General features: G+C 41.1%; 1 protein-coding gene across 1 annotated transcript; it reads right to left on the reverse strand.

The window, feature by feature from the left end:
• Positions 1-1,849: 1,849 nt before the first annotated feature.
• Positions 1,850-204,851, reverse strand: HS6ST1 (heparan sulfate 6-O-sulfotransferase 1). The gene is made up of 2 exons (XM_052803731.1): positions 203,856-204,851; positions 1,850-8,671 (listed from the first exon to the last, which is right to left on the reverse strand). The coding sequence occupies exons 1-2, from the start codon at positions 204,371-204,373 to the stop codon at positions 7,963-7,965; spliced, it is 1,227 nt and encodes a 408-aa protein (XP_052659691.1). The 5' UTR covers positions 204,374-204,851; the 3' UTR covers positions 1,850-7,962.
• Positions 204,852-288,358: the final 83,507 nt, after the last annotated feature.

The following is a 288,358-nucleotide window of genomic DNA, read 5'->3' on the forward strand; positions in this document are numbered from 1 at the left end:
CGTCCTTCCATCTGCTTGCTGTCCTCCCTCCTTTTCCTGGAGGCTTCTAGCATTGATTGACAGGAAGAACCATATTAAAGACGGTGCAGAAAGACCACGTGCAAATGAAAGCATTTTGCCTGCACAGACTTCTTGTGACAGAATATCTTACAGGCTGTTGGGAAAGGGAGGCAAAGGAGGAGAAAAATAGCGCTTTCAAGCAGGAACACTGCCACAGCACAGGACTCCACGTAGGAGAACGAGCTGTGTCCTTACCTAGGCTGCCGCACCCTCTTAAAGCTCTGGAAGGCCCACAACGCACCAGCCCCTGGTGCTCCAAGCTGCTGACGGTCTGGACACAGAAGCACCCAGGTCTCAGCAACAGGAACGCGCAGACTCATGGCACAGCCTGCCCCAATTAAGGTAGCTGGGCTCGTTGGTGCCTACTCTGCTTACTGGAGCAGTGACGCCAGTGTGTAACATCCCAGCAAGCAAACTGCAGGAGGGGGCTCAGCTGCTACCCAAAGCCCCTTCTGAGGGGCAGCATGGCTGCAGCGACAACCCAGACCCCCCACAGAGAAACCGTGTGCACAAACCCCAGCGAGGTCTGCAGGCTGCGGAGCACAGCCCGGAGGCCGCGGGAAGCCCCCGCCAGAGAGATGGGACAGGTCGACGCTTACCGGCAGGGTGGAGATGGCCACCGGCGCAGGAAAGCACCACGGAAGAGGGAGACGAGGCCATTGTGCCGCCGCCATTTTAGGGCTGAGCAGGAGGGGGCGCGAGGGGCTCCGGTGCTTCGGGAAATTTCCGCCTGTGTGAGCGGGCGGTGGGGGCGGAGAATGGTTCTTGTTATACTGAAGTCAATAAAATTGGGACATTAATAGAAGCCCGGTTCCTTTGGAGCATGGCTCCTTTTTCAGCAGCGGTAATGGTTAGGAGGAGCTGCCAATGGGAGGTTAAATCTGTCAATTCAATCAAGGAACCATCGCCTCATGGTTCCAGCAAAAGGCTGTGAGCCAGAAGAGTGATGTTGTCCTCCCACTGATACTTACCTGGACCTTCCACCAGCACCTGCACTGCCCAGCAAATACAATGAGGTATGCCTCAGCAATATGAATTGATGTAGCGTTGTGTTCCTGCTAGTTTATACATTTTATTTGGCTGGGCCTCCAGTAACTTGAGTGGGATTACTTTCACAGGTGGAAGAGAAAAAACACCCAAGCAGCCTACCTGGGAAAGTTCATACATTGCCTCCAGCTCCTCCAGCATATGTGTGTAAAGTAGCAGTGGTATTATTCGCTACACCTGCATAAATATCTAGCTATTCTCACTTAGGATACTGTAAAGCGCTTGTATCATCGTTTTCTTACCCCCTAACTTACTAACCTCCACTGTATCACAACCAGGTGCACAGCTTCTTTCAGTTCTGTAACTGGAGATCATTTTCACAGGTCACATTTGGTGAAAGTACTTCTGAACATGAAACAAAAAAATTTCTGTTAATTATTCTGTAGTATTTGGTATAACCACCACCATTTTATTACCTGCAAATCTGTTCATTGCAATGACTGTGAAAAAGAAAACTAAGAGGACTGTACAGTATTAAAGGTAATTAATTTTTAAAAGATGATTGGTTTTAGGAGGTTTAAGGGCTTTTTGTAATGTTGGCTTAAATGTAACAATAGGAATAAACAGACTGCAGTTTCTGCTTGAATATTTCTGTGTTAGGAGTCTGGTCTTTCAGCAGAAAACAAATATTCTCTATCAACTCCACTGGTAGCTTTATCTCTCTGTAATACAGGAAGGCAAGACACATTACACTGAAACAGTATCCAAAGACCCATGCAAGGACAACACACACAACAGATGCTCAGTTTTAGGGTTTATTTCATCTGCTAACATTCATTCTTGATCTAGACAAAAACAATTAGATTATTTCTTTTTTAAATCCAATTTTTCTTGTGGAAGAAAACAACCTTTTAACACTTTTTGTAAGATGCTATAAATAAATATATAAAGCTTTAAGTGTTACTTGGCTCAAGTTAAACAGTTTTTATTTTTTGTTGGTTTTAAGTTCCTGAAGTGGAAAAAAAGTGCAAACCATACACATTCAGCCCAACGGAATGACTCCAGACACAATCAATTTCAGAAAAGCTGAATCTGTTTGATCTACAATATGGAGGATGGAAGGCGGGTAGGGGGACAGTTTTATTTTTTTACCCTCAGTCACACAACTCCTAGAAGATAAGAACTGAGTTCCTTGGTAGGTAAAGCACACAAGAAAGGGGAGAGGAAGAAAAAGAAAGTCCTGCCTGCATTGCCCTTTCCCTTGCCTGTGCAGATTGTGCAGCAGAGAGGAAAGAAGAGACAATATAAGCAAAGCCTGAGACAAAAACCAATGACAATGAAAAATAAAATCAGACACCAGTAGGGATGGTGAGAAATCTTGTGGCTTTTGCATGTTTGCCTGGCAGACTACACACAAACAGGAACTTCACATTGAGAGAGGGTGGGGATTTTTGTCTTCTCCTTATGAAGAAAAGATGAAAAGGGGCAATAAAAATAAGTTAAATCATATTCCAATATGTACAAAACAAATCATGCTCAGTAAACCATTTGAATATAAAATTATTCATTATAGTACAACTCTCTCAATCCAGTCTGCAGAATTGACACCTGGGGGAAAACAGCAAGGGGGAATTGTGGGGCTTTGAGGGATGAGACAGACTCATTTGCAAATCTTGGGTTTTTTCAGCTTGTATGGCTAAAAATTACAGAGGAAACCACCTGCAGCTGGGACAATACAGGCTTTAATACCCGTGTGCTTATCAGGACTGCATTCACCTTGGCAGAACTCCTGTAGATGGGGCAAAATAAACAGCCACAGATAGCTCGGATTGTGTGCGCAGACACGAGCTCCACTGCTCACTGGTTTACCTGAACTGCTGCTAACTGACCTGTGCTTTGAAAGCTTTGCTCTACGGCTGATCAGGCAGCGAATCCTGCATTCAATTCTGCCACTGGAACATGATCTGCTAATATTAGTGAAAACAAGAACAAAAAGATAACGCAGCCAGTCCTGTGATCTGAATCCAGCAGACACTGAGTTGCATTCCAAGCTATAGCCCTGGAAATACAATGTTTAGCATAGTCTGTGTTGTGAATTCCTGTAGCGCTACTCATTTTTGTGACATTTGGAAAATTCTACGGGACAGGAGGGGATCTGAGTAACTCTAAATACCAGTAAGAAGCTAGAGATGCTTTTAACCCCAGGATATAAATCTTATTCAGGCCCTGTTCTGTAATGTTAGTCATTACCTTCTGTAGCTGTTTGGTGTTTTCTGTGAAGTGATTTGATGGGCTCAGAGTGAGAACTTCCTAACTGACATGTCCGTCCTGCCACTGTGGTGGTCCTTCTGTCTCGCTCATACTCTCAGCAACTGTGCTGCCCTTTCTGCTCCTACAGGACAGCCCTGGGAGAGAGGATTCGAAAGCTTGTTGGGATCTTTCTTATGCTGCTTCCATTGCCACCCCAGTTTTGTAAGCAAGTAAGGGACTATGGGGTGCAAAAACATCAACCTGAAGTGCTCCCCATTTATTCCAAAATGTTGGCCATGAAGGGAGAAATTCAGGCAAGCCAGAAATTCACACTGATCCTTTGTTGAGTTTTTTTTGTTGATGGCTGTGAACCCCATGACAGCCTGAGTCTGCAACCTTACCAGTCAATTCTGCATTTTTTGACCTGGGTAGGGTACAAGGTGGCATCTGACTGTCCGGTAAACTTTGGTGGAGGCAAACTCCTTCAACAGAGCTAGCTGGAATGAGACAAATGATCAATAAAAAGTTTTCTTCAGCAACAACACCCACCAAGCAGTGAAGTTCACACTGTTCAGGTGACTAAAAGCAAAAAAAGATGTCCTTCTTCTTAGCACTGCAGCATGTCTTGGCCTTTCCACCCTCCCAAAGCAGGAATGGAGTCTGCTAGGAAATCCCCACTCAGCATCACCCTCGTTTGCGGATGTGCAAGAGCCAGCACAGTGTAAGACGGCAGAGGCTAAGAGCCTTCATCTTTGGCCTGGTACCAGGTAACTGCCTGTCCAAAATGCTCACTCACACTAATACTGTATAAACTCTTAGAATACCTTACACACCCTCAGCTTTTGTAAAGGCTTTTCACGGGGTATCCCTGGAACCATGGCAGAAACATTGTGGGATGGTCAAGCATCCAACTAGATAAAATCTGAATTCAAGGGGAGCTGCCTCACCAACTCCAGTAAGAGACAGGTTGCAATCTTGCACCTGCCCTCACTGTACCCAGCATTCACCTATCCTGACCTGCATCATGATGCATTGACAGGCCCCCTGAAGAAACACTTCATGTAGTGAAGAAGGTCTCAGTGCATCTGGAAGTCACAGGAAAAACATTTTAGAAGAAAGGGGCAGATACTGAAGAAGAATATACTATCTAGCCACTACTTCTGCCGGAGTGCCTTAAAGCTGTTGTTCTCCATTAATTTTAAAACTACACACACATTTTTCATGTTATTGTAGCATCAAATAATCAGTCCTAAAAATGAAAGAAACTGTACCACTTCAAACTGTATGTAGTACCTATAAATCACGAAAAACTACACTCACATTATGTTAAAAAAGTTCCCTTAAACCCACTCAAGGAAGAAAGTAGTGCCAGGTACGTCCTGCAGCCCATGCTCTGGCACACAGCATGCATGGCCTACAGCCATCAACAGACCAGCACAGCAGCCAGAGCGAGGGATGACTTTTGGGTCACTCTCTTCATTTCCAATACTTAGAATCTGTTTCAAAGTGCCCTATACTTGTAGTACCTTGGAGTGCCTCTTTAGATTGTGTAAATTTGTTATTCCCAATGTACAGGTGGAGTAACTGAGGCATTTGCCAGGGGCAGGATTTGAATCTAGAAATTTCGGCCTCAGTGCTAAGCTGAGGTCAGCCTTCCTTTTGTGGGTTGAAGTGAAACTGTTAACAAGACAGTTTTCAAGATAGTTTCATTTCCTTTGCTTGTTACTGTAATATCTTACAAAGAAAATGTTGGAATGAGGTCTTCTACTGACATGCTTCTAGGGTCAGAGGCTGCCTCTGATTTAGAGAACCTGCAGACAAATCCATTAAAATCCAGCTGGTTACTTAGAGCCCATAACAGAAACAACTCAGGCAAACCAGGCCAAATTATGCCGGTCCTAATCATACACAGTCCCATTTACTGTCACCCTTTGGTAGATGAGAGCAGAATTTGGCCTTCAGTACAGAATGGCTCTCAGAAGTCAGTGCTGGCATATGCAGACCTGCCTGGGCATTCACTGCACAGCCCTGCCGGAGCTGCGCTGAGGTACACCTCAGATATGGATTAGCTGCAGTAACCATTTGTGCATTATGGATCCATAACACAGGATGCACAGTGAAAAGCCTTTGGGGAAAGCTGGAAACTGTGCATATAAACCAGTTGCTTTTTATATCTTATGTATTGTTTTTGTGGGTAAACAGCCTGTAAAATTGCATTTTTTAAATATAAATGTTTTCTTTAGTTACAGCAACACATAAAAGCGCTGGGAACTAGCAGACATAGCTCCTCCCAGTCTTGGAATGCAGAGATGAGCAAATGGATTTGTAATACCTTCTGCCCCCAAGCCAACAACTGAAAATGGCTTCATTTTGCTTCCCACTTTTCAGCTAGGAGGAAATGCTTATGGCCAAGCTACACGTCTGGGAACAGGGGCCATTTGTGGCAGAACCTTAAAGACAGCGACACCACTAGCAAATATTGGTACCAGCCAAATGCAGGGGTAACAACGTCCCACTGTGCTTGTAGATGGAGGAGCATGTGCTTGGGCACTTTGCAGCACCAGGATGCAGACCCGATCAAAATTAATCTGAAATCAATACAAAAGACATCCTTTGACTTCAGTGGACTTTGGATCAGGACTGTAACAGGGTTGTATTTGAGCCCAAAGTGCTGTTTGTATTTACTGTTCTTAAGTTTTTAGTCATCTTCACTCTTCTGGAGAAGAACATCTCCAAAAGCAAGGTGTATCCCCCAGGGTGTACACAGAGGAAACAAGACAGCTCCTCTGCTTAAGGCAGCCACGTCCTTTGCAAAAGTCAGTCTGAATTGGAAACTGTTGGAAACTGTGTACAGAGGCAGAGAGAGTAAATTAAAATACAAAACAAGCAGCACTTCAGTGGATTCGTAGGATGGGAAACGGACACTGTAAAAATGGCATGCTAAAGCTGAATGTATCAGCTCTCTGCCTCTCCTCTGGTGATTTCAATGCCATATTTGATCTGCAGTTAACATGGCCTTTGAAAATCAGATCATATTCCATTTGGTTCATAGTTTAGCCTAAACAATAGCTGGTTCAGGTCTTACAGGCTGAGTAATAACGGGGTGAGACATGAAACAGGCAAAAACTGCTTCATTTCCATGCTTCCAGGCAAACAAAGAAGTGTTTGCCACAGCAAGAAAATAAGCCATACTTTAATTTGGTGAGTGGGAAGAGGAATTAGAGAAGTCATTGTTGTTCTATGACTCACAAGTCAGTAAGCAGAACCTGGTTAGACTGTCACCACACTGGAGGATTAAACTTACATGAGTCCCTAAAAAACAGCATTGAAAGAGTTCTGCTTTGAAAGTGGTCTGAGATTAAAAAAACATTATCCATGATTCCCCTTTCCAGTTTTATGAACACAGCTTGTTCATTTAAAGTACGAGCTGCAGAACAGGCACTCTGCCAAAAGACAATGTGCACTGTCTCATAATTAATTCAGACCCAGAGTCAGAAATTTTCACAGCTCTGGAAGAGAGCCCCATCCTGTTCTCACTTAAATCAGTTCTGATGCCCATTATCTCTTGATTAAAGCAAGTAAAAATAACTGAAAAAATGCAGATACGGGTATGTCTGTATGCTTGTTCTAGTTCAGTATTTCACATAGCAACAAACAAAACAAAATCACCTCCTCATCATGTTCCCATTAATTATGGGATTATTTGCAGGGTCTTCCTGGAACCTGTCATGCAGATTTATGAGGGATTCTTGCTATTTAAAGTCTTCCTTTTTTTTAGTATGTATGATAGAGTTTTCATGTGCTGTTAACACATAATACTGATGAAGGTATGAGCGGCAGTTGTGTAGGGTGACAGGATGGCATGTGAGTGCACATTTGAGCCTATGTGGAATTTGGTTGGCTTTTAACTTGTTTTGGGACCTGCCTGTGAAACAAATCTGGAAGCTCTGTGCATGAATTCCCTATTATTATTGTGATGAAGTTGTGTATGTATACGTGATATCAGTGCAATGCATCAAAACCACTGTGCTAAGTACGTATCCTAGGCCATAGCCAATTTGCTTTAATACTTCTCATCCTCTGATGTTTTCCTTATTTTATGGTGCTCTACTTTCTGGCAGTGGCTGCCACTGAAATGAAGTGACCACCTTTGTGCTCAGATCACAGCCTGACAGGATAGCACATCCTCAACTTAGTCACCGTTATCATTTACTTAGAAGCATTGCAATTCCCATCCCACCTCCAAAAACACCCACAAAGGAAAACCTCGGTTTCCTTGTTTTTTAATTATGTATCTTTATATCATTATGCTCAGGGGATAAACAGATTTAAAAAATCCTACTTCTGCGATTTGTGTTTGAATTGTGAGGATAATAAACATTCTTTTGTATTTGGCCTTACGAGTGGGCAACTGCATTTGTGCATTTTTTACCTCTGCATTATAATGTTGACCTTTTTTTTATTTTTATGTATTTATTTTTTTTTTAAGAATCTCATTGGTCTTGTAAGAAACAGTAAAAAGACCCTATGCTTAAGGAAGCAATCTATCTTCTGTTTTACAGACTTGCTTTTAAATAAAATATTTTTTGTTGGTTTTGTAATTTTACTTCCATGATCTTTTATATGGAAACCCTAGAATATCATTAATATAAAAGTCTGCCTAGGCTACCACTTCTCTATAATATGGCTCATGTAGTCCTCAGTGGGCAAGCGTCCTTGCTCTTCAGTCTCTTCCTTGGGAAGTGCTTCATTGGATCGGTGAAGAAGCCTCTCTTCCCGATTCTTTATCCTCTGCTCCATCCTCTCCAGCTGCCGTTTGTACTGATAGCGCTGTTGGAAGAGGTCCTTTGCATAGTCATAGAGCTGCATGTCCAAGTCATTGAGCTCCTCAATCCTCCGAATGGTGTCATTATCCACCTCCACTCCTCCCGCCCTGGTACTGTTGTACTGCATAAAGGGCCGGATGAATTTCAGATTAAAAGTTCTCTCAAACAGGTACTGAGTCTTTCTCTGGAACTCTGTCAGGCCGAAGAAGGCCATGTCTTTGAGGTTCTTTTTTGCGCTCTCCAGCAGGATCTGTGCTCGCTTGTTCTCTGGGATGAAAGACATGTTGTAGCAGCCCACTAAGCTTAAGTCAGCCAACATTCTCACTTGGCGGTTGTTGGCCAAATTATATGGGCAATCCATGAACTCCTGCAGTGTGCAGCCTGACCAGTCCGTGCCTTCATAGCACGACGGCAGCTCTTCAGGAGTTGGTGTCCTGCCATCACACATGTGCAAGGAGGTCTTCCAAGTAGCTCCTCGTTGGACGTGACGCCATTCGCTGAGGTAACGAGATACGGGGTCTCTCAGCAGTGTGATGTAGTAAAATTTTCTACAAGAAGAAGAGAAAATAAAATAAATACTCTGCTAGTAACAAGAAAGATGCTTGGCAAGCTGAGATCTAGTGCAGATACCAAAAAGACAAGAGCAAATCAACATCACAGCATCCATTCCGCTGTACTCTTGGATTATTTTCTTCTTGCAATATCTCATGTGAAGTAGTTTGTGCAACATTAGACCCATGTTTCTCTTTCTCATTGCCCACCATTTTAGTCTTGCTAAGTAGTAATGCTTTCACTGGGACATCCACTTCCAGCAACAGACTGCAATATCAAGAACAAATCATCAGGATTCAACCCATCTACCAACTTCAGAGAGCAACTGTGACTTCAGGGACTGCCTGGCCTTTCACACAACCATGCACCTTCTGAATCAGCCAGGACTTGCTCTGCAGGACAGCCCAGCAACTGGTCTGTTTATGAGCCAGGCCTATCATTTTCACTTCATACAGATGCTGACCAGGACACCTGCTACTTGATTGATCTGGCTGCCGACCTGAAATCTGGGAGTCTGCAGTGAGTAGCAGGATAACACCACAGGAACATAAGTGAAAAATAATGGGAAATAAGGAATGCAATATGCTTTGTAGAAAGAGAAGGTATGAGTTGACAACCAGCAATAGTAGCAATAGTTTATTCTCATTTCAGCTAATCTGCTATCAATTCAAACAAACTCAAGACACACTTTTGACACGAGACTAAAAAGGGGCAAAAAGCAAGACAATCAGGAGGAACACACATAGTGACATATGGCATTCTTGCTGTTCCAAGTATAATTAAGTCCCAAACAATACAGGCTGTCCCTTAAACTGAAAACATGACAGCTGTCTTGCACAAAGAGACCCTCTAGCTTCAGCCCACCTTGAGCCTGGATAAAGTTCTGGGATTGATAGTGATGGCAGTCTGCAACAGCCCTCTCCAGACAGAGAGAAATGGGCCTTTTTTCCCCTCACTTCCAGTAGCTTGGGACTATAGTGTCTCCAAATGTTTCTAGAACAAAGAAATACCTTCTCTAGTTGCTAAAGCTGGCAGGGAATTAAATCCACATGTGCTCCCAGCACATGGGGCTGTGTGACACTGTGCGCAAACGGGAGCACCTGGCTTTGGCAGGGTAATGCACACATACTACTGGAAATGTTCCATATAGGGGTGGCGGTGGATTCATTTCCCCATCAGAAATGCATCTTTGGAATGCTGCTATGGCTCGCTGCTCTGCTGGCATGGCTTGGGAGAGCTGAATGTGACGGCCATTGTGAGGGCACTGCAGTTTTTTTGGGGGGGGGTGTGTAAAAAAAAATCTGTTTTGGCTAATAACACATCCATATTTTCCTAGCACCTTCAATATTATTATTCCTAGCAGTAACCTAAACTACTGCAATAAGAGTAATTTAATTTTAAGAAAATACATCAAAGACACTGCCCGGGAAGTCTGATTTTAAGGAATGTTGGCTTTCCCAATTTATTACTAACTTGCTGAAGGCTGGTTCCAAAGCAGTAAATTTTGGTCTTTCCAACAATGGCAATGGGTGTCCACTCTGTCTCCAACTCCTCTCCTGCTTTCTGCCTTCAGAATTAGGAACTAGGGCTGGTAAAAACATCTGCTATTTTTGGAAACTTTTCCATCTCTCTTCATAGCAAGGGTATCACGCTGTCTAGTGATATTGTCTAGTACTGTCTGTGTACAGGGAGAGGGGAAAAAGAAGGGGAGCAGAGTGCGTAAGAGAAACACTTCCTTTAAATTTACCTCTTTTTCCTTCATTTTGATTGCAGCCTGTAATGATTCAACTACCCAGACTGAGATGCAGCTATGATTTATGTAGACAGTGCTAAGAAACATCTGACAGATGGGGATAAAATATGACAGTGGAAGGAAAAGGAAAGCAATGATGAATGCCACATGTTCAAGCAACAGATACTGATGCTAAACACTACCAGCATTTTTTGACTTGTGAACTGCAGTGGACTTTTTATTTGCACCAATGTAATCCAAAGGCTGCATTTTTTCCTGAAACAGGTTGAAGCCAATTATTATTATGTGGCTTACAGAAGCAACCAGGAGTTTCACCTAAGACCAGGGACTCGTTTGTTATGTATGAGGGGGAGCTGATTCCTGCCCAAACCTGCAGTATACACAGGGATGGATAGGGAAAAAAAAAAAGAATTAGTATCTGCATTTTGTAGACAGGGGCACCACAAATATTAAATGATGTGCATGAAGTCAAATGGGTGTCTGTGGCAGAGCTGCCATGAATCTGGTTCTTGTAAGTTTGAGTCCAGTTTGTCTTCTCTCTCAACTTTAGGAGTCTATTAGTAAATCAGATTAATAAATATCATGCAAAGCTTCTAGGGTCCATTGGAACAGAGACAGCTTGAACAGGATACGGATTGAAAAAAGGTTAAGGAGCAAGTATTTCTTTCTTCACACCTGCACTACAAGAGCTATTATCTTAGTTGAGGCGATACACTGATAAATATTTTACCATGAGCAATCTTCCAGGTCAGTCACATAGAAAAGTGCTCGAAGGAGGGGAGTTTGCCTCCTGACACAGAAATAAGATGCATCTTTGGAATACAGGCAGTAGAACCAGGCCCCTGGAGGTACTTTGGGAAGCTGCTCCAATGGGGCATAAATGAAAAAAAAAAAAACCAAACCAAAGAGAGACTGCAATGCAAAAGAACAGTTTAAACTGCCTAAATTGAGATGCACTGTTGACATACTGAAAGTTATGCTCCCAAAACTGTATTTAGCTTTCTGGAAGGATATTAGTTTCAGAGGTGCAGATTCCCTCAGCTCTCAGGAAAGTGAACAGCACACCTTTAGGAAGACTGGGGCCTCAGGAACCAGAGATGAGCCACTTCGATCTTAGATGAATGACCATGGAAGTATTCACCCAAGGTAATTAAGATACTGAAGTTTCCATTCTCTAGCTGTAAGTTGGGGATTGCCTTTAAGTTCAGCGAAAAGTTAGGTTATCTCTCTACAGCATCATCCATTAGCAGCATTGTTATTAACATCAGGAGCCAGAAAGTCAGGGGAAGTTTGCGCCACCGTGGCTGAGAACACAGGCGGTGCCACTTGTCAGCAGTGGCTTGAAATTTATGAGGAACCACATGACTAGTAAGTTCTCTTTTGTCATCAGAGATAAAATAAACATATAAAATACATGCAGCTGTGAGTGCCCTTCCTTTCAGCATGGTGCCCCTGACAGCTACTTAAGTATTCCTAAAGGCTCATTTCAGAAGTATGGTCTTCTCCTAGCCCAGATGGTTCCACTCAATACTGCCTCACAAAAAACCCAAACAGCCCCAGTTTGGTCATGCAATGCCAAGACTCACTGGCCTTCCTGGAGTTAACAAGCTTGAGCAAGAAAAATGGACATTTTAGTTAGTATGGTATTTCTTTTCTTTTTCTTCCTGTGTGAAGCTGGGCAGAACAGCATTACTACTTTTGCAGGCTCCCTTTCTACATATCCATAGGGTTGTGATCCCCTGGAGGACAAAGAAAAGCAGAAGCCAATGTCACACCTCTGCCTGTCCTCGCATTATTGTCCCTGGTGGTCCCAACATGAAAATTCACCTGAAGGTCCCTGGGGCATTTGCAACTTCAGCGTTGCAACTTGGATCGGCATGGAAGCTGCACAGTTTTGTCTGAGGAAAGAATCGCTAGCATATTTATTAAACAGAGCAAAATGAAATCATGTTTTTGATAAACAACCTGTACTAGAACTGAAGTTTCAGGGAGAAAAAAATCCAATATTAGAAAGGAAGGGCAATCTTACAGTTGTAGTACACAATGAATTCAGGCAACTTGAGTGTAAGTACCCCTTCTGCCAAAATTAGCCTATGTGCCCCAAACAAATCTCTCTCTCTGCCTCTGTTTCCCATGTGTGAAGGGCTGACAATATCTCCTTTGTCCATTTTGGCAATTCAAAACATAACATCTTTTGGAGCAGGAACCGTCTCCTTCAATGATTATGCAAAGCCTCTGTTTCAGCATGGATTGAGGTCAGAGGACAATAGTTAACTTGAGGCATATTTTCATGACACAGGCATCAGGGGCACTGTTGCCCCACAGGATTCCCACCCCAGACCTCTCCTTCCCATTCTCACATAGCAGCACAAAGCAGCCTTAGTTTTTGCCAGCAGAGGTTTGGGGTTTTTTTTGTAGGCCCATGCTGCAAATGCAGTCACTGAGCAGATCTGGGTTAAAAATAACCCTTTCTTGCAGACAGGAGGGAGTGGCTGAAACCCCCATTTAGTAATATTCTGCCTTAATTCCTGTCAGCACGTTCCTCAGCTAATGAAGAGGAAACGAAACCCTTCTTCCTCTAAAAAACCAATTCCTTCTCTTTTGCTAATAACCAGTCAACATAATTCTGATAAAGTGACAGATTCTAAATATGATGCTATTATCTCTCTTCAGTTCATTTCCATTTATGCTTTCCTACACTCCTATTCCATACACCCTTCTTACTTCCCACTGCTGGTCTCTAAAATCTGCCAAGAACTGCTTATTTGACTGTGCAATCCCCTATTCTTCACTGTGATTAAATGCTTCCCTCCCACACAGCTGAAATATCTTATTTTTTATTTCTACAGGTTCTTCACTGAGCTTTCAAGCATCCCTCACAGGAAAAGCAAAAGCTATAATGAGTCCTTCTTGACTACTGTGGTGGCCTTCCATCAGATAAAGAGCAAAATAAGGATAGCCACTTCCAATCATACATGCTTCATCCTGCCTGCCAGGAGGGGGAAGGGGAAGGAAGCTGCATAGGTCAGCTTCAACCATATAACCCCAATCTGTCAAAGCAACATGCCCCCAGGCTACAATTTTTCTACTGCTAAAGAAAAAAATAATAAAAAAATCTTTCTATGTCCCTGCTGAATTAACTGAACTGAACAGGGTGTCTGCCAGCTTGCAGGAATAAGAAACACTGTTTTGTTTAAAAGAAGTAGTAATGTCAAATTTGTGGCTGATTTAAAGCATCTTTGTAAGCCAAGTCCACATATCATGCACTCCTCATCATTTGTGGGGGTCCTTATTCAATTCATACTGGCTCTCACTGTAAATAGTTTATCCCTAAAACAACCAGTGATTTTGCCTCCCACCAGCAAAATGAAAATGTGCACCTACCCTGCTGTTAGTCTGCAGTGACCAAGGAAAGAAGAACTAGAGCAGCCAGCACCCCTTACTGCGATGACTTAAACCCTCACCTTACAGAGACAATTAAGGGGATTATTAGGTAATGGTTATCTCCACTGAAAATGGAGATAAAGGAGCAGTTCCAGCAATGACTTACAGGTAAGTAAAGGTGAGTCAGGTGTCTCTAACAATGGATGAACTAAGAATGTGGCAGATGAAAGTTTATAAGGAATTTATATTCTCACTATAAAGTCATACTAAACGTTACCTACAAATAACAGACATATGAAAAACTGTTTTACCCTTCTGCGCAGAGCCACAAAATGACCTTCTGCTATGGTGGGAAACTCTGGGGTGCAGAACACTCTCCAGCCAACCCCACCACTTGCTGCAGTAAAAGTTGCCTCCTACCTTATTTACCACCAGTACACCAAACCCTGCTTACCACTTTTAAAGCCCAAACTTGTGAAGACTCCACGTATTTCCCTTTTTACTCTACAGTCAGGTTTCTTGCATAACAAAACACACTCTCAGCTAGAGATTGCAATTTAATATATGTACAATGATTACTTCCTTTGGTAGCAAATAGCCCTAATTTTCCTCAGTCTATTTCCTCTCATCTGGTGTTCATTTAGACTCTTCCTGCATTTCACACACAATAAACTCCTCAACCCTTTAAAAGCCATAGAAAAAGAAAGAAAACCCCAAACGAACAAACCAACCAGTCTCTTCTGTCCCCTATGTTTAAATAAAAGTTGCTACACAAAACACCAAAAGCCAAGAAACTTAATAGCAAAGCCAATCCTCCAGTACTCACTGTGTAAACACCTACATCAATGTTTTTCTTTTCCAGTAAACAAGGGGGGGTGTCTTTACAGCAAGACAGTGCTTGCTTTGGTAACTGGGTTTGTTTTGCACAGTTGCGTTTGTTTTGCCTGATGATCTCTGCTCTTGAGACTCTGCTGTATTAAAAGATGTTTTCAAAGGTAACCAACCGACCATTACACAGGCTCTGCTCACCCTCCAGATGTTGACTCAGGGACTCTTCCTAGGGTCCGATTTCACCATGGGCCAATTCCCCATGCAGCGATGCCTGGGCCATGCTGCTGACAGCCCACTGAGAGCTAACCCCTAATAACAACCCTCAGGCTACTTCAGGAGTTGGAGGCAGAAGAGAATACTCTCGTACTACAGACAAATTGACGTGCTTTTCTTCCAAATGGAAAAAGTCTCACAGACTCTCTCAGCTGGATGCAATCCAAAGCACAGGTTTCTAAATACGCAAGGGTGGGTTTCAGCAGGTAAAATTGGGTGTTTCAGTCCAGCTACCCCTTCTTGAAAAGGAAGCAGAGTTATGGGGAGGTTACACCCTTTCACAATTTGGCTGTATTTTTGAGTGTTTAAACAAAAAGCTGCTACATGAATGCCTGTGTGTGGATGCTCCAGAAACCACTTGCCTGTTTATCCTATCTCAGGCACATGCAAAGTGGAGTCTCACGTGTCACACCAGCTCTACAAAACCACTAATAATTGATCTGCGCCTCCAGCTCCTGTTAAGGCAATGGGGGAGTAAGAAGGGCCATTCTTCCAGGATATCTTAAATGCAGTTTAACACACACATGTATTCCTCCATTCCCAAGAAAGGGGTTTCAAAGCAGATTCTGGAGTCTGCGGAACACCCTGGCCTAGGAACCCTACATATGAGCGCCTGTTGGGTGCTCGGAGCTTTGGATCCTCGCTGACATGACGTCTAACTCCCTCTGAAACACAGGATGGGGTGTGAGCACCAGCAGCTCCTGAAAAAAAGAGCACTTCTATAGCTGGCAACATTTATATGGCCTTTGGGGCTGCAGCCTTACCTGCTGCCCTTCCAGTTCACAGTTACTGCCCAGAAGAATTGCAGTTGGACTAGACGCTCATTGTAGGTCCCTTCCAACTGAACTATTCTATTCTACTCTACTCTACTCTGTCCTATCCTATCCTAAAAACCTTGGGACAGAACAGATTACAAATGGAAAAAAAAAGTAAACTCTAATTCCAGCAGCTACAGCAATACTGGCTGAGGGTGTAAGTAGATCTGCATGAGACTTCAGAGTGTAAATGAATCCAAGATTATTTAGGTCTGGTCTTTTGGATTTGAATAGCTGTAGAGTCAGAATCTATTACATATTTCTATCTTTTAGCAGGAATTAAAATGTGTTATATTCATTAAATATACACTTAAAAATACCAGTACTATTTAACCCAGAGTTAAAAAAATAATCTGTGAGTAGGCATGCATGAAAAGCCACACCTCTCTTTTTTCCCCTGTGTATTTTGTAAAATGTGGAGGATTTTGAATGCTTCACAATCCCAGTGATGCAGCTTTTCATCATACCATGAACGGTCACGCTGCAATGCCAGCCAGGGAGCGTGAAGCTCGTGGGTGTTTGTACCTGTGTGTACCAAACACAACACATCTTTCTTGCAAAGGCGGTAGAAAAGATAACAGAAGCTGACAGTGAAGGAGACAAAAGAGCAAGCAGCAGCTCAGGCACTTCACAAGAGGAACAATCACCCCTCCATCCACTCAGAACAACTTTAAAGAAAAGCTTCCCTTTCGGTGTTTGCAAGACGTGCATGGGCTCTGAGTCACAGCTTTAAAAACACGGGATAGAGTCAAACACAATTGCAAGGGTCTTCTCCAGCCTGGTGGTGAAGAAACCTGCAGACATGAAACCAAGGAAAAGATCAATCTGTGTGCTCGGTCTGGACACTCTGCAGCAATTCAGCCTTGATTCTGGAATCTGGAGGAGCGATAATGCTGTGTGTCTGCACGTGCCTCTGCACACAACGGTGTCTGCAGTGCAGTAACAACAACTCATTGTGAGATGTCTCTATTTAAAGTTGACCTACAAAGAAAGGTAGGTCTACAAAGCAGTAGTTGGAATACTATTATGTATATATTCCTTTTACATAGATATTCCTTCTGAATTGTATTGGCAAAGGCTGCAGAGCTGGAGTGGAGGTACAAAGGATGGAAGTCAGCCCCAAGGGCAGATGGGTGAAACCCTGGTTTGTTAGCAAGCTGGGAGGACACATGTAGCCTTGACACCCACCTTGGGAGTGGCAGTATGATACAGACTATTCCATACTGACGAGATTTATATATATGGTAATACAAGGGAGCATTTTATGCCTGGAATCAAATGCAGCATCAAGATAGGTATGGTTGGGTATTAATTCCTCTGCAACCATCAGAAATGGACACATTCAGGATCATTATCTCCATAAGTGAAATGAGGGTATGCTTTTACCTTAGATCTTGGTGTTGTGCAGTACTGGTAATTGCTGTGTTCATAATACGTTGTTACACACTCAGCCCGCGTTCAGATTTGTTAGCAATATACTATTAATAGTCTTTTACCCGGGAAGCAAGTATGGTCCTATCACCCTTATGTCTCATGTTTTATATCCAATTAGCAGAATAGACACAGACTATGAGTTTTAACATCTCTGCTTTTCACGAAAATTCAGCTGCTGTGTAAGCACAAGGATTTCTTGTTGCACTGTCTCTTGCAAACAAGTTAATCTAAAAAAAGATACATGACGTTATGATCTTTAGGAGTGAACTGCCAGTTAATTTTTCAAAATGACAGATGTGATGAAAATTGGCCAAAGGCTTGGGAAAAAAAAGCGGGGGTCAGGGTAAGGGGAGCAGATGGGGGCGGAGTCGAAGGCATTCCAGAGCCCTCTGGAGCCTTGGACTCCTCTAGGACCCATTAAAAGCTTATGTTACTTGCACCGTTTATAAACAAGTGCTTTCTTTTGCCATCATAACCATGCTCGTATCAAGTGCTTAGGAAATGTTGACTGCTGTCTTCTACTGAAGCAAGGCACCAAAAATGATGGTAAGTTACAAATCAAATACCTTTGATTTACTACCTTTCCCAAGTTTCAGGAGGTTTGTTGTGATTCCTAAGTGACCTTAGTAAACTGACTAATCAATAGCACATCTGAATGCTGACAGACTGCAATGGAAAGTTTCACTGCCAGAAGGATTACATCAGTGCTGGCAGAGGACAGACAGTAGAAATGTGGACTGCAATCCATGCCTATTCTTTGCATTCTTTTGCTTTTGTTATTGCCCCTGCTGTCATGAAGGTAGGAAATTTCAGGATGAAAAAACACCGCCATTCTCCTTAAGAAAAATTTTCACTCCCTTCACTTACTGGCTCCATCACAGAGACTTTAATTTTTATTGATTTTAGTATTACACAAAATACAGATTTTAGTAACACATTACAGCCATATTTACTAAGAAATATTTGCTAGAAGGGTACTGTACCCACTATTTTTTTTTTTAGTTTCTCCCTGTACGTTAGTCACATTAGAAACAAGCAAGAAACAAATCAACCCCTGAAGAGTAATGAGACGTTTGCAATGAGACACTGAACTTTTCATCTCTGCGTTAGACCAATTTGCACTGGATAGGTAGCACAGGATAGCAGTTTTCACCCTATCACTAGACAGTTTAAGTGGAAAACATTTGGGGTGTCATTCTACCTCCAGGGGGTAAGTGCTGTCCCCTAATAAACTGCCAGTGCAGGCTGCCATGTTATCAGGGAGGCTGAATTTTAAGTCTCCCCCTTGTCAGCAGGACTGTAATGCACTGGTTCTGCACGGAAATCTGCACACCTTCGTACTGTCTTTGCCCTGGAAAGAGAGAGAATGACAGGGATTCAGCCTCCCCAGGTGTCAAGATGGATACAATGAATAAAACAAGTGCATATTTTACCTAATAAAGCAGGATTTCTGCATCTGATTCCTGCACACTTCAGGATGCAGAAGAAAGAATGATCGGGATATTGCCATACAGAAAAAAGAAAACCAGAAGCAAGTTGAAATAGCCCAAAGACAAAGCAGAAGTAACTATGCAATATGCAAAGATATTTATCCGAATCAGCTGCAAACAAAGCAGATAGGCTGGAATTTGCATTTTCTTTTGAACTGTAAGCCAGCTTCTCTTGTGACTCACAGGAGCTCTACTGGCCCTGAGATTCAAGAAACATTCAAGAAAAGTGTAACAGCGTGATAGACAGGAAGTATGTCTCCTTGAAGAAGATTACATTATAAAGAAACCATACAGGAAGATTAAGGGAGCAAGAGTAGTCAGAGGAGCAGGTATTGATCGCTTATGCAGGACAACTGAATTCCCTGGCAACTGCCTGCCACAGTCCAAAGGGATGCAGTATTTGTGTCAGGCAGCTGCAACTGCAACTGCAACACAGACACCCGTGAGTTGCTCGTGGATCAATCTTGTTCCAGTCAAAAATTGATGGATGGCTACTTTTATTGATTGGAGTGGGAAGACTTAGGAAACAGAATCGAGATGCACAGAATTTTGAAACTCAATTGACATGTCCTGGACATACAGGTAAACATTATAACTTTCAACCAGCCAGGGTACATCAAGAAACAAGACATGCCAAGGAAGAAAACCACAGAGCCACACAAGCTATTCCTGGAAGCAGCCACAGTGCAAGCTGTTGCAAGGACTGGTTTCCAAAGAGCTCCTCTGCTCTTCTGTGAGCCACATACGGCTGCTAGCGAAAGGGAACTACTACCCAGCAAAGCAAATCAATGTGAACTACGTACTGCCATACCCCTGATGGCATGAGATAGGTGACTGGTCCTAATTCCATTTACCCAGCTCCTTCTTAAAATTAGTGCTGGGAGAGGTTCCCACACTGCTTCTTTTCTTGCGAATATTCATATTAGTGGCTTACAAAGAGTACCAAAGCTCCCTCTTCTCAATTAACTGATTCTCCCTCGCTCAGGAATAGCAGATGCTGTCAAGCAACAAATAGATAATCCTCAAGAAAGCTGAGCTACTAATCAGCCACTTTTACGTTTAAGATCACTTGGAGTTGCTACTGCCCTATACTGTTTTTCTAATTAATTGCACTGGAATGCACTTAAGCAAGCCCCGGATCAAAGAATCAACTGCAGAGATTGAAATAAATCCTGTCTGTGTTGCTAATGCCTTGGAAATGGATGACTTGCTAAGCATTCAAAATCCTGGGTACCAATGGTTTAAAACTACAGATAGCGTGAGACACTTTCAAAGGAATAGATTTAAGAACAAAAAGGAAAAAGCTCCCTTCATTTGCTTGTAAAAGACAATTAAAGAAAGGCAATTGTTCAACTAATTTATTGTGAAGTTTGTGTATCTTAAGTTCCTTATTCTCCACTTTCCTATCACCAGGAATCACAGTGCAGTCAATTTTCATTACAGCAAAACTTTATCATCATTACAGATTTCTTTTTTTTATTCGCTTTTATGAAGGGTTGAAATCTTTTCAAAATAATGATAAATAAAAATGACTGGGGATAGATGTGTTACCAGTTGGTGCAATAAATCACTGTCGTCTCCTGCATGAGTCTCTCTCTCATGGTTTAGAGTATCATCAGAATGCCTTTGATTGATTTACAATTTAGTAATCCAGCCATCATCATCCATAATTCTACAATAAACCATGCCACTTAATGTAGCTGTTACAGATGTTCAGAAGTTCATTCCCTGCCTTTTAGGAGGTGATATCTAGACAGCAGCTGCAGACACCAGGATTAGCTGGGGAGGAAAAATCTGTCTTCAGCATGGGAAAACATCCCATTTTCCTGTAACAATGCCCTGTCTTTAAAGCTGAAAGACATGCTGCCAACCTTGATATATCCAGCCTCAATTATTAAACACCAAATATCTATATGCATATACGTACCCCCTCTTGCCAGTTGGCAGGAGTAACAAGATGCCTGGCTTCTGTCTAAAAGACATTATTTCCTGGGAAATCAAGACATTACTAAAAGCCGTATGCAACAGATCCATCAAAGGGTATGCAGCAAAAAGCAACTGATCTCACACAGGCCATGCCAGCACAGAAACTCATGTTGCAGTGCATTTTGCATGTGGCACAGCATCCAGATTCAGACCTAAGGAAGTGCTTGGAGATTGCTCTTAAAAACACCACAGAAGTTGGGCTGAGGCAGACAGGAAGGGCTGCGGCCTGATGAAGAGGGTGCTATTCATTATGCTGTACTGTAACCAATACCAGCTCTTCCCGACAGCACAACTGGAGACTTCATGGGCATCATTACTCATTTTTTCACAAATCGGTGATCTGAAAACAGTAGGTTAATTCTTGGTTTCAACTTCTTTTGCTTGAGCCTGAAAACAACATAGCATAAGCTGGCCTGCAATTAACACTTTTGCTAATATTGTTTCTTAGAGAAAACGAAAATATGTAACACATGCAGTACAAGGTGCAGGTATTTTATACCAAACAGCACTAGTACTCTGCCAACCTCAGTAGCCACAGTTCATTTAAAGCAGGCATACAGAAATATCCAACAGGAATTGTCAAAGTGACGGTCTAGGTCACAGAAACAATTTCTCTCCTAAGTGAATCACCATACTGAGGAAGCTAACAAAGACTGCAAAATTCATTAGCTGAGTTAGAGCTGGAAAGGTCTGCTCCAAATCCATCACTGATCCGTCTAGGCCAGTCAGCATCCTGTCTGACAGCGACCTGTCCCAGGCACTGCCGAGAGAGGTGCAAGGAACAGCAGAGCTATTTCTAATTACAGGAATCCTCTTGTTTCCTCTTAGCTGCACTCACAGGAATCACAGCTCAGGCTCGTGGTTTAGGTCTTCAAAGGGACATATGAGTCTTCAAAACTTCAACAACCACAGGATTTCTCTGTTGGGTGATCCCTCAGACCAATACATTATGAGGCTGAAAGAGCTAGCAAATCTGAGTGAATGTAAAATCCAATGAAACACCAAGTGGGTATTTCAAATGGACAGCACCCCTGGACTGTGAAGAAAGGATATCATGCCCTAACAAACCATGGGTTCTTCTGCTTCTAAGGGTGGTAAACGAGATCCTTTGCCCTGTGGCTAGTAGGAGCACTTATTACTACCAGAAAAGCAGCAATGTGTTGAATGTGATTCTGAAAAGCAGCTTTGTGATTAATAAATCCTTGAGAGACACTTTATTTTTTTAAAATACAGGCCAATACTATTGCCTCACCTTCCATTTGAAGGACTCCGGAGGTGTCCTAGCTGGCTGAAAGGCAACCAAGCTCCTCTGCAGCTCTACTGCAGGGAAGTCTACTTATGTGCTTAAAAGCGTACGCTGCAATTCCCCAAAGCACTGCTTTCAGCTCCGACAAACCCTTTGCATCTTCCCAAAGAAAGTGCACACTGGGACTATTCCTCCTGCTTCTGTTGCAGCCTGGGAATACCCCAACATGCCAGTGCAAAGGGAAAATCCAGCTCTCCCCAAGACCCAGCCCGGCTGCGGGGCTGGATGCGGCCCAGCTCCCACTAGATGGCACCTGCCCGCTGCTGAATGTTACCTGCAGCAGAGAGCGCTGCCCGCCTGGGCCAGCAGAGAGGGGAAGCTCTCCTTATGGCAATATTTTTCTTCCCTTCTCATGGGATTTGTTATGTCTTACATATTAAGGCCACAAGTGCAAGTTCATTGAATTGGGTTGGTGGGGGAGGACGACGACGGGAATCGGTATTTGTGAATATTTCCCTTTCCGTACTGGGGCTGGAGGCAGCGATGCCAGCATGCCACCCGACAGCACCCCATGCTGCACTGAAGTCACCACAACTGGGTACCAGCCACAGCCTCTGATGGGGTGGCATAACCAAGTATGAGAGTCGGCACAAGCGATCCTCCCAAGGCAATTCTCTGCACACACAACTTTCCTTCCCAAGGCACTTACAGTACTTGCCACTGGTATTTACATTTCCAATTTAATGGCATATATTCACTGCTTACACAAACATTGCATACGAAGTGCCCCCTGGCCTGCAGGTGATGTTGCATACATAACTGTGGAACACTGCGTTTTGCGTTATGTGATTACAATTCTGTATCTATAGAGCCTTTTGCTTAAGTCTCTGCCTCAGGCTTGACTATGAAACATCACCTCCAAAAAATTTACACAAAAGTTTTCTCACTCATAGGCTTAGGTTACATGGAAACGTTTTGCTGGCATAGCTGTACTGTGAGAAGTAAATAATAAAATAACATTGTCAGCCAAATAGTGATGCCAGCAAAAAGTTGTGGGTCGCTATATATACAGTTGTGGGTATAGCTTTTTCTCTCCAGGGAAATGGGTTAAGTTATAGAGGCAGAGGAACGCTTGCCAGTGTGAGTTCTCTTCCAGAAGGGGTTTATCAGCACAGCTCTACTGAAATAATCACATTTTGAATGCAGGCATGTGCTTAGTCTCTCTGTCAAAACAATTATCACAGAGAAAAAGTTTCTTGTGTTTGGTAAATTTTGAAATAAGAATGTGGCAATCTACATCCCTAGAGCATGCTGTGATAAGCCTCTGCCCACTGGGATCTGCTGGGCTGAGGCCATTAGTTCTTTCAGATGCAATGGCAAACAGCTGAGCTTGGAGAGGCTTTCAGTCACTACCAACCTGGGATGGATGAGAGCTGGTGATCTTGTTATATGAGGCTCCATATCCCACAGCCTTCAGTCATTCAATCCCCTGACTGTCTCTTCACATAAGAATTTATCTTTTCTTTGAGTATTTTGCCAATGGGAGCTGGAGGGTAGCAGGGTCATTGCAATCCGTTTCTTTGAATACTTTGTGGGATCTCAGCTTGGCATATTTCATTTTTTCATTCCAAAGAGAGGGTGTGTACAAAAGCAAGAGATCTGGAAAGCTTTTAGCATCACAGGAACGGCCAGCACTGCTTCCTTTGTTTGTTCCATTTAGCCTGATGATGTTTTTTATTATCAATCAGCTCAAACACAGAAAAGCTACATCTCTCAGTCGACTGTGGGACACAGGTATTGGGGTTCAAATTCCCCTTGTTAGTCTTTCTGAGAAGCTGGGCTGATGCTTGTTGTGCATCCTGTTATTCCAGTCAGCCTAGAGACAAGCTGGCATGAAAGGTATGTATCAGAGACAGAGAAAACCAAACCTAAATTCCTCCCACTCCACACTTGGGCTTGGTGTACCTGTTACTACATGTGTATCCTCCTTATGCCAGACATAACAAAGACAGAAGCAGTTGTAGAGAGGGACAGAAAGAGAATTGCTAATACAGAAAATTAATACTGAAAGAATCAGTACAGTAAAGATTCACAATGTTCACTCTGGGAAGACAAGGTCTGCCTTCTGGAGAATTCCCTGAAGGGAGGAACAGTAGCAATAGATTTGAAAAAGAAAAAGAAAAAAAAGCCAATCACATACTCTATATTTAAAAATTAAAAAGACTACCAGATGCAATTACATTCGTGATTAAAAGATCTAACAGAAGCATATTTAAATTCATTAACTTAGTCCACACTTTACTACCTCAGGAGACCAGCTGCTCCTGGAATACAGGGCAGCAAAATACAAACTACATCTTGCTTGTATTTGATCAAAACCTTTTGGAAGTTTCAATGATCTGGCTGTTAACATCTCTTAGGTGATAATTAGGCTCTTGGGGCAGCACACATTGTTTGGGAGAGAAAATGCACTGTGGAAACATAAGTAAGGGAGCCTTCTGCCTTGCTGAAAAGTCAGTTATTCCACTATATAAAAAAGGCAGGCAAGGGCAAAATGAGGCCATTTTCAAACAGAGACTCATTTTGCCTGTATATACCAGCAATCAGCAGATGCTCACCTCTGTGTAAACTGTTTACTTTAGATTTTGCTCATTTCTTGCAACATATGTTTTAACAAAGAGATTTTAGCCCTTGCACACTGCGGCTCACAAGCACGGCTCTCCTCTGGAAAACAGATGCTGCGTGGTTTTTCCATCACTGCTTGACAGCTGTTTGGTAGCAGGTATCAGCTGGGGCTGAGCACACACTTCTCCCAATTCCCGTCTTCCCAAGCCGGGTCCTTGGGTCGCCTCGGTCTCCTGGTCTCTCTGCTCTGGGGATGCTCCAGGGCCTCTGGCTGCAGGATGAGGCTTCAGGGCACTTTGGGAGGTGCTGAGAAGAGCCAGAACCTCTTCATGGGATGAAGCCTGTTAGCAGGGCAGATGCACAACAATATTGTCCATCTGTCCCAGGAGGGCACTACAGTAACAGCGGAGGTACTGAATTCCTTTCTGTTATTGCCACGGGACCTCTTTCCCCGTGACAGGACCAGAAGAGAATTAAAGATAACTGGGAATTTTTGTTTATTGTTGCGTCCGACACTTATCTGTCCTTCTGAAGCCTTTCTCTCTCTCTCTGTATGCTATGCCTGGTTTTGGTCTCCTCCATTCTGCCAGACAAAGCTCACCTCCTGTGGATAAAGACCTTCCTTCTCGAGAGATCTTTTAAATAATTCTGACAGTTGGACTCTTTCCTGTCCTTCCTGCACAGTCCCCCCATAATCAAGTACAAGAAACATCAATGGACAGAGCTGACCTTTCAGACAGACAGCTATGCGTGTGTCTGAACTGTCAGGCAGACATTTTTAGGACCAATTTCAGGATTCTACTCTTGTGACTTAGTTATGATCCATGGCTGAGAGCTCTGCATTGTGGAAGCTTCTGCTCTCCCTCCGTGTCTCTGGAAAGTTGCACCATTCCTGAAGAGCCATAATTCAGCTTGAAACCAGCAGATTTAGACTCTAGCTATTTATGCTACATGAACGTTATTTCCTCACTGTCTGCAAATGTAACTGAAGTGCCCAGCATTTTCCCACACTGCCAAGGAAGCCCTAATGGTATGCACAGGAGCAGGAACAGTCTCCTGCTGTCTGTGTCTCTTCATTCAAATGAAGTCAGGGGAGATGTGGCTACACTGGCGGTGAAACATCCCACTCAACTTTATTCTCCTTTGTCACTGAAGGACTGGAGAGATCTATTTTATTTTGCTTTAAAAGCCAATATAAGGCAGCTGACTTCCCTTGACAAAAATCTGAAAGCCAAGAATAATTCAGGTATCAAAATCACAGCTTCAAACTGTTCCCTGTTTGAGCGCTAGCCTGGCAATACCTCACAGCTGAGGGTATGGAGGTGAGAGCTCCTGCAGGGGCTAGAGAAAGACGCTCTTCCATGACTCATCAGCCATCCCTCTGATAAACAAGGACATAGTGACAGGATTAGTCAGAAACATTGTAACTGTAACCAAAAGCAAGAAGAATATAGAGGAAAAAATAGGGAAGAGGATGGGAAATTGCACTGGTCCAAAAACACTCAACGCCAACTTTCAATTTTAAAACTATTAGCTAGTAACTCAACTCTAGACACGTGATTCTGGACATGTTTCCATCTCATAATCAGAATTAAATGCAGTCTCAGATCTTCATTCTGATGAACAGTAACTACACCTTTTCTTGTTATATATGGGAACATATATCATACATACTATATTGTGTTTCAAATACACAGGAAGGTTCCCCTTATTGCCATATTTTTGGGACAATCCTTAATACTGCTCCAAAAGTCAAAAAAGTACATGCTAAAGTCCATTACAATAGGAGATAGCTTTCCTGAATGGGACCTGGAATTCAACCTGAGCTGAAGTTACTTATAGCAAAACCCACACATATTTCATGCAATACCTGTGCTGTGCATGTGACTTGGAAAATAATGGGATTATATTTTGTGAGGAATTTACATGAAATTGTGAGTGGGTTTTTTTCTTTCTAGAGTACTCAGTCTCAGAGAAAAGGGAGACTATTTGCATCTAAGAGCAAAATGCCCATTAATACCACGAACACACAAAACTCTATGGATGAGGCTTCTGATGGCACTTACAGAAATTGCGTGCCAAAAGTCCCTTACAAAGAGAGATGTGCCTTGTATCGTTCTCATAATCTAGCAGTCTGTAAAGGCTGCTATGAGCCTTGAGATTGGGTACTGAAGATGGTGGATGGCAGATTTATCAATCACATTCCAATTTTTTAACCCAAAGAAGCTTCAATACCTTTTATTACCCTTTCCCTTCATCAGAAAGTTAGTGGTTATCCTTGACAACAGATAGCTCCATCTGCACTTTTATTCATCCCCAGTGAATACACCGATTTTCTTTAAACACAGATTCTCATCCATCTAAGCCTTAAGGAGTAGCAAAATATTCTGGGAGAAATACTCTGAATGATCCAGATGACAGGATAGGGAGGACAAGGAAGGAAGACAAGAAAAGAGCTTGAGATGAGTTGTGATTAAATTGGTTACATTTAAATTTGATTAAATTTGTTAGATTAAATTTGCAAAATTACGTATAGTACTCAATATCAGCCTTGAGTTCACCATCAGGTCAATTTGGTTGTAAAACAAAGGGCTTCCCTTTTGAAGAGGTAAAATAAAAAATATTAGACATTTTCTCTTTTAAAACCAGTTTGTGCAGGATGGGATGTTCTGGCTGCAAATGACACGATTAATTCTCTTTTTGGTCAATATTTGGGGTGAGATTAGCTGCAAATGTTATCATCCAAAAGGTTTATTTTTAGACCTGTATCTACTATAATCCTACCTTTCCTTTTTCTTTCTGTGGATAAGGTTTTCACAGGTCCTACTTAAAAAACTGCATTAATTCCACAGTGAGAAACAAGAACTTTTCAAATGATTACCATTAATACGGATGAATTACAAACATACCTGGCCTTATTGCAGGCGAAGGCTGAACACCTCAGAGGTCAATTGTCACTTTTAATATGCTGAACATGCCTGTAGTCTGATGGAGAATTGCTGTTACAAATGTTTTTCCAGGCACCAGTGCTGACCTCTCCTGTTCTGTCTGTCTTCCTGTGCTTGGCCTGTTGCACTCATCTTAAGCTGTTCCAGTCACTGTTGGTTTGCTGAAATCTTTTTGCCTGACTCTTAAGTCACAACTACTCCATGCACTCTTCTGCCAAATTTTAAATCCATAATGGCACGATCCAAAGCTCACTGAACTCAAAAGGAAGATTTGCACTGGCTCCTAGGGATTTTGGATCATACTTCACCTGCCTGCCTGCCAAACGCCTTCCTTGAAGACAAAGCAAATGCTGTGTATGAGCTCTATTATGAAAGAGTGACAACTGCCAGGGGAGGACATATGAGGAAACACGCGGGGAGAAGCTTGAGAAGACATGGGGAGGGATAGGTTGCTGAGGACAAAAGGGGCTGGAGACACGCTTTTGGAAGGAGGGACACCCCCGAGGGACTGTGGCCCATGAAGGACTCACCCCAGGGCAGGGACTCTCCTGAGGGACTGTAGCCTGCTGGTGACCCATTCTGGAGCAGCAACAGTGAGAAGAGCAGAGTAGAAAAGAAAACCAGTAAGAACTGTGGAAGAGGGGCAGACAGAAATGATTACACCATTACACATTACAACAAGCACACATGATCCTGCCACTTGTGCTCAAACCCTAATTTAGAAGAAAAATTTCTAGGTAAAGTAGGAACTTGTATCTCCACATTGTTTCAATGCTGGGCCTTTCTCAGAAAGGGACAACTAGGACCCCAATGGTGATATCGCCTTCCTGCAAAAAGGGCAGATATGTTTTATTGAAGACGTGTGGACCCTTCCCAATTCATGTTCAAAGGAAAAGCTTTTGAAAACTATCAGCTGGAGCTACTTTGCTTTCTGTGCCCCCACCAGTTCTCTTAGGCTATGCCTACACCATCAGATCCAGGTACTCTTATCCACGTGGGATAACCAGTTTGTCCTGATGTCCAGGGGTGCCCCAGCCACCCTATGCTGTGGTTTTGATAGGCTAGAGGAGAGCTGTGGGCTGCTCCAGGCAGGTACCTTGTCAGCATCACAGAGGGATCAGGGTATAACGGATTACCACAAAACACACATATCCCATACCTTAGACAGAAGCAGAGTGACCCACATCCTTTGGAAGGACAATTTGAGAAAAAAGTGATTGCCAAGCCTTGTTTAGGGAGCCAAATACTGTTTTCTCCCCAGACTTATGTCTTATTTGCTATTACCACAATGTCAACCTTCTGTGCCCAGTTTGTCACCTAGGACTGCCAATCTCACTGCCTTCAGCAGACGCACTGGGGACTCCCAACTCTTCAGCAGCAGCCAAGGAAACTAAACACTCCTCCCTTGCTAATTCACTAAGAAGCTAAAAGGTAGAAAATAAAAGCCTTAGCAGAAAGTTGAGGCCTCTTAGTTCAGTCAGTGCTCTGCCATGAAAACAGCAGTCTCTCAGTCCATTCATGTGGCATCTACTGACCCTAAATTCCCACCTGTCCACATGTAAATGTAAAGTGGGTTTTATACTGTTCGTGGCTGATGGTTACAAAAGCCAAAAGATTTATGAATTGCCAGATTCATGCATTCAGAAAATTTGACTCAGGCCCCTGGAAAACCACTGGACCAGCTGAAAAATTCCACCACATTAAGCTGACCTCATTCTGCTCAACTCCAAGTACTCTGGCAGTGGAGCCCAGGATCCTTCCAGCTCCAAGTCATTCTCTCTAGTAACTACACAAAAGCTGCAGGAGGTGTCCTCTGCCAAACCTCCTTCTCTCACAGCAGTGATGCCTCTGTTCGTCAGCAAGCAGTCATGATTTCTGTCAGTTGTGGCCCAGTTCTGGTCTATTTTAGGATTTCTAGAAGCTGTTAAAAACTAATATCCTCTCATTCCCTCCTCCTAGAATCTCATTTATCACTCTGCCTCCTGCACAGTTATACTTCTCTCTCTCCTAGCTGACAATTTCTTTCCTATGATATAAATTTTGGATGACCCTAAGGGGTTGTAAGCACATGGGTGCAGTGGACCAGACTACAAAGTGACGGGGAAAGATTTAAGTGATTGGGACTGCTAGGCAAGGGGGGAATTGTGCTAATTAAAAGGAAAAGGAACAGCAAATAGCCAGAGATGAAATGCAAAGATCCCGAAGCAGGAGCACCCCGGCAGTAGAGAAGCTCCTTGTGATCTGTCCTGCTTACAGTGCAGCTCTCCTCTGAAACAGGGCTATGAAATGCATCGATTTAGTAATAGACAGATTCACACTCCAAGTGTATTCAGTGTCATGTCTGCTGACTTGAGGTGTTTTTAATACATTTTTACAACTGTTTGCACTACAGTCACCATAATTACAAGCATGTCAGTTGAACTCAACTTTATCTTGTGTCTCATAAATAGAACTATTGTTAATTAAGCTTGATAACCAAGTTTGGTCCTAAATGGCACTTGGTTAGCCACATGGTGGTGCAAAGTTGAAAACAGTGCATGTAGAGAGATTGCAAATATTAAATAAGGGAGATATTTTGGCTTACAGAATCTGCACAATAAGGAATGACGCTTAAGACAGTGTGGCTTGATGATCAAATACCAGGTTGCATTTGTTGGGCCAACATAAGAAGTTCCTGCAATCTCAGTGGACCCCCACATGACCGCTAATCTCATTTACAGGTATTTTTAAATGTAAGTAAATGCTAACTACAAATAAGATGTGGAACTAAGAATAGGTTTCTGGAAAGCGAGTTAGTACAAGAGGAAAGGAAGTTTTCCAAAACCACTGGACTAGACTACATTGTTTCTAAATGTCAACTAAAGTTACTGAACTCTTCCCATATGAACAGCTCAACTTTACACTAAAACATGTATTTACCTGTGTGCATGGGTATGAGTGTGCACACACAAGGAGGAACTCAGAGAGCCTCTTCCAGGGCAGCTGCTTCTCAGGCTGGACTCTAGTGAACTAAATGAATCTCTCTCCAAATCTAACAGCGGCTTTTTCTTACAAGTGGCACCAGTCTTGATACACTGACAACCCACTGGTTCAAAAAGTCATGGAACACGATTGCTCATGGGACTGTCATTTGGTATAAAGCATTTGTACACCTGCAACCGATCACCAACCTGCTCTGCCTCCAAGCACTAAGGCACATCCATGGCTACAATCAAGAAATGTGTAGTACAGGTCAAGAAAGGGCCAGAGGTAGCTGCTGAATGCCACTGATCCCGAATCTGCCTTACGCCTAGTAGTAAATGGCAATAGTACAAAAGTTGGCTTAAATTTACGGGCTGTCAGTGGCTCCTGTGGGCCAATAAAGCACCAGGGGATCAGTGGTAGCACGTAGAGAAACCCACTCCGATTCCCTTAAATTAACTCTGGGGAGCCACAATAAAGACTCCAGGATGCAACAGGGTTCCCCTCTGCTGAGATGATAATTCAGCGATAAATTGCACTGCTTTAAGTCCCTGACCAAGTACCAATGCAGATCAAAGTTAGCAGCACAAGACTTCTGTCTCTGTCTGGAAGGGCAATGGAAGGTATACGCCACATAGTCCACCTGGTGCTGAAACACTGCATAATGTCTAACAGACCGATTATACCACCAAACATCACTGAGCATCCCATTTCATGCACAGCTCACTGTCTTGCTTTCAGACAATCAATATTCCTTCTGCTTTTTGTGCACATTCACACACAAAAAGCAAACAGACAAAGCCAAATTTTCCCTGCTTCTCAACTCATTACTGAAATTTTCCTTGCAGCTCACTAATTTTATTCTCTCTTAGGTATGAGCACTCCCAGCAGCAGGTTTCCAGCAGCAAATTAGGCAAGCTAAATTACTGGAAGTTTACCAAAGGAAAAGGAAATAAAGACCTCAAACACCTTGTGGACTTTTCTCTCCCTCAAATCAGTAGCTTGTTTATTCTAATAATAATAAAGCAGGCAGAAGGATGTAATTAATGTCAAGCACAATTCATTCCTGTTACTTTGAGGTACTAAAATCAAAACCAGAAAACCTGACTTTGAAGCAACATACACAAAAAAACACAAGAAAACTTTTATATGTATGATTTTCTAATTTAAGAACATCCATGTGCAATGTGAGCTGCTCAGCAAATTGAGCCAGGAAATACATTAACTGGAAGCTAATTTAGGGCAGAACTATTTTACCTCATGTTTGAAACTGTTCCACCAGGTAATTTCACTGCAGAAAGGCAGAACATTTTGGAGAGGAGAATGAGCGTGCTAAGGGGAAGAGAGAAGGGAGGAGCTTTTGAATTGTGGGTTTTGGGCTAAAATGGAAAGGAAGCTATTTCTAGTGAGGTGGACTCTCCCCCACACCCGATTAATGGATAAATTGTGTAAGAAAAATGTCTCCATCCCAAGGCAGACCCAATTATGTTCAGCATTAACTGAAACATATGGGAACATTTCAGTATAAACAAAAACTGCACTGTATGAGCTTTTTTCTATGAGCTTTCCAGTTCATTTAACCCTTGCTATGGTGCACATTAAGTACAGCCTGAGATTACTGGTATAACACTCCACAGAGTATTTTTTGGCTCAGATAATGCAACAGTAACTCCCAGCTTTTATATTGATAAACTGGAAGCCTACTTGCATTTCAAAACACCGTAGGCCCTCTTCTTTATGCCAAATTTTTCAGCTGAAGGAGGTGGATGTTACAGTGAGCCCACTCGTGAGAACACCCATGTTGAACAAAAGCCAATTTTTTGAACAGAAGGATGGCAACACTTTCACATCATCTGTGGGGAAGATGATCCCAAATGCTATTCATGGGAGTTTGGGCTCCCAAATTACCTGTGCGCTTTTGAAAATGCTGCCACTGAGTAATCCCTAGTTTTTGCTACTTCCCTTTCCTGACTGTGCCCTTGTTCACCTTCACGCTGGGATTCCAGAAGCACTTTTTCCTGGTTGCAACAGTGAACACCAGTGGTTGTGGTGAATCACCACAACCCAAACCTCTGCTAAAGTTCACGCCCCTCTGGGGTTCCAGAGCAGCCTAACTTGTCCAGACAATGCAGTGAGGCAGCCTGCTTTTGGCTTGCCCTTTCATCTTCCTCCTTTCCTTGTTGAGATCTGCCCTGCTGAGATGATCAGCTGCACCATTACTTTTTTGTCAGGTAGATGAGGAGCTATCAAGATTTAGACCATTTTCTTACATTAACTAGTCTACTTATGTTTCAGTACTAATGCTTACTATGTCAACTAGTTTACTTTTCTCTTTTGAGAGCACACTAGACATTAAATTAGTAAATGTACCTCCAAACTCTCATATCCTCCTGACCGCTAAAACAAGCAAACACCAGCAGCTCGGACATAGCTGTAATGAAAAGCTTTGGGTTTATATTTTCATACTGTGTGTGTGGCAGGAAAGAAGCCTCCCAAATCAAAGTGGAATGTCTTCTGCCATGGAAAACAAGGGGAGATATCTCTCCAAGTCAATGCCATGGTATCAAGTGACAGGATACACACTGATTTTCATTTCCTGACGACATCTCAGTGAAACCAGGAACTTACTCATCTCACTGTCATTCATAGACAGTAAAACCACAAAAGACTACTGCAATTTTGACTTCTGAATTACAGGAGGCATTGGGCTTCTATGACTTACTTTTTCCTTGAATTCAGCATGTATTCTTGAAATAGTCTTATTTCAATTTAACAATTGTCAGCAATGCTCAACCCAGTACAACCCAGTGAATCTTCTACAATCTTTAGTCTGAGTTTGTCTAGCTTCATCTTTCTTTTGTCTATTAGTCTAGTGCCAGCTTGCTGTTCCCCTTACAGACTGCAAATCAATGGCCCTTTAAGACTTACGCTTGAACCCAACAGACTGTGCTTTGCAAGTTTCCTCTTGAGGCCTGGTTTTCAGTCTTTTTCTTTCACTTAGTTTTTCAGTGATTCCTCCCCTATTTATTTTCTGCCTTCTCCAGCTGTGGGCACCAGAAGTGAGGAAGGTGAATGGTACACTCAAAGCTGCAGGAGGTGCTGTCACAACTCCTGGGTGGATACCTGTTGTGTACCTATAGTACAGCACACACAGGATCCCGGCAGCAGATCCCACTAACATCCCCTGGCCCACTTCACATGTTAGGATGAGCCTTATGCTCCTGTGTTTGTGATATAAACAGTGTTCATAAACTGATCCCATCCCAGTGAACAGATTGACTTTCTCAAAAAGAGTATAAATGAAGTAACCATAAAGATGAAAATACTGACAAGGATATTCTGGACAAATTTCACGTTCTGTTACACTGAGAAACAAGGATCTGAAATTGCTCAAGACTGAAAATGAGATGTTACAGCATTTGGTTTCTGGATCAGGAGTTCAAATCAGACAAAGGAGGGTAATGAACAAAACCTCATTATCATCTAGCAGCCACTAATGAGTGTCAGTAGCTAGATGAATACAGGACTTTGCTGACTGGCAGTGGCAGCTCCTGTTTTAGCGAGAGCTATCTTTGCAAGAAGGTCTGGAAAACTGAGTCAAAACTCTGAAACCAAGTAATCCTGGGGTACAAAATAACTTGCAGGATAGCAAGTGAGGGGCAGTGACTTTACTTCTAGGTCACATGCTTATAACCAGACTGGAAAAACAGTAACAGGAAGCAGTTAATGTTTAGTAGCCTTTGTGTAAGTTATTTACTGCTTCAGTCCAGAGGGCAAATACCCAGGATGACTACCACAAGCAGCAGTTTCACTGAAAGCCATGGAGGGGTAGATATGCCCAACTCTCCACACTGGGGTCAGCAGGGAGGCACAGCAGTGGTACCTTCTGAGGAAACCTGTGGCACAGCTGCTGGTGCTGCTCCAAGCTGGGAAGTCCAGAAGCCCACAGGCCTTTCAGTGTTTTGCAGCCATCAGCTTTGATGATTTTAACTTGGCTGGCCGGGAGGAGGGGAGGTCGGTATGTAGCTGTCCTCCAAGCAACAGTCTCAAAGATAATTGTATTCTCACTTTTAAAGAGGACTTTCATTCCATAAACAAATGTCTTTCTCAAAGATCTACGATACAAATGAGGAGGGTGCCCGTCTCCCTCCAAAAGTCTGGACTGCTTTGACAGTGCTGTGACACAGCACAAGTCCCCTTCTCTCTCCCTCTGTGTGCTCTGCCCTCACTGTCTGAGTACCTGAGAGATTTTCACCTTTTTTTTCCCAAATGTGTTTTCCTCTTTGGCTATTTTTTCTTTCCTACGTAAGCCCAGTAATATTGAAGAAGATGACAACTGTTAGACCTACAGTGTTCGAGTCCACTAAAATGTTGATGAAATGATTTTGCTTGTCCCTGATCTCCACTGCTTTCAGTTCTGGTACCTTTCACACAGTTTGAGATTCACTTCCAAATGTGTCATCTTGGCTGAGGCAGGCTCTTTGGCCTCAGAATGACACCCAGCCACATTAAATCCTTAAATCCTTGCACCCCCAGAGCAAACCTGCTGCTATGGAAAAGCCTTGCTTGGTTTGCAGACAGAAGGGCTGGCTGCCCTACTCCACCTAACTCCCACAGATACCCACTGCGCTATGGTTAATGGAGGAAAGGACCATGCATTTCACTGCTCTGCCATGGCTGGCTGTTGGCAGCAATGACAAACTGAGAGAAAGAGAGTCAGGAAAATTCCTGGGCAGAGGAGCCCCGGCAGGAAGCATGTTGGTGGGCCGCGCTGCAGAATTTGCAGGAGAGGATGGAAACTGGAAGGAGAACATATGCAGCCTGCGTAACTCTGCTGGAGCACTGGGACAGGCTTGGGAAGAGGAGCAGAACTTTTTCTAGATATTAAAAATGCGGTAAGAATCTTCTCATAACCGTTTCTCTATACTTCTTAGTTAAACTTTCCTTGACGACCTTCCCCACTCCTTCTGAGGCATGGTGTAAATCACAGACATAAAATTACATGCAGTTCTGTGCGAGCAAGCATTAATCCACTGCAAGTCCAACTCACTCCCTAGGTAACTGGAGATATTAAGAAGTTAAATCCTTCAAACTACTGTTGCAAACAGCAGCACTTGACATGGTGACCCAAGACCGGAATAATCTTGGACTCTGATCTAGTTAAACATCCCTGTCTAATAACCGCCTCAGGCTTTCAGACTGCAAAACTGGCAAAATAAAGCAGCATCACAATTCAAAAAATCTTACTCGTGGCATTCCTGGCTAAGAACCTGCTCACCTTGAGCTGCCAGGTCAAATGGGCGGGTAGGAAGAGCTGGGGGTATCGATGGGCAGGCAGGAACGGACAATTCAGGCTGCAGTTTGTCTCTGAATGAAACCAATTACCCTTCCAATGCTCTCAGCACTTTTGTTTCACCTCGTTACATCTGCTCTGTAAAGTGTGCTTCACCGCTCAGTGAGGTGGGCTTTACTGCTGGTGGGAGTTGGGTTCTTTGTCTCGGGCCTGCCAGGCTTCATATCTACGCTCACTGCCTGTTTCTGAGAAGAATTTAGATGAATTTTTTTCTAGATTATGCACAGGAAATCCCCGGATGGTAACTTTTGGAAATGGGGTCAGTAAAGACTGTCACCTGCAGGTCTGGAAGCGCACAGCCCTTTCTGGAAGCAGCATGCTGCCAGCATGTTTGTGGAGAGAACTGCAGGATAAGCAAGAGCCTCCAAGCAGAACTATGTTACACATCAAATGGTCCCTAGAGAGCATGAGAAAGCTTAAGAGCAGCAGTTCTTAAATGAAGAATAAAAAAATAAGAAATCTGGAATAAATGAGTAAATAAACTGAGGCCATACTCAAGGATGGTAAAAAATTGATGACAATAGGCCATATTTCCCATTGGTGGCGGCCGTGTTTCCCAGATTGCTCTGCCTTTCAGAGCCGCAGCGCTTCTTCCTCTTTAAAATGCCATTTCAGCAGAGTAGCCCTTTGATAGCTGCTCCCAGCCCTGCCAGCCTTGGTTAGTATCTGCCTTGCTGTCAGACAGAGATTTGCAGCACTGGAAAGCAAAACCTGACCAGACACATGCCACCCCATCAGCCTCCTGGACCCCTCAGAGGGTGAGACTCCAGGACACCCCTTTCGGCTCCCAGTCCTGCTTCAGTCTTATGCAGATTACAGTACAGTGCCATGTCAACCACTGGGATAGGATGGAAAAATTACAGCCTTTGAGGTTCATTTACTGCATGACAGGTGTAACATTCAGAGTCGTTAAGAGACCTTTCTTTAGCTTTTCAACAGTGGCAGCAGTTCAAAAAGACCCTTAAAAATTCTTTTTTGTGCACCCTCCTAAGAGCTGCAACTATACACACCAGCTCCTGGACGGGATCCAGAAGTGTCAGCAACAGCCTGAGGGTTAAGTCCCTTCCCTTCTTATTTAAAACAATAGTCTAAAGCTCACCATGAAACTCTTTGTTCCATATCCTCTACAATGAGGCCGAATGAGACCCCAGGGCATCCCACAGTGATAATCCATCCTCATGTAACTTGCCTGAGGGTCTGTGAATTAACATTTGCAGTGACTGGGTAGGTAGAAACTTTCCTCCCAACCATTTTTTGGCACTGCAACACCCATCAGAGTCTTGAGTATTCCTACGGTGGCCACACGTTGTAGTGTTTATTATGGCCTTTTACTCTGTGCACACTTTGGTAGAGATCCAGTATATGATTCCTCCTACTCCTTCCATGTTTTTCTGGTCTTCTATCAATTAACTTCCTTACAGACACATATCCTGCTTCAAAGCCCATTTTTAATGGAGAAAAACCAATATTCCTAACAAGTTTTTAGTCTATAATGGGCATGAACAACCACCTCCCCAACGAAACCCAGGAACCTTAATGTAGTTGATTTAATTTCTTGTGACACACTTGCAGTTTCTGTAATTTTGCCTCTGGCACTGGCATCTACCCACAATGGTGAGTCATTGACAATTCCATTTCAAGGGTTAAATTTACATGTTTTACATAATGAGTACACACATTTTTCCGTTCCTACTAATTAAATTCATTGAGTCTTCTGTGACTCCACTGTCACTATGTAAATGGAGGCAACCTACCATTGTTGAGAGAGGCGCAAGGCAAGCGGGTCCAACCCTCTCTGTCAGTCACTCTCTGGAACACAGCTAGGCCTTTGCAGGGCTGCAGAGATGACCCAGACACTACAGCACACATTTCTGGACCTCTGAGAGGGGGGAAAGTATAAAGTCTGGAAAAATAATACTATCTTTCAGATCTGTCAGAGACCAGGACTGTCTCCATGCAAGCTGGGAAGCATCAGGACTTCGCTATTTGCCACTTGCTGATTACATATAGAAGTGCTCATTAAAATAAAATTTCCTACTTTAGTTTCTGTTGCTTATCTTCAGCGAAATTCTGCAGTTGGAAGTTGTCAGAAAATACACAGCCCGTCCTCCCAACATCTGCACATTTCTAAATTCCTCCTGCAAAAGGTTGTCATCCCTAAGTGTCCTGGTTCCTGAGGAACAGAAGGTACTGAAAAGGCATGAAAAGGCAGCAAGCTCTAGGAAGGAGTGGTTTGGAGATACTTCACCTCAGACTTGGCAGACTCCTGAAAGCGGCAGAAAAATGCAGTCTAAACCAAAGACTTGTAACACAGCGATAGAAAGAAAACACTGCAAGCTTTCAGGGAAGAGACAATGTCTCTGCCTTTCATATATTCTGATCTTGATTGGCATCCTGTCTCTCTATTGCAATTTAAACCAGCATATATATATCTATATATCTATCTTTAAATTCACTGAGCCCCCTCTCGACAGCTGAAATTCTCTGGAACTCCTGTGTGAAGGGAAATATCAAGTGACCTTGTTTTGCTCCTTGCAGTCCTGGGTAGATTTGCTGCTCCAAGTCTGCTCCAATGCCTCCGCTAACCTTTCGCTTGCCTCTCGGCAATTCAGGGAAGCGCTGGCAGAGCTGGGAAGCAGCAGGAGGGAGACAAAGCCCAGCATGGCACAGCGGCACTGCATACAATACATTGTCAGGGGGCTGCCCAGGAAAAGCATCCCTACTTGCAGCCAATGGTTAGTGAAGACAAAACATAAAATGTACTTCTTAATTGGACTTCTTGCACTCCAAATGGCCACTAATTATTTTGCCTCCTTACTAATTTCTTCCCCAGATGGCTTTCAAGTTTTATTTCTGTACCTCTGATACATGTATAATACTGACTGAGGAAATAATGATCTTACCTTTAAAGTAATGAAGAAGAAAGGATCACACAGGGATATCAAAGCCACCAAAAGACAAATCCAGGTCAAACAAGAAAAGGAAAAGAGAAAGAGAGAGAAAAACCAGTTACATTTGTCTTTCACTATGCATACCAGCTAAACAGGAAAAAAATAGATATTTTAATTCAATTTAGTTTGTTTTCTCCAAACAAATGATGAAGTAAGAATGAAATAGAGTGACACAAAGTGCTTTTGTCAGTGGATAAAGATTTCAAAGATTTATGCAAATGATTTTTCACCAGCATTCCTTTGTGACACTGATTTGCTGTCATCAAAGGAGTAACAGGAAGATCTTTTATGTACTATGAAATTTAACACACACACATACCATTCCGCTTTTGAACACTAAGTATAAGTAATAGATGTAGATATAGAGAAAAGGTAGAGTATGTATCAATATATCCATCTGCACACACTTAAAAATATTTAACCCCTTGGCAAAACTCCAGTTCTCGGTGGTACCAGCCCAGCCCATTGTATTTGCCATGTTATCTCAAACCCTGGGCGCAGTTTTAATATCCAGACACTTTTCTCTAGATTAGCAGCATACTTCCAGCACTCAAGCAAGGAAAATGCTTTGGAGACTTGTTAAAGCTAAACCAAAAATCTATAAAACAACAGAAGTTTGGTGCAATCAAGAGCTAAAAAAGGGAGGGGAATAACTTGCAAGTAAAGAAACAAAGACTGTTCTAAAGTCAGAAATTCTGTGAGTTTCCTGGGGAATTTATCAGAGACTGAAGGATTTCTACTGCTACTGAAGGAAGCAAGCAGGAGTCTCAAGTCCTTTAACTGTCTCTTCATTAGTGCTCCAACACTGTGGTAAAAGGTTTGAAATAAGTGTCTGTGAATAAAGGAAAAAACCCAAGCCAGTGGAAAATTCTGTCTCATGTCATCTGTGTCCCCCCCCCATCAGGTTTCATGAATTTGGCATGGCATGTTTGAATTATTTTTATAATGCCTTCCATTTTCACTGATGATAAAATTACAACCATAATTATTTTTTTAAATAGTAAGAGGAACCTTTTTCAGGAGTTACAAAATCAAGTTTGCATTTATATGAAAAACTTTAACAAAATGGTGTCATAAGACATTTCTATTTTTTCTACTTGAGCTCCAATGCTTGACCCTAAATGGCACATATATAAAGAGATGTTCTTCCAGAGAAATTAAGATCATAATGTGAGAAAAAAGACCACAGACAGATACAGAGAGTAGCTCTAATGTGCTGGGGTGGTACAGCAAATGTGTCTACCGTGGTGAATGGAGGAAGATACGCACTCACTCTGTTCATCACAACCTTGCAGGAATATGTTAACTAGACACCTGGTCCAGCTCAGTCGAGGCTACGATTGCTCAGTGCTGCCTCTGAGCTAATTAGCCCTACTGATGGCAACATGCTGCTGCCTGGGCACCTCTGTGCTGGCTCCAGTTCAGAGCATAGAAATACTCTGTGATAACAATGAGCTGTGAAACTCCTCTCGTCCCCCAGGCCAGAGCTGGGTGCTGAGAAACCGGCCCTCTAGCCATGAAACACGTGTGGGGACAGGCAGCAGACAAGTTTCAGCTATGATGCTCACTCTCATTCATAGTGAGGCTATGACGAAAATAAGGGCCTTCTGCCAAAGCATTTCTGCCAGCATATTCTTCCATCCACCTTTTTTTTCTGTTTATGCAAAAAGACAGGGAGGAAATGAAATCTTGGATAAAGTCACTCTGCTGAAGGACCCAACAGGGTGGAGAGACCATAGCTCTAAATAAATTCCAGTTATGATCTCACTCCTCAAGATCTACTGAGCAAATATGAATGAGAAATGAGAAAGCACATGTGTAAGGAGACGTATGGGTTCATATGGTCACAAAAGTGAATGGGAATGGGAACTGCCTCTGACTTTCACCCCAAAACCTTTACAGGCTGTCTGTTATTGCCTCAGTACTCATCAGTGTATTGAATTCACTCAGTGAATTCCATTTTTTATAAGGAAAGCAGTGAGAATGGAGGGAAGTGGTTCAAAAACACGTGGTAAGTGGAAGAGCAAGCTCTGTAAGGCAGGAGAACCCAAAGGATCTGGAGTTTGCACAGAGAGTTGGTCTGAGGGATCTTCCCTCCCACTGAGAACTGCTCCCAGGAGATTTTTTGTCTCTGGGTTGGGGAAAAAAACCTGCTGGTTCAGCTGGTCCTCTGAAAGCGACAGGGAGTTTTCCAAGAACTTCTACAAGATTGTTTATCTTTTCTTCTGTCTCAACAGGGCCCTGTAGCTCCATTTCCCCATGGAGAGCTGCAATTAACTATAAAGCACATGTCCTGCTGCTGCGGGGGACTGCCACACTGCACAGAAATCAAGAAAATTTACTCTCTGTATTTCTAAGATACTCTGATGCCTGGAGGTGCAATATTAAGGCTGTGCTACACAATCAGCAGAAGAAAAGAGTCCTGCACAACTAACTCCAGAAAAAGATACCCTTCTCTAGGTGAATATATAATGCTTTGCATCTTACCAGTTTGGCTTTCAATTGTGGGCAATATTGCACTATTGGAAGATTGAAGAGAAAGACAAAATGGAATTACTAGCCCTTCTTCCTGTGCCAAATGCTAGATGAGCCATGTGAACATATTTGCATATAAAGGTAACAATATAAATGACAACGTCTTGACATTTAAGAGCACCTCCTACTGTAGGGTCAAAATAAACCTCAATAAACATCAGTAAATACAGCCCTATAGCATCCTTAAGAAACTGGCAAAGACTAATAATTCCAATAGGCAGGCAAGAAAACTGAAGCATAAGAGAGCCATAATTAATAATACATAGGAGGAAGGTGTCATACAGCTATATTGTTAGCAGTAAAGTCCCTAGCCCCAGCCCTGGCTTCTGTCAAGCTCCTGGGGCTGGGGCTGGTTGGTGCCAATGCCATGTGCTAAGCAGGGAAGGGCAGACAGACTGTGGTGAGGGGCTTGGGAAGGAGGGAGGGATAAGACATGGTGGCAGGTGAGACCTGCTGCTGTGACCACTCCTGCTGCCTGTGTGTCCACCACATATAGCTTCCTCTGGCTGCTGCCACCCTTGCGATGAAGGCTGGAAGAGGCTAAAGGAGACTGGGGAGCTGGGAGCCCTCGGGACAGGCATGCTGCTCTCATAGTGTCCTTGCTGCTGTTCTGGATGGCCCCCTACAAGTTGCAAATGAGTAGCTGAGATATAGGAAACAGGTGACCCTCACCATGATGGAGTCCAGTTCAGGCTATTTTAAGCATCGTCACTGCATTCGTCTGGTCCTGCCACACAAGCCAGCGCAGGTATTTATACCACAGCCTTGATCTCAAGAGGACTGTAGCATGACCATAAAGATGGCTGAGATATCAAAGGGACTTTTAACTTTTTTATTCTTGAATGGCACAGTACTGATGGAAATATGTTCTGTTAGTAGAGATGAACTGAAGATAACATTGTTTGTATGGAATTGGACATGTACTCTGTCTTCAGCGCTTGTTCTTAAACAAGAAAGCACTGCTCTCTGCTGCACTTCGTTCCCCGCTGAGCCCAGGGCAGATTCCAGTCATTCCAAACCTAAAGACAGTTTTAAGGCTCTAAGATGCAAGCACATCAAAACTCAGATTTCCTTTTAATTTATTTCCTTTTACCCTGTACTGATGGGCACAGTGTCCCCTATCAGCAAAAATAAGAGCATCACCCAGTAAATCTCTTTCCAGGGGTCAACATGAGAGCACAGAACAATTGTCAAGGGAGAGCAAGATTATTTGCTTAATTCAAACCCACTTTTTTCTCATTAGCTGGCAGAGAAAGGGAAGGGAGTAGAAAAATCAATAAATATAATAACTTTAATAATAATCACATAGGAAAAAGTTGAAATTAAGTTAAATAAATGAAGTTTAATAATGATTTTTAATTACAGGGGCTTTCATTCCACTTTTCAAATGGATCTTAAAACCCTTGCCCTTGGAAACCTCACTGTATTTATGAAATAATGAATAATTCAACACAGCTGCAGTTGACACTTTACACACCACTGATGGTAATAGCATTGCTGTGATCAATCTGCAGAATGCCTTTCTTTAAAGTTCCTACATCTGGCTGTTAATACAGCTCTGAATCGCAACGCCTTTTGCAGTCCCTAATTTTGTGAAGAGATGCATGCAAGCAGAACTGAACTACTTCCTAAGCTTCTGCGTGCCAACTTACAAAGGCTGGATTGCTCCATGCAACATCTCATTCAGGGCTGGAGTCGGAAGCATGAAAGAGTGGTCTTGGAAATTACAGCAGGATGGTATCCTGGCTGTTAGCTTTGGGCAGGGAGAGGAGAATGCTCAAGAATGTGCCTGCAGGAGAAAAGAGCTTAGATGAGCCCTGGCACGCCAGCTGAACAAGTGAGAGTTTTGTCTCTCCAAGGACAGTAATTTCTGGAATCTTACAAATGGCAAATTGTTCTTAAGATCCGAACAGGACAGTAAAGCAAGAGAAACTGACTGCTCATTTACCATACAAGAAGTCTGCCCCAGCCCCTTTTCCTGGAATATCCCTCCACCATCAATGTACTGAAGTACTGTTTGTTTGTATTCAATAAGGAGAAAGCTACATACTGCTGAAGCAAGCTGATGGGATCGTCACCAAAGCACCAGGGATGTACAAATCCGTAAGCATAAAAGAAATGAGAAGACTACCATTAAACAACAACAACAAAGCAACCTCCAAAAAACAATGGCATTCAAACTTCAGAAGGAAGTTTTCCAGGGAGTGACAGAGCTGTCACTACGCTTCAGGACAGTGAGATAGGATAAGGATACAGCTTTAAAGTTCTGCCTTAATCAGAGCAAAGCAATGACTTGAGAGAGTATCATCTGCGCTTCATGCTATTGTTTTTAAGGAACTGCAAAATTATTAAAAAATTGTGTCATGTTATGTATGAATCTAGTTTTTCAGATGGCAGACTCTTAACTCTGTGGGAATACACTCAGGGGACAAACTCAAGCCACTTAAATAATTTATGCACGTCAATCTGTGGACATTTGAATCTGTGGACATTTGGAAACTCAAATGTACACGTGATGCAGACAGACCTCTGTAAACAGCCATGTAGTTGAATAACTTCATTCACATTATTTGTTTCACTAGCAAGTTAATGTGCAAAATATTCTCATTCATTTTGAATGGCAGGATCGGGGTGCCTTGATGTAGACATGGGGGGAAATAGGGTGTGATTGTAGTTCCTGTGGTTCAGAAAACTACTCACAGCTTATTTGCAAAATCTGTGTTTTTTCTTCTCGTTCTCCTTCGAAAGGATGCTTGACTCAAAAATGTCGTTTGCCATGCAGAAGTGCCAGAAGCTGTGCTGTCTGTACATATATAATTTTGTAAGTCCCTTCCAAAACCGCATCCTGCAAGTACCAGGTGAGGAGGAGTTCAGATTTCTTTCAGATCCTACTTGTGGGAAGTCTTCAGTTCTGCTCAAATTCGGTCATTAATTCCTTTCAACCCACTTTCTTGACAACTATACAGAAAGGCCCTTCAAAATAACTTGCACGCTTAGCTTTCAATCAAAATTTTAAAAGATATCTAGAATATACTTAGGAAATATTCAACAGGCCTTTTCATTTGGGGCTAATTCTAGGGAAAAGCCCTAGGTCTCTCGGGAGATTTCAGGTTTTATTAGCCATTTAGAAATTTAGACATTTTAATGTAATTCATAAAAAAAAATTGGAAGCTTGTGCTCTCATTTACCTGCCAAACCCAAGAAAGAAGTAGTATTAAAGCTTACCAGGCAGCAGAAAAAAATATCCTTAACAGCTACAGGAAAGAAATCTGTGCTGAGAGCCCTTAGGCGTGCTGGAGGGGGATGAGAAGAACCTGCTTTGTGGTGGCATCTATCAAGATGTCCCTGTGGCTGACTCAGAGGCTTCTGTAATGTTTCCCTGTACCGAGCTCAGGGCTATCCACTGATATGGAGGGAGGAGATTGTAGCTTTGGATCCTTCCCTAAAGCCACCTACATTGGACCACCAACTCCAGCAGGGCAGCAGGAGGGAGAACAAACTGTACTCCCCACAAAGATTTTGGATTTAACCGTTTCTGTTACTTTTTTGCAGTGTCTCATGCTAGCAAACCAGGATTTCCTCTGTTACAGGGCAGGAATAAAATCTCAGTCCTAAAGTTTGGTAGGTAAATATAAGAAAAGGTTGGAAATGCTCTGTTTTCCTTTCAAAATTAAAGAAGAAACAACTAAAAGCCCAACAAAGAGGGATTTAAAAATTAATCCTGCTTTAGGTGTTAGACCTGCTATTGGCCTTACTTGTCTTCTGTGTGAAGTCATTGTTAAACGCTGTGGGAATGGTTTCAAAGCATAGAAGACTACACGCTATCTGGTAATTCTGTCATTAATTAGGGATCTTATTGTTACAGTTTGGGTTTGATATTTAGAAAATATCTTTGAAACCAACCTTAGGTGCTAATAAGAGAAATAACTCTGTAGAAAGCCTTCCATGTTGATGATACTGTATCAGTTTTGCTGTAGCTCCCCTCAAGAGCTGCTACAATAGTCTCTTTCAGCCAGGGTTTTAATCTTACAAAACACAGACGCGCAATTCCATTTGCTAAGTTATTTACCTAGTGATGCAAAACCTGGGCACAGAGCTGACATCTTACTGCGTTTAGACAGACCCATATATTAAGCAAATCTTAGTACCACATCCCTGAAGTCACTGAGATAGTGAAAGCACTAAGGTCCTGTGAAAGCTGAAGTGCTGTATCACTTACTAAGAAAACACTCACTTCACAGGAGTGCAAATTTCTGTAGAACTGCCTTTGGATGGAAGCTGAATACATGAAAACTCCTGCTTGGGAGGCAAGCTTTGGTTCTGCAGCGCTAGCTTCTCTGACACCTGATTTTTCTTAGCCGAAGAGAACAAAAAGCAGAAAATCTTGACTGAACAGATTTTGTTTTGTTTCTTTTTTCTCTTTCCTTTGAAAGAATTGCTGATGTCAAAAAATGTCAAAACACAATTAGGGAGGCCTTTCCTCCTCTTCTGTATGCTTTCTGACAGTATTTAATTATTACTCTCCAAACTAGTTTCAGAATGATGGCAAATAAACGGAAAAAAAAAAAAAGTACACCCAGGCATACAGAGCAGACAGGGCTGATGCTTACATTTGAGCCTGTGCCTCACGTTCACTGATTTCAGCGGGTCTTTTGCACATACTTTGGCACCTTCCTGAGAGGTGATGGACTGCTCCCTTGAGATCTCATCTAATTTTAGTATTTCAGTAGAGCCTATCATTATACAAGCTAAACAGAAGTTGAACCAATCTACAAATAGCAAACCTGATCCTACAAACCCCTTACATTTTGAGAAATAGAAACAGAAAGAAAGTCATTGCCTTTAAGGAAACTCTTCAGGTTTCAGCCCAAAGGTAGTACTAGTGCAGCAAAGACCAAAACACAAACCTAACCTATTGCAATGTCTGACCTTTGATTATAAGGACTCTGACAAAAGCTCCCATCACAGAAAGATCTGCCATACAATAGAGTTTCAAGAAAAGCTAAAATAATTAAGTAGGAAAGCACTGACAGGAATTTAGGGCTGGAGCCAGCAGGGTGTGATTGATATGGCTTTGCCCACGTGGAGCAGAATAAGAAACTGTATTTTGAAAAAAATCAACAGGGGGTTGAGAGTCACGTAGTGCTCTGTTCTGGGTTCAGCATAATCACTGAGAGCCAGGCCAAACTGCACTCTGCATCAAATCTGAGTGAGAGAAAAAGAAGTTGGCTTTCACCTGCTTTTATTTTTCCCACCTGCAGGCTTAGGCTGCTGCAGACAGTTCCAATGAGCCACCACTCGAGGGATTCATTTCTGGCAGACAGGAATCCCTGACAGCACTGAGCTGCTTTCCAGCTATGCCTCTTTCACCACCTGGAACATCCCCGCAGTCCGTCCTCCGGGGCTAGCAGAGCTTGTCACATCTCATGCATCTCTTTAGGCTGTAAGCAGTTGGAAGCTGCAATAGTCCTACATGTCTTGTAAAGTACCTAGTCCACCCAGGGTGCCATATAAATCAAAACAATCACTTCATTTGATGTAACTTTGTCTTCTGTTGCTAAGTGGAGATGTCAGGGAGAAAATGAGGGGGGAAGAGGGCTGGGTTTTTTAACACCATTCAAATTGCCTGGATCTGCAGGATGGCACACAGCTTACTCTTATGGGTTACTGAAACTATTTTCTTTCCTGCTATCCCTTAAGGGCGTCTTTCTTCAACACTTGCACCTCCATGCTTCAGAAATGCATTCGTCGTATTCTATGTTCCCGCCTTTGAAATCCTAGTTAAAGGAGAGAAACCTACCCAAAGACAGAGCAAAGTGTGCAGCTGGAGGGGAGACAAGCAGAAGACTATCCCCCCTAAGCTGCCTGCCCTGCTACCCCTGCCTCTGCTGCCTGTTAGCCTCAAAGAGGGCTGCACGGGAAGCTGGGCTTGCAGTACAGGTGGTGACAGTAACGCTGCTGATAATAGATTTGGTATTAAGGAGCTCTGTCACTTAGCTCTCAAAATCTCTTCATTTTCCAGAGCAGGGAATAGATAAAATCTGATCAGCTGGATAATGGGCCTACTGCACACCACTGGGGAGAGTGGTGCATGAGCAGGGACTGGATTTTTTTTTCTCTCAGATGACTCTACTGTATAGATTTCAATGAGAATTTAGGCAGATTAGATTCCCCCACTGTCTTCTCTTTACACTCCCATACACAATAGTGCCAGGCCAAACATGGAAAAAATTAATGAATTAGGACCTTCCACCTACAGACATGCATGCACACAGTCATAGCTTTTATTAAATAATAAGTCCTGAATTTTAAAACTGTTCCTTCCTTACTATAGGAGGAGTCAAAGGTGATAATGTAATTTCAGCAGCTGAGAAATAAGGAAAAACACTACAGTGGTACTATTTAAAAAGCCTCCAATTAGCAATACTGCTATAAACACACATACTAGTTCCTGATTCCTGATTCTTGTGCATATTTCAACTATTCTGACTCAGTTTATTGAAATTCAACATAAACCCCCCTCTGTGCACAATATATAGCGATATAAGCACTACTTCTTACAGGTGAACTCAGCGTAGTGAATAATTAAACAAATATATATATTTATCTCCCACCCCCTCCATTTGTAAAATGCTTGTGAATGTAATTTTGTTTAATGGATCACTTACAGATCTTTTCTTCACAAAAGAAGAAAGCAGACAAAAGAAATACACTGGCAGGATATGGTGACTGTTTTAAAAGCTGAGGTGTAACTTGCATTAACAGAGTTTCTCTGAGTTGGTTCTTCAGTCAATTCAGCTGCAGATGCTGAAACACTCACCTCCAGAGCTCAAGACCAGCCTAAACCTACACTCCTGGGGCCTCTTCTTTCCATAAAAAAGGCAGGAGAAGTTTCTTCAGAATTAAAAATCTCTTGCTGAAGATTTCAGAGAGGGAGGAAAGGCATTTGGGTCACCAGGTCTACCTTTGCTGAAATAACTCCAAAGAGGTATTTACCCTACAATACCCAGGGCTATAGACTCTGGCATGCAGTACAAGAAGAAATCTCCTCTTTGGAGAGTGGGAAAGAGAAATATCAGCTCTGTCTGTCAGACTGACTGAAGCATGGCTCTTCCAAATCTGGCATCTGACCTGGCTGCCGTATGTAGTACACGGTGTTTAACAAAGGTCAGGAGTTTGCTGCACGTATCTGCTGACCAGATCACAAAGACTGGCATGTTTCTGAAGCAGACGGGAGATGCCATCTGTCTCCCCAAGGAAAGCACTTTGACATTCAGAGAGAAGGGCTTGCCAGCCAGCTGACAGCACTGTAAAAGAAACCTTGGGATCCATTTTGAGATTCTCTAGGTTAGGGCAGTTTGACATTCAAATTTCCAGATATAACCAAAAGGCAGGGAAAAGACTGGCCTGCTGAGGCATCAAAGCAAAGTTTGGGATATGTCCTGACAACATGCTTAGGAATGATAACTGATGAAGTGACGGACTGCTCAGGTGGAATTTCAAAAAAACCCTTGTGGGTCAATTTTTTGGCAGTTGCATCACTAACTGGTCCCTGCAGAAAGATATAATTAAATCATTTTTAGGGACAGAGGACACAGAAATTGTTTAGCTGCTTGATAGGATGCTGAAATGCACTTAACCACCAGGAGAATTCAGGAGCCAGGATCTATTTTCATAGATTGTTCTGGGATGTGCAACTGCATTCTTCCATCTCTGACAAATTTTGGGCATGTTATGCATCACTTGTTTCAAATCCAGGACTCTTGCAGATAGAACAGGCACCGAGAGTTCCCATTCTTTCATGTATTGTAAGACAGTAAGCAAGTCACAAAATCTGCACATCTAGAGTCCACTGCTGGGGAATGTGGTGCAGCAGAAGTGGCCAACACACATCACAACAGGAGAACGAGAATGTCCTGAGGATTCTCAAAAGACATTTTGAGGGAATTTGGGCCAAACATATACAAAAAATTAGATTAGATATCAGCGAGGCTCTCTTCTGAGCTCAAGCAGAAGGAGAAAGCAGAGAGATGGTCAAAGCTGCCTTGCGCTTCATGACCTCATTTAGAATCATGTTTTCTTATGCACCAGAAGATATTGGTCCTGCAAGGGACTCACAAAACCACTTTCCTGAAGAACTTCCCATTTGTTTGCTAAAGGACTTCTATCCGCCTCTTTCTGTAACTCTGCAGTGGGCAATGAGAGAAGATGAGCACATTGCATTACAGCTTTCTCTTTTCCCTAGAGAGAGTTTTGGGGTTAGTGAATGATGACACTACAAAATATATGGAAAGGAAGAGTGATCTGCTGGCACCAAAACTTGAATTTTCTGGCAAGTTTTGATGAAAATTAATGAGAAATACATGCAGTCATGGTCATATTAGCCAATATTGACTCTCTTGGACTACTTACCAGATGAAATCATGCCCTGGAATGCAGTCTGCTTTGCCAGAAGCATTATTTCTTTCTGGAATTCAATTTTTCAACCCAAGAAACAACCACGTTCTGTCTAAACTGAAAATACCAGACAGAGTGTCACATTTTAAACGTGTACTGAAAGTTTGAGTAAAAACGAAAACAAACAACCCTTCTGCCTCTTTACCTAGCTCTGTCACTTTATTCAAATACTCCTTTCAGGCTGCAAAGAAAAAGACTAATACTTTTAGAGATCCGGCTGGCTTCCAGCACTGTCAAAAAATCAGGCACAGCCTATTCTGCTGCCACATTTCCCTCAAAATGAGGGGTCTTCTGGCATGGGACCAGTGGGGGACACACTAAAAAGTGAATTCTCTGGACCGTGATTCAGAGAAACAATTGAGCTGACCGTAGATCCATTCCCACTTGGGATAGGAAGCCTTAAGGGGATATTTAACTTCAGGCATGTGCTTAAGCCATTTGCTGTCCAAGAATGGATCACCAAACTGGGAGAACGTGCCTGTGTATGTGTGCATGGGGTGGTGGGCAGTGCCAGAGCTAGCATTTCAAAGTCCTGACCCAAGGACTGGCACACACCTACACTGGCAGGTTTGGAAGACTCAGGTCTAGGGTATCCTGTATCAAACCCAGTGCGCACGCACAGCTGTCATTTAGCTAAGACCTTGGAGCATCTGGCAGCCAAGACATCAACAGGATGTCACCTAAGGGTGTAACACAGTAGTTTATCCCTAAAACCTGTACGGTTATATAAGGCTATATGTTTGCCCGGGGAATGACTGAATGTAGGTGGGTAAGAACTAGCATATCATTTTGCTAATTGTACAACAGAGAATGATAGGTGAAAGCTGGTGATGCTGGACTGTTTTTTTTAGAAGATTGCTGGTAAAGTGCCTGTGAACCACACTGCAAACAACAGCAAGCTGTTTCTGGTCACCTCATCAGGAAAATCAAAGCCCTAAGGTTTGCCAAGTTATTCTGCATCTATTTGTGTGAATGGGGATAAACTTACAGGTCGGAGAATGAGCGAGCTAAGAAGCAAGGCAGAGAGCAACTGAAGGATGTGCTGATCCACGCACCATGAGAATGCTCCCCTGTGCAAAAATAAATGTGCTTTAATTCCTGCCTTACATTTACAATTCTGTTGGCTTGTCCCATACTTGAGAGAAAGCTACTAGAACATGAACAGAGAGGGGAAATAACTGATATGGGACCTACATCAGCATTCAGAACAGTATTTTCTTCCTTTGAATGTAGTTGCTGCATGCAAGTAAAAATAGGACACTTTTTAGTGGGGATGCAGTATTCAGAGACTGCCAGGGAAAAATTGAGAGCATGAAGCACACCTGTCTTACACTTGTTTAGACTGAGTACAGGGATGGGAAGAGAAGTAGTGTCGTTGGGCTGCGGAGTGAAATGCATATCCCTGCAGGAGTTGTTTGTTGGAAGGATGTGCTGTGGGAGCCAGTGCGAAAGAGGTTTCTGGGTTTCCACCGAGGTCGCTGGCATTGATGAGAACACGAGAAAATTCACAGCTCTCCTTGTGAGACTTGCTTGAAGCGAGTGAAAAATGAGAGTGGGGATAGGACAGCCTAATGCAGGATTCAGAAGTGCTCTGACCTGGCCCAGTTCAGCTATTGCTGAACTCAGTGGAGTTTTATCAGTTAATTCAGTGATAGTGAAGCCAGTACTGAATATGTTACTTTATTTGTGGCTGTGCCTTAGGAGGGACAGGCCATCCTTTACATTTACCTCTGTATTACAATACAGCACCACACAAAGGCACTTAATCTTCACTTGGGCCAGCAGGAGCTTTTTTGCACTGATTGGTATGTCAGAAACGTGCCGTCTTTGATATTGAAAGGGCAGCAATTTCCTTGCAGCAAATATGCATATATGTCATGGAGGTGATGTGTTCGGAATAGGGAGATAGGAAAGAAGGAGAAAAGGGAGCCAGCAGCAATCTTGCTTATCTGTGCCTTGCTGTGTTCGCAGTCCAGGAGAACTGATATCTATATCATTGAGATATGGCCTCATTCCTCTTGGGACTGCAGTAACCATCTTCCCATGGAAAATAGCTGACAACATGCTACATATAAAAGAGCTTGCCACAACTGATCCTCAACTGCTCCACTTGAAGACTATTAATCTAATTCCTTTATGATTATCTTTTCAGAAATCAGATCCAGCTGTTCAGCAATCTTCAGTGGGAGGTTAATGAATATTGCTGAGCTTGCAGAACAAAATGTTGAGCTTCAGAAAACTTCTAGGTTCATTTTTAATGAAATGTTTTAAATTCTTGGCTTTTATCTATTTTGCAAGCTTCAGAAGTAGCCCTAGCACTCTTTTAATTTGCTTACTTGATATTTTTGGTTAGAAGAAACTCAAAACGTATGTATTAAAATGCATCATATTGTTGCCCTTTTAGTCCAAACAGTATGCAAAAATCAAAGCCTTCCTGTCTTGTTTCCATGAAAAATTGATATGGCTGCAATATTTCTTTGTAAATAAGTAAGACTACACAAGAATCTACAAAAAGTCTTTTTTTTTTCTGAAGAGGCAAGGGAAAAAAAAAGAATAAGACTACTCTTGGAGGCTGGGAGGGTGTTAGGGGTGTCCTACATGCCTAACATATTCCTGGCCATCCCTCAGCACCACTTCTAACTACTACTAGGAAAAGGTGGATTTGGCTTGACCTGGTGTGGCTGTCCTCCACCTTCTTCAGAACTCACCTTTTCACCGGTGTTCTGTCTCAGGAAGCCCTGCCTCAGCATCCTTCGTGACCAAACTCACCCTGTTTTCTTTCTCCCTTTCCTTCATGGTTGCTTTCACAGAAGGAGCTAAAGAGAAGCTGAAAACTTGTTAACTTAGTGGCCCTGCCCCACTAAGCAACATCCATGGAAAACATTTGGGACTTAGCTTTGGCTCTGGCCTTCCTTGGCGGACTGCATCATTGGCAGGGCCTTTTTGTATTAAACTCTTACCAAGAAAGGAGCATTAAATGGCTTTGTTATTGACCCTCAATGTACAATGCTTACTACATATATAGATGCTTGCCAGGTCTCTGACTGAGGGCTATTTTTATCTTCCACCACTGCAATATATTTCCCCCCCCCCCAAGAAAAAGAGAACACAGCAGTGTAACCACCTCCTTGTGGAACATTTTGCTTCTTGTCAAGTACTGCATGCCTTCTGCAATGCCCAGGTGCTTCAGCTGAGACGCATGATGCAAACACACAGCGAAGGCGGTCCCTGGCTCAGAGAACTTCTCACCTTAACACACAACACGGCACAGCAAGATCTCTTCTGACGATGTCAGAAAGAAACTTCTGTCTGAGGCCCCAGACCAGATGATAGGCTCTACCTCCAAGAAGCCCTCCATTAGTGTTGGTTATTCTGCTTTTTATTTTATGGGTGGCTTCTGCTTCACATCTACTGTGTATACTCAAGCTACACAGCTCTAGTGCCCAAAAATTTACCAGTAGGGTCTAGTTATTCACCTGTGTATTTACTGTTGGTATTTCACCCTGTTCAACTCCTCTAGGGAAAGACTGGTTGGGCGACCTATTATTATACACTCTCAATACAACCCTGTTTTAATTCTGTATTCTCCTTCTCATCTGCATCACTGTGAAGTTCAAAGTAAACTCTTAAGGGTGGAGACAAACTATTATACAAGGAGCATCACTCCCTCACTGTCCTGGTTTCAGCTGGGATAGAGTTAATTTTCTTCCTAGTAGCTGGTACAGTGCGTTTTGGATTTACTGTGAGAATAATGTTAATAACACACTGATATTTCAGTTGTTGCTAAGTAGCGCTTATCCTGTGTTAAGGATTTTTCAGTTTCCCATGCTCTGCCAGCGAGCAGGTGAACAAGAAGCTGGGGGGGAGCATGGCCAGGACAGCTGACCCGAACTAGCCAAAGGGATATTCCATACCATAAGACAACGTGCTCAGTATATAAACTGGGGGGAGATGGCCAGGAGGGACAGATTGCTGCTCAGGCATTGGTCAGTGGGTGGTGAGCAACTGCATTGTGTGTCACTTGTATTTTCTTGGGGTTTATTTCTCTCTCTTTTTTTGTTATATTCCTTTTCATTACAATTGTTAATATTATAACATTTTATTATTAGTGTTGTTTTTATTATATTTTATTTTACTTTAGTTATTAAACCGTTCTTATCTCAACCCACAGGTTTTACTTCTTTTTTTTGATTCTCCTCCCCATCCCACTGGGAGGCGGGAGGAGTGAGCAAGCAGCTGCGTGGTGCTTAGCTGCTGGCTGGGGTTAAACCACAACACCCGCTCACCTTTGGGACCAACTCCAGGCACAGCAACACAAATGGCTGTGCTGTCTGTTCTCTCAGGCCAATCTTTCACGTAGCTGTCTTGCCAGCCTTGCAAAACCATTTTGCCAAAGAAGTCAGGAACAGATCTAATCTATGCTCATATGCATCGCTTTTGTATTTTCCAGCATTAGGCATTTACAGACGGACCTTTGTGACAAGTTTATTACTTCCTGTGTTTATGTCCTAAGCAAATGCTAGCAGGATAAGCGTGCTGTCTGCTTCAGTCCCTGCTTGCCTACTTCTCGCCAAAATAGTTTTGTAGGATCTGAATGCCTTTGGGACAGCTCCACAGCTCTCTATGGCAAGCTGGTTCTCTTGTCTGTTTACCCCCTAACTAAACACTGGCAAATACAAAAATGTCACGCCACCTTTTTGCAGGAAGAAATAAACTGACCTTCAGTCTGGGTTTGCCCTTTGCTGTATAAAATAATAAAAAATACATACTTGGTGCACAGCCCCTGTGACTTTTAGGCAAATCTTAAGCAGATCTGTAGTGCACGAGTAGACATAGTTTATTACAACTCTGGCATTTTTACATCGGTTTACTATCAACAGGAAGCAAACTGTTTGAGACATGCCAGACAAATAGCTTTGTGAAATCTTGCAGCCTCCTAAAGGAATGCTTTTAAGCAGCTAAACTGGGGAAATCTCTGAAATGAAACTCAGCAATAGCTTGCCGTCAGATGCGCTGACAGGACAGACCACTGTTTCAACCACAAGAAAATCCACCCTACTATTGAGTTAAAAGCTGCACTAGGCTAGTTATGAACCCGGATAATAACTGTGAGAGGAAGTGGGAAAGACTGTTCCTTACAAGTTGTAAAATGCATTTATACCACACAAAACTCCTCTTGCAGCTCTATAGGCACATGGGCTTGCATTCAAATGGCCTGTTTTCCAGCTCAGGCTCTGGGGCTAGTGCTTCTTTGCTGGCTTGCTCACCCCTAACTTGTACCCTGTCAAATCACCATTTAGGGGTACAGCTTTCATTGCCAAACCCAAGATGACAGTGGAAATTGAGGCTGTCCCAATAAAAGGCCCAGCTCAAGAGCCAGCTTTACATAATTGCCTTTGAACGTTGTAATACTCCTCATAGTCAGACTACAAGTTTCATGCTTTGCTGGGAATATGCTGCATAACACCTTGATGGATCTCATATACAGAGACGTAACATCCTTTTCTGAGATTGCAAAAGTCACATTCTTGTAACCTCTTTCCTCTTTGTCTTGGACTGTTTGATAGCAACTGTGGGAAAGGGTGAGCTTTAAAATATTGCAAAGTTTTGCAATAGGAAGGTATCATTAACTTGCATTTCTTTCTTGCAAATTGAGAAATCCAGTTCAAAACGCCCCGTGCATAATACTCTCCTCCTTTGTAATATTCAGGGTACCTCTACCAACTGGCATAACAGTACTCGCACGGCAAATTAATTAGGGGTAGACTCCAATCTTTCAGTATAATTGCTGGATACTGTGGTATTATAAACATTGGCAAGGACATCGCAGATGGAAAAAGCCTCCTCATATATAAGGCTTAAAAAGATCTTACTCTAAATTTACATTTAACTCCTTCGTAATGTTAATAAAAAGCTTCATGAGCAGTATGTATTTTAAGACCAGCTCTGATACTCAAGAGTAGGTGCACACATTTAGAAAGATGTAATTTACACTTTGATTCTGAGTACATGTAACACTTACTGTATAAAGGAGTTGACTTGTCCTCTATAAATATTTTCGAGGTAACTTCAAAGGCCAACTGGAATCTCTTCTATGGAAAATACGCAAACTCTAGGATTACACACATGGGGAGGGAGACTCAGCTCAGGGGAAAGATAATCAACAGTCAGGCTCTCCTTCCAAGGTCACAGCCTCACATCCAGCCTTCATAGATGTTTCTACCTAGAGACTGATCAGTGCTTGACATAGACTGGGGCACTCCTAATCCAGTCCCTAGGCAACAGATATCTATATTAAAAAACAAACCCTTACACAGCTTGGTGGACAATAACTGGCAAGGCCAGAAGAGATGCAAAGGAATGAAGACATGCAAATTAATGACCACTTCAACCTACATGCATCCTCATCATTGTAAAAGCTCAGCTAATGTTCTTAAAAGGGCTTCTTCATGCCAAAGAGGAAACACTCTGCTTGGGGACTGCAGAGAAAACTATTCTTCTTCTCTCCATAGTGAGCCTAAATGGTGAAGAGGGGAGTCCATGCACCAGCATTTTCAAGGCAGCACTTCTCAGCTGTGCTGCATTTAGGTGGAAGAATGATCGACAGTCCTTTTGGCAGCAAGGTCAACTGAAGTAGCTCCCACCATCCCTCCTTGCCCTGCACGGCTCTTTTCCACCCCCAAAGCACTCAATTCAGTGGTGCCAGAACAACTGCTTCATAGGGCTGAATGTTTGGCTTGATCAGGCAACTGAGCCAAGTTAAAAATAACCCAGCAAAGAAACGAGCCCTGACTGCTTTCCTTGTCCAGTTCAGCATGCAGCCCCTGAACCAGCAGCTGCAGGAGGCAGGGGAGAAAGGAGGGGACAGCAAAGGAACCGTTAGCCAGCGAAGCCACCCATAATCAGATTCCCAAACCATGCTCTTATTTGATCCTCACATCCTCCAACCTCATGGAATTTCACTGGTTTTTTGCCTCATTTCGTATATTAAGAGAAGAATGAGTTAGTGAAATATCCCAGTGCCCTGCCTGCGTAACTGGAGAGTTGGGAGCTGACGGGGCAAATGTCCAATATCTATAAACACCCTGTAGTGCCAAGGGTCCTGGAGGAGCAGAGAGATGGCGCAGGAGGGAAGAGACGTAAGAGCTGATCCTCAGCACCAGGCCCAGCCTCTGCAGAACAGCTCTGATGGGGCCAGATGCCAGTAGTGAGCTAGGATCAGGGACGGGATGCTGCAGTTCTGGGCCCCACTCCATAGGGCCTCAGCACATCCCTGAGCGTCTCTGACCCTTCTTCACATTGCCTCTTTGGCAAAAACCAGCCCCTGCCAGCTGCCTGCTACCTGAGCGTACTTCAAACAGGTGATTTCTCCATAGGGGCTTCTCCAATCTCTGATGTGCTGGACAGGGGATGCGAAACTGCCTCTACAGCCTAGACAGCACTCCTGTGGCATGCAGTGCCGCGGGGGTAGGGGACAGACAGGCTCCTGCCCCAACAAGGGACCACATAGGGAATTATAAAATTAAATTCACCTTATGTAGCTCCAACTTACTCACCAAAACATACCTTTAAAAACATACGAAACTACAGCCTACTCCTTTTCACAATGGTTTGGGTTTTTCCCAGTCAGAACAACTATGTCTCTCTCCTCCTTGCAGTTCAGTTGGACTTCCCCCATACACAGGTTTCCCATGGGTCCAACCAAACTCATGGGACAATCACATTATGAACATTTACCAGGAAGATGCAGAACTTTGGGCAAACTCCACTATCAACCTGCTATAGAATTACAACCCTTTTCTAGATTAAAAAAACAGGCTCAGAATTGTTAAACAGATACCCAAGAGACTCTGTTAAGTAGAGAAGACTCAGAAATACCACAACACAGAGTATCACAGTCCATCTCAACACAGAAAAAGTCTATTAAACCTCCAGGGCTACATACTAAAACACAGACATCCACGCAACCCACTCTGCCCTGTATTTCTGAGGTTTGCTATGAAATCCTGTGCATGGCAAAGCAACACCCAGTGACAGAATCGTCTGTTGTGGGCAAATATCCAGCTAGCAGCCAAAGCAACCACCCACAGGAACTTGGGAATCTCCATCCTTAAGAGGTTTTAAGAAGAAGCTAGATAAGTATCTGTTAGGAGCAGTTTAGTTGGAATTGATCCTGCCTGGGGGCACTGGGATGGAGTAGATGACCTCTTGTGCTTTCTAGGTTGATCTTCTGCAATTCTGATGAAAGCAGAGAGGCAGAAGCCTGATTCCAAACCTGTCTCTGACAATGACTTTTCATTCATCCTTGCAATTACCATTACTTTTCAGACTGCTCTACCTGCCACAAAACTGGAGTTAAAGCACTTCCTAATTCATATGAACATGTAAAGTGCATATACACACAGACAGAAATACGTGTATGATGCTCATCTCTAGCTGTATTTGTAACCATTTATCTACAAAACATATATATACTGTTTCTATAAACAAGAGTCATTCCAGATAATCATGAAAACAGTAGATGAGAATGAAAATGAAAAAGAAAAGCATTAAGGCTAAAGATACCGTAACAATAATTCCAAAGCTGCTACTCACACCTGCTATTTTTAAAGCAGAGAGAGTTTACATGTCTGACTAGTTGAACTTTTCTTATAATACATGAGTGATTACAAGTCCCGAAGCCAGAACAAATAACTGACTGCCATGACATGCCGTAGCCATCGTATTCCAAACCATCACATGTATTTGTAATATCTCCCTTTTGTGCCAGTATGTGCCAAACTGAGTAAAATGTAAGCTCTAAGATAAAGGAATATTCTCCAGCTCATGTCATACTGAGAGAAGCTGTAGGAGAGGGACAGACTTACATGACAAAACTTCTGTGTGAAGGCCCCAGAAGGCAGAAAAAGCTAGCTGCATTTTAGTAGCTGCTTTTCAGTTAATGCCTGAGCAGAGTGGTGGTTTAAACTTCACTAAACCACACCACAGAACAGAAACAGAAATATCTTTCTTGGCTTATCTGTTGACCTATTGCTTCAATGTGCTCCATGCCAGCAGCTGAACTATAATGTACAGTCTTGCATCTTACATATAAAATGTAGTTTACTAAAATATATTTTACAGGTAAGTGTACACAATATAGGATTCATATATAACAACCAGCCTGCACTTAGGTTTTCACAAAAGACAGGGCAGCCAAACCTAATCGCTGCTTTTTGAATCATGTTTATTGTATCTCAAAATATGCTTCTGCTCTTTGAAGAGGACGCATACACAGATATTGCAGGCGCATTCATCAGGGCCAGCTGAGATATCTGGTGTCCTGCGTGCATCTACATACATTATCTTTACCGTGGAATAGCTGAATATGTATAGACAAGTTTTAAACGCTATATAACTATTACATACACACATTTCTGCAGAGATTAGATGTCTGTTCTCAAGAAATGACAGGAAATGACTGGGGAAGATTTATGAAAACTGAAATAATCACCATGCAAATCACCAAAGTGGGTTTGAGATGCAAAGGGATTTAATTCATCAATTTGCACAGATTAGGCAAAACTGAAATTCACTGCATTAAGAGCTCCTATTTATTTCTTAAAACGTTTCTTGGCTGGGAGCCATTAGGTACTTGTAAAAGATTAGAATTATTGGTGTTTGATGGGCTCTCCTAAAAGGAACGGAAGGGAGAAAATGGCAGATTTGAGTCATTAGGATCATCTTCTGTTAACTCCTATATTTTACAAAAATATACTTTTAAAAGCATAAATAGATGACAAATTGCCTAACTACCACCTAGTATGATTCCTGGCCATTTCCACTCTCAGTAAGTACGCTTCCAGGCAAACCGCCTGCACTTTGCAAGTGTTCCTCCTTACTCATACTGACACATACCATGGGCTGAAAGATTCATTTTACAGACTGTTTTGTTTTGTCCTGCCATATGAACACTCAACAACTCTTCCATAATAGCAAAACAGCTATTACAGACCACTAAGCTAGCTCCCTTTTTCTTTTAAATAATGTAAGTGGGCTGACTTTATTCAAGATGAAGGACGAGCTATCCTGATAGTAAGACACCATTCATCAGGCTGCCTGCAAATCTTCCTCATGCAGCATCTGTCAATATATCCCCAAAGCAAGCATCAAATCTTCCCTCCTCTTATCCCAGCCCCACTGCTATCCTCCTCTTAGACACCCCTTGTTTGGATAATGCTGCCTGTCCCAAACCCAGTGTGGTTGTGGTATGTGTCTGGGAAAGAACTACAATCATTCCAGCCAATTTGATTTACAAGCTAGGACTTAATCTCAGTTTTTTATTGGGCAAGACATTAGCATCCTAATGCATTTCATTAACTGTGTATCAACAGGCCCAATTTGCTGATTGACTGAAGTGATTTGATTTGCAAGGTTTGTGGAAAGAAATGCTTATGTTGACCTTGTAGTCCAATAAAGAAGAAAACCAGCAAACTCTAAGACAGTTCTACAACACAAAAATATACCCAGAGTAGACTAAGCAGTAATTTGTGGTTTTAAAGGTAATTAGTTTTCAAAATTATATTTATAAAAGTCCTTTAACTTGCCTTCAGTACTGCTTCTGCACTAGAACAGTGACAAATGGAACTTGAAAAATAACCAGAACTCAAAGGGCCCGATCCTGAGAAAACTGATTTTGGTAGGTGAGACGCCTGCTTGACTTCAGCACATATGGGACTGTGTGTGAGACTGGGGCTACTGCTTATTTCAGAAAAGTTGGCCCAAGCCTAGTTTCTTACATTGTTTTTCCTTTCCATGAATCTGTCTGTCAGCCTGAAAAATAGTTTAAATTGTTGTTATGCCCACTTATAGGATTCCTTTATTTTGTCAGAATTTTGTAAAAGAATCTGAATGTTTGGTACGTCCAGATCAGGGTGAAAGCCATCACATCCCAATGAAACCAATCTTAAAATTCTACTGCGAACAGGTTACATGGCATTTTAAGATGTTAGCCCCTCTGGAGTTCACCCGTCTATCTATGATGCATTAAAAATGCACCGCTTATCTTCATACAGGCACTAAAAAAGAATGGCTAAAAATCTAGGTGAGACAAAATTTGTCAAGAGTAATGTTAGCCATAGACATGGGGCTGCTTAATTCCAGTATTTTGCAAAAATTAACTGCATGTTAACCTTTCCTCCTTGTTTTATGATTTATATCAGGTGCTAATAGTGACTAAACTATAACTAAAATTTGTCTGGGTCTTTAAGGGATGGGTTTAAACGCGGCACATGAAGAGGAGATTTGGCAGCAATGCAGAGTGCATTCAGCAGTAAGAGGCTAAGGACCAGTTCTGTGCAATTTGTTGCACTGATGGAGGCTCAAACCTGCAGCTCTTCTAGAGACTGACAAGACTTTTAGTCTTGTCATCCATGTACTTTTTATAAGATCAGTCAATAACACTGAGCATGAAGGAATCTTGCATGAATTAAAAAGGTTTTCTCTTTCTTACCTTGAGAAGTTGCAAAGGAACCACATAGGGCTTGTACTTTGTAGGATGAATAAACAAAGCTTAAATGATAGGGGTTTCTGAGTTTTTTCTCTTTTGTTTTACTGAGTTTTCTTCCCTGCTTCTTATGTATAATACAGATTTACATCTTGCCTACTCTGAAAGGCCATGTTAATGCCAAAAATTATGACAGCATGAGAATCAAGAGAATGAAAGCTGCATAACTGAGAAGACCTTTCAATTTAGGCTCCTTAAAAGCTCTAATATTTTGTTTAAAATTCCAACAGTTAACGAGCATTTTTCAGAAGGGATGTCCTTGTTAGCAATTCAATAGCTCTACTCTTTCAATTATCAAGTAGGATCACACTCATGCTTGAATACCTAGGAGCAAAAATGGGTACAAGCCTGGAGCACAAGAACATTCTTTGAAAAGGTCACTTTTAAAAGACATTCCAGAATGCAATATAGGGCAGCTGTGTTACCTCCCTCAAGAGCCTAGCATGTTTTCACTCCTTTTAAATATAATTCTGGGGAAATGAACAGGCCTCATTTTTCTCCTTGGCTTTGCAGAGACCTGCATGTAGTACTTAGCTCTTGGTACACAGGTACTCCTGTTTTACGGCATGCATAGCATCCAAATTTTGACATTTATTCCAATTGCCTGTGTTGGGAGTACAGCCTTCCTAGCCAGTCAAAGGAGAGAAAGACTCCCGTGGATGGTGATACAAAGCATGTGAAACAGAAGCCTATCTCTCTGTTAAAAACAGAAAAAGCTTGAAGTTAGATGCTGTGCTGTTATTCTAGCTGTCACGGTCTAAAGTTGCATATTAGCCCTGATTAAGAGTGAATTAGTATGAATATACATCACTCTGCTTAAGTGCCTTCAAAACCAAGGGCATTTGGAAAATGTTAGATAAAATTCAGTTATGATTTACAATTTGTGTGTTCTTATGTCTTATGTTCATATATTTACATGTATAGCCTCTGTGTGTGTGTATGTTTGAAAGTTTTCACTATTTCATTTGCTCCTGAGTGTAACTGAACGTGCTGACTGGGACTTTACAAGGCACCGTGGGGGAAACAAGCTGGGTAGCCGAGGGATCAGCTCACTCCTCCAGACCCTGTGCTGCTGGGCTGGGAGCAGCGCAGGGCTTGCACGCCTCCAGCAGTTGCTCTGCTTGCCAGCTTGCTGGAACCTCCACCTACTTACTGAGCTCCAGAGTGGGATACCATACATTTCTTTTTAAATTTGGCTTTGCATTTGTTCTTACCTTTTTGGTTTCTTCCTGACAAAACATCGGTGGTTACTAACACTTGGCAGCCAGCAGGGATGGCTTGTGGGTTTCCCCCCTCTCCCTCCCATCTAGATCCCAGGCCTGGCAGAAAATATATATTTTTATTATTGCTTAAATCCCCTTCCCCCAAATCCTCTTTACTCAGTGCACTAATAACATTAAAACTATTAACAGCAGTAGTTCAAGGTAGAAGTTTGCTGTGCACTTCAACTCATCTGCTCTACAGTTATGGCAAGGGAAGAAAAGAAACATCTTTTTTTAGAGGGAGATGACAGTGAGGTTGGGAGGCACAGGGTTTTTTCATTTCAGCTGTTATCTGTATTTTGGAGTTTGTTTCTATAAACTGTCACAACAGATAATGTATGAGACACAGATGAAAAAAATCACAGGATTTTGAAACTACACAGCTTTAGGAAAAGCTACAGTCACAAGGATGACTGGTACCTAACCAGGTCACAGCTTAGAAAGAAAAAACCATAGGACTTTGAAACGATGTTTCACATTAGGTCTAGACTTCACACAGCAGGACAATCAACCACCACTGCTTCCAACACGGTACTCCTGTGAAACTGCCCTTACTGCTCTGAGTGACCATACGAAAGAAAGAAACCCAGATGATAGGGGGATGTTCGTTTAAGCTGCGATAATGTATAGATTCAGTATATAAGCTGGGTAAGGTTGTTTTGACTCATCTTGGAATAGCTGAAAAGAAGAATGAAAAATAAGCAAAAGTTTTCTGGATTAGAGAACCCTCTCATGTCTCTCTGCAAGCTCACTTGCTGCTTCCCACTCTGAAATGTGGGATAAAATGATCTAATTAAAAAAAATAAACTGATGGAAAACAATGTTCAAAGGAACAAAGCCAAAGGATGCTCACTAGCCAAGCAGGTCCCCCTCCACTTTATTATAATGCCATACCCCACTGGGGGAACTCGCTTCTGGCGTTGCTGCTGCCCTGCACTGCAGAGCTTCGGCTGCACAGGGCTCTCATGTGGGCCCATGGGTTCTGCTCGGAGTGAAACCCTTAGAAGGAGCTAGCAAATCTTCCTTTCACTTCTCCTCAGGAAGAAGAAAACAAAGCACCACATTTATTTGTTGTTCCTTTGCCAAACTGTGACATGCAAACAAGCACACTGGGGAAAGAGGCCTTGCCAGAAAACTAGCTGTTGCTGCTTTTCTCTGCTGTAAAAGAAAGCATGTGTATTCGTGCATATGTGTGTGCATGGACTTGGATGGAGAGAGAAGATGAAGTCATGATTTCCTTCCCCCCCAGGCCAATTAACATTCCCTTGGAGGTTTTTAATTAAAGCAAATGTCTGCCCAACAAAGAAGGCAAGTCTGGGAGGTTGACATCACACCTCAAAAAACACACACAGACACACCTCCCAGATAAAGGCTATTTATTATCTGCTCAAGAGACTTTCTGGGATTCATTCGTCTCTTTTGGCCTCATTGTGGCCAAAGAGTCTCTTTCTTATCTGTCTGACAGGTCCATACAATGCTTAATTGACTTGCCTGGGGTCTTGGGTTTTCTTTCTTTAGGGGAAGCAGGGCTTCAGGATGGTGATGGGAGAGAGATCCTGTCCTTTTGGCTTTTAATGAAAAGACTCCCGTAATAATGCAATCCATTTGCAACCATGACCCCCTAGAAGATAACTGTGTGGACAACTGTTTTTCTCACACAGTTAGTGGGAGCTGGGAAAAACACAGTGCTGAATTCTCAACTACTTTGGCTTTTGTTTTCCTAATACTATAAAAAATACAGCATTCAAGAGATGGAACTTCCCTTACGCTGAAGCTGGATTTCACAAACACCAAAAACTTCAAATAAGTCAGTCTTGCTCAGGTATAAGCATGGCTGACTGCAAACACACTTTTGGCAAGAAAGTTTGAGAAGGGTCACCTACTGCTGAAAGCCCATAGAAATCCTAAACAATGGCCTGAAGGTGGCTGAGTACTGAATGTTCATAGACCCACAGGTATGAACACAAGAGCACTCAGTCCCAAGTGGTGGTATCACTGCTGCTATTAGTGACTAAGAGATATGCAACATCCGTCCATGGAGCTTGGGATTAACTACATTTTTCCCCAGCAGCACTGGATGGCAGCATGGGTCCTGCGAACGTGGTCTGATGAGAGGAGCTGAGCCACTTTAACAGCATGCTGCTGCCAGCAGGAGCAATGCTGCTCTCCCCTCACCATTTTGGGACACACCCTCTTGTTCTCTCCTTTGGCCCTGCACTGGCACTCATCTGATGTCTCCTTGAGCCAAGTCAGCACATCAAGCCGTTACGTGTAAAAGCACATCAAGTCAGCCCACAATTTGCACCCCCACTTTTTTTCAATATTGTTTTTTTTGCAAGTTTAGTAAGGCAAATCCACTCACTAAGGTGCTAATCATACCCCAAAGCCAGTGCAAAGGAAAAGGCGTGCATGGAGTGGAGAACGGAAGACAGACGACTGTGCCTGCCCCTTTGGGAGCTGTTAGCTGTCATTCAGCTCAGACTTTCTGTAAATGCATCCCAAGCAGTGAAGGGTGGTGGGATGGGGCAGGGAGCAGGGTTTGAATATACTTCTTTCACATGAAAGAGCACTGCAATATATCTTACTTAGTAAGCAAATGTATCAGTAAAGTGTTCCCCACCAGTTTACCCACTACAGTAGTCTCCTCCAAAACTTTGCCATAAATCTAGACTCAGTGGCTGCAGATAAGAATATACACTTATAAACTGATCAAGGCTGGCATCAAATGTCTGCATAGCAGGTAGCTGCCTGGAGTGTCAGACGGCATGGGCAGCCACGCAGCCCAGCTGACGCAAACCCCAGCCTTTGCGATTCCCAGCTCCCCGTGCTTCCCCATCCTTCTAGCGCAGCAGTGCAACAGCCAGATGACGCTGCTATTGCCCTAAGACGACCAACCTGCTGCCGAGATTGCACCCCTGACCAGGGCCAGAATAAGGAAGAAGTGAGGAAATGATGGCGTTTGCACCCTTTGCCTTTTTTGGCTGCTGCTGTAGCCAGACCTTGGTGAACTCACCGCACTTGGTGAACTCACCGCACTTGGTGAAATCTGGCTGCTAAAAATCTGTTTCTCTTTCCCAGAAGAGGGACGTGGCTAGCCCTGCTGGATGGGACTGAAGGTGGTGAGCAGCCCACCTCATTCACATGTTGTGCCAAGAAATTATTTTGTCTTTGACCCTGTGGTTGTGAAATTCAATTTTTCCTAAAATTCCTTACTGATGGATCTATGAGAGGATGTGCAAATGGTGCAGCAGAGGAATAGTAAATGAGCAAGGAGGGAGTGCTCAAGGGAGCATTCGCCTTCTTACCCCTCACAGCTTTAGGGCAGCACTTCGGAGAGGCTGCTGACAGCACAGGGAATGAGCCATGTGTTGCCACAGGGAAGGTGATGGCAGAGCACTTGCCATCTGTGAACATCTGTGAGATTCATGGGCCTTTAATATACCCTTGGGCTGAGTGAGGTCTGTACACACTGCCAATTTTATGGAATAAAGCGCAGGAAATTCTCAATAGAAAACCAGGAAAACCAGGATTCTTATAGCTACTTGCAGTTCAGAGAACTGGCCCATCACTAGTAGTTTGTACTGGAGGGTGAGAAACTGTCCCTCTGACGCACGTTCGCTAAATATACTTAGTGTATATTTGTTGTATTAAATTGCCATAATTAGATAACAAAAAAGAGAAAACTGAGACAGACAGAAACTGAGTGCATGCTAAGGAAGCATCCATATACTGTAATAAAAACAAAAGGAAATCTGCAATTAAGAACTAGGACATTCCATAAACTGTTTCTCTAATTCGACAGTTTAGTATCTCTTCTATCTTGCATTCTGAAATTAAGAGATGCTTCTTTTGCATACCACCAGTGCTTTCAGTGCTGTTCTCATGCAGAAGTGTAATTCAATATCGTAGAACTCTGTCCCATGCTCACAGCTGTACGCTGTATGCATACACCAAGCAGTATGTTCCCAAGGTATTAAAATATAGCAGAGGCTTTCTAAAAGGCCCCATCCTCACATAGTATTTTGCACATACCTAAAGGCAGACAAAGTATACCAAGATCCTCAGGTGAAAGTATTCAAATGCAAAGAATAATAATTATAAACAAAGTTAATGAACAAGTCCATTTCAAGAGATAAATGCATCATATATTCTATGTTTATATATTAATATATTATAATTAATTCCCTCTAGCACTAATGCCGGCTTGGCCTGGAACCAAAGCAGCTGTCTTGGGGGATTCTCTGCATGGTACTCCCTCTTAAATACACTAGAAGCAGACACTTATCCACTTTTAGGCCTTTTATAATGTTTGCATGGACAAAAATAGAGAAAGAGGCAAAGACGGGAGGCGTGGGGAGAAAAGAATAAAAACAAAAAAAGAAATGCAGCCTGAAAGTCAGGAAAAGCAAGTTTCCCGCAGCACAGCTCCGGGGGTGCTTTCTAAGTCTCTCAATAGTGATTCAGAGAGCTGACGCTTACTGGAGGAAACCAGGCTAAAGAGATTATCCCAGTTTGCAATTGTATATTGGTTTGGTTATTTTACATGCGGCTTCTGATGTCCATTTCTATTCCAGAGACAGAGCTAAAAAGCTTGGCTTTGTTTGCTACAGCTCAGAAAAGGGGATGCAGGGAGGCAGCTTTCATCAGTGCTGCAATGCAAAGAAGTCTATAATCTCTCCAAAGGCCAGTGTTACTTTTCTTTGTAACTTGGCCTTTGTCTGCTGTTATATCAAATCTACAAATTTCAAAATTGTTTCCAATGTACACTTTAATGGCTGCTGCAATGTGTTCCAGTGACCTACTGGGATCTGACACTCTGTGTTACCAAAAAGTCCTGTTATTTAACCTCCTCAGCTGCACCTTGACCTGAGCCAGAGGCTAGGAGGGTGCAAGGATCCAGCCACAGTGAAAACAAGTACTTCAAAGAAAGACAAAATGATCTTTGCAAAAATACAGAAAAAATACAGCAAATGAATAATGTATTACTAATTTTGCATCAAATAACGTACGCAGCACCGTATTCGTTAACTTTGCAGAAAGGAAGGAATCTTAACACCAAAAATTTTGAAGCTTGCAAGCTTTAAGGAACATTAACAGATTGGCTGGCCTGTTACAAAAAATCATAACCTAAGTTTAAGAAAATAAGTTGCTCAGGTAGAAAGGGTCTCATTACAGGTGGAGCTGAGAACTGCCTCCCACAAAAAGATTTCTGTGTCAGAGAAGCATCCTCTCTTACCGTCTAAAGACTAAGGTACATCTGCACAAAGTACAACAAAGGGACACTGCTAACTTTATCACTTTGTCTTCAGATAGATCAGACCTATCTTTAGTCTGATGTTATGATTCTGACGGTAACTTAACCTGCCTGATTGTGTATCCTATGGTTAAACTAGTTTCTTTGAAGGTGAAGAGTTCACCATTTCTAAAGCTTCTCGCCTTTGACCATTTCCAAGTCTCTCTGACCTACTTCTAAAAGCATCGATTTATAAAGTATAAAACTCACTTCCTTATAAAGCATCTGAAACCCTACTAAAAGGGTCTACAAACTCTATTGGCATTACTATAGACCCCTGGCTTTTGTACTGGCCTTCCTTGCTCTGCAGGATGGGTCTGGGTCTGTCCATCCCTCTGTGCAGAAGGCCTGGCCTGTAGCTGAAATTACTACTTATTACTAAATGTCGACACTATTTTTCATATCATTCAGGGCTGTCAAAGTACTTTCAAGTATGTAAAATAGCAGTACCGGGGCACAGGATTTCATGGACTGTCCTGTCACATTGTTTTATATAAATGGATTAAATTAGTGCAAGCTGACTCCGTCAATGAGATGTTAGTCTGCAAGCTGCATCCATATGTGTAACAGAGCACAGGAAGATACAGAGAGATTAAAGTCACACTGAATAAACAAGAATAAGCACAAAGTCCATACACCTCTCTGTGTCTGTGGATGGCTATTTACAACACTGCAAATTGAAGCAGCCCTGTAAGAACCACCTGATACTTGGAAAGTCAGGCACAGCCCCAAGTGCAACACAGAGAGTGCCCAAAGGAGGCGAGGTGACGATTTCATCTTGGCTATTGGGGAAGATCAAGTGTCCCTGCATATACAGCTAGTTCTAGCACTGCTTCAAGACCGCTAACCACACCATCCTCAGAATTTCTCTTAAGGTCCACAGCAGGATGTTTTGTTTCTATTTCAGCATATTCCCGAAACCTGGCTTTGAATGGTGCTGAAGGAGAGATGTGCCAACATTGCTGGTTCTCCCTTACAGCACTGAATCCAGCCAGGTCTTTGGCGTACCTCATTTAGCATTTGGAAGAAAATGGGGCATCGATGAGAACCTACTTGGTTAAAACAGGATCATGGACAGCAACATGGCAGCAACAAAAGACACAGCAAAAATAGCTACCGACTTTCCTCTCGGAGCATTTACCATTCATTGGACAGCAGAGCTGCAATGTAGAGCTGTTGTCACCCCGAGATAGCAGCAGATACCAGATAAGTCTATAGCAACAGCAGCAGGGAAGGCATTTTTCTGTCAGACACCAAAGCTTCTGCATGAGAGAGGCTTGTTATGAACACCAGTTTCAGGCAAAGCTTTCCAAATCTTGCTACACCAAAAAATCAATCCACAGGACACAACTCTCTAAGAAACCAGGGTTCATCGGTTCTGCTGCTCAGAAAGTGACTTCTGTGCAAAAGCACATAGTTTGGGACAAGACTTTTTACTCACATAAAATCCTCTAATGCTACCACTGTGTACTGGGTTTGTGTGGCAAGGTTTTGGTAGCGGGGGTAGTTACAGGGGTGGCTTCTGTGAGAACCTGCTGGAAGCTTCCCCTGTGTCCAACAGAGCCAATACCAGCTGGCTCTAAGACAGACCCGCCGCCGGCCAAGGCCAAGCCAATCAGTGATAGTGGTAGCGCCTCTGGGATAACAGATTTAAGAAGGAAAAAAAAAGTTGCGGGAGACACAGAAATGGCAGCCGGAGAAAGGAGTGAGAACATCTAAGAGGAACAACGTGGCAGACCCCCAGGTCAGTGAAGAAGGAGGGGGAGGAGATGCTCCAGGCGCCGGAGCAGAGATTCCCCTACAGCCTGTGGGGAAGACCATGGTGAGGCAGGCTGTCCCCCTGCAGCCCATGGAGGTCCACAGTGGAGCAGATATCCACCTGCAGCCCGGGGAGGACCCCACGCCGGAGCAGGTGGATGCCCGAAGGAGGCTGTGACCCTGTGGGAAGCCCATGATGGAGCAGGTTCCTGGCAGCACCTGCGGATCTGTGGAGAGAGGAGCCCACAGAGTAGGTTTTCTGGCAGGACTTGTGACCCCGCAGGGGACCCACGCTGGAGCAGTTAGTGAAGAACTGCAGCCCGTGGGAAGGACCCACGTTGGAGAAGTTCATGGAGGACTGTCTCCCATGGGAGGGACCCAACGCTGGAGCAGGGGAAGAGTGTGATGAGTCCTGTCCCTGAGGAGGATGAAGCGGCAGAGATAACGTGTGATGAACTGACTGTAAACCCCATTCCCTGTCCCCCTGCGCCACTGCGGGGGGTAGGTAGAGAATCCAGGAGTGAAGTTGTGCCTGGGAAGAAGGGAGGGGTGGAGGGAAGGTGTTTTGAGATTTGGTTCTATTTCTCATTACCCTACTCTGGTTGATTGGTAATAAATTGAGTTAATTTTCCCCAAATTGAGTCTGTTTTGCCTGTGATGGTAACTGGTGAGGGATCTCTCCTGTCCTTATCTCGACCCATGAGCCCTTTGTTATATTTTCTCCCTCCTGTCCAGCTGAGGAGGGGGGAGTGATAAAATGGCTTTGGTGGGCACCTGGTGTCCAGCCAGGGTCAACCCATCACACACTGACAGCTTCTGCTGAAAATGACAGTGTTTCATTGCATCTTCTTCACCACACAGGAAAAAATACTAACTTCCACTGAAGTCACTGTTCCTGGAATCTGAATTTCCTTTGCCTAGCCATGCACTGTAGATTAAGCAGAGTGACAGTATGGTGTGTCAGACTAAACTAAACTAACACAGCTCAATTCTTTTTGGATGTTTTACTAAAGCTGCAACTAAAAATAAATGTCAGCCAGTGACATACCAAGCACTAATCAGAGCCTTCCCTTTTTTATTTTAGGAGACCTTACAGTATTTTGTTTGTTTTTTGTCAGGAAATTTCCAATCTTAAATCTTACATCTGCTAAGGTAAATAAATTTCCCTCTGTCATCCTGTTCTGCTCCTTATTTCTCCTTTTCTCTCTCTGCTCATGCATGTTCGGAGAGCAGTGCCATTATTATTTATGATACCACCAACCCTCTTGCCTATTCAGACATTTTTATGACTCATGGCCACATTCCAAAGCACAATGTTAAGGAGCTTAATGGCTGTGGCAGAAAACTTTTCAGATATCACATATGTGTCAGCCTAATATTTTAATCATTCTCTGCTTCAGGTACAATGCTTTGCCCTCCGGGGTTTGCCAGGTTACAGCATACTGATATAAGTTTCAACAACTCTTTGCCTCAGGAAGGCTTCATCAAAATTTATAGCAGGGCAGTGCATTCTGTACGAGGGCATGAGTAGGCATGAATCTTGCACCTTGACCTGCACCATCTTCCCTGGCTTTTTTTGCATAGTAACACTTAATACACATGACCAAGCAGTTGTTTGTGAACTTGCTCCCATTCCCAGCACTCCCTATTAAAGTAATCCACTTGCAGCCGGTGTGACAGGGACAAGTTGGTCCTCAAGCAGTGTGTGAATTCTCGTGGATCTCCTTGTGCTAGGAGCACATGCTGGGGAAAAGGCAGCAGAGGGTTGATTAAGAAGAAAAGACATTGAAAGCCGGAACTCCTGGTATGTCAAAGGAATGGGTTTCTAGGACTTCTTGTTTAGGTGATTCTGCACGTGCCTCCATTAGTTAATAAGACATTAAAATAGAAGTAGACTAGGATTAAAAACCTGTCAGTTCAAATAGAAATACAAAACATAGCCTGAGTGGGATGCCCTGGAGCTGCAGGCAAGGCTCTGACTTGACCCTTTCAGTGCCATCTGGCTCCAGTGAGTTTTCAAAAAGCGCCTTTTACAAGGCAAGTGAAACTGTGGAAAAGCCTTGAGGCACAGATACATAGGCCAGCTACTACCCCTTCAAACAACTGAAGGCATGACTCAAATTATACCAACCATCTTTTAGATGATGAGGGTTGTTCCCCAGAAGTAACCGAAATACCTCACATGCATTTTTACCCTGCCATCTGCCCAGCCTGCCACACTAAATAATTATGCTCTCTCCTCAAAGGTTGGCCTTGATTGTGCAGAGGTGAGGCATGAAAAGGAGGATTAAGTCTCCTGACTCGAAAGCTTTGTAGGAAGGACTGATCCAAGGTCAGACACACACATCTCTTTCCCACAATGCCCAATGGAAAAAAATGAACTGCAGATGAAGAGAAATGACCAAGAGAACTGTTGTTATCTTTTTTTTTCAATCTTTTAAAAATAAAACCTGCACCAAAATTTAAACAAAATATGCAAGCAGGATAAAAATGTCTCTGGAGCATTGGGAATCATTTGAACACGTGCTTCAGTATCTAAGCTCAGACTAGCCTGAAGGAGAAGCCCAAGTACAAAACACACCCCTAAGAAAGAAAACAAACATGCTAAGACAGTCTGCATTTGGAGAAGACCTTTCCAGAAACTAGTTCCCAGGGCCGCATTTAAACAAAATACAATGACAAAAACTTGCACTCTCAAAGATACTTTCTGCCTCAGGATGCAAACACACCTGTCTACAAGCTCCCATGACTACCAAAGCCCAAACCTGCCGCTCTTTCTACTGTAAAGTCCAGTGCAAATTCACATTTGATGAGTATTTAAGAGACAAGCTCCTAAGTGAGAACCTAACATACCACTTTAAAACTAAATTAATATACTCTTCAAAACAAAATGGACAAAATCAAAAGGGCACTGTTTAAATATTGCAGAACAAAGAGGTCCCAGTTTTACCTGTCCTCTATTTTTAACACACCTCAGATTAAAAAACTGCTACAAGAATATCATAATGACCACCACTGGCTCCTTGTGTCCTTGCATGTCAGCCTCCCTCTGCAACTGCAGATCTTACACTTAAATTAGAAACCCTGCGGGACCAAAAATACTGGGTGTCTTTCTGCTATGTTTGTCCAGCATCCAGCACAGTAAGAGTCTTGTTCTGCTACCTGAGCTCCTGTGCAGCGCAGCAACCTGAATGTGAAGCACGGACTAAAGCCATCAATGCAATGCAGCTCATACAAGCATGCGTCTCAGTGTCTTCCCGACCCAGAACCTCTCACAGTACAAAACGAATATAGCAAAAATAATGAGTAATGAGTTCTCTGCATTTGTGACCTTAGGAATCTACAATGAATGCTCCAGATTGAATGAGTATTCCTCAAGGGGAAGGAGGACTTGGAAGCAAGGACTAGCAAAGGCTGAGAAAGAAGGAAGCCTCAAAACCAGCACTGCTTGCTGGGTAGCTGTGTGGCACCAAGGTGGCATTTGACATAGCTTGAGTGCAACCACCACTCGGACTCTGAATGTGACAGAGAAAAACCTTCTGGTCTTCAAGGGGAAAACAGAGAAGCACCTCCAGCCTTGAAGGGACCGTTCCAGCCCTCAAAAGAGCATCCAAATCAGGGCCATCAATCAGTGCTGCTCTCTGCAATGCCTGTAGTCATAGAATCATAGAATCATTTAGGTTGGAAAAGACCTTTAAGATCATCAAGTCCAACCGTAAACCTAACCTACCAAGTCCACCACTAAACCATGTCCCTAAGCGCCACATCTACACGTCTTTTACAAAAAACTCTGAAGGAAAAAAAGAAGTAGTTCTTGCAGCAGGAAGACTTAAAGAAATGCAGCGTTGCAAAACCAGCCTCCATCCCCTCCAGAGAGAAGCCTGCCGTTCTTAGTCTCATCTCAGATACGCCCCTTCCCTGTGCTGCCTCTGCGACGAGACGCTTCTGCCACCTTCGTCTTGATACAGAGAAACTATCTCTGCCAACAAATTGACAGAGAATTTCAGTCTTAATAATCATCCTGCCCTGCACTTCAGTCTGATCCACATCCCAGAAGGAAGATTAATCCGCTAAGCTTCTCAGCTCCTAGAAACGATACTTACAGGCAAACAACTATCCCCACTCATTCTCTTCCTCAGATAATAATCAGAAAAATGTCTGTATTTGGCTCACTATGACAAGCTGATTTTAAACCTCCTAAGGAGCACAAGCTTGTTGGCTCTAGGGATAACCCTGCTCACCCCTCTGCTTTAGCCTAGCAGCCTGAGAAAGAACAAGGCAGGCCATCCACGGAAGGGTTAACGCAAGCTGGTTACATAGGCAAATCCTGAGCTCAGGGCACATCCACAGCATGTCAGGCCTCCACAGGCACTGTACAGTTAGCATAGAGACAGAAGTCCCCGGCAATCCTTGAGCTCTTTTCTTCTCCTAGACAGTATAATCACAGGTGCTGTTCAACTTGGCTTCAGTGTACTCATCACTATTAATGCATTCTTTTGATTTGCAAAACGACAAGCAGATATGGAGACATTATGGACATCTTGGCACCATGATGGAAACAGAATCCATTTACAATTAAGTTGGAAGTTAGATGGCTTTTTAGGAAGCCAGCTAAAGCTTTCCCTATAAAGAAATCAATATCTTTGAAGCTTCATCCTGCCACACCTTAGTTTGGAATAGGTATTTTGTAGAGTCATTGCAAGGATGAGAAAAGCAGTGAATAAAGACAGGAAACATAGCGGTCATGGCATTTAAGAAAGAATTAGGTACAATTTTTTTTTTCTTTTTTTTTTTTTTTAAGTTTTCCATTTTGAGGCAATTCTCTATAAATTATGCTTTATCCTACAAACTATGTTCATTTTTCTTATTTAGACTGTAAACCATTTGAATGATGAACCATAATTTTTAAATGTATTTATAATACAATCTACAAAGATATCACAGGAACTGGCGCTAGTAAATTACACATTTTTTCATATGTAGACATATGATTTCTGGCTGAAGAAAATTGCCTTTTAGTATTTTGTTCTCTCCTGGAATCAAAAGGTGCTGGAGGAAGACAGGACAAGCAATAAAATATATGCAACACAAACAGCTTGTGATAGGCTATGGTTGCTACACCTTAAGAGGTTAATTAGAGCAGCAATATAAAGGAGGCAGCAATGGAAACTAGAAGTAGCCCTGCAGGGAGAAGAAATAACTTGCCTAGCCCCAGCTAAGCACTTGCCAGGCACCAAGGTAAGCAGAGAGGGTGCACAGGGTAGAACAGACATCCAAGGAGTTATGTCCTCTTAAGTCTTAGCAAATCTTCCTCTAGCTTTGGCCTCAACTGCACACTACAATGGGTCAAAGTAAACACTGAATTTCTGGGAAGGAAGGTCAAGTTGAAATGGCTCAGCTCTTGCACACAAAGTAATTTTGGTTGCTCAGCACCACCTACATCTAACACTGTAGATTTAGAGTCTATGTGCTGTTTCATTCCAGATTCAGACTTTTCCAAATTTTTGCCCACTAGTGAAGGTCATCACTACACTGGCAGTTTTTTCTAGATTTAGCAAACATGACATGTACATGGAACCAAAACTTTGGAGAAAGCTATGTCCTCCATTTGACATGTGTTAAGGAAGCCCTAGGAAGAAACTGTAGGCACCTCATTGCAGCAAAATGAAAATGAAAATGAAAGCAGATGTACATGGGAATGACAGGAGCAGAGGAAGAAATTTATTGTTAATGTTTAATTAGACAGCTAAACAAGCTGGGAACACCGCACAGACATAACAGTCTTCACCTAAATGTCTGCAAAAAGAAACATTTCTCTTTCAGCAGCTCCACATTTTGTTCTCCCTCTTTTGGCAAAGTGCTTAAAATGTTCAGCGATCATATATTGTCTGAAGGCCTCACAGCATACAAGCCAGGCAGGTCATTCAAGAAAACTGTGAACTCACAATTTGCTCTAATTATTCATTTCTTTGTAAATCACTCTGAGGAGCCTTGATTACCTCAACACCTTCCTAATCCTGCTCTCAGGCAGCTTTCGCAAACTCACACCTACATTTTGTAGTCTTAATGATCCATTCTGCAGTGAGCTGGCTAGTTTCTAACACATTCTTCTACTCAAATTGGGCTCTTTTAAGGATAAGAAATCAAATCAAAGGGCTGTGCTGTAACTAATCCTTCTACCCTTCGAAAAATAAAAATCAACTCAGCAAGCTCAATAAAACTAATGGTAAAAAAACATAAGCCTGAAACCACTGAGTTAAACATCAGATTTTATAACAAACCCTCAGTCCTCCAGTGTTGAAATTCAACTACACAGGAGGGGTCCTTTTTTCTCCTTGCTTTTCTGAAGGCTTTCTTGATAAAGTTCTGTGACAGGACTAATTCTGTGTAACCAAAGTGTGCTAATTGAAATGCAACCCATCATTTCCTTCTAGGTGATTTGTTCTTAATATCTGTCCTGCATCAGGGTTTTGATACTTAGATGCACCCACTGTGCCATTGGAGAGAGGAAAAAACCGTATTAGCTGAAGCAGAGATGATGAAAAGCAGAGAAATCAAAGGGGAAAGGAGACAGAAGGCTTTCTCTCTTTAGTCAAGGCCGTTCCATATTCCCCATGACTCTCCAAAGCTGGGCCAGTGCAGACAAGTTGGCACTTGGTGCCCTGAAGGAACAAGCGGGCAGTTTGGCATGAAGCTTTGAAAGACAGCCTGGGTTTGGATCCCATCCTTGCTCTCCAGCTGACACCTGACTTTGGACAGAGCTCAACAGGAAGCAAGGCATCTGGAAAAAAGCCTGCAATTCCTTATCTAGGGAACAATGAGAAGCTAATACAGCAGCCTAAATGAGACATGACTCAATTAATGAGAGCTGATGGGGCTAATGACTAAACAGATGGTATTCCTAAAAAAAGATGAGGGAGGGAAATATAGCTGTGATAATCAACCTGCTGCAGTGCACATGGCAACTCTAATGCTGTCTCTTGCAGAGCATCGAAACCACTGAGAAAAGAGAGGACTGTTTGCCTCAAGTGCAATACAGAGCAAATTGCGAAAGGAAGCTACTCTGCATACCTGGACTAAGGCATCACGTCCCTCTTTTTGGCAGGCAGAAGATGATTTTATTAAAAAAGCCTCCTACTACAGTCACCAATAGGCCGGTACAAATTTTGTTACAAACATGATTTCTATCTCTACATGCACCCATTCTTTATTTTTCACAGATAACAGTAGAAACACTTTGCCAAAGCCTTTCAAAGACAGAAGTGCTTGGAGCCAAGACATGGCTCGAACTGAAGGAGCTTCTAATTGCAGAGTACCATACAGTGCTGTTGTCAGCATCTTTGTGCAATGGTAACTCAAGGACAGATAGACTGTCCCCTCTTGAGACACTCTCATACATTCCTGGAGCAGCCTTGTGAAGGTTTGACTGGTCTTGATCCCACTTACTGTTGTAACTCTGTTGAGATTACAGGTCAAGTGTTATGGGCCACTGGATTGTCAAGGCAAGTCAACATTAGGGTAAAGAGTGGCCTCTCTCCTTTTTGATGATATGTCAACTACAATTATATTTGTGATGTTTTATCATAGGCCTGAGAAACATTAATGAGCACAAACCTACAAATCTGATCAAAATACAATGCTTCCAGCTCCAGCTAGCGGCCTCCTTTCAAGCATTACCCATATGTTCGTTCATGAACTATTCTTCGATTAAGCTGCTGTGATCAATACATACAGTGTTGCTAAAGCTTCCTGTGGATTAAATATGCCACTGTAGCATGTCTGTTCTGGTAACAGGTTTTGCAACAATGGGCCCCTCTATGGTGTTTGCCAGCAGGAGGGAGGAGGGAAGGTTCATCTTGCTCAGCGACGCGTTATCACTGACAGGAGTGTCTGCTCTGGGGTGAACTTTTGATTTCCTCCCCTATATACTGACACAGCACACAGCTGTCTCCCCCCATGACAATCAGCCTAATGCAGCAAGCATTAGAGGCACTCACATCTTTTCAGATTTTTGATGTTTAGAAACAGGCTAGAAGAAAAAAAAAGAAAAAATAAATCAAGAAAATGAAATTTTCTATTCCTTTTTCTATTCCTTTTTCCTACTTATGGGCATTTCTGTATTTGATGCTCTCATACGTCATTTTTCACACAGGTTCTTGGTGCTGCCATTGGAGGGCACCTTGCTGTGACACCCAGCAACCCACAGGAGCCCATTCATGCAATAATCACCACCACCAGTAAACCCTCCCATTACATCGGGTATTTTTTCCAGAAGAGGAAAGTTAGCAACAGTTAACCGTTAAGTTCTAGCCAACAAGTGCAGGTTATTTCTGTCTCTGTAACAGGGTGACTAGGATGTTTGTGAGATTTATAGTTGAGCTGTATCATAACATTATTTCAGGGAATATTTGAACAGCTACCATCCATCCCAATTTCTAAATGCAATCAACTTGATATGCCTCATGACTACAGACAGCCTGTGACAGGAAACTGTTTTGAACAGAAATGGCCTCACCGATTGCCACTAACACTGGACACAGCGATGAGTAATTTTATGGCTAAGATGGGGAAAAGAGTTGCTCCTCAGGGATGATTCTGGGATGATCTGCTGGGTGCGTGACATGCCAAGGAGATGAGTGAGATTCTGCCCTTTTAGCTCTCCTGAGCTCTGACCTCTGGGATGAGGCTAACAGGGAGGTTAGCATGCAGATTCTGCCCACCTTTGTATTGTCTAGTGTGGACTTTCAGCCTCCTCTTTCAGCTGGAGAAAAGAAAGAAACAGCAGCACGGGTATGTCTAGTCTTGAGTTCTTTCCAACAAAAGAACATTAAAATATGCTCATTAAATTCAGAAAGATTCAGGGACTGATGTAGATAAAATTTAGGAAAGAACAAAACCAATAAAAGAAAACAAAATTCTCTGCTTCTGTTTGATACCTGCTTTTGAGTCAGTGCCCAAAGCCAACCGAGGCTGACTTGGTTGAACCTTTCTGCTGACTCTGACAGCAAGGAGCAGGGCCCACCCACCTCCCACTGAAAGAACATATCCATAGAAATTAGAAATGATTGTGAGGGAAGGAGGAAGAAACGAAAGCTCTCATGTGATAGTCTGAAATTACAGACAATAATGCAGGATTCATTATTGTTTCAGCCTTAGCTATACTAAACAACTAGATCAAAACTCTTTTTTTTTTTAAAGAAATACAATATTTTCTTTGTTTCTTTGTCCCTGTTCAGACCACAGAAAAAGGTTCCTCCATCTCCACTTCCACAAAGCACATGGTAGCATGGACTATGCCAAGCCTAGTTCAGATTAGCTTCAACAGTTCAAAGCAAGAAAGCATCCCTGTAAGGCAGGTGAACCGTTCTCCTACATTAAACTGCAGAATCCTTCTCAAATAAACAGTGCTGTTCCTTGTACTGCAATGGAAAGAACAATTTATGAATACAGAAAATCTTAGGCAAAAAGCATAGAGGGGGAATTCTTAGGCAGAAGCACAAGAGAATTAAACTGAACGTACTGGCACAGCATCAACAAATCTTTCAGAGAAAGGCTGACAGTCCTGCACAATAAATCTGCTCCCTCTTCGTTACAAGCCTGTCTGCAAGAACACTCTCCACTAAAAGCATTGCTATAGCAAAGTTCTATTTATAGCAATCCTCATGGCAATTCCCTACTTCTCCCCCTTCCTACCCCTTTTCAACAATCACAATGATCATCTCTCTTGGATGGTATTAAAACAAGGGTGAAGCTTGTGTTTCTTAATTTTAAGAAATGGTATGTACTACACAGAAGGACCAAAGAAAAGGTACTAGAATAGTGACATTCAGGTTTTACTAGTGTGAAGTCAGTTCATATGCATAAGATTTTTCTTGATTTTGCCCCCCTCTCCTCTTTTGATGATACCCTTCCTGGAGCAGAACCAGCCCCAAGGCTGCTTATCACACTGCAGGGAGAATGCATGCAAGTACACGTCATCTTGTGTGCATGCTTTCGAGAGAGTTTTAATGCAGGGGTTTTTGATGGACTCATATGAAGTCCCTGATTGACGGCTGCAAAATCTGTGATCCTATATCATGGATCAACAGGTACAGCAAAGACAACAGCAGCACAGTATTGTCTCCCCAACTTTATTTGAGCTGATGAAAGCCTGCCCATTTTTTCCAGCTATATTAGTTAGTCCAACAAAACATACTAACTACCCCTACCATCCTTTCTTCTCTTAAATCTTTTGATCATTACGTCCATAATATTATCACTGTTACAACTGATGCTGCAACATTAGAGATCACGTCTCATCAAGGGAAGATGGCTTGTGCTCTTTATTTGTTCACTCCTTGATCTCTCAGAGAGGCAGTTTTGAGAGTGGCAGGTGGCAGGGGAGTTGCATGCAATTCCCACATTTGTTATAAAAATGGAGCGCTTCTTATCACTGTCTTTTTAACGAGCAGCAAATCATCCAGGAGTGAGGCTGTACGTGTGCAGCGAGATTCTCTGGCTTTCCTGATTTTATTCTCCTACTTTCAAAATCAAAGACTCTTCCTTGCAGTCATACTCTCCATATGGGGTTTGAGTTTCTGGGCCAGGACTGTCTGCATTTGAGGATTACAAAGAGAAAACCAGGGCAGGGACACCATTCTTGTGGTTCTGACCCTTAGGCATGGGTTATTCAATTGCTGGGAGAGAAAATAGTGGAAACAGAATACTTATTATTTTTGTTCCCAGGAATTTACACTTCTGAACAAAGATTCTGCTGACACACACAGGTTGCTAAGCTTTCAGTTTGCTAGGTGCAGCTCCAGTTTTAGTACTCCAACAAAAGCAGCTGTGTCTAAACATCTTCTTTCAGACACTAGCTGTTTCCCCTAATCGCTCTACCCTGGATGAGTGCTGTCCCCCTTACGCCTGCTTCCAAGCACATTCAGAGACCTTAAAAGCCATCACAAACAGCATCACAAGCTCAGGGCAACACAAAACCAACCTGCGCAGTGTATGAGCAGGAACCTGATTAGCCAAAGGGCAACACAAGAACCAGAAGCCTCTGTGAGAAGGGTTAGTGAGGAATTCTAAAGGTATCTAAAGCATCGGTACATTGAGACAAACCAGGGAATAGCTGCATTATCTATATATCCCTCCTGATTCAATTTTCACTATACTGTTTCAATTCAATTAGGATTGTCATAATTTTCTGCATTAAATTAAAATGCAAACAATACCCTTTAAAAATATTTAAAACAAGCGACGTTTCAACTTTCATCACAGTTCGATACAGACAGGTATCTGCTTTTATCTTAAAGCTACATTTCCAGTCTGATACTTTTATTAAGTAACTTGAAACCATGAACTATTTAAGTTTCACTGTAAACAGCAGAAATGAGGTGGTGACACCTCCCTCACTGACTCCAGCTGTAGTGTCAGTTTATTCTTAGATAGGGATTACAAAGAGCTAACAAGGTGAGTTGTGTGTTATTAAAAAGTAACTGGCCAAATGACGAGTAGACCAGCTCTCAATGTCTTTTTCCATCCATCTTTAACGTTGCTTTACCTCAGATTTGTAAATTTTCCAAAAGCTTTCAATTATTAAACCATAACTGAAGTCCACAGAAACAGGCATGCGATATTCACAATAAAACTCCAGCACCTTCTGGAGTGTGAACAATTTGCCTTGGGGAGCACTGCTGTTACTATAATGTAGATTTATTCTCCATTTATAAATAAGAGTGAACAAATGCTAGTCCAAATTTTTTTCTTGTCATCACAGTTAAGGGAAAACAAACTATGACAAAAGAAGGAGAAGTCTCTGGATACTGATTATGCACAAAATGACATCCATATGAGTTTTGTTTTGGAATTTGAATGAGAAATTATTTAACAATACTGATGTTTTTCAGTAACTCCCTGGCAAGCACTTTGGAATTTCTTATCTTTCTTACAGTAAATGAGACTACTCAAAATTACCTGCTTTTTTTTTTTTTACCAAATGACAGTATTTGGTACTATTGCTTACAGATAATAGAATCTGAAAAGTAATTTCTTCCACTTTCCTGACTCTTTATGGGAAAAGTGGTCTTTTGTGCTTGTACTCAGTAAAGCACGCAGCGTTGGTCCAACTGTAACTGACACATAAGCCTCCAGCTGTGAATTCCTATATTACAAGTTTTCACTTACAGCTTCAAATGCTGAGTTTAACAATCACAGATTTAAAACAGGATCTCGGAAAATGAAGAAACATACCCACAACAATGATATACAGGATTAATGAATGTGAAAATGCTCCTTTGCTGAATTTCTTTTGATGCTCAGTGATTGCATATTTGCAGTGAGAAAGGTGCTATATATGATGTTACACCTTCCTTTATGTATTATATCTACATCTTCTATATAGATAAAGTGTCATATTAATCTTAATTCTTGTATTTCAAAATACTATTCCTTCCATTTAGGACCTTAATTCTCAAAAGGTTTTTGTATTATTTCCAGTGGGGAAAAAAAACCCACCCAAAAGTCACATTTCTACTGCCAGCAATCACTGTAACAAGCTCTCTAGCCAAAGCTGGGGGGATGTAAGTGTCAGGAAAACTGCCAAACCTGGCAGCCCCAAGTACCTGTGGCAGCTGCCTGAGCCCCAGCAGGTACTGCTTGTCCAGCCGCAGCCCTCTGTCCCCTTGCGTGAAAGGTGAAATAAAAAGAACTTGAGCAGGTGTGAATGAAACCTTCTGAAACATTAATAAAAAAACAGTGTTGTATTTTAATCTCTACAGTGCTTCAAAGTCTGGAAAAAAAAAAAATAGAATCCCAGACAGTAAAACCTGTTAAGGTAATGAAGGATTAAGATCACTAATACACCAAGGCTGCCCACAGCTACTTGGCACAGAACCCGATCTGCTGTGTTAAATGCCCCATCTCAATGGGGCAGCAGATGTGAAAATAAGCAGTGTTAACGATAAGGCCAGCTGATATAGTCTCCCTCACAAAAACTGCTGTATTTTAACATGGAAGGTTGACTTCTTATATTTAATCTCTAACCAATTTTATTTCCTGAAAAATTCCTTTGAGAGAAGTGGTTAATAAGAAAGGCACTATAGAAATAAAGAATACAGTTGATTGCATATGCAAATCTGTGTGTGAATTTTCATTGGGGAGGGGAATTTGCAGCTGAATGGGTTAATGATAAAAGCAATTGCTGGGCTTTTTAACTTTTTTTTTTTTTTTTTTTTTTCTCTCCCAAGCTCCACAGCTGAACACGATAGGATGTGAGAGGGGGAATGATAGCTAGGGACAGAGAGATTAAAAAGTACAAAGCCTTTTTGACTGCTTAAAATACTTCTGGCAAGCCTGATAGGGCCGGTGGCAGAGGACTCAGTGCTGCCTTGCGGGAGGACTTGCCTTCAGGCGTGACTCAGACAACCTTTTTCTCAAAGCCTCCACTTTTCGTATTTAGAAATCAGACAAAGAGCAAGAAAGGAGCAAGCTAGCGGAGGGAGCAGAGCAGTTATTCTTCTCTCAGGCACTGGGGCGCTAATGGGAAGGATGCCTATGTTGTGAAAGGCTGGAAAGGAATAAAGAAACAGAGAAATAAACAGAGAAATAAAAAGGCAGGAGCCCAAGCCCTCCAGAAGCAGTAAACCTTCCCTTCTTTTCTTTTCCGTGATATCTTTGGAAGCTGCTGCTAAGGCATACTGAAAGGGGTTTTTGTCAGAAGGCTTCTCTGCAGATGTCTTCTGATCCCTTTGGAGGCATTTCAGCCCCTAATACAGCTGTCACTTTCTCCCTGCTGCTCTAACAAAAAAATGGGGGAAAATATAATACTAATAAATTTCTGCCTAACCGACCGAACTGCCACTGACAGCCACCCACTGGGGACTTTGGCCTGCATGGGACACCCTGCTGACTGAGAGAGAGGCCCAGGGCTTTAAACTGCTTTCACGCCACATTAACACCCTGCCTGGCAGAAGCAGGATGGAAGAATCCAGGGCTGTCTGATCCCCTGAGCTACTGGGAGCTGCTGCTCTCTTCCCCCCTCCATCACTCCTTCGCGTCTCTGTACAAGTGGAAGCGAACAATACTTTTCTCTCGATGCAAATGCAAGGGAGAGGCAGGTGACGAAGCACCTTACCCTCACCCCCTTCCCTCCCTCTCCTCCTCTTTGTGAGTTCAAGCAGATAATAGTGAAAGCCAAGGCCCATCTGTGGCTTCTGAGCAGACTTTGTCCCAGTTACTTAGGCTCATCTCTAAGCCTACTTTAGGCTCCCTGCAGTTTAATGCATCTTTAAGAATTGTCATTCCACCGCTCCCTCGCTCTGCCCCCTCCTTGCTCTCTCTCCTGTTCCAGTCCCGCCTGCTCTCAGCCTCCCTCTCCCCCAATTAAAAATTCTTCACATTTGAATGAGCGTATTTTCACCATCGCTTAGCTCAGAAAAGGGCCCTCCCCCCTCTCCTTCGCATCCATTCTCCTGCTGAATAAAAACTGGGCTGAAGGAGCTCTTTTCACATATTATTATTTATTTAAAAGCTCTCCCTTGCATTTCATACAGAGCCATCAGTGTGTCAGGCTGCCTTGGGACAGCATCCTGATGCTTACAAAACCTCCACATTAAAATTTTCAATGCACTTGATCAACTTCAAAATTCAATTCTTCCGCCTTTATTCCCTCACTTCATGCTATACAGAAGGGTGAGGATCAGGTAAGAAAGACAAAGAAGTGCATTTTCTTGAGAATTATTCACTTATTCCCCCCCCCCCTAGTGCTAGTTGGAGAACACTGAAGGCCTGATAATTAACACATGAAATGACCGAGAGCTGCTGTCTGGGCTCAGCGCCTCTGAAAGGCAGATACAAGTTCAGCATGAAAAAAGTCCTGAATTACCTTTATCTACACCTATTAATATTTATTTGTAGTAGGACAGCACCAAGACAGACACAAACCCTGCCACAAACAGAATATATAATGCCCATCCCACTGGTCCCTGATGGGAGCAGAGACAAAGCTTTCTTCATGGCTGAGACCAGGCTTTTTCCTTTTTTCTGCCTTCTCTGTAGCAGGGGGCACAGTCCCCTTTTACAGTGACCTAGGGTTTTACTGGACACACCTCTGCTTGATCAAGGACCTAAAAAACCACTGGTGCCCACAGTTTCAGGTTTTGTTCCTCAGGGAACCAGAAAGCATTTGACAGCCCATAGATATGTGTACATCTGAAGCAGGTGTCGTGGTTTAACCCCAGCTGGCAACTAAGCCCCACACAGCTGCTTGCTCACTCCCCCCGTTGGGATGGGGGAGAAAATCGGCAAAGTGAGAAGATTCGTGGGCTGAAATAAAGACAGTTTAATAGGTAGAGCAAAGGCTGTGCACACAAGCAAACCAAAACAAGGAATTCGTTCACTGCTTCCCATCAGCAGGCAGGTGTTCAGCCATCTCCAGGAAAGCAGGGCTCCATCAAGCGCAACAGTTACTTGGGAATACAAACGCCATCGCTCCGAACGTCCCCCCCTTCCTTCTTCTTCCCCCAGCTTTATACGCTGAGCATGGTCTGGAATATCCCTTGGGTCAGTTGGGGTTGGCTGTCCCAGCTGTGTCCCCTCCCAACTGCTTGTGCACCCCAGGCCTGCTCGCTGGGCCTTGACTCTGTGTAAGCACTGCTCAGCGATAACTAAAACATCCCTAAATTATTAACGCTGTTCCCAGCACAAATCCAAAACATAGCCCCATACTAGCTACTATGAAGAAAATCACCTCTATCCCAGCCAAAACCAGCATAGCAGACTCTTCCCTACTAAATGTTTAGTGTATGACTGCCTGCACCTACAGCTGAAGAGATAATTTTCAGTCTTACGTTCCTAAACACATAAAGCAGGAATAGGACAGGAAGGAAAACAGCAACTTAAGGATGTAAAGTGACTTGCTGAAAGACACGGCAGATTGGTGTAGGGCAGGAGATTAAAGTCCCAGTCCTGTTTTTCAAGATTTCTCCTCCAATTAGGATCACTTCAATTTCAATGGAGGGAGGTGGGAAGGGCTCAAGCACAACAGCATCAGATCCTTCAAGGCAAAAGCTCCACTATATGCAAAAAAGCCGTATTTCTTGAAGCATTAGAAATCTGTGAAGGAAAAGGCCTTTCTCTGAGACATAAAAGTCCCTTGAGCTGTTAGATGGATGGCAGATCCACTTAATTCTGAAAGCTGGAGAGCCAACTTCAGCCAGCATCTGACCTGCACCTCTGATCTTCCCTCCCTCACATGGAGTCAGACGTCTGATTTCATGTCCTAGTAAGTGACAGTGGCCTTGAGCTGAATCTGGCATGGAATTAAAGGTAGTAGTAGCTTTTCTAATTAAAACATTGCAGGGTCCATTCCAAAGTTGGGGAGCACAGTGGAGCAGAAATGGTGTTCAAAACCTAACCTTAGGATTTACTCTAGCTAACAAGCCAGTCCAAGCAGGAAAAGAAACTAAGCCATTCCCTCCTGCTGCCCAGCTCCCTGCCTGACACTGACACAAAGCACCAGCGACTCTGACAAGTCCTAGGTAAATCCCAGATTGGATTTCTCTACTTCCTCAGCACTATGGTTTTGACAAACTTCCCATGACACTGGCAAGACACGTTTGCAGAAATCCCAGCACAGCATATTTCTCTACACGAATGAAAAATGTAATACCCAGATCAGAGAGAATGACTCCGTATTGGCATGGAATAGTACAGCTTTCTCCGAATGGACTGACAATGCTCTTTGATGCACGGAAGAAATCCTGCTGGAAATGCCCTGGATTTGCTCATAGACCTGATGCTTAAGTCCTAAGACATCTTTGTATTCAGGACAGCTAGGAGCAAAAGGATATTCTTCTGAAAATAAAGCCATTTATAACATATCTTGCACAGAGAACAAAACTGACAAAAAGTGGAAATATCCATAACTGCTTTGAAAGAATTGGGAAAATTTATTTTGTGTTGTTACCGAGGTGGAAGAGGGAACCTGTGTGATAGCCCATACGCTCACTGTCAGAACATGCAGCAACAGCGACCTGTTTTCTGTTCTGCATTTCTGGCCTGATTGAAAAGCAAGTAACTTCCAGTAACAAATTAGAAGCAGTGCTATGGCTGCCTTGAACATACATGAAATCAGGCTGCTCTTCATAATTCACGTGTATTTTGTATTGCACATATCATGACATATGCTGTAAGAGGGGAAGCTGTGTGAGGCTGCAGTTTCCAAAATGTGGCCATGTGACAGATTCTCTGAACAGAGTTTAGGGGTTCAAATGCTGCATACAAACATTTTCCCTGATGAGCCCAGTAGTAAAGCACCAAATCTTCACTGTGGTGTAAATGAGCTTGTTTCACTGAAATTTATGGGGTGATGTTGATTCATATCAGCAATGATTTGGTTCACTCTGCAAACAATGTAATGAGGACTACCTACCCGTACAAGTGAACAGTCAATATAAGCAGAAGACTGTAGACCTTGAATGAGGCTAAGAGCTACATAGAGTAAGACTCTCAAGAGCCTAAGTCACTAAGTTCACTAAGTTTCACTTGTGAAAATTTTATCTACAGAGCTATATACTCTCACACTGTGCCTAACAACTTGTACTGTGGAGTGAAGCAGGTGGGAAGTGTATTAAGAGGCAGGGTTTAATAGGTTTAGCAAGGATTAATAGAGGGACTGACATTGAGAGCATGAACAGCACTGTGCCACACTATACTCAACATCACAAGGACTTTTACAAAAGTGGATGAATAAACAAGCTCAGCTAAAATAAGGCCACGTATATACGACGGGCTTCTGCTGGCACAGCCCTCTCGGCGAAGGGTGAGAAGAGGTGCATCTTTGCGGGACAGTGCTATGCCAGCAGAAGCCCCTCTGTGCAGACATGTTTATACTGGCAGCACATGCTTTTGGTTGGAAAGCTTATTTCATGTGTCTGCACTCCAGGGAGAAGTGTTACTAAAACAGTACAAAGAACAGCTTTGCCAGTACAGCTGATTCCATAGCAAGAGCACTTTGTCAGTATGGTGGTTTTTTCCTGAAAAAGCACTTGAGTGTAGTTTTCCTAGCAATTCTTAGGTTAACCTTAGTATTGACTCCAGCTTTTACCCAGGACTCAGAACTTTGAATTCAGAAAGTTAGAAAAAGCTGCTTTAAAATGAACCACATCTTACACTTTTGCCTTCAGGTAGAGCTCTGTATCTTTGATGCGTTACATTGCTGGCTGATCTTCAGCAGCTGTGTGACATAATTAGTACTCAGTGTTCAGACACACACAGTGACAAACTGAAAACATAAAACCATGAGTATCTGTATCATGGAAGTACCAAAGCAAATAAATGAGGCATGGGATTTAGTTATGGCAAAGGAAGGACTGCTGTCAAGACATCAAGCCTACTTTCCAGATGAGAATGTCTGGGCAAGCACTGAATCGGACTGCTGTGCTGCCTTGTCTGATGCTAATCATAATCATACTTCCAGTTCCTCACCCTGGCAGCAAGCATTTTTGGGGGGTTTTAGGCCAGAGAATGGATTAAAGTTGACACTGAAATGTAATATTTTGCTGTCTCAACTCCCAATTTCCTCATAAATAAAATTGCAGGAACTCTAAATAATGTATTTCAGATGCTAACCCTTTGAAATGGGAGGCACTCTTCAGTCCAGCCTCATGATAGAGACAGAAGGAACAACTTCTAATGAGAAGCTCTCTGTGGACTACTCTAAACACCATCCCAGTCTCATTACCTCTCCTGTATTGAAGAGAAAAATGCAATTGGCCATCAATTAGAAAGAGTTCCCACTGAACACGCAGTAACTCAAATTCATTGTTAGCTCATTACATGTGCTAACATTTGTAAAGGTTCAAATGGGCTTTTCAGGTTTCAGCCCAGCAAGAGATCTATTCCTGTTGCTTGTTAGATAATTGTCAATTAATGAGTTTAAATGCTATGTAGCAGTCTAAATGAGGAACTAACAGCTCTTCACAATCCAATAAAATCAGGTAAAATTAAGATAAATCAAAATGTTTTACACAGTATCCCAAATAAGTGACATTTGGGAAAGCACATGTGTATTAAAAATGTATGATTTCAGAGTCTTTGCATGGGCCCACTTCACAGCTATAGCCACCAACAAAGTGTCTTATGAGATGGCATGCAACGTTTCAAAGTGGCAGTGCATCAAGCAAGACTTTATAAACCTCTGGTAGCTCCTTAATCTTGTTCTAACAGACTGTTTTAAGGACTTAAGAGTTATAGCCAAATCATTTACAATCCAAACCACGTTTCCCTATATTTTTCTTCTCATTTTTACAAAACGTTAGTAACAAGAGGCATTTATTCAGAGCTAGTCAGCACATGTCTGAAAAGACCATACTGTATCTGCCACACATCACTGTTCTTTTACTCAGTGATCACTTCCCCCACCGGTATTCACCTAAGGATCCAATGCCAGGGCAGGAGTAGGGTACGCAGAACAGGGGAAAGCAGACTATAGTGTGTACTTAGAAATAAGCATCTTTGTAACAAGAAGAAAGGTAAATATTTTGCTTGGGGTCCTGGCAGAATACACTTAACTTCCCTAAGTACATCATGGACCCAACTTCTATGGAAGAAGGTGCTGTAGTTTAAGTGTACATAATTACCATCTGCTCCTCCACGCTGCTTACCCTGAGTGACAGCTGTCTGAAGAATGGTGGAAGAGGGTGAAGGGAAGGCTTACTCATTGCCTCCCCCTCCCTAACAGAGATCCCTACCATGTGAAGAGGGAGGTATTCTGTACTGCCCAGACACTCTTCATGGTGAATTTACTACCTGACAATCAAAAAGGAAAGGACTAAACAATGGGCAAAGCATAGTAAAGGACAAAGAGATGGGGTAGAAGAGGAAGGAGGGGGAATATACTTGGGCCTCCACTACTTAAAAAAAGTTAGCTCTGTTAGATTTTAGATTTTTAACCATTCTTAGGTAGTTTCAAAGAGCAGCAAGGGCAGCATATTTGGGGATAGAGAAACAGAAAAACTAAAAGGCAGCTGCAGCACTCTGTGATAACTTAAAAAAACTCATACAAGAAAAAGGTTAGATGGCTTAGCTAGTAAAGATACAAGAAACTTCTGGGAAAAACTAGACTAGTTCCTATCCCTGAATCAGACCTTATCTAAAGGTCAACAGAGTTCTCAAACCAGAGTGCAAGATTACCAGAAATTCAGTAGTTTCCCTCATATATGGTATCCCCTGTGCTCCTGCAGCATATTCCTTATTTCACACCACTTGTAATTTGGAGAGAAAATGTAGTGTAAAGAGAAAAGCTGTCTCAGAAACCAGCTGCAAAAGTGTCAGTGGCCAAAGAAAACTCGAGACTACACTGAACTTCTCCCTAAGCAAATGTGGGTAAAAATTCAGCAATCCTGTCCTAAATATTTTTAACCATTAGAGGGAAGACCAAAGGACATGTCTGCCTCCACCATTTCATGTAGTCAAGTTTCAAGACCACCAGTTAGTGTTCCCGTCTGGAACAGCCACAAGATGCTACATCAGCAGCATCATGGAGAGACGGGTTGGCAGACAAGACAGGCATTGTTCCAAACTCTCACAGTTTTTCCTGGTATCATCACCCCAGGCAGATGCCTCTGCATAACATGAACAGGTCTGCGGTTGCCAGTTTTCAACTACTACTGTCCTCCAGGACCCAGTCATGTCTGTCACCTTAAGCAAATAATTGCATGTTCCAGCAGTCTCCTCTGCTTCAAATGCTGTAAAAAAGCCAGCTATCTGCCTGCTGAACTTGAAATGGAGATGTATGATTTAAGTCCTAACAGCAAGTCAGGAGCTATAGCAGCAGGCTCTAATGGTTTATTACCTTCCTGGAAGCTGGAGTCAGATGACCTGATATTCCTAAACCCTTTATTGACCTGCTATGTGGAAAGCATACTCCCTCAGACTCTCCAGCTCTTTATTTCTCCTCCTGCCTCTGGTCTATTTTTCCATTGGTTTGCACTGGGGTTTGGTTCTGCAGAGAATCTCATAGTGCACCCAACCACCAGGACCACCTCTTGTCTGGACTGGGGTTGTTACTGTTAGTCTTAGTGTAATGCTAGGAATACCACACAGCAAGTGTAGGATTATGGAGCAAATTCAATCATCTTTCTTAGGTAGTAATGTAAGTACCAGCTGACAAATGGAAAGTTATTAAAAAATTTCTCAAAGTAACAGGACAAAGGACTTTGTGACATCTTTTTTTGCACAACTTGCAGCTCAGCAGTGGTGATCAGGGTGAATTAATTATTTGAGTTCATTTGATTTCTAGCATTTAACATGCAACAGCTCTTCAGTCTGGACTCCTCGCATTTTGCCTACAACATCTGAGATTGCCAAGCAGTCTCTCATCCCTGTATTGGACAAGCCTAAGATAGTTCAGTTTCCAAGATCAGCAGGTGCATTGATTCCACTATAATCAGAACAGTTTGGGGCTATGCCCCCAAAGCCACCTAAAGCTACAGCTCTACAATGGGGCCCTTCACACTGTATATTTTGCTTCCTTACAGACAGCTGCTACTATACGCTATTATTAATATTATTAGCACTGAAACTTTACTCTGTTGTGCAGTTTATAAGCAGATCAATACACCATTTTCCCTCCCACCAGAGTACCATGCTGCTTATCCATTGCCTCTAATGCACTGTTTGGCCTTAGTTACATGTCACAGAGGCAGGGAAATAGGGAAAAAAGCTCGAGAATCTGCTTGATGAAAATCACTTGTCAATTGGTACCATACCTCTGACACTCATGCAAATGAAGAGCGACAGTGAGTTCCTAATTGTCATTTTCTGTTTTCCTCTCATAAGCACCTATGAGCTTATTTCTCTTGCAGGCTGGAGTGGACCCACCAGGGATGATGGTAACTAATTGTGTTGCAGCAGTGGTAGAAGACAGTCAACTGAGGCAGGCACCAGAGCCGCACAAAGTCTGCTAAGGTGACACAGCATATTCACTGCTACGAACGAATGCTGGATTAGTCCTGCCATCTCTTCTTACAAAAAGGTGAATATGCTTATCAAGGAAAGTTCTTGATTTTAATGCTGGCTGAGTCACTGACTGCTGTGACCTCAGATGAGCTGTGTGATTGATGCAGTTGACAAGGCTGTAAAACTGGCAAAAAGCCCATCTCAGAAACGGTTGCCGAGATAAGGCTATCAAGCCACTATGATTAAAAAAAATAAATCAAGGAACCAGAAGCAATTCCATATACTTTTCGCTGTCCAAGTATACATTCTTAAAAACAAAGTTGCCAACTTACTCAGGATGGGCATAGCAGAAGTGCTGTGGTATTTTCAAGCCCTAGTTTATCTTTTTGGCCCCAGCAGCAAATATGGAATCCAGGGATAAAGCCCCAAAGACCCTTCCTGCACATGGAGGTACAGCCACGGCGACTGCTCAGAGTAAATGAAAGTGCTGCAAACAGAGGCACGCAATCCCACGTAGCTATACCAGTGGGTGTCTGCATCGGCGTGGGACTGCAGGTTGGACTTCACTACGCTGAAGTCATGCACAGCACTGAAAGGCTGGCTAGTGGCCTGTGGGGTCAAACAGCATCCGACTGACCAAGGCCTAGGTTAGAGTCTGTGACAAATGAACAGTATTTTCATGTACAAATAAATAGCAGTTTCTAATCTTCTCACTTGCAGAATGGCACCAGTCACTGCAGTTTATGTGTTTTGATGGAGTCCCCCTGTAGGGACTCACCTGGGCCTGGTGAGAAAGGTTTTGTCAGCAACAGATTAAAACAGTTTACTTGGAAACTCTGAGCAGCAACATTAATTTGTATTGTCTCACAACATTTGCTCCACTCAAAACATTTCCTTACTGGCTTTTTAGAGCAGGATGCACAGGGAACACTGAGCCTGACAGCAGTTTGAGGAGTGGGCAGGGGAATTGTAGCCCATGTCAGTTCAGAGCCAAGCCTAAGGGTATGGCTGAAGAAACCCCAAAGTTAAATGCTTGCTCTCAAGTACTGTATTCCTGCCTAAGTGACTTTTGAAACCGTTAGCTGAAACCTGTGACTAGAAGCTTCAATTTCCTTACCATACATGGAACTGATTATCAGTTTCTGTTCCCTACTAATGGCAATAAAGACTTTGGAGTGCTGATGCATCATAACTAGTATTTTAAATGCCAAAGCAGATAATGTAATCTGAAATTAAACTGTGTCTTTGTACTCAGCTTTAACAGCTACAGCTAATTCCTGGCAGCAACCTTACACTACAAACAATGGAAGATGTCTCACGCTATTTGCCATCAGGATTCGATTTCGCAACACATTCATTTATATTTTTGGACATACTGATTTAGAGCCTTAGAGGGGATTTTCTCCTGCTGTCAGCAGGCATGTCACATTCTTCCTTAAAGTGACTTGAATTAAATACAATTCTGTTGCAGATACTTCACGAAGGTAATTTTATTTAGCCTTTGCAACAAAAACCCAACTAAATATTCTATGAGCTGCCTTTGTTATTACCCTCCAGCAGGTAACTGCTGAGAGAAACAGCTGAGGCTTATACTTGGTTAGATCATTTCTGTACTAGGCTTAAGTCAGGAGTTCACTTAAGAACTGAATCGGCCCTACACAAGAAACTATTTGACCTTATCAGGAAGGTCAAAGGTTCAGTGAAAGACCACAAGAAAACTACAGGTCTAATAGGTTCAGGCAAGGGCTTCTGTGCCCACATTCAAACTGGTCAAATTTCTATGCAAAAAACTCTCTGCAGAACAGGACCTACTGTCAGTACCACCAAATTCCACCTTTCCTAAAGACCCTAAAAAAAATTAACCCACTCCCTTTATTTTTTACTAGTCAAGCTACTCTTCAGAAAAAATGCAACTGAAAAGGGGAAGTCCAACAATTAATTTTCATGTTCATCACTTGTACCAGTAAATCATTATGTGAACAGAAGAGATTTCTGCAGCGCCCAGACATTCTGTATATTTACTTCTTTCATCTTGAGAAACTTACCATTATCAGTCTTCACAGAACAACAATACAGTAAAATTCAACAAGGTAACTTACTGGGTGGTTTTACTCATTTTTTAAATTTTCAGTCTTTATCTATAGATCCAAATATTGTAAAATCAAGCTAAACTGAGTAATAGTCAGCTGCACCACCATCCACATTTGCTTCTAAGAACCCTAGTGAGATCTGTTTCACCATCCTTAAAAACATAAATATTTGCCAGTTTATGTTTGCTAATCAAGTTCCTTTCTACACTAAATTACTTATTTGTATTAGGTTAGAAAGATGAAACAACACCCCAAGGCAGGAAAATACTCATAAGAGACTATAAAGTAGTAGCAGGAAAATGAGAGAAAAATATAACCGGAATTGGAGCAAGACAAACTGGGTCACATTCTTGTCAACTTTGTGCTGTAAGAGCCTGGGAAAATTGCAGCAGTGCAGCTTGGTACTATTTCGCTGATAATGACGGCTGTAATAGGAAAAGAAAAAGAGATTTTACAGGGAACTGGGAAATAAAATGATTAAAAAGGTATATGTTGGTAAAATCAGATCTGTGCACAAATTCTGAGAGTGGGTCAGTGCTTGGCATGGCAATTCTCGAACCTTTTGACAGCTGTCTACCCTTACAATATACTAGGGGCAGAATGGTCTTTCATCTTCTGACTTGTTTGGCATCTGCTCAGAAACACACTCTCCAGGGGAAGATTACAAGGGCTAGAGATGCAATATCAGAATAATTTAAGTCTTTGAAAATTATAAGTAATGGGCATGATTTTCTACGAGTTAGTATAGTTTATCTCAGCTGATGTCAAGGGAGTCATCCTGGTGAAAAAGCGTAAAATGCTGAGTCTACTGTTTTATTCTGATGGTTTACATTGCTCATTTGTTCCCTCTGGACATTTGAACTCCCAACGCATCTAGTAAGAAACTCCAGATTTTGGTTTGTTGTTCCCTTCCCTCCCTTTTCTTTTTTCTTTGGAAAGAGATGGATCACTTCTTTGCTTCTCTGACTGGACCATCTGCTGATATTGCCGGAGGATGTGTGTTGGTATTAATAAACTGTACATTTTCATGTCATAATTCTGCTTGCGAACCTCACTGAATTGGGTTTAGCCTGTTCTCAATATGATGCTGCCAGCCATTGATATGGAAGGGAAAACCATGATACTTTCCTGAATCTGGTTCATGGAAATTTTATTTATTTCTTTATTTATTTTTAAATCAGAATGATCACCATGGTTTTGCCTGGGAAACAGCAACTTGCAAAAATGCATTCTAGAGGAATGTAGGAGATTTAAGCAACGGCAGATGTGAATGCCCCGTTTTAGCCAGTGTACTGCCAGGCACTTCCCAATCTCAGTAATTATCTTCAGGACCACAAAACCCACAGGATGAGGAAAAAATTACATTGCACATTTCTGAGAGACACACAAATGCAAACCAATGTCTGTGGCCCATTCATTGATGCAAGTCTGAAGAGTTCTCATTTTCTTTTCTCTTAAAATCTTCTGTCTCTCCAGATCCAAGGCCAGCTGAAGTCTCTCAAAAAATTAATAAAAAAGAAATTTTGGATTCTAGACAAAAATGGCACGGAAAGAAAGAGGTGAAACTGTATCTCCACCTATTTTTACTTCAGCAGAGTACCTTTAAAAACTGAGAAACAATGTGATAAGATATGGCAATACTGTTCATCATCCAGCCTCAGCTTCACTGAGACTTAATCTGGCTTTCAGGTTGCTTACTTGTCTAAATAAATACCTATAAATGAAGCAACTGTGGCATTTGGGTGTCCGGTATCTTTTCTGATGGGACAGTGATTTGCCTTCAGCTGGATCCCTGGAGTATAAAAATGTGCTGTGGTTGAACTTTGCAACCTGTGCATGATGTTACTGTCTCAGGAAAGCGGCCGGGAAAGCTGGCAGGGCAAGGGCAGACAGGGCCAATGAAAGACCAACTAACCTGTAGCTTGGCAGTGTTTCTCCACTTGGACCTTTCTCTAGGTTAAAAGCTTTCTACAATGAGGTTTGTGGAAACAAAGCAGCCTTGCCTGGAAAAGGCAAGAGGCTCTCCCCTTTGTACGACTGGTAAACACCCACCAGTCTCCCAGCAAGCGGGATTTAAGTGCTGCTTTTTGCAGAGACCACAGTCACCGAACTAAAGTAGCAGCCTCTGAAGTGGCAGCTGGACCCATAGCAGTACCTTTTACTCAGGCATTACGATTTTCTTCTTTAACCTAATAAAGCACTTGTATCATCATGTAACAATACAGGAAAAACAAAATCATCCCGTAACACAGGCCATTTGTTCACCAGGTTATCTGGCAGAAACACATTCAAGTATCCAGACTGAAGAGGTATTTGCAACTTCTCTCCCTTCCACCACAACATCCATCATCAGGGTAAAAGGACCAAAGTTTGGTAGCAAAACATCTTGATCTACAGGCTGCATAGGAAAGGCCACTCACCAGCATATCTGGGCTCACGCTGAGCCACTTGGATCTTCAGGGAAACAAGCTTAGTAAGAAAGCCTGCTCTGTCTTTTAGGCACCTTTTCAACATACCCTTTCTTTTTCCCTTCACCCTGTATCATCACAAGCTTTACAAGCCCCTATGCTTCTTCCTCCTGAGTGTTCTTTTATTTCTGCAGTTTGCAGCCAAGTTAAATGCCAGAATAAAAGCAGGGAACAGAAAACACAGACGTGATACAACAGCATGAAGCCAGTTTACCCGTTCTTATCTCATTGTGATCAAAATCATAGCTCTGTATCTGTTTGCAACAATGCCATGAGAAACTAAGAAAACCAGCAGTAACTCTGCCAATAAATTTTTGGACAATTTAATGTAAAAGATAAGGCAATTCAATTTATAGAAGTAAATTTTTTCAGTAATGTTCGTATTTTGAGTGCAAGGCTATAAACCAAAACATATTAAGAAAGCATTACTGTTGTATAATTAATGTTCCAAAGAAGAAAAATATTTATGCTGAGGAATGATGTTAACTGCATTCCCACTTGAGTGTGTGTTACGGTACAATATTTAATTACATGCTTGCATTTCTCAAGTACCTATTACAACGGATCTTGTTGGACATGACACATGTATTATTTGGCTGAACAGCATGATAATGTATCAAAAGAAACTGTAAGAATTGTTTTCCAGTTTTCATAACAGGACATCAATGCCCTTCCACCACAGACTTGCATCCAAACTGATGAACCATCGCAGTCCTCCCTCCCACACAAGTCAGCTTTGAGCAGGAATACCTTAGTCTGAGAGATTACATTTTCAGAATGCTACAAGCAACAGAAAACAGGAAAATATCAGAACTACTAAGCAACTTTTTAACAAGAGAACTTGCTACTGATACAACCATATCATAGCTGCAATGCAGGCAGTGATTCATACGCCACTTTGAAGTAAATAAAACAGAAGAAAATCCAGGGTCTTCTGTAACTGATATACGCTTTCTCTTCACTCCTCGTATCAATTCCTGAAACTTAAGCCAAGTATACTTAATTCACTTGAGAATATATGCAACGTTCAGCTGAGCTTTCAAACATACTCAGGTTTAGTAAACTACAAATTCTGGTTGAATTTTCCTATGAAAGGCTGTGAAGTAGCTCTGCAAGAGTATTTCACATTTATATGAGCCCTCATACACACAATTACATATGCATATCAAAGTTTAGTGTCTAAACCAGCAAGCCTAGTATTTCACTTCAAAGAGGTGTTAGTACCTGTGATATGGCTTTAAACCAAGACGGCTGACATTGGGCTACTCTTATCACCCTAGGCAATGCAGGCTAAGACTCAACGATGTTAGATACTAGATTGGGGAAGTTGCAATTGCTTATAACAAAAGAAATGAAGAATTAAATAAATATATGAGATAGAAAACACCTTTGATACATTTTCTCTCTTTTATGCTAAATTTCATTCAAATCCGCAGGATTCATGCACACTGTCTTTACCCTGCTGCAATTTGACTTGATTTCATCGACCTTGATATTTCTGTTTATCTCAGGAACAGCAGTTCCTTATTAATTGCTGAGTCAGGAAAAGTTTGCTTCAGTTTGCTAAGTTTCAATATAAAGGGTGTTAAAACACCAGTTCCTAAAGAGTGTTCAGGAACTGAAGAAAAGGAGGACAGGGAAAATCTCAAGGTCATTAAACTATCTCAGAGTCAGTGGATTTCTAGTGAGGCAAAAATAGAACCAGGTTTGATTTTTTACGGAAATGTTTGTTATAAATACAGACCGTTCCTTCTAAACAGGACTTTTATGTATTTAAGCCTCCCAGTCACAGCTGACAACACCCCAAGGGCACAATTTGCCAAAAATGGCAGACAAAATTTCTGGAAATCTTCCATGTCTACAGCTGGCCAATTGACAGTTCACATCTCATTCAAGCCCCAGCAATGAATTCTTATTCTGACGTCAACCAAAAGTAAACCAGAGCTCTGTTCTTTTCAAATGTGTTACCTTGCCAAATTTCTGTGCATATAAATGCATGCACATTTTGTAAGAAGAATAATAGTATTGTTAGTAATACTGCTACTTGATCTCTCCTGCACTTAAGTAACTCTTACCTTTACTGTTTCTCTGAAGAAGCCTTTACTGAGCATTGTCTTTTCAAGAATACACCCCTCAACTACTGTATTGGAAAGTCTGGTCTTCCATTTTTCAAGAAGAATTTGAAAAAAAACAACAAAAAAAATCTACCATATAAGCCCACAAATTGCCATTGTGACTTGGTATACAACAGGAAAGCTGCATGTGAGAGAAGCCTCCTTTAGGAGAGTGCAAATCCACTGATTTTATTTCCCAGTTTTTCTGTAATACCATAAGCAAGCCCAGCTCCACTCCTCCAATGCATGTGTATCACCTGCCTTCAGCTACATTTCAAAATAGCACATTTTGCAGCCAAAGTGAACGCTTTCTCTAAAGGACAACAAATTATTTCTAAAACAGGTCATTTCACAATGATGACCAATTATTGTTTTCCTGCAAGGAAAGTAAAGGCCAGCTATTCATGCTGGCTATGAACTTGAGAACATCACTGGCACTGAAGGATTAAACTAGGGCTCACAATATCCCTTGTGCACTGGAAAGGACAGCAGGTAGATACTCCTAAGAGATTTACTTCTAATGCTACATAAGCCACCCACAGTCACGAAGACTCTGGCATAGACACAGATTCCAACTATTCCATGTAACTAAACAAACCCAGAAAGAGTATTCATTAATGGCAAGACTGGAAGATAACATGTAAAAACCACAGGGAGGGAAAGCAATGACCTCTCACACAGCCTTGTGTAGTGCCTTTGACATGAGCAAGAGAAAAGCCTTCATCTTTCCCAGACACAGAACCGCTTTGCGTTTTCTGGCACTGACTACGATTTCATTTGATAACCATCACTTACACTCAAATAATTTTAAGAGTGCTACATCAAAGGAACTTGTAAACTGGTACACATTATTCATTTGCCCTCTGGGAGAAAGCTAACATTGGTGGGTGACAGGGGGTGCAGTGCTGGGTACCTTAAGGAATGGGGGACTTGGGGAAGAAAGCAATATGTTGCCGTAAGCAGTGTTTAAATCCTTAGGTCAGAAACTCCATATTCTGTCCCATATTTGTCTGGTAAGTTTAATTTTTACTCTGAACGTCCTACTTCTGCGATGCTCAGGAAGTCACTAAACTCAAAATAATTGGAAGCTGGAGAACTATTAGGGGGAAGTATCACATATGCTTGCCCTGTTTTACTCTTCCCTAGGCTATCAGACTAGATGGATTTTTCTCCTGCTCCAGTACAGCTGTTCTTTTTCTTTCAAAAAGGGTAACATCCCACATGAACACAACTTAAGGTCAATATATACTTGTGTGAGCGTATCAAGATTACATATGCATGTGTGCACATGAGCTTACATAGCTGGATTGCTTCAAACTCTGCTTTTATAGACACAGTTCAGTTCTACAAGCTCAGATATTTCTATGCTCCATATGTGGTACATGCAATATTGATGGTATTTTGTTACTTTTCACATTTTAAAACTATAACACGCACACAGCTTTTAAAACATGCAGTTTACGTGAGTGCTTTTATACTTGTAATTACCCTTTGCTTGGTAGTTCACTTATGCAGCAAAACAGCTTTTCAAACAATGGGAATTTCTAAGTATTTTGGCTGTTGTATCATTTTGCAGTACTGTATTAACCAAACGTTTGAAAGTAAACACATTTAAAACAAGATTTCATCCAAATTAGACAAAATTATGACTGGTGAGCGAGTAGCGGCACAAAGACAGCTAGTCTGCCTTTGTAACATCAGCACAGTCACAGATATCTAGGGGAGGAAGGATGCAGAAAACACAAGTTTGAGAACAAAACTGAATTTTCAGCAGTTGCCTACAAATTGCTATGACAATAAACTGCAGTGCTGCCAAGAGCAGTAGTGTGGGAGATACCTGCAACACCTTTCAAACAACGCAGTCATCACTAGGGAGCTCCAGAGCAAATTATAAAGCTCTTTGAGAAAGCCTGTAGCTCAGGTCACACAGAGGACGGGAGAAGCTCAGGACGTATCCTGTGCTACTGAACTCAGGTGCAATAGCCTAGGCTTCAAACGCCTCTCTGAAAGCTCCACTTTTAGATCTCTGAGATCCATTTGGCTCTCCACACACCTTCAAAGGTGGGAGAAGAAAAAAGTTTTCCAAGACTCCAGAAATTAAATATTTCGTATTCCCTTTTATGTCCTTGGTAATTAGAGGCAGGTTGCGGGAAAGGATTTGGGACAGGTTTTGAATTACGATAGACTTACATATTACAGAAAACTTGTCAGCAAACACTTTGTGGAAGTGTGCAAAGAGTTTTGAGTACAAAGCTATACTGATTAAATGTACTGATTAACCTACAGGTAGGTTTTCTTACATTTAAAATCCCACCCCCATTTTGAATTACACTTGGAAATTATTTTGTGACTTCCTATGCAGGTCTATCTCACTGAAGGAAAGTAAAGACTTTCTTCATCCAGAGTTCGGATTTCCAATGATTTTGGCACAAAGTGGGAGGTTAGCAATTTCATTGGCAAGTGACTTGTGTTGCTTCACTTTATACTGTATCTGGGTTAAATGGGAAACTTAGTTTTGGATTTTCTTTTCATTTTGTGAAATGGCTCATTGTTTGAGAACATGTATTTATAGAGTACTGGGGATCATACTGTACCTTCCTCACTACTATTTCTCTCTGTGCAACAGACTCTTCAAAAGTCACTTGCAATATAGCAGACAATTGGGGTGAAAGGCAAAGAAAAAAGAAATACTGATAATGGATATTTGTAAAAAAAGATTTTACACTTACCTGTATGTTTCAGTTCACGAATGAAGAGAAGAAGAAAAGAAGAACCAACAGCAGCAAAAACATGGAAGAGAAAAGAAAATGAAAAGATACACGGTTAATTCAGAAAAGGAATAATCAGTTATAGCAACAGATTTATACAACATACAACTTGGTCCTGTAGGAGCAGAGGCCTGAAGATCTTGCCCACTCTCTCTTCAGAAACTAGATCCCATATACTGGATCTCAGAAGGTATAAACTCATGGCAGAATCCCCCCCCCCCCCCGAGCTTAAATTGTGGAGCATGGCAGTTTCTTTCTTATATCACAGTGAAAGCCTAGTCAAAGTATTTACTTCCTTGAATACACTTTAGATCAGCAGTATCCTCAAGATGATGAGATTTTTGGCATATCTTTTTGTGTGTTCTAGTAATTTTAAGAAAAAAGGCAGAACAAAGCACTTTGGCAGGGAAAAGCACTGTTTTTCATCCCTGAAGAGGGCTCTTACATGTCTGTTTAAAGGTCTCTCTGCTCAGAGAGAATTAACACTTATTTACCATCAGAGTGCTTTCAAGGAGTCTGAAGTTCAGAGCATTTCCCCCCTTTCCACATGATGAATTTTAAAAACTGGACAAAACCAGGCAGACAGGACTCTGTCTTTTCTAGAAAATCCTCTTCTCCCTCCCTCCATCCCACCCTCTCACCATAACTGAGGAAAATGCTGAGATGAAAGACTACACTTTAACTAAGTCCTCTGTCTCCAAGACTGAGGCTGAGTTTCAGTTCCTGCACTGTACACAAAGAGAAGCCATTAGAAGCCCGAGGGTTACGGGAAAGGCCCTGACAGGTTCCTTTTAATTAGGCTGAAAACTAACTTGGTGAGAATAGCTTGTCTGTATCAATAGCTCTAATTGACTGTTCTGAAGACAGACAGAGCAAATAAAGCAGGGGGTAATTATTGTCTGTGACAATTTGATTGACAAGCTTGTCCCCTGGAGGAGAATCCAGAGAGCCTATTGTCTAGTGGAGCCCCAAAATAAAGCATTCACTTTCAGAGGGCTCCATTAAAAAACACACTGGAGGGCTGGGAGGTTTGGCATTTGTGCTAATGGGCTAACAGTAATTTCAGACAGGCAGTCTCTGAACAAATGGCTCAGGTGTATTCACTGGGGAAGGGAGGGAGAAGAGGCTGAGGAGCAGAGGTGCGGTTCTGCCCTGGGCAAGAGAAGAAAAATGAGAACAGATGACAAAGGTGCTGCCTGGCTCTCGTTGCAATACACCCAGTGATTATAAGGCAGCAGATTTTCAATTCGGCATCATGGCCTGTCTTAAAAGAGAGCACTGCTTGAGGTCAGCCAGAAATAAATAGAAAGCAATTGAAAGGGATGATGTTGTCCAATCTAACTTGTCAAACGCAGAAGAGCTGCTATCCATGTTTGTTTTCCAGACCACCAATCACAACCTCAAATGAATGCAGGCCATGTTTTTAAATAGCATCTTAGAAACTATTTCAGCAGAAGCTAAAAGCTCCCCAAAGCACTGTGCTACCTCCCAGGCATCCTTGTAGCAAAGGTAAGGCCCCCCCAAAAGACAGAGAAAAGCTGGCAGGACAGAAACAGGAGAGAGAAAGCATCAATTAGAAACCAGCTTGACAGTTAAGTTGGAAAGCAACTAATACAGACACCTCAGTGCTGCCCACTAGTTCATCCACTTTCAATTTTCTTTTACATATGAAGAAACAGTACTGTGGCAAAGTTTCTCTACTAACTGCTGGCCACATTTGTTTTTCGTTTGAAGACTGTCTAAACATGTGTGTTTAGGCAACAACAGTGAAATTGAAAAGTCAGTATTACTAGAAGTATGAATTTAATTTTGATAATTTTGCTTAACTATTTAACCAATTACTCCCACTTCTTATGGAAACCTGGGTTTTTTTCTCATTTTACTTTTAATGACAGACCAATTTCATTAGAAGCTCCCAACCATTTTGGTAAGAATACTCCTGTTCTCCATATCAGTGAAAAAAATGATATGGGCACTTTTATTCAAGAATGAGCATTCAAACCACCAGCCTGTTCTTTCACTGAGAATCACAGAGCATGGGAGAATCCTGAAATGGAGTAACAGTCTGCAGCCAGGAATGGTGCTTGGGGGTCTCAGGCACGTGGTTATGGGGCCAAATCTCACTAAAGTCAAGGGGAACAAAAGATATACATCAGTTCCAGACTGTCACTCTCTGTATGACAGCAGCAGCCAGACCACAAACAGTGCTTAGTACAGGCAGGTACCACATACTTACACAGTGAGAGAGGCACTCTCTTTGAGAGCTTATAATTTAAAAGTCTGAGACAAAGCATGTATGGAAAACATAGCCACAAGGTAAAGCAGGCTGCCCAAGGGCTCAAAAGCAGGCCAGGGGCAAAACTTGTGAAACCCCTTAGATCTCTTGACCTCAGGTTCAGTGTCTAACCACTAGCTCAGGGTCAGCAGCCCATCAAGTGTCACATGCCAGATAGCTTCCATTTTGTGAACAAAAAATACGAAGTATACTGGTTTCATTTTTGTCTTGCACAGAGGCAAATTGTGTCTGTGAGTGGCGGCACTCCTGACTCCTGCAAACTCCACTTCGGTGGGTGTTTGGAGCTTGGCTCTTTCAGAGGCAGACATATCAACAACTGCTGGCAGCAGCTTGGCTCCAAGAAGGGCAGCTATCTCTTACTCCCAGCTCTATACTCCTAACTTCGTCCCCATGCAGCAGTTGGCAGGTGCCTACCTCCCACATACCTTCACCTACATGAAGCAGGGCTGGTGCACATCTTGAGAGGCTCTGCGAGAGTTCAGATTTGGGAACGAAATCCTCTGGCACACACAGACAAGGCTTATTTTATGCCAAACAGTCTGCCTTCTTACTATCTTTAGAAAGAGTGCCACAGGTCAGCAGTCCCCAGACTAGATACCAGCCTCCCAGGACATTGTCCCAGAAGAGTTAAGAATTACTGAGTCATGAACACGGGTCAGTTTATAAGGTTCAAGCTGTTGCTCTGCCTGGAAGGTCAAAGATGTTACTTCAAGAGCTGGAACTGTGCTTAGAGGTTATTGCCCATGCACAAATTGCAACAGCACAACCACATAAACCACAAAATCTCAAGAGACATAGCTGGAGAGGTCAAAGGGTTAACGAGCATTGCAGCCCGGGCCTTGAGAAATACAGAAACCTTGAAGCATGCTAGGTCTTGGGTCTGGAGAGTGTCCTTAGTTGTCAGAGCATAGGCTGAACTCAAAGAAAACTTAAACTTCAAGCTACACAAAAGAATTTTTCTGGAAGTCAGTGACAAAATCCATGTATAAGTTTCATTTTTGCTCATACCAAACCAATTTCATTTTCTGGATCTTAGACCTTTGCCCCACATACGTAGAAAAAAAAATTATTTCATTTTTTGGCTGAAACTGCCAAATGTAACCAGAGTTTGTAAATAATACTGATTCTCCCCACCCTTAATTGTATTTCTTGGCCAATTTACTGTTCACTGAATATTTTGCTGCCATCTGCATATGAACAACTTGAAAGTAGAAGCTCACCATACTGAGGATGCCAAAGTGAGAAAACACACCTCAGAATAAATCACAGGCTGGATTTCTACAGGAAAAAAAGTTTAAGAAAAAACTTGAGCAATACAATCAAGAGAAAAACCCAGCAGGCACTGTGACAAAAGGCTTACAACACACAGACAGGACTCACTGACCACTGCCATGAAAACATAAGCCATGTCTAACACACAATGAGGCTCACAGCAGCAGCTTAAAAACATAGCCAGGTCATTATAGGCCAAGTCAGATGAGCCAGGCTACTAAATGATCTGGACTAAAGCCAAAACAAAATCAGTCTTTAAGCTGTAGGAATATTAGACAAAAATCCCAGATTGATAGCAAATTCACTGTTGACTTCTTCCAACCTGCCAGATGAGGTAGATACAATACAGCTCCCTTCCAAACTGCATTTTTGAAACTACTACTGTGTAAGTGAGGTCCTATTTAAAAACCCTCCTGTTGAAAGGTACTTTGGTGTTGGCTGAGAATTGTTTAATGAACAGAGGCTGGTTTAAGGCATTCAGGCGTAAGCAGTTAGCACCTTGAGCTACCACTTGTCCCAGGCAGGACTGGGAGGCCAGTGTTTTCCCTTCACACAGAGTAAGGGCCACCCATCATTCAAGGTACATATTCTCATCAAATCTGTATTTCTAGAAGCACCTCAGATTTTAGAGTGCTACTCAATATGCTAACTAACTCAGCAACCGCAAGACAACAGATGGACCTGAGATATTTCTGTGTCCCAAACCCTGGCTTTGGTTAAACGTCTGCAGTTTGGTGTGATGATGGACATTTCCGCTGATAAAATGAACTGAAGCAGCTGCTCCTGGAGCCATGAGCCTTGTTTTTGTCTACAGTTGGAGCTGAAGAGCCAGGCTCTGTAAAAGAAAGGCTCACATCCCCTAGGAAGTGGCACAGGATATATCTAATACATTCACCGCCTAGGCAAAGGATAGTGGCATCTGTGTTGGGAGGCAGTGAATATGGATCAAAAAGCTGCTTCAAAATGGTGGATAAGCCTCAATGTTGCAGTTTTTCCATGGCGGAGGGGAACAACAGATGGCTAGGCAAAGGACGAGCCTCCTGCTCTGGAAAAATGAAGAGATTTTTTCCAGAGTGGACCAGGCTAACCTTTATCACAGAAAGCAAGTGAGCAGTGCGACTTACAAAGACTGATTTCCCAGGGCTTGGGGTTTGATTATCCGATGTCTAACAAAAGTGGGAACTCTACTCAGCTCCTGGAGCAGAGGCATGTGTCCCGTGTGGATTCATTAATGTCTAATAACGTAGCTGAGCTTACCCCTAACCCTCCCCTCAAGGGGGGAATTAATTTGTGTCTCTTTGCTTTGCCTGACCACCTATTTTCACTGAACTTTTCGCCTGAAATTGCCTAGTAGATTCAAAAGCTTTTAGAACAGGAGTGACAAGCATGAAAACAGATGATACAATCACATACGCCTCATTCCCTTAAGAAACGAGCCTAAAAGTGGCTTAGGACCTTTTTTGGCACAAAACTCCTAATGGCTGATCATTTCAGAATGAAGATTTTTATTATTTTTTTAATACTGTTGTGATAAGTAGGGATAATTAAGGGATCTGGGATTGAAATGTGGTGCACACACCAGACGCCTGAACTTGTGGGTGACCTGGGCAGAAAGCATTTCAAGTATGAAGGCTACGCTAATTGGAACCACACTGCCACAAGCAAAGTAAGGCATGGCAGCTCTTCCTCCTGCCACAAAAGTTACCAGGAAATACTTTCTTCCTTAACTGTTTCTGAAAGGACACACTACTAATGACTCCTGCTAATTTATATTGTAAACACCCAGCTCTCAGACCTAGAAAAGTATAAACGACTCTGCCCATAACTGGGACCCAATTATTCCTCCAGGTCTTGTGCTGGGATACAGGTTTCCAAGTATGGCACAATGACTGACCCTATAAATAGTCACTACTGTCTTGCATGTGCTTCATACTTTGAATCTATTTGCGTTTTTTAGCTGCTGGCACCATTAAGGGAGATGCTGTTCTCAATTAAAACCAGCCCATTGCTTCCCTAGGCTTAATTAGGAGCAGGGCTGTACATTCTGGCACCAGCAGTATTTTCTTTTCAATTAATGGACTTAACAGGCAGCAGATGCCAGCATCTTCCTTTCTCCCCTCTCCAGCAAGCACCCCACCCCTATTTTAAAATAATTGACAATGATTTTAAAGAGACAGCTAATTTAGATACTGCTTCCAGAATTGAGAATAGTTGTAAAAAAAAAAAAAAATTAAAAGAAACCCCATGTACATTTCAATGCTGAGAGAGACCATAGCAATCTTCTGCCTTCTTTAAACTATAAAACAGATAATAAATACTGAATAAAAAGGAGAATGGTGAATTAAATAACAGTGCAAACCAAAACAGTCTAGGACTAAACTTTGTGTGTGATTTACTGTCAAGTCTAACAGTAAGGCTAGTAGGGAATGCGACATGCAAAAATATTGCAGTTAATTTTTCTTACTGAGAGAATTCGCACGCTACAACTTTTTTGCATTGTTTCCTTGAACATAAGGTGCAAAGAGTGAGTAGTTACTCCTCTTACTGTCTAACTGTAAAATTCCAATTAAAAATACACCAACTGCATTTCAGACTTTTCTACAGTTGTTCCCTTATGGCAGGACGTTAACCTATGTCTGTCACTTCAGCTAAACCTCAGTGCTGTAAGTGTAGACTTTGAAATAGGATTTTTATTTGATTAATTGTGTATGGAAGAGTATAGAAAGCTGAAAATTAAAACAAAGGAAAGGTTTTTTGTGGACAGTTTCAACTTCTAGGTGGATTTCTCACCCAGAAAACGTCTTCATCTGCCTCCTTGTATAGCCCTTTCTTGTATAGCCCTATCTTTAGGCAGACATTGTAACGATTAGGCTAACGAACATGACACAATCTTTCCTGGTAGCTTGGAAGCCAGGTACTGCTGCACAAGCCCAGGCCAGAGGATGCATCTCCTATTCATAAAGGGACATAAGCCAGCTGAACTCATGCCTGAATTGAGCAGATTATCACCAGAATACACATAGCCCTGGCCAACCTGGTGAAGTCTGTCAAGGTTCAGATAAATGTTCTTTTACTGGTATAGACACACACCAATGAATTATATAGTTAGGGGTTTCTTCTGTGGGAGAATAAAATTGGAACAGCTCCAAAAAGTGAGCCTCCTCCTAACTCAAAATTACTACAGAAAAGAACATTTTAAACCATAAATGCAATGTGGTGGTTAAAAAGCATCAAACAGGCAACCCTGATGACACGGCTCTTTGTTCAGCTGTGTGATAGCTTTCATAAAGATAAAATGAGATCTTTCACAATCTCATAATGTCATGCTTCACAGGTAGCTGTCTGAAGCTACCACTAAGAAACGTCACCTCCATCTTTGCATTTACCTCAAGTTCAGCTGGCATATTTGCTGAGAATAAAGTGCCGCCTACAGCTTTATGATGTACCTGAATAGCAGCACGATGGTCAGACTCCTCTACTGCTAGGCACTGCAGACAGCAGTGAGACAGTACCTGCTTCTCAGTCATTAACATCTAAATTACTTTTAATCTCCACCTGCAAACTGTCGCGTCTACCTACACTTCACAAAAATCCTTCTGTAGGTAACAGACCAATGAAGCCTGGTTTACAATACATTTGAGTATCAGTTTTATGAGCTAGTGTTGATTCTCTGATGTATAATAAGAAGCTGTAGCCATTACCCCTGTGAGATTATTGCCTCTCTCTCCTCTACATTGTTGCCTGATTTCATTAAACTTTCCAGACCTTCCTCTCTTTAAGATGACTACCCCTCTTTGGCTGGAATTTGCCAGACTTCTCTACACCAGACACTTTGTTGGGGGATTCAACAGAAATACAGCACACTCATGTAAACCTTGTTTGCTTGGAAACAAGACAGTGTTGGGGGAATCACTTACAGCTCAGGATGATAAGCACTCTGTCCAGTCAAAAGGGACTACAAGCAGGTTTCAGATACACCTGATAACAACACTGCCTTTTTGTCAGGCCTGGGCAGGAGTGTATTTCAAAGGCATGGATGAGTCGTGTGTAAAATACTGCCTATAGTCTATCAGATACAACTTCCTTTTAAATCTCAAGGGCTAATAGTCATGAGGTTAAAGGTTGTTTTCATAATACAATCTGATAGCTGTCCTACTCCTGTTTTTCCCCTTACAAGTAAGGAGGAATATATTGCCACAGCACAGAAGCGTCAATATCTATACATTGAATTGCAGTGCCCTAAATCAGGGCTTCCATTTTACAACAGTGGGCCGCCATTACTTAACAAAGCAATCTTGACACCTGACCATATTTAATGCTCAAGAACATCTATCTGTCCCAAGTGCCATGATGAATTTCATGATGTAGAGATCCTTCTTTTACTAAGACTTGTGAGCACTCACCTTTCCTAAACTGGCTACCACATCGCTCTCAGTTACTGTCCCCTATCGTCAACTGTACCTGGAAATAAACAGCAACATATGGCAATATTCAACAAGTTAGCCTACCTTGTTCAGTGTTCTGAACATCTAAAAATCTACTAAATCTTATAGATTTCATTTTTGAGCACTGTAGTACAAAAGGTCCGGTGTCATCCTTTTCCTGTCTCTACAACCCAGGTCAGTACTGTATTCATTTCATGGCAGAAAGCCAGGAAGAAAGAGGAAAAGAATAGTTTGCTTTCCTTTAGTCTAACAAAACTAACTTGTCTTTCCATTAAGCAGCTGGATCAGATCAAGTTTAAGAGAAACTGTCCTTAATTAATTTGATAAGATTAAATTTAAATTAGAAAAAAGCATAGAAGCTGCCCAAGGGAAAATCTCCCTCTCCACTCCAAACCCAAACTGGTTCCAACTCCGTATTCTCTTTTATGGAAACTGTGAACATGGAAGATAGGGTCGTGCACAGTATTTAAGAGGGAAACATAACATGATTGTTGCTGACATTAAAATCATTACTTTTATGCAAGGAAAGTACTCAGTAATTGGAAAAAGAATAACCAAAGAGAAGGGCAGGAGGAAGGCAGATGGGGGAGTTGTTCTTATGTGAATTCTTAAGTTTGCTTTTTTGAAATTGAAAGGAATCTGGGACAGTTTTGCAATCTAAAAAGTATTGTTTACATCAGAACTATGCCCTTCTAGTGCTTTCTTATTTCTACATTTATTTTTTTACTGAAAAGAAAGCATAGTATGTAATTATATCCCTGTATGAGCGAACAACAACAACAAAATATATAAAAGAGCATTTCTCATACAGAGAGAGAAAAAGCCCAGAATTGTCCCACCCAACTTTTAGACATTTACCTGAGATGCCTAACTTGGAAACTCGCTTGATGCCTAAAATCTGAAGCACACTCTGGGAGGTGTCATTCTGTTTCTGTGGACTATATTCACAGTCTGTACAGTGAATACCTCCTAACAAGGACACCCAAGATAGAGATCTCCAGTTAGCTTGGATGGACCTCAGCTAAGTGGACTGAACTAGACACTGTATGGACAGAAGAATGCTGTACTGGATCACAAAGGAGACTGCAAAGAGTCGTTTCTGGTTCTCTCACCCAGCACTGTACTACTTCAACTATTTTCCTACCACTTGTATGACAGAAACTGGAATATGTAAGTTCTGACTGCTGTGATAATATCAGAAAAGTCTTTAAGCATGATTAGTGCTGATAGCAGATACAGAGAATATTTAATTTGCCTGGTTTTAATGATTCCTTTACTTGCCTCATTCTTCCCAGCTTTCTGAAACTCCTTTTCCAAGTTGGAAGACTAAGAAATGAATGGTATTTGCAGTAAGCTTCCTGACTAGCACACCAAGAATCAAATGAGGCAATGTAACTGAAAAAGCCTAATTTAAGGGAGACAATAAAAGTCTCCTTGTGCAAGATTTAAGGGAACTGAGGAAGGTGAAGAGGAACTGCTGTGATACTAGGCTGGAGAAGATGGATTCTGCCCAGGAAATCACACTACATCAGCTTATGGTAAGTCTGGCTCAGGCATCCTAACTCAAGGACTTTTATTTGATGAAATCCATTTGATATATGCTGGTTTGATTTAGAAAACGCAACTTTGTCTAGACAAGATTTACTGATATTTTGCCTGACATCCTTTAAGAGCCCCTGTTTCAGAGCTGTCTGATGTGCACAGAGATGCTAGAAGAGATCCTGTGACTTATAGCCCAGTCTCAAAGCCAAAGGCTTTAAATAAAACCCCCTCCAAGGCCTCAACTGCCAGAAGCATGAGAGAAAGGTCTTGGGAAAGACCCTTTGGCAAAAATCCACTTCACCAGGCCAAAGTGACTCTTCTGTGAGCAAGATTAAAGGAAAACGTTCATTCAAGCATTTCTGGTTTTGTTTGATATGAGTGAGATGGACGTTACCTTCTAACATCACTATTGCCACAGACTGGGAATACGTCAGCAGTTCTCACCAACCTCTGTTTTTCATAAAGGCTGGTTTCATGGGCTCAGGCTGGCAAGCAGTCTTTCTCCCTCCATTCTACCTCTACCATATGCAAGCAAGCAGGGATGGACAGGGATCCTACATTTTTTGGGGGTGGGAGGATATAAAATAACAGTGATGAGAAAGGACAAACAGGTACCACAGCAATGCAACCACATGGTGAAACAGCATGTAGATGAAACCACATGTTAATTTGGATAGTATCATGGCCTTTTTATTTATTAAAAAAAGTTATGGTAACTCCCTTGGATTATTATAAATGAAAGATCTGGGACAAAACTCATGTATTCTTCCCCTACTTGCTGAATTTCTTTTAAAGTAAAAATGCACAGAGACCCAGCAGAGGAACAACGCCCAGGTGAAGTGCCACTGCAGCACCCATTAGAGACCGTAAAAGGAGCTTACATGGAGATTGGCTTGTTACACACTTGTTAATTCTGGGTATTGTGCATCGAACAGCTTCCAGTTTTTATAGTCTGTCAGTTTTGCTGTTTGTACAGATAGTTTATGCACCAGGGAAAAACGTTTTGAGATGGGAAAACAAGTACAAAACCATAAACACTAACAAAGAGAAGCTCTACAAGAGACTTGAGACAGACCGGTTCCAAGTGGCCGATGTTCCTTTAAAATACTGGTGTGAAGAATGAAGAGCTTTGGGATTTGAGCGAGGTTAGACTGTCCTACTCCCAGCTAATAACATTCTTCCTATTGTAATGCTCATCTCAGTGATAATAAGTCAACTCAATTTCCTAGCTTAAACAGGACCTTCTGGGACCTAGTATTTATATGCCATCCAAACACAGAAACCAAAAGAAAAATGAATGTATGCAGTGAAATATGGGACTCCTTAAATATTATATATTTATATATATACTTCAGAGTTCTCAAACATTCAGTGTTGTTCCTAAGAGTAAATAAATTTGAAAACAGGAAAAGGCACATTACAAATTGCTGCTAATCGTGCCATCATTTTATCAAATGCTAAACATTCCTGCCCGAGAGACACTGCCTCTTCTCTGCCATAGATCTAACAGCGGGGAGCCCTCGTAATAATACAGAAATACAGCCCGAGTGAATTCCCTAGATGGGAATACACCATATATCCTGTTGCCACACTAGGGAAATGCATTTGGCAGCTGACTCATACAGCTTGCCATTAAAAGAAAGGCCAAACATCCAAGAGCAGGCAGGAGAGCTCTTCCTGGAGCAAGCAACATCTTTCCCCCATACACGATACCACCGTTATGTTGTTCTCATTGAGTCCATTCACCAACTTGAAATGAGCACATCACTGCAGTACCCCAGCATACGAAGGACTGCTGAATTTCAACTAGTTTCTCTAGTAATACTCCAAAAACACATACTGAAGAAACCTTTCAGACATCTACCAAGCACAGTTAGTGAGTCTGTTCTTAACACTCACCACCTTCTTGTGGAAAAAACTGTAATTCTTCATTCCCGTTGGCTGATTTAAACACACTTTAACAGGATTATTTAAAGAACTACTGAATCATCATGAAAATCTCAGAAAATATGATCTCCACACTGTACAGATAAGAGAATGTGCTTTGATATTTCAGCCGATTAAATAACTGTCATCAAAAGCTTGTCCTGCTTTCCCATGCGTATCAGTTAGGGTAACAAAAGATATCATCTGTCTTTGAAACTCATATACCCTTAGACTTTCACCACTGCAAGACTGCTGCTATTTCAATATATTGTCTTTCAGTCGCCTAAAAAAAGGCATTCAAATGAATGCAGACTAATCTAACAAGTCATCTGTCTGCTCCTCAGTTGTAAAAAAAATTCACTGCAACAGTAGCTTAAAAGTTGAGTAACCAAGTCTACAGCTTGACTATTTATTGTGCCCTGACTGAACGGCAGTAACAGACTGAGTGCATGCTCTGAGCTCCTGGCAAACACAGTACAAGCTAATTTAATTCTCAGAAAAGAGATAACATTTAACTGCTTAGAATACAGAAAACGGGTGATTATATGACTTTTAATAAGTCAAAAAAACCCAAACCACCCCCCCCAACCCCTCTGAATTAGGTTTTCAAAACAAGTCATTACCCAAAAGCTCTTGGACTCTTCTGAAAGATGAGATTTTGTTTTTCTAACTAAATCTAAGTGTTGCTTTAACATACTCTGCTTCTGATCTTGATCTTTGTCCTCTCCCTCACATATAAAAATGGACATTTTCCCTAAGACAAGTACGACAATTTACGTGGAGTTCATTCATCTCTTGTGTTTGATACAGATGTGGTTTAGATATGCAACTGAAACATGCATTTGATTATTAACTTACTGTTATAGGTGACATTAAATGAAATACATTATCCTGAGGAAAATAAGTAACAAAAGCCAACATAATAAAGCTTCTGTTTTTGAAAAGTTTCTATTACTAAAGGAAAACAAACAGCAAAAAAACAACAAAGCAGCATGGCAGTGAAACTGTGTTTTAGAATATCTATCTACTTAGAAATTGAAGATCTGCATTTTCAAAAGATAAAGGCATATTAGAAAGTTTCACCCAGACTTTTAAAATATAACATCAGCAGTATCTTAAGGGTTAGGTGTTCATCTAATTAAACACTACAGGCTACTAGAAAAAAAATCCATATTGCCTAACCAATAATGCAAAGGCACCTCTCAAAGGGCATGCCATTGGATGAAAGAAACATGGACTCACTTTTCAGTGTAGCCCTTGCAGCCATATTCTCATGTTGTAACAGAGAGCACCCCGAGGCATGTTAGCAATGCACCTGGCTGAAGTTTGTTGAGAATGTAAGGTTTGGACTTGCTAAGTTCAAAGCTAGGCCAGGCAGCTGCTGGTTTTTGTTCCTTCTGTAAGTTTTGTAGCAATTCCTTCTAAGATTTCTTCAAGACTGATACATGCTCTGGCCATGACCAGAGAATCATCTTGGATTACAAATGTGCTTACCACTCTGTGTAACCATCCTGAGTTTTTCATTTTGCTCTGCACATTGGATAAACAGAGTAATGCAGAATATAATATCTGAAAATTGTCACCCCATCAAATTAAGTGGGTGCTTGTTTTGGCAGGACAGATGAAACAGGCTGTAATCAACAAAAAGAAAAACAGCTCTCATTTTTTGGTCAGTAACTGGGCTTTTACAAGTTAACAGTTAGCCAGCAAAAATTTTGGGGGGAAAATAAAAAACCAAACCTGTACAAAACAGCTACACATTAAACAGGCTAAATCAGTTTATACTGTTTGTGTCTCTCCCATCACAAATCTGTTCCCTACAGTATAATAAGTATTATTTCTATCAGTTGAGCTTTATGCATCCATTGGGAGAACTATTAAAAAATTAAACTATTTCATTGTCAGGCTGTTTCCCTTCCTTCCTCCTGATATCCTCTCAAGCTCTCCTCTTCCTTGATTTCCTGTTCTAGCTCTATAAATCACTCTCCTTGTGTACCTCACATTTGCCTTTAAACTGCACTCCTCTCAGCCACTAATTTTGTAAATTTTGCAAATGAAACAATAGGATTTTTCTGGCAAGAGTTACTCTACATAAACTCTGGCTGTTGACTGTTTGTGGTTGTGCTGCTCATTAGGACCAAAGCACTGGCAGTACGTGCATCACATTCACCTCTACGTGTTCTTTCCCTCAAAACCAGAGCAGCATCACCTTCCAGCTTCCTCAAGCCAAGCCAAACCAAAAAATATATCCTTCATGTAAGGTGACTAACTGAAGCCAAAGCCTGGGGAGATACGGTAAGCTGCACAAAGAAATTCTTCTACAACATCCCTCACCATGCAGGTGCAATGTTCTTTTAACTGTTAAATACAACAGTTGAATTTGACTCCACTACAGGGTAGATACTCCTTATCTGAAAGGACATCTGAGCCCTGTTACCACAACCTGCCCTGTTACAACCAGTAAAGTGTGACTAACTTGTGAGAGAGGATTCTTCGCAAAAGGTAGAGCTAATTAAAACAATAAAAGACATTAAAAGACAAAGAACTATAGAAGGCAAGTAGATAGCAGGTCTAGAACAAAACCTGCTGAAACACAAAATCTGCTGCACAGACCTTCAGTCAATCAGGGTAGTTCAGGACACGCTGTCTCACAGCGAGCACTGGAACCCCACTTACATGTACTCTGGATTAGATACAAACATGGTAGAGAAGCACTCCTGTGTAAGATTTGGCATTGCCACTATAACATGAATTGCTCTGACAGTGGAGATCACTGTAGGAAGTTATTTCTCTCCATTCCCCTTTAAGTATATCCCTTAAGCAAGCAGGGAAAAAGAAATGGTTCTTGATAGACATAACTGCTGCCAAAACTATTCTTTGGAGGAATCAGAAACCCAACTTTATCCTATATCAAGAAATGCATACACATGCTTTATTAGCCACCCACATAAGGACAAAGTAGACAGACCAAATTTCATTTGGTTTTCAGTTTAAGCCCTGTACTTTAAGCACTATTCTTCATGTTGGTTCAACTGACCTTGACACTTTTATGTTTATGATGGAGTTTAAGTAGAGTCTAAAGATAAAATTCTCTCTTTGGTTTCCTGCTCCCTGTTCCTGTGATACAATCGGTGAGTACAGAGTATGTCAGTGGTAAAGTCTTACAAACAACCTGTGTGACAGTTTTTAGATAGTAAGCCAATATAAATGTGTACATCATAATCTGCTTCTATCTTATAGCTGCAATTCATACATATTCTATGGGCTTCATACCACAATATTTTACTTTTAACAGTATTAACTGTATGGCAGATAAATAAGCACAAGAGGATATAATTTATTTACATTTTCAATGAAAGTTTCATGAAGTCCCAGCTAAGAGACCATTAAAATAACACAGAACTAAGAATGAGAAGATCCTGTCACAAACTAAGCAATGGGAGGCATAAACAGGAGAGAAAAACTCTTAAATGAGCTTTCCACAGCACAGAAGGGATACTGGGCTCAATCCCTGTATTATTCTAGGTACGTGACAACATTCCCACCAGTTCAATAGCGTTCTGCCTGGCATTTGAAGATCTGGAAGTGAGGGGGAATATGGTAGCATACCTTTACTTATGACCAACCGACTTCGAAAGGCTCCCAAGTGAAAAAAAATAAATAAATGGGGAGCTTCAGGAAAAGAGCTAGCTAACCAAACAAAACTTAACAAAACCTGACCTCTTGAAAACACATTACTTGCAGACAAGCATTGAAATGTCTGCAAGGGTCTGTGACTCCTGGCTTACGCTGTGATGGATTAGCCTTCCAGAAACAAGATCTGGACATTGTGATGGGCAGTGCTATGCTCAGTTTGCAGAGACAGAGTGAACACAACTAAAACTGATAGCAATGAAATTGAAAATGCTATACTGGGTAAGTCAGTGGTATGTCTTCTACATTATTTCTACTGTCTGATGGGATCTTATCATCTACAAACCAAAAAACACCTAGAAAAGCTCAATGAGAAAGACAAAACTGATTTTAGTGAAGATCTGAAACATATATAAACAAATGTAGTCAATAATACAGTATATGATTATTTAATCCATTCCAGAGTTGAACAGGGTTGTCATGGTTTAACCCCAGCCAGCAACTAAACACCACGCAGCTGCTCACTCACTCCTCCCCCACCCAGTGGGATGGGGGAGAAAATCGGGAAAAGAAGTAAAACTCGTCGGTTGAGATAAGAACGGTTTAATAGAACAGAAAAGAAGAAACTGATAATGATAACACTAATAAAATGACAACAGCAATAATGAAAGGATTGGAATGTACAAATGATGCGCAGTGCAATTGCTCACCACCCGCCGACCGACACCCAGCCAGTCCCTGAGCAGCGATCCCCCCGCTCCCACTCCCCCCAGTTCCTATACTAGATGTGACGTCCCATGGTATTGAATACCCTGTTGGCCAGTTTGGGTCAGCTGCCCTGGCTGTGTCCTGTGCCAACTTCTTGTGCCCCTCCAGCTTTCTCACTGGCTGGGCATGAGAAGCTGAAAAATCCTTGACTTTAGTCTAAACACTACTGAGCAACAACTGAAAACATCAGTGTTATCAACATCCTTCTCATACTGAACTCAAAACATAGCACTGTACCAGCTACTAGGAAGACAGTTAACTCCATCCCAGCTGAAACCAGGACAAGGGTCTATAGCAACAAAGCAGAGCAGGCTATGCTTTTTTCATGTACAATCCTACAGTTTAGGGAAAACTACATGAAATGTCACAGCAACAGCCAAGATGAAGAAGAGTAGAGTTTACCACACCCAAACCCTGTCTCCTCTCCATTGCACAGGCAAGGTAAAAGGGATAAATCCCATGTGTGGAGTTATTACAAAAAATAAGTACTAAAAAGATTTTTAAAAAGAAGCATTTATTTGACTTAATAAAAGACACAAAGAATAATAATTTATTTACTGTTTCAGTAGAAAAGGAGACAGGAGGCACCTGGTTAATTAAGCACAGAAGGAAAATCTACATTTCTGCAAAGAAGGAAAATCCAAATCACGGAAGTGACAGGAGCCAGGACAGTATTCTCTGAACTTTCTGGTGAAATGAACTACCACGTACAATCACGGGTTAGTAAACGTATACTGCATTCACAAAACCTCAGACGTGACCGTAATTTGTCAAAACAATGTTTTTATGAAATGTTATATCTGATACAGGGAAGTCTCTCAGTGTGAAAGAGCAGAACCTGGCCCACCTTGTTTGACAGAGCTGGGACTGACTGCACAAGTGCAAAAGTTCAACGATACTTTGACTAAAGCCCGCAAGACTTTGCAGGGAGCTGGCGAAATCCAATAAAGAACAAGTAACAAGAGTCCCTTGATATATCCTTTAAAAAAAAGACAACCCTACCTACCTGCAAGCAATCATCTGTAGCTCTCAAAGAAAGCAAACAGTGCGTGTTTTCAATCTGGCAATATACCCACCTCATCTATGTGCGCAGTAGGGTTATAATGCTCAGCTCTGCTTCCTCTTCTTAAGAGAGGAAAGCAGTCTAGAATCTGTGTGAGATGAGAATCTGTAAGTTTAAATTGCCTAATGGTTATCACAGACATTTGGAAGAATTGGGCAGATCCTAACCATATGCCACACTATAGACAACTACTTTTCTTTTTTAAAGAAATACATAGTCTTGAGACAGTAGCTATTACTGGTCCCTGACAGGCAAGCACTGATAAGAGCAGCACCTTGCTCTACCATTGGATTGCCACGCAAAACCATCACTTGCAGGGAGATGGAATACTTCACTCAACATTTATATGTCTCAGATTTATAAGTCTATAATTTAAGAAACTACCTGCAGCCAAAATGTGGATCTCTACAATGAAGAAAGAAGTCTCCTGTAAATGCACTGCAATGTCAACAGCAACACTGACTGCATAAATGTAGCCAAAGGATTAAGAAATACGCTTCATGACAGCATGAAAAAACCAAGAAACTCCAGGTCACAGCTCATCTCATTTTAAAAGGATTCAGTAGCTGCCAAGGTCTCTACCTGCCTTACCTTAAGCCTTACCTTAAGGATTTTTCAGCCAACACCACCACTTCTGAGAGCCATGGGTAGGATCTTGCTGCTGAGTTCAGTACCTAGAGGCTAAGAAAAGCTTAGAGAAGGGGCAGCTGGTCTTTGGTACATATTTATACAATGACTTACAAAAGGGATTCTTGGTCCACAGGCACTACGGAAAACATCTACTGAAGTGAAGTAAGGTCATAGATTTATCACCAGTGTGCCTCAGGGGGTGATACAGGGCACACATTATGTCTAAATCCTCAAGACTGTAGCCCTAAACTAAAATGTTCCTAAAGAATTATTTTTCCTTAATGTTTATACTGTAGGGAAAAAAAACCATGGCATGAACAGTAGCATACTTCAGCCTTGAACTTAAAAAGACCTTTTTCTTTGGCTAAGGAGAGATCCCTTCAAACAAAGATGGGCAGACTGATCCTAACCCTGAAACTTCCTCTCATTAGCCACTGTGATTTCCTATTTCTGAGAGTAATGTATTTCCCACAAAGATCAGACTGTTTTTCAGAGCAATGCTATTGACAGACATCCTTTGGTTTGTTTTTTTTGTGTGCGCTTTTCATTGTTATCCTTAACAGTAACAAAGATAAAGCATTAGGATATGTTTTCTTCATAGCGCAAAACTGACAGATGTTCCATATGTTAAAAATAAACCTTAATGCTATTCTTGTGCTGCCCTCAATAGGCTTTTGCTTTCATTTTTTGTATTTTTGGAAGTTACATTACTTATACAGAAATTAAACTGGGATAAGTAGTTCTTTTAACAAGGCTTGGGAAAAACCTGGGTCAAGGTGCAGGTTTAGAGGATTCAGCAGATAGTTGTTGCTTCTCTTCTGTAGTCTATACAATGCTCATCTGGCTATGCTCTTGAGTTGGGACTGCTCAGAGTGCAGTGTATCAGCAAGTAACTGAAAAAGGAGCTGGACAGACATGTGTCATATGAAGTGACATCCCAAAGTGACACGAGAGTAAAAAATACCTGCTTGCTCTGAAGACTGAGCAAAACCCAGGCAAATAAAAAACCTGCATCTGTATGCCTGAAGACATGATTGGTGATAAGCAAGATTCAAAGCAACAGATTAGGCTGTGCTTTGCCCTTTGTGGCACCTGGAGGGGCTGTGGGTGAGCAAACACCACCAAGCCACAGACAACACTCAAATACTTCTAGCTTTGATGTTACATAGAACTTGGGGTTGTTGTGTTTGACAGAACCGCAAGACAAGCTCTACATAGTTCCAATAACATATTTCTGGAGCTCAAGCTGCCCTATGCAGCATTTCCCAGGACACCACACGATCAGCTCCACATGGGTACAAGCCAGCACATTGCTCCATGAATTGAGACCACCTGGCGCCCACAGATCAACATTTCCAGGAGATGGAAGCTGGCAGCTTCCTCACAGCCAGCTGTTGGCCAGACACTTAAAAGAAGCTGAGGTGCTGAGGATGAGATACGGAAAAGCATAGCTTGCATCCAGCCATGTGAACACATATTCAGCTGGAACATGCTCTCTTGCCACGCCAGGTAATGCAGTGAGCAGGGCAAAGCACATTGCTTGGAAACTCACAAAAAGACTCAAAAGGAATTCCTTTCCCAAATTTATCTCTAGGCAGCACAAAAAACCTGAGGCCCAGGACACCACTTTTCCATGCAGCAATTAACCAAATGTTAAGGAGAGATGGTATCAAAGGCAGCCAAACCAGTTTTAGGAATCTTGTGCCATCCCATGCTCAGGCATGGATGATAATGGCAAAAAGGTCATCCCTTCCTGGATTCGCAGTCCTTCCCAAATAAGTCAGTAAAGTAGGGACAAACACAAAGATTCATGCTCATGGGCAGTAAAGAAGCAAACACATGCTATACCTTCCAAGAACAGTCACCGTGCAATTCGTTAGTCTGCAGATCCTTTGTTCAGCAGAAGTAGCTCAAAAGCAGCTCTGCAAATACCTTACTAAAACACTCATCTTTGATGTGAATTTTGTTCCATCAAACTAAGAACATACAATTTTAAAAGTTACAAAAACCAGTGGATTGTCCCACAGGAGAACCACAATTCCAATATTCTTATTATTAAGCAACAATGACAAAAATAGTCAGATCTATGAAAATTTATGGTGAATCTTCATTTACCCTGGAAAGACCATGAACTAGCTACATTTTGCAATGCAAGTCTTGATGAGATTATTCCTTGCCAACATGGAGCTTGACATCAACTGCTCATGCCAGTCTGCGCCCATAATCTCTATCTGCATAAGTATCCAGATAATACTATTTCTCTTATTAATAATGATAATAAAAATACCTCACCCACATCAGGCCCAGTGAGAAATCACAATCTGAAAGTGTTTGAAACATTTCAAGTGCTGTCAACCATGAAAATCAATCAGCGCTGACAATCTCAGCTGAAACAGGGCTCACCGAGGCTGTTCTCAGCATCACTGGAGAGCTGCCAGCCTAATCCCCTTGCTGTAAATACAGCACTTGTGAGCGCCTCCTGACAAGGGAAAATGAGCAGATTACATGGGGAGGTTACAAGCTTGAACTGCACCATGTAATGAATGGTGGAGGGGAGAAATCAGCCTCCCTTTGTACTCTCAAATTATTTGCTTTTGACCGATGTTTTGAATAAATCTTCCAGCAAGAGAAGTTACCCCTACACACATTACTACAGCCTTACTCTGAAAATAAGGTGGCACTTGTAAGAGGTAAACTCTTTTGCCCAGTCAAACAGAAAATAAGCAATATTCAAGTTCTCAGCTTCTCTCAACTTTACCATACCAGCCTGATCCATGCACTTGATAGCTACCAGCAAGCAGGTTTGCTGTGTGACCCCAGGAATCGCTCCATCCCAGATAGAACACTACACCTGGGGGCCTGCATGTTCTGCCACGTTCTCTGATAAAGAGGAGGCTGCTGAGTGGTTGCACTGCAGCATCCTGTGGGCTCCCACTTCTGCCGTCCAGGAAACAGTGTTTAAAAGGAGTAGATGGTCATCGAAATGGACATGCAATCAAACTGATTACTCACCTATATCTTTCAAAATTCAAGTACTCTTAAATGAAACTGGCACTTCTAAGTCCAATTCGTTCACCCTTTCTTATGGTTCTGACTCCTTTGAAATGGTGCTCGTTTGCTACTATGAGAAACTAAACCTGAATTGAATAAAGAAAAATCCCATTGATGATTCACAGATTTGTATCATTCTTTAAATCCCAACCAGGACTGCTTAAACATTTCTTGACCCTTCCACTTTACCAGTGCTACAACCTGAGACAGTTACTGCTCTTCCTCACACACATGTAGCCATTGGTATGTTGTGCAAACAGCTGGCACTTGTTCTCTGAGAATTATCCCACCAGCTAGAAATTGCAAATATTTTACAGTGTCCTCCTTGCTTTAAGAATTCCACCAAAAGGAGTCTGTGCAGAGGTCTATATGCTACTGAAATCAGCTGTGCATGTGCACAGGCGTGCATGCTCCCAAGGGTTACTGGAGAGAGTGCTTAAATTAAATAAATATCAAAGCCTTCAAACATTCTCCGAGTTTTTGTCTTTGTTGTTGGACACCAGGGCTTTATGATTTTAATGGTTGTGTTTTTTCAAAAACACTGCTTTACGTGTTAGTTCTCACCAAACAGCTGTTACAGATAACATTCATGCATGTTCAACTGAACCATTTTTTTGTTTCCACAAATGTTAGGGAAATAGCTGCTTTCTCCAGAGCTGGAAGGCTGTTTGTGCAAGAAGAAGAATCCCCACTATTACCTTGATGTTCATTATTTCAGTTGTTCATTTCCTCCCTTTAGAAATTTAAATCATGCCATCAGAACAGAGCAACAACATCACCAACTTGTAAAACACTCACTCACTACCAATTCCAAAGAGCAAATAATTCAAATGAGCTATTTCTAAATAACTGTTTATCCAAACTACTCTGTGAATTAATGTCATGTTTGCTGAAACTGGAAGGAGTGAAATGGCTTGGAAAACACTTCAGTCCACAATGAACACTGGCATTATTTTTTGCAATAAGCCACTGATCAGCCTTACTTCTGAACAGCCTTACACAACTAGCCAGTATGCATGTGGATACTGGTGAGGAAAGAAAGAGGATCATAAACTTCTTGAGAATTTTGAGAAAATCTTGACACTTTCAGCTATAAAGATTTCCTTTTCTACTACACCTTTAGTGAACATTATCCATCTTAGGGAGTTTAAATTAAATTTAGTAGTATATTTTGATACATGAAGTTGGCATTCTCCAACCTGCTTATATGGCAAATGGATTTATGTAATGTACAAACAGCAGACAAAGTACAGGCAATCTGTAAAACATCAGCAGGAGAAACATATGTATTTTTCACCTCTTCTTCCAACGTGTTTTCATGCTTGATAAACTAAGGGCTTCCCTATTTGAAAAGCTTCTCTAGCATAGCATTTGAGCAACAAAGTTGATCCTTGCTCTGCCCGCACATCTGGAAACCAAATCTTACAACTAATTCTGAAACTGAAAGATGGTAGATTTAGATTAGATGTAAGGAAGAAATTCTTCACTGTGAGGGTGGTGAGGCACTCGAACAGGTTGCTGAGAGATGTTGTGGATGCCCCATCCCTGGAAGTGTTCAAGGCCAGGCTGGATGGGGCTTAGTGGAACCTGGTCTAGTGGAAGGTGTCCGGGCCCATGGCAGGGGGCTGGAATTAGATGATATTTAAGGGCCCTTCCAACCCAAACCATTCTGTGAATTTGTAGAGTCTCTCTCACCTGTGTCATTGGGCACCTTGGTGTTTTCAAAGTTGAAAGTGCAGATTCAGAAGAAAATCTGCCTCAAAAAAGAAGCTTCAGTGGGTGTGGGGGAAGAAGGATAACTGCTTTAAACACAGGTAACAAAAGATAAGAATAGTCATTTTTCTTAAGAGCACAAAGGCACATAGAAAACTGCACAAGGATCTGTGCTGGGGTATCTCCTGGGCAACATATTCCCAGATGATATGAAAATAGGTGACTAATGACACAAAGTTCGCAGGTACCAGTATATCAAGACAGGAAAGACACAGAATTTCAAAGAGGTGCATAAAGACCTCACTAAGCATGTGAGGAATAAAAGGGCAGATGAAACTTAGGTAGAAAAATGTTAAAACATGCACATAGGAGAATGTAATCCTAATTTTACATGTGCAGTGATGGACTACAAATTGGTCGTTTCAGAACCCAACCTTGGGAGTTAATGACACCGCTGAATAAAAATGCCAGCTCAGTGCTCCCTAACTGTCAAAAAAGCAAAGAGAGTGACAGGAATTAAGAATAGAAAGGCAAACATGGAACAGTAACTATGATGGATTGATACAGACTAAGACTGTGTTTTCTTATCATCTGAAAAAGGATGCAACTGAACTAGAAAATATTTTCAGTCTGAAACAGAGATGACTAAGTAGGCACATGGACAAGGGCTTATGAATGTCCAGCGACCCTGAGAAGATGCCTGGAGATTAGCTGTCCACTGTACCTTCTAGAAAAGGAACTGGGGGCATCAAATGAAACTTGCAGGTGGCAAATTCACAAGCAGCAGAGGAAGTGGTTCTTCACATAGTATCTAGTTAGACTGCGAAACTCATCTTCACAGAATGCTGTAAAAGCTGAGAGGAGTACAGGTTCAAAAAGGAATTGGAAAAATTAATGGAAGTAATTTCTGAAGATGTCACCTCTGACTCGGGGAAGTCTTTGAGGGTGGAACACCACTAAGGTAATTATAATTATATTCTTGCCCCATCCTGGTGCTATTTTCCAGGCTTTCAGTCTAGTTGCTGTTGGATACAGGGGGCTAGGTGGACGTTTTTGGTCTGACATGATTTGTCATTCTTTAAAAGAAAAAAAAAAAAAAAAAAAGACGGAACTTAGTCAAAACAGATTTAAATTGGCTTTTAGTATGTTATTCGTGTACCACTCAAGAACCTTTCAGTGGAGTTCCTGTACTAAAAGGCCTCTAGAAGGAAAAATGTAAGTATGACAGGTCCTTTCAACACATTTATAGATCTGTTCTGTTGCACTTGGATACAGAAAGGGTCTTACTTTCAGAATGAGAAAAATGCTCTTACATCACCAAAAGTAAAATCAAAACATAAGCTTAGAAAAAAAATAAAAATATACATATCCTCGCCTCCAGTTAAGTCCATTACAACAGTATTGCTATAGTAAGCTGTCTGAAGGAGTTAGCAGCTTTGGTTGGCTGCCTGGAAAACCTGGATTTTTTTTTTTTTTTTTAAATACATGTAGGAGAGATGAAGCACAGTTTTGCTGTTCTCAACTGTGTGACCTGATGATCACTTTCCACAAGTTATTATCCACCCGTACCTAGCACTATCCCTTCATTAGCCACGTCATAAGGGTACATGCTTATTCTGGCTGGAAAATGCTATCCACAAAACATACTTCTATTCTTCCTACAATAACCCTAACAATACTCCCAACCACAATCAAACAAGAAGCTTGTACTGAGAGGATTTCCTATAGTCTGTAAGCGCAAATGGCAATGATAAAAAGGAAATTCAGAATGAAAAAGCCAACCCCTAGGACACTGATGGTAGAAATGACAAAGGAAATCGAGCACTAGAAATCAGGAAAAATACCTCTGTGATTCAGAGAAAATACATAATTAAAAAAATTGGGAGAACCCCATGCAATCAAGGCAAGAATCAATTGTGTGTGCATTGGGCAGCTTCTCAATTCACAGGAGAATGAGAGCTGCCATTCATACGCTGAAGAGGTTTCCAAGAACCAATTAAACCCTACCAGAGGGAGGGGAACAGAAAAAGGGAGAAAAGGAAACCAATACCCTGAAACTCTTCGCCAGTTTTCAACTGCAGGCTACCACACATCTGCAAAGGTGACTGCAGCGTGGGCGCAGTGCAGGCTGTGCAGGGAGTGGGGGCAAGGGAGCGTTTTAAGCTCCAGCGGAGGACTGTGTGGCTCAGGTTGCCGGCTGGAGAGCGGGAGCCTAGCGGGAGCCCGTCAGCCGGAGCATGCTGCTCTCCATTAATCATCTGGTGCAAACCTGGGTTTCAACAGTGGGCCTGACAAGAGAGCCAGGGTTTAATAAAACCCTGACAGACTGAAAGTGAGACAGCCTCCTGCCTGTCTCGCTCCTTCCCTTTGAAATGTGGGGTAAAGGTTGGGGGAGAACAAAAAGACACTGATGATTGATAACAACTTAATATCTTTGTGCAGCTTTATCAGGCTTTTTAACTAATGACTAAGGCAACTCCACCTCTACAAAATCAATCATCATGTCATAAAAGTCTGAAACACTACAAAATTAAGTGCCTGCCCCAGGGATATAGAGCATGTGTCATGTTTAAAGTGAACCTAATTCCGCTGGGGTTCCCTGGATGTTATTTTTTACTTTCATTTCCCTTTGAGATATTCAGAGATGGGGAAAGACACGGCAAGAGAATCCAGAACTAGTGCCTTCCCTTAAAGAAATTATTCGAGTAATCCTTTAACTCACTTATCATAGCTGTGTGCTTATCAGAGAAGTGAATGCAGTGATCTAAATAATTTAACCACAAATACATCAGTGGGAACAACCCTGCAGCAGTTGAACAGGATGGACAATACAACCTTGTTCGTCCCCAAGATGCTCAGTCTTCAACAGAAAGGCAAACAAACCCCACATATTAGATTCTGCATCCTCACTGTAAGGACTACAAACTGCCTCGTCTTTTTAACTTTAACAATGTCTGGAAACCATCCATTTTGAGCCACTGTCTTCAAATACAGACAAGGCAAGCCGGTGAAGATGAGCATATGGAGTATTTGACACGTACAGTATACCTGTTTAAGGACAGATGAGCGGAATCAAGACTGTGCTTCTCCAACAGGTGCATGTAGGTACAGAGCACTCCTTGAACTTCACTGGGAAACTTTCACCTTCCCTATGAGATTGCATTTTGTCATCAATAGTCTGTCAAGTTATTTTTGACATCAATATATTATCCTGGATTGCTCCGGTAAGATGATTTAGTCTTTGTCACTCAAAGATACAGAATTAGAAGATATTGAAACTCGATATCCAGTTTTAAGAGGGAAATAGCTAGGAAATCTTAAGGAAATGATTGATGGCAGGAAAGAGAAAGGGCCAATTAAAAATAAATAAATAAATTAATAAGTTCCTAATGTAGAACTCAGCAGCTCTTTTCCTTGCTAGCAGAGAAAAAAAAATAAAATTATATTTTCTTTCTCCTTCTCTTCCGTACAGTAAAAAGGAAAACAAAAACTTCTCCTGCATTTTACCTCATGTTCTCTGCAGCCTCTTCCTGTTGGCAGAAGAGTTGAGCGAGGGCTACCAGAAGCGCACAGCCCTTCGTCTGCTCACTTGTGCATATGCATCTGTATCACTGTTGCTCTCCTCCTGCACCACTGATCTCACGCCTTTCCTTCCCCTGCCATTCAGGTGAAAAACATTCTTCTAATTTATGAAAAGGAAGATTTTTCTCAATGTGGGTCAGACACCAGAAGTGTGATCAAGGCTTAATTTCCTACGTGATTTAAATGCTTCAGGAAAAAAAATAACATCACATCGTAGTTCAAGCTTTTGTAATCCTTGACTGGATATTTATGTGACAATGACTTAAACTGTCATTATCAACAGCTGTTGCATGCTGCCAGGTGAGATCACACAAACTTTTCTCTATAGTCAGAGGAGGAGATACTGGTACAGTCCTTGAGTTTTAAACTGTTTCTATTTCAATCCTGTTGGTAACCATACTAACCTTTTAACAGACAGGGCTCCTGCCAAGTATGAATTACTTGGCAGGGTTTGGTTTTTTTTAAAGCTCAAATTTGATACAAACCTTGGGATTCTTTTTTCCCCTTTCATACAGTGCATTATTCTAACACCTCCCTGTTCATAAACTTTCTAAGAACTGTACCTAGACAAAATCTAAACTGGCATATTTTTCATATACTTCATGGAAATATTCCTAACTACTTTTGCCAGCAGCTGAAGATGGGCTTTTATCTTGCCATGAAGTCATAAAGTTTAATTTGCAACATCACAGTTGCTTCTATGGCAACAGATGGTGACATCAAACACAGATCATGACTTCACTATAGGATCAAGAAGGATTAGCTTTGCACTGAGGAAGTTAAGATCTGATACAAACAGCTACAACAATTGCAAAGAGAATTTATGGCAGGATAGTTTACTCATTGTGTAAACGTTTTCCTTGTTTACTCCAGCATGAAAATCCCTTTAAATCAACCAGCTGTTTGTAAATTAAACATAAATGGATTAACTTTAAAACAAGCTCAAAGGTTTAAGATGGGGTTTGCACACATACCCAGTTATGACCACACTTGGGCCTACGAGTTCCACCTATACTACGAAAGAAAAGAGGCCAGAATTACAGTATCATAACCTCAAGGACTTTTACTTGCCTTAAACTTTCACCTGCCTTAAGCCGGTTATAGTATGAGTGCAGCATACCCGCATATAATTTTTATTGAAGTGTCTGTTTTGAGTACTGTTTGTTACCCCTGAAAACCTTGTGGGGACAGTTATTTAATTACATGACATATTCTCTTTCCTAAGAGAATCCTTAAATAGATAAATTCCCTGGCCTTTCACCTTTATGTTACCAAAACAGGACCAAACAGAGGGTGCCTAGCTTTAAAGGCCTCTCTAGAGACACCTATTTATTATTAACTGTCCCTAGCAAGAGCCAGCCCTTAGTGGGACAGCACATGCAATCAAAGAATCAGCTTCCCCTAAGGAGAAATACAGAGATGGATCTTCCCAGGACACAGCTGAGTCTGCTGGTGGGATATGGAAATCCACATTCTGCAGCTGTTCCAAGGACTCTCGCAGGTGGGGGAAGAGACAAAAGCCTTATTAGCAGCAGCACAAGAGGGAACTGCCCCTTGGGAACCACCTTTACAAAAAGCTCTGAACCAATTCTCCTCTTTGCTGGGTTCCTGGGTGCAGGCACTAAGCACATTGATTGTACTACGTACGAAAACCTGATCTGCTACATACGCGCACTGGACCGTGCAACTGCTCAGTTACTGATACACATTTTTTCACCCCAGTAGATGCCAAGTCCTTTCAACAAGTGGCATTTAACTTTCTGATAAGTATTCAAAGGAATTCTGCTGGACTACAGCATTTGCTGTGTCTCCACAGACAATTTTTATTTTGAAACTGTGCCAGCTTCAACAGCTTTTCTGCCTCCAGAAGCAGTAAGTTCGCAACTGCAAGCATGCCCCACTGTTGCAGGGCCATGCCCTGAGAGAACCACCATCACAGGATATAAAGGTAATTCTGATTTCATGCCCAGTCAGCCTCATGCCTCTTTGCTGAGATGCCAACTAGGGTATGAAATTCTGTTCCACTATCAGAGTTTTCTTTTATATGGACATATCAATTAGACTACCTGTCCTGTTGCATAAAGCAGATTATGTTGATTAGCACAGCCCTTAAGGAAGGGAAGACTTTGAGCAGTTCTCTCAAGAATTAAAGCTAGGCAAGAGCTGAACCACACAGCAGGGTAGGAGAGTCGTTTAAACCTCACAGTCCATTTCCATAGGTGTGTAAGTGCTCTCTACTTTTACTGTTAGAGGACATCAAGACTTAGTTGGACTATCCCTATCAGTGTTAATAAGCATTAACTTATAATGAGTAAGGGACTCACCTAGGTAAATACATTCATTTTGCATATGCACAATTAATAGAACATCAAAGTAAATGAGGGGCACTATGGATACTGGTGTAGTGGGACACTTCAGTTACATTCTACTTCCAGACACATTTAGTTTGAAGTGACAGATTTTTTTTTTACCTTCTTCCACACATACTTATGTGATAATGAGAAATCTTTCAGACTAATGTTGTCACCTCTACTCTTCTTTTCCTGTCACTTCCCAATTCCAACCAGCTTCCCTTGTGTTCCTACTGAGCCCAGCTCCTATCTAACACTATTAAATACGGTTTTCTTCCCAACTACTTCTAAGAGGAAGCCAAAACCTTTTCATTCCTAAAAGCTTGTTTCCCAGAACTAAAAGCATTTCATCTCAAAACAATAATCATTTAGTGAAAGAAAAGACTGAATATAGAGAAAAAAACCAACTACCTGAATGCTGCAGACATTTGACAAGCCATTTAAATTCTGTGCCTCAGTCACAAGAGGCAAACCATGGTGATAACACACCCTCTCCCCCACTCCTTGCCTGTTCAGTTATTGAACAGGGTGCTTGCTATGTGATATACACGGTGGACTGCTCTTGCCCAAAGAACCCAGTAATTCCTCTGCCAGCTATGCGCAGACTCATGAAGCAGAGCAATGGCTCCATCTAACACTGCCTTTGAGACCAGAAATAGTGGTGAGACTCCTGAAGCATACATGCTTCACTGGTGAGAAGGAAGAAAAGATGAGGAGATGTACGTATTTGAATCTTTTAGCAATATGGCCCAGGCAACAGGAGGAAGAGCCACCAAGTATGCAATTAACAGGTGCTGAAGGCTGCCTCCAGAAAGAGCAAACTTGCAGGAAAATATTTTGCAGTCAGTTGAAGTTGCGAGACCTGGGAAGCATTAAAACTAACATTTAAGTGTTCCCCCAACAGCAGGCAGGTTCTGGGATGAGCTGTGTGCAGGAGTCTCTGGTCCAATTTATAGCTAGGTCTGAAGAAGGGGTGGGGGGAGGAGGATCACTCCTTCCCCACCAAAGACACAACAGGAAACACAACAGTTCTTGCACAGAAAGCTGGGAGGGGGGAAGGACAAACTCTTCTGGGGGAAGTGAAAGAAATACACTACTAAAACCCCTTTGTAATGGAAACCAAGATGCTATTAGAGAAGGCATAGTATTTCATCCGTGAGGTGCTGCTGTTGATGAGTAATGGTCAGTAGCAGTATTGCTTTGGCTGTGTTTAAACACATTCTTGTAAAAATTATTAGGATGGTTCGTGGCCTTTGGTCTTGCTAAAAAGACATGTTTAAGATCCAAGTTCTTTCAGCCATCCTAAAATGGCTCTTACAATGAATCAGGCAACCTGCATTTGACCCATTTCTACTCACTACTCCCAAAAAAGCAATGCTTTCTCTGAGTCCTGACCAGCAGATGAACCCAGGGCCTAGGTTCGCTTGGATCCAGCTCGTACAACACTGCCTATTCGAGTATGACCTCCAGAGGATCAGATCCCCATTCATATTTCATATTCCACAGATGTTTTTTCCCCCGCTTTTGCTGACTGTTTTTAATGCACCAGTGGGTCTCTGTACAACCCCCACTTTAAATGTATCTTATTTTTTGTTGTAAGAAAGCAACGAGGTGAGAAGCAAAACTGAAAGGCCTGACAGTCCTAGCTTCCCACTGACATATTCCCCTGTTTATGTCAAAAAACAGGGGCTGTAAGTGACAAGAAAGCAGCGGAGAGTGGAGGGTGCACAGAATCATTTAAAAGGCAGTAGTGACATGACAACCTTCAAAAGGCCAGAGTCGACATTTGTCAGGCCAGGAGGGTGGGACTGCATTAAGCTGCATTTCATTAAGAAAAAATAATACTCAGAAACTATTAAGGGGTCCCATGTGGCTGCTTCACCACATTTAATTTAATGTGTTTCCTCTCCAGTGACCAATCCACCCCCCACTTTCTTACAAATGATGACTTGTGGGTCTTAACCTTACAAGTGAAGATACATTTGACCCATTAGTTACCCTATTTAAAGGCTTTTGTTAACTCATCGTATAGAACTCGAGCCATGATTTTACATTGAGGCTCCAGATCACAGAAGCAGATGGTGTCATAAAAACCCACCTCCCGCTACCCTATTTATTCAACTTCTGTTGTGTAATCAACATTCATTCTTTATGCATCATTTTCTAGGCAACATGTTATGCCCATAGATCTCAAGCTGGGGCAGTGGGTATCTGAAATGCTGGTCATAGGGAATGCCTTGGGCAGTATATGCGTTTGAAGCTGGTGTTTCTGGCCTACTTCTTGGGAAGAACGCCCCAAACATCAAAACCCAGACTCAAAATGCAAAAGCCTCCTTGAATATGTAAAAACCCCATTTGCATTTGGGGAATTAGAAATTAAATACAAGACAGAAACTATTTCATCTAAACAACAGCCTTGATGCTACAGTGCCTTCTCTATCTGTTTTAATTTTTTAAGCTTCCTCTTCTCGTTGCCCAGAACCAGTTTCCTCACCAAATGTATTTTTTTTCTCCTTCCAGAAAGAACCGCAGGAAAGATAATAAATCCTGACTCTGTTGGCTACAGAAGAGGATCTCCCAGTAAGCTGCAAAGTTCACAACCTTCAAAATTCTTCTCTTAGAAGAGATAGATGACTCAAAAATAAAGTATGCAGAATTAAGGAATGGAAAAAAACAACCCCCAAACACAAGCAGGTCTCTCTTTTACATTACTTTTCTGAAGAAACTGGAAGGCTAAAGGAGAAAAAAAACCAAAAAACAAACCCCAAGCACTCAGTACTGAGGAACTGTCAAGAGGCATCATACAGGTGCATTAATAATAATAACAACTAATGAATGATCTGTTTAGATATCCTGTCTCATAGTCAATGAGTAAAATCCCTGCAGAAATTATTTCCAAAGTCTGGTCTGTTTGATTTTCAGAAGGAAAGGAGAAAGATTAATATTGTGACTTGACGGTAAAACATCTAAATTATAAAGCAATGTTAATTCCATTGCTGCTTAGCACCAGCAGAACATCACTTAGCCTTTTGTGCTGTGGGGTACTGGCCCCAAACCCAAGGAGCATGGTGGCTGTCTGATAACGGGCTAGAAGCAAGCTCCTTCCCACCAGAGTCTCACTTGCTGAGCTCTAATACGATGACATGTACGGCAATGAGCTTTTATTGATTTTGCATTTGGACCTGGCTCAAACACTCAGGCAGTCTCTCTACAGGAAAAAAAGATTACATGGGAGCGTACAAAGGACAAATCTGGTGCTAAAAGTAGCAGAAACTGAACAAATACTATCTCAACTCTTCAAAATAAATGAGTTGTTTCTCTAAAAACAGGGGAAAAAAGCAATAAAAAAGTAAAATATACAGGAAAACCAAGGGAAAGTAGAAATACTAAAATGCAGAAACAGCTACTGAAAAAGGATATTGGCTGTAATTTTCAGTTGAATCTGTTCCAACAAACTACCTTCCCTTGATCAAGTCTCTGTATCCATAGTCAATTCTGCTGGGCTGTGGGCATGCATTTTCACCAGCCCTGCCCTAGCTGTTTCACATGTGAATACCTAGCCCAGCTGCTGTAGAAAAAAAAACATCCTCTGAGCATCTTTCCACACTTCCCAGCACAGGCATGCCTTGCGGGAGAGTCAGCGAGGCCGCTAAGCCCTCACAAAGTGTCCTGGAGGAAGGGCTGTTCTGGGAACCACACTAACTTGCCCCTGTGACTTTCTCAAAATGGAGACTGGAGGGAAAGCCTGCACTCCTTCAATGATCAGATAATGTGTTCAGCAGAAACCTGTGAAGTGTCATTGCCAAAAATCCCAATGGCCAGAGAGCCCAATGAACAGACTATAGATAGACAGCAACCAATGCCATCAGCTAGTGGAATCTGTGTCAGGTCTACAAGATGCCCTTGGCTGCCTCCCAAATTATGGGATAACCCACTCCATGGAGTCCATCAGCAGTGGAGTCCCAGGGGCCACTTGGCCCATAGGTACTGGCTGCTAGGACCAAGCTGCTGCCCATCAGCAGCTCAGGCAAAGCTGATATAACCACACAACTTCAAGTAAAGGAGATGTTCCTGTGTATCTAGACCAGACAGTAGCCTCAACATGCAAGTCCCAGATTTCCAGTGTAAGAGTCTCACAGTACAAAAATCAATGGTGATTGCCCCAGCTGAAAACCACAACAGCTCATCCTGGTAAGTCACTCTAGGAACGGGTTACTGTGGATAATTACCAGGCAGCTATATGTACACAGGTGGACAGACACATTCGTGGACCCTGTTCTTGCCATGATTGCCAGGAGTCTTGCATTCCCCCTGCTCCTGGGGTTTGCAAAGCCAGGCCTGGATCCTGCAGATGCAGCGATGCAGCTACAGCTGTGGCAGGTGCAGAGCAATGGCAGAGTGCTCATTTGGAGGTACCAAAGCCAGGCAGAGATTAATGACCCACAATGACAGTGCAATCAGCAGCAGAGGTATCATAATCTCTGTCTCTTTTCTGCACACCATTTATAAAAGCCAGTGCAAGGTATTTAATAGCATGTAGGCTCAAAGGGCCATGAGATTTGCCATGCAGCTGGAATGACAAGCAATGCTACCTAAGGCTGTGATTTACATGACTGCTGCTGGCACTAGGCGAGTGAACCAAACTGGAGTGTGTACACTTTGCACAGGAAGATAGAAAGTACCAAGGCCTGAAACAGGCCGTATTCAGCATCTGTATTTTTCACAAGTCATTGTTTGTGATCTTGAGGTCAGATTTCGTCTTTTCCAAAAGAGCATACTTTCTCACCCTTTTTACTATAATTTGTTTCAGTTCATATGAACTTGTGAGAGGAAGTTCAGTGATTTGTGAAGTGGTGATGTACAGAAAACATGCTGCAGGCTACTAATAGGTTATTAATAGAGCAAAAATTGCTGCAGATTAGAGTACACAAGCATACTGGCTAACTGCAAAGCAAAACGTATATCACTAAGTATGCGGCACTTGAAGTGAAATACATGTCGTGAAATCTTGCTTTTCTTTGCTCCACTTATCAACTCGGTGAAGTGCCATGGTAATCCACACAAGGAATCAGGCAACGGTGCGGAAATTCAATGAGAGGGTTTTAAAGAAGAGGTAACGCACTAATAACATAATCCTGCTTCTATCCTGTCATGTGATCTGGAGTCTTGGAGCCTCTGGAAATGTGTTTTATGCTAAGCAAACGTTTGACATCCCCCCCTTCCCTGCAAAATTAAAAAAAGAGATGGATTCAGGTCACAACCTGATAAAGCTCACCAGAACTGATCAAGCTAGCAGATGACTCTGCTTTGACTTCAAAGATGGAGAGATCAGATAGAGGCTGTTTCCTCTCTCAGGACTGCATTTTGTCTTTTTTGCACAAGCAGAAGTGGTTGGGAAAAAAGACTTAGTAAAGAGGATAGGAGGAGAGCATGAAGAGTGCTTAAAGACCCTGAAGAGATCCTACTCCCAAGACAGATTCAACTCTACCTAAAACTTTGTTAAAATGTTTGCCCAGCCAGTCCTTAATCTTTGAGCAATCCCTCCCCACCACCCTCAAGAAACCTATTCCAGTGTTTGCCTAAGCTCATCATTTTTTCTAGTATCAGCACAAGCTCCCTGGCTTAAATTTAAGACCATTAATTCTTGGGTCATGTTTCCCAACTAACAGAACATGCAACACTGGCCCCTCACACCACTACCAGCTAAAGCTGTGATAATTGAGCTGAAAGCAGTTGCTGCTTTTGTCTATGGACAGCCCGCATGTTACCTCTCCTCCTTAATCCCAGCCCTTGCCTGTTTGTCTCATCCTTGAATGAGATGACAAGTTTAAGCTGAGGCAGTCATTAATTACATGGTTTGTTCTGAACCTAGCACTACATAAGAGCTAAAATAATCAAGTCTTTTCAGCACTACTACAGCACAAATGATGCACAGCCCCCTTCAGAGCTGCCCAAACGTTCCCCCTCATTGTCTCTGCACATATAGCCCCTCAGCAGGGATATGAGACCCCAGGATGGGTTTAGGCACAACTGCTCTGACACTGGACAGTATGGCTGATGACCTCTTTATCCTGGTCCCTTGCCAGACTGGCACTCAGCTCCTCAGAACTGCTCCATACATGAGACAGGCAACAATAAGATCATTCAGTTCTTTTGAAAGGGAGTATCATTTCTTTAATAACCTAGATTAGCTTCTGCTCTTCCTAACCACCCTGTTAATAGGAGCTACAGATCTTTTTCCTTTCTCCCTGGCAATGACTTCTAGAGCTGTTGACACACCATGGATAGTTAAACTGGCTGCCACAGAACAGGCTGTTTCAAATTATAGAAGATGGCTCTGCTGAATCTCCGCTTATCTCCATATGCTCACAAGTAGCCAACCCGCAGTCACCCGAAATCCTTTCCTGCAAGGCAACTTCTGAGAGATGGGCTCCAAAGAGGCTTTCTAAAAGAGCATACAACAATGGGTAATAAGTTGGAGCTGTCAAGAAAGTCCAGGTAATGAAATATTGTTCATTTAATGCTACAAGAACACGTGGGGACAGAAATTCAGCAAGCTATGTCACCTCGGCTGTAGCTGGGGAACGTGGGACTGCGGGAGTTGGGCAGCTGAGACAAATGAGCAGAATCTGTCGCTACTGCTTGGGTAGAAAATGACATGATGGCATGTGACATAGCATTTAGCTTCGCTGAAGCAAGTACAGTCTCTGCAGAAGTACTGCGCAAATGCGCGTGGTTAGCGATACATTTTTCCATGCGTCAGTGTGATGTGTTGGGGCCCCAATTGGCAAACTTTCTGTGGTGAAGACAAAGCCTGCTTTTGCTGTTTCCCTGAGCACAGTGAGACAGATGTGGTTAGTGCTATATGCCTTCTGCAGAAAACTCTTTTTTAGTTGGAACAACTACCTCTGAAAAGAACCATAGCAATGCTATGAAAGAGCTGCTGAAAGAGTAATTTCTTTCTCTGCAAGCAGCTTGTAGCCAGCTCATGTTTGGTTTCCCAGTCGAATCTGTACAGAAAAGCAGAATATCCCATTTGCCCCTTGCAAGAGCGCATGGGCAGGTTAACATCTGCCTCTGGAGCTGAGCTCCCCTCCCTGCTGGCTGCCTCAGCCACGTGCCCATGCCGGCACACAGACATGCAGTGCCCAGGGAGACATCAGCCAGCACGTGAGGTGCCTCACAGGCTCCGGGGCAGCCTTGCCATCTGTTTCTGGGAGCAGCCACTCTGCTGATGGGCTGGGATTTCTGGAACGTGAATTCTAAACTGGTCTGTCCTGGTTTGCCCATAAAGACAACACTTATGGTCAGGAACCTCACCCACAGGGAGTATTTTCCTTTTCACTTCTTTCTTTCTCACCTCGCAGCTTCACAGAAGTGAGTAGGATAACACAGATGATCTCAATGTTAAATCCACAAGGTATCCGCTTCCTACATAGGAAACCTAACAAGTAGGCTGTCCTCTATACTTCTCTTTTGTCAAGCATATGGGATCCCACATTATGCATTCAGTCTTTCCATAACTGCATGTAAAGTGATAATTCTCACACATAAATACTCATGAAGGAAAGACAGTTCATGCATTCTTATTCTGCAATTCAAATTATGCCTCATTTGTATCAGTGGAAATCCACTGTGGTTCAGTGAAGTCAATAACTACTCTGTTATACCATGTAAGAGTAAAATGCTGCCGTAGTATGTCAGTATCTCCACATTCTGTATTTTTCTTACAAAAAAATTCCATTAAAAAGTTGGACACTGATCACAATTAAAGCTGCTCTCACCAACAGATTACAAGTACCTAAGTCAGCTCCCCAACCGCAGCAAGTGCTTCACTTGTCTCAGTCACATGGTTATATTAACGTTCTCAATAGATGCCAGCATATTCTCTATGTCTAGATAAGTTTAAAACACAAAAAAAAGCACTTCATTCTGAATTAAAAAAATAATGGTTATGTATAATAATGTTTTAGAGTCATTATCAGATGGTAGCCCTACCGCTCAATAGGAAAATAATTTCTGTCTGCATTTATGGTGACAAGGATTTATCTCTTCAAAAGTATATGAATACTTTTCCTAAAAGGCTGAGATTTCCAAGAAGCCTTTCAAGGAAGGCTTCATGAACCACTTATTATTTTTAAGTTTTTGGAGAATTTTAAAAAAATCTCCAGCTCCTATTTAGCTTGCAAGTGGTATAGACTCTGAATACATGTTAAGGTCCCATACTAAACAACCTGCATCTTTGATGTGTAGGCACAAAAAAGAAAAGGGGAAAACAAATGACAAAACTGGAATTCTAGGTAAGAGAAAGTGGCTTTTCCATAGCAATCACTTAGGCAACATCATAAAGCTTTTCTGGTCAGCTGTAAGTGTGCTAACTTCCATATTACTCCGAGTGTTTTATCTAGAGACACTCTCCTTGCTCCAGCAGGGAGCTGCTACCTCACTAAGGCTGGAGGCCTAATGATGGCATTGTCATAAAGAGCCTACAAGGTCACCTTCCTTTCCAAACCTGGAGCTGAAGGGACCCGGAGAGTATAGCATCACATTGCAGCTCACCCATGGAACAATAATGTGACAGATTGCAAAAACTGCTTCCTAACTGCATGAGAAACAGTCAGAAAATGCTGCATGTTGTACAAAAGGGGAGAGGAAGGGAATAAAAAACCCCAGAACAAAACAACACTCATTTTAGAGCATATACACTTACCTAAGCCACATCAAATGGTGAAACAGGTTCAGGTCAGAAGACATCAAGGAAACATGAAGAAAGAAAAAAAAAAGAGGGAATAAATTAGTTTGAAGATAGGCAGTTCCAGTTAGCTTGGTGATAAGAGCTAAGAGCACCCCAAACAAATCAGACCCAGCCTTTATCTGAGTGAGCAAAGTTTAACAAATTAATTCTACTCAAGTGCTGCCTTTTTGCCATGTGTTGGTTTAGTAGCAGCATGATGCATGCAGATGAGTTTGATACAAAAAAGCAGAGAAATAAAAACAAATTCTTAGCACACTATGGACAGAACACAACTCCACCCACAAGGCTCACAGAAGCTGCCCACCTAAGACTGTTTCTTCACAGACTCAACACAGGTGGCTCAACACAGGTGGCTTGGGCACACAAAGGCCTGACTTTGCCCTCAGATCTCATTGACTTTGGCTAAGCAGTTTTAGGAACTTGATTCCTATTAAGCCCATTAATTCTTAGCTGTGCTAAGCCTGCAGCAAATTTCAAGAGCAGATAATCATCAGGGGAAAAAATTGCTTTAGGAGGAAAGGAAAAAAGACAAGAAAATGAGTAATCTTCAAAATATCTTTATTTTGCAGTTTCTTATTTCTTCTATTTCTTATTGAGGCTCCTGTTACAATGATATTTATTTAATACAATATAACCTTATTCTTTCATCTCATTGCATGACAAAAATCTTAATTCTTAACAAAGATTTTGTAGGGGAACAGCCAGCACTCAGTTCCACTAGCTGTAGTAACTCACAATAACCTACACTTCTATTGCAACTGACGTCAACTGGAAAAAAAGATGCATTTTATTTACCTCAACTATGCACATTTTCACTTCAGCCAAATCTACCTTTCTGCTTTCTTTCCCTAAATCAGGGATGGATATTTCCAACAACCAGATGACCATACCATTGCTCCCCAATGTCTTCTCTTCCATAGTCTTTCATTTTCATCATCTTATTCCTGCCAACGCTTACCATGATTTTGAGTCTTGACATTGCTTTTATACAAAACTTCTTTGTAACCTCTCTGTTAGCTCAAATGAAATCATCCTTGTTAAAAAACAGCCACCAACACCCATCATGTTCAAACCTTCAGTGAACAGAGGAGGATCAACTGTTCTCCATCTTGTCCAGTCTCAGAGCTGGCGCAGCAGATGAAAAGATTGTAAACCAAATCCAAAATAATCAACAGTAAGTAAATCCTTCATGCTGGGGGCAATATAGAAACATAGGCACCTATAGAAAGCACTGCCAAAGGGTAGCTATACTAATGGCACACTGGGCAAATTCAAAGAAGAAAAATCCACTGAGAATTACTAAATACAGTAGAAACTGCATCTAGTTCAGGAAATCTCTTGAGCTGAAATAGTTGGAGACTAGGAGAGTTTACTCAGGGGAAGTAGCATACACCCTTGCCTTGTTTTAGTTATCTGTAGAGATCTTTTTATGATGACCAGCGTTGGACACATTGTGTTAAGATGGGCTTTTAATCTGACCCAGGATAGCTATATCCTAGTATTCAAAGGTTCAAGCCTGGCTGTTCTGCAGGAAGGCTCTCTATGGCTAGAAATCAGGGCAGGTCCTCATAAGGACAAAAGGTGCTGAGGAAAAGAAAAAAAAAAAATTGGGGAGGGGAAGAAGAACAGCTCCTCTTACTCCATGAGATTAATTGGAAACAGTTAAAAAAACCCAACACAACAAAAAACAACTAAATAACCTCTACACGTTTGGCTTAATCACTAACGTTTGAATTTTGAGCCAGAGATAATCCAGGACCCAAAGTACAAAGCTTCCTTTATGTAACCATAAACACAAGATGAGAGCCACGGATCAGGATGAGGCTCACACTGCCTGAATGGCAGGGGCAGCAACACAACATCCGTGCGCCATCTCATGGACCCCGAGCATTGCCCAGGGAAGAGCACTTGCTTCCTAATCTGCCTTTTTGCATAACTGCGACTATGTTCTGTGGGGCCAGAGACTTAAAACCAACGAAGCAAATTATGACCCTCTCCTCCCCAATTTGAAGGATTTCCTCCCCTCGCTACCAGCCCACATAATACTCTGTGTCACTCTGTGCTGGCAAAACCAGTATTTTCTTTGCTTTTTTCTTAATTTTAACATAATTTACAAATTAATGTGAACAACTCTTCAGGGCAGGCTAGAGCTAGGTAAAGTGCAGATGCTCCTTCAGTACCACTTGGTCATTATCAGCCATAACATTTTAGTCACTATGTGGTTCTGCTGACATAACTCAGTACCGATTCACAGTTCCAGACCTGCTGCCTCATTAAGGAGGATAAATGTACCTTTATCTTTACAAGCGAGGACTTCTGCAGGATTAGACCTGCAGAGGTATAAAGAAGAAAGATTGTTGCTGGCCACCTTCCGCAGTGTATTAGAGAAATGTACATACGATCCAAGAGCTAGGCAGTAATAGGCATTAAGATTAGAGATATGGGGCATTGCCAAGAAAATCATGCAAGCTCTCCAAGGTTGACAGATGCAGCAGGAGCAATAAGGAAACAAAAAGGAAGCAAAGCTATTGGTAAGAGGAAGAGACAACAAAATTAAACATCTACAACGTGAACTTTTTCCCAGTTTAGGTTCTGACTTTAATCATTACAGCATAACACAAAACTAACACAGTATGATACTCCATTTAAAATCCTCTCTTTTTGCATTTTTTAAATCCTAATTCCCACTGCCTGAGGACTAACAAGCCCTCACACCCGGATCAGATAATCAGCCAACACTATAAGGGAGCAAAACCCAGTTAGCATTCTCCACTGCAAGGAAATTCCTATGGAAAAGAAATAAAAAGGCAACCTTTTCTGCGCACCTCGGCCTTGGCTGGGTGTGGCTGGCGAGGCAGCAGAGTTCCTTGTTTCAGCTTTTAAGCAGGGTTTTAGTTCAAAGCCTTGGGCATGGAGTGACAGAGGAATACAACTCAAATAATTTCGTAGCTCAGAATCAAATGGTATCATCACTTGGCATTTATGCAGAGTGTCCCTTCAATCTCAAAAGACTTCTACAGCAATATTGTCTCCCTTCTATGAGCAGGGATGAATAAAGCAGGATATGATACGATCTGGGCAAGATCTTACACAGCATCAGATGCAGATATCAGTGCAAGGCCAGCTGGCAGAGGGACCTGCTGAGACCTTATCCCAACAACCCTTGTGCAATCTGAAAAGAAGATGAAAACCAGTTCCACTAAAAAAACATTTTTCAAAAGCCTTGATGACTTTCACTGCTTCTAGAATAAGCTAACATTTCATTGAAGTAAAACCATATGGTAAATGCTATGGGTTTTTTCAGATTACTCATAAAATGGTTTGTGTAGAATGAAACTATACTGATTCCTTTTAATTGTCACTAAAGATTTTTCATTTTCTGTTCCTGTATGAACTGAGCTGATTTTATATTGGACATTGATGAAATTACAGTTTTCTCCCCTATACGCATTTAAAAAGCATTCGGTATTCCACTTTGAGAATTACCTTATTTAGTAAACTGAAAAATAGTCATTGGATGTCTCAAAAAATGTTAGCTTTTCAGGCAATAAAAGTGATACCTTTTTTTTTCATGGAATTGCTTTTCAGTGTAATATTGGAATCTTTGTTTTACTAAACACTAAAAAGTATTTTTCAGAACTGAGAAGAAAATCTTCAGATCCATCACAACTCTGTGATACATCGGCCATTCCATTTGGTCTGAAACCAACAGGCAGTTTTGGGGGACTGGAATTTTCTTTGTTTTCCTCAAACAAAGCAAGTATGGGTATAAACCTGCTCTTACTAAAAGCAGTAGTTTTGACTTCAGTGACCGCAGAATTAGATTAACATCCCACGCTTTTTAGAATCCCACCCTGCTTTCAGTGCAGCTTGCTCTTGAGGAGCAGGACAGAGCATGCCTCTGAGAGAGTTACTTCTTTGCAAGATGTTTACTTTAGAAAACCGAAAACATTTAGTACTATTTTTACCAAGTTTTCTTCCTTTCAGGTATATATTAGGATTAAGAAAATAGTTTTGTTATGAGAAAGGGGGACCAAAAGGTTTGCTTTGAATGAAAAGGAAGAGATACAGTGAGACAAATGCAGCCATGTCTAGTTGACAGAATGCTGGACCATAAAGCACAAGAGTTCCCAGATCCTTGTCCTGTTGTACAGCTATAGCAGCATCATTTCACCTTCCTGTGCCTGTTTTCCTCCCATCTTTGATTGCAGGCATCTGAAAGTGGGAACTGTCTGTTACCATGAGCTTATACGAAAGCAGAAAAAACCACCCACATTTACACCACTTTGTTCCACCAAATTACAATGATTTTGCAGATTTCCCTCAATATTTCTTCTCAGAATCTCTCTGACTACAGTAGCAGACTCGCTCTGGCACAGCCGGAGTGAACAAGCACTTTGGCTACTAAAGTGCTGCCTTATTTCAGAGAATTTGTCACTGTCCATGAAATCATAATCTTACTTCAAGGGCAAGTAAACTGTGTCCTACATATGCTCTTCTCTGGTTTCAAAATGCTGTTGCTGATCAGTTGAATGAGTGAAGCTGAGCTCTCAGCAAAGGTTCAGAAGACAACCTCTCTGCTGCTGTCCGCTCACACCACCTCACTGCCTGTTATCACCAGTTTAAAAGGTCAGCATGTCCAGCGTTCAATGCCAGCCAAATACCTTTCCCTCTTAGTTGTCTGTGCCATCTCCAAACTTTGGTGCCAGGCTTGCTGATGAACAACAGAAACAAAACCCACTGTGGGACCGCAGCCATATGGGGAAAAACCCAACCAACTGAAGAAAAGTTGATCTGAAGTCTGCTTGCTCTTCTCTCCACCATGGTACTAATGGCTTAAAAACAACTTATAAACACACACAGAGTACACATGCATAACAGCTTAGCACAATTGCCAGGATGAAGCAACCAGTGCTGAGAACGTGACTTCCCCACTCATGGCTTGTCCACAGTTACTCACAGCTCTCACTCACCTTCTGGTTACAAGGCAGCTCGAACACCAGCCCAGTTTCTCCCCAGCCCTATGAACTGCATTAAAATAAAGCTTTTCTTTTTCTGTTTGTCAACTCCAAAAGAAAGAAAAGTCTTAATTTACAAAGGGACATCAGCTCCTGAAAAGTATATTCTCTGCAGATTCTGTGGTTACAAAACCCTTTCCAGAGTCTTTCAAAAAGTCTGCCTGAGTTTTCCTCCCCTCTGCTCTGTCTTCACTCTACAAAGCCTTTTGGTGATGAAACCTGTATTCAGACACAGACGATCTTTAGCTAAACATCTATTTACAAATCAGTGATAAGGCAGCATAAAAGGTTTAGAGGTCAGTAGGTATGAAAATCTAAACAGGCTGTAAACTTCCATGTCGTAACACTTGCATTCAGCTCTAAAACGTGGAGAGAGAGGGAGGAGTCTTAACATTGTCAGTACAGAACTTCAAGTCCACCTAGGTCTCACTCTCATTCTTGTTTAGGAATTAAGGAAATACAATACAGCTGCAAATCCTCTGACATCTTATCAGTGAGAACCATGAATTTTATCACTCATTCAAAAAACAAATAAAAACATTCCTCCCCCTTCTCCTTCCATCACTTCCCTCAATAAACTACTCCAGCTGTGACATACAAGAGGCCTTCACCCAGCACACACTTTCATGGTAAAAAACCAAACAAACATGGGATTGCTGTGACATTATTATCCTGTTCACTTGATCATGAAGCAGAGAAGGGTCTAGTGGCCAATTATAACATCCCAAGATGTAATATGCCAAAGCAGCTCACTGCTTCTCACGTCTAAAAGACCATCACAAATCTTGACTGCTATGAGCATGGTTGTTCCACTCAAGACACTTTTTACATCAAGAAAGGAGAAGAGGAAGGGAGTTGAAAAACAAAATCCTCTTGGGAGTCACTCGACTTGCAGGCAGCACAGGAAGCATCACTGCTGGTGGAACTAGGAGAAAATGGAAGCTCTGGGGACTGGTGATGTTCATGACATACTGAAAGAAGTAGGGAGGACAGCTCAGTGAAAGTCAGTATCTAATGGCCCGTAGTGGCTGTAAAAATGACTGAGCTCTAGTCTCCAAGGAAGTTTTCTATTCAGACTGAGCGTAACCCTGAACCAATTAAGTGTGTATATCAGCTCTGCCAAGGGAGAAGGACTGCAAGTAGGGACAGAAATGCCAAACAGAGGTGAAAACACTAAGGGCCCTAGTAGGATAAAGCACAGCTATGGTGAAATGGGAAATACACAAACATACATCCCTTCGTGAATAATCTGCAAGGACACCAATGCCTGCGGTAGTGTGAAGGCAAGAAAACAGACACATAACAAAAAACACATGAACACCTGGGAACAAGAAAAAAATTACTGTTTCTTTCATGTGTATATAAAACAGTCTAAGCAGCCCTCAGACTTTCTGTGCATACACTCCTGACCCAGTGGCAGAAGCACAGTTATGTAAGATACATGCAATTTCCAGATTCCAAACCATACTTTTATGCCAAAGTGATTTATAGGCCAGCTACTGTCAGAAATGAAAATGCTGCTCATGAAAATATTGTCCTGAGCATCAGCAACAAAAGGAATAAAACAATCTTGCAATAATTTCCCTAGGGCTGGGAAAAAAACCCCAGCTAACTGTTCTCTATACCATAGTAAACTCATTTTGAACACTCCATATTGATAAAGCGTAACATGCCTCTAATCAAGCTCAATACAAACTTGAGGGACATTGATCTTCTCCTTCAGCCAGCACCAACAAATAGGATATTTAAAGGTCCACATATAAATCTCAGCCAAGTTAAAAGAATATCACTATTCCACTTATTTCAGTAAGTTTTTGATCAGAAGATAGGAGCAGTTGTAGAAGGCCATCTTTGCCTGTTGAAGAGAAGCATAATTTTAGCACCTCCTAAAATTTAGGAAGGCATCTCCACCAGCATATCTAAAACATCTCAAACTCAGCTGCTCAGTACAGGAGCCTGCCAACTGTCTGTAAAGGGTAGCACATCTTTATGCTACTGTGGAAACAGAGAAACATCAATTTTTCTGAACATCAGTGCAAGTCAGTAGATTGTATTTCAGCAGAGCTCAAAGCAACAGCAAAGTGACAGCTGCCTTTGTTGTGAAAAAGCACTCCAAGATAAAGATTTTGCATTGATTTCTGGCATGTTAGAGGTGGACATGGACACCCATTTCCTTGTCAGCAATCCAGCCCTTTCAGATTCTGTTAGGATAGGTCTACTCTCCCCCATACAAACATAAAAGGATTTCGATTTGGAGGTGTAGTTTGTTGCAAGATCAGGCTGTAGGTAGAGACTCCTTTCTCCAAAGAATACATTTTCATAAACACACTCTTAGGCTGATTGGCAAAACAAGCAAAGCCCCGACATTTACTAGATTTGAAAAAGTGTGTTTGTGGTATAGGAGTACCAGTTGCACAAGAAACTTCAAAACACATACAATTCTTTGACAACTGAAATGAGCAGAAAAGTATTTCATCCCCTAGGATTTAAAGGTAGGAAGCTCACATGTTTTGACTTTGCTTCCCAGCCCTTCAGGTTGCTGGCTGAGAGCAGCCCTGGCCCACCATCAGAGGAGAGCAACATTTTTCCCAGCCCAGGCTGTTGCAGGCATTCCTTCACACCCTCTCTGTATGCCACTATGGGACACAATCTGGCAATGCAGAGCTCTGGATGCCAGCACAGAGGAGAATTATCTGGAACTGGAGGCTACAGAATAAACTTTTGCCCAGATGTGGGCATTTATCCCAGGGAACCTTTACTGAATTTTTTTATACTTCTAGGAAGAACCTGAGACTGACACAAGGGAGTTACGCCATGGCTGTAAAAATGGGAAACAGTTTTCAGCTCATGGCCACAGTGCAGGAGGGCAAGGACACAGTGATGCTGGGCCCACTCTCCACGCTGCTCTCAGCAGCAGGGCTGAGGGGCAATTGCTTTACTCTTCCTATGAGGATTCACAAGCCCCGAGACATGCTATAGCTTCCCTCCCGTTTTCTCTCCTGACCAGTCAGAAAGGTAGACATTTAACTCCCAGCCTCATTACTCGTCCTAATGAAATGTCAGCAGCAAATGCACAGGTGTTTAACTGCTGCTGGAATGCCTGCAGATGCCAGCGATCCCTCAGGCAGGGAAATCATCACAGTCAAGAGCCTTAAAAAGGTCATGAAGGCAGTGCAAGGTCACAGGAGACCTCTGACCTTCATTTGCCACACTCGAGCAGCTTTAGCTCTCCCTCCCTTTGCTTTCCCAAGCCCCGAATGCATTCCCTGCTCTTCCCCGGCCCTCTTTGGCAATGCAGTCTCTCAAGGGTTCTTCTACCTTATTCAAAACAAGTGCAAATGTGTGACCTAAGGGAGACCTGACTGGGACTCAACAAAGGCGAGTTACAAACAGCTAGACAGCTCCTGAATAGAGACACAGCTCTGCCTCCCCCCCTCCCTCTCGCTGCTCTCCCCAGCATTCCTGGGAGAGGCTGAAACGTTAATCTGCATTACAAGCCCCAAGCTCACTGAAAGCATCCTTCTTCCTAGTGCACAGCAGTGGGCGTGATTTATTGCTGCACTCGGCCCTGGGTTGGGAGCCACAATGGCTGTAGGCAATGAAACAGTACAGAAACTAGTTGACAGGAATCCAAGGGGAAAGGACGTACAAAAGCCAGGAACAGAAAGAGGGCATAGAAAGAGGAGACCAATGCACTAATTTAGTCAGGTTTCTTCCACCTGCAGCTTAAAAATTAACGATCTTAAGAGTGCCAAATCTTCTACCTGGCTTGCCCTTCCTGAAAGAGGGAATGGGGGCACAGAAAGGACTGAATTTCTGCACAGATTTTTTTTTTTTCCTGCTATAGGCCACACAACAAAAAAACCTGGTAGATATTTGGAAAGCTAGAGGCTGCCATTGCAACTGCGTGACATTGTTAGAAAGCAAGACAAAAAGGAAGGAAAAATACAAAGCAACATTTTCAATAAGGCAGCCAGAGCCACTGGGTTTTATTTTACTTCTGGCATCAGTCACAAGCATACAAGTATTTGGCAAGTCCCATCCTGCTCCTTGGTTGCTGCAAAATCACACCACTTTTTGGCACAATTGGCAGCATCTGATCAGAGCTTGATCAGGAAGAACATGGCAGGTCACAGAAAGAGCTTGTTAACCTGCACTTACCTAGCTTAGCTCAAATCAGTTCCCTGTAAAACCACGTTAAAATGTAACCACTAGCTGACAATTTTGTTGTTTACTTCAGCAACACTATCTTGGCCTCTCAGAGAAAATACCATAGTTAAAGCTATGAATTCCAGTTTCTGTTCAATTATGTCTGCCTGAAAAATTCTCTATAGTTATCTTAATAGTTTGTGTTTAGTCTCACCTAAAAAGTGAGATGAGGAATTGCAGAGGTTTATGAAATCAACTGACCTTTTCCCAAAGTAGAGGGAAACCAGTATCTATAAAGTCACAAGACTCGAAACTAGGCACAAAAATCAAGCGATCGTTTTGGAGTAAACACACAATAAAACCTGAAGAAGAAAAGAATTAATAAAAAGATTGTGATATAAGGCATTTACAAACAAATATGTCAATGAAAAGCCTTTCTGGTTCACATGGGCTTGTTTGGTTTTTTTGTTCAAGCTTTTGCTTGGAAGTGTTTTTAACTCATTCATGGTGCACTGTAAAGTAACCCTGCTTCTTTACAAACAAAAACGTAACCTCTTTGGGTCTACTTCATGATGTATTGCCTTTGGACTTGCTCTTCTCTTTGTCCTCTTCTCCTACCAAAGAGCGACATGTCAAATGTTCTAAGACATTGTGAAATCCTTACCGACACTTCCTACCTCTCCCTTCCCAAAGCCAGCAGAATACGTTGTGCCACTGGTGGAGCTGCACCTTTCCAGGATCCAACTAAGAAGATCCTTGCCAAACTTCTTGGAAACCAGGGGTGAATGCTGAGGGACTGCTCCAGCCATGCAACGTTCAAGCACAATCTCAGAGTTCCCCAGTGCTTGGAGAATAAACAGTGCACTGTGCTTCTGCCCACCTCTCCCCAAAGCAGTCCACAATGATCCTCTGGTATGAGGAGCAGCTCCCTGTCCTGGAATGGCCAGAGATGAGGATCTAAAAAGAAACCATCTTTGTTTTGTACTTGCTGTTGTGCAGACATAAGGAAATTCAAATAACTCTCCCCCAGCTAGTGCACCTGAGCTGACCAGATGTGAGCACTGTGGGGTTGGCACTACTTCTCTGGCTGCTCAGCACACACACATCAGGTCTGCAGGCTGCAAAGGTGCAGGCACAGTTGTGGTGGAAACTGATATTTATACAAATAAATAGATGAAATCCCACATGCATGCTCAAGCATTTCCACAAATTGAAACCTATTTGGGCACCTGTTCAAAGAACAACTAAGGATTATACTAAAAACACTCCTGTAATGCCAGGGTTTTCACTCACGTTCCCCCTATGACAGCTTAATTAACAGTTTTGTTACCCAGGCCAGGTTGTTATATTCTCTTTGCAAGAACCACATCAGGACTGAGCCATGTACACCACTGCTGGACACAGGATTTTCCAAGTAAATGGCGCTGCCAGAACTGTTTTAAAATTCTCCTCTCCTCCCCCATTAATACTCTCTACAACTCCTTTTCCCCCTTTAAATTTCACCATCTTAGTCATTCATCATCAGGCAGAAAGTGGCTCAGTAAATTATTCTCAGCTCAAAACACTGAGCTTTCAAATATCAGTGAATTCCACACCAGTCCTGAACTCCCCTCGAGTTTATCAGAGGTCAGGGCAGCACCAGGCAAAGCAGGGAAGAAAAAGGTTTAACCCCACATTCCTGGCTAAGAATACTCTTTCCCTTACTCCTTCCAGCCCCCAGCACTCACCCTGAAAAAATCTCTGTATTTCGGGAGCAGAGATATAGAATAATTAGAAGTTAAGCTGAACAGTGACAAGGACTATAAACTGTGCTCTGTAAAAATCCAGCCTGGCCCTTCCTACTCCTCTTGGGAACAGGACAGTGAGTATAAACACTGGGCAGCTAAGTTCACAGACTATACTGCACAGTTATCTCATGCAAGCAAGGCAACAGAAAATACCTTAAGTGCACACAAGAGGAAGTTTTCACCTCTTTAGTCAACTGCTTTTTTTTTTTTTTTTTACTCTCAGTATGAAACAGCATAAAAAAGTTATCTGTTCACTTTGCTTCTATTTCAGATTTTTAAATAGTTCAACATATCATTCACCAAAATGTTACGAAATGGCAAATTCATTTCTAGAGCAGGGAGTAGCAGGTGGTTGCACTGAAATAGGCACACTTCTGAGATATGCAAAATTTACTTTTAAGATTTGAGGTTTCAAACTAAGGAAAAAAACAGGAAGTGGTTACCTACAGCTATCTGAAGCCCAGGGGATGAGCAGTGACGAACTGCAAGGTGAAAAGTTTGAGTTTCTAAATGTGAAGATTCTCTCTTTGGACCAAATTCATATTTTCTGTAGTTGTACAATGAAGACTATGTGTGATGCTTCCGTTTGTGAGCATTTAGCTTTTAGAGGTCTAATTATCATTTATTTGTTGCCATCACTGTTTACAGCATTATCTTATCTTCAACATGATTTAGACAGACAGCATGGTTAAGTGGAGAAATGCAGATCTAAACCGGTCTTTGCCACTAACTTCTTCCACAGTGCTGTACAAGCCACATCACTTTATGCCTCTGCATAATTTGGAAAGTCTGCAGGGCTTGGGCCACAGCTCACCATTTATATAGTACCCAGCAAGATCCCACTGTCACATGTAACTCCCCACCAACCTAAGAAATAAACTCCACAAAAATTCAGCATATAAATCACTGCTTTACAATAAAGATCTTAAAATACTGCAACTCCTGAGCCAGCCTGGTGAGCGCTGGTGAGCCCAAGGGAGATAAGTGCTGGAGGACTGTTATGCAACTCATGTTTTTCTCTCATTAAGATTCTGCTCCCTGGCCTGAGGCCACACGAGACTGTTCCCAGTCTGTAGCAGAGATCTCTCCTCTCATTCTTCCATTCTGTTGGTACTATGAAATCACACCTGCTAAAGACAAACCTCATACTTAGCCTCATAAAAATGTTTCTCAGACACATGTTCTCTCTTTGCCATGTACCAGACTGCACAGCTTTCCAAGGATATCTTCTCACAAAATTTTAGGTGACCACAGACAGGCTAAATCCAGCTCTTTCACAAAATGTCCACATGGTGCCTCAGGTAAATCCCAGCTGGATGTCAGCTGGCACTACACCATTTCATTTTGCATATTTATTTATAACTTAGATAAAACTAATTTTCTCAGAAATCCACAATATAACTTAAAAAGCGAAAGGCTACCTCACTTTTTTTTTTTTGTCCAAATGCAGGGGGGGAACTGTAGGGGAAGTGTATCCCTCATCATCATGTTCCCTCTCTTAGCATGTATTAAGGGATTCATATTGGCATTTCCCTAATAACACAATACTGACTGCATTTCAACAAGGACGAAAGTTCCCTACACAGACTTGTCCATTGCTTTTCATTCCAGTATCTGCATCACTGTTCTTCCAGCTAATAGCATCTACTGAACAGATCCAAATATCAGATCATGTGGTTGTTTTGAAAGTTGGCTCACATATGTTAAGGAACAGAGATGAAGCTCAAAGATACTCTGTTTTGGCGTAAGAACTGTGATAGGACCTGAAATAATATGTCTAGGAGCAAAAGCTTATGTATCAGGGAAAGGAGTACAAAAGTACTTTTAACCCCATCACTGCACCCTGTTTCCTATTTCTTGCAGAAAAATTAGACCCTTCTTCAAGGTCCTGATGGTTTCTTTGCATTGACAACTGGCACAACTCTTCAAACCTAAGGAAAGAAACAGATATGGCAATATCCTGAATAAAAAGGAAAAAGGAGATAAATTATTTGCTAAAAATAGCAATTATATCAATTCTAGCCAGCAGATGCTGCTCTGGCAATAAGAAGGGAAATTAAGAGTTACAAAAGCTACATGAAAACAACTGAACCACATAAAGACAAAGAAACATCATATGGATGTGTAAAAATGAACAATTAAAACTACAACTGTTACCTGGAGAAGAAAACCATAAATATTTCACCCCTATTATTATTGATGCTGCGTTTCACAGTCACATTCTGTGCTATATCATCTCATCTTCACTGGCTAATTACACAAATAACATCCTATTAACAACAAGATGACTTCAAACCATTGTTATCCCCCTCCTCCTCCCATTCTCTGATATTTGACACTAAAATTGTTCCAAGGACATTAGAAATGTCAGGAACTAAATAATAAAATAGTTTCTTGCCGCACTCCAGTGTAAAAACCAGCCCAAACATGCTGTAAATAGAGGGGGAAGGAAGGAGAAAGACATGAAGGTTTTGGTTGGTTTTTTGGTTTGTTTTTTTTTTTTTTTAAAGAATTAACTGAAGAATTGCTTAGCATTTGCCCCATCGCCTTACTTCTGTAACCTCTCCTCTTTGTCAACCACTTCCAGTCCAGAAGGGAAGCATAAGTGGCTTCCTATTCATGGAATATTTATGCATCTGGAGACCTGGGGGCCTTAAAAAGAAGGAAGATTCATGCATAATACCAGGACGGGACTTGCTATATGAAAGGATGAATTTACCACACTGGCAAACTGAACTAAGAGGCAGAAAATCCATTAGAAACGAAAAAGATGGCTCACAAGTTGTGAATACTGGATAAGAAACAAATGTCAGAACAGGTAACCAGCATACACTGTAACAGAATAATGACATTTCCTATTACAATTTATTAGCTGATATATGATCAAGCTTATTAAATTAACCTTTCCTCACTAGCAGTTGTTTGAAAAGTTCCATCCTGTCTTAATGACAAGTAGATTAGGAGAAACTAAAAAAATAATCAGAAGCAATTTATACAAAGGAAAAACCCTCAACTCCTCAATATTACATACTAAGCAAAAAAGATCAATCAGCAGGCATTGTTCACTACCTCCAAGCAATGAATGATACACGACCTGATCCATTGACTGCCAAAAAACCAGAAGAAATGTCTTCATACCATCCTTTTATCTTCCTGAGCTTTCAGTGGCCATTTGCTCATTCCCATGGTCTTCATCAAGGCATTCAAAGAGCCTCTCACGTAATTCCAGTCGTATAACGAAAAGGTATGCAAGCAATGTATTTTTTTTTAACCTCAGCAAATAAGAAAATGATAAATTTCAAATAGAACAGGGGGTGTTTCAGATGACAGAAGTAGAAGAGTACTACAGACCAACTATAAAGCTGGTGTATAAAAAAAAAAAAAGAACAGATGTGAAGATATGACGACTTCCTTTAGCAGTCACAAGGAGAGAAACAGGGAAGGAAAACCTACACCTCTACAAAAAAAAGACAAGTTCCTTCAGATCCCCAACTCCTTTCATCTATTAATTCTTTGTGGAGGTCCAAAAGGAAGAGAGTCAAGATTTACAACCACAAAAATTCCCACATGACCATAATATGTGCATAAGACTCTTTGCTGCATGAATGCAACTTAATGTCCTTCAATATTGCTTTAAAGCAACCATTACAGTATCACACATCTTTTCCCAAGTACATCTAGTGTCTTCAACTTGTCCATCAGCAGGTTATGGAGAAGGTTTCTAGAAAACCTATGTAAAGAAACAGCTGTGGTATTTCACCTTTTCCAATTTGCACAATTGCTATTTCCTTAAGCAACTGCAAATAGACATATGGACTTTTTTTTTTAAACTACATGCAAGCTTCTTCATAGCATGTTCAACCTCACTTTTCTGTGTCTTTCACAGCCCCCTCAGAAGTAGGCCATGGTATACAACAGTTGACAAAGCAAAGGCTGAAACAGGACTTGAAACAGCACCACAGTTGTGGTGTTTAAGAGAGATTCATCACTGCAGACGCAATGGAAAAGTGCAGAGTCCCCAGTTGTGGTTCCTTCCTTCAGAGGCTTTTGAGTCCCAGGTTCCGTGAAAGCTACAGAGTGAGCAGAAAGGGCTGTCCCCCCGTGGTTTGTGCAATGGGAGATAGAACAGCCTTGTGCTGAATTCCATGTTGCTTTACTAGAGGCCATGGAAGTACAGAGTTAATAACACCCTGTCACCAGGCCTGGGAAGAGGGAGCAGACAGGGTAGGTTTTTTCTGCCTTTTTCCTGCTTTTTTTCCAACTCTGAAGAAGCACTGCGAACATGAAGGCAACATCGTAATTTCAACTTTCTCTGAGAAATAAAATTAGAGCATGCCCTTCAATTCTCTTTGAAAAGCATCCGAGTGCAATAAACTCTTTTATCAGGATTAGAGGTGAGGCTGAAAGCAAATGGTCTCTTTTAGCTTATAAAAAAAATGCATTCCATTTCTCAGCCTCCCCACCCCCTAGGCCGAGAGTTTCATGCATATTTGACATGTTTTCCATCTAGACAGCAATACAGCATTTCTACCCACTTTCTTTTTTTCTTTCAAGTGACTCAAGTGCACAGTGTTTCTTCCCGAGAGCCAATTTATTTTTTAATTGTATCTGAGTACACTGGGATTTTTATCTTGACTTCACATGTTTTAATTCATTTAAAAAAAAACACAAGGTATATATTATGAACAAAAGCTGTTTGTGGTAAACTAGAAAGTTCTTATGGGGTTATTTACTATTTATGATTTTCATTACTATTACAGCAGAACCCAGAGATTTTTAAGCAAGATCAGTCATTCTACCATGCCGGGACATACACAAAGCAGAAAGGCTGTTCCTGGCCCAAGGCACCTAACAGTACTTCTTAAAAAAACAAGAAACAGAGGGTGAGAGAGAACGTGCTAGTAAGAAAAACATGGAAAGAAGGTGAAGTGGCTTATCTAGTGCCATGAGACAAGTCAGGAGAAGAGAGCTGGAATAAGATGTAACGTGCAACATTGTGAACTTACGCTGTGATTTCAAAAAACTTCAATTAAAGTCCTCGTGACAACCCTGGGGACACAGTATAAAGTTCCCCTGAACAAATTCATAATGCAATAAAGAAAACTTTTTAATACTTTTAATAAACCACAATCAACTATAGTAGATTTCTGCAGCATTTAATCATTTGGGTACTACTGAATTTTGTTTTAAAGAAGTATTTAGAAAAAGTCAGGCAAATTAGGCTCAAAAGAATTCCTTGACCTAAGGGAAGTGAATGCTGATTTACAGATGCTATCCTACTACTCAAAGTATATTTATTGGTTATAAAAAACAACATATTTTTATTTTCCTTTTAAAAGCTAGAATGTTTGGGCCGTGCTTGCAATGATTGCTTTTGGTCAGTAATGAAGTGCAAGGTTAAGTTACAACATATGTGTGGTAATGACAGCAAACACTGATCTAAGCGCAAAGAAAGCAACTGCAATAAATGCTTAGAAAAAGGTAAAGTAAGCAGAAAAATGCTTGTTAGATCATTTCCACTGTGATGTTTGTATTAAAATGTCATTTTGTCTTTTGCTAGACTATATTAAGTTAAAAAAAAGTTAAACAACTCTTTTAGTTTCAACATAAGAATGTCATCACTATGTTTTATATCTCCCCTAAATACACCTATACTTTTCTATATTACTTTTTTGTAGAAATTGAAAGAAACACAGCAAAAGTAACAAGTGTTATTTGAGACCCATTTAATCTTAACCAAGACTGGTGATCCATGCATGTAAATGGCTTGTAAGGTCTGTGAAAATTCTTTCACTGGAAGCCTTTTGCATATCAGTCAATACGTAGGGCAGGCAATTATCAACCCAACTGCTACACACGGATGCTCGTTAGGTCATTCTCTCCCTGGACCAGGGCTATCTGGCAATTTTAAAAAGCACAAGTGACTAAGTGCCTGTGAAAGCATATGTCTCTCCTCCTCCTCTAAAGCTACTCTTCTTACTCTCCATTGCTAGAGCAGAGTGTAACAGCACCTAAAAATTAATGTGGAAGAAGCAGAGTGCTACATTTTAACACAAATTCAAAGAAGGCAATTGGAATTACTAAGTTTACCCTGCCTCTCCACCAAATTTTAGGATAGAAACACTGACTGAAAATGAAGTTTCCCAAAGTCTCTCAAATGAAACAGTAATCTAGGATTGAAGGAACTACATTCTAAAGTGCAAAAGTTGGAAAACCGATTAAATCACTTGAAAATGCATTCCACAACCACGTCAAAGTCTCTTATTTTCATACTAATACAGCTGTGGAACTCACAGGGCCACCAAATGGTACATTAAGATGATACAACATATATAATACCACTTCCAGCAAGTGCCAATTCATTCTCTGTTTCTTTTTTACCCCCAGGTGAACATGCAGAAAGTATAAACCACAAACAATCTAGCCTCAATAGACTATACCTAATTTCAAGACAGCTTACTGCCAATACTTGGCTTCTGCACACTGAGGCTTAGGAAGAAAACAGTCTGTACCCTGCAAACAGGCAAGTGCAATGAAAGAATTTTAGAAAGATGACAAAGCATGCACAGATATAAATGTAGCTGTTGTTCACACCAGTTCTACCTTTCTTGTTTTTCTCACTTACATCTTTTATCCCTCTGCCCCATATTTCTCCAAGAAGGATTTTGGATCCTGCTGTTTGTGACTTCTCAAGGGAACTATAACAGATGCAGACAGTAAGCAAATGGCATATTTTCCTGATCAACAACAGTCAGATGTGTTAATTGGTTGCTTCGGCTTTACATTTTCAAAGCATGTGTAGGAGTCAATGCAATGGCTCCAGTCTACTGCTTGAATTAGTGACCTTGTGTCTAAGAAAGGTGGTCTCCTTTTACTACAGTTAATTTGTCTATGAGAGCTGAAGTGCTCTATTCTGGTCTAAAATATCTTTTTGCCTATCCATTTAGCACTGTTGCCCTTTCCTGTTAGAGTAATAAGCAAACCTACTGTCACAAGCAAATGCTACCTTCACAAACAGCCTGACAGCCTCTCCCCCCAAGAAGGTAACACTGCAGCCTTTAAATGATTTGCTTTTTCACATCTTGCTACCTTACACTGTTAAAGGCATGTTCATAACTAGATTTGTATTAACAGATTTCAGAAATAATTAAAGAAATAGGTAGCGGGAACAGGAGAAAGAATGTCACAGGAATAAAGGGACTCCTTAGGCATTGTAGGGCCTTTCACCAAACTAACAAAGAAATTCGAGCTAATATATTCCATGCTAAACTTGTCCCACATTTTTACAAAGCCTATGCATTTATGTCAAAGTGGCATCCAATCATATTCTACACGTATTGCACAATTATTTTTATATACATAAAGTATACATATGCCCTGTCTTCCATCACTAGCATAGCAGGAGCACTTAGTATGTGTTTCTATTTGCAGAGGAATTCATTATGGGAAATGGAAGGCTTTTCTCTGCAAGGAAATTTGTCTTAATGGGTGCAGGAGTGGGTTTCTCTCCCCTCTCCCCTTCTTTTGCTATTACTCATTAAACGGATAATTTCCTTTTATAAACAATGGAGTCCATATAATACACAGGCATATTTGGATAGATGATTAATGAAATAATAGTTTCCTGGTTTCCCAGTCTGAGAGATGAAACCTAAAACCAGGGCTCCCAAGAGCCAACACTTTCTCAGCTCCCCAGAGGAGAAGGCTGGACAACAACAGCACCCAGCCCCCTCCCTACCCAACCTGCAGAGCTCCACTCTGAGTGCCATGCAGCAGCTTGACTGACCTCTTCTTTTAAATGCTTGTTAGGCAGAGTGATGATTTAGTCAGAAGCTGCTTATATGTGGTCTAGAGAACATAAATCTTTCTCATTTCACTGTTATATTTGGAGACCTCCAAAGAGATCCAGAGAAAACTCCCTCTGCAGTTTACCTCAATCGTATTATTTCTTATGGAAGCTTGCCATGGACAGATTTTGTCCATGAGAATTCCTTGGAAATCCATCATGGTTTCTGAAACATCAAGTTCCCGAAGCATAAGTCAGGAATTTCAGTGAGCCTTGCAGTATCTAGCTTTTTGTATAGAGAAACAACCAGGTGGCTGCTAAGACGTTAGCTAGGAAAAATGAAAGAAAAACAGGCAACTTGGCATTTTGGGAAGTATTCATACAATATGGCTCATCATCAGGGCAACTCCCAGATTGAAAACATACACTATCTTTGGGAATCTCTTACTAAGTTTCAATACTCTTTAATTAGAAAGGGCACTCAACATTGTCAGAACCATACTTTGTTGTTCTACAAAACATGCTTTTAGTTTTCAAAATGAACTATGAATTCAACCATTCCAGCATTCAAAGGTGCTCAGAAATCACCAAATCAGGTGAGATGAGTGCCCAAAGAAAATACATTTAAAACACAAGGGTATATAGTATGGGCAGTTTCTCTTTTACAAACTTGCTCTCTGCTGGGAAAGCTATCACAAAATACCAGACTCCTTCCAGCTTTTGTTTGTTTTTAACCTGGGGTTATCCTCTCAAAAAAATGACTATTACAAATAGCCAATTGTTACTGACTCAAACCACAGAAGAGCAGATTGCGCCTGCCCCCCCCCCCCCCCCCCCCCAACGTGCAAGGGAAGCTTTTCTTCCTGCCTTTCAGCGGGTCACACACAGCTTGGGTGGTTTTAGCTCCATGATCTCTTTCTGCAGAGTGCTACCACTAATCCTTTTTATTCCACACATACATACACTTTCCCACCAGGACACAGTTCAGATAATTGCAATCCAATCGGGGGTTTGATTTTTCTTTAAATCACTACCAAGTACAAGTGCTGGAGTTCTGCTCCTCAGAGAGGCAGAGGGAAGGGCTCAGCTCACTGTGGCCACCAAGAGGGTGTGCTGAAGGGCCCTGGTGGCTAACTGCTCCCTCTCATGAGACATCTCTGGCCAAAATCCTCAAGCAGAGGCTTAGATGCACAGACCAAACTCCTACCTCTACTCTGCCTTCTTTTGTGCTCTTTGAAATAGGGCATGCTTATTCCCACTTTACTATCCTGTGAGTAACCCAAACCAACCAGGCTGGCTGACCTCTGAAAGGGAAGAGGAAGAAGTTTCAGTGAAAGGGGTGAAAAAGTTGGTGCGCTCTTTCCGATGTGCAGGGATGCTGGAGGGTGGCTCCTCAGGACAAAAATATCTTTTAGGGCTTTTGACAGGCAATGTGATGCTCCAGTGTTCCTGTTCCAATACTTTCTCTTCCCCACTGCCGCCTTTTTTTTTTTTTCTCTTTTTTCTCTTTTACTTTGAATGGAATCTTAGACATTTTTTTAAAAATTTAAATCTCAAAATCAAGTAATTCCTAGCTGTGGTTACGAATGATGCAATCTCCTGCCTTTAGCAGCAGACACCATAGTATCAAGGATCCAAACTCATTCCTGCCTGAGTTCTTAGAAGATATCTTCACTGCTGTCTGGGCTCTTCTACAGCCTCAAATGGCACTTAAGACTAGGTCTAAATTCAGACTGATCCAATAAATTTTCAGGCAGAAAATTCTGAAGAAGATTATGATGGCTGATGTAAAAGACAAGGTCTGTGAACAGGAAAAGGTAGTGAATTGCATTGTTTTCTAGCTTTTGGAACCTTTTCCACTGTATTTTATTTGAATTTCTCTCTCCACACCAATTTCTTTTATTTATACATATATATAGATATACACACACACATGTATATCTATATTTGTCCAATAACCTGTGAAATTTTGGAATATAATACGGAACACAGCAGGCTAGCTGGCTTGTGCAGGGACAGAGACATCACAAGCTAATACATCAGAAGTTTTAAGGTTCTCCAGGTACTTCTGTCTTTGAATCACTTTGGTTCTAAACTTGCAAATGGATCTATGCAGCTAGGACCTAAAACTACATCACACAGCCTGTGTTAGCACCAAGATCCTTAGATATGATGACCTGAAAGATCATGGATTGTGCCAGTTCCTTGGAGTCTCTACTTGGAATAATAGCTAACTGCCAGCAACTAGAACAGCAGCCACTGCACCCCCAGCGCATAGTAGGGAACACAGGGACCGCACCTGACTTGTTTACACTGGAAAAAATCATCACCAGCACGAATAGAATTAGATCACTTCCCCATTTATGCAAAGTATTTACAGTGTCTATTCTCCAGAATGATGTTAACAATGTTTAGACAAAACAACAAAACCTGTTTTCCCAGAAGGTCTATAACAGCTTTAAGCATTATGCAGGGAACACTGCCATCTGAAGAAGTTGAGGACCATTCCTTACACCCATGGAGTGTATCTGGGCAGGCTCTCAAGGGGTTAAATCTCCCAGCAAAGTACTAAAATAGTGATCAAAATTCAAGAAAAGGTTAGGCCCAAGAGTTCTTCTGAAAGTGGACATCATGAAAACTGTGACATTAAAAAAAGATAAGGAGTTAAAAAAGGAATTGTGAAATCAGGGTCATTCCTTCAGGGCAGTTTCTGGTTTCTGTTGTCCAGTCCTTCATCTTTCAGTACAATTTAAATGTTTTCGCTGGCTGCTTAACAGACTCTGATGAACAACAAACACTATCAGCTAAAGATCTTTGTCTCGTATGCACTTAGAGCTTAAACCAGCAGAAACAGAGAACTTCAAGAAAGAAAAAGCATTTGTGAGCTTATTTAAGGTATTACTTAACCAGAAAACTCCTTTTCCCCCCCAGTATCCCTAGAAGCTTTTGCTCCTTGTTTTCCATTTATCAATCATCTTTCTCCAAGCAAACCTACTGGGATCAGTTTATTTTCTCTCCCTTTTGATTCAAGACACCAGCTACGGAGTGGCTCTCACCTCACATCTGATGGCACCATGTGGTTGAAGGTCAGAACAGAACTGCAAATAAGCCGTTACACTTCATGTGTTGATGTTAAATAGAAATAGAGAGTTTAACCAAATCAGCACCATTTTCATTTCAAATCAAGGGCAGGGGAAAAAAGTTACCATTATTGCAATGAAGGCTACGCAGCGAAGACTGCAAAACTAGACCAAAGCCTAAGAGGTCTAACAGGCCCTGACTTCCAGGGCTCAAAGTCACATAAACACGGCAACAACATGAAACTCCATTTGGCGTCTACTGAGTTTCTAAAACTCAGGTTCATGGCACAACCATCTTTCAATAAATAATTTCTGTATTCAAAGCTGCATGTATATAGCTGCATCAAAACTTCCATATCTACCATGTGGAATACTTTCTTTAAAGATGATTTCTACAGTTCTAGTAGAGAAGTGAAAATTGACCATAAAGGTGGTACTTTCCCTCTTTTAAATACATCCTTGGGAATCATCCTTAAAAATATTTATTATTTTTAGGAATAAGTAATTTGTCCACATATCAATCAATTACTATGAAAAAAAATCATTCCCTGGGTAGGGGAGAGGGTAGGAGGGGCTGCATGTGTCCATCCACATCCCCATCCCAGCAACTTACCATTCAGTAAGCTAAAATTTCTAAAAATGAAAATTGTCAGGACCAGGGGGTGGGTGGGGATGTGCAGTACACAAAACAATGCACAGAGACAAATATAATTTTTTTCCTATTTACTCTTCTTCCCCTCCCCTGAAGATAAATAACTTAATCTATTTGCCTATTAAGCTTAAATAAAAAAGGAGGAGCTGCTGACTTCTGATTCTGGTTAAATACAGCTCTAAGTTCTGTGCAGAAACAGAGCTGGGTGCTAATTGCAGAGCTACTGACAGAACTCCAAGCACCTTCACTTGCTCATATTAAACCTACAGACCCCAGATATGCTTCTTACAGTCAAGACTTCTTTTTCCGTACAGTATTTTGGCTATATCTTTCACGCTGATTTAATTTCAAGAGTAGTCCTAGCAGATGCAAGGAGGCATCGTTTCCTGGATGGATCCACAGTGTGCAGCAATATGCAAGATTAAGTCAAAGGCCTATTTTTAGAGTCCAATTCTTACAGAGAATCAATATCATCTACTATGTTTTTACTTTCCTTTCATGCTTCACTGGCATTAACTCATTTGTTAATAATGTCCATCTGGGATGGTCCATTTTTATATTCATAAATTTCACGGCACATTACAGCCTTTTAGGGAGCTCTCTAAACTTCAGCTTCCTTACAGAGAAAAGTTTACCCGTACTCTGACATTACTTGCACCCTGACAACAAGCAAAGCTGCAGCATGTGAAACTGTTTTGCATCTGTGTGCCCCAACCAGAAAGGAGCAGCCATGACCCCCAGAAGCCTTGTGAATGCAGCCACAGCCATGGCAGCGTAGTGCCGACAGAGAAGCTGACACTCACCACAGTTAAGCCAAGGGTAAGAAAGCGTGCTCCTGCTTGCTACATGCTAGCTGTCGCATGGATGTTAAGAGAATAAAGGTTGCAGAACCATCAGTCCCCTACCTTTCAGGATCTCCAGATTCAATAAGCAGCAGTTTTAAACAGAGTTGGAAGAGGAAGGGGAGAAAAGCAGGTAGAAGTAGGCCAATTACAAAGGGGGAATGAATGGAAACTGTATAAGGAAATTTTAGGGTCTTCATGCTCTGAGAAGTGCCACTTGTGCATGCCTTAGCTCAACTACCAAAACAGATTATCTGATCAACAAGGATGGAACAATAGAAAATCTATTAGCTAGTGGCTGTGGAGCATCACAGGTCTATTAGCAATTGACTGATTAGCCTGTCTGAGAGTCAGACTTTCTCAAACCTCATTTTCAATAAACTGTTAAAAGTCAATACAACACAGAGTGAAAATTCAATTTGGGGTAATGGGAAAAAAATAGCTAATTATTCTTTTACAGCACCATTGATCCTTCCAGGTCTCCTTTAACAAAGGATTAGGCATTATAATAGACTATTTATACATAGATTACCAACAAAGATGATCTGGGACATTAAAAAAAAAAAAATAAAAGCACCTAAGGAACAATTCTACATGCCAAAATTCAGAGAATTTTAAATACTAAACTGCAAACAAATGGCTCTCATGCTACAGAGTCTCTGTGGAAGACTAAAAAGTTTACAGAGCAGAAAAAATAGCTTCTTTCAAAAAAGTTTTTTAGACAATTTATCATCTTAAAATTGCAGAATATCAATTGTGGAACACAATGATCATTATTATTTCCATGCTTTATATATAAAATAAAACCAAGTATATAAAAACTATGCACACACAAGGAAGTAAGAATTCAACAACTATGACTGCCTGAGAAGAAATTTTTCAAATGAAACAGTAAGAAATAAGAAAGGATTCATAGGGGTTTAGACCAGAAATCAGAGCTGTAGATAAAATTCTGCCTATACTGTGAAGAAGCATCCTTCAGCAGAATTCTGAAGGTTAGAACTCTTTAAGATACACGACAGGTTTGGGATGATGTTCATCAGCTCCTTTACATTAACACACTGCTAGAAATAACCCTCCAGTTTTACCTGCTGTGCTAATGACAATATTGCGTGCAGCGGCAGGCCCAGCTTGGGAGGCTCTGGATATATTGCAGATGAGGTGAACAACAGAATGGCCGGAGAGTGTATACGTTTTAAATTGCATGGGCAAGCGAATAAGGCAAAAAGGGGCAGCATTTCCAGAAATGACAGCCATCTATCACAGCACTGACTGCCATCACAAAGCTAGATTAAACAGAGGCTGGAAAAGTAACAAAACATACACACTGACAAAGCCAAGAGCCTTACAGACATCACTGGGCTCACAGGTTTGGTTTTGCTATGGTAAGTGACTGTGTGTAGGTGAATAAGGCAAAGCAAACTTTAAATGCTGTTGAATTTCTGTGAAGATTGATAACAGTAGCAAAGAGCATATCCAGGGAGACAAACAGTTTGTGTTTGACTTGTGTGCACTGTGGCACTCTTTACTCTTGCAGAACCAAATGTTCCTGCTGCATTGCACTAACTCCTGTTATACTGTTTTTGAATGAACAGCTGTGTTAGTGGTCTTGGGACATAACAACTCTACAGCAGCTGAAAACACTGGGTATAGGATGAGAAAAACCAAAACAAGATTTCATCCATGCTTCAACATCATACTTTGGTCTTTCTCTCAGCTCTGCTGAGACAGACATATTGCAGAACCTTGTGTAAAAATCAAAATGATGTGGATTAGAGAAAAATCTATTTAAATCAGCTTCTTTCAGCAATATTGTTTTAAAGTCTGGCCCCTAAACACTTGCGTTAAGTACAACCAAGACAGTGGTGATATGGCATGTGTCCTGGTTTCAGCTGGGATAGAGTTAATTGTCTTTCTAGTAGCTGGTACAGTGCTATGTTTTGAGTTCAGTATGTGAAGAATGTTGATAACTCTGATGTTTCAGTTGTTGCTCAGTAGTGTTTAGACTAAAGTCAAGGATTTTTCAGCTTCTCATGCCCAGCCAGTGAGAAAGCTGGAGGGGCACAAGAAGTTGGCACAGGACACAGCCAGGGCACCTGACCCAAACTGGCCAACGGGGTATTCCATACCATGGGACGTCACATCTAGTATAGGAACTGGGGGGGGGGGGGAATCGCCGCTCAGGGACTAACTGGGTGTCGATCGGCAGGTGGTGAGCAATTGCACTGTGCATGATTTGTACATTCCAATCCTTTTATTATTACTGCTGTCATTTGATTAGTATTATCATTATTAGTTTCTTCTTTTCTGTTCTATTAAACCGTTCTTATCTCAACCCACGAGTTTTACTTCTTTTCCCAATTTTCTCCCCCATCCCACTGGGTGGGGGGGGAGTGAGTGAGCGGCTGTGTGGTACTTAGTGCTGGCTGGGGTTAAACCACGACAGCATGGGATAAAAACAAACTACAAGAAGAAACTACCTAAGTGAATTGAACAATATATGTAGTTTTAGTTGGTCTGCAGTTAAAGCAAACTGTAAACTGGAAAGTAGAGGTTATTGGTAACAGCATAATTCTGACTGCAGACCTCAGTGTGAGCTGTAAAATCTATTCATGCTACTAGACAAGATGCAGGTACTTTGTGCCAGGCAACATGAGGTACTACCAATACCAAAAATAAGGTACTATATAAAGGCAGCTCAGCTTTGGACCAAGCAGCTGTGATCATGGTGGCTGCAGTGTAGATGTTCCTGCAGCCTGTCTTTGACTACAGCATTTCACCTCACCCCACTCACCTGAAGGGCTGTCGGTGGAAAGAGTACAGAAAAGGAGGAGGAATATTGAATGCCAGTCCAGAACTTGACTATTTTGCAGCTTTTACTGTCTCACCTTTGACACAGTAGAAATTGCTTATCATTGGCATGCTAAAGACTAACACACCCTGATACTAACTAATCCTAACTGAAAGCAATGTGAAAACATGTAATTAGAAAGAAGTAGTAAGTGAATGAAGAAAAGAATCCAATATTGATTACAGGTAGTGCCATAGATTCAGTAGAGTAACGTGGGCAATGCACATTTTTTAAAACTACACCAGCATTAAATAGAGAGGCATAGGGCCTGAAATCTCCCCAGCTTTGTAAACTCAGTTAAAGATGTCAGGCCTGGATGACTTTTTTCTGAAGTCACAGAAACAATGAGAAATCTTGAGAGACCTTTTTTTCTTTTTGAGAAAAATCCAGTGAAAAGCAAATTAAAGTAATGCAAATACTTGTTTTCTAAGCTGAAGGTAAAAACCACAGTGCTCCTTCTCCTCTCCCAACACTTTCAATCAATTGGGAAACAACAGGGCTGCAAGACAAAAGCCTTCCAAAAGAAACTCCCTGCCAAACAGTGTTTGCTTCCAAATTCCTCAAATCAGATTTTCTTCAGAACAGAAACAGATTTCTAGAACCACGCCACAAATTTACAGGCTGATGATAGCAGGGGGGTGGGGAGGGAATCAGCCCAGGTTTGGTACACCTTAACCATGGTAACTGGTATGTTTTATTCTGAACAACTTCTCAGTCTGAGAACTCTGAAGTCTATGTAGCCATGGTCATTCCTTGTCTAGAGAAATGCCTGCAGAAGTCTGGCCAAGGGTGGGGAAAACACATCATGATGCATTACAGAGATGTAAAGTCCTTCAACTGGTCAGAATTTCATTGCCTCATCTTCTGGCACTGCTCTTTTTCATTGAGACTGAGGTTGCATAGGATGATACACATTCCTGTCTTACAGACACACGTTCCTCTGTAGAGGGGAAAAATGGTCATGGAAAGAATCAAAACTTGCAGACAGCAGAACTTCATAGTGAGATAGACAAGGCTATAACCAAAACCAAATACAAAGAACAGTCAATAAAATACAGGAAGAAAGCTCTTGAGCCTGGGATCACCCTTGCAAACACTGAAAAGGAAGTTCAGTCATCAGAAGTTCATAAATTAATTTGAAAATAGGAAACATAGTATAAGAAGCAAATCTTTGTCTTTAAGACCCAAAAAGCCCAATCCTGTAGGTTGTCTGCAGCTGTACAAATCTACTTAAACTTCCAAGACCAGGAAGCTGAGCAAGAATCTGAAATTGCAGCACTGGGATTCCTGCAGCAACTGGAGATAAGGAAGATCAAGAACAGAGTCTTTTCAGTGTTTACTGGCAATTCCCCCTCTCTACCTGTGTGTCCCGTCCCGTCCCCCCCCCAGTTTAAATTACCTGGTGTTTAACCTAGATGGATAATTTTTTTTTTTTTTTTCCAAGACAGGGATGTGCCATTTGGGTAGCAATCAAATAAGCTACCCAGTCTGAAATCAGCAGTAATGACATTTCCCCTCTGTGAAATGCTATTTCTTCAGAACAAGCACACAGTGTTGAAAAAAACCCAAAACAAACCAAACAAAAAAGCCCCACCAAAACTAAAAAACCCAAACCAACCCAAACCAATTCTTGTGCCTATTCTTGCCAACATCTACTTCATGTTCTTTTCCACCACCTCCAAACACAAGACAAGCAGGGAGCAATTGCATTCCCACCAGAACATGAGCATGGAGAAGACAGACTGAGTTACTAAGTATCAAGCTGCTTGTAATAATAAGTAACACGAATCCTGGCTGCACCCAAGGAAAAGGAGGAGCAGCTGCTGAAGCCAGGGGGTACTGACTCTTGCAGTAAAAGAAGGGTGTGGAGCTGGGACTTAAATCAATTATTTTCCTCTCAGCTCTCCAAGAACCACCAACTTCCATTTCACAGCCCAGTATCCGTGTGTGGCTAACAGAGTTGTTTCCCTCTCTCTATTCTTCTCAGAAGAGTGGAGAGTTTTCAGATCTAAGGCAAAAGCAAGTCGCAGGGTGGCTCCAGCCCACTGAGAAGGGAATTGGTCTGTGGGACCAATACGCTAGTCCTGTGTGCAATGAGCTCTCCAAACAACCACTGCAGCTCATGCTGCCAGGTACATGCCTGTTCAAAGCCTTGCCATAACCCATTCCCTCCCTTGGTGTGCTCATGTAGTGACAAAATGAAACCAGGTTGCATTAACCCTATCTTGAGTAAGTACTGAAGGTTTGGGTTTGTAAATATAAATGCCAGACAAGAAATAAAAGTTAGCTCCATTAGATAATTATCATTGCTCTGCTCAAGTTTATTCCCAAGAGAAAGCAAATGCATCAAAAGCTTTAGAGTGAAGGACACGCTGAAGTAATTTTTCATGGCTTTAAAACTGTTGTTTAAATTTAAAAGCTTTCCACTTACAGCAAGGCATTAACAATTAAAAAAAAAAATTGCGTTCCTTTCTGAACACCTATTCTCATGTCTTCTATTTCAAGGGTGCTCATAATGACTTTTTGTTGTTTTTTAACAAAAAAGACACAGACTGATCACTTTTGTTTTGGTGATTACTCACCAAACAGAAGAGACTACATAAACTTTGGCTCAGATACCGTAAAACTTGAACAGAATTAGCTCTACTTCATGCCTGCCAGCATGAGAAGCAAGCACAAATTTAAAATGCACTAGTTACTCTCAGTTTCCTACTCCGCACAGGCACGCCGACAGATAACTAACCCCATTTAAAACCAGCGAGCTTTGAGCACAAAGCAGCATAGGTAGGTTGCTTAAATTGGGGTCCCAGTACTTGGGCCTCCTCCACATCTGGAGAGAACTGCACTAATGTCCTTCCCCCATTGTGCTGCAAGCCTGGGAATGTGTACACATAACTAGACATGCCAAGCTGGGACACCCACAAATCTTATCTAGAGACAAATTAAACTATACCATACCAAATCCACACACCTCTCATTTTATGCTTTGGAAATGTTAATTTTAAGATGTTTGCTGTATTTGTTTTGAAAGAATTATTTTCAAAAGAGAGACTTCTTCCCCCAGGGAAGAATTTTCCAACAATCTGGTATTTTTTACTGATTACTGCATGTTTTCAGAGTCCACTGGCATTGTTTACTTCCCCTAACTTTATTACTAGGCCCACAGATACGATAGCTGCATGTTTTTGTAATATGTTTTTCCACATTTTTGTGGATTGTTTTTCAATCCCTTGGCTCTGAACACTCTTTTTACTGTCACAAATCAAGCTGACTACAGCATCTCCTGTTCCCAGCAAGAGGACAACCCAGTTCTCGTTGAAATCAATAGGAGTTTTGCCACTGATGGCAATGCAAGTGGGATCACGCACTCAACCTCTGTAACAAAAGTAAATAAAGATTTTCATTTTCATGTCTGAATTGGTAATACTGGAATAAGAAATAGCTTTTTTTCTCCTTTTAATAACGTGAAAAAAAAAATCTAAGTATAATTGCAATTCAGCTGCTGCCTGAAGGAAGGAAAATAAAACCCAATGAAGCTTTTTATTTCATTTCCTTTTTGCAGAAAGGATGAATGATCCATTTGCATCTTCCTACTACATTTAGGAAAGGTGCCCAACTCTGATAGAACATCCATGAAATTCCTCTATTTATTGCGGACATTATTGCCCTAGATCTTACCCATGTAACACAGAAGTCTCCTCCACACTTTCCAGGCTGCACGCTGCCTTATTCCAGTAGCATTGAAAGCATTTTTCAATGGAATTAGTTTATAACTCTAAATACCAAATCTTACTGTCAAGTTTTGATTTTAATGGTCTCAGCATTGCCCTGGGTAGAAGAGGTATCTTTGATCTGAAATCCAGAGCTTAACAGTGATGTTAAGGGCAAAGGAAATAGCTTAATATGGTCAATCTGTCTTTCCCTTCATCAGCACCTCCACAGCTCTTGCTTGCACTAGACCTCTGTCCTTCTAGTTGCTGGAGGCTAAATGCACTAATTATGTACTGAAATAGAAGCTAGGATTTTTTTTTTTTTTTTTTTTTTCTTTTCACTCAGGTAAGACCTTGGCTCCAGGATATCAAGTACCAACACTGCTTTACTGACTTGTAGGATTTGTTTGCATCAAACAAGAAATGCAGCTGCAAGAAGCACTCTCTCTCACTATTTTATTTCTATTAGCATACAACAGTCAAAAGCAGTAAAGTTACACAATATTTTGTTAGATAACGATAAAAGCTTCTTTCTTCTTTCTTTAAAAAAAAAAAAGACAGGAGACAGCCTCAGATGCCACGCACTGCAGTGTTACTACTTCCTATTAACTTACAGGATAAAAGACTCAGTGAGCCTCACTGCTCACCCTTTCACTAAGAATACTACAAAAATTATCACCGCTGCCAGCTAAACTATGCCAAATCTGCCTTCGTGCAACATGACAGCTTGCAGACACTGGGCATGTGGCAGAGGAGCACTCAACCTCTGCAACAGGAAAACTGCTGGCTGAGTCTTCAGCTGTGTTCAGCAGTAAGAGTAAGTTTGGTTCATGATGGGATACCTACATCAAATTATAGCAACTGAGAAAATAGCTATTATTCTCTTTCCTTTCTTATCCTTTTTCTCTTTTGAAGCATCAGCTGTTCAGCTGCAAATACAAACACCCAGTAAGCAAAGTGTGTATGAGAAAGCAGAAAACCAACCTATCTGTAAAATAGCCCTGTTTAAACCCCATTTCCAAAGACAGCTGTTTCAGAAAAGCAGATTTCTCTCTTTACGTTAACAACAGACAGGACAATCTGTGAACAAGCAATGAATCAGATAGGAATGAAGCGTATAAATTCTTTTGTGCCTTCAATTCTATTTAGTATCTGATGAGGCTGAGTACGCATTTTCCCAGTGCCACCCAGTCATAACCTCTAGCAACACAGGACCTTTCTCTATGTCCACCATAGGGGAAGTATTTTGTTTAGACTGCAAGAAGATAGAAACGTTGCTTCTTTCCAGAGATTCTGTAACCTGTAAAAAGAATGAACAGCAGTAATACAAACAATAGGCTTTTATGGATCATGATTTCAAACATCACCATCATAGATTTTCTCATCTTGAGACAGCCTTCACTGGGTGCTTAGCAAGACGCTTTATCAACAAATGCAACTGCATAACAAGACCAAAAGGATATGCTTGAAATAAACCAGCCACATCTGTTAATAATACCATGCAGACTCTGTGTTCAAGTCACAAGCACCATTGCTCCTTCCTGCAGCCACTTCAGGTGTGTTTGAGGTCATGATCCTTTCAGAACAGATAGTTACTGATCATAAGGGCTGGCTGTTTCATAGCTAAAACATCTGCTTGTTGAACTATTTCTTATAATTTAAGTGGCAAGGAGCCAGTTGGGATTTTTCTGAATCAATGCAGGTCTCTTATAAACTCGAGCCTCTTTGTGAAGCACTGATAAAAAACAGGAAGCAACTTCTACCACCTTTCCTTCAGCCTATTATTTTTCCCTTCCAAGACAAAGCCATTCCCAGTCCAGTGAGGAAGACTTATTGCAGAACTACAGCAGCAAGTGAACTACCAAAACATGTTAATTCAGTGCTTGCAGCTAGATACCCAATCAGGGGGAAAAACTGGTAACAACAAAAAGTCAAGACAACAAAACACAGAAAATTTCAAGATGCAGTCCATCACTGTTCTTTATCATGAACCCCCTCCCCCCCAAATCCAAACAAAAAGGTCAGTGGGATAATCAGATGCTGAAGAGAAAACTTCCTGCATAAGCAAAATGACACTGCTCCATCATTTGAAGTACTGCAGTGAATAGAGAAATCAAAGATGGACCCTCTCTCATTTACTCCCACTTGTACAGCTTCCGTTATGTGCATTCACTCTTACAGATATCTAAGAGACACAGAGTTAAAATATTGTATTTTTAGATGCTGTACTGTCCAAAGCAAGCAAAGACCTTAAGGACTCTTAAGCTTTAACTCTCCGTTTCTCAGCCTTTATGAGCTGACATCAAGCTTTTAATGTCATTTCCAGTGCAAGCATTTAATGCTTATTCCTAAAACAGGCATTGTAAATATATTGTTTCTTCCCCAAAAAGCATTACTACATTCATCCATGCCAACACGTATCTACTAACATCCATCAACTAAATAACCTGTTGACTGACTGGAAGCATTATTGTTTCTACTGCTCTGCACCAAGCACCAGGTGCATGTAGCTCATTTATCTCAGAGTTATTCAAGGCTGAGCACTGACCACATGAACGATTAAAGCCACTTTTTTCCAAGCACCATATCCATCTACAAATAGGCAAAGAAAACTATTGTTTCATCCAGTTACACAGAACAGTCCCTTTCTCCTTCAGAAGCTGCCTTGCTAACAGGACTCAGAAAGAGAACAAGCTATATATAGCTCTCCAAGTGCACAGTGTGGCACAATTGTGCTGAACTGGAATTTTTCATCAACAAGTTTTTAGTAGTCAGTTCGCACAAGAGAGCTTGATTTTCTTCATAAAGCCTGCACTTCTTCCTGTCCCAGTGAATATTTAATAATCCTCTGGTGATATTGTGTTAAGAACTCATGCATGGTATGTTGGTTTAATAACTCTTTGGGATACGAGATGGCATGTCATACTCAATCTACCACAGAAGCCACTCCAGTCAAGTGGAAACAGTCATTGATGGGAGTGTTGATTTGTAAAATGATTGCACTATTTCACTGAGCCTCATTTGACTGCTTTATCGAACTCCAGGTCTTCTACCAAGTAGCCTGGACTTCAATTATATATACCAAGAAGAATGGCTACCCATTAATTAAAAAAAAAAAAAAAAAAAGCAGGAATCATACAGTGCATGTCTGGGCTTCACTCCCTGTTTGTATTTACTGTATCGACAGGGCTTAAGGTTTTATTTTTACTTTCCTCCCCCTCTTCATTTCCCTTCCTCACTGTTTCAAAGTACCACATTTCATGGAGGTTGTTCATTGCACATAGCTTTGCCCAGAAGGTAAGTAATAATAAGGGCCAGTACAGAAAGGTTACCTTGTTCTCTTGCGGGATAAGGCACTGCATGACTGAATGCCCAACCTCAGCTCTGAATTAAATTACTTTTGCGGTGTCAAGAGTTTTATGCATATTTTTCAAAGTCTCACATTTAAGACACTACAGAATTGTTTGGAGACCATCCACCCTTAGTTTCTCTCGCTACCATGATCAAGCTTTACAAAGAAATAAGTACTATACCTTGTACTTCCTAAGTTTAGTCACAAAGCAGCAGCAAGATAGTGTCATCTCCTTTAAGGCCCTTGCCTCTCCACCATGCTCCCTCTTCCCCATTTGTTCCAACTTGCTGCAGTATTTCTCTCTGCGTAACACATCTAATGTTAAAACATGACAGGTATAGCAGAATAAGCTGTGCAACATTATTATAATGCTGCTGACAAGATCACCGTTAAAAACAGACTTTAAATATATCATATACCACATGAAGTATATAAACTATATTCGTCCAGTACATGCTCTTAGTATAAAACAGTACCTCCTCAAAAGGGTGAACTTCAATTGATCATTCAAGGTTTTCTGCTCAGCAAGCAAACCAATTCCTCTGTGTTGGCAATGGGAAATTAAAGGACTAATAATGAAAATTTTCTAACACACAGGTTGTCAACTTGTCAGGAAATACTTCTATCGTATGTTCAGGGTAATTTTGTCAAATTAGTCTTACTTCACCATTTCCTCTTTACCTACTCATGTAATTACAAGCATCACACAGTAGACAGTAAAACTTCCTTCCAGAGTAAATTCAAAACAAACCCAACACAACCACTGAAAAGTTCATACATCACTGTAAAAACCTCAACCCCTCCAAACCTATTTTTACGAACAGTATTTTTACCATCTGGATGAGCTTACCACCCCCACCCTAGTTTGGCATAATTCTACTCTTTATAGAGCAAATCCTACCTCATACACTTTTTTTAGAATGACATTTGCCAATTTCAAGGAAAATCTCTATTAAACTGTGTTCCAACAGAGTTGCCTATCCAGTGTCAGGGTCAATACAAACTTACAGAGCTCAGCTTTAAACTCCTTACAAGAGAAGACTGAAATCAAGCTGCAGAAAAATTAAATGAAAACAAGAGACAGTAAGACCCTACATGAGTATTTAAGAAGTATCATTGCCCTGCAGCTCCAGTCTCCTTTGACAGGAACAAGGAGTTTAGCTTAGGGGATGGTACTCATGATCTCTGCTCATTGTCTGCTCTTTTCTGTTTCTCTTTTGTTCTCATCTCCTACGTATGCAGTAAGAGATGGAAAATATCTCATATGGAATTGATAACGGACCTACTGGAATTCAAATATTTACCACAGGGGAATCAGTCATGCAGTGCTTTTTCCTGCAAGCAATCATATATTCCCAGCACAGATAACATTTTCGCATATAAATAAGGCCACATATCATTCCTGCTTCTACTTGGAAAGTATCAAACTTTCAGCTGTAGCAGCTATGGAAAAAATACACTCACAGTGCACCAAACCCCACCTAAACGTTCAGACTTTGATGCTAAAGTTTTAACTTAAAGAGACTATTCACATGCTTAAAGTCATGCTTGTGCAGTAGTATCTGCAGATTTAAAATCTCATTCAGTACTACTGTAAATCATGTAAGATACTACCACCTATAAGCACTGAGACTGCAAAGCCAATTTCTATTAGTTCCAGTTCTGACGAAGCCACTCCATGGAAATTTTCCAATTGTTTGTACCGTTTAAATTATCTCAGTCAGATACCTAAATGTGTTTGTTGTTCACCCCATTTCAGCATAAGGTGTCATGCTACGCCAACACACTACAGTCCTTACAAAGGGAAATGGCATATCAGTGACTATTTCTTTCAGCATGGAACAAGCAATAGTGGAAAGTGCAAACCAATTTAATTTAACAGAAGGGACTCACATCATGGCACGCAGTTGTACATTAACAGAACAAACCCCTACATCCCCCCCCCCCCCTTTCTCCAGTTGGCAATTGCAGCAAATCTTCCATGAAAATACATTTCCTGTAATGTTCTGGTCATGGTCGGCAAGAGCTGCAACCCATTTCCATAAAGCCACCATGTGGAAAATTGCCTTGGCTGTTAAAATGGACTAATGCAAAGGAATTTTTTTTTAATGTTGAAGGCATCAATCCATTTTGAAAAGCTCCAGTTTCCAGAATATTAACAGGTCACCTACCAGCAATAAGGCAGAGTCCTCAAACAAGAACGACAGCAAATTGAAGAGCTTTGAAGAAAATAAGAAAAAAAACCCTTCATCCAAGTATCACTTACAGACTGTTAACCCAGCAAACATAATGAGAAGAGACAACCGAAGTAACTTTCCAACAGCAACTCTGCATTCACCAGATTATAATCCTTATGCTGCAACTGCTAATCAACAAGCTTCCGCAGCATTAGTTTGCCCCCCTAAAAGTTAAATCTTCAGTCTGCAGACAAATGACTGTGTATCACAGGACAAGTCAGATTATTAAAACAAAGGAGATGCATGAAGGTTTTCAGGACTGAAGTCTCATTCTCCAATACTGCTGTTGCCTGCTGCAATTTACTCTTCAGCTCTTGGTGGAGTCGCACAGATCCTGTTCCTCACTCTTGCCCTGCAGGGCTGATTCAAGTCCATAATGCTTAAACCTATCAAAGTCCTCTCCTACATTGTTTCTGCATACATGAGCAAAACAGATCTCTCTTGCACACTTCCCTCCCTCAACTTTTCAGCTGTGCTGGACCAAGGAGGAGACACACAAATTTGGTACATGGGGTGAGAGCGTGCAGCTTGCACTGTCTGGAATTTCTTATTACTCAAGGTGCATTATACAGAGTTGAAGGATCTTTGCATTCTCTCTGACTCTGGAAAACCCCTCGAACTTTGGGGTGTTACAAGACTAGAAGCTGACAAATGAGATTGCCTGATCTGGAGACAGTTACAAGTAGATTTTATAGAAATGACTGTGGGATGAGACACAGGTAGAGAAAGCACCTCTTTTGGGAAAGGGGAAACTCTAAATGTGTAAGACTTCAGTGGCACTGATTGATCTCAAACCAGTTTCTAAACTGGTAAATGTAAACTTGGAGGCAGAGCCCTGCACCGACACCTGATTCTGTTTTACAAGTGACATAACCAAATTAGCTACCTACAAAAAATACAACTGTTGGCTACAATATTTTTGTATGTCAAAAGCGTAACAAAGTGCTGTCATTGTGTAGAGTTATAAAAAAGCTCACAATGCTTATACTGAGAACCTTGAAGTGCAGGACAGCAGTGGTATTACTGATACCATTTGTGAAACTGGAAAGTGAGACAGAGAAACTTTAAGGAAAACATTCAGGAAGTTTTATATAATGAAACTGAAAAACTGAAATCTCTGGACATGCATTGCTTTTAATGCATCTGCTGGAAGGTTGGGAACTTTTCAAAATCAGGCCAAAGGTGTCTCAAGTTGGGCACTATATTACAGATATATTAAAAATAAGGACATTTTTGAAGATATAAGGCTTGTGTCAGAAGCCCAAGGCTTTGCAAAATGAAAATAGAACAGAAAATAGGTCCTAGAAATCTTTAATCCCCAGATGCTATTATAGCAGTAGGTCAATTTTGGATTACTCTACAAGAAGGAAAGGTAAAGATTCCTGTAAGCCTTAAGAAAGGATGATCAAAGCAAAAGGAGGAAAGATTTTTAAGGAAATTAAATATCTGTGATCAAAATAATTGATAGAGCATAGAAAAAAAATACAAGTTTGTGAACACGTAAGTTCTCTGAAATATAAACATTTCTGTGATGCATTCCTTGACTACTAAATTCTCAGGGCTGTGGTTGCAGGCTCAAAGCTGGGTTTAAGGCAATAGATCTAGAAATACAACAATGAGCTTTCCAATTTGCCCTTGCTTGTCTAAGTAAGAAATGAAGAGTTATCTCAACTGCATCTATATGAACAAAAAAAGCTACTTCATGATGTTCTTCTGTCTCTTCAAACTTCATTGGTTTCTTTTCTGGAAAAAGAACTCCACCATATTACAACCTTTGTTCATTCCTGAGAGGCAGCAAGGGAAAGAAACGCAGGAGGAAAGAAACAGGAACAGAGGAGCACCCTGTGTGCATGCATATCATACATGCAATCAGAAGGGTCTAGTGTTTTGTTACTGTATGTGGTTAAAAGATGCATACATGTTTCAAGTATAGAAAATGCAGTTAGAAGGGTGCATGAGAAAATCTACATAATGCTGATTTCTTTCTGTATAATCTGTTTTTCTATTTGTCATACTTGCTACGCAAAAATTTAGCACGTGCAGGGTCAGTGAGCAGCTAAAGTATCTTTAAAGAAAAGTCTAACCTTTCCTACTCATCTGTGCTTCCTGTAACCACTGTTAGCTGTCTCCCTGATTTATGATTCCCATGCTGCCTCTGTGATTAAAAGCATGACAATTTGTTTGCATTTCTACTTAGGCTGATTATTTTTTGCCCTTCCTCCAACTTCAGAAAAAACCCTGCAGATGACAAGTCTAAGGGTCCAATGCTCATTTCAAAAAGATACGTACCACGAACAGGAAGCTGCCCTATAGTAAGAAGTCTCCTACTCATCTACTCCCTTCATTTCCACCATACTACAGAGCTGAGAGAATAAGCACTCTGTAACTGTCTGAGGGTTTCAGCCCTGACTGCTGGGTTTTACTGTGACTACATGTAAGCTAGATTCAATTTCTTCTCTGTCTAGACTTGAAAATCTAAAGTCTCCAGATATAACAGTTAAACTGAAATCAGAAGACACTTTTTAGATTTAGGTCCCTATAAACCCCAACCTGAAAACAATCATGGGTTTTGCCTGACTGAAAAAGTAGCTGCTAGGTACTTTTGAAAAGACTGCCTCCGAGTCATGCTGGCAACTCATGTTGGGCAGAGAAGTAACTCGCTGGTCAGACAGTTAATACCACAGCGGTGGAAGAAGAGAAACTACAGTTTAATGGAAATGAAGTCCCATGATATTTGTAAAGGAGAATAGCCACCGTCACAATAGGTACGTTCAGCCTGAAAAATAATATTCATATTATGTAAGAGACAGCTAGCTAAGAAATTCGCATGCATCCCAACAAGTAAGCAACACAATGAATTTACTGCTGTGAAAACACGAAACAGGGAGCTAGATGTTATGACCAAGATCAGCACCTCAATTCATTATGGCATACATTTCTCCCCTCATTTCTTTTTTGGCCTAGGCAGGAACCTGAGTTTTCCTTTGGAAAAATCAGCCCACTGCTCAGCCAGCATCTGTTCCCTCCTGGGGTTAGTTGGGTCCAGCAGAGCTGTCAAGATTTTTGGTTGAAAGGGACACTTCAGTTGTGGAACTTAAAACTTTTAACTCTCTGTAAACAAAACCTCAGCTCTGAATGCATCAATAGACTCTAGCCTGGTATTTAAAGCAGTTTTGCAAATGGTCCGTGCTACATTCTGCAAATATGTGACTACAAGATTCTTGTCTCTCGCTTACCCTCCAGTGCTCATGAACAAGCAAAAAACAGTCATGGGAGCAGGTTAAAGCTGTAATAGGTTACAGCAGTTGAAGAATTCAAGTCAAAAGACAATTCTTGCCTCCACAGTGATGCGCACACACTTTCTGTGAGCTTTTACTGGCAAACCTGCTGAACTCCTGTTCAAAACCAAAGCATTTTGCAAGAAAGTCTCTGAAACAAGGCATTACTTTGTTAATGAAACTGGTTGTCAAAAAAAAAAAAAAAAAAAAGCTGTAAAATTGGGCACATCATATTCAGTTTCACTGCAACCCAAAACTTAGCCAGGACTCATTTCAGTTTGCTCTGAAACACGTACAGGAACAGAGCAAAAGAACAGGCTGGATAGCGGAGATTACAGTTTCTTCAGCAGCTGCTCAAAGTTTTTATTACATTTAGGAAAGTACTTACCGTGCAGAAAATGTTAAGCCAAATGGGTGCTGAGATTCCTGTCTTTTCTGCTCCCCCTGCCTCAATCTTTTGCAGCTATGCAGTTATTGAAGATGAACCACACTTGCTGGGAGGCTAAAAGAACATGGTAAACTTGCTACTGGCTGGTTGCTATTTTGTTATGATCTTCATAGCTCCTTGAGTGTACATCTGTTATTGCACCGTTGGAAAATGCCAGTGTTTCCACGCAGGAAGCTAACTGATGCAGCTCCCCCAAAGCAAAGTGCTTTCTCTAGACAGGTAGCTTGTGGGTCCAGAATAAGTATGTTAGCTTATGTATGTTTAGTGCCAACATTTGTTACAAACATTTGCAAGGCTATAAAGACACTTCTGTATACAAAGTACACCCATTTTTGGACAGTCAAAAAGAAATTACCATGCATGAAAAATTAATATAAATCTGACTGAGTCTTGGCAAACTTGTATAATGCTGAATAACACAGTAAAAATGCATACTTTCTTGTTCAGACATGTCTACCAGCTCATGTCTACAAACTGGCTTAATATCACCTGCTGAATGTTACAAGAAAAACAACATATTGATGGGATTTTGTTAATAGTTTGGCTAAAACAACAAAGTTATCCTCTCTTTCATAATCTCTGGAATCACAGAAGTCTTCCTTTCTTCAGAAAAGTGGCTGTCAGTAACTTTGCAAAGAGGTCTTTTCTTAATAACAAGTCTCAGCCATTTTTACTGTGCTTCATCAACCTATCATCCCACGCAGTTTTTCTTCCCCCCCCAAAACAACAGACACTACAAAGAATTTTCCCTTTCTTTCATGTTTTTTGTTCAAATCCAAAATTGACAACAATCCTTCGCTATCATCATGACATGCCAAAACAACAACATATCTCCTCCCATGACCATTGTTTTCCTCTCCTACAATCAGATTATTACCGGGTGGCACATCAAATGTTAGAAAAATGCTATAGTTAGTATCTGCCAAGTTCCATGATGTTATTTATTCCCCTTGCATTAAAAGAACATGATGAACTTTAGCTTGTACTGCACTAGTAATTTTTTTGCAGTCACAGAACTCCCATGTATTTACAGTTCATGGCATTTCATGAACTTGTGAAATCTGTGTTCCTTTCTGAAGTGAAATACAGTAATTTCAGCAGAAATAGGAATTTCATTACATTTGATTGACAAGCTCAGGCCACATAACTGACTTAACATACACAAGGCATACTTTCTTTTTCTTTGATTTGTGAGTCTCCGCTATAGTTATTTTTTCTGTAGAAACCAGAAGCAGAGTATATTTCTATTTTTCCCCCACTACTTTTAATCTGAAGCCTTCATATAGAATATCTGTTGTTGCAAGAGTAACTGAAAGTTACTGGGAATGTGCTGTAGTAACAGACCTCACGACAGTCTAATACCAAAAAAACAACCTTTCACAGGCAGGATTTTTGACAAACACCAACACCTTTGAAAAGGTACTGACAACTGCAATAACACTATTTTCTATATTGACCTGCCACTAAATCATGCCATCTCTTACATTTCATTTCAGAATAACTGCCAGAAAGAAAATATTATGGTGTCTTTTTCAACTGTCAGTAAATTATTTCAACTACGTATTTTTTTGTTACGTGATTTAATTTTAGACCTCCTTTTTCATTAGAGAATCACACCTAATACAGAGCAAAACAAGGCTCTATCCCTGACTTAGTTCTAACCCCAAATATCTGGTCACTTACTTTGCTCATTGACCTTACATGCAATGATTTAGGAGTCCATTAAAAAAAATCACTTTAAAATATAACAAATTTAACTATATGAAACACACAAGAGTAGAGCAATAACTTATGGTAGAATCCCTTTAAAACAACCACAAACAGTGGTGATTATATCACACAGCTTTCCATGCAAACAACGACTTTGAAAGGAAGCTGACACAACAGCCAAGTACTGAAAAGTGAGAAAAACCAAACATGAAATTTCCACTTCCTCTACACATGGTTTCAGCACAGAAAAGGACATGGTCAACAAAATAACATGCTCTGGCTATGTTCTGCTTGTGAAACAGGCTCTGATGAAATAAAACAGACCTCTAAAGACCTCATTATGTCCTGCTTCCCTGCCTTCTCCCTGCTCATCTGAGAGGTGACACTAATCACGTCTGAAAGTGTGGCCCTTGGACATAAATAAAACTTCAGACATGACATTTTCAACATAAAATCAAAACATACTTGCAAGAATTGTTAAATGCTTCTGATTTTTCATATACCAACCCGAAAATCCTCAAAACAGTGACTGTCAATGTTTCACAGATGTAAAAATTGGGTCTTGTAACTCTGGGGTGAGGAAACATAATGGCCATTGTAAATGCAGCTGTATAGCGTACTCACATTTTGCAGTTTTTTTAGGTAGTGAATCAGTGGGGAATAAAGGACGCCTCCCTTAAATGCTTCCTTTTCTTCTCTCACTTCACTGTTCCTCCCCAAGTCCCTTAGAAATAACTACAAATAAAAGTGTTCTGACTATATACACACACACATCTATATATACACACACACTCTTCATCCATTTCTTTAAAATGCTTTGCTTTAGAGTTACTGGGTGACTTCCTTTCAATACAAAGAGTCCCCCAGTAACCATGACAGAAGCTGCCATGACAGATGAAGATATGCCAACTTTTGGTTATGAGCTGCAAGGTATCCGCTTTCAATTATTCCATTTTCTCTGCCAGCTTTTTTCTCTTGACCTCTTCCTGTTTCTTAGCCCAACTCATTCCATATTTAATTCTTGAAACTCTTATTTCAAAAGGACCACATTCATAGGTCACAGGCTATACTCAACAGCCTTATGCTGACCATTGCTGAATTGTAAGTACCAACCCATAAAACAGATCTTTAAAGGAGCATTCAACAGTACCAAGCACAAAGATTTTCACAGGCCATATAGGGCCAAGATCCCCGAATTGCGCAGAACTCAAGTTCCGCAGCTAATGCATCTGTCAGGCCAGCAAACAAGCAAAATAAAACAAAGTTGCCTTTACAAATCCGCCAGTGACTCGGCTACAGCTCAAACACTTTTTGTACAAAGACAGTGAAATCACTGACCTAATTAAAAAGAGGAAAAAAAGCCTACCTCTTCTCCCCACCTTCCCCACAGCAGTCTGGGAACTCAAATGAAAAAGCTAGAAAGCACCTTTCTCCTTGATCTTTTAGCTACAGAAAATCAAATGTCTTAAGAACAAAGGCCTGTATGGAAGATACAGCAGGCAAATAAGAATCACCTGTGAGTTATTTAGCCTGTCCTTTCACAGAAGAGCTCCCATTCTTTCCTGTTAGCATTACTCACTACTTAGAGAACACCTGTCAAAAACCTCAAGGGTTAACCCAGGGCTTAACTGGAACAGGGAAGACAATGGTCCTGTTCCCTTCTGAGTATTTGACATAAAAATAAGTGGTATTTTACACTTTCATATGTAAAATTGATTGACAAAAGATAGACCAGACAATAAGAAGTGGCAACTTCAGATAGCAAAAAGGAAAAGGAAATTAAAGCAAGGAAAAGAAAAAAAAAAAAAAAAAAAAAGACCTATGTATCCAGGATTTTCAATTCTTAAGGCCCTGTGAGATATTCAGCAGTCTTCCAAGGCAGGAAAAAACATAAGCTTACTGTGATTTCAGTGGCATAAGTCCAAGCCTATTCTCAGTAGCAATTCTGCCTAAAAATGCCACCAAGTTAAACTGCATATTTTATGATATTTCTATGAATTGCAAGAAGCATGTAGTAAAAACACAAATTAAATTATGCCTGTAACTCACTAGTAATGTATCTGTTTCCAAACTGCAAATACTCCAGAATGCCACAGAAAAGTAGGATAGGAGAAGTTCATGAGAATTTTAACCCACTGTTCCCTATTATTAACTGGAAGAAAGTGCCCACTAAGCAATAGTCCCTCTTATGCCTCTTTTCAAGAAATTGTCACTTTATTGCCATTTCAGAAATGGTACTTCTTAGCTCTACCAATTTATTTTTCTACATTAGACTTGTGTACTTTTTAAGAAACCAAGGTGAAACACATTAATTTTTAATATTGTATGTAAAGCTTAAAAAAAGTGAAATAGGCCCAAACTTAATCTCTTTAAGATTAAAGATCTGTCTGAGCCTCTGCCACCACTATTCTTTGCAATACCCTATTTGCTATAATCACACAACAGAAAGATTATTTTGACCTCATTTAACAATCTATAAATGATCATAAACTCTTTGAGACATCAGTTCCATTTCTGATAGGCAGCATGCCTTTTTGTCATTTTCAGGAACAAAAGGCCATTGCTCGCAATATCACAAATGAATACCCAAGCCTCCAGGAGCCTTGCTTCGCCACTTCTGAAAGCAGACAAATGGAGCTCTGCAGCATGGAGCTACAGACTAGGACCCAGCACACAGCGTCGGTACACTTCGAGAGCAACATTTCTTGACTCAGACTTTCAAAATGAGGTAGGAAATACACAATTACTTTCATTTTGCTCACTGTCATGTTGTTTTGATAGATGGAGAAAGGATTCACAGAACTTTTAATAAACTGAGGCAAAGGCACTGTTTAAAAGGTTGTCCCTGACATAGGCTTGGAAAATACTTGCCCCCAGACAGACAGCAGCTTCTGCCTACAAGTAGCATGAAAAACTCCCCACTAGACCATACAGAGGGTAACAACATCCACAGGAGATTCTGCCTTATGGTGCAGCTTACCACTCTCAGGTGAATCCCACCAGCGCACTCATGGTTTGGATCAGGTCCTGTATGGTCTGTTCAAGACTTTGAATTAGGCTTCCTGCTTCTATCCTCTCCAGGAGCAAACTTGTAGATGTTTTAGCTCATTTCATAGTCTGCATATATTCACTCATTTGGTTATTGAAGTATTAGCCAAGGGTGATAAGATAATTTTGTTCCACTGACAACAAACGAGTAGATTACATTTAAAACAAGACATGGCTGCAGGCACCAAACACTGCTGCTTCTATTAGGAAAGCTTTTCCTCCTGCCCCCTCCTTGCTAGTTTCAGGACCTTTTGCAAGTGAAGAGTGAACAACTGTAATACACTACGAACGACGAGGAAAGCTGCTTGTTTCCCATTTAAACCCAATTTTATATATGTTATATATATGCATAGCATATAATGTGCCTATTTTTCTTTTTATGACTTAGAAATAAAAATAAATGTAGTGGATTTTTACAGTGTACTTGCACTGATCATTGGATGTCATAAAATATTTTGTTAGGCACAGCTTTGGAAAAATCAGTAACTAGGCAGGTGCCAGCTGTGCAGCTTCATGGTGCCAGGCAGTCATGCTCCTTATTGCCTCCTAAACTAGAGGGACAGAAAAGGATGGCTTCAGAATTGAACTCCATGAAATTTACACTGGGACAAATGGAATTTAGTGTGACCACGTGTCCTAGAAAAAGCAACTCCTTTCATATCAACTCCTATTCTTTCCTTATTTGTAGCAAGGTTACATCACTGGCTTCAGCTAAAACATACCCAGTTTGGGCCAGTTAAAGGTGAAGTTGAATCAAACCCACTCTGTAAATACCAGTGTCTTAAGGAAGGCCAAGCAGACACAGAACCCATGCCAAATGGTTTGCAATCCTCACAAACATGCTGAGTTATATCTCATTAAAACACTTGTAACGGAAGAGCTACTTGTCTCACCAATGCACCAACGCTGCTTGGACAAGCTTGCGTAAAATAAGTTATTTCCAAAACAAATACCAAAATACAGGTATTAAAATAGTGACAAAAAGGCAAGGGTTACATTATCCTTCCTGGTGCTGCACTTCCCGTTCTGGGATGACAATATGATATTTGTTTGCGCCTCCTGAGAGGCAAAAGGATGGGGCAGGAAGGGACATTCTATTGCCTTGCGCGTTGTATGGGGTTACTTGATGCTTGTGAGGTGCCTTAGGCGTCTGATCTCCACTGAGGACTCTGTGTACCCGCCACACACATGCTGCCCACAGAGCAGGACACAAAGTGTTCCTCTTCCTCCTTGAAATGGGAAAACAAACAAACAAAAAACAAGGAAACCACATGTCAGCTTCCTATTCTTGAGTGTTGCAAACAGTCTGAATGCTTGCAAACGACTTCCCAGTTCCTCTTTCCTTGTTCCAAAATCAAAGACATTTCAGCAAAGGAAGAAGCAGGCACGCCTGCTGGAGCGTTAAGAGGGAAGAAGTGGTGATCAAGCAACTCTAGTCATCATCCTGGGTTCTCAGGCCCTATTATCATTTTACTTGAAGACTGTATCAGTATGCTGTTTTCCAAAAAGATCAAGACTGCTCAATTCATTTGTGATTTGGACATGGAGAAGGCCCGGTCTGCCCCTCCTTTACCTGGATAAGGAAGAGCAGCAAGGAGTCATTCAAAGTCAGGGAAAATAAATTCATTCCCAAACCTCAGAAACAGTGCTGGACTGCAAAAGCTAATGCTAACTTTGCCCCTTTGTGCAGCATTTGCTTCCTCTACAATCAAACCCCAAATCCCACTCTCAGTGTTTTCTAGAATTGCTACAATCTTTTAATTTTTCATCTAAGGAAAGGTAGAGCCAGAAAAAGAGAGGCAATACTAATCCAAGCTTCCACTTCAGTTACTTGTCTCCAATTTCCAACAGATGGTTGCTTCCCTCATTGATTAGCCTCTCTGCAGATTCCCAGTTAGGTACAGGACTGCCACACGGCAGCGTGGGATACAGAGAAGATAATAGGGCACTTCCCTTCTAAATCCCTTAAATATGCACTGCAGATGACGGACACTATAAAACAGGGAGGAGGAAGAGGGGAAAAACACTACACACTTAGATTATGCCACCTGAAGAATACTTCTCTATCGCACTGTTAATTGCTGGTCCTTGGTGTGATTTTGGTCCAAGCCAGTCAATGATCTCACAAACAAATTTTGGGCATAGCTCAGGAATTAGCAAGGGCCTGCAACCAGTCTGCACTCTATTTTGAAGGGTGGCAAGAGTTGAACATTACAGACTTGGGCTGTTTCATGACAATTTACTACAGTGCAAAAGAAAGTTCTGTGAACTTGCAATTCGCTGTTAGATGCTTATCCTTAATAGTCTTACCAAGTCTCCATCTTTAGACCATGACTGGTTTAGGTCAAGCTCTGAGGGTCTTAACTCATGTCTAATGGGAAAAGCAGCATAGAGATCAGGTCTGCTCTACAGTGATGTCCCACAAGAGTCTTGCAGAATGACCCCTTTTTGAGGGTGAAGTTAACAAGTACCAAGAGAAACATTTGAAAGTAGGGAAGTAGCACTGAAAAATGTAATTGTGTAATACAGGTAAGGAGAGAAACAACCTTCGAGAGAAGACAGGGAGCAACAACTCTTAATTCTTGATTGGCAGGCTACCTGCAGAAAAGATATCAAGGCATCTAGATACCTCAGAAGGAATTACATGTCTGATTTCTGTTTAGCCTGGTAGGTTTATTTGTAGTGTTTGTATGTAAGGTTCAAATGGCACTTAAACTAAATCCCAGGTCTGCATTTCTTGTTAACAGCCTAGCAACAACAGAGATAAATGTTTATAACTGAGGAGTAGTCAGGACCGGACTCAAATTTATGAGATTCCTGCCAATTTAATTTGAGGTACCTTTGAAGCAGTTTGTGCCCTTTGGTTCTGAAAGGACGACTGACAGCAGGAGAGAGTTCAGCAGAAGAATGGGAATGTTATCACAGCACTGGTGACGCCTTCTGTACATAGTTTGAACTGTTCATAGACAAGAGCATGCAGAAAAGCTTCAGAACAATATGAGTCATTATACACATATCTATACAGATAAACAGATTCATACAGTGGACACTACAATTAATGTTGCGAATGCTTAATTTCAGTCCAGTCCAGTACACTCCAGAGAACACACATATCCCTGTGGAAAAGGCAGTGTGCTGCATGCCAAAGTAGACTGTGCTGGAGTTGAAAAATGTTGCTCTCTTTTTTTTTTTTTTCTACTTCCACGCTCCCATTCAGCAAACACTGACTGTTCTCTTGAAATGTCACTGTGCGGGGCAAGAGGCAACAACTGGCAAAACATATAGATACGCTGTCACCATTTGATGGAAGCTCAAGCACCTTTCCAGAGCCCCTTGCCAACATAATTAAATTGTGCAATTATAGATTCTTTGGACAAGGTTTCTAATAAAGCATTTCCTGCCTCATTTTCTGCCAAAATTTAGAAATGCAAGTAAACATTCTACGGTAATTCATATGCGCTTTGTGGCATGGCATAAAACTTTTCATTCTTTTTTTGCAGTAATGCTGCTGCTGAAGTCAAGGCAAGTGTTTGGCACTGGAATGACATAAACATAACTCCAACACCTGTCCTCTGAAGGAGAGGAAAATTAAACAAAAGAATAAACCATGATCTTTTACTCCACCCCTTCAAATTCCTCAATTAAATAAAAAAAGCAGAAATCTTCCTTGCTACTGAGAGCATCACTACCTCTTCCTTTACTCAAAAACCCAATGAACAGAAAACCAAACTCCTAAAGTCTGAAGGACACCTTTGTTGTTTCTTGGTGAGGATTGATTGCACAGGTAAATACGTATGAGAGCTGCTGAACTTGATCATGCTAAACTTTATGCCTATATAACATGAAATGACAGGGCTAAAAAGCTTAGAAGTTGGGCAGTGGTCTGCTCATGTACAGCAATTCTCATAAAGAAGATCAACCAATGACAAGAAGGTTTTTCCTCAAAGCCACTGTTCCAAATCTGCTTTTTCAGAACCTCTGGGCTGTGCATGGTGCCTGTCAAAGCTTCCCACAATCTAAACCTCCCACATCTCTCTGTTCATGGAAGCAAAGTTGGATGTGGACTACTCAAACCCAGGAAACAACCTGTCTGAGACTGTACCCTACAAATTAATTGAACAACAGTGCAACCTCACTGAAGCCATGCAAAATTAAACCAGAAAAAGCCTGAAGACAAATGGAGATTCTTGGCCAGTGTTATTCCAGTGTCCTCTTGCTGCCTTCCTTTTCTACCAGGATGCAATTGGATGCAGCACAGAAACCCAAGTAGCGTAGCCACACAAGGCCAGACAAAGATTAATTGCACCAGAGCCTCTATCTTGTCACCAGTGAAACCAACTGCTCTGAGCTACAAGTTTGCATGAACAGCCCAACCCTTTTTTCTGTCAGACATGAGTCTCTTTTGTTCACTCCAGATTAGATCAATACTACAACAGAGCTCTTCAGTGTGACACCTGATCTCCTGACAGCTGGATGAGCCACAGCCCAGCTCTGAGCTCTCCCACTGCCGCAAGAGCTCTGAGGAGAGAGCTGGACACGAAGTCTTTTAGTGTACCTCTCCTGAGACCATGAACCACAACTGTTATCCATGCTTGAATTTCATTACTAAATTGTTGAAACTAAACCTAGGCTTTTCTCATAAGTGGCTAAGAATCCTATGACAATTTCACTTAGTTCTGTGGCTTCCAGCCAAATAAACCAATTCCGTCCTTCTCAGGTTGAGAGTAGCTGAGTGCCTGCATTTACAATTCTTCCTTTCCTGATACAGAGGAATAGAGATGAAGATGCTGCCAAATGGTTAAAAGAAAAAAAAAAGAGGAATAGAGATGAAGATGCTGCCAAATGGTTAAAAGAAAAACAAAAAACAAAAACAACAAAACCAAAAATTGTAAAAGGATGTTTGGTCCAGTGTGTGAGAAACACAGTTACTGCATGGAGGCTCTGTACAACATTTGTACCTGACCTCCTGGCACTGTGATGGCACAGTTCCTACCTCTGGTAAAGACTGCTGTAGGAAGCAAAAGAAACAGCAAATACTTTTGACTCAAGAATATGGCAGAGATGTTCACTGACCTTCCTCTCTGAGGCAGGCAACCAGCTGTAGTACTGTAGTTCCTCTCAATCCAAACACAATAGGTTTTACATCGTAATATTTGAAGGCATGTTATCATGCAAACTTACAGCATGCCACTTATGCCATGAAACCTGTGGGCATGTTTTTGCCACACAGCAGGCGTAAAGCAACTTACCCATTTCCACTGAGGTTGAAACACTGCACCTTACCGTGGGAGAAGGGCAAGCACCAGGCGGGCTGACTTGCCAGCAATCCACACCCTCACCTTGCACTAACTTGTTATCGGAGTCATACCCCTAACAGCTCGTACTTCAGAGACACCTCCCTTCTCCCAAACAAGGGAAACTCTAATTAGATATAAACAGGAATGAAAACTACAAAACTATACAAATGTTGAGAAAGCTGAACTCATATATTTAAAGCACAGATCCAAGTTTATTTCTGGTACTAATGCAGTGTCTCTTTCTGTCTTCCTGCCAACTGATATCTGAATGCTGCTCCTGTCTCCTGGGCTAGCTTACAATTCACTGTCTTTATAAAAGCTTCTTCAGACCTGTATAGTGCCATTACAAAGGAAAGGAAAAATAAGAGCATCTGGTACCTGACCAAGCTACTTAAGTGAGTCCCGCTGTGACTACATCCAAAAGTCTCATTTCAATGGCCAGGTTTCTCCTACTCCCCATTTTGTGTGCCTTTGAGGCAACTTTTCTAACATGAGTGAGTTCAAGTTAAACATTTTTGGTCCTTGTGTCCAAGGATACAAGTCTGGATACTCTCATATCACTGAACTAAAGTGAGATGATTCATGGAGGTCAGGATTGCAGTTTTGACACTGCTCCAGATATGTTCCAACAGCAGTGACATAGTCTGTACCTGCGTCCCATTCTACCATCGCTATTTTATTTACAAAGAGCAGAAGAGCACTCTGGCATGACAGAAAGGCTAGCTGATGAAACCAGAAATCATCAGAGGAAGGCTTACTACATCATGAATTACTTGGCCATTCACACAGCTCAGTTCCTCTATTTAATTCAATCTTACATACTCAACTAAGACTGCAAAAGAAACAGGGGTCTATTTAGTGCCATATAGAGAGTTGCATTTGTAGAGAGGACATCTGTCACCTAAGAGCAGCACTGAAAGTACGGACCAGATGGATATGAGCTTTTAGCACATTAAGCATGTTCTGCATTGATGTAGTGACCTGGGGGCAAAAAGCTCCAGATATCTCCTTACATGACCTCAAGGCACTGGTCCCACCTCCATCTCTAACCAAGTAGAGCACTTAGAAGTACCATTCTCATGCTTAGACTCCTCCTCCCTCTCCTGTTACACCATCAGCTGTGTGCTGAACAGAATGAAGAATGAATTTCTCAAAACTTGCCTGTAGCTTTCCCATACAGGCTTGGAGGTGTGATTTAAAAGCATGACTTAGAAGCATGTGAACTTTTATAGAGTTTAAAGGCTGCTTAAACAACTAGGCCTTTGTTTCAACTTGCATCATCAAGCAGGGTGAAAAAAAAAAGATTATGTGACATGAAGTATAGTTCTAGCTTTAGCTGTTAGTCACATTTAAATTAGTTATAAATAGGAAGGGGGAAGAAAGGCCAATAACCAGAATGAATGGGTATAACCAGCTCCTACTCTTGAGTTCCCTCACCACTATAAACACTTGCTTAATTATTTTCTGGAACACGAGGCCTGTATTCTTAATTGCAGAAATCCACTAAAATTCGGAGTTCCTACTCACATTCAGTAACCGGATTTGTTTGAAGGGAGGACTGTTTGTGCTTTATCCTGTGGGAAGTTGTTAACGCCCAGTCATTTCCCGCCCTGTATGCTCTCCTCACTGACCCCAGAGAGACCACTTCCCATGAAACTAAGTTTTTCTTTTTGAAACAGGGATATTGCAGCAGTATGCACTATACAGTAAATCCTGAAGTATCCAAGAACTTAATAGCTGACACCTTTGCAATTCACTAGCTCTGGTTCCGATCTATGCTAGGGTTGGTATTTTTGCACAGATTACAAAATTATTTTCAGAATAATTCAAGATGTCATGGTTCATGCAGACACAGGATCCTGCTTGAGTTTAAACCAAACCAAGTTAAAATATACGCATTAAACTTTCACAAACATCCCAACACAAACACATATTCCCACGAAAAGGAGTAGAGAGCCATATAAATTCCTCAGTATGTAAGTAATTCTACTGACTTCCATAAGAGAAAGCTGTTCTCAGATCCTTTCTACACTAGGCAAAAGTCTCTAAATCTCGCTTACCCACGATAGTCTAGCTGACAAATATAACTGTTCTTTTTGTTCTCACGAGCAGTTATTTCCAGATTTGGGATTGGCCAGGCTTCAATCCAGAAAACAGATTTTTCATTACAATCCCCAAATAACTTCAGAAGTCAGGAAATATCCTAGTTAGGAAAGGGGTGGATTCATCCTGTCTGAAGTATTTGGCAGACCAAGCATCCCACATCTCCCAAATGTTCAGAGAATCCATCCTTCAATTTCTGCAAGATTTCCAGCTGGGTGTTACACTGACAACCAGTGCTTTATCATAGCCAACCGCTATCCACACAGTATACAGGAGAAACTATTGATCATCCAGCAAGTTTTATAAATTGCAGTTACACCCTTCCTATTGCGATTTATATTGCCATTATAGTCCAACTACACCTCAAGTGTCAAGTCCTCCCCCCCCAACACTAGCTAGAGCGCCAGAAAGAAAATGCACTCATCAAGAAGAACTTTTGAGAGAAAGCCTCAGGGGGAAGTTATTTCCAAATGGAAGTAGTCATGCTGTGGACAGTCTGCAAGAAGATTTACTTCTGCATTTGTTTCAGGATATTTAGAAAACTGATTTAGAAGATCTTTACTTATAGCATCTGATTGAGTGACGGGAAATCTCACAGTTACCTTGTTACACAGTCCAATCCAAGCTCACCCCTTGGGCAGATCCTGAGACAGGAAAGATGGAACCCTCCTTGTGGTGAGGCATAACCTACTAGTGTAAGCACATGGATGAGCACTCAACATGCATATATTGTAATCCTAGATTTGGTGTCCTGGCATATCCCACGAGAAGCAGTTTAACTTTTGCCTCTGTTTCTGCATTTATATAAAAAGAACACAGTATCCCAGCTCAGCATGGCATAGGGATTAACAGTTATACTGCAGAGGAATTTGAAGAAAGAGTATGCACACATACACATCCAATGTATATGCTCTTCAAGAACAAAAGCCCTTACATACCTTTGCTAGGTACTGGCTTTGTCATCTGTGGTTTCAAGACTGGGAAACTAATGGGACATAAACATTTCTCCATTTTTGTGCAGGTGACCTATTTCAAAAGGGCTGCAAGGTGATACGTGCAACAGATAATACAATAAAAAATAACTATTGTTAAAATGCTTCAGGTCAGGTGGCAAGTAGCACTTTCCCTGGATATGAAAAGTAGGCAAAGTTCTCTGCTGCCTTTTAGAGATGATGCCTGGGCTATTCACAAATACAAACCGATACCCAGGTTCTTCCCTATTTGTACACCAGAGAGTTTGCTGCTGGTGCTGCTTCCTTCACATGCTGCTGTCCTGTGATAGCCACAAAGAATAAGCTCTCTTAACAGCTTTCGAGACAGAGCGTGGGGAACAATGCATGGTTCGCCCAGGCGTCATGAGGGAAGCAACCCCCACACTTGAGAGCTCAGCTGTTTGGGAGGAATACAAAACCTGTGCTGAACAGTTACAAAAGCCAGCATCCCTCTGCCCCCTGCATGTATCACCTTACAGTTTAGCAACATAAAAGCTGGCTGTGCAAATAGTGTGCATAACCCAGTCTTAGCATTGTCAAATAAACATAAAAACTTGCCTGAGCAAGATGGGACAGACAGCCAGGTTAAGAACGGTTCCTACAAGCTTCCCTGAAGTACCTAATAACATGGGCAACAATCCAGCTTTTGTAATACACAACTTCCACACTCCTGGCTGGGCCTTTTGCTGGGATGGAAATGGGATGGACAATTTCCTACTGCTTTCCAGCTGGTGAAATGCTGTAAACAAAACCGTTTTCGTCAGCCAATTTCAAAGGTTCAGACAAAACAAGTGTATTTCTCCTGCTGACAGCTACTGTTATAAGCACCGTGGAAACATTTCAGCTAACTACAGGAATATTTCTTAGCAGGAACTGCTGTCATAGGCAGGTTAACACCTAGATAAGAACTGCTAGCATAAGCATAATCCAGAGAAATCTTCAGTAATGTTTCTGAGAAAAGAAGTTCAAGGAAGACCTGACAGATACAAACATCTGGCCGACAGGCCCATGAAAGTGATATGGCTTCAGCCCCTGCTTGAGCAAGCAGGACACTCCAGGACACTCAAAGCCAGCCAGCCACCTCCAGGCAGCAAGGATATGTGATTCTTTTCCCTCATGCAACACCGTGTTTGGCCACACTGATCCACTCATTTACCACGCTGCTAGCTTATCACACAGGAACTTGTTTCCCAAACTAAGAAAACTGAAAGGACTGTGTAAAACTTCTGTATCACAGCCACTGCAAGTTAATCCATTTCAAAGCGCTAATCCTGATTTTTTAAGCCTCCCTTGAGCTTTGATTAGGCTTTCAGGCAAAGACACCTTTCTTCTTTAATGCATCTCTACATCACAGAAGCTGCTATAAGCAGCATGTCACAGCATGGAAAACCTTCAGACTAGCTGAAGGCAAATCCACGACCTTTTCAGTTGTCTCAAGGCAGCTAACACACTGAGGAAAAAGTTTAAAAGTTACACAGAATTTGCCAAATTATTCTTCCAAGGAGTTGCCTAAATCATATTATAAAAATATATTCTTAGCAGTTGCCAGTTAAAAGATCTAAGTATGTTTTAGAAGTCAGGGACAAATGCCTTTCACATTTACTAAGCTAGATGTCTCACATACTATATTTACTCACACCAGACTTTTCGAGTATTCTTCTTGCATGTTGTAGTCCAATATTATTCTTTTAAACAACTACACACAGTTTCAGTGTCAAATCCTACAGAACTCTCAAGGCAAAGAAATTTGGTGGAAAGAAAGGCGAGAAATTCAAACTGTGTCTTCACTAAGATCAAAGACTTTATGGCTATTTAACAAAAAGCTTTATTGGTAACTAACAAACCATCTAACACCTGAAAATCCTAGTCAACACAAGGTATGTGTGGTTTCTTCTTTTTTCCCTCATCCTCAATTATGGACTGATTATCTCATTCTTCTTCTATCCCCAACCTCAGGTGCTCATTTTACAACCAGAATTTAAGTACAACTCCTCCAGCCATCGCCATCGAACAACTTCCTGAGACTTCCTTTTTGGTGGGAGTCACATCAGTCCTCATGACATGACCAAACCCGAGTTCATACTAATAGAACTGTGGCAGCTGTTTTTCAGTCCCTCCTTGACATGCCCAAGTGACACATAAGAGATCGCCTATAGCTAGTCCTCTTTTATTAGAAATGGTCAATGACAAGGTTATTTTTTAAAATCAAAACTCATGTATCATTCAGTGATTTTTGTTTTATCATTTCAATATTTCGAGCTGGCATTTTCTTAAAAAAAGAAAATGATGCTCTCATATAAACTGCTAGCGCACTTGTGTGCTTGGAGCCTGACTTGACTTCTGAACACTTGGGGTTGAAAATTGGTAACTGGCTATTAAAGTGTAAATGCTGAAAATAGTAATTGGCTAATTTTCAGTTTCTGTAATACATGTGCTTGCTGCATATGACTGGCTGCATAAACAGGTGTCAGCTTCATCCAATTTAGTAAAAGTCATGAAAGCAACCCTTTCTGAGCAGTGTTAGAGGCTCATCCTAAGACAGCAATACCTCACTGAAAAGCTTTAAGTGTACTGACTGTATTAAATTTGACTGTTGAGATTAATAGTTGTTTCTGATGTTGGCATAGTTACATTTTGTAAGCCTAAAACTTTCCGACCTATTAAAAAAGGGGCTCTTCAAGAATCAGAAGAAAAAGAAACCCCAAATAAAAATCTCAAGACACAACCAGCATTTGAAAATAGATGCATGGATTTTCTTTTCATATTCTGGAACACATGGGGTTCACAGCACTGGAGTATAACCATCCTCTTCGTCCTAAGAAGTCTGCGAATTAAATATAGAAAACATGGGACATTTTGTAGTTGCTTTCTGCCATGTTAGGCCTCAAGCTGCTAGTCTACTCAGCTTCAGAAACTCTTAAATGGATGAGAATGGTAAATGGACTACATACACATCATGACTAAGAAAGGTAGAAGAAGATGATCACACAGAGTTATGGGGAGAAACCTTGGTTTAAAAAGGCCAAAACCACAAGCACAGGTTTAAGTAAATTATTTCATCCTCTTCTGACTTAATTTAATTTAACAAAGCATGTAGTATCTTGCAAGATTATAAAGCATTCAAAGAGTAATACATCTCATTAAACACATTTTCCCTTTCTAAGAAAATATAGCTGATTTCACTTCTTTATTAAGTGATTACTTTAGAAGCACCCAAAAAGCAATCAGATGGTTTGGAGCACATTGTAGGACTTTCTGGGCATAGGAAACTACTTCGACCATGGCTTGCACACCACACAGGATGAAGAGTCAAGTCATGGGCATCTAAGCAAAGATGACACAACCTTCAAGTAAACTAAGCATTCGACAGAAAAGGACCCTAGCATTTCAACTCCTGCTTCAGCACCAAACATTTCTGAGAGTGTCTAATCAAAATACCAATGCTAACCTTTTGCATGTGTATAACAAGACAGGTCTATGAGCTCTCAGTCATGAACAACAACCAAGGAACTTCGCATTTCAACACAGGAAACTTCTCCCTTGATAAGCAGATTGAGCATATTAGAAAGTGTGACTGAATTTGCCTGAAAATTCAAGCTGGGATGGAAGTGGGGACTACTGGGTGATTCAGAGTTCAAGTCCTACGTCTAGTAAGTCATGAGAGTGAGAAGAGTTAGGCAGTAGGAGATCTCTAAAGTGAAAGAGGAAGATTTAATTCATCAAGTTCAGGAAGATAGTATTGAAGTAATCAAGGCGCAAGAAGATGCCAGCCTGGAGGAAAAGTGTTAGCTCAGGGAATGGAAAATAAAGGTTGTTCAGGTATTATGAAGAAATAACACACTGCTCAGACAAAGCTTGTTTGCACAGTACAAGAGCTGTGCCCAAATAATGGCTTGAATAAAGAAGGGCAATATTGAGTCATTGGTCTTTAGTGTAATACTACATTTCAAAACCAAAGCTACGGGTAGCAATGGTAGGAATCCTGACATATGTAACACAATATGGTTGTTAAAAATACAGGACCTCACTACAATAATGGTGAAATTAGTGGTGAAGTCTTTGGCCAGGTCTAAGGCTCTACTGGATTCAGGCTATGTACACACTAGAAAGATGCTGTCATTTTTAAACATATATGGAAATCTGGTCAAATAAATCAAAGGGAACCTTTAGGGAAAAAAAAGGCTCAAGATTATTTATTTTGGATGTGTTGCAAATAATAACACCAGCCACAACAGTATAATCAGTGATGGAAACTCCACTCGGATGCTTGGAACAAGAAGTTCCAGTTTTGTCCCCCTAGAAAAGAGGCTAAGGCACTTCCTTACCTGAAAAGGCTCCTATGCATATGTACCGGCTTTCCTGTACGGTATACAATGGATGAAGTATTTCTCTTAATGGGGGTTTTCATCTAAATGACCCCTACTGTACTTGCTTCAGCAGCCAGGATAAATCTGTTCAATCTTCCTCCTTGCAGAACTACCCAAGTCACATTTGTCTTTTCTCTTTCAAAGACCTAAAAAAAAGGTACAGGTGGCAAGAAAGAAAAGAGAAAGAGGCAAAGAACAGAAGAAGGTAATCCTGCCTTTTATGATTTAAGGCATGTTAAAAGAAGGGATGGTTGACTGATTATGATTATGCTCTGCGATTCTTGTGCTCCTTGTTCTTTCCCCATCTCCACTAGGAAAGCAAAACCTGTCAGGAAACTGGTGAGTCAGCACGCTGCTGCTGTTTGTCTTAGCTATGAGGCATTGATTTTTTTCCCAGCGCTTTGATATAGGGTCACAGGTATCCTAACTAAAACCTTTACTGAGAGCAAGGGGGTCACGGCAGCAAAACAAAACAGTCAACAACAACAACAAAGTCAACTGTATTTTTACAGGATTTGTTTGTCAGAAAATTTAAATTTTCTGAGACACCTGAGAGAAAAAATACAAAAAAATACTTTTTTCTTTAAGCTATTTAAGATAAAAGAGGAAAGAACAATGCATGCTCTTCATAAAACCTTCTTTCAAAAGTCACTGAATATTTCCCTGTAATCAGGTATCTTATATGTGTGCATGTCTAATTAAAACAAGAACTAAGGCTAAAATGTACGGTAACTCCAATACATGGAAGGAGTTTTTAGAAGGCAGCACTTCTACCTCTTTAGCACTTGTCCAGAAACCAGGTCCTTTTCAACGTGTCTGAAATTAGATAATGAAAAGTCACCAGGCATTTTGAAACTCTAACGCTATTTGGCCAGAAAAATCTGAAATCGTCTTGTTAGTACTTCAAGATCAACATTAACCAAAAAGGAAATTTGGTATTTTTAAAAACAAAAATGCAAAAGTGGCTCAGGAAGCTCAGAGGTCTCCCCTCTCGCATAGAAGAGCTCCATAAAAGGAATGATAATACTTCAATCTGCAGTGAGGTGCAATCAAAGAATCTCTGCTTAATAGGCTGGAGATTAGTTATGAGGCAAAACACAGAGTCAGACCATGAAAAGTTAATTGTGAATCACTGTTTTCTTGTTTAAATTGGCAGGAAATTGGGAAATATTTCCTCTATAAAAACATAGGTGAGCTATTATGTAGCATTTACCATTAATAGGGTGGAAGGAAGGGAAGTACAGAGCAAAGTAGTAATAACATGCTAAGAAACCAGTTGCTTCTGAAAGAGAGAAAGTCACTGGGCAGGAAAAGTCTGTACATTAACATGCAAGTCTGACACTTATGGTCAAAGCCAGCTTTAAGACAAGCCACTTAAGAGCTGTTTAAGGTTGTGAATGAATATAACACCAGGTGCTATTTACTATATACTTTGTAAGAGGCTTTGAGATATACAGGTGAAAGAGCTATATAATTAGTACTCCTAAGAAATACAGGTTACAGTTAGAGGTGGACAACAGGAGTTTCTTAATCCTTTCTGGATGCATCATTGGAACAGAGATGCCCCAGAATATTTCATATCCTTAGCTCTACTCAGCAGTTTGTAGGGACGAAGCAGCATTCCATATAGTATATCATACTTCTGAGGCTAAGCACAGAAATGAAAATGGATGTATGCCATTTAATACAAGTAGGAAAAACTAAACCCTATTAAGTATATGATGTGCTTTTCATTTGATGACCTCTCTCTGCATGGACCTTTCCTGAAAACACATTTTCCAGTCATGAGAGATCTCAGGCTCCAATACCACACATTGGTAAATAGCTCCTCCTTTGGCAGTAACACACAAGACTATCTGAAGCATCCTCTTCAGATCTGAAACTTGACATGCTACTGTACGGAGGTGTTTGAGGCTCTTTGTGTCTTTATGGCAATAATCTCCAAAGGACTCTTCAGAGAGATTCTCAGACTGGATTTTCAGCAGAGTACTCTGTTACGGAAATAGAAGGGTGAACAAAAATACATCAAACAGCGATTACAGAAACTGTGTCGCCTTGAATCTATGCTAGTGGTTATTTTTTCCTCATCAATTCTACTTCAATTCCTTTAGAAAAAGTAGATTTTTTTTTTTTCTTTTTTAAGGTCAACCACCATTTCAGAAACAAGAGAATTTGTAACGGATTACTTCAGCTCTGTGTTCCTCCTGTGCTTCATGTACTATTTAAACACACTAACATCTTTGTTTAGGAAGACATTTGCTCGTGATGTTTAAGTATCATTCCCTTCCATCCACATCAAGAAAGACTCCATCAAAAAAAATCCTGACTTGGCATCTATCACAATTGTGATTATTAGGAATTAAAGACCATGCTTCATATTTGCTTGACAAAGCACAATTTCAGTCAATAATGGAAAATTTCTCTCTGCTCTAATACTTTAGGGAAATACAAGCATAAACAAAGATAAGCTTTGTGGAGTTAAGAGTATGCCACTTTGGCTTTCTAAAGCAAGCACAAGCCCAAGTGTTCACTGACAAAAATATTACCTATTTAAAGCATTACTACCACAAATTCGGTAAAGTTGCTGCCAAATAACTGGAAGTTTAAAATAAGGAGGCACAAAGCAGTGACCTTGGTTCTATGACTGACTGAAGGCAATTGTCCACACTGCTTTCCCACTTTTTGAGATGTACAAAAGCCATAATCTGTAAAAGACAGCAGGATGTACAGTAGAGAAACTTAGAATGTGTGCAGTGCATTCAATAAGCCAGATATTCCTCACTGAATTTAAAATCAGGTGCGTTTATCTGTACAGTCACCCTTTGCTTCCAGGTCAAAGTAACTAGAATACCACAGCCACAGCCCCTTCCACTAATCTCTATCATGGCTCTTCTGTGGCCCTGCTTGTTGCTGTTGTGACTAACATTTGGCTTAGGAACATGTTGGCAAGGAGTCATCTAGGACTCCTATGAGAGCCGGAAACGTGGGCATTGCATACAAATGACTCAGATAAGGCACATCAATTTCACCGATGAAATGAACTCACAAAGAAGTTTTCTTAAATAACTCTGTGCCTGCATATCCTGAATTACTTTCTAGAAAACAGGCAGCCAAAAGCTTCTGCTGACTGAACAAACCCATTAAATCTAACCCTGCAAATCAATGAAGGAAGAGGCCACAAGAGGAGGCTAATCTCTTCCTCCTTCCTAGAAGGAACAGATGGCCCAGAGGGAAGGCAGTATTGTAATAATCTCCAAATTATAACATAATCTCCTCTAGCAGGGCTTTCTTAAGAGGTAATATGACCTCTTCCAGTTCACATTCTAATATCCAACTAAAGACCTTCACCAGTCTCTTGCAGGGAAGAGGTCTCAACCCAGTCACACCAGGTAAGTCTGCAGCTGTTCTATCAGGCAACATCAAATTCATACTTGCAGATCACACATTATTTTTCATCTAAAGCCCCTACAGCACTAATGAACTCCAATTTTCTTAAATCACGGATTTCTTTCAAGATGTGACATGAAGTTCACAAGGTGGCACTGCTCAAGATCACATCAGTTTGGAAGAGATACAGGTACACTAAAATTGCTCAATGAGTGGTAGAGAACAAACCCTCTGTTTGGCATTTTATTTGTAGAGTGGGAAACGATAAGGGCAAAAAGGCAAAATCTGAGGTCTAGGTAAAGAGTGTTTGCAAACTTCTAAGCAGAAAAACAAAATTACTATGTTATGATGCAACTTTTGTTTAAAGATTAATGAAAAACAGCCAAATGCATAGTTTTGCAAAATCAGGTTAGTATAAGTATACACTCAAGCGGGGACATATCTAAGGACACATCCTTTTGCTTTTCCAACAAAAGAAAAAAAAAATAGTAAGAGTAATTAAACCTGATATACTAGCCAGAAGTCTTAAGCTCAGATATATACAGTAGCTCAAACTTAAGGCAGCTACTTGAAGAGTTCCAACTTTCAGCCACATTTAGTTCCTATGTCAAATTTAAAGATTTTCACTATAAACCTATCTGGCCCTTCAGAACGGTTTGGCTCTGAAGGACCAACCTGGCTTTATAGGTAAGCACAACCAGGTGCAAAAGGTTTCGTATCAGACTAGCAGGCTTTAAAACACACCACATGCTACAGATTTGAAAGAAGAATCAGGCTACTGAAAATAGATTATATTGATATTTCCCCACCAGTCTTTAAGAGAAACTCGTCTGAGTTGAACTGGTGACTGGAAAAAATGCCCCTTGCTCCCTGCAGACAGGTATTTCACAACCCCCAGCACACACAGATCCACAAAGAATGATAAGCCTAAGCTTTTAAAAAGTGCTAATATTATAAAAACGATTCGGTAAAGCCTTCCATTCTCAAACAGTTGGTCTCTTGACAATGTGTCTCTGCAGCTCCTAAGCACACATATAATAAAAACCTCATCAAGAACAGATCCCTGCAAAGGGACAGATACATGGTTAGAAGCTGTGAAAGTTCACACTTCAGAAAAAGTCAAACTAACAAACTGCTGAGCCCTGTTAATTGTTTCTTTAAAAAAAAAAAAAAACACAAAACCAACCCAAAACATAAGCTGTAAATAGCTTAACAGAGAGACTCTAAAACTTGGACTGATCTGTTTAACAGCAGGTTTTACTAACCTGCCAGATTTCTTACATAAAAGTATGTAGATTACCATTTTTTTATTTCTAAAGCATATGAAATCTTGAGAAAAAATACTGAAATGGGAAGCATGCACATGCTTTTAAAATCACTAAGTAATACTTTTGTCAATTTTTTTGTCCATAGATGAACTCAGAAACCAAACTTCTATCACAGACTAGCACAGAAACACATACACAAAGCCAAGACTAAGCTAGTGTCATGAGGGGGCTCATGAAAAAAATAAATAAATCTACCTGGTGCTTGAAACAGCTTAACAGGAGGCAGAGCATGCATGTGAGCTGGGTGAGCACAGAGCCAGCAATGCCTGTCCAACACTCTACCAAGGACATGGGTTCCCCACAGCAACAGGCAGCTTGCAAAAAACATAGTTTTAAAGGAGCTGTATGCCTTAAAATACTTTCCATGTGAATAACATGTCTTCAGGAAAATGCCAGCTTAGATGCTCTTGTTTTCATGAGGCAGAAGAAACCAGTAGGATAGCAACAAAGCCTGGGTTGTCTGGGGGTTTTTTGTTGGTTTGTTTTTTGTTGGTTTGTTTTTTGTTGGTTTGTTTTTTTGAGAAGAGGTAGAAGAGGAAGCACATAGAATTCCTTCAGCATAATTTGTTTGTTTTATTGTTCCTGCAGCACATTACATTAGAGTCAAGCTCACGCATGAAGTACCGTACAAGGACAACTTCAGAACACCTAGCTCTGCTCTTGTGTTAGCAGCACGGAAGAAGGATGCAGCCAGGGCATTGAATCATGATTCCTCCAAAGGCTAACAAGGGAACCTTTCCAACACCTCTAAGGGCTTTCATTCAGTCCTTTAACAGAGGAGACGGACAAGTTACTAGTGGATCACTTCATAGATTTTTCTAATTCTAGAAGTCAAATTAAAGAACTGAGTTTGGCTTTTTTTCAAAATCAACTGAAGAGATTAGATCTCTTGCAGTTTTAGGTGAGAGAAATTTAAGGGAGCAGTTCACAGAAACTGCTTAGCCTCTGCTTTCTGAAATATTATCATCATGATGACTCAAAGCACACACCCTAGTATTACTGCTTTTTAAAAAAAGTCTTTTCCAGCAGTTATTTACGCCTAACAGTACAAGGAGTAAATAGGCCTCCATTCCCAAAATCTTGCCCTCTACTAAAGCCATGAAGAGAACTGCAGCTAAGTTACTTAACTAATAAACACAGCCAGCTTCAGAGTTCCTTGGAGTCCCAAGTTTTACAGCCCCCAAACAAATCAATCTCTTTCTTTTACTGGCTGTGTATAAAACATAACATTTGCTTCAAGAAGTGCTTGTCCAGAAGTCTTTTGAATACAAAGCAGGGAAAGTCATGTCACGGGGGGGGGAGGTGGGGGGGGGGGGGGGATGAGAACCAGTAGTTTGTTGTTTGGGGGTTTTTTTGGTTTTGTTTTTAAAGAGTGCAGACCCATTAGAGCTAAAACACCCATCTCCAACTGCTTACTTTATCAATGCAAAAGAGAGACAGAAAGAAGAAAAATAAAAAGCAGTCTTTGGCAATCTAGGGCTCCTAACCATTAAGTCTAGCACAGAACAGCAGAACGATAAAAAGAGCAATTGCATTGTAAATTTATGTACCATGCACAGGTTATGGAATGTAGTGCAATAGGGCACTGTGCAGTAACAGAACCACATTCCTTACAAAATTAACAGCTTTAAGCTCATGATTTGTACATGTGGGCAATCATGAATGACCTTCATGCTTTTCAACATCCACTAGAAGGCAGATTTATTTGTAATCACAAGTCAGCTGTTTTGTTTTGGGGGATAAACATATAGTTGGAAGAACAAAGGTTTAAACTTCACATTAAGTAGCAAATGCAGAGGCCAGTACCTTAGCTTTAAAAGCTGAATTTGAAGACTGTACTCCAAAACCCAGAGTGGATAATACTAGAATCTGAGTGAACCCTGCCACAATGGTTGTTTGCTGCTCCTTTTCCTTTTTATTTCCTTTTGAAAGATAGATAATTTCATAGTTCAGTTCCACTATAAAACAGTAGCATCTCTAGCATATGCCTTATCTAAAAACATGTCCTGTTTCAACATGAGAGATCCAATGTCACAATGGAGAAATAAAGTTATATTGCTCTTAGTGTAACGGACATAATACAAGACTATCCTTTTTCTAACAAAGAAAATCCATCAAATTTTTATTTTAAACAAGCATTGCCTGTCTCTTATTCCTTATTTTCTTAGACATGAAATAAATAATAGTTTGGAGAAGGTGCCTACTAAACTGGACTGCAGTACAACAGAGGAGTATCCTAGGACAGTATTATTAAAATAATCAGCAGCTGTTCATTGCACCAAAACCATCCCCAGGATGCAATGAACAGTAAATTCTGGTTTTTGTTTAACAGACCAAGGTGATAAACCTTAGATTACCTAAAACTTCCACATCATAGTTCTTACACTGCTGAAACCAAAGTTCTAATTTAGATTTAAGGGAAATAAAGAGAGCACATTAAGCAGAACGACTTCTGGATATGCAGAGACATTGGGGAATGGGACAGGATCGATTATTTTTCTGGCACATCCAAAAAAATCAAGACAGTTAAGAAACATATAGAAGCATACAGTTCCTGATGTTGCAAAACAAATGACAAAGAAAATTTTATTCACAAGCGTTTGAGATAAGGCAATAGGCTTCTGGTTCTCAACTTCCTATGAGTTGCAGTAAGGAATTTAATTGCTGTTTCACAACCCGAAGTGCCCTGTTCTCAAGTACCTATACAAAAAACCAACTGCTAAATAGGATGAGACCGTTAAATACTGAACACATAGCAGGTTTTAGTACAAAATCGCCAACGGAAACACACAAGGCTCTGAGACGATTCATAAAACCACACCAGTCTTTATATAAGGTTAATAGTTTGCTAGCCAAGTGCCAAGGTTCACAAAACGGGTAACATTTTGTTTCTTTTTTGAATCAGATTTGAACTTTGTGCATTTTTCGTTACAATGCTTCACTAAAACCTCAATAGCAACTAGGTGGGCTGAGGATATTTTACTTATGGGTATTTTCAAGCACCTTATTAGTAAAATACGAGACCACAGGAAAGCCTGAATACTCAGCCCTTTAGATACATATTTGAGTTTGCTGCTCCTGGGTCAGGCAGCATGACAGCAATCTGAGCATAGTAGTTGGATGACTAACACTGAAACGGGTTGAAAACAGCAGCAATCATGACAGAGACAATAAAGAACCCCGGCAATCGCACACAGCTCCAATGAAAGAAAAATGATTAAAAACTGCTTTTAAAAAATGCAGAGGAAAACAGTTATGATGCTAAAACATACTTTCTTAAAGGCCACCTTTCACTAAATGGATTACATATGGTATTAACAATATGCCTATAAATAAAGCATATGGCATAAGCAAATGTTAAGCATAAGAGCTTGGACACCTTTAAAAATAAAATTTTCAGGCAAACAGATTACAAAGTGTCATAATAAAAACACTGATATGTCAAGGAAGGCGTGCATGGTGTTAAAAAAAAGTGATCAATTAAAAAAACCCTGTCATTTGAAATGAAAGACACAAAGGTATACTGAGCTAAAAGAACATTACCTTTGGAGATCTTAATATAAGCTGCTGTCTTTATCAGAGTACTTCAAACAGAAAATTCCTCTGAAATTTATAATTTATAAAGAGACCAAGGTAGAGAAATATGGGATAAGAGGGCAGAAATACACTGGGTGTTCAACGGGGATGCACTGAGGGGTGCTTTAGGATGGCTCTCCCTCTCTCCTGGTGCACAGATGAGGGAGACACAAGGAACACGTACAAGGCAGCTCCTTTCCCCAGAAGATTTCACCTCAGGTCTACCATCAAGATAAACAGCAAGGAACGTAAGAAAGGATGTTTAAGGGATGTTTTCTGCAGTGTGCAAAAAAACTATCAGGCAGACTAGGGGGGTAAAACAAGGAGGTAAGCACGAGGACTGGTGGGCTCATGTGCCTCTCCTCAGTTGCACTGGAGAGCAATTTCAACTGGAGGAAAACGGGTGCACAGGTCTGGGCAAAGCTGATTACAAAGGCAAGCTTCAGCCTAGGGTACGTTATAATGGGTACTAAAAGGTGGCAAGTGAGGTCCGAGATAAAGACTAAATGTTTACAAAAGAGAGTAAGTGGCTCAAATACATACGCTTGCTAAGGGGTCCACAGAAGCTGCCAGAGCAGAAGACCACGGACTGAGAGGGTGCAGTGTACTAGGTAGACGGGAGGGAAAGAGCAGTCTATTTGCCTGGGAATGCAGAAGGAAGGTGCAGGGCACAGCCTGGAGGACGGGAGGGGAGGACAGGTGAACCGGCTGAGGAAAGGTTCAGGGCAGGTTGGGGCACAGCACGTTAGCAGCATACTGCAACGCACCGGGAGGGGGACTCGACACTGGACGGGGTCGGGCGAGCGGCGGCGGTCAGAGGGGAGCGCGGCCCGAGGAGCAGCGGGGAAGCGGGAGAGGGCGGTGGGCCGGTACCTGGGCGTCTTGGCGGTAGCGCTCTCCCGGCGGTCCAGCACTCCGGGCACGCAGTTGGTGAGCTCGGTCCAGTCAGCGTGCAGCCCGCAGCTCCAGCCCGTGGAGAAGCGGGAGAAGAGCCAGGTCTCCCGGCGGTTCGGGCGGTAGCAGGTGCACTTCTTCTGCCCGGGCCGGCAGTCGCAGGGCACCTCCAGCCGCACGTTTTGCACCAGGTGGCGGCCGAAGGTGGTGCCGCCGGTCTTCTGGATATGCAGGAAGACGATCACGTCCTCGCCCTTCATGTCGAAGGCGAGCTCCCGCTCCAGCTCCCGCACGGGGAAGTAGTACTTCTTCACGTAGTGCGGGTCCGGCGTGGGGAAGAGGTCCAGCTCCTCCGAGTAGGAGCGGCCGCTGGGGGAACCCAGGCTCAGCCCCGGCCCCACGTACTGGTATAGGATAAGCATGAAGCACACCGAGACGGCCACGATCAGCAAGAACTTGCTGGTCCTCTCAACCATGGTCCTTCCCGCACGCTTCATGTGTCACCATCTCCCGGGGCCGCCAGCGCTGGGCAGACGGCGGCGGTGCCGGGGGGCGGGCGGCGGAGCCCGGCGCCTGTGCCAGCCGCCTCCCCCACTGCTCCCCGGAGCAGAGCCTCCCCGGGGGCGGCGGGCCGCTCCCTGGGTTGCCTCGGCTCCCCGCCGTCCCCGCCCGCCCCGCCGCAGGCAGCGCCGGGAGCGGGGCAGGGGCAGCCCGCAGCCAGCCGCTCCGGAGGGGCCGCGGCAGAGCGACGAACTTGGGAGAGAGGGGCAGGAGGGGGGCGGAGAGGGACCGAAACGCAAAACCAGCCCCCTCCCCCCTCCCCCCGCTTCAGGAAGCCAACCCCATCCCGCCGCTGCCTCCGCCGCGGCACTCCGCCGTGCCCCAGCCCCAGAGGCACCGGCACGGCAGCGCCCGCCCCCGCCGCCGGCTGCGCACGGGCTCGGCTCGGCCGGGAGCGAGCGCTTCCTGCCCGCGCCGCCCCGCGCCCGGCATGCACAGCGCCGCCGCCGCCCGCGCCGCCCCGAGCCCGCCCGGCTGCGGGCATACACCGAGCGGCGGCGGCAGTGGCAGGCCCGCACTGCGCTCAGCTCTCAGCTGCAGCTGGAGGCTCCGCCCGCAGCCTTGCCCGGCCTCGGCTCCCCGGCCCGGCCCGGCCCGGCCCGGCCCGGCCCGGCCCGGCGCTGCGGGAGCCGCCGGGAGCGCTCTGCTCGCCGGCGCTCCCCTGGCCCCCGCGGGGCGGCCGCTCAAATCGCTCGCGCTGCAGACCCGGGTGGGCTGCGAGGCGGCTGCGGCTGCCTGAAGCACTCGGCTCTTAGCGCTTTCGGGGGGAGTCTTTGTATGCCACCACCTTAAAATTAATCCCCAAAAGTGAGCCTTGGCACTCCTCCGGGCGCTAGGTTTCTACTCCCTTTCTGAAACAACAGTTAATAGTAACAAGAAAATTTGCATGGGAATAGGAGTGGGTCTTCCCACATGTGTTTGCTCCGGCTGCGGCCGCCACACGGGACACCACAAGCCTTTAGTTGCAATGTCACTACTGGATGCAACAGGAAAATGCTCTGGTCACACAGAGAAGCAGGATGCCTGTGAGCAGGAAAAAGCCTGTGCACACCGTCAGCCACATAATTTGGAAATAATAATAATAGGTGAAGTTGAGGCAAAAATCAACGAAGGTGTTATTTACAGAAAACTTTCCCAGCGAAATGCTTTCTGCTGATCTGTCAGGCAGCCTTCCATCCAGCAGCGGTGCTCTTGCAGAATTCATTTGCAATACACTAGTCTCACAAATGAAGCAAAACGCTGGAAGACCCAGGGACTGCCAGGTACGTAGCTGGCTTGTAGCACTATCCTCTGTAGGGCAGCAGTTAGCGAGATGCTGTTGCAAGGATCGTATAGTAAGGACCTACGGAGGCCAGCTGGTGTGCTTACAGCTGGGCTTAATCACCTTACCGGAGCAGAGTCCTTTCCAGAAGGTGCAAGAAGGGTCCCGCGGCTGATCTGTCAGCCTGGCGCCGAAAGGCAGGCGGGATCCACTGCCACAAAGTGTCCAGGCAACCCCAGAAAATCACCGTCTGGTGCCTCTCTCCACTGCCTGTAAATGGAGGATGAAACATGGCCCTGTGTCAAACAGCACAGTGAGGCTCAGTGGAATGGTAGTCATGCTGGCACTTCATCTAGACATGAGTTATTGTCTATACAGAATTAATAATATGAACAATTGTTAATTTCTAGCAAAAAATCTCTAACTCAAAGACCGTATCTCCTGTAATTACTGCTATTGGTGACAGTTTTCTTAAGTTTCCAGTGCTCTTTAAAATAGAAGTTACAACTAGATTTTAGTACTCCTGCACTAAAATATTCCCATCAAATTACACTTTTTAATTCAAGTTGTGTCTTATGTAAGTGTAAGGAAACACATGCAGATGAGACATAGTTAAACACTGGGTCAAATTTATAAGGGCTTAGGAGGAAATTAGATCCCAGATTTTCATTTGAACACCATGACTGATAAATCTGCTAGATTTTGAGATGGCTGCATTACTCACGAATTGTGGAGCCCCAGTGAGTTATGCAGTTCTTCCCAAACAAGTAACAATAAAATGTTTATAGCACCCAAAAGCATCGTATATTGTGTTCAAACCATTTATTTTGTTTGATATTTTCCTCTTAAAAGTCTGCTTCTGATTTTCCTCTTTTCATGTAGGCTAATAACTCCAGAAACAATGATGTCATTCTTATATACAAAGTTCAGCTGCATCCAGAAGCACAGTGTAAACCCAATTTAAAGGTTTGAAATTTATATTATGATTTTGGGAAATTTAGGCATATACGTGAGGTTTACATACATGGTTGGACTATACACTGCAGCATAAAATTGCAGAGCAGATTTTAGGATTGCAATGTGTTTGCCTGCAGTTATAAACATATAAATATTTAGAAATGACAGAACTATGAAGAAATCATCCATTAAGTTAATTGCAGTTACATGAGCTATTTATTGTTAATGAATTGTTTTAACTGTAAGATGTAAAATATTTTGGCCTTTTTCTTTAGTTATACAGATGGAGATATTCCAGTGGATTTTGCTACTGATTTATATTTGTGGTAAGTATAGTGCCTGTTAGTTTGTGAAAGAACACACTAAAATACAATCCACAAAAGATAAACGGACCATGAGTGAAAATAGAGAGTTATTGCTGAAAATCTGCTGGTTTCATTACTGCAGCACCTTCCATCTAGAAGTGGGGGACAGTGAACATGCTGGAAGTGTAGGGAAGGCCTGTGCCCTTCTGCTCTACACCCACCCACCCAAGTACACAACAGCCTGCCTAGGAGACACCGCAAAACTAAAGCTCTGGGGTCAACTCTTATTTTTACTGCAATGCTGTGGAATCCTTCCCCACTAATTTTATATGCTGCTTTGAAATGCTGATATTTCAAAGGTGCTTATAGGTATGAGTCACCTACGATAATCACTTAAGCAAATACTTAAATCAATCCTTATTTATACTTAAGGTAAAATTCCACTGAAGACAATGATAGAGTAGTTCTTTGCTGCACAGGGAGTTAAACATCAAGTACTCCATCAGTGCCAGTTTAGACCAGCATGTTTCTTAGATCAGAGAAGATCTGAGTGGAGTTAAAATAACAAGATCTACACTTTCCCTGGCCTTTCCATTGAAAACACCAGTGGAAAGAGATGAGAAATCTGAAAAATACAAGTTGTTACTGCTACCTCCTGTTACCTACTGCTACTGCCTGCTTATTCTCTGAGTTCACCTAGACCATGTGTTTAGCCATTATCCATCTTTCCAGGTTGAATCTTCTGCTCTCAGGCCAGACGTCCCTAGGCTTTGCTATGTCTCATCTGGGATTCATCAGATCGTCTGACTAGCTCCAGGAGCAGAACCCTGTATCCTGTGAGGCAGCGAGAGTGACAATCTGCAATCACTGAGTTGCCTAAAAACTAAATGTCTACATAGAACTAAAGCATTTTGAAGGAAAAAACCAGTTGTGTTTTTATCTCTAACCTGTGGACTAGGTGAGATGCATTTCAGATTTCCTCTCTCTGCATTCTTCTAGGCAAATGCAAACCCAAGACCCCCCCCCTTAGCCCACTGAAAAAGTTCTTTTACACTTTGGTGTCTATCTGATCCTTTGTATCCTAGTTTGGAAAAATAAATTTTGCAATCCATTCCTGGCATAAATCCTACCCTCAGTTGTCTAATGGCTTAACTTACAGGCATTCAATTGTACACTGGGATCTACTGTCTCTACCCTCTTTGTACAGCCCCCAGTAAGTCACATGGAAACTCTCATACTGCACTCTGCCAAAGGACCCTTGTTCCACTACCAAGCCTCAGATGGCAATAATCCATCTCTGAATTCATAACATTTTACATCACCTTCACGTCCAGCACAAAGGAGGTTACATCAGCCACACAGTTAACCATCACAAGCAGATTGGGTATCCATTTAAAAATCATACCAAAAGTTGCAGGAACTCCAAAATAACTGACTGAAGGTCACGCTGTATTTAAATCTGCACTGATGCAAGCACGGACTTAAAAAAGTGGTGGGAAAAATAAACCACATCTCAGGTGCTAGGAGATTAAAACTTAACATGGACTCCACATGTTTTATTTTTTCAATGTAATTTCCTTTATTCTGTGCTTGCCACTCGACAGAAGAACAGTTCTAGCAGTGGCTCAAATTCTCCTCATTTATACTAACATAAAACTGAAATATCTAGTGACTTCCCACTCCAGATCTATCTCAGACTGAGCAGAACCTCTCCTAATACAAGCAAATTGAAAGATTACGTTTGGCATTTTCATAGGAATCCAGTTGATCTAGGAGTATGAGTTCCATTGATCTTCAGTGATTTTCATGACTAAGTCACTTCAGGTACATTTGAAAGGTCTATTGTTTTTGTACTGTCGTGGTTTAACGCCAGCCAGCAACTAAACACCACGCAGCCGCTCACTCACTCCCCCCCACCCAGTGGGATGGGGGAGAAAATCGGGAAAAGAAGCAAAACCCGTGGGTTGAGATAAGAACAGTTTAATAGAACAGAAAAGAAGAAACTAATAATGATAATGATAACACTAATAAAATGACAACAGCAATAATGAAAGGATTGGAATGTACAAATGATGCGCAGTGCAATTGCTCACCACCCGCCAACCGACACCCAGCCAGTCCCCGAGTGGCGAATCCCTGCCCCCCCACTTCCCCGTTCCTATACTGGATGGGACGTCACATGGTATGGAATACACCGTTGGCCAGTTTGGGTCAGCTGCCCTGGCTGTGTCCTGTGCCAACTTCTTGTGCCCCTCCAGCTTTCTCACTGGCTGGGCATGAGAAGCTGAAAAATCCTTGACATTAGTCTAAACACTACTGAGCAACAACTGAAAACATCAGTGTTATCAACATTCTTCGCATACTGAACTCAAAACATAGCACCGTACCAGCTACTAGGAAGACAGTTAACTCTATCCCAGCTGAAACCAGGACAGTATCCACCCCTTATTCTATACCATTGACGTCATGCACAGTTCCCATACCTTTAGTTACATCCTGATCAATCATCACCTTTCCATTCCTTTAAGACATATGAGCAATGATATATATATATGTATACACACACAGAGATATCATTCCTTTAGTTCATGGGTCATGTTCATAAAATGTTCATTGAGTTCATTTAGTTTCCGACTCTGGGCTCCATCTGTCATACCAGTCTTTCTGGGCAGGAGGGATGGTGCAAAGTCCTCTCAGTCGGTAGAGCAGAATTGGGCTTCAGTGCAGTGTGACAAGCAGGTGACATTTGGTGCAGCAGGAGGATGGTGTGCACCGTTGGATTGTTGCATGCTGGAGTCAGTTCTGGTTCCATCACTACTGCGCTTTGCTCAGTTTTATCACAGTTCTTTTCTTGCTTGATCTAAGTGATTCTTACTATAGTACTATGGATATAGCACATAATTATAGTAAGGATAACATACAGTAGCAGGGTTATATAGCAACTAATATACAGTTTAATTCTGGCTGTTCTCACCTAAAATTAAATCCCCTTGAGGCACACATCGGACTTCCCCATCTTTTCGCATCACCCACCAAGTGCACCCAGGCCCTTGAGCAAAAGCAATCCCACGAATGGGTTTACCTTTGCCTGAGGCAGGAGTAACCCAGACTGTCTTCCCTAACATATTTTTTATGTGCACCACAGGGACTTTATCCCCTTCTACAGTATGTAAAAATTCTGACTTGGCTGGGCCACCCCGATTGGCAGATCCTCTGGTGTTGACTAACCAGGTGGCTTTTGCTAAATGTGTATCCCAATGTTTGAAAGTTCCACCCCCCATTGCTCTCAATGTAGTCTTTAACAGTCCATTGTATCGCTCAATTTTCCCAGAGGCTGGTGCATGATAGGGGATATGATACACCCACTCAATGCCATGCTCTTTGGCCCAGGTGCCTATGAGGTTGTTTCGGAAATGAGTCCCGTTGTCTGACTCAATTCGTTCTGGGGTGCCATGTCACCACAAGACTTGCTTTTCTAGGCCCAGGGTAGTGTTCCGGGCGGTGGCATGGGGCACAGAATATGTTTCCAGCCACCCAGTGGTTGCTTCCACCATCGTGAGCACATAGCGCTTGCCTTGGCGAGTTTGTGGGAGTGTGATATAGTCAATCTGCCAGGCTTCTCCATATTTATATTTCAGCCATTGCCCTCCATACCACAGGGGCTTTAACCGCTTGGCTTGCTTAATTGCAGCACATGTTTCACATTCATGGATAACCTGTGCAATAGTGTCCATGGTCAAGTCCACCCCTCGGTCACGAGCCCATCTATATGTTGCATCTCTTCCCTGATGGCCTGAAGCATCATGGGCCCACCGAGCCATAAATAGCTCACCCTTATGTTGCCAGTCCAGGTCCACCTGAGCCACTTCAATCTTGGCAGCCTGATCCACCTGTTGGTTGTTTTGATGTTCTTCAGTGGCCCGACTCTTGGGTATGTGAGCATCTACATGACGTACTTTTACAACCAGATTCTCTAGCCGAGATGCAATATCTTGCCACAGTGCGGCAGCCCAGATGGGTTTACCTCTGCGCTGCCAGTTGCTCTGCTTCCATTGCTGTAGCCACCCCCACAGGGCATTTGCCACCATCCATGAGTCAGTATAGAGATAGAGCACTGGCCACTTTTCTCTTTCAGCAATATCTAATGCTAGCTGGATGGCTTTCACCTCTGCAAACTGACTCGATTCACCTTCTCCTTCAGCAGTTTCTGCAACTTGTCGTGTAGGACTCCATACGGCAGCTTTCCACCTCCGATGCTTTCCCACGATGCGACAGGATCCGTCAGTGAACAGGGCATATTGCCTCTCATTTTCTGGCAGTTTATTATACAGCGGGGCCTCTTCAGCACGTGCCACCTCCTCCTCTGGCGACATTCCAAAATCTTTGCCTTCTGGCCAGTCCGTGATCACTTCCAAAATTCCTGGGCGACTGGGGTTTCCTATGCGAGCCCGTTGTGTGATCAGTGCAATCCACTTACTCCACGTGGCATCAGTCGCGTGATGTGTAGAGGAGACCCTCCCTTTGAACATCCAGCCCAGCACTGGCAGTTGGGGTGCTAAGAGGAGCTGTGTTTCAGTACCAACCACTTCTGAGGCAGCTTGAACTCCTTCATATGCTGCCAATATCTCTTTTTCAGTTGGAGTATAGCGAGCTTCGGATCCCCGATATCCTCGACTCCAAAACCCCAGGGGTCGGCCTCGGGTCTCCCCAGGTGCTTTCTGCCAGAGGCTCCAGGTAGGGCCATTCTCCCCAGCTGCAGTATAGAGCACATTTTTAACATCTTGTCCTGTCCGGACTGGTCCAAGGGCTACTGCGTGAACAATCTCCCGTTTAATTTGTTCAAAGGCTTGTTGTTGCTCAGGGCCCCATTTAAAATCATTCTTCTTTCGGGTCACTTGATAGAGAGGGCTTACAATCAGACTGCAATTTGGAATATGCATTCTCCAAAACCCCACGACACCTAAGAAGGCCTGTGTTTCCTTTTTATTAGTTGGTGGAGACATAGCTGCTATTTTGTTAATCACATCCATTGGGATCTGACGACGCCCATCTTGCCATTTTATTCCTAAAAACTGGATCTCCCGTGCAGGTCCCTTGACCTTACTTTCTTTTATGGCAAAACCGGCTTTCAGAAGGATTTGGATTATTTTCTTCCCTTTCTCAAAGACTTCTTCTGCCGTGTTGCCCCATACGATGATGTCATCAATGTATTGCAGGTGTTCCGGAGCTTCACCTTTTTCCAGTGCAGTCTGGATTAGTCCATGGCAAATGGTGGGGCTGTGTTTCCACCCCTGGGGCAATCGATTCCAAGTGTACTGGACACCCCTCCAAGTAAAGGCAAATTGTGGACGACACTCTGCTGCCAGAGGGATTGAGAAAAACGCATTAGCAATGTCAATTGTAGCATACCACTTGGCTGCCTTTGACTCTAGTTCGTATTGAAGTTCTAGCATATCTGGAACGGCAGCACTCAGCGGTGGCGTAACTTCATTCAGGCCGCGATAGTCAACTGTTAGTCTCCACTCCCCATTAGACTTTCGCATGGGCCATATGGGACTATTAAAAGGTGAACGAGTTTTGCTGATCACTCCTTGGCTCTCCAGTTGGCGAATCAACTTGTGGATGGGAATCAGAGAGTATCGGTTGGTGCGATATTGGCGCTGGTGCACCGTCGTGGTAGCAATTGGTACTTGTTGTTCTTCAACCCTCAGCAACCCCACAATCGAAGGGTCTTGAGAGAGACCAGGCAGGGTAGACAGCTGTTCCGTGCCCTCCGTCTCCAAGGCAGCTATACCAAAAGCCCATTGATACCCCTTTGGGTCCTTAAAATACCCTCTCCTGAGATAGTCTATGCCAAGGATGCACGGAGCCTCTGGACCAGTCACAATGGGGTGTTTCTGCCATTCATTCCCAGTTAGGCTTACTTCAGCTTCCAATACAGTTAACTCTTGGGATCCCCCTGTCACACCAGAAATAGAAATGGGTTCTGCCCCTTCATAACTTGATGGCATTAAAGTACACTGTGCGCCGGTGTCTACTAGAGCCTTATACTCCTGTGGGTCTAACGTGCCAGGCCATCGAATCCACACAGTCCAATAGACCCGGTTATCCCTTTCCTCCACCTGGCTGGAGGCAGGGCCCCTCTAATTCTGGTCAGAGTATCCAGTATTCACTTCTCGTAAAGTTGGCTCAGAAGTCCCTTCAAGAGGATCAGAAATAAGATCAGCCCTTCTACTCTGTTTGGAAACCGGAGCGGCATTTTTCCTGGTAGAATCCCCTTTTGTGGTGTTTTTTCCTCGCAGCTCACGTACCCGTGCATTTAGGACCGAGGTAGGTTTTCCATCCCATTTCCTCATGTCCTCTCCATGATCACATAAGTAAAACCACAGGGCACCTCGCGGTGTGTACCTTCTATATTCTCTCTCTTGGGCAGAGGAGCGCTCACTCCTAATAGCTGAGACATTGGTCCTTACAGGTGGGCAACAGGACATCTCCTCTTTGAATTGCTGGAAATCCTCGGACAGCTTCTCCACAGCCGAAATGCAGGCTTGTAGGGAGGAGGAGAGATTTTCTTCGTATTGACGGAGTTGGCGAGCCACTTCATCCACTGTCGGTGCCTCTTCGTCTTTCCAGGTCATTATTGCCAGTGAGTTGGCATAGGACGATGGTGCGCTCCGTACAAACTTCCGCCACATGGGTCGTGTGCATTGGACTTTGTCTCGATCTTTGGGTAATTGTGGGTTGTCCGGATCATGATGAATTGTCTCTAGCACAGCTAATTCCCTCAGATATTGGATACCTTTTTCCATGGTTGTCCACTTGCTTGATTGACATATAACATCTTCCTTAACGGGGTACCTTTCCTTCACACTTGACAGGAGTCGCCTCCAGAGGCTGATGGCTTGTGTCCCTCTTCCAATTGCCTTGTCAATGCCACCTTCCCTGGCAAGCGATCCCAGCTGCTTGGCTTCCCTACCTTCTAATTCCAAGCTATTAGCCCCATTGTCCCAGCATCGGAGGAGCCAGGTGATAATATGCTCACCTATACGGCGGCCAAAATCTTTTCGCATATCCCGCAGCTCACTCAAGGATAGGGACCGGGTTATTACCTCTGGTTCTGCCTCTTCCTCCTGTTCCCGTGATGACCCTGGTTCGCCTTCATCCTTCGCTAAGCGAACTGATTTTTTTGTATATTTCTTTTTCTGTACGGGGGCAACTGATACTGGTGCAGGTTGGTCCGCTGGTTCAGTTGCAGTACCGCTCGCCGGGTCTTGGATAACCGCAGTGTCTGTTGCCAAGGTTTGGGTAGCTGCTGTGCTCGTTGCCGGGGCTGGAGGGACCTCAGTGCCCGTTGCTGAGGTTTGGGTAGCTGCCGTGCCCATTGCCGAGGCTGGAGGGGCTGCAGTGCCTGTTGCCGAGGTTTGAGTGACCGCAGTGCTCATCGTTTTGTTGTTAGGTCCAGAGACCTTCTCTTCCCCTTGAGGGTACTGAGTGGTGTCGAACAGGGCTCGATAGGCATGGGCCAGGCCCCAGCACGTTGCAGTAATTTGTATCTCTCTGGAGCTGCCGGGGTGACAGCATACCTTTTCCAAATATTTTACTAGTTCTTCTGGATTCTGCACTTGTTCAGGGGTGAATTTCCAAAACACTGGAGGTGCCCACTTTTCTAGGTACTTGCCCATACTACCCCACACACCCTGCCACTCATAATTATCCAGCCTTGGGGCAGATCTCTGGGTGATTTTCTTAAATAGTTGTTTAACCTTAAACGAGAGCTGAACCACATTCAGAAGCATGCTAATTCCTAGCAGTAGGGCTAGGACCGTGCTGGTCCCAACATCCCAAGAGTATTCAAATTTTTCAAAATTCTCAAACACCATTGTAACTGGACTGAAGGAGAAAGGAGAGGGGAAGAAAGGTATCCCACCCATAGACTGGTTTTCCAAGGAGGAAAGGTAAATGGTATAATTATTAATAGTTTCCCACAGATGGCTTCCACAGTATAAAGGTGACAATGCTGAGTGCAAGTACCGGATTAATCCCACAGCTGACGACTTTATCATACCACAAACCAGTGTTATACAATACATCAAAGCGAAAACCTTAATCCACCTCCCACGGATGATAAGCAGCAGAAGAGGGACTACATACAGCAAGCGAGGTGATACATAACAGAACTTTAAAAACCAGAGCAACAACTCTAAGAACACATAAATCAACATAATGACCAGCGACTATTAGACCGATATAATGAATGCTTATAACAAATTTGTTTTAACAAGCTCTGGTCAGGTTTGTCGTTATCTCAACCCTTCGTGCCCCACGTTGGGCGCCAAAAAGGACTGTCGTGGTTTAACCCCAGCCAGCAACTAAACACCACGCAGCCGCTCACTCACTCCCCCCCACCCAGTGGGATGGGGGAGAAAATCGGGAAAAGAAGCAAAACCCGTGGGTTGAGATAAGAACAGTTTAATAGAACAGAAAAGAAGAAACTAATAATGATAATGATAACACTAATAAAATGACAACAGCAATAATGAAAGGATTGGAATGTACAAATGATGCGCAGTGCAATTGCTCACCACCCGCCAACCGACACCCAGCCAGTCCCCGAGTGGCGAATCCCTGCCCCCCCACTTCCCCGTTCCTATACTGGATGGGACGTCACATGGTATGGAATACACCGTTGGCCAGTTTGGGTCAGCTGCCCTGGCTGTGTCCTGTGCCAACTTCTTGTGCCCCTCCAGCTTTCTCACTGGCTGGGCATGAGAAGCTGAAAAATCCTTGACTTTAGACTAAACACTAGGTAGCAACAACTGAAAACATCAGTGTTATCAACATTCTTCGCTCTGAACTCAAAACATAGCACTGTACCAGCTACTAGGAAGACAGTTAACTCTATCCCAGCTGAAACCAGGACATGTACATTCCCTCACACTAGCCTGTATTTGTGAAGGCATTGACTTGGAATTCTCAGTACAAAATAAATCAGACTGAGGTCAAGCTTATGCTAGCTAAGTTACCTAAGCTTGATCTACACTCAAACAGTTCCCTAGTCAAGAGAAACCTAGACAGCTAACCCAGCAATCATGATTTATTCATGGTATGACATTGCTAGGAGAGAGATACAAAGATTAAAGATCCTCTTACAGATAACAAAAAATAAATACAGATTTTGCAAATGCAGTTGAAAAGTATTTTATCATTGCTTGCTGCTGGCCATTGGATGCCTAAATATTTACCTTAAGATCCAAGAAAATACTCTGCTTTATATCACACAGGGGCTATGCCTGCCCTGCAGAGAAGCTGAGAGTAGTGGCTTTGGTTTGACTTGGAGTAAGCTGTCCCATTACAAAGCTGTACTGGCTTACAGCAAGGTGCAATAGTCTGTGTTCACCTGGGACTTCTGAGGGCCTCGCTTTGGTTCCCAGCATGGCAGTCTGTCCTTTTCCCACTCTTTTCAAGTAATTGCAGAATGCATGCACTAAGGGACTAAGCCTTCAGGCAGTTTAGCCTGAATCCACATGGTTACCAACAGTGAGAGCAAACAAGCACTTTGGCTTAGCTCCTAGACCTGTATGATGGCATGGGTCCACTAGTTTGAGTGTAAATTACTAACATACACCTGAGCTCAAGGTTTATGTATTTGCAATTAGAACTCAGATGAAGAGCAACATCTGAGTTAATACTGAAGTGAGGACAAACTCAGATATAGTGAGAGTAGAGCTTATTACAGAAAGTGTCCCATGAGAAAAGAGCAGTAGGAAACATGTAAACTACATACCACCTCTGCCACCAAAACCTCAGTGAAACACTTATCTCAAAAGCCTAATAAATTACTAGTAGCTTTATTAGGCAGAGGAAGTCTAAAGGCTTCTTGGCACAGAAGTTAAACTAGTTTGCTGTGAACTAATATAACTTAGTCAACCAAAGCAGTAAAAAAATCCTCTTTAAATACTTGCAAATCCTAAGAAATTTCTCCATAAAGGCACCTTAAATTAAGTTCTACTACTCACAATCAAGAAAAAAGAGTGTATTTACTTTGTTTCCCAAGGATAAGCTCCCTGTTCCCCCACATAGGTTGAAACAAACCACTTACCTTGTTTAATATATATATAATTTTTTCTGTGTCTTTAGGAAGAGTGGGCATGAGATACTCTCATTTGCTTTGGTGACATGCATGTGTGTGTATCATATACCAAGTGAATGCTGAAGAGCCAAGAATGATAGGATGTAGCAGTTGACCTGTAATATCAATGCTCAGACCTATAGCAAAGCGTAGATCAGGGGTTTCTAAACTTAATTTGCTCCTCCACTGCTGTTGCAGCATCAGTAGCACTTCCTAGCCATACACATTTGCACAGAGTGGCAGCACTCACACACCATTTTCCTGTGATACTTGTACTCCTAGTTGAAAATCCATAGCAGTTTGGAAGCACTGGTGTGAAGACTCTATGGCTTCAGTACTAATGCTGTAGGTTAGCCACACCACCACCGGGCTCTTACAGCCAGTGAGGTAATCACTGCTCCCCAAGAACAACATGGTTCCATTTCAGTCAGGGAAGCAGGTACTGAAGATGCCAAAATCTACCAAGCCCAGTGAGCTTGGTTCTGATTTCAGGCTTACGCACTACTTTTTTTAGGGCCACTGGAAAGGTCTGCTGTTTGAAAGCTACCAAAGACAGTCTCAGAAACCTTGGCAGGAATCAAAACAGTGAAGCCACAAACAGCTGTCCTAAACAAAGGAAAGTCTAGCTTCAGCAGCTAGAGAGATCAAATCTAAGTTTTAGAACTACCTTCACAGACCATGTGGTTATGATATTATCTGTTGTGGTTTAACCCCAGCCAGCAACTAAACACCATGCAGCCACTCACTCAATCCCCCCCCACCCAGTGGGATGGGGGAGAAAATCGGGAAAAGAAGTGAAACCCGTGGGTTGAGATAAGAATGGTTTAATAGAACAGAAAAGAAGAAACTAATAATGATAATGATAACACTAATAAAATGACAACAGCAATAATAAAAGGATTGGAATGTACAAATGATGCGCAGTGCAATTGCTCACCACCTGCCGATCGACACCCAGTTAGTCCCTGAGCGGCGACTCCCCCCTCCCCCCCCAGTTCCTATACTAGATGTGACGTCCCATGGTATGGAATACCCCGTTGGCCAGTTTGGGTCAGGTGCCCTGGCTGTGTCCTGTGCCAACTTCTTGTGCCCCTCCAGCTTTCTCGCTGGCTGGGCATGAGAAGCTGAAAAATCCTTGACTTTAGACTAAACACTAGGTAGCAACAACTGAAAACATCAGTGTTATCAACATTCTTCGCATACTGAACTCAAAACATAGCACTGTACCAGCTACTAGAAAGACAATTAACTCTATCCCAGCTGAAACCAGGACACATCCCACTCCCTCTTCTCATGTGGATGCTGTGGATCTAAACATCTGTGTCTTAGCAGAAGGTTAGCATGTGACTGGTAAGACAGAGCTAGTTACCTAGTGATTGTCTTTTCTCTCTTGCAAAGGGAAGGTGGTTGAAGTAGATCCACCCCATAAGCCCCCCTTTGCAGCTCACTGCTTCAAGACCTCCTGTGGACAGACATAAGCAAAAGTTGAACTTATCAAAGCCACGTGTACATGCTGCTGTGTAATAACTGCAGATGGCAGGCCCAAATGTCTGTCAGTACCCTGAAACATTGGAAAGACCTTAGCTGATCTCTCAAAATACATGAATGCCTACAAGTTTAAGCAGGGAGTTGGAACTGCAGCTGAAGAATATATAGTTTCTAAGGTATTAATCCATCTAAGGGAGGAGTTTGTGGGTCCACAGAGAAGGCACAAGGTGCTCCTTATTCAAGTTCTTTTTTTCTGACTTGCACTGCAACAGCTGCAAGATGATGTTATCTAGGCTTGATAGAAAGGACAGGCCTATTTGTTAGTGGCATATTATTACCCAATCATACATGAGCATTAAACAAACGTAAGGGGAGCTTGGGTTCTACAAGATTGCACTTCCCCCCAACTCTCTCTCATGCAGCAGCTGTCCACTGTGACATGCCTGTTAGCAGGGAACAAGTGTAACCCTTTCAGCCTTGCTCTGTAAAACCCCTCAGAACACAAATGGGACACAAACACTTGGCTTCTGGTAGGGACATTAGTGTGACATGTATCTAGAAACACCAAGATGGTGGTCTCATTCTGGAAGGAAGTCAGTGCAGCCAGCAAAGTTTCTGCATGTTGACTCTATCCACACCTGTAACAGGTATCTAGACAGTCAGAAAATGGTGCTGGAATAATTTCTGTATGAACAGCTTAGTAAATTTCTGCAGTGATCTGAAGCTTAAGATTGGCTTATGGCCAAGCTTGCTGGCATGGGGTTTTTGTCATACATATTAATCTAAATATTATGGGAAATATAATTTTGTTTTATTTTTACACTCTTCAGTAAATGCTACAATGCACGAGGAAGATCCTTGTCTCTTTGCCATTGGGACTTACATAAACATATAAATGTCCTGTTAACACATGCACTGTTTCTTAGTGTTTTATACCATTGTTTCCTTGATCTTGATCAAAAAACTGACAACTCAGTTTGGAAATTGCATTCTAAAGCAAATGTGCTTACAGGATTTTGACTTGAGATCTCTGTGTGATCCTCCAGGGAAAGAACTAATTAGAACAGGCATTTATCCTTCCTTGCTGATGTTGTAACAGAAATGGTGAACAGTCAAAGCAGGGATGCTAAAGTTCATGAGAAGTGAGAGACACTCACAGAAGTAACTAATCACTTTCCCCTTTAAGCCCCAAATTAAGCAGCTATGCAATGAAGTGAATAAGCTGAAAGCTATAAACTAAACTGGCTCTATAGCAATCATATGCTTAGAGATGTGCAGCTAAACTGGAAATGTGCACAATTCAGCTCTTTGAAGGCTTTTAGGCAGAAGTCACCCACCTGAAAAGTGCAAGGAATTTGAAGTGTACTGCTTAATGGATTTTTTAAAAAAAGAAATTGACTGGCAAAGCCAAGCTGTGGATAATCACAACCTCTGCCTTGTGTCCCTAGGATCAGCTCTTTCAATTATGCTTCTTCTACAAGCAATGTAGCAGAAGGACTGTAGACTTGACCAACAAAAGTCTGAATATTTTCTGAACAAATAAAAGCCACTGTTTCAAAAATCCCCTAATGTGAAAAAAAGTGCAGAAATAAAAAAACCTCCTCCATTTCACAATATTTGGCACACCATAAAATTAGCTCAGTGGTAAAGGAAGTGGGAAGAAGTTAACATTCCAGCTGCTTCTGTGTAGTAGAAGCTGCATGTCCGAGAACCAAGAAAGAGATCAAGGGCTTCCCCGCACTGCTGCTGGCATGCCTGTGCGGTGCGGGTGCCCAGCACTAGGCAGTGTGCTCAGCCGTGGCTCCAGGCACTCCCAGACCTGTTGACGCTGCAAACCAAAGGGATTTTCCACAGTTGGTTTTATCACAGTGATTGTGATTGTCAGCATCTTATCAAAACAGTCTTTATAAAAGATACCAAGTCAACACTTGAGAGCATGAGGAAAAGGAATTTCATGAAGATTGCAAGGCCAAAATTAAGTCCACAGCATTTATAATTAAAAAAAGCTACCGTAAAAGGAGCCCTTGAGTGTTAAACATTTTTAGGACACAGCAACAATAAAGTTGGAAGAAAAGGCTAAAATACCACCAGGCAAACAAGTTCTTCGTTCAAATGAAAACGGTGGGGCCAATGTAGCGTACCAGGGCTGTAGTGTGAGGCTGCTTTCCTGGACTGAATTTCAAGTTTACTTTTCTACGCTGTTCAGTCCTAGATGGCACTTCAATCTCTTTTTGAACCTTGCCACAGCGTAACTTACCAGAGGAATAAGACCAGTGATCTACCCAAACTGTACCTGATAGTGGTGACTTATAGTTGCATCAGATAAAGGAGTGACCAGCTCCAGAGTGGATCATCAGGTAAGCCTGATACAGGCACAAAGGGGAAATAACTGTAGACCCAGCACAGTCTCTCAAGTGAGGGCTTATTTATTTCAATCTTGATCTACTTAAGGCATTATTCATAGTATATCAATCTCTTAATTCTTTTTTTTTTTGATTTGTACACTGAGGATCAGTGATACCTGGTGGCACAGTGTTTTCTGCCTCTTCAATTTTTATATAAATAAAAAGTCCTAGAAATAAGCCTAATACATACAAAAGCAGTACACTGGTATTACAGCTGGTTGGGATGAAGGACTCATAAGAACAATAAGAGGAAAAACAAAATAAATTTGAGCCTACTAGTCTATACATAGCAGAAATAGAGAATTACACTTTAAAACACCATAAAAATGTATTAATTGATTTTAGTGGAAACACAGAAGTCCCAACTACCCTTTCACTGAGTCTCACAAGGTAGGTAAGCACAAAACTCTCTATGGTTGAAAGAAAACAGAGCTACACTGAACTTGTGCTGAATTTTGTCCTAGATTTGACTCCTAGACACTGACAATTTCAGCTAACTGATTCCTCCCTCTGTCAATTCAATACATCCAGCTCCATACTTCCATTTAAAAACATTTGCTGCAATAAAAAAAAAATCCTGCCTCATTCTCCTTTGTCAGGAGGAAGAAAGGTTAGGGTTAACAGCTGTTCACCGCCAGCATTACTGGAGACAATTCCACATCATTCCCTGAGAGGACGCAGTGCTACCTTCTTTATTTTACCACTTTCTAACCACTGGATGATGCTGGATGGAAACAGCAGAAATTCCAAAACTTCTTTGTCACTGACAGTAAAATGGGACCTAAGCAAGACCAGCCAGTCCTGCCAATTTGTGCATGTTTTAAAGAAAAACACAGAGCACGTGTATGCTGCTGTAGGAAGCCCAACAACCTATTTCCTATAAAATACATATCACAGAAAAGGAAAGAAACTGAATGTATAGATAGCAAATTTCTGTTTATTTCACAAGTTTTAATCTCTCCCTCTGATACACTCATTGTACTGTTGTTAAAACAATTGCAGTATTAATATGACTATCGCCTTTTGTTTTAATTAGCCTTTTTATGTCTCTTCTTTTTTCCTCCAAGTTGGTGAAGTTTCATTTATCACCAGTTAAACTCCTTACACTGCAGAGATGATTAAAATATTTGTAACAGAGGGTACCTTGCCGAGGCTTTGTTACAGACAGTGCAATGGGTCTGTACCGATGATACGATGATATGGGCTTCTGCATGCTGCTGTAATACAAGACGCTTGCCCCTGCCATTTTCTCAGGTGGAGCTGGTGTGCATGTAGTGTGCTCTGTGATGAAAACCTAATCTAATGTTGCTTTCCTTAATTAAAAGAGTATTAATTTGTAGTGAAAGGAAATACCTTCTTGCTGTTTGGAAAAGTGTTACAACCATCTCAAAATTAGTTTTGCAGATTTGATGAGAATTTTCATGAAAAGGCTACTGAAGCCAGAGGTAAGAGATGATTTTCTGTAACACTGGTTGAAATGCATACAAGTATCTGTTTCACAGAAACACTGTTGTGTTTTCCATAGGAGCTGGACAAAGTGGGGTTTAAGTACTTCTAAGAGTACATAAGATTCTGTTGTGGACCAAACTCAAGGGAAAGGAATGCTGTCTAAGATATGTAAGAAGAAAAATTTCTCTTTCCAGCCAGAATATTAAAGCTTTCCACAGATCTGTCATTTTGGGAACCTCTTGGAAAAGAGCTTTTGAGAACACTGAGATAAGAATCTCTGAGCAGAAACAGGCTGTCTAATACTATTCTAACAATGGAAATAGCCTTAAATAAAAGGAGTTCACACAGACTAGATATTGTTTGAAATAAAAGTATTATTCTTTCTAGTCTGTGCTTGGCAGTATAGTGAAATGTATTATGATAGTTCCCAGTGTGAACACACTTCTATAATAAAAGTGATTTATTTTGGAATAATCAGTTTACTTCAAATGCAGAGTTTGTTTTGGTACAAACCCACCCCCCCACCCCCCAAGCTATTTTTCTAGAGCCATGTCCATACAGAGAACCATTCTGGAATTCTTACTGTGGTCATCTACTACCTATATAGATAAGCTGTTAGCTTATTTAGGAATTGGAATAGATTATAGAAGTGCTCCATTTTGAGGGAGAATCACTTTATGAGTGCCACATCTCTTCTGTTTTAAGGAATATTTGCATTAGATATTTGCATTATTAAACATTGAAATGCAAAACAACAGGCAAAATTAGGGCTGTTGAAAAGCAAAAGCCAAGTTGGGTAATTGTAATGCATTGGAGCATTTTAATTCAGAGCTTCCTCTATTCTTGCTGCTGGCTGGCCAGGTTAACAGTGGACTTTTTTTTGAGGCAAGAGGGTATAGGAAGGAAGGGGTTTAAACTTGATCCATGATAGAGAAATGGAAATTGGAAAAATGTATGTTGTATTGAAGCAAAAGCTATAACAAGGCAATACAAGTGCACTTGTCCACAGCATCCCTTTGAGGAATACATGAATCTTGCTGATAGCTACTGCTGCCACCTATGAAAAGAATCTGAATGTCCTCAGTCAAGCAGAAATCAAAAGAGCTTGCAAGTACTTCGTTACTGTTCTTCAGATAATCCAGCAAAACATAATAGAAAAAATTCCACATCATTCCGGGATATAAATCCTGGAGAAGGTTTTGTGTTGGTTTTGCAGAAACTCGAGTAAATTGTAGTTAGCACTTTACTCTTCATAGCTTCAAGGAGCAAACATAGCCTGCTGATAAGGTCAAGCCTCTGTATAATGTTTGTTACCACTGAACTGGCAAGAATTCCCTTAGATCACTTCAAGAGAGTCAACAATTCCATATGCGAAATTCTAGAAACCATATGAGAAATGGATATGCATCAAGCTGGTCAGCAGACCACTTTGGTTTGGATATACAACAAAATCTGATCAGCAGAGAATGAAAAGTGTGTGGTGTTTTGTTACCACAGCTTTTTATACAGACATGCACAAAATAGGTGAAGTAATTTGGTACAGTCCAGCCCTCCATTGTCTGCATGAAGCACGCAAGGTCACAGCTGACACACCAACAAAGTGCCAAAGTGGATGCATTCCAGCAGCACAGCCCTGTCAGCAGCTGTAAGCCCTGGACTGACAGTACCTGATGTCTTTTGCCAATACAACCTCTGACAAAGATGCTCAGCTCTAGAAAAAGTAGCTACAAATGCACATATTCCAGCAACAGACCAACAACAGCAACTAGAAATCAGCAAAATGGTTGTGGTCTCTTTGCTAACAATGTTGGTTATACCACGAAAATTCCACCTTTACTAGCATTCATGTAGGCACAGTGGGAGCCTGAGTAGATGAGTGTCTCTGGCTTGACAGCAGTGCTCAGAGCAGATTTTATAGCAGTTGTACTGAAAAGAGCTGTGGAAGGCTAGTTCTCAGACACAGACTGGCCCAGCAGCAGTCAGAGGGCAGCATATGTGCATATTGACCCGCAATATTCTCTGGCAGTAGCCACAGTAGGAAGATGTACTGTTTTCTGGTACCCTTGCACTGTTAAACTGCAAGATGCTGTGGAGGGGAAGGTCAAAATGGGAAAAGCAAAATACTTTTTCATTATGTCCCCTCTTAGGTCCCTCAAGACAATTTTCTAGAAATATTTTCACCCTGGAAAAGGGTCTGGTGCAAGAAACACACGTAACTGACCAGTAGGAATAGCTGTTATGGTTTCCATATGCAGCTGCCTGTTGTCACTCTTCCATTAGATTTTTAAGAGGTATGAGCTGAACCGTAATGACTTACAGAATGGCAAACTGGCATTGATTTTAGCTTTCCCTATTATGTCAGCTATAACTTGCAATGATTTGGGAGCTCTTCAAACAACTAAGCCTTCCTGCACTGGGGTGGAGCAGGAAACTGTGGAAAAGATAATCTGGGCAAACTGAGAGTAGAAATTATCAGAGCTCTCCCTAGGTAGGCCACCCCCCTAAGAATTATCGCCGCAGAAGGCAAGCCTAGAAAGTACAGTCATTTGTCTCTAGGGAAAAAGAATTCAGGCACAACTTTTGTGGCATGCTGGAGAAAAGAGGTGGGAAGGAAAATGAGCACCTTCCTCCCACTTCAGATAATCTGTGAAGAGGAAGAAACAGGATCTTAGTCCCGGACACTAGTCTCCATGAGAAGAAGAACTTGCACCTGTTCTATGCCACTCTGTCCCCAGACCAAGATGAGGATATTGATGCTCTGCAACACATTTCCCTTCTCACAGCACTGCCGAGGCAGATAGCTACACATTAAACCATAAAAAGATCTTGCTGTAGATCCACATACTAACAATTCTTAGCAGTAAAATTCATCATACCCTTTTTAAAAAATACAACTTGAGTAATGTGCATGTAAGAACATTTTAAATGTCTTCATATAAGAGTGAATATGACCACTAATAAGTGATCAAAAAGCCTGTTTTCTGAAATGGGTTTAGAAAAACATTCGCTCCTGAGAACTGAAATCAGTGGCTTATGACCTTGGCTAAAGAATGATAAAAACAGTAACAGACTAGGAAGTTTTGAGAAAGTATCATATTCAGAAAAATATTTGAACTAAAGCCCTATCACAGTGTACTGCCACATCCTGTATGACTGCCTTTTTCACGCTGTGGTATGTTTGATAATCACTGGACCTTGTGCTCTTAGGTATACTAACTCAGGGTAAATTTTATGAACTTCAGGCCATGAGGCAAGATTTTTACCTGCAATGTTTAGCCTGAACAACTGCCCAAGTCCCAGAATTTCTGCCATCTTGCCCTAGTGCTACACAAAGTCCACGCCCTTGCTCCTGGCACTATAGCAGCGGTGTGGACAGAAAACGCAGACACACATACACAGACATGGCTTAGCTTTAGACACTGGAATATCCAGTTTTGACCATATTTTACTCAAATTTACTTTTGCCTTCTTACAGAGACTGTAATGGGAGAGATTAAAGGGAAGGTTAGTTAGTATTTAATGTTTTCCTGCAAACAACTACCTCTAAACAGACAAAGCTGTTACTCTAGTCAAAAAATGTAAGACAATGCAGTCCACTCAAATTTGAGCTCATCCCATGTTTTGAGTTGGCAACTAATGTAACTCACTGAAGAAAGAGACAGTGGAAGATTATCAAGGGTCACTTGAAGAGAAGAATTAACTCCAGTGAAAATAGAGTTATATCTGTGCCAAAGCCTAAACTGAACACACATGAAATTTAGGCTATAACAAGACAGATCAGAGTTCTATAAATTGCCCTGATCTTTACAGTATGGTTAACTAAACCATTAGGAGCAAATGCTCTCTGATCTGGCATTCTTGAAGACAAATTTATTTTTTCCTGTGTCTAACTGAGATACAGCAAGCTTGTTTCCCCTTTCAGCTCTTAATATTATCATACCAACCATCTTTTTTCCTGAAAAAGAAAATGAAGTTATGCCAAATGAACAGATCTGTGTGAATACAGCCAAAAAAAACAAAAAACAAAAAAACCCCAACCGATGTTTATGTTAAGCAGCTTGGCAATCATACAGTTTCAGCAAATTTATTTGTTATTACTCTTAATTTATAAGTAGTAATGCTTCAATCCTTAAAACCTCATCATCTTTTGATCTTGTTCTAAATTCTTTTCAACTCTACCTCTTAAAAGAACAGAGTTCTCTTTTGTTATCTGGAGTTTTGTATCACTACTCATTTTTAACAGTGCATCCTGCTGATATATTAAGCTGAGATCATGAATCAGTTAATTTTCTATCATCTAAATGTTCTTAGCATTTTCTTAGCAGCTCATCTGACTTTAGACACAGGTCTGAGTCATTGATATCAAGTTTTTATATGTTGTTTATTTTTCACGTCCTTTGTATTTAATTAAAATTATAAGCCCTCCTGCCATAGACCTCAAATAAAGAAGTCATGCTGATACTAGAGATAAATGGTTTCAAAATATTATGTATTGTTGGGAAAGCCGAAGACTTAAAAAGCTGTTGTGTTGGGGACTCATCACATTGGATCCCTGGGCCCTTAACCTTTCCTCAGTTGCCATAGGTTGTGTCACTAGCCTCTTCCTTAAACTCTCTGTTGAACATCCTGGGCACAACTCCTTCCCTTATCTTCACAGAAGTAGGACCCTGCTGCCTAGATCGTACTCCAGTACTCTCAAGTAGCTTAAGAACTCCATTTCCCGGGGCTCTAACCCTATGAGCACTTAGGGTTTTCTGTCAACCTCTTGGGGAACTTATGGTCACCAAAGCAAAACGGCACCCAAGATTTGAGAGAGCTCCAAAATACCACCACATTAATTTATCTAAATCTGTGTACCTAACTTGTCACTAGTTGCTTGCATTCATTTACACACAGGTACTACCTTCCTGCTCTTCAGTATTCCCAGCTTTGAAGAGTCAGGGCCCTGCTGGAAGTGAGCATTGGGTCTCCTTTCAATAATGGAAACTCCTCCTTTTTCCTATACCACCAGTTTTTTTGAGCTTTTGCTAATCAAACAGTGCTTCACCATGAACACGTAACTCTTACATCCCTCCCCTCTGTACAGACTTGCTGTATCTCTAAGTGATTCTTTCAATTCCAGTTCTTTATGGTTATAATACCCAGATAAGATTTCAACCTTGCTTGAATATTGTCAATTTACCAAACTCCATCCTCTGTGTTGCATTCCCTCCATTCTTGCATCTGACTGTTTTAGTTCAGCCTCCGTCATTCCTTGCTCACTTTGAAAGGGAAATCAGTTTGAGGCTGGCCTTTTAGCAGTGTTTTGATGAATGGAATATGACTTGCATTTCACATTAATGCAATTTAGGAGGCAGCAGTTTGAGATACTAGAAAACTTGGCAATAAAATGCCAATTAGCTGTGACTTAACACAGTGTATTAACAGTGTTTGAAATACCAAATATTCTCCTAATAATCCCTATTATTGAATTGTATCCATTTAGTATCCATTATGCCCTCTTGATAAAGAGATTATGCAGTCCTTTCCTTGCCTGTCCACTCCATGGTTCTCAGGTGGATTTTACAGGCTCTTCTTAGCTCCACACTGCTGTAACCAGCTGCTCTGATACCAAACCCAGTTCATTTAAAGCAAACTCTGATATATCTATACTGTAGGTATACTGTAGCACAACAGATATGAATGAAGCCGAGGCATATCTATTCATAAAAGAAAGTTGCAACAAGGGAAATTCCACTTGGATATTATAAAAAATTGAAAAGAGCATGGTGAAGTACTGGAACAGGCTGGTGCTTGTGGAATGTCCATCCTTGGAAGTACCCAAAACTTGACTGGAATAACCCTGAACAAACAGATCTAACTTTGAGGTTGGCCCTGCTTTGGGCAAGAGGTTGAACTGGGTGACCTCCAGAAGTCTCTTCCAGCCTAAATGATATGATTCTATTGTTAAAATAGTATAAACCCACTGTGAAGATAGTTATATGATATTTTTTTTTTCCTATTTCCCTGTCTTTTAGAAGTGTTTTCAGGCAAAATATACTGGAGCAGGAGAGATTTAGTGTCTCTAACTAGACATCCAGTTTAGGCATGCTGCATCAACCTCTGGAGTTTCTATTTTGTATATATCATAAACTTAGGTGTCTGAACATAGATGCTGCCAACTGCTGCTGAAATACATCAACAGCCTAAAGCAGATGGGAAAAATACTTCACCTTTCCCCCATACTAAACAGTCACATTTCAGACTACATCTATAACACCATCAACTTAAAATTGTACCTGATGTTATAACAGCCTGAAGTACACCTATAGCCAAGCCCCCTTGCATGGAATATGGAAAAGGCCCTTCAGGAGATGCAAGATACTTAAATGCATGACCATGCTGTTCCTAAGTAGTAAGCAAAATAAAATCCTTGTTCTTCCTTTTTATTACATTTCCACAGATAAAACAGTCAACGCAAAGCAACATACTCTTTGGCTGTAGTATCCCATTTCTATGGGCTGCGTCTATCCCTAAAGAGTAGTTCACACAACACTGAGGCATTTCACTGTTAGTAAATCCACACTTATTTCATTTGTTGTAATTCCCTTCTATTCTTCTCCTCGTCTAACTCAAGCTATTCCTCAAACTCCTCTTGAATATGTTTTGTATCCATCTTCCCCACTTAGTGTTACCATAATAGTACCATTTGAGGTAAAGCCTTAGAGCAGTACTGCAGTACACTATACAATAGTCCTGGTTTCAGCTGAGATGATAGAGTTAATTGTCTTCCTAGCAGCTGGTACAGTGCTATGTTTTGAGTTCAGTATATGAAGAATGTTGATAACTCTGATGTTTTCAGTTGTTGCTAAGTAATGTTTAGTGTAAAGTCAAGGATTTTTCAGTTTCTCATGCCTAGCCAGTGAGAAAGCTGGGGGGCACAAGAAGTTGGCACAGGACACAGCCAGGGCAGCTGACCCAAACTGGCCAACAGGGTATTCCATACCATGGGATGCCACATCTAGTGTAGAAACTGGGGGGAATGGGGGCGGGGGATCGGCACTCGGGGACTACCTGGGCGTTGATCAGCAGGTGGTGAGCAATTGCACTGTGCATCATTTTTATATTCCAATCCTTTTATTATTACTGTTGTCACTTTATTAGTGTTATCATTATCATTATTAGTTTCTTCTTTTCTGTTCTATTAAACTGTTCTTATCTCAACCCACGAGTTTTAATTCTTTTCCCAATTTTCTCCCCCAAACCCCTGGGTGGGGGGGGATTGAGTGAGTGGCTGCGCGGTGCTTAGTTGCTGACTGGGGTTAAACCACGACAACAACAGATGGATGCCTAGGGATAGGTACTGGCACAGTGTGCTTGTGGACTTGCTAGAAAAAGAGCACAAAGCAAGTGCTAGTTGTACTCTCTAACTGAGGAACCAAAGCAGAGAGATATGCTCCTACCAGTAAGGACACTCTGCTGTTATCATCCCATTTTTGGTTCCCTCCTACTTTCTCCCATGCCTTTTTCCTGTTTCCTATTCCCAAAAGACACTCCTACTGAAAAATGAAAATCGCAACACCATACCTTTTCTTTTGAGGCAGAAACCTCTCCTTCATACCTGGCACAGCCTTTAATAAATATTGCTGCCGTAAAGGAGGTGGTAAAATTCTTCATTCATGGGAGTTTTGTTGATTTAACGGCAGTTTTAGAAGCATAGAATTTCCTTATGCTTAAGTCATGGTTTGCATGCAAGGTTTCTTCCTCACCCCCACCCCTGCCTCAGAAGCTTATTTTTGGTTAAAATCAAAGGATTTTTTGTACATATAAGCCAGAGCTCTGGGAAGTGTTTTACATGGGCATAAATACTTAATTGGGCTCCAGTGCCGAGCTAACTGTTTGGCAACAGCTGGTATGTTTGCATAATTTGGACCAGCTCACAGCACAGTGGTTTGTTACACTGCATTTTAGCACTTGGGATTTGGAACTATCCTATTGAGTGCTAATACTGGAAGACAATTTAAAAAAATGGAACTGGAAGTTTGGTGAAAGACAAGAAAGAAGGCCAGTACAGCATTTTTTACTTGTGAATAGTTTGCTATGGTGCGGAGAAAAAGACACTATTTTTATCATGATTATTTAATGAATTTTAAATAAGATTGTTGTGAAGTTTTAGGAAGTGTCTTTCCTAATGCATAGAATACCTTTCAGTTAAGAAGGAAATACTTTTGACTTGTAACTGGATCTTTGTAGCAAGGGGACAGCTTAAAAGCTAGGTTACCTTTCAATTTATCAGAGTTCGCACTGGATTGTGGCTTTGTAAATCTCTTTAGAAAACAGTCTCTACCCCTGTGCTAACTGTCCTTACTCAAAGGCTCTACAATTTATCAAAGCTCATTTCTTAATTGTGACCATTACATACTTATGCTTACTAGTTTATGAAGAATAATCCACTTGTCTGTCCCCTAAAATTACCACAATCTTGCTGGAGAAGGAAAGAAAACACAGGTATGAGTGAAAGTCACAACACACAGGTGTCAGCGGAGAGTCAGATTTTAGCAGATACAGTTCTTGATGATTCCTTCCTCCCTGATCATGCTCAAACCACTCTCAACTCCCTGTATTGTTCTGACTCGAGGGCCATCCTCACAGAAAAAGACATAGACCGAGGAGGAGCAAGGCAGCAGAACAGCACAAGCTTGGAGCCTAGTGACAAGAGTGACTGAGACAGACTGGAAACTGGACAACAACATGTTTGAGAAGATGATGAAGTTGCTGCAGCTTAGGAGATGTCTGTGCTTATGAAAGCAGAGCAGCAGTTGCAGAGTCTGGAACAACACCTGATATTTTCTTAAACTGTCATTTCTTTTTTTGAAAGCAAAAATTTCTAAAGGTAAGACAAAACCCCTTCCCCTCCTATACTGTCTGGCAATGTAGGGAACACTACCATAAAGTAGTAGCTCAAGTGAAGTAGTAGCTCAACCTTTCAATGGTGCTTGTTGATTATGTCAATACTCAGATGATGGAATTTGAGGAGGGAGAGGGCAAGGGGTCACTTTAATATTTTGTAAATCCAGGAATTTCCCCATTTAAAACTGCATTTAAGAAAGAAGAGAACCTTATGTTTACAAAGTCAAACATTTGAAACTTAAAAAGTACCAGAAATAAAGGTTGCTTGTGTAATCTCAATCTGTCCCTTTTTTGCTATGAAGGATACAATATTGAACTACATATTACACATGTACTTTTTACCAGAGCCACATTTTATCCAGTACACAGAATGAACAATGCCTACGGAACAAATATCTCTTTAGCAGTTTTAATCTTCATTATTATGGTGAAAAACTTATTTGCTGAACATTACTCCCAGTTTGATCTGAAGAGAAAAATAAAAATGCCCTTCTGAAATTTCTGTTATTCCTTATTTTCAAATAAGAAAAAGCATTTGCATGCATGAACAAAATATAGCTCCACATGCCCATCTGAGATTGCTGGGGACATTACCTACATTACAGGAAGGATCTGAGAAACATCCAGATTAAGGTAAAACCACATGCCCTAATATTAAATGTCCAATTTGTTATGACAAAGACCTATCTTTAGGAACATTTTTGTGTTACAAATATATTTGCTAGTAATAGCAGTACAATTTTTAAGGCTTAACAACAGTTCTGTAATTAGGCCTCAAAATCTCAGCTAGCCACCTAGAAAGAGTGGAACACACATTTAGTTATTACCTAAAGGACTAGGTCAAGCAATGATTTGTGCAGTTTCTAACACTGAAGTGTTTGACTTCTCAATCTTACTAATATTTTTAATTGGGCATGTCCATAGCATCATAAAAGATCTCTTGTTGACCGACTACATTATGCTACCAAACATCCACTATTCAGAAAAATTTTGAAATAATATCCAGAGACCTCAATGTAAAAAGTTTGCAGTGTTCTCATTCAAAAGTTCCAAATTAACTTTGCTGTTATTCTACTTTTCATCAGAATTAGAGTGCATCTCTTCTCTTAGGAAACTGCAGGAGCTATGAAGACGGATATGTGAACTCAATGTCTTGAAGCATTATACAAAGGCTTCATATAATATTCATCAGTAAGAAAATAACTCTCAAACCATCCCGTGCAACTAATGTTTATGTTTATGTTTACAAAGTCAAACATTTGAAACTTTAAAAATACCAGAAATAAAGGTTGCTTGTGTAATCTCAATCTGGCCCTTTTTTGCTATGAAGGATACAATATTAAACTACATCATGACACACGTACTTTTTACCAGAGCCACATTTTATCCAGTACATGTGAGTGATTTATTTCTGATGCACAGTCCACTTATCCTTGTCTGGCCATCATTCTGACTGCCACAAACTGGTTCCTAGGTGAGCTGCTGGCTGAATTGCTGAGTACCTTCAGCTGCCCTGGGCCGTGGAGGTCCCTAGCACACCACTATTCATTGGTCATTACTCAGGTTTTGCTGCCTGAAGAGGAAACAAACCAAGGGTCTAGGCAAAAAAAAATGAACTAAATTACTTAATGGCTGAGTAGATTCATGAAGTTGTTCCCAATTGTCAGCCTCCTGTCCTGAATATCTTCCATGGTTTGTGGGCTTCATGGCCCAGGTCTTGATTAGCCGTTGTTGAGTATCAATAACATCAGCATCATCAATAAAAGAGCATCAATAATGTTGGCCATCCGTTACCTCTTGAGTCTGACCTGTAAGAATTTCTTTCTTACTGTGAGAACTTTACAAGAATGCTTCTTAAAATCATTGGTCTTAGCTTCCTTATGAATGAGACTCCAGGTCAACAGCTACCTCAGAAGGTGAAAATGAATATGGTTGAGCAAAGTACTAGATAAATGACATCCAGATGCAAGGGCCACAGGAAAAAATTCTCTTTAGTATTACTACAGATTATGAATCAGCTGTCTAGCAGTATACAAGACAAGAATCTAAATCAGAACCCAGATGTAATGTTCTGCCTTCAGGACAGGCAGAGGTCAGTGATCTTACTAAATCAGGAGTTCCTCACAGTTTGAGTACTACAGAAAAATGTTTCCAACAGGTTTTAAACACTGAGAGAATATAAGATGAGGTTAGCATGCCAAATCCCTCTAAGGCTACAAATTCAGAGGGTCATATTTCCTTTCCCTGAATGCTTTTGATATTGGAGGATTAGTATCTATTCAACAACAAAATAAGATGAAAGTTTGTTTAACCCACAAACCAAAAACCCCCATAGTATTTGTTGTAAATGTACCCCATATAAGTTTTACTTCCACTTGGTGTAGGTTTGTGAGTTTAGATTCTGGGCCCAAAAATATATCACAGAAATTTGTTAAATAAAAAATGCAAATGAAGAATGCAGATTTTTGCACCAGGAGTTCATCAATTCTAGGATGCCAGGCAGACTTTAGTATTTGGATTACTAGGAAAACTTTAGAAGACTTGGATATTTTAATACATCATGAATCTTAAAGAAATACAAATCAAATATATCAGTACTGTGAATATTAGCACTTTGGTTTTGGACATATGATTGAAGATGTAAATATTAAAAAAATAATATTGACAAAGATTTTTAAGTGTTTTTCTTCAGATAAGCAGATTTATAGAAAAGCATGTGTGTAGAAGATAATCCCACTGTCCCTGAAACTATCAATAAATTAATGTAACAAAAAAAGAGGAGCATATTTGTAATTTTGAGTACAGCAAAGGCATTGGAATTCTGCAACTTGGTTACATTTTTACCTTGAGCAAGTAATTTAACCTCTCTCCCTTCTTAGTCTTCCTATTGGTAAAACAGGAACAGCTTACTTCAAAAACATGTTGCAAGCATTATCAAGAAGAAATTTTATCACAGTTATTGAGGTGGGTAAGGTACTGTCAGTATATAGTAAAACACCCTCACAGCAAGGGGCTCTGTGACAACCTGGCAATCATGAAATTGGAGATTCAGCATTGTTAATATAGTAAGATTTAAAAGGTCATAACACTGCAAGCTGGCATTATTTTCACATTTGGCACCAGGAAAGATTGCCTCCATAGCACATTTGCCTAGCTGAATATTGATTTGGCTTCTCTGATTACAAACAGAACCTAAACCGATTAGAAAACAATTAGGAGTAAATCTGTGTGAAAGGGTTTCTTTTTTCTTCTTCGCCAGTTAACTTGATGTGGCATGAATGAATGTGACTGTAACTTTGCCACTGACTTGCAAAAGCAGGCAACAAGACCATAAATTATCATTGCCAATTCAACTATGAACTGTGAAAATAAAAGTCTTTATTCATACTATTTCTCAAGCATGAAAACCTCTGCCATCTTTAGCTGCCTTACAATGGAATAAGAAAAACCTAGGTATGGCTTCTTAAGAAAATACTCCCTTATTAAGTCTGACCTTTGTGCAGTCTTGCTGAAGCTGTACAGCTTAATGCAGTCTCTTATTTGTCCCTTTAATTGCTCACTTAAATACTAATGTAACAGTCTAATGGAAAAGTTGCTGTGGATTCACAATAACTGCCTGATCTGAAAAAGAGTCTAATAATGATGAAGACTAAAAAAAGACTTGCTTTTAAATTTTATCACCAGGAACTAATGCTTAGTGCTATTCCACTCAGTTTGTATGTACTCCTATGCTACGTGAACAATTTCTCTGGACAAATAACACTTTTTTTTGGTTCTGTGAACAGCAAAACTAACAAAGCCTAGGTTTGTACAGATTTGTACACTATGTTCCTGAATTCACCCCCTGCTCCACATAACTCCCTTGTTTTTACCATGCTCCCAATGCTAACTGCCTCCCTCACATCCTGTATCTGCAGTTATACAATATTCAAGCTATACCAGGGATGACTCATCATCTCTAACTACTATATATATATCAGAACAGATAAGAATATGTGTACATATAGCTATATATAACTGTATGTATCAGAATATTTAATATTCTATTTAAGAATCTGCATATATCAGAATGGTAGAATTCAACCTACTTAGCTTTGTCGCGGAAATTGGTAGCTTGTCTCCTTCCTATATACAGCTAAAGATTTTTCACAAAACTTGTAGGAACTGCATGTCTTCGGAAATACTGCTTATTTATAAAAGTTAATTGAAATTGCAAGGAAGGCAACAGAGGCAAAAAGAAACAGCCTAATGTTAAAAAACATGCTATAGATATACATGCAACATAGCCGGTTTATTCTGCTGTTATGGCTCAAAACAGACACAAACCCAGACAAACTAGTCTGTTACAAGATGATGTTGCAGCTGCTACTTACCACTAGGCCATAAATGCTATGTGCCATTACCTGGATATTTGGCACCAGTATTTCCTTTAACTTGAAGAACTGCTAAGTTATACTACTACAACTGAGATAAGAGGAGGCAACTGAAATCCTTAGGTTGCTACACGAAGGAGCTACTAGCAACTAGCTCTCAATCCTTCTCCTTCCTTTGTTAGTCAGTATTTAGACAAAGTATTAGCTTGTGATTATAGACACAAGTCCATTATTCCCTTCACCCCTTTTGACTAGCATTTATTCATTCTGCCTCTCTGTAATGTATCCCTAAAGCTACTAACGTAGGCTTTCTAGATCATCTCCCTATGTATGCCACTGTTTTTTTCTCCTTTTAATTCTGATTTTCTAAAGCAAACATCTCCAAACCACATTCTTGATCACTACCAAGACTCACTCACAGAAGAAAGTTCAGTCACACCATAAAAAATTTTCTTTATCACTGCTTTTCTTACGTGGAAGAAAAGTGAGACAGCATTGAATTCAAAATATACTTAAGAGTATTTAGAGATGAGAGGCCAAGATTTCCTGAAGTTGCAGTACTCTAAGCCACTACTGGCAAACATTCTTTGGACCAATACTTCTTCAATTCTTGCAGGGCATGCAGCCCGGAAAAAAGGGAAAGAACATGGCCAAGAAAAAGCAGCATTCCTGGCTGTCGCAAATAACTTAGGATGATAGCTCACACAAAATGAGGGAGGAGCACAGTGGGAAAAAGGAGAGACAGAAAACATTAACATTTTTGTGAGTTAGGTGGATTAGACCATTACCTTGAAGATTTAAATTTTCCACTGATCATGGAGAAAAATTTAAGCTATTTTGACTGAAAGAAAACACAGTCATGCAATGAATTGCTACTTAAGGATAATGGTAGTATTACAATGTGTGTTCCATAAATAAAGTATTCTCCAATTAAACAAAGACATTTCATTCCTCCTTCCACTAAACACAGAATAGAAAGTAGACACAAAAAAATTGCTTGTCCTCTTCTAACCTAGATCTAAAGTGTATATGTAACCTAAAACCCTAATCAACATAATACAATCAGAAAGTGCTGACACAGAACATTGGCATGAAAAACTTCTCTTGGCCTTTTAGGCTGTCCGAATTTAAAGGCAACAGATGACACATTCCTTCCTTTGTAATTAATAACAGTTTGCTTGAATGATTTTAAACCTACATGGAAGTATTCTTCCTCTGTCATGCAGTTTGTCCTTCAATTGCAAGGCAAACACTCTATTTGGTTGGTGATTGTGAATATTAGACATAAAAGCATAGGGGCAAAATAGAAGAATCTCACTATCTTAACTGCTATTTCTATAAAGGGAGCTCAGGCAGGCAGATACCATTTTTCAAACTCAGATAATTATGGTGCAGGTCCTGCTGCATTATAGTGTGGTTCTAATGCTCTTCCAGAATTTATTTTTTGCAAAAATGTCACTGAAATGGCAAAAGGCAAAGCAGAAAAAAACCACTTCTGGGATCCTTTTTTTAATATTAGTTAGATGAAAACTCAAGTTTTAATTATTTCTAAGCTTAAATATTTTTTCCTTTTGGTTCACCTCTCAGAATAGTGTCACATATTTGGGATATATATCCCTTGGTCATATTATGCTCTTCTCATCCTGGTTTCCAGAATGTAAGAGGTGGTGTTTCTTGAAACGATTTTAACCAGAACTGAAAACGGAGCCTGGGGTGAACACACTGAACATTTTAGCATGCTAAGTTTGTTGCTGTATACCGTCAGCCACTTCTGGAGAGGCTTAACAGTAACTACGACCTCTGCAGTAAAGACTTTTTTGAACATACAGAACTTGTGATGTTCTGATGTATTGGTGTAAAAGCACATCACTATTAAATGTTTTCCATTATATTTCCGGGTTGAAACAAGAATAGCATTACTTCTTTGGATATTTATTGGAGATGTATGAGCAACAGCAGGATACAGAAGTGGTAATATTTTTGTAAGCATGTGAAATAACAGGGGGAGGCATAAGGTTCAATAACTGATGTCCCTGCTTTCAAATGTTTGGGTGTGTCAGATGTGTCCTGCAATTTTGCTAAATTTAGCTTGCTGCTTAAGTTTTATTTACTAACAATCCTTGGAGAGGAATTAAAATGTGAACTATTTACAAAGAACTTCTCAATATATCAGAAACTAAGGCTCGTTTTGGTTTATCTACACCTCCTTTCACTTTGTGAACATTCAAGTAAGTCTTGACTGCTAATTGTTAATCTGTACTACACATTCAATTTTGTGTGTGTAGCAGGGAAATACACAACTATTTTATGGTAAAGGAAATTAACAACAAAACCTAAATAGAAAACATAGCAGCTAGTACAAATAGAACTAAAAGTCATTGTCCCAAATCCTCACAGGGACGGTAAACTGTAGGACTACAGGTGCTGAGGAATTCCTGGATGATGTTTGCAACTTTGCTTACGTTATTCTTGGGAAAATGCCTTTGGTTTGCCAAAGGGTTCAGTTTTATGAGATGTGGTATGAGCTTTACCTCAAAGGGCTGGTATAAGGTACCAGATTGCAAAAATTTGATAAGCATATAGAATAAATGATCTTGGCCTAGTTCTGCAGTCTTGAACCTCCAGTGACAGCCTCTGTGGAGCAGTACTTGCTTTCTCATGGGGATGATCTGCATTTTTAAGCTCTTCAGTGTATTTGTATCCATGAGACTGCCTTACTCCTGAGTTTTGAGGCTTTCTGGGGTAGGCATAACACTGCAGAGTACATATGCAGATCTACTTCTGTCTTAATATGGGGATTACCTTCCACAGCTGAATGCAGAATACCAACATTAAGCATTTGGTCCCATTCTCTCTCCCTCTAAAGCACATAGCTTCTTTGATGGCAGTTCTGTACATCTGCCTGATCCCTACAGACACATGGAAGAAGCATTTGCGAATCCCAGTATGGGATTTAGCATCAAGAGACAAATGGCTTTGTGTGTGCAGAGCAGTGAAAATTGGCAGCAGGCAATGTCTGAGGAGCCAAGAAAATAAAGGTTTCATAGTTACCTATTCATCCCCTCTTCCTTATCATAAAGACTTTCAGGGACTTTGGATGCTCTGCAGTATAAGTGATTAGCTAAAAGTCCCAAATCCAGCATCTGAGAAGGAAAATATTGAAATTGCTTACATGTTCTTTCATCACTCAAGTAGCTCACGTTCTCTTTCATCACTCAAATAGCTCTTGTATTTGCTGTAGAGCCCAAGTGGTGCTCACCAAATCATATCACTTGATTAGCTGACCATACATGACACAATACATTTGAAACACCCTCCTAACTGCCAGACTGTGTGGCTTATGTGGTCTCTTTAAATTGACTTCTCCAACTATCCTCTCAGTATCTAAGTAGAGCTGGAAGTTCATAAACTTTTCTAGCCTTTCAAAGTTGTAGCATAGGTTAATAAAACTCGAATAAGTCTGCTTACTATAGCTGTTACACAGAGAGTAGCTACTCTGTGCAGTCTGAAAATCTTGAGGGCAAACAGCCGTGGGCAACAGCAAAGTGCTCAAGAGTCTGATGAAGCCTACAGGAAGTGGTATTGCTATTTTGGTGTAATGCTTTCCCTTTCTTCATTCAGTAATGCACCTGTGCTGTCTCCCTGCTTTGAAGCACTGCGATCATTTGTGGTTATTGAAATTATCATAAGGTAACCAAAAGATGCTATAATATCATAAGCAAATTTAAGCTCAGGGAGATTTCCTTGGCATTTTTCCATTTTCCTTCCCACAGCTCAAGGTATCCATGTTCCTTTGCCTGTTCCGTGACACTGCTGTGCGGTACAGCTGACTACTCCATCTCCAGACAGCTTTTTTTAAGACTGAATTACCCAAAGTGACCCTGTGAGGGTCCACACAAGGTTTGCCACCTGTGCTTTGACCCAAAGATCAAAGATACTACGTAGGTATTTCATTCATATTATGCAAAACTTAATTCTGCTTACTTACAAAGAAGTAAGCTAGAAAGAATCACTGGACTGATTCAATACTGCCACAGACATGCCTACAGTTATTGTCAGTTATTGTCTTGAGAGGGAAGAGTCCACGTTTATCACACTCTTCCAATGTTATCTTTGCTTTTTAAATTTGTGTTCTCAGAAACTCTTCACTACCCTTATCTTAGCTGAGAAACATGGGACAACTGAACCATGACACTTTGGAAAAGGTCTAAAAATTCTGTCTTCCTTCTCCCCAGTGCTCTTGACCACTCTGACATGTACTTGTTGGTCATGCTGTATAGAGTGAGTGATGGGGCCTGCTAGCTGAAGTAGGAAGACTGCCTGAAGCATCTGAACAGCCTGTGGGCCTGTTCATACATTTCCCTCTTGGCTGAAGGCAGAATTTTGCTTTTGGATGGCTTTGACATGTCTCTGATGTTTACAAATGACTTCATGTACATTGGTTTCTGGCTGTTCTATTGCACCTAGTCCAATGCAATATGCTGTTCAAATGTATGACCTTGAGCTAAAAGGAGTAGCTGTACCAAAAGAGCAGTGAGTAAGAAGTGTACATGCAGGGAACTGCTCTTTATCCTGAACACCCCCCCCCCATACCCCCCCCCCCCCAGCACGTTTCATAGGCATCTCTGCTTCTACTGGATCTAAAAAAAGTCTGGAGCGAAGGCACCTGGGGCATTTAGGGAGCCTATTCTATCAACTCCTCCCGGTGGTAAAAAGGAAGTAGAGCACAACACAACTTGCTTTTAACATCTACTTTTTGCTCTGAGGAGAACGTAATCAAATCTACTCTCCACAAGCTTTTCTGGACAGTATCTGAAACACTTGAGCTGCTCCTTCACCTGACACTTCTGACTGTAGCCTCAGACTAGCAAAAGAGATTCTCAAGACAGAGAGAGGCTTGTAAAACCTCAAATATGCGTGTGCATTCCACCACAACTTGTTAAATCTCATTCAGCCCAGACACATGCAGCTCACTGTGGCGGTGTCTTTCCTTAACCTGTGATGCAACACACTGAATAGGACCAGCCAGCCTGATCTCTCACCTACTGCCACATTCTTTGCAAAATCTTGAAGGAGAAGGAAAATGAAAATACTGCATCACTCTTGGATGTTGTGCTGCCCAAGGAACGTCAAATTGGAAGAAGCTGTGCTGGAAGGTACCCTCTGCACTTACAAGATAGCCCTTCCATTTTCAAATGACTGAAACTACAGGACAGGTCCCCCACCATGACAATGAATATATTTGAGAGGTCTGCTGACAGAAAGTCCTTCCACTGCAGGCAGAATCTTTGCAGCCAGCAAATTTAGCAGCAATGAAGCAACTGCACTGTCCCACACACATTTTTCCAATGCAAAATCATCCTTTCCACCTCTACAAAGAGTAGTTTTTCTGCCAGCCATTCAGCCTCATGCTGCTGCATTGCAAAAGTGAAACTACTACTGAATGGAAGAAGTAGGTGATTTATGAGAGGTTTTTCTATGAAAAAACAATACTGCAATTAAAAAATCAGCAGTGGATGTGTGGTTAGAGATATTCCCAAACTTAGCGTCCTTTGACTTCTCTTGGCTACCACATTTGGCAGCTAAACAACAAAACCAAACCCTTCATCCAGGCTAATGGCTTTAGCGGTCAAAAGCTAAAGAGCATCCACCACCTTCTCCATGGGATCCTAACTCCCAGCACAGACTGCGAGGGAGTGCTCAGCCCAGCCCCACTCACTGGCTTGCAACTCCAGCTCTCTGAGGCTGAAGGGGACCTTGCACAGGGGAATGTTGCAATTAGCAAGAAAAAACCTCTTAGAGATGATGGCTTTTAGTGTATTTCACAGCAAATTTAGAAATTGCTCTGATTTGAAAACACTGGCAGCCTCATCTGCAGTACAAATGACACAAGAGCACCATTCACTTTTGCCTTGACCTGTCTGCAACCCAGCATCTGAATTTGTTAGGAATTGATGCCATCCAGTTCTCATAGAAGTGACCTTAGAGTGGGGTTATAAGTTTATGAGAGGGGGACATTTTTTCTTTACAGTGACTTGAGGATTCCAATTAACTCAAAATGCCATGATTGCAAATGTCTTATCCCACTACTGAGGGGAGAGAAGAAGTGCATTAGCAGTAAATCCGTATGACAGTATGTATAGTGAGAGCCAGCCTAGTCTCCCTACCTGGTAAAATAACATCTACGTAGTCAAGGGAAACTGAACTACTTCATGTTTCCTTCTTCCTTGCCTACTAGGGAAATGACCAAGATTAATTATTTCCTAGTGCATGTTAATGTAGCTTTGCTGAAACTATTGGTGTTGCACCACTTCAAAGAAGCAATCCCTTTAGTTTGGAGAAGCTTACTTCAACAGTTCGCTAAGGATGTTGGGGCCTGCACTCACCCTTCTTATTGCTTCATTAAGACCAGATGGAGAAAGAAAATAAAGGAGAAAAGGAATGAGGTGAGGTAAGCAAGAAAGAGACAGAAGGGTGTCTTTACTGTGATGCTGCATTCATAGTAAATAGATTCTCCTTAACAAGCTTGACTTGTAGGGTTGCATTATCTCCTCCACCTGCATGGCGCTCTGCACGACCTACATGAATCTAAACTTGTCAGCTAATCAAAGCTGGGGACAGTTATTCCAACCAAATCCCTTCAAAACGGAAAAGGGATGTTGTAGCACTGGCCAATAGTTGCAGACAGCACAGAGGTTGTGTGAAGGCTCTGTTCTTGCTCAGAGAGCAACATCTCAGCTCTTGCTGTTTGTGACACATTGCCATAAGTTCTGCTGGTATTATGCACTTTAGTACCCAGCAGAGAAATAAGCAGGTCTTTCATGCCATCACAGGGGTATGCTGAATTTCCATAAGGATGTGGGGGAAATGCATTCCAAACCAAGTATTTAAGAGTCTGGAAAAGACTGAGGTTTGTAAAATACTCAGAGAAACATCCTGTTCCATCCAGAGTAGAGCTAGATTTCACAGCAAATCTGGAGAGCTCTTCGGAGGGAGATACTGTATCTGTTGTGGAGCAGAGGATGCTGGAAACCTTGTGAGAGCAAGGCTAAATGAACACTGCATTTACAACAGCTTCACAAAACAGACACTGAATGTTGGATGTAGAGAGATGAGAACACCTCAGCAGTGGAACTGGTAAGGTGGAGAAAAGTGGGGTTTTTTTCTTCAGACCTTTCCTATACCTTTAGCTCTTCCTTACTATTTTTCTATATAGCCAGGGTTCGTAATCCTGCTTGGCATTTCTGCATTTACCCATGCCTCAGTAAGGGAGTAGTCTCCTGCAATCTTACTTCTTGAGGGAAGAGAGGCAGCAAGTCACCATCAGTATTTCTTCAAGCGTTAATTTAACAGAATGGAGAAAAAGAAAGGTACTTGGAGCTATGCTGCTCTAAAGGGACCATTTTTCAGTGATCCCTTTTCTTTGTTCAAGAGTGGAAACAGTAACAGTCTGTGGAAGGAAAATCGGGTGTTCCTTGATTTCTTTCTCCAGCAATGCAGCCTGCCAGTGCTTCTGCCTCAGTTTCCCCCTTACTCAGTTCAGGCTCCAAACCATTCTTTGCTGAGTTGACTAAATCCTCCACTGAGGTAACAGACCTTTTATCATTTTAAGAAGATGGTACTAAAAGCCCAAAATAAAGACCAAGACATGTATATTCTGCCCATCCTGGGTTCTGGCCTCGGCAGGCACTTTTATGCTCACTGGAATTACAAAGTGTCAAAAAAGCAGATGGAACCCTATTGCCAGCAAGGCTAAAGTAGCTGTTGGCCATCAAAGCAGTCAATCTTTTTCTGATGGTCCTACTTTGTGGGGAGGAGGGGAAGCTTTGGGAAAAGCAGGATTGCTTGGCCCTAAATCCTGCCCAGCTTGCTGTTCTCCCACCATCAGAGCTGAACCGCTCTGCTGCCCTGGTTAACTCCCAGGTGAGGAAAGCTCTCCCTTCCTAGGGACTATCAAGTGCTGTTTCCAAGAGGTAGCTACAGCCTCAGCTGCTACACTAACCCTTTCATATCTGAATTCTAATGCAAAATGTAGCAGATTTAATTGGTATTCCAACAAGAGTAGCATTGCCAAATCACACCCCTGCTAAAGCAAGGGAAAGGAAAAAACCAAAAATTCATAAAAAGATGCTGATCTGAAGGCAAGGTACTCTCAGGGTAAGAATAAAAGAAACACAGGTGCCAGCTTGGACAGGTAGGACCAGGAATGCAGCACAAACGTGCTTCTTGCAAAGGTAAGGTAAACTGGGCAGAAACTTTTTTTTTTAGCAAGGTGGCAATTTACCTTAATAATTTGTGCAACACTTTCTGGTAAACTGGAAATACACTGACTAAAGGTTTGTGCCCGACTTGAAGTGAACTCCTCATGCTGAAAGTGAGCAGATGCAGTAAGGGATGAAAACTGCAGAAAAAACAACCTTACTGAAACCAGGTGGCACAATACCTCCTGGAAAACTTTTTACTTGCTCCCAGTAAAGAGTGGCTGAACACGTCAGAGGAGTTGGGATTTTTTTTTCTGAAAGACAATGAAAATATGCTTCTAACTGCTCCCACTTTATACTTCACATCAGAGTATTTCCTGAGGCTCTTGCCAGACTTTCCTTTATTTCACTTCTTCAATCAATAAATCATCATGAATCTCATTTCCATTTATAAGTCCATTACTGCAGCCACTGACTCTCAGCTGAGCTGAAGGTCTGAGATATTAAATTGTGCCTAGTACTACTACTGCATTTCTACTAACTGCCTCTTTTTTTGGAAACAAATTTCTGTTTCATTTTGAAAACATCTACCTGGAGCTTAAAAGGCTTGCTGACTTAGAGCATGCCAGTTAGTGGTGTCCTGGCAGGGGTGTTTGGTTGCCCTAGTGGGATAGCATCCCTTCATTAAGTCACTGGAGGCATTTTATGTGCCAGCAAGAAAGGAAAGGCAACAAAAAGAAATGGGAAGGAAAGAGAAAGTAAAAAGGAGAGAAAAGTCACAGCTGGTGGGGGAAAATTGTTGCATTTTCCATACACTGGCTATGTTTTGCTACAAGTAAAACTTTACATTCAAAGTCAATATCCCAAAGATTGAGGAAAAAGGTCAGAAGAGAATGAATGCAACTAGTAGGACTTGATCATCAAACCTTATCGTCAGCATCAGCAAACCTTACGGTACTAATCACATCTTCATTTAAGGTTCTCTGAGGCAGTGCAGCACACTGGAATGGCACACCCTGTGGATGATATCTCCTCCTAGGGAAGATTCATTATAATCCAGTGACTACCAAACTCCCAAATTCAGTGCTTCAATAAACTAGATTATCTAGCCTATCTTCAGGACTAAAACCTCCCAATGGCAATGATCAGAAAGCACAAACAAAATGCAATTGTTTAAATCTAATAGGAATATAATCCAGTTAGCACTGTAGGCTTTACTGACTAAGAAAATATTGTAACATGTTTGGAAGATTTTTTCTGATACAACAGTTTCTAATAGCACCTCCAGGTCATATGCCTACAGAGCTTAGGTTTAAACTTAATTAGTAGCTGGGCAAAATTTGCTTGAACTTCAGATGCAAAGTTAGGTTCTCATGTGGCACTGAAAGGCCCAACTCTGCCCTCAGCAATCAGGTACAGCAAGAGAAAACCAGAGTAAATATTAATTCTATTCAATTCTCATGCTACTGACTTTTCTTTCTTCTTGTCTTACCAAAACATGATGATTTTGGGGAACTTGAAACTAATCTCAAAATATGAGCAGGGTATTCTTTTGTATTCTTTGCACCATTAAGGTTAGCTGAGCCGCTCCCAGATACAACATTCTCTGTCCTATTTTATTCTGAAAATTTCAGAGTAACTTTACTCGCTTAAAACTGTTCAATTGTTGTTGAACAGAATCAGAACCATTTAGGTTGGAAAAGACCCTTAAGATCTAGTCCAACCATTAACCTAGCACTGCCAAGTCCACCACTAAACCATGTTCCTAAGCATCACATCTACACATCTCTTAAGTATTTCCAGGGATGGTGACTCCACCACTTCCCTGGGCAGCCTGTTCCAATGCCTGACAACCCTTTTGGTGAAGAAATTTTTCCTAATATCCAATCTAAACCTTCCCTGGTGCAACCTGAGGTCATTTCCTCTTGCGCTATTGATTCTTACCTGGGAGAAGAGACCAACACCCACCTCACTACAACCTCCTTTCAGGTAGTTGTAGAGAGCGATAAGGTCTCCCCTCAGCCTCCTTTTCTCCAGGCTAAACAACCCCAGTTCCCTCAGCCGCTCCTCATAGGACTTGTGCTCTAGGCCCTTCACCAGAATAAATCTGATGCCTTTCTATAATTTTACACCAAAAGAAAACCATCCTCAGGACATTGATAGTTGAGCTTCCAAAAAGCTCAGGCCTTTATACTAGAAACGCAAGTCACTAGGTTTGATAGGCTCCATGTTACTAACACACACAACAGCCATTCCAGATTATATCATCTTTCACAGGGTCTCAGTCGTTCATTACCTTTATTTACTAGTTTGGACTGAGTTACCGCTTTGTTTACTCATGAATTTAGGATGCAAGTGTCCTCAGCAACGTCCAGACATGCCATCCATTAGCAGCTTCTATGCTGGAGATCTGCCAAGAGCAGGGTCAATGCTGTCTCCTGCACTGGACAAGGACTATACTGCTGAACTAATCCGTGCCTAAGGTTAGAGAGACTTCCAGTTTACAGAAGTGCACTGAGAACCAACATACTATTGAGAACTTCTGCTACTTCAGCTTCTGTATTCTCCTCCCTTAGCAGAGGAACATGCAACGAATATGTTTTAATTCCCAAGAGTCCATTTGCCACTTCCCCGACTGTTTTTGTATTCCGGCATTATGTTGCAGTTATTTCAGCTCCTATGATTTCCATGTCCCAAGTATAGCACTAAGAGTGTAAGTCATAACAGAAGGACTTTAGAAAGAGTGCTTTGGTACAATTCTCCACTATAAGATTTAAAGCTATCATGTCAGAAAACACATGACTAAATTTACAAAGAACATTTAGTTATGCTTACCAAATCATGCTTATGCCCAGAACCCTTTCAGTGACAAGTATCACAAAGTAATTACACACAGGAAGCAAAATATGTGCTCAAGTACAGTAAAACTCACAAGTATGCTTTTTATGGGTATAATGAACTCACTGTCTCACAGCTAGGCTATGCGAGGATAGGACTCCCAAATACCTAACCAAAGATAGCTGACTATAAGTTGCTTATACTGATAAACTATCCTATATGCCATCCTAAAAGGATAAATATTGCTGTCATAGGTCCTTTGTACTAGCCTTCCTTGCTCCGTTTTAGCCAACTAATTCCTATTTGACAGATAAGCCTCAGCCAGGAAACAAGAACTGTAGCTTCTTTTAACCAACAGACTGAAAAGTCATCCTAATACTTCATCCACCCTCAGTGAAGAGAAAAAGAATCAAGGGCAAGCTTACATTTTCAGGTAGACTTTCTATTTGATCTTTTCTCCCACCTAGTCCATATTTGCTTCTTGTTCCACTGCTGCTGGATGCACCTCATTTTACTTGATGGTTCTCATGCTGTTTGACATTCCTCATTCCTTGCTGTTAACCTCTTTCTCATGCAGTCTTTTGCTGTTGCTTTTCTGTTTTCCACTTCTCTTTAGCTGCCTACCTCTGCTTTGCAGAGTAGTTTGATGGTAAAAAAGTTTTTCTCCTAAAGTTGGAACACAAAAACCTTCCCTGAATACAACCAATTTGGTCAACGTTAGCAATACAGAGGACTCAAATCTCTAGGAACTCTACACTGTGGGGAGGAGGGAGGGAAGTTATTCTGGCTTCTTTCCCAATAACATAGAAAATGTAATATCCTCCACCAGTACCTACTGTAATGCTGCAAGCCTCTGCTGCTGGTTCAGTATGCAAGTGTAAATAAACACAATTTACAGAATTGTACTTCAGATATTATTGGGTAATCTGGGTAAAGATGATAATCTATTTATGTTGTATGTTTGTAAAACCCTGCTATATTCTTGCAATGTGCTTGGAAAAGTCCTTTGTCTGTTTCCTTATATGCTCCAGTGAATATACTGGTAGTGACACGTCTTTCAATTTGCCTGTCTTATGTGTGCTCTGCTTCGGACTTGCTGCCTGCATTTACCTAAGTCCCTTAGCGTGGGGCACCAACAAGGAGGTCTGACTCCAGGCTGTGGGAATGTGGCAGCTTCTACCTTATCTCTCACTACATCATCTCCTTGTGCTGTTACATGCAGCTGCAGCTACAAGGATGGGTGGAAATTACACTTCCAGCATCATTGGAGCAGGGTAACTTGGAGAGGATACTGGAAAATAGCCTAAGCTCCCTTTGTGGTTCAGCCACATTAAACCAGCTTTGTTAGTTACTGTCTCTAAGTAAGGATAGCAGTAATTCAGTATCGCTACTCCAATTCTCTCCTAAGATTCTCCAGACTTCCTAAAATTCAGTTAAATCTCAATCCCAACGTCCAAGGAAGAGCGGGTCACAGGCGCGCTCCTGCCCCGACGCGCCAAGAGATGGCAGCAGAGAGCGCCTCCGGCCGTCGCCGCAGCGCTCCGGGGGCCGCACAAGCCCCGCTGCCGCCGCACCGACCCTCTCGGGCGCTTCGGCTTACGCTTTTCAGATCGATCTGAGAAGGTCTAGATAAGTTTTGAATTTCAAGCTATTAGGGGAAATCATCTTAAAATGATCTGAAAAAAAATCTCACCTCAGTAACTGGCTTGTAAAGACACCAGCACTCACCCCTGAAAGGATCCCAAGGCTCTTCTCTTTCCTGAATTTTTTATCTGGCAAGAGAGGAACTATAGGAACGACCAGGACCCAGCTCCTTCAGCTAGCGAAAAGTCCTGGAACATGCTAGAGCTATAGAGGGAATTGGACAAAAAGTAGCTCCTTCAACACTGCAATGGACACCCTGCAGGTAAGCGATCCCGCAGCGCTGCAGCGAGCTCCACCAGCACTGTCAGCACTGCAGACAAAGCTTCGGTGCACTCCCCTAACATTAAGACAACTCCCACATTCCCCTATTTTGGATCCTCAATACATTTCTAGTCCTGTTATTTTTTGCTTGGAAAAACAGTTTATTGTCCTGCTCTGATAAGAAAGTCGGATGACTTCTTCTCATTTTAGTTGCTCAGCAGCTGGTAATGCCTGTCACACTAAATCATGTGCTTCAGGTGGTTCCTCTATCTGAACCGCATTCACTGTTAGAGGAAGCACATGGGACACTGTATCTGAAGTTTTAATTCGCATCTTGACACAGAATGGGCTTGTGCCTATATATGTTTCTAGCTACAAGGCTAGGAAGGGTCACTTGTCCAACCTTCCACCTTCTTTGGGGTTGAGTACATGTTTGGGGAACAAATTCTCTCATTCCCAAAGCACAAAAATGAAGACACAAGTATGGAAGAACTAGGAGGCATCTTTTGCATGACCAGTTGCCTCCAAATTCCTGAATAATCACATTTATGGGAAATTTGCTTTTCTTACATCAGCTTTGGCAGCAATTGATATAATGGAAAGATATCATAAAGGATATCTTACTGCTCTGATAGCTGGACTAGCAGCTATGTTAATGAATACTTTTATTTAACAGGTGAAAAAACAAGCTTTTCTATACTACTTGGTACATCCAGGCCCACTCTGTGTTTCTGTATCACCCTGCACAACAGGTTCCCAACATGGTTAACTGCTAGGATTGACTTCTAATGGGCAAGATTTTTCAGGAGTAGTTTGAAGAATTACCATGGAAGGGCTTGCTTCATTTATCAGTCTTCTAGACTGACCATTCCCCATGGATGTAATACAGGGTCAAGGATTGGGACCAACTCTAAGAGGCCAAATATACTTCAGAGTGGCTGGAAAGCTGAGTACTAAAGAACAGTAGTTGGGGCCATGAGAACTTTTAGTTTTCCCAAAAGTCAAACAAGATGAACATTAATCTGAAAAGCTGTATAAAACTATCAGTCCAACCATGTGAATCTCTATTAATTTCCTCCAGACTTCTCAAAACTTTGATATTACAGGCTCTTTCTTCTCTGATTACACACAAATCTCCAGTTGTGTTAGTCTCCAGTTCTGACTTGGGTAAGATAAGGTGAACATCACTATTTATCCCTGCATGAAATAGGAATATACTTTCTCTACAGAGCTGGACTTCTACAGGACAATGGAAAATGAAAAAAAAAAAGTTTGGGTTTTTTGTTTCCAGGCCACTTAACCCATTTTTCATTTTGATTCCATTTTATGAGCCTACACGCCCTCACACACACATACACACCGTCTTTCTCTTTTTATCCAACTGTCACAATCCAGTGTTGCAAGACACTGATCTTTGATTGTATCCAAGGTCTGCTCTTGCAGGTTTACTGGCTTTGTTGATCTGCCATCACAGCCAGTATAAACTGTGTCTTGTTTTGAGATGATCCAACATGAAAGGGTTAATTCGGTCACACATCATTCTCCTGAATTGGCAGGACCGAGGCTTGTGCAAAACAGACTCCAGAGGTTTCTGCAAGATGCAGATGAGGTGAATATTCTAGTTAAGATAGTACCACATAAATTCTTTTCTAACAAGTCTCCCCTTGGGAGCCACAACCCCATTTAGACTTGTAAAGACTTGTCATCAAGTATGAGACTTTGAAATCTTGTAAAAAATGAACCTAAAAATAATACCTTAAAAGTCATAGATACAAAAGTAATATAAAGTTAAGAGATGTAAAACCTGTAGAAATCAAGCTATTATAATGGCAGGATAATTATCAATCCTTTCTGCAAGTCTTTAAATGGATTATCAAGCACAGCTGTTTTTCTTTTTTTTATTACTGTCTTCAGTGATACATTAATATCCTTGACTTGCCCTTAAATATCAAATAAAGGCACTGTTTGATCTGTGAGGATTAAAAATCTCTTTATTAATGGTATTGTAGGGGTTTCACAATAAACATAACAGCATGTTGCCCAGGAATAAAAAACAGAACCTCATTCACAGTCCCAGGTGAGAGTTACAATTACCTTTTAGCCATCAGACTGGGCAGTGAAAAACTCCTTTAATGAACAGGTGAATTGGGTCAAACCAATTAGCAGATAAGCTTTTATTTAAAAGGAAGGTTTAAAGATTCTTGTGAAAGGGAAGATAAAGCTTTTTCTGTCAGTTACTGCAGTCTATTTGAGAGAGGTTTCATCAACAGGAACACTGCACTGAGGCTGGGTGGTGTGTACTGTAGGTTTCTACCCCTGCTAACACAAAAAAGGATTTGTTTCTTCATGTAACCCTAACCAGGGCACTCACCACAGCCCTAAAGGGACTGAATGTCACTGGAGTGGTAGGATCCTGGTAACTGGACAGAGTAAGACTGAGAAAACAAGACACAGTAATGGTTGGAAACTTGGAGATAACAGGAGTGTGGACAGAAACACAGAATTATTCTTTATAAAAAAAGCACAAACCTTATCTTGTAGTAAAACATGCACTGAGGGATGTGTGTACACATATAATTCAATTCATGCTTCCTACCCACGAAAGCATTATTGGGAAAGGTACAAGGACAAGAACTGCAAACTATTCTGGAGAAGCAGCTCACAATTTCCCACAGCATGTTTTAATATGCTCTTAGTTCATGTGATCTAGCTTGTTACTTCTTAGTGGATAGGCTTTGTTTGCTTTAATTACTTCCACAGATTGTCAAGATGCTAAATTTGTTTTTCTAGCCTAGTTTATATAAATTCCTTTGTCCAAGGCATTGTCATAGAGGACTTTGCCTTTGTGTTTCTTTCTGAAAATTTATTCTTCATTTATTCTGAAAAGCATTGATAGGAAAGCTAAAAATACCTGTAAGGTAGTTAGCAGGAGAGCCTAGTTTGTAATAAATGCAACAACATATTTAGAATTGAAAATTATCTAGCACATTCAGCAGCCATGCAATCAAAACTTGAAGGATAACCTATCTGAAAACTGCAGCTACCAACCTAGAACAAATGCAAGTTCTAATCCTCTTGAAAAGAGGCATTTAGTAGCCTAAAAAGCTGTATCCCTGTTCAGCAATTTTAGAGTGAAATTCAAAAGGATTACACAGAAGAGCTGAATTATGCTTAAGTGCTCTTAGGACCAGGTCACAAAACATAACTTTACCTTTTGTGTTCCTGCAAAGAGCTTGATCTATACTCAAGCTTTGGTTTCTAGGAGCTTTTTCCAGGCTTGCTCTTAGAACTATTATTCTTTTCCCAGGATAAAATAGTTTGAGATTCATAGGATAATATGCAACTATTAAGAGGAAAACACAATACCTACTGTATGCAGTTTAAATTCAATTTTTACTTACCAGTGTCTCCCATCTATTTTGTGTAGGCATTCACGCTTCAATATGCACAGCCTCCAGAGCATACTCTCTTCTTCCTATTAAGTGACCCAGAGCAATGGATTGGCGATCAGCCTGAACCGTCACAAGAAATAGTTTACATCTATTTCACAAGTTAGTAAATAACTATTTAAAAATTATTTCAACTGCATCTTTATCTTTTTAATCTTTTATCATCACAAAGAAAAAAACATGTTACTCAAAATCACACCTGAGCTGTTCATACATCACTAACCCATGTCTGACAAATCAGGAGCATGGCCAACAAAAGCAGGAGTCCTCACATGGCCCTTCCTTTTTCTACACTACACACTTCCAGTATTTTCACTGCATCTAGGCTTTCTATGTTTATAGACACAGGAAAAAGAATTAGATTAGCATTGTTACCTCCCAGTTCTATAATGATTCTTGAAATATTTAGGAGATATTCCTTGATATCAAGGGCTGGGACATAATCAGATTACATTTTATTTTATGTACATTTCCAGCATTTGTAGTTTTGGAGAAAAGCTTGAAGTTGTTCACATGCAGAATAATGTAAAAGTCAGGCAAATAAATGCCGCATTTGGAATCCTGAACTTTTAAAACAACCTCAAGATTTTTGCAAGAGCTTTCCAAGAAATACAACAAGGACTTAGGTGGAAGATGGCCTTTGGAAAACACTAGGGCTTTGTCAATAATGATTCCGCAGTAAACATACGATACACAAAAATTATACTTGTTTCAGCTCTTTCCACTGTAAAACCCCCCTCATTCAAAATGCTTTAAAGCACTACATTCGGTAGCCCTACTGCATACCTGGAATCTCAGCTGTCACCACAAAAATTGCATTGTACACCTATCACTCACTTGACCATCTATTATACTTTTTGTCATATCAGCAGTTTGTGATGCTAATTAAAAGTAAATTTACATATCTCAAACTATTTACATTTATTTTTTGACATGACAGTAATTCACTCTTCTGCATTAATTAAGTCTTGTCTGCCTGTGTTGTCTTTTCAAAATCTTTTTCCTCAGCTATGCAGTCACTCAGCCCTAAAACAAGGTCTTGAAATACTATCATGAGATGTCATACGACATGCTGTAAAGATTATTTTTGTGATTTGAGGAGACAACACCCTGATTTATTTCTCGCTTAATTTAAGTATTATGACCAATTCACTGATAAAGTTCCAAATAGAATAATGTTAAAAAAGTGATAAAATGAGGAAAACCTGTTTAATTTCATCCAGGTTCATGACAAAATATTTAGCTTTTACTGATTCTTACAGTAAGTACAGCATCCTAAGAGCTGGCCCTGGTAAAGACTGAGGAACAGATGGACTTTTGTTCTTCTAATGCTGCATGCAGTTTTAAAAAGGCCTGGGTCTCATGGTGTGGTAAGGAAAGGCTAATGTGAAGTTTGCCCTGCAGTAGAAGCCTTGAAGTATCTCCACTGGCATGGTGAGATAATTTTACATGTTTAGGCAGCAAGACATTTCTCTCGAGCTCATGTGAGGGAAAATAACACAAGAAGTGTAAAGGAACAGCAAATGTTTTTCCAGAATAAGCTAGAATGGAATATATGCCAGCTGCACAGTACCTCAGTATATATCAGTGGTGGAAGGTGAATTTTGTGTCCTCTTACTATCTGTATAAAGTTCACATGCTCTCCCTTTATAAGGAAATGACAGTTACACTATTTCATCTAAATACTAACACGTCAAAGTTTAAGTGATGACTTATTCTACTTCTAAGCATGATGAACAGGAAAGCAACACAGTGCAAATTCCTGTTGACGTGGTATAGATAGGTCTCTACATATGCACCAAATTTAATATGAATGCATTTTCAGGCTGTCCTGTTAAATGTTTGGATCTCAAATTGTACAGTCCAGAGCAGGTGCTGTCTTGGGAAACTAATACAATAACAGAGTAAAACTGTTTGGAAACTAATGCTGTTAAAAATATTTCAGGTTATTCAAAGTTTGCCTCTATCTGCAATTCATTACAAGCAGCGCTTTTTACAAAGAAAACAAAATAGAATATTTAATTATAAAATAATACCTTAGACCAGCTTAAGGCTACATATATCAATGCTCCATTCAACAAACAGCTTGTGCATTGAACAGTATTGCTGGTTTTCACAATTTTACATTTGGATTGTCTAGGAATTAGAATGAATATTAGACCATTTGCACACAGGAAGGGCCAAGAAAAGTACCAGAAACAATACAGAAATAAAAAGAGACAGAAATAGTATGTGTGAATCAGCACCACCAATACCAAGTAGAAGAAATAACTGTAACATCTGAGGTGACCCATGAGATTTCACAGCAGATATTCACAATGAAACTATAGAGAGAATCCAAGATGCATCTACTTTGATCTCCTTCAAAAAGGTTTTCTTAAAAGGTATTAAAAGGTTAATGATATAGTGATACATTACAGCAGAAACTGAATTGTTCTGGGTAAAGGGACTATTCATTGACATACTCCTTTTACAGCCTAGGTTGCAGTAAAGCCAAGTATACAACTATATACTACTTCCATGCAACAGTTTCTTTCCTGTGTTTCTATCCAACTAAAGATTATTGGATTATTGCTATCGATTCCTGAAAAAGAAGGAAAACTGCAAGGATGTGCCACTCAGCTTTTCTAAAGAAATACTTAATCTAGTAATACTAAAGGGCTGTATAAGACTAATGATTCTTCTTGCAGCAATTACACCTCAATCTGTTTTGAAAAAGGAGAGGCATATTAACAAAAGTGTTAAAAGGCATGAATTACTTTCCAGACCATTGTGCTGTTATCCTGCTGCAACTCCCATTGACCACAAAGATACTGACAAATTACACGCTACCTCTGCTCTCTGCCCTCCCATTCACATTTAGAAACCAGTTTCACAAGTTATTTATAAAACCTGGTGCAAGCTTGCAATACTTGTAATATTCTACCTCCCTAGCATCCTTTTTGCTCCTTATGCTTAGAATCTACAGAACATTTTTCTTACCAAAGTATAAAAAGCAAACAACAAAAAGGAATAATCCCATAATTTTGTTTTGGCTGAATCTAGATTCCTGTTCTCACTAGCTAGACTTATTTTTCTTAACACCCCCTCCAACTGTTATAAATAATAAAACATAAGAACCTAAATCTTTCCTGTCTTTCTTTTGTGTTTTACTTCCATTTTAGTTATGCTTAAATACTTCTAATCAGAAACTCATTATTCAACATAAATTCATGCTAATGTCAATGAGCTTCAGATCAAGCTTCTAATGTTAACAAAGCAATTAGAGAACTAATAATTTTGCCCCACTTTTTAAGTTAAATGTCAAATAATTTTTAGCTGATTTAAAAATTCGAGTGTTGGGCTAGTGCCATGGGCTCCATCCTGTTCAATTTAAACACCTATTGAAAACATGCTTTTAAAGAAAAACTCCCCATTAAGACCCCGACACCAAATCCATAGACTTCAGTGAAAACTTTCACACTGACTTTAATAGACTTTGGATAAAGGCCTTATAACTTGAAGAGCTCTGTTACAAATGGTTCTGTCCAGGGCTATCTGCCAACATAATTCAGATGTGAAAGAGGTTGCAGCCTGAGAAAACTGACCTTGCTCGTTGGCAAAGCCTGAGAAGAACTGCCTTAAAGAAAGAAAATAGGAGTGCTTTGTGCCTCTGCCCTTGCTTCTTGCAGGAGAATGAAAAGTAGATGTTGGCAAGAGGAAATAGGTCAGCTAACATCCAACTTATTCCTCTTACTTTTCATATCTCTGATGTACAATTTAAATGGAACTTCCTCCCCTTTTTGAAAGGCTCAGTAGATCAATGTTTATATGTACATATTCCAAAATGCTACTCAAAACTATTTCCTAATCGTATCTGATACCAATGTGTGCCAACCGGAAAGAAAGATCAGTAACGTGCTTCCAACACTAATAAAAAAGTTCAGGTATTTTCTCCCCATCACCATTGTTTGCCTAGAACATGAGCTCAACTCACACCTACCCGGAGTAGCCATAAACTCCAGCAGACACACACTGTTTGCTAGAAATGGTGTATTATGACTACCATCACTGCCTCACTATGCTAGGGTCCTATAAATGGTATAACTGGAAAGAATATCTTCTTCAAGGTTAGTACAGAGAACAGAGTAGTGGGAGCAGAAAGTTTGCTTATTTGGCAGATGAGCTGGAAATAATTTCCAGTTCAACTAGGTCTCTCTTCTTTGTCCAGCACCTTAAAGAACCAGATTATTTCCTTTTAAAAATCAAAACAGGTGCTCCCCCTCCACCCCTATAAGTCATTGCATTAGATTGATTTTGACACAACCTTTATTAGAGGCATGGGAAATTTAGAGGCATTAGCTGATGACCATGGATATCGTGCTATATGTCACAAAACAGATGTTCTTGGTACTTCAGTGACTGGTAGAAGCTCTGATGACAAAACCATAGGTTTTGTTGCTGCTTGGGAGTTTAATGCTTGAACACTTGTTACCAAAATTATTTGGAACTAGAATTCCTGGTGGCAGTTACACTCCTAGGGATATTTCACTGCCAATGTAAATCTCTAGTTGAAGAGATGGATAAATGACAAGCAAATCACTTCATTAGTCTGAAAATACAGTTTCACACCGTTCATTTTAATATAGTATTAAGTTGCATTTGGCTTGCAAGGGTCTAATCAGCATGGAAATAGTCATTCCTATAAATACTGGAAACTACACACAGTATTTGTATTATCATTGCCTTCCCTTATGTGTTGGGTGTGCAATAACAATTCTTTCTAGTTCAGATATACTATTCAGCCTGCGTCTTCTTGACCTTTTCACAGCCAAGAAAGGCCCTTTCAGCCCTTTGCAGCATTGAAGCATTGAACTATTCAGTAGTTTAAAATGGCCACAGGGAGTTATGTCTGTGGCCTTTTCCAGTTGGTTCTTTTCTCTTTCAAAAAGGAGGAAAAGGGAGAAGCTAGCATACAGTTCAAGCACAAATCCGGTGGTTAGCTGATGCAATGAGTTTTTAGGGAATTCATTGATGCACATTTCATGATGCTCAAATACATTGTTTCTGTAGCTGCCTGCCAGGATATGGCAAAGGCCAGATTTTCACTGATGCAATTGGTAAAGCAAGGGATGGCTTATCTCAGATTTTATTTCATGAAGAATCAACTAGTTATGCCCATCACATGTTTTTTAAGGGAACTGTTTCTCACCTTGTGCTTGCTGGTGATTCTTTCCAGATATTGCAGTATGGACAAAGAGCTTATCCTTTCTTTCTAGAAGAAGATTTTCCACAGTTTAACCCCCGCTTTTGACATTTCCATGCCTACTATACCAATCTCACTTTGACCAGCGTTTTTTCTTCATGCCAGAATAGACACTTGTCTTTCACAGTACTAGGGAGTACAAAATCATTGGAGCTACACAAAATAATATCCTAGAAGAATTAAGACCTTATGTCATACTAAAGGCTGTGATGCAATGAGAGCAATTCTGGTGGACAGCATGGTGGTAAGAGTTTTCTGTCACCTGTGTTTGGAAGTAAGGGTCAAACCCCAACAATCTGAATGCAAATCTTGCCTGCTAGCATGTTCTATGTAATTTTTCATGGTCCATCACAAGGTGCTGGTAGTCTATGCTGTTTTTGCTTCACCACCTTCCAGTGAGGAACAGAAACAGCCTAGCCTCTATGGAATTACAAATCTGAGTTAGCACTTGTATCAAGAAGCTGCAATGAGCTGAATATGGAAACAGCGTGAATAGGAGAAGCTGACAAGGCTGGGGATGGTGAAAGGAATGGTGGTTTGTTAATATAAAGAGAAGAATGAGAAAGCAAGCAAGAGGGTGGTACAAGTAAATAGCATCATAAAAAGGGCTGAGTATCTCGAGCTGTTGCCCTCTTCCTTATGATTCCTCTTGGGTTGCCTCTTTTTGGCTGTGTAAAGAGATAACACATAATTATTTGCTTATGCCTGTATAGAGCTGGCCTGTGACTAGAGAAATTCCCATCGCAATAACAGTAAAGCAAGTGGCTGTTTCATAAGGGCCAACGCGAATCATTGTGAGCCCAAACAGTCCTTCATTCTGTTTGCTAAGTGCTTGACACAACAGGCTTGTCCATAGTCAAGATCCTAGACAGTGCAGTAAAATAAATGACAGTCAATGGAGCTTCATGAACAGGAGAGATCCATTAGTATAAAAGCAGCTGCAAAATCAGATACTAATTTTGTCAAAAGCACAATGAAGACATCACATACCGGGATTAACAGTCTTCTGAAAACTGAGCTATTCTTTTGAACATTTGAAGCCGTTCTCCAACTGATGAGACCCTTAGGACAAACTATCTGCCTTACAAAGACACTAGCAGCCTCCATGTTGGAGAATGGCTGAGGGAGCGCGGTCATGGCTCCATGGAGGAGTTTTGTTCTACCAATCTGGACATAAAACCAGACTAGGCCGCGATGGAAAATTCTAAGTCATGCTGACAAGGAAGAAAAGAAGGTCATACTGACCTTGTATTGTGTAGATAAGGAGGTACTGCATGAGAAAAACAGGATGGAACGCGGGCCCAGGCACGAAGGCAGTAACTGCAAGTAGGAGGAGTATGATAATGTAACTTTTAGAGCTAAGCCAATGATTGTAAGACAAGTATGTATAAGAGGTAACTTTGTGTTATAAGTATGTGAAGGTTTTGCAGTAAAGCTGAAGCTTGCTTTATCACTCACATTGAGTCGACTGCTTGACTTCCCTCGCTCGTCGCACCTCCACAAAACATTGTTAGGGAAAAAAACACCTTCAGTTGAAGGTTCACTTCATTGCTGAGCAGCATAAACTAAACTCCTCTTGCCAGACTTCTCACAGTTATATCTTTTAACAACAGCATCAAGACAACCTCCAAGAACATTCATCTTGGAATCATAGCATTCATGAGATCATAGCTTTTACAGTTTGCCAGCACATACTTTGCCTTGTTGTGCTTTGTTATTCAATTAGAAGATCCCATTTCAAACACTGAGCAATGTGTAAAGGCTGATGGTGACTAACACTCATGCAGTTATGGCTTAGTAATCATATTGTTAGAACATAATAGGCCAAGCTTCAAATTTAGTACTGTAATTAAAAAATGTCTTTGGTCAGCTAGTAGCAGCAGTGCTACTACAGTGAGTGAAGAGGACAAGAGGTCTTGACACAAGAGATGCCGCTGCATGTTTCAGACTCCAATCTGGTTTTGAGGCCAATGACTAATTTACAGGGGGAGCTATATATGGTTGCATTCCAAACAGTTGAAGATACTATTTGATACAACTTTCTCACTCTCCTTCTGTAACACCATACAATAAAGGTGTCATGTGATAACATTAGACTTGGAATATCTCTTCTAATCCTAAAGAGAACACTAACATGAAGAGAAAGAAATACTATCATCCCTGACAACATCCACCTTTCCCTGATTGACAGCAGAACTTCAGCTGGAAATCTTCTCAGGCTTCCAGTTAAGGATTTCAAGCAGTTTGCTTGTGCCAGGGAAGTTGCCCAAAAGTCTTCTCAAGGTTGCAATCCTAAAATGCAATGAAAGAGAAGATTACAGAATGTACAGGTCTTCAGACAAGAGAACCTCCATAGAGTCCTTTAATATCTATCAGTTCCAACTGTCCTGTGTCTTACAGTCTTTTCAAGAGACAAAGTGCTGGATGCCAGCTTTCTATTCTTGTGAATGACATCATGAAGCAAGACATGATCCTCAGAAATGTTGAGAGCGCAGGGATGTCTTCACAGCTCCCTGCTACCAACTTACCTATTCATAGGAACAGAAACAAAGGGTGCTAAGTTGCTTCTGCAGGCAGAGGCTAAGAGCTTGGTCAGGTAGATGCTTGTGGTAGTGGTGAATAGAAAGAGGCTTTTGTAAAAATGTGAAAAGAATATTAAATTCCAAAGAGCAAAGATAAAGAATGCTAAAAGCAGACTGAAAGTTGGCAAGAAAAGCAAAAAAGATTACTTGCAGATCTAGATTGTCAGGACACGCTTTCCATGTTTTGCAATGGGGAAGTACTATCTAAATCAATGAATCTTGGGCTACAATCCTAATATGCAATGAGAGCAATTCTGGTGGACAGCATGGTGGTAAGAGTTTTCTGTCATCTGTGTTTGGAAGTAAGGGTCAAACCCCAACAATCTAAATGTTATGATTTATAGAATATCTGATTTATAGAAAGTCCCAAAGGTATCAGTGGAACCTCAGCCATTTGACAGGCCCTGGTCATATAAATAGCACTGAGGAATCAGGATTTTAAGACTATGGAAATAACACGCTTGTGCTACCACCATTCTTAAATGTAGTACCAAAACCTCAGTATTTGACTAAACTCCTGGAGTATGGACCTTTTCTGTAAAACTAATGGAGAGTCTCTATTGTCGTCTTAGTTATGACAAGTAATTATGTTACCTTTTTACAATTATTAATAATTCAGTTAATAAAGGCCTTATTCCTGAACCCTTTTTTTGTTTTTTTTTAAATCTGAATAAAGTAAGAACCTTTAGAAAGGGTGGTAAACAAAAAATAAGTGTAGTTTCTACTTCCCTCATATGTACTCTGTCCCTGTATATAGCTATATTAAACAAGATTCGTGTCTACTGAAAGTCTTTTTCAAAGCATGGTTAAAACAAAACAGTCCACCTCTTAGAATGAAAACAGCTCTGACAGAAACCTACATTACAGTTGCAGCAAAGACCTTTGGGCATACTTTACTGCACATTACTGTGCTTCTTGGGTGGTTGAAAGCACGAGACCATCATAACACCCCTGAGGTAGCCTATTATGATGGAATAAGGCATGCCCTATTGTGTTCTAGTACTTGGATGAACCACACAATTATCGAATTAACACTTCATTCACTTCATTGTATTGAACCTAAGCCATACCATATTTTACAATTCTACAGTGGCTTGAGCCACTGTGGCTTAAGAGCAAATTACAAAACAGTAGTCTTATGACGTTCTATTTTGGCTAAGAAAATATAACTTGGTTTTGCTAACTGTGAGATTTGCAGGTTAAACAGAGTTTCATTAATTCACCATTTGAAGTCAGCAGGGCCTGTTGAGATAATTTAGGGATTCAGTGTGTAGAGAACAAATTTCCAAAATTGTTTCTGGAGCAGTGAGATGGCACTTTTATGCCTTTCCTTCCCTTTGTGCATGAAACCATTGGATCGTTTATAGCTAACCTTAAAATTCATTAAAAACTAAAAATACAGTTAATAGCAGAATCAAATGCAAAATTTGGAAAAAGTGTAATTGGGAATAATAATTATAATTAGGAAACCTCATAGCGCTAAATACATTAACAAAACTGCATTTAGTACTACTTTTTTTTACTGAGGACTACATAGCTTGAAAGGCTGAATTAACTGTTTAAAACCAGCAACAGCTGTAAAATTCTCCACAGCTAAAACAACTTCAGTTTTAGTAGTATCTCAGTTCTACTATGAAATTCATGGCCTAGTAGAGAAGGCAGACACTTAAAGAAGGCATCCTTTTTGTACCCATATGCATATCACACTGAATCAGAGTTCTAGCTGCTACTAAGGGGTTTGTTCAGCTGGAAAGTGTGCAACATATCGCAAGGTTTATCCCAGGATTTCCATTTATATTTAGACTCTTCACCTTATTTGAGTCACAAGTTTTGTTGTCAAGGAACAAAGGTATATTTTGCCAGACACTCCAGTATATGGGTTTACTTTCTTCAGGTAATGAGAAGGTTTAAAAAAATTATTCGCTAAAATATTTTATTAATACACAGATACTTTTATGTTTGTACCTGGGTAATCATATTAAGCAGAATGACGTGTCTTCCTAGAAAGCATGGCACACTGGACACGTGAGAAAACACTGCACACACTACTCAAAATTGAGATTATTAGCTACTTTCCTAGTGTGGCTGAAGGAGTGAATGTCACTCTCCAAAGACCAGGAACTGTGTTCTCCCCACATATGCTATATAGACCCTTTTTCCAAGTGTGCCCCCCCGCCAAGGATTAGTTGTCTCCTTATGCAATTATACAGTAGAAAGCATTTATACATTACATAAATACTTTAAATACCTATACTTTACAGTAAATGCTAATTACGATGATTCTCAGGCAAACCCTATAACTGAAGAGGGCAGTTTCTCAGCTGATAAAGACCCTCTGGAGCTGTGTTGTCATTAGCTGAAGTTCTAGCCTTGAATCCAGAGAGGGACAAATGTGGAAAAACATGAAGTACCTTTATACAGACATGTTCTGCCTTTCAAATATTTACAATTCAGAAAATATTTCCTTAGTGTGTATAAAACCCATAAATATTCATTATTCAAATATTTTAAGTCTACTGCAAGATCAAGCAGCCAAGGGTGGGGTCCATAATTAGCAACTGTAATGACCTCCTCTTGAAAAATGAAGGATTTTGTCTTTCAACACAAGGTAAGTGGTAATTTGCCCTTGACTTTGGCATATGCAAAAGTCAATTTTTCTCTGTGGGTAGAAGTTACTGAGCAAAACATGTAAGATCACTAGTTGAGCGCACTAAATCTCTCAGGTTTCATCCAGCCTTTTGGCCCTCCTCCTGCACATGGACTCAACTATGTCCTCAAGTCCTGAATAGATTAGCTGTCAAGCTTACATTAAAGATATAAGGCCTAATTAGAAGGAAAGACCAAACTGTTTCACTCTGCAATTCAATCAAATATTTGCCCCTGATGCTCCAGTAGCACCACTGACCATGGGTAGGACAGCACAGTTCACAACATGCAGTCAACCATGCACCTCCAGTAACCAAGCAGGGGTCTGCCAGTGCCAGTTCTGGTGCCTTCTGACACACCTGCTGACCCTTCCCTTTTCTTCCATGTCTGACTCGGTGTCACACTCTACAAGAGAAGCTTTATCCATTTCTTTCCAGTGTGCAGGCCAGAAAGATTTTTAGCTATGAATTTTCAAAAGTTGATAAACAAAAATGTTGACTTAGCAAAGATTTTATCAGCTTTGCCTTAATTGCTAGAAGGGAATAACTAGTGATAAAAATCGTGTGCCTTATTAATATATAAATAAATTATGATGGCAGCCTTTCTATCTCTAGGAGGTTGGCTGAAAAACAGCTTGTCATGGCTGGGTGGCATTTACTTTTCCATCTGTCAATATTTGGAGGATTTTATTACTTTGCAGTACCAAGTTTAAAATAGCTAATGGAAATATTAAAATGGAATTAATCTAACTAAATAAAACTGGTTCTTTGTGTGTTATTCTCTTGGAAGTGACTTAATGTGCTTTCTGAAACAAAGCTATGGTGGAAAAATGAGTTATATTTAAGTTTATATGTTGTTCATTTACTTTCTCTTAGAAACTTTCTCTTCCAAGCAGAGGCAAGCTATGGTGCTTTATAATAACTATACTTCAAATAATTACAATCTGATATACACGGAAGAGAAGGTTAGAATTGGCCAGAGGGCTCCCAGCTCCACTAACTTACCAAATGTTCTACTTTGGGAAAAGAGCAATACTACAGTGGCAACTAATGACCCATGCCAATAACATCACTGTACTGAACTAAGTCAATACTACAAAGTTTTGCCAATCTAACAGTGGTGGCCTAACATGAAAATTACACACACCTCTAGCTGATACTGCAGTGTTTAACAAAATTCCAGGTGTCAAGAGAAGACCTTTGTCAAAAGACAACCCTCTTGTCAAGTTAGCTTTGCTGCCTGCAGTAACAGCACAACTTTGTCATTTGTGGAATGGATGAAGCTTGCATTTTCTGTGAGGGACTCCATCATAGCTAGAATAGCTGCTGTTCAGAGCCATCAGTGACAGGAATAGTTCTAGGCAATTTATGAGAGTCATACAATAAGATAATTGATCTCCCTTTACACTTCTCATTGCACCATTTTTTAACTTCATACACTGACTTATATCTTTTTTAAAAGAGTTTAATAAGTTACTTGCAATAAAGAAATACACAACTCCTCATAGCACTTTAGAAAGCAGAAAACAAAAGACCTAGGAAATGAACCAAAACTTCGAAAGCACTGCAAGCACTGACTGCGAAAAGAGAGCCTAACTGAAGAATCAGCAAGGAACCAGAAGCTAGGAAACACAAAACATGATCTCATCTTCAAAGCAGCAACCACTCCAGCCAAGGTTTAGGGAGCTGGGGGAGGTAGACAGACATGCATCGGGTGTCTGCAATAGATCTCCTGTTCCATACACACACACTCAGGTGTGCGTCTCTAGCAGATCACATGGTTGTTACCAAAGCTCTCTTGTAGCTGTTATCACAGATGCTTAAATAGTTTCCAAGGGGAGCATAGGCAGAAACAAGACAAACTAATAATGCACATGGAACTTGATGATAAATGACCTTTCCCTTTTAGGCATCAAAATACACAGTAGGCGTTTTACAAGTACATTAAAAGAAAAGGGAGTGGGAAGACAGTATGGCCCAAATTTTGAGTTCACTCACCTTGCTCTTGCATTGCATTACCCACACAGTTAATTCCAATTCCCTGCCGCTTACTTCCCACCTATAGATTCCATGTTAAAAGTGTATCAGCTTTTTCGTTAAACACTCAGACTCAGTCCTAGTGAAAACACACCACACGTGTGCGAGTTTTTGGCACCTTGGAAAGATTCATCACAATTCCTCCTTCCCTTTCAACAGCCTATATGAAATCTGATTCACTTCATTCTGATCTTTTAGGATACCACTATCATTATCAGCATCTCCACTATCACCACAGGGAGCCTCCTGCAACAATGCAGATACATTATTAGTCCACAAGTGACAGATGCAATCCATCTATTCTGGAGAAAAGGAGCCTGAGGGGAGACCTTATCAGTCTCTACAACTACCTGAAAGGAGGTTGTAGTAAGGTGGGTACTGGTCTCTTCTATCAAGTAACTAGTGATAGGATGAGAGGCAATGGCCTCAAAGTTGCACCAGGGGAGGTTTAGATTGGATATTAGGAAAAATTTCTTTACTGAAAGGGTAGTCAGGCATTGGAACAGGCTGCCCCGGGAAGTGGTGGAGTTACCATCCCTGGAGGTATTAAAAAAATGTGTAGACAGGGCACTTCAGGACATGGTTTAGTGGACATGGTGGTGTTGGGTTGACGGTTGGACTTGATGATCTTAAAGGTCTTTTCCAACCTAAACGATTCTATGATTTCTAATGTAATAGGGAGAACCACCCAGGACAGTCAAGTCACTGGAGAAGAATGTGGTTGAGACAGAGGGCAGAGTTTATGTGAGCTATGCCCCACCTTCTGGCTTCTTTACCTGTTTCTTTTTTCAAATGCCCCAATTTAAAAAAATCAAGAGCATAAATAGGAGTTGTAACTCCATACAGGTGTAAAGCACAGGTATTCACTGGGCTACATATTGCAGATTTCCAAGTGGTGGTTCTAGAATCAAGGAAGAATTATTGAGATAGAATTTTATGCATTTCTTAATCTGCTTTAACCTGGTTAAATAATTCTCTGTTATTCTCATTTCATAGATGGGAATATGGACACAGATGAACAGGGATTTATCCAATGGCCGTTATCACTCACTGGTAAAACTACCATTAAAACAAATTGTCACTTCTTCTCTTGTTTTCTGACTACAGAGCCATGCTGTCTCCTGCCATCATTGTCTTCAGTAGAACCTTTTCCACATTTCCCTTAAAATCTTGTCTGAGCACCAGGCCAACTGCCACACATGCTGGAAGGATCCAAGCACCGTGACTCATTCCAAGAGATAGAACAAAAAGGCTGTAACTGACTCACTATGAGATAACGTAACATTTTTTCTCTGGAAGACAGTCATGGTGCCAGTACATTACCTTAGATGAGAATAAGGCAAAGCCAGTCATCTTAGTCATTGCTTCATAGGGTGAAACAATCCTGAACCACATGGATTTCAAATTGTGGTAAATACCAGTGGTGACTTTGAGGACTATAGCATAAATGAGTCATCAATTTAACTGTGGTAAGAGTTCCAGAACTTGAATGCAAGAAGCCAAGATACTCATCCATATCCAAAAGCCTTGAAACTTTTAATGACAATTTACAGTTTGTGAGGGTAATAAGATAACATGATCCTTAGCTTCATTCTGCTTTGTAATTGCTTGCAAAAATATGCATTTCATAGAAGAAATGAACATTTTAGCCATAAGCATTCTTCTGACCAAGTCTCACTGTCAGCACTATAGCATTAGCTGGGTGATCTGCCAGGACTGGGGTTATTAATGCAACGTCAGTCTTGCTCTTAATTCCAACTTGGTATTTTTTTAATACCTTGTATTGGTATGCAAAGATGTCTTGTCTACACTGTTCAACATAAGATTCAAGACTGCATAACACAAATTCACTTGACCTCAGAACAAAATGCAATGATTAGTGTTAGTTTTTGTCAACACTCACCCTTGTACATTTCCTGGCAGCATCACGTCCTCCTGTCACTCACCTTTCAGGGATATTTTGTTGTCACTCTACTTGCAGAAACACTTTGCCGTAAAACTCAGCTATAATTGAAGGTTATCTCCAGAATTACACATGTAGCTCTAAGAGTAAAATCACGAATCCTGGCATTTATATCTAGCACATTGGAGTGACACTGCCAAAAATGTAACAGCAGATAATGTTATACTACTTGCAATTAAATGGTATTAAGATATGGGCACTGCAAGAGACAAAAGATTTCAATCAAGTTAACATTGAGCCATGTCTCCTCCAGTCTGTAGTTACAAAATAAAGAAGTTACAGGAGTGTTGAGCCTACAGAAAGATTTATGTACTGGGTGTGGCCTTGTGTTCCAAAATGATTTTTCCACAAACTGATGAAAAATGTGTTGACAGTAATTATTCGTAATCATTCAGTAAATCAGTTTTTCCCCTACAGATCCTGGGTTGTAATGAACTTGTTCATTCTGAGTGCTCTGATCTTGCAGATTGAAATATGAATCTTCTTGTTGGTGTTGTGGTATGGCTTAGGTATATGCAAGCACAGTTTTGTGGGAACTTTTTCCTTAGGAAAAAAAAAAAAAAGTTATTTGAGTCCCCACTCTGGACAGGAGTTTGTTGTCTGTCAGGTTGTGGCTGAACCAGCTCTTAAATCTGGGTTTTCTATACACCAGATAGTATCTTCCCTTCATTATAATACTATTGTGATTTCTTTTAAAAATATTCCGTCGAGTAGGTTTTCATTCTGATGGGACAGCACCACTTTTGCTAAATTAATTTAGCTGAATGTGTTGCACTGAACTGTAGATCTTTAAATTGATTTCTCTTCACTTTAAGAAAATTCCCTGATGCTAAAATGAGTTTATTACATTTATACATTTGTTGGCCAGGTAAGATTAATATTAAAGGTAGGGCCTGTAAAAGTTGGTGAATTTGCTCCTGGAATTTAAAAGATTAGCTGTACCTTGAAAGCCCATACTTTAAAGCTGCCAATGTGGTGGCCTGTGGTCCATGCATTCTTTCTTCTTCCGGGAACTGTTCCAAGTATTTTTTAGCATGCAGGTACCATCAAGGTGATTTTGTGGTGTCCATATTTCCAGGGATTTGACACTTTGCAACTCATAGCCTGGAACATTTTCTCAAGATTGTCATTATGAAACTCCAAGCCTCACTCCCTCCCTCTCATCACCATGAAGGGGATATACTGACAGCAGCTCATTCTCATTCCCATGTGCTTTTCTGATTGCCTGAAGTGCTGCTTATGCACTTCCATTATCAAGTCATCCTTATTCCTCTTGTTGCTTTGCCGTCAAATTCAGAATCTTGTCACTGACACTGATGAGTGATCTCCTTGTTTGCCTGGCCATTCCTTGACAGGTCTAATACTGTTGCACTTGTTCCTGACAGATTGAGGGGGGGAAAAAAACTGGCTAGTGCCCTTGAAAACTCATCAATTTTGTTTTCTGTCTATGGAGTTGCAAGCAATACCATTGTGCGCTGTTCCCTTTTCTTATTACTGTGCCACAAAACTTTTTGACACTTCTGTAGAGTTATCAACCCAGCCAAGGAAATGGCAAGCGAACTTCACCTTCCAACTATCCAAACATTTTGGTGGATTGGGAGGGAGATGAGGAAGCAATGACCGTAGGGCCAATAAAAGAACAACAGAGCAATGAGTGGGATTCTGTGGTAATATCTTTCAGGCTGATGCAGTGCTGCAAGATGTTATAATGGTTCAAGTATCAGAATCAGAAATAGATGATCTATTCCAGGCACCTGAAATGGGATCCTTTCTGACAAAGATCTCTGCAAACTCATAAGAAACTGAGCAATGACTAAAGATAAAAAACAGTGGCCAAGAGATGTTTGCCTTATGAAAAAATTTCAGGGAGTAGTTGAAAATGTTATTGAAATTATTCTGTAATGATATTCCATTTTTATACTCCAGAAACAGATAAAAACTATGATTAAAAACCAGCTCCTGCATTACTGGTAGTATACGTCAAGAAGGGAGTAGTCTGACATGGTGGTGAGTGTCCTGAAGTGTAGTTATATGGTAACTGAGGCTGGGACGTGATTACAACCATTCTTCCCCCCCCCCCCCCCCCCCAAGATGCTCTTTTGCATTAATTCCTTAGACTATCACTTTTACCCTAGAAAAGTGATTTCCTACAAGCCAAAATTTTGCTGTTTCACACATGAAAATAGGTAAAGCCAGAAAGACTGCCAAGGGCACGTGGGAGAAGCGCAGACAAATGGTGAAGAATAGCATACAGGAACATGTTTACCTGTGGTTCTTCCAGGTCTACACAAGCGCAAAGTTGCAACATCTAACTTGTGCCAACAAATATTGCAATGCTTAAACCAGTAGAAGCCATTAGATTTCCTGATTAAAATCTAAAAGTGTGCACAAATCAAGAGCTAGGAAGTAAGTCTGCCTCATCATACTAGTCATCTGATCTTTTCAATGCTATGATTCACATTCACTTCAGAAGGTGGCATTACAGACATTATAGCATATAAGTCTAACAAATATTATGTTGACACATTTAGTCAAAAGCTAACTGCCAATTTTGATGAAGATGCTATAAGTCTCACATGTGCTTTGCTCTTCAGTTCTTTGGTAAGTGGGGTACCAAGAGATGTGGAATGTTCCACTTAGATGAGATCAATCCCGAGACACAAACTATATATAATTGAACACAGAGAGTTAAAAAAACAATCTTAACATGAGAATGAGGTGTTCTACATGCCCAAAGTTATTGCCATGAGCTTTCTCTAAAAGGCAGCACAAATACCTTTGTTTACATACTTCAGATGTTGCTGTTGAACTCTCCTCTAGGCATGAAAGATATCTTGAAATTTTACCAAAGGAAAAAGTAATATGTGTGCAGTTTGCAAAATGATTTAATTACTGTGCAGTCGGTTGGCAAGAGTGATGCTGAAAAGCCAGACAACTAAGTTGTAATCAGTTGTGTGTGTATGCAAGATTATGTTTCAATGAAAGGAAAATAAAATATGGTTGATACAAATACAAGACATTAAAAATGCTCAGACTACTGAAAACTGAGGTCAGAGTTTCTGAAGCTATTCAGGCAATGAGCTGGTCATATATAATAAAGACCAACTTTCAATCAAGTTCTAAATTACTACATTTTATTTCATTATTTCATTTATGTCCTGGAAGTAGCTTATTGTTTTTGTTTGCTTTTCCTACTCCTTTAGATTGAGAAACAAACTTCAGATTTCTGATTTACAGCAAATAGTGGGGAGGAGGATGACTATCAGGATTTTATTGCTGCAGAGCTGGCACATCAGTTATTTGGAAGGTATTTGCTCATCTCATCAGCTATCTTGTGTACTAATTAAATTGATGGATTATTGGACAGGGAGAAATCTTCAAAGCTCTTTTAGGAATGCTGGAGGCACTTTGTAGAATCAGAAATGCAAACAGCTTAATGGTTAACAGGATATAATTAAATGCACAACTGATGTTACAATACTGCCTGTGGGTTATATCACAGAGCCTTCTCCTCCTTCCCACCCCGAAACTAGGTATATTAATGGCACTACATTAAGGAGCTCTTAAACATTTAAGTTCAATATGCAGCTAGCTTATTCTTTGGAGAAGCCTATTCTCTAATGTCATTTTTTTTTACATTGCATGCAGTGTTGACATGACACCCCAACTGAGTAACACTCGTGTATGGAATCACATATCAAGTCACATGTAGTGCAATATGCTCATAGACAGCAATTCTCTCCAGTACTGTATTTAAGAAAAAAAAAATCAGAAAAGTCTGATTGAACTTGAAAAGAAAAACCCTACCCAAAACATTATTCCTATTCAAGCAACTGCACAAGCAGTTTGATATCATGGTCATAAAAACATGAAAATATTTTGTAATATCAGAACTTATTTGAAGTGTCTGGGAGAATAAAGACCTGTGCATTCTGGCAAGATGAAATTAATCTGACAATTTAATCTTCATCAGTTTACTGAATTCATATCTAAAGGCTACACATTCAGTATAGCTGCAATAAAACCATCTTCACATTTTCAAGTTTTCACTGTGCTCCAGAGTATGAAGTCAGATTTCAGTGCTGCCACCACTAAATCAAATGGGACATGATACCTTTCATTCTACCCTTATTCTCCCAAACAGTACCTCAGGTTCTGGAAGGCATAACCGCAGCAGTCTCTTGGTCCCTAACTTCATGTTACAAGACTTACTATGGGTTAACAAGACCCATAGTAAGGAGGAATAAAAAGAAAATTTTCTGAAGTTCTTGTGCAAGCAAGTCTTATTCCTGAACGATGATTTGTCTAGCCCCAGAATCCAAACTACAATGTACAGGGTTATCAAACATCCCCATGTTTATGAAAATAAGTTAGATTAATGTATTTATATGAAACTTGAGCCTCAGGACTCTGTAGATCACGACTTACTGAACAGATCTGAATTCGCTCACCCTAATAGTATCTCATTTCAGAAGTGATTTATTCCTAAATACCTAAACTACTCACTTCACAACAAAATGCTTCTGCTGCTTCTTTGACTTGGCATTTGCCCACAAAGTACCAATGAAATGCCACCCTGCATGGAAGTGTCTAAGGGCAACAGAAGGGAAACAGACAAGATAAGTATAAAAACTCCAAAGACAGCAGATTTATGATCCCAAAGTCAAATAAGGGCCAAAAATATTTAACACCACCATCCCCCAAATTGTAGGATTTTGAAACAATGATTTTATTTAATATTTTGGGATTCATTCTTGGGAGAAGAGAAAGTTCATCCAACACTAACTTTCTGGTTGCCCATGTGATACAGAAGCTGCTCCTTGCAGATGTGATCTTATGATGGAAAGGGAATACTGACACTCACCTCTTCCCATATTCTCCTGTAAAAATTCCATAACCTGAGAAAACCCCAGCAGCAAGATGAGATTTGCACTGACTTCACAAATAGCAATTCTGTCCTTGAACTTAGCTGGGGGGATGAATGTCCCCAGCCAGGAAGGGGATGAAATGTGCTAACCCAGCTGTGTCCCTGAACACTGCTAGTGCAGACCACCTTCACAGCTTCTGAGCAAGGCAGAGAGGTACAACCACATGAGGCAGTGCAGGCACAACTCAGATATGAAACCATTCTATGATCACTGTAGTATCTTTTCATTTGGATACCACTTAACAATTCACTTTTAGAATCTTGACTGTGATGCCACCTGTCACCATCAATAAAAATGCAAAACTTGTAGCAGTGATTTGGACTGAAGTGAGAAAAGAAGCACAAGGCTACACAGCACATTCATATCCCATGACCTCCAATAAAAAGGTCTAGGAATGCATAAAAATTGCCTCTTTACTAGTACTTCTAAGTTTCCTCAGTACAACATCTCCAAACACTACAGTTTCCCCCTACTAGTTGGAAACAGTGGTACAATGTAGCTACTAGAGGATAGGAATTGAAAGCAAGAAAACTTGCTAAAGTAATGTGTTTTTGTTATCAGTCCTCCTCAGAGCAAAACTAAATGACACAGGCTTATCTGTTATGTATAGACTAGAAGTTGTGATGGTGTTAGAAATTATGTACAATGAAGCTGAATACTAGTTTAGATGGACCTACTTCATGTTTTCAGCTAAAAACAAAGCAGAATTTTAGTCAGTGCTGGCAGTTGACTTGGAGTTGCTTATTCGCCAAAATGACTTTGAGCCAAGTGTTTGATGGTATTCAGCAGTTTACTCTGATTTTTCCAGCCTTGTTTACGAACAATGGCAGCGCTCCAGTTTTTATGAAATAAAGAAAAGAAAGCGACATAAAAGCAGCTAAATTGGATTCTATCTGCCATTTGGTATAAATACAAAGATAACGTGAATGCTATTAATGGATTTAGAGTTTGACGTGTTGGCCCCTGTTGACAAACCCCACCCATCTAAAATACTCTTCTTAATCATATCACTAGCACACAGAACCTCCCTGTAAATGATTACTGTTCCAGGAACTTAACATATTTCAGGGGAAATTTTTATAGAAGAATAAGTACTGCAGGGTAGGTTTTTCACTACCATAATTCTTGTAAAGAATAAAGCTCACTGAAAGCAGTTCCTTCTGTAAAGGTGTTAGGTCACAGTTAGGTCTTGCTAATGTTAAAACAGGAGTAAAGCATAAGAAACACTCCACCCAAAACCCACACCATACTTCTAGCAGCACATTTCTGAAGTTTGCATTTTAGAATCATAGAATCATTTTGGTTGGAAAAGACCTTCAAGATCATCAAGTCCAACCATTAACCATGCCCCCTAAACCATGCCCTGGAGTACCCTGTCCACTTGCTTTTTGAATACCTCCAGGGATGGTGAATCAACCACTTCCCTGGGCAGCCCATTCCAATGTTTGACAACCCTCTCATTAAAAAAATTTTTCCTAATATCTAACCTAAATCTCCCTTGCCTCAACTTGAGGCCATTTTAAGTGTATTGTGTGACTTGTGATTCCTTAATCTACCCAATTTGATCTAAATTCTGCTGCAATGTCCCACATGAGTAAAGCTGATTTTGATTCAGCATTCCCAGGATCAGGTCCCTTCTTTGTACCAATAGAGTGACTGTGGAAGTGGAGAACGTCTACAATGCCACCATCAGTTATACAAATTGGGACTTCCCATCTGTGGACTGATTTTTCTGGTAGGTTGCCACTGATTGATTCAGCTACATCCATGCCCCCAAACATATTTTGTGCTATAAAGTGGTTTCCAGAACCATACTATGCTGTGAACAGTTTAGTTCAAAGAAAATTCAAAAGCAAATTGCTCACACAAACCACTGTGAGAAAGACACATGCTGTTACAACTGTATGTAAACAACCAGGTCTTTGTCCCCCATCCCATACATGAATAGCAATGCAGTGGTCAAATTCACACACTGTCTGCATGCTCCACCCTAATCACGCATGGCTCCAGGAGAGTTACGACAGGCAATTCCAGCTCTCTAAGGAGACGTGATGAAGCCCTTGTATTCCTTGACTCACTAATGCTGATTTTATTCACATCCTTATGAGGAAAAACCAGCATCTGACCAAATAAGACAACACTATTATGTGAAATTCACTTTCCATTGTGCAGTATGTAGCGGCAGAAACTGCTACAGGAAGAAAAAAAACAAAAGAATAGCTGCTTCCCAATGTCTGAGCAGCATTACCTACTGTGGAGTCCTTGCTACCAGAAAGTTAGAGGTCTGCCTGGGTGCTTTACCTGAGAAAAACCAAACTGCATACCTCAGAGGAAAGGCTGGTATGATTATACCGGCAATGCCCCCAGTGGAGAAAGAACGTATCTGGCAGAAATAGTGCTTTGACAGTATAGTTAAATTGTGATTTAGAGACCTCTTGCCTAGCTCTTACGGCTAAAATTTACCGCTGCAAGGGGAAAGGTAGCCTGTGGTACTGTGTACAGTTTAATTTTTCCCATTTTAGCAGCAGTACACTGTCTGATGAGACTGTATTAGATAAAACTTACTTCCATCACAAAAATCTTTGGCTGGCTGGAGAATGGTCCTGATATGTTTGCTCTAAAGCAAGTAGTATCTGTAACATGCTGAAGAACGACGCTGAACGCTTAAAAAATTTGCAGTCCTCTCATTCCCTTTCTTATTAAGAAATGGAATTTACACAAAAAATTGGAAAGAATCAGCACAGTACAACGCTGACAGGGGTACTGATTATGGAAACAGGCTCAAGCAGGTATCTTCCTTCATGCTCAGGCTTCTAAAGCCATTTCACAGTTCATAAATCACTGCTGGTGTTTGGCACTTCCACTGATCAGACAAAGAACAGATGACAGGCCAAAGGAATGGCAGGAAAAAAGATCAGGACTATATATGGTCAGAAAAGTGTTTAATGTTAATCAACAACATTGTTTTTCCCTTTCCCCCTTGGTAAGAAACAAAATTTCTGCTGAAATAACTCTTTTTGGCATGCCTTGTTTCTTTAGGCCACCAACATAAGAAATGCTTCCCCTTAAAACTGGATTTCTAGTTGGAAGCCTTCCTCCTGTTCCCTAATAGTAACCAAGTGGTCCAGGCCATTTTCTCAGGCCACTAGGTTATAGAAGCTACTGACAGCTTGCTGGAATAGAAGCTTTCAGCAAAAAGCAATATGCAGTATCATTCAGACTTTCAGCAGCCAAACAAATGCATTTTTTAATCCTGTTACTTGAGAAATTCACACACTAGATACACATTAAGGGACTGATGACTGGAACGGAACCCAAAGGTACCCCTTCTGCTTGAACCACAAATTAAATTAAAATAAAAGCAAACATTTCTAAGCAGTATTAACATAATAGATCATAAATGGCAGAGAACGTAATTATTCCATTCACAGTGGGGAGGACTGAACTAAAATACTCTGTCCGTTTCCGGATATTGCTTATTAAAAAAAATATGCTGTTCTGAGATGTTTTCTTACATTACTTAGAAGAGTGGTAGGTTTAACAACTGTTTTGTCCTACAAGGAAAAGTACAAGGAATGTATTTGTAGGAAACCACATCAGTACTTAAGAAACTGCCTTAATTTTTAAACATCTAGGTTCTAGATAAGGAAAAAGAGAACTATAAAGCCATCCCAGAGCTTAACTACCCTTACATAAACATTTTAATAATATTTTTATAGGGGTTTACTTTGTAATGACTGTAAGATGAAAACATGCAGTCAAGCAGTTACTGGCAAACAGTGAATCCTGTAGCACAAGACACCCAAACTTTGATTACTTGTGATAAATTGTTGTTACTTATCTGTGCCACCTGAGGCGTTGGGAAAAAGAATTCAAGTACTCAACTCCGACATAATTCCTTCTCTTCACTATTCTTCTCCACCAAAGCTTTCTGAAGAACTTTTCCCCATTTTTAACACGGCCCTGCTACCAAGAAATTTAATATTCCACAAGAAAATTGGACTACATTTTAATTTATTGCTTCTTGATAGGTTTTGCTTATCAGTATTCTCATTTCAGCAACTTCTACAGTTTATAGCAACATATACAGTTCTGTATTGTAATAAACCACTCTTCATGGTTTTTAAGAGAATATGGAGTTAAGGATTAGCCAGTAAATATTACTACTGGTACTAGACACCTTTCAATGCCACATGACTGGCAGTTTGGCATAATCTTTCTCTCCTGCCTGCCTGATTTTCATGGAGATTTTTGATTTTAATTCACATGGGAGTCTCTTTTTATTAAAATCTGGGATTTACAGATAAGAAAATTGCGCATTTTTCATAGTTTTTTTGTGTGTAGTACTCAGCATGCTTTAACCCATTTTGGACACTTGCTGAACCAAATTCCTCATCTACTGTGCTCTGCCATTGTTCACACAGAAAAAAATACTGATCAATGTAGCAGTTTCACTTTTTCACCAAGCTTCAGCCATACACAAGTGTGCATATTCACCCAATTCCCGTGGGCAGTCCCACTGAAATGAAGGGAAGCAGGGTTGGTTTTTTTGGGACATCAGGAAACAACTATAAAATTGTTTTGACAACTGCCTTAACAATGAGTGATTTAATTTTTATTGGTTTAGTTTATTTTCGATTGCACAAGCAGCCTGGAAAATTTTACAGGATTTTTCTAGTCACCTAGATTTTAATGTGTTCTCTAGAGCAGAGGAAGCCCCAGATGAGCTGAGCTGAAAGGAATGAAAAACTGTATTGAAACACCTTTTAAAAGCTCTCCATCAATCTAAGCGTTGTGAATGATGATTCAGTTACTTCCACTAAACTATGCAAATATGTACTCTATAGCTTAGTAAAATTTCATTTAAATTTTCTTCAAAACATGAAACACTTATTTTTGAAAATAAATCAGGAGCCATACTTGAAGACAACATTTAAGTACCTTCTCCAGAAGATTCTCTTGAGTTCATGAACCTCTAGTTACTCAAACTCCTGCTCCTCCTGTTGAGCTCAAGGCTCCAATAGTTTATGACCCTCTACCCTTTTGAGGGGGACTCCACTGAAGGTGTTTTGATACTTGCCTTTTTGTTCTTTCATACAGCAACTACAGAGCACACATGTATCTTCCCAAACTTCCAGGCTCCTCCTTTTATCTCCCCTGAATTGTATTTCTCTTTGTTTTTATACATCCCCAAATTAATTTCTCATAAGTAGCTCAGCATCCTAAAGGTATACAGGAGACTAAGCACTGAAGAAAGCAGTTACATTTACTTCACTGAGTCAGTTATGCCTAATTTCCTGGGCATTGTTTAAAAAAATCTCTGCTTTAAGGATAAACACATTAAAAGATGCTTAGGGCTTTTTGTATAATATTTTGAGTTGAGTTGTTGCAGCATGAAGATGTGGGAGAGCCTTCTGTGGTTTCTGAAGAAGCAGAAGGGTTTGGTATGTGTGGCTTATCTGCAATTCAGCTCCCTTGAATTCACTGATTTTGATTTTCATAATGGATTTGGAAAGGCATGAAAATCAAGCTCTTATTAAACATCAGGCATCTTTTTCTACTTGCTGGTCATCATAAGAAATGCAGATGTTCAAGAGGTTCTAATTTTACAGGTTAATTACTTTACCACAAACCAATACCTGTAATTCAGGTGTTAGAAAGCATCAGAATGGGGGATACAGGAATGACCCATTCATTGGTCTCTAAATCAGAAAGAAATTGGATCAAAATATCGTTCACTATATGCAACGTGCACTAGGTGAGTACTAAATATAGCCACAGGTGTAGAATAAATTTAAGGGGTAAATGGTATTTCAAAAACATTTAATTTTTTTCCTTATGGCTGATATTTTAGTCTATATTTGACCTGTACTTCTACATGTTTGTCAAAAATTTTTGATTTACTAAAATTCAATATTGTTAATCAGCTACAAGAGAACAGAGTAGGCTATTCAAAACATTAAAGCTTTGAATTTTTTTTAAACATTGAATAATGGCAACTTGTGATATTTACCATGTTTTTACAGTATATGTTAGAAAGGTCTTTGTGGACTACATTAATCCTTTTTTCTATTAACTATGTACCTTCAAAGTTCACTCTGGCATTTCTCATACACTTGACAATATAGGGTCAGGCAAGGAGAAACAAACTTCATTAAAGAGTTATGAAAACTGCACAAATTCACATTCAAAGCAGGGACAGTACAGTTATTCAATCTTTACAGCATTCACCCAGTTTGACATAGCTAATTTAAAGGAATACAGTTTTTCAGCAACAGTATGGCCTATCCAAATACGTTTTCCCATGCTCCTGTAACCAACATACGCTCTAGAACAGTCCAAGGCGCTCTCTGCCTGTATGTTTGGTATGCTATTAATCTTCTGCCCAATCTGTTGCAAAAAATTACTTTGCTTCCTGCTTTTGTGCATTAACCCCAAAAGTGGTAATAAACCTCATAGCTCAGACATTAAGACCTTATGTAACTGCAATTAGAGTGCTGATTCTTTACTGACAGGTCTATCACACAGCTGGAAAGTAGAGAAGGTACCAACAACAGCATTTGTTTCCAAGTTTCCAGGTGATACAGTAGTGATTTCTAAATTATATAACAGACACTTAGAATTAATTTGCTCAAACCTTTGCACTGCAGAGCTATTCTCTTCCTCATAAAATTTAGCCAGACTTTAAACAGTATAGCTGAAGTTTTCTAGCTAGTTTTTGTCCCCTTCCTGATCTTTGCTAATCAGCTTGACCTGAATTATTTTTAAAATTGGGCTGAGCTATTTTCAAGACCAAGCTGGTATTGTGTATCTCTAGTATTTAAATACTTAACTATTCTTCCCAAAGAAGGCCATAGAGCTTCTTTGTCTTAGTGCAGGGGCTCTGAACCAAAGGGAATCTTCCTGTTACCATAAATGCAAATACATGTCTTTTGCAAAAACCCTGCAGTCTGAAGGGCCTACCTTTATAGTTTTGGGGGGGTTTTGGTTTGGGTTTTTTTGGTTTTTTTTTTGTTTGTTTGTTTGTTTGTTTGGGGTTTTTTGGGGGGTGGTGGTGGCAGTGGTGTTGTTTTTGGGTTTTTTTTGTTTTGTTTTGTTTTAGGTTAGTTTGTTTTTTTTTTTTTTTGAGATTATTAAACTCTTATTCAGGGACCAGTCAAGGCAGATACATCAGAAATCCATCAGTATGTGCAAGGCCCTCTCCTAAGGTCAGCAGTAAGTGGAGGGGAAAAGAAGTAGGGCTGTTCATCCGTAGTCAGTGTCCTTCAGAGAAGGATTAAGCCACACAGCCATGGCAGCAGAGAACTGACATGCTGTTCTCTACATGACTTAAAACTTGCTGTGAGTGGGGGAGGTAGAAGTTTATAAATCATCTGAAGAGCAAGGGTGAGCTGCTGCTCCTTTGCAGGGGTCTCCTGTGTCGTTGGCCTTCACCAGCATGACTGCAAAAAGGGCAGGAGAGAGGAGGAGCAGAGAAGCTGGATCAGAATAAAGGAACTTTGGCCAAAGACATGGAAATAAGAGATACAAGGTCACAAGAGCTTTCCCAAGCTTATAGCTAGACACCCCACACTGTGCTCCTTCTGCCTTCCAGAAAGTTTCTATTTTGTGTCAAAGAATATCACCTTGCTTCATACAAACAGCTCAGTACATTCTCCAAAAGTCAGGAATCCCACTTTTCCATTTGCCATCACTCTGACATTTCAGGGCCAACTTCAGCTGCTGGAATCCAGTCTGACACAGTGAGTAGCCCTCTCCAGCAGTTACCAAGAGTATTGCTATTTTAAATGCAACAAACTTCAAATATTTAATCAAGCTGAAAATATGCATGTGGGACAGATATTTTAAAATCCAATTTAATTGCCAGTAGTTTGTAACCTGCAAGGCTAGATGCTTCACTATCAAAAAGTGGGAAGATTCACAGTTCCCCAGCAAGAGGTTCTAACTACACTGTGCTCACCCTGAAAAAACTGAGAAAATGAACTTTTAAAGAGTGATCTGAAATAGCTCTTTCACAAGGGCAAGTGCCATCATTAATATTTCTAGTCCTTAATTTACTTTTTCTTCCTGTAATCCTAGCACATGATGTGAAGAAGTGCCCTAAAATGTCTGTACATGTATTTCATGTGAGGAACTTAACACAAGTTTAACTCAGGATGTTTTTCAGCTTGTTCTCAAGTTTTCTAACTTATCTCAAATTACTAGCAAACCCCTTATACTGGACACAGTCACCAGGGGCTTGCATAAAATTACTGCTTTTAAAGTATGGGACCTTGAAAGATTAAGTTTTCTTTGTGGGGTTGCATCCTTTAAATTTAATACCTTGGTTAAAGTGTTCTCACCAAAGGCCAGCTGTAACTTCCAAGTCCAGTGTTCCCTAGACAGACTTGGCTCAGTACATCACCCTTTGAAACTACATTGGGCTCTACTGGCTGGGGGAAGAAGCAGAAGAACAGAACATTAATTTCAGCACAGACTTTTCCAGCACAAGGTAAGCACAGCCCTCTTGAATGATGTGATCACTAATATGTTGGAAGTGTACTAAATCTACTGTTGCCCAGCTAGGATTGCGTTGGAGACTTACAATTCTGACTAAAAATAAATTAAATACCTTTTCTTGAGTCTGCTTTCTTTAATTCTAATTCAGGAAGAAGATATCTTGGAGAAGGGAAGAGACTGGAAAATTCATCTGTAGCACAACAGTATGTTGAAACAGGAAATAAATCTTCACTCTCTTCACTTTTCTCAAGCACAGATAGGCAGCAAATGTAGTTATTTCATTGCATAGAATTACCTGGCATAGTTCTCTACCAAACATTCTACTTGATAGAAAAAAAGATCTCACTTCCGTTAGCTGCCCAGGAGACACAGATGCAAGCGTTTGTTTATTATGTTGGGATCTGTACATAATGCATAATTTTCAATACCTCCAGGCAAATGGTATCCCAATTCAAGAACAGAGTATTTATGCACAGGCTATGTTTGCTCAATAACACCACCACTTTTTTTCCTGCTTGGTAACCCACTTCTTTGCAAGTAGATGAAACTTGGGTAATCTTCCTGTCTTTTGGGAATTGTGCTATGTAGTAAAGTGGCAACCAGCCATTCCATATGCTTTTCAACCCCTTCAGTCTGAAGGGTCTTCTCTGTCCTGTTATGTGAACATCTAAAAGAGCTGAAATAGAACTTTTTATAGCACAGATATGAAGATATCACATAACCAATATGCGTAGGGAGGGGGAAGAATATATTAAGAGCCATGCAGACCATTTGTTTTTATTTTAGGAGTCCATATTTGTTTCTTTTATGTTCCATATAAGGCAGTTATGATTATCCAGTGTTTTGGTTTTGGTCTGATCAGAAAAGCCTCTTGCCAGCCCTCCTGGTTACTGTTTTGTCTGGGTGGCCTACCCATCCAAGTTTGCCAAAACCATGAGTTCGTTATAAATATTTGGGCTTTTCCTAGCTGCTTTACAAACAACTTCTTCAGTTAGTATAATCCCATAATACTTCTGAAAAGCATTTAACAGTACTGTTTTGCATATTATACATCAACATAGCTTTTCCAAAGTTTCCTGATTATTCATGAGTGTGCCCTATGTGTAACAGTTATGGAGGCAACTTTGCAGTCAGGCATACCACAAAACAGGGCTGCTGGCTACCTAATAGCACAATGACCAGGGATAAAAAAAATATTCAACAGCCTGCAGCTCTTCCTCAGCTTTTCCATTACTTGACCAGATTATGTCCTGCATTCCCAGAAGCTATATTGAACAAATGTGAAGATCTATGCTTGTCTGCATTTGCCATGCTGTAAACCCTTAACTTCAGTAGCAGTGCTAAAGAAGCAGCACTACTGTAGCAACTCAGTATTACACAGGCAGCATAATCTTCCTTCTGTACAAAAGAACTCTTCCGCAAGGCACAGACAATAGTAGTAGATAATATTATCCAAATGCAAATCAAATTATTTTAGTACTATAAACTTTGCCGATTCTAAGCAGTGACGTACTAAGGTCTTATAGACAGAAAATATGTGTTTAGCTTGTTTCCAAAAGCCAATTAATCCTAATTTTTCTCACCCTTAAAAATCTATTAAAGACTTATCTGGAGAGATGGATACTGCAGCAGATGAAGTCTGTTTTATGTAAATTGTTTGCCAATTGTCCTGACTTTTGGCTGTCTCCAGTTTGATAAGGCACCCCAAGTTGTATCTAAGATGTGACTCTCAGATATGATCCCATCTGGATGATGGGATCAAGTGTACCGCGGTGAAGTTTGCTGATGATACCAAACTGAGTGGGGAAGTAGACACTTCAGAAGGGAGACCCACCCTGCAAGAAGACCTGAATAGGCTGGAAGAGTGGACTAACAAGAACCTTATGAAGTTCAACAAGGACAAGTGTGCAGCACAAGCTGGGATCTACCCATCTGGGGAACAGCTCTGTGGAAAGGGACCTGGGGGGTCCTTGGGGACAACAAGCTCAATATGAGTAAAGAGTATGCTGCTGCAGCAAAGAAAGCCAACAGGATGTTGGGTTGCATCAACAAGGGCATCACCAGCAGAGATAAAGAAGACATTATCCCACTATACTCAGTGCTTGTCGTGCCACACCTGGAATACTGTGTTCAGTTTTGGTCCCCGCTATGCAAAAAAGACGTAGACAGGCTGGAGAGGGTCCAGAGAAGGGCCACGAAGATGATCAAAGGACTGTGAAGCCTACCATATGAAGAAAGGCTGAGACAACTGGGTTTGATCAGCCTTGAGAAAAGAAGGCTTAGGGGAGACCTTATCACCATGTTCCAGTATTTAAATGGTGGCTACAAAGAAGATGGAGACTCCCTTTTTACAAGGAGTCACATGAATGAGACAAGGGGTAATGGGTACAAGTTACTTCTGGGGAGATTCCAATTGTGCACAAGAGGAAAATTTTTCACAATGAGAGCAATCAGCCATTGGAATGATCTCCCCAGGGAAGTGGTGGATTCCCCAGCATTGGACACTTTAAAGATTCAGCTGGACAGGGTGCTGGGCCATCTTGTCTAGACCATGCTTTTGCCAAGAAAAGTTGGACCAGATGATCCTTGAGGTTCCTTCCAACCTGGTATTCTATGATTGTATGACAAGATGATGCTCCACCCTTCTATGAGTAATATCTTGAATAAGCTTTCTAAAATATCTTTTAGGCTGTCAGCCGTCCTTACACCTGTCATCTGGTGACTGTATTGCTGATAAGCTGTCAGCTAGAGGAAGTGCATCTTTTTGAATCAATTTCTAAAAGCCCATGGTCCATCTTTCATTCCAAAGTAGATTCAGAAAATTCAATTAAGAATTGACTTCACAACAGAACCCTCAAGACACTTTTACATACCCCCTATTGCCATGTACGAAATTCAATGTTCAAGGTTTTCAACTTCAATAAAGATTGTAGCCTTTCAACTCCAATGAAGTCAATGGGAAATAGAAGCCCTCTGCAATTAATTGGACATGTCATAATCAAGCCCATATAGTTTGCTGGTAACACTTTGATTTGAAAGTCTAAGGTGAGTGTTAGGCAAGTTTTTATTTACTAAAAGTCAATGCATTATCTAAATAAGGCTTTTTCTAGCTATATTCTTTGTGGTCCTGTAGTTGGGTACATTTAAGTGAAGGTTTAAACATTAAAAAGCCAATCCTTTGTGAGAAATTAGAATCCTAATTTCCAAGCTCTTAAGGTGATATTCTAAAAATATGTATTTCCTTCTAAGTGCTAATAGGAAGATTTCCATGACCTTCTTGTCAGCATGCTATTTAGAAATAAAATCCTGATTTGCAAAGTGTCAGATAAACACAGCTGTGCACATGTGCTCACTTGATTGCAGACTGCATGCACAGCTTTGTTTACATGGGCCAAATCAGCTTGCAATTGCACATCTCAAATCAGCAGAGGCTTTAAAGAGTCTGCTGGCTAAAAACTGCCATCATGGACACATTTAGCATACTTAAGATGACCCTGCATAAGGCTATCTGTTGCATCATTGAGATTTGATCCCAGTCGTGATGTAAGTTTATCAATCACTATGGTTCTGCCCCAGTTTCCCTTCCATGAAGTGTACAATACCAGGTTTTTCCTTCCCTCCTTTTAGGGTATTCATGCTCAGCATTGAAAGAATTACCTTACTAAGTTTGCATACAGCTTCATAGCCTACCTGAAGTTCAATCTATTTTAACAGGATAATTTTCATACACTTGATGTGCAGAAGAAACTCATGCAAGCTTAGCTATTTGTCTGCAGTCTTCTGTGAAGAGGTGTGCTATATGCTTTTGAGCCAAACAGGAATCAGACAGCACAGAAAGGCTCATTCTCTCTGCCTCTGCCAGCCCAGATCAACATTAGAAGCAAGCTACTTTCTCATTATTTAAAACATAGCTAGAATCTTTATGACAGCTCAGCTTTTTGTACAGAGAAAGGTTTTCCAGCAGGGCTGAATTTCATGGAAGAACACAAGAAGAGCGTTGTGGGAGCTGATGCTACTTCACCAGGTCATTTTCTAGGCTATTCCTCTCTCTCTCTCTCTCTGTGAAACCTGCTGGCAGCTCCCCAAAACAGCGATAACTGAGTAAGTCAGTTTGCTAAACTTGGTCCTTGTGGTTCAGGCTGTTTTTCTGTACCTGCCAAAATCCCAGATGCCAACAGGGAACAAGAAAGGCCTTTCTTGGTAACATGTTCATAATCAAGTTGACAGAAGTCACAACACGCAGCAGCCCTGAGTTCTCTATGTTGGAAGCCTTACGACAGGGACTTCAGAAAAGTTAGTGCTGTTTTATTGTTTCTTGCCAATCTCTCTTTGAAATCAACAGGGATGTGATAAATTTGGGAAGTGCTACTTGCTACTCTGAAATAACTTTTAGTTAAAAATACATGCTGCTCTGTTGTCTGAGTCAGAGGCTTAAGTATCATAAGGTTTAAGCTTTAATTTCAAATTTCTCTTTTGCAGAGCTAGGATTGAACAGTTCCTAAGAAAAGATGATGATTAATGGTACTCTGGAAGGCACTCCTGCTCCTCCTGAAAGGGTGGTAGCAGCAGATATAGCCTAATGATAACAAAAGATTAACCTTGCCTTCATTCAGAGGCAGTTTGACTCTAGAAGTCACAAATGAACACAGCTGAGGAGACAGTGTTAGATCAAGTATTTTCATGCAGAATTTTTAATCAAAGACACATGTGATAGTTTCATAGGTTTTAAGGTCAACATGAGCCAATAAATCTAACAACCTGCTGAAGCACAGGTCATTAAGTTTCTTCCACACATTGCTGTATTCAGTGTAGGAATTGAATATGTTCAGCCAGTCCTCAGGAGGCTAGCAAGTTTCTACCACAAGGAGAAAGCAGGAGGCCAAGGTTGGGTACACTGCACAGGGCAGAGTCTACATAAGAATGTCCATATCTTTCCAGCAAGTTAGTCTCCTTGCATCTTTATAGGAGAGACCCTCCTACTTTAATCTGGGAAAAAATTTCTTCCTGACTGCAAGCTGAATTAAAGGCATGATCTTAAAGAATCACGAAAACAAACCAAGCAGAAATGTAAGGAAGACAAATATGTATGACCCATTTTACTATATGCAGGTCTCTTACTGTGCACCCTCATTCAGGATTATTTCTAAAACAACCTACTCCAGCCCTTGGAGTAGAGGAAGCCTTGACTCTCTCATGCAGATGATTATCCAGCCTTGCTCTATTATTTGCACAAAGAGCTATCTTCTAGTTCTGTTTTACTCTGAGACCATAACAATTGTTCACAAGGGTCTGGAATTAAAAGAAAACAGGTTTTACAGAAGAGTACAAATAGTACAGAGAAGAGTGAATATATCAATTGCTAGGGAAAAATTTGCTAATTGAACCATGATGCTAAGAGGTTTCTTTTGAAGGTCTCTAAAGGTTAGGTGCCTGGTTTCCAAACTGCTTGATAACTCTTAGCCAAAGTTACCAGGCATTGTTTAAGACAACACAGAAAAAAGATTTTGCTCTGCCAACTGCTGTCCCCACCTGCCTGTTGGCAAGTCTGCATTCAACAACGTGTACACAAAATTGATTCTTTTCTCCATGAAAAAGGATGGGACCACAGCCTTTCTTAATAGTGAATCTTAATTTTGCATCATGCCTGCATTTAATAGTTTCTGTAAGACTATTTCCCTCACTGAACCATTTTCAGGAAGTTAGGGCAACACACTTTTATGCACCATCAAAAGAGAAACAGATTCTTAAGGTGTTTCTATTGAAAAGGTATTAAAGTAAGTTCTTCTCTTGTTTATATCCCTTCCAAAGTTTCTACTTTGGAAAATTGTTGAACTATAACAACAATAGTTGCAGCTATAATCTCCACGCCAGCTACAGGCTCCTTGATGTTTAGTAAAAATAGAGAAAGGTCTTTGCATGTAGAAGAAACTACTACCAAGCTGGGCATGTGACCTCAGTAGATCAAGAAATTTATTGGCCTTCTCTTCAGATTCCAGAGACATGAGGAATATGAGAAAGAAATGCAAGTTTGGCTGCCATTTTTCTTTTTTTTACTCCTAAAGAAAAAGTTATACAAAGGATCTTTTCCTGCAGTGGCCTACACCAGAGTCTGCCAAAGAGCAGCTTCATACTTTGCTGTGGCTTTGTGGAAAACTGGCAGGGCCAAAGGAGGCTTTACTCTAGCTGCTTAGCTTCCAGCTGTTCTGGTACATTACTTTCCTAATACTTCTTTTCCATGCACACAACTAAAAGGCCTTTAAAGTTCTCCAGAAACCACCACTTGAACAAATAGGTCTCAGAGCCAGGGGGTGAGTATTCTGAAGGCAGCAGCGGTTTCATCAGCTCAGGCACAGAATGAAGTTTGGCTGCTGTCCCTTTCACAGCTGCATGACCTTTCCTGTTCAGCCCTTCAGCACAGAGCCTGGGAATGGAGAAAAATTTTATATTTGAGCAGAACACAATAGGAACATTGTTACAGCTCCCATGAGGCAACAACATTTCAGAGTATGCTATATGCACAGTTTGAGCAGACACTAATGCTGGCCAGTCAGTTTGTTAGCATGCATTTTCCCTTTAAGAGATTTTAGGCTAATAATTAGCAAAACCACAGATTTTGGAGTTATGTGGCAGATCTCTATCACTTTCAAATAGTAAATTACTCAATGAGAGTTCAAGTGAAGTGTATTTATTTTTACCGAGGCTATTCATTATGGTGCAGAAATAAGTGAAAGCTGAAGTTATTAACAAAATAGCAAGTTTCCAAGACCTTTATTCAGTAGGAAGAACAGAAGTTTAAGCACCTTAATTATTACTTAAGGAATTCTAAGACCATATATCAATTAAATACCACACAGGTTCACAATTCAATCTCAGTTTGCAGTACACAGAGGAAGCTGCATTTGGGGGCAGCTATAAAAGTGATCATTTCCAGGGGACTTAGAGCTACAGCAGAAACCTGTCAGCTTGGGCAGAGAATCTCTGCCACATACTCTGATGGGATGTACACAGTTGAATTACTCCCAGGTGACCCAGTTGGTAACCATCTAATTCAGAAAATATTTTAATTTTACAGTGGTAATTATTGTAACCTGCTAGTCCACTTGTTTTCCAAGCAGGCAGGGTTTCAAATAAACTAGGCAACTCTGTTCTCTTCCTTCTGAGTTTTGGTGAAAACAGAGCTTTTCAACCCTCTCAAAGTTATGCTCTAGCTTTAGAGGAAAGAGGGTGTAAGTATTGCTCACAACATGATCTAGAACAATCTAGCAGACCAAAGTCATCCATAAAGATAAGAAAATCAGTTCTATAATTAATCTTATAAATGAAGACAAACAAAAAACCCCTGAGAATGACAAGACTAATTTTCTTTTGTAGCCAGGGCAACTCTGGCTTTTAGACAGGAAGTGGACTAAACATATTCAGAAAGCTCTCTTTTTACAAGAATGATTAATAGTGGTATTTTCTTTCTTACTGAGTTACTGTAAATACTGCCAGCTGGATTTGGAAACTTGAAATAACATGAACTTTGAAGTTTGTTCACTGGATGAGGAGCCACAAAACAGTTGCAAAAACAGAGCCCCAAAGCCAGATAATCTGCAGCTTCTGTGCCACACAATTGGTAATTAATAAATTCCATTGGTCACAAATGAGAATGTATCCTATTTAGTTTAGTAGTCAGATTTTTAATAATGTTAAGCACTTTCAGATAGGAATCCTCCCAGACTGCTTAAGAGTCCAATTCTATAGAAGTAATAATGAGCAACGTTTCAGGAGAAAGTCTGATTCCATTTGTTTAATCTGTAACAATAACCAGATTTTCCAAACTGGTCACACTGTTCTTGAAGTGGGACTCAATGGCCCTGTCATCTCCAGAAATGAAGGTTTTAGGGTTTTACACTATTATAGAAATCCTTATCACTTAAAAAGATACTCAGGAGATCACACCACAATGAAAGCCTATGCTAGAGCTCTTGCTGCTCAAGAGTCCCCTGCTGCTCCAGTAAAACTACTGTCACCCATTCCTGGATAAGAATAATTGTTTAAATATGCTATGAGCATTTATTGAAATGAGTAAATTCATAATTTCTGTTTTTAGTAAACTGTTGAGCAAAATGTGTTTCACAGATCCCAAGATAACATTCCACAAATGTCTGGCCAAGAGCCCTTAATACAGATACAGGACTCTTTCCTTCTAGTTTGGTTCTTAAACTGTGGATACACACTGGTACAATTCAATCTGAATTGGAGGAGCAGGATGGGGAAAGGAATATCTGCTCTACTTGCTTTGCACAATTGAGGAAGCACATAATTCCTGGAAAAGTAGTTGATGATTTCAAAGCTAGTGGGTGGTTCAGCTATATAGCTGAATTAAATTTG

This window comes from Harpia harpyja, chromosome 12 (genome assembly GCF_026419915.1).
Source record: "Harpia harpyja isolate bHarHar1 chromosome 12, bHarHar1 primary haplotype, whole genome shotgun sequence".
Lineage (NCBI taxonomy): Eukaryota > Metazoa > Chordata > Aves > Accipitriformes > Accipitridae > Harpia > Harpia harpyja.

Coding starts and splice junctions, on each gene's coding strand:
- HS6ST1 (XM_052803731.1), bottom strand. CDS start 204,373: ATGAAGCGTGCGGGAAGGACCATGGTTGAGAGGACCAGCAAGTTCTTG. Junction 8,672..203,855: donor GCTACCGCCAAGACGCCCAG/GTACCGGCCCAC, acceptor TTCTTCTTGTAG/AAAATTTTACTACATCACAC.